The sequence below is a fragment of the Cuculus canorus genome, chromosome 25 (assembly GCF_017976375.1).
Source record: "Cuculus canorus isolate bCucCan1 chromosome 25, bCucCan1.pri, whole genome shotgun sequence".
Lineage (NCBI taxonomy): Eukaryota > Metazoa > Chordata > Aves > Cuculiformes > Cuculidae > Cuculus > Cuculus canorus.
The window spans coordinates 1,443,981-1,719,299 of NC_071425.1; the positions used below are offsets into that span (position 1 = coordinate 1,443,981).

Below are 275,319 nucleotides of genomic sequence, written 5' to 3' on the forward strand. Positions count from 1 at the left end.
AGACAGAAGAGGTGTCAATGGGCAGGAGAAAGAAAGGATAAATGGGGCGGATGGAGGAAAGAAGGATGGATGATGCATGGAATGGATGGAATGGATGGATGGATGGATGGATGGATGAATAGATGGAAGGATGGATGAAAGGACAGAAGAGGTGTGAATGGGCAGGAGAAAGGAAGGATGAATGGGGCGGATGGAAAGATGGAGGGAGGAAAGAAGGATGGAGGGATGGAGGGAGGGATGGATGGACAGAGGGTGTGTGAATGGTCAGGAAAAAGGGAGGATGAATGGAGTGCATAGAAAGATGGAGGAAGGATGATGGATGGATGGATGGATGGGTGGATGGAGGGGTCTGGATGGAAAGATGCAGGGTGAGGAGGGATGGAAGGATGGACGGAGGGAGGGAAGGAAGGACGGAGGCTGGGGAGTGGCGAGGGGGTGTGGGAAAGGTGGGAGGCGGGGGGATCGGCTCCCCCCGCTCCGCTGACGCCGCTCCCGGGATGCGCCGGGCGGCGCCGGGCGTGGGCGGCGGCAGCAGCGGGACCGCACCGGCATCGCCCGCCCCGCACCGGCTGCAGCGGCGGCCCATGGCCGCTGCCCGGCCCCGAACGGCCCCATGGAGCAGGTAGGAGCGGCCGGGAACCGGGGGGGGGTCGGGTCCTGCACCCGCGGCGCCGTTTCGTGGTCCCGAAGCTGAGCGAAGCCCCGGGCACCTCCGCCTGCTGGGGGTGTCCCTTTCGGCCATCCCCGTGCCCCCCACCTGCTGCTCCGGAGCCCCCCTTTGCCGCCGCCCCGGATCTCCACCCATCTCCCCCAGCCCCTCCAGCTGCTGCCCTGGCATCAGAATCCTCCGCTCCCCACCTGCCACCTCCACATCACCCACCTGCTTCCCCAGCATCGTCTGCACCCCACCCCAGCATCACCCTCCTGGGACCCCCAGTATCACCCGCATCCCAACCCAGTATCACTCACATCCCACTCCAGCATCACCCTCCTGGGATTCCCAGTATCGCCCACCTCCCACCCTGGCATCACCCACGTTCCACCCCAGATCCCCTGTATCACCTGCATCCTATCCTAGCATCACTCTCCTGGGATCCCCGGTATCACCCGCATCCCAACCCAGTATCACCCACATCCCACTCCGGCATCACTCTCCTGGGACACCCAGTATCACCCACATCCCACCCCAGAATCACCCACCTGGGATCCCCTGTATCACCTGCATCCCGCCCCAGCATCACCTGCATCCCATCCTAGCATCACCCTCCGGGGATCTCCAGCATCAGCTGAATCCCACCCCAGCACCACCTTCCTGAGATCCCCAGTATCACCCACATCCCACCCCAGTATCACCCACATCCCACTCCAGCATCACTCTCCCGGGAGCCCCAGTACCACCTGCATCCCACCCCAGCATCACCCACTTGCTCGCGCCAGGACCCCCCACCCCACGCCTGCTGCTGCCCCTGGGGCTGAGCCCCCCTGGTCCCCCGGGCCCCTTCCCTGCCCCACTGACACCAGTGCTCCCACCCTGCCCCACATCCCGCCGCAGGGGTGCTTTCTGGGCCCTTCCCCACACGGGAAGGGACGGTTCCTGCTCTGCCACAGGTCTCTGTTGCAGCCCGAGGTGTGTCTCGCTCCGTTCGCTGTGGGGAAGGGGTTTTGGCTCAGGGAAGGGGTTGGAGCTGCTGTGGGGTGTGCAAAAAGCTTTGAGGGGCACTCGGATGAAGCTGTGTCTGTCGGTCTTTCCTCTGTCACCCCGTCTTGTTATTCACCAGCCGACGCCTCCCGAAGCCGTCCTGTGCCCGGTGTGGGCAGCGGTGTCCCTCCCTGGTGCCCAGGGGGGCTCTGGGTCCCCCCACACCACGCTTGGGGCTCTCCCAGCTCAGCTTCCTGGGATGGGGGGGTTATTCCCCAGGCGAGGGGTTCAGCCTCTGCCCTCCTGCACCCCTTGGGCTTTGCTTATGTTTCCACCACCTCCCTTGGGGCTCAGCCCGGCGCTGGGTGCAGGATTTGATGCCCCCCCCCGGGGCAGGAGGGGCTGAGGCTGCACTGGGGACCAGCGCAGAGCCCCCACCCTGCGCGTCACACGTCCCTCAACGTGGTGATGCTCTGCTTCACCTCGGGGACCGCGTGCTTGAGAACCCCCCCGGCCTGGGGCAGGGCTGTGTGGGGCAGGAGAGGGGCACCGGGCAACGTGTGGGGCAGGAGAGGGGCACCGGGCAACGTGTGGGGTGGAAGAGAGGGCACAGGGCAATGTGTGGGGCGGGAGAGAGGGCACAGGGCAATGTGTGGGGCAGGAGAGGGGGCACAGGGCAACGTGTGGGGTGGAAGAGAGGGCATAGGGCAACGTGTGGGGCAGGAGAGGGGCACAGGGCTATGTGTGGGGTGGAAGAGAGGGCACAGGGCAATGTGTGGGGCAGGAGAGGGGGCACAGGGCAACATGTGGGGCAGGAGAAAGGGCATAGGGCTATGTGTGGGGTGGGAGAGAGAGCACAGGGCAATGTGTGGGGTGGGAAAGGGGGCACAGGGCAATGTGTGGGGTGGGAAAGGGGGCATGAGGCAATGTGTGGGGTGGGAGATGTGGCACAGGGCAACGTGTGGGTTGGAAGAGGCAGCACAGGGCAACATGTGGGGTAGGATGTGGCATGAGGCAACATATGGGGTGGGAGATGTGGCAGGAGGCAATGTGTGGGGTGGGAGAGACGGCATGAAGCACCGTGTGGGGTGGGAGAGGCGGCACGGGGCACCGTGTGGGGTGGGAGAGGCGGCACGAGGCACCATGTGGGAACGCTTGCAGCGTGGGCGAGCACACGCCGGTGCCTTTGCCATCCCCACCCCGGCTCCTCGGGATCTGGCGTGCATCCGCCCCACTGGAGCGGTTGGAGCCGCCGTGGGGGCTGCACGTGCTGTGCTGCCATCGCCGTCCCCGCGGGCACCGTCCGCCTCCGCGCCCAAAGCCCTCCTGCCCGCCGGCTCTCCGGGCAAGCTTTCCTGCTGCAAAAATCCCCCCTCGCACACATCCAGCTGCAATGCAGAGGAGCTCGGGAGCAGCCCGCGTGCCTTCCCCGCTGCCCTCATTGGCGGCGACGCCTTCGGAGGAGCCGTGGTAATTTTAGGCCGTGAGCGGCAGCAGGTTGGCATGTGCCTGCCAGCGCCCCGGCGGGATCCGGCACCGGCAGCAGCCGCCCTCCCGTCCACCGCTCCGGCGATGGGTTGCGACAGCCGAGGCTACGCCTAACGAGGGGTCCTGGGGGGGTACCCCGATTCCCAGCAGGATTTCAGCCCCTCCCTGATGTGGGATGAGCACGTAAGTCCTCGCCAGCCCCCCGCGTACCCCCCCTGCTTCGCTCTGCCTCGCTGTGCCGCCGCCGTTTTCCCGGGCTGATCCCATCCCAGACCCCCCTGCCCTCGCTCTTGTTTATCCCCAACCCCACGGGCAGGCGGGGGGGAAGGAGGGCGCGGGGGCCGTAACCCTTTCGTCTCGCCGCCAACAGCTCAAAATGGCTTCGCGCCGCTGTGGCAGCCGAGACGGGAGAGGAGCTCGCGGCCGGGAGGGCCAGAAGGGCGCTGAGCGCCGGCGTTTGCACTCGGCTTTGCCACTGTTGCTGTGGCAAATGGGGTCCGCGAGGGTCCCCACGGCCATGGGAACCCCAACGCCGCGTCCCAACCCCACGGCTACGTCCTGGCCTCGGCGAGCGGCGGCCGCGCGGTGCTGCCGCTGTGCCCTACCCCAACGCCGCTGCCCCATTGGGCCGCGCCAGCCCCGCTCCGGCTCCTGATTTTTGCTTTTCTTCCTTTTAATTCGTCGGATTAGGTTAAAACCCTTCGCCCAGGCGGGATTCCTCTCTTGCTCCCTTTGTCTGCGGCTTGGAAGCGGCTCCGCAGGGAGCGGCAGGCTGGGCAGGCGGGGGGCTCGCAACCCCCCCCTCAGCTCCGCGTCTCCAGCTGCTGGGATTTGGCTTGGGAAGGGATTGAGATGAGATGGATCTGCTCTGCTAAACCGGGCAGGGTGGGCAGCGAGGTGCGGGGTTTGGGGGGCGGGGGGGGGGGGGGGAGCAGCTGCCCTGGCAGAGCGAGAGACAGGGCGGTGATTTTTGGGTGGATGGTTATGGAATGGGGTGTGGGGTGAGAGGTGATGGCACCTCCGGGCATGGGGACGCCCTGCTGGGGCGGTGTGTGCCACCCCATCCCATTCCATCCCAGCCCATCCACCCCACTCCATCCCATCCAACTCCACCCACCCCATCCCATCCCATCCCATCCATCCCATTCATCCCACTCCATCCCATCCAACTCCACCCACCCCATCCCATTCCATCCCACCCCATCCATCCCATCCATCCCACTCCATCCCATCCAACTCCACCCACCCCATCCCATGCCATCCATCCCATTCATCCCACTCCATCCCATCCAACTCCACCCCATCCATCCCATCCATCACACTCCATCCCATCCAACTCCACCCACCCCATCCAACCCTACCCCACCCATCCCCATTCCAACCCACTCCATCCCATCCCACCCCATCCAACCCCACCCCACTCCATCCCATCCAACCCCATCCCATCCCACCCCATCCATCCCACTCCACCGCATCCCATCCAACCCCATTCCACCCAATCCATCCCACCTCATCCATCCCACCCCATCCATCCCATCCCACCCCACTGCATCCAACCCACTGCATCCCTGCGTATGGGATGGAGGAGCTGGACATTTTTAAGGCTGAACTTGAGTGGGTGAACCTGAAAAGGTTGGACCAGATGATCCCTAAGGTCCCTTCCAACTTAGCATTCGATGATTCTATGTTTCCAGGGCATAAGATCCCCCATCCCACCTTCCCATTTCTGTGGGTGCTGAGCCCCAGGGCGGCTGCTTCAGCATCCTGGGGTGCCCCACCGTGGTTTGTGCATCAAGGGCCGTGGTGTGCGGGGGGCGAGCGGCACTGCGGGAGCCGCTGGCGAGGCAGGATGTGCCCAGGAGCAGGATTAGACCCTGCCGCCTCTCTCCAGCCCCGAGTTCCCAGCACTCCCGCAGTGGCGGGCGACAACTGGGTCATTTATTTTTCCTGGTGGTGCTGAGGTTTCTCCAGGCGCTCGGAGGAAGTCGTTGTTGACACAGACTTTCTTAATTGTGTCACGGAAAACTTGCAGTTGGTGGCTGGGGCTGCGCTGCGTGGTGCGGGACGGCATCCCTGGGGCGTGCGGGGCAGCGCGGGGGCTGCAAAGCACCAAAGCTTGGGTGCAGGCAAGGAAATGGCTGCTCAGGAGGGGCTCAGCGAGTGGGTGGGCGCCAGCACCATCCTGGGTGCAGGGGCGTCGAGTGGATGTGCTGGAGTAGGAGCCCGGGCGGCACCGTGTGCCCGTCGCTGGCCTGGCAGAGCCGGAGGTTGTGTGTCCCCAGCACCATCCTGCGTCACAGCGTGCTCTGCAGATTTACACCTGCCCCCGCCTCTCACCCATTTGCCCCCTGCATGGATCCCTGTCCCCACTGGGGACCGGGGTGCGGTCAGTGATGACCACTGGTGGTGGAGAAGCCACCTTGGACTGTCACGATGGGAGATCATTGTACTGTGCCCTGGCCTGAACTCCCTTGGGTTCAGTCTCCTCCTTCCACTGGGTTCAGCCTCTTCTTCCCTTGGGTTCAACCTCCTCCTCCTTTTGGGTTCAACCTCCTCCTCCCTTTGGGTTCAGCCTCCTCTTCCCTTTGGGTTCAGCCTCCTCTTCCCTTTGGATTCAGCCTCCTCTTCCCTTTGGGTTCAGCCTCCTCTTCCCTTGGGTTCAGCCTCCTCTTCCCTTTGGGTTCAGCCTCCTCTTCCCTTTGGGTTCAGCCTCCTCTTCCCTTTGGGTTCATCACCCCTACCTTGATCTCAGCCTCAACCCTTTGAGTTCAGCCCTGTTGTCCTCCAGCCAGACCCCAGCTCCAGCCCCAGTGCTGCCAGGGCCATCAGTCCATCCTCCCCACTTTGCGTCCGTACATCCCTGCAGACCATGGCCGTCATTCCTCCCTGGTTTCCTGCGCCTCTTCCCTCTTTCCCGTCACATGTAGCTCCATTTCCCCTCCGGCGTTGCCCCCTGCCACCCCAGGGCCAGCGCTGGGTCCTGGCCGTGTCCGTGCTGTGCCATGTGCTGTGTCCGTTGACCCAACCCGCGGTGACTCAGGGCTCGTGCCGTGGTGTCGCAGCCACCTGCTGCCACCAAAGCACCTCTGAGGTGCTCTTTGCACCCCGAGACTCACGCGTGGGAGTTAATTTACTTGGCGGCTGCTTAATGATGGCTTTGGGATGCTCCTCTGCGGTCCAAGCGGTCAGAGCCACACCAGGCCCTGTCTGGCTGTCCCTGTCCCTCTGTCCGCCAGGCCAGGCTCCGTCTGTCTGTCCGGCTGTTTCCCGTCTTCGCCGTTTCCTTTCCCTGTGGGTCTGTGTCAGCCTTTGTCCCTCGTCAGCCCTGACTCGGGTGTTTCCGCCCCCATGTCTGCCTGTGCCAGTCCCCGTCGGTCCTGTCCCCCCTGTCCTGGCGCTTCCTGTCCGTGTGTCTTTCCGCACTCCTCCCGCATCCCCTGGCCTCAGCCTCCTCCTGCCAGTGCCCATCCGGCTGTCCCTGTCCCCCAAATCCAGTGGGATTTGTCCACTCCCTCTGCGCACATCTTGGTCAGTTTTGTTCCCAGTCCATGTCCCTCTGCCCTGGCTTATCCTGTCCCTTGGTGTCCCATCTCTCTCCTGGTTCCTGGATGTCCTTTGCCTGACCCAGTCCCTGAGCGTCCCCTGTCCATCCCTGCCCTGTTCCCTGGATGTCCCCTGCTTGGTCCTGGTCCCTGGATATCCCTTGCCAGGTCCTGGTCCTGCTCCCTGGGTGTCCCCTGCCCATCTCTGGGAGTCCCATCCCTATCCCTGTCCCCATCCCTGGGTGTCTCATCCCTATCCCGGTCCATGGATGTCCCATTCCTGGTCCTGGTTCCTGGGCATCCGCTGCCCACACCGGTCCCAGGCTGGTCCTGCCCGTGCCTGTCCCGGGCCCTGTCCCGGTGCTCCAGCTGCTCCCGGTGCCCGATCCCTCCCGCCGGGGCAGTCCCTGTCCCAGGTGGTCCCGGTGCCAGGGCTGTCCCTGTCCCGAGCCCGGTCCCTGTCCCGGTCTCATCCCGGTGCCAGGGTGGTCCCTGTCCCAATCCCTATCCTGGTCCTTTTCCCGGTGCCAGGGCTGTCCCGGTTCCAGTCCTATCCCGGTCCTTGTCACATCCCGGTGCCAGGGGGGTCCCTGTCCCGGTCCTATCCCGGTCCTTGTCACATCCCGGTGCCAGGGGGGTCCCTATCCTATCCTGGTCCTTGTACCAGTGCCAGGGCTGTCCCGGTCCCGGTCCCTGTCCCTATCCCGGTGCCAGGGCGGTCCCTGTCCCCATCCCGGTCCCATCCTGGTCCCTATCCGTATCCTCATCCCGGTCCAGTCCCAGTCCCTGTCCACATCCCGGTCCCATCCCGATCCCTGTCCCTATCTCTGTGCTGGAGTGGTCCCATCCCGGTCCCGTCCCCTATCCCGGTCCCTATCCCGGTCCCATCCCGGTCCCTATCCCGGTCCCTATGCCGGTCCCATCCCGGTCCCTGTCCCCACCCCGGTCGCTATCCCGGTGCCAGGGCGGTCCCCTCCCGGTCCCCTCCCGGTGCCGGTCCCTCCCCCCGCCCCGCCCCGCCCGGAGGAGGCGGAGCCGCAGCCGTGGCCGAGCCCGAGCGGAGCGGAGCGGGGCCGGGCTGAGCCGAGCCGGGCAGCACCGAGCCCCGATGAATGGGATCGCCTTCTGCCTGGTCGGGATCCCGCCCGCCCCCGCGGTGAGCGGCACTGGGAGCACTGGGGAGCGGCTGGAGGGGACTGGGAGGACTGGGAGCTACTGGGATGCGGTCTGGCAGCGGCACTGGGCGATGCCTGAGCTCCGCAGGGATGGGACCAGGGCAGAGGCAGAGCCCTGAGCTGGGGGAGGAGTGGGGGACTGGGGGGACTGGGAGATACTGGGGGAGCAGGGACTGTGCGTGGTGCAGAGGTCTGGCAGCAGGGCTGGGTGATGCCCACGCTCCTCCGGGTCTGCAGGGACGGGACTGGGACAGAGCCAGCGCCCTGGGCTCGGCGAGGAGTAGGATACTGGGGGGACTGGGCGATACTGGGGGAGCAGGGACTGGTGGCAATGGGGAGCAGAGGCTGAGGGTATGGGGCTGTGCGCGGTGCTGAGGTCCGGCAGCGGGACTGGGTGTCCGCTCTGCGGGGTCCACAGGGATGGGACTGGGGCAGAGGCAGCGCCGTGGGGTCCGGAAGGCTGCGTGCCATGGGCACTTCTGGCCGCGGCCGCTCACCCCAGTGCCCAGCCAGGCTGGCGTCGCGGCAGGGCGGTGGTGCTGAGGCGCCTGGATCCGGCCGTGGAGCTGGAGGCAAGACCCTGGGGCTGGGCTTCCCTTTCTCTGGGATGAAACCCACCGACGTCCACGAGTGTTTCCTCCCAAACCTTTTTCTCCCTGTGGATCCGCCTGCTCCATCCCTGCCCATTCCAGCTCTTGGCACTGGGCAAGCAGCAGATCCGCCCAATGTGCCCGTAGCCCCTCAGGGTCACATTCTGGCTCTGAGCAGCCCCCCAGCCTCAGTATTTACACCGCTGACCCACGCTGCGGATGCTCCTCCCGTGGCGTGGGCACCGGCATCGCCTGGCAGTGCCGGACTGGAGGGCACCGGGACAATTCCCATCTCCTCGGGGAGCAGCGTGGTGCCAAGGAAGCCCAGCCCGGCTACCACCTAAAACTCCATTTCCTGCCCATTTTGTGCCAAATCCCAGTGACGGCGGCGTGGGGTGGGCAGAGGGGGAGCAGCCGGGTAGGGATGCGGGTTACGGCGTTGCGCTGGCGCAGCCAACATCCGAGCCGAGGCTGCTCCCCCAGAGCTGAATTCGGCCTCTGTTCCGCAGTTCCTGGTTATTTGAACTCGGCTTCCCCAGCCCGGCGATGGGGCTAATAACCGGCCTCAAAGGATTAATTGGGGTGTGCGAAATGGTTCAGATATGAGGAGTGCTGCTCCTTGCAGCGGCTGAGCATTAATCATGGTTTCTCTTCAGATTCCTCCCTGCTTACTCCGTCCCGCTGAGCGCTGGCACTCGGGTGTTTGGGGCGGGGAGCTTCGAATCTCTTGAAATCTGCTCTTGTGCTGAATTTTTTGGGGGTGAAATATGCCCTCCTGGAGGGAGGAGCACCCTGCAGCGTGGGGGCTTTTTGGGGTACCCATCTCTGTCCCCTGCTTGCTGGGTGACTTGGAGGGGGGTTATTTAACCACCTCCCTTCGCGTCCGGGCAGGATGGTGGAGAGGAAGGCGCTTTGCAATCCTCCGGTGAGGTTTTTTGTGCTGCATAAGCAGAAATCCCGTCCGACAACCGGGGCTGCGTGGCAGGGGCTGTGGCCCAACGTCCCCAAGCCCTTGGCCACTGCCTCGTCCCTATTTACAGGCGCTGTTTGGCAAATGGAGTTTCCTAATGCCTTTTTTTTTTTTTTTTCCCCTTCTTTCTTCTTTATTTCTTTCTGAACTCTGAACTTGAAAGACAGGAAAAGCCTGTGCTCGGGGCTCCTGCCGCAATCCTGCCTTGCAAGCGTGAAACCTGGCACCAGCGCCGGGTCGGGGCAGGCAGCGCGCGGTGCCGTGCTGGGGGGCTCGCTGCCCGCGTCGAGATTTTTGGGTTCCTCGGCTGCGTGGAGGGCTCTGACCTCGCCGCTGCTGTTTTAACCTTGATGCGTAGCGCGCGCTGCGCCCGGCCGGCAGCTCTGGCACCCGTCTTTCGCGCCACACGGGGAATTGATGGGTGATGTGGAGTGTCCTGAACGCCCCTGGGGCTGGCAGCGCTGCCTGGGCGCCGTCACCGGCAACATCAAAAGCCAAAAAAACCACTGCTGGGCGTTATTTAAGGCTTAAGGACCATGGTTTGATGTTGCAAGTCTGGCAGGGAGGGATGAGGCTGGGGAAGGGGCTGGAGAACAGGGTTCTGGGAGCGGTGAGGGACCTGGGGGTGTTTGGTGTGGAGAAGAGGAGGCTGAGGGGAGACCTCGTCACTCTCTGCAGCTCCCAGAAAGGAGGTTGTGGTGAGATAGGTGCTGGGCTTCTCCCGAGTGACAAGTGATGGGATGAGAGGAAATGGCCCCGAGTTGCACCAGGGGAGGTTTAGATTGGATATTGGGAAAAATATCTTTATTTGTAGAGTGATGAAGCCCTGGCAGAGGCTGCTCCGGGCGGTGGAGGAGCCTCCATCCCTGGAGGGCTTCAAAGAACATGCGGACGTGGCACTTTGGGACATGGGCTAATTGGTGTGGTGGGGTTGAGCTGGTGATCTTTGAGATCTTTTCCAACCTATGATTCTATGACTGCTGACAGCTCTCGCTTTGGGGTTGGAGCGTGGGGGCTGTGTGTCTGGGTACCAGTGGCTGAGGCTTCTCCAGGCTTCGTGTGGATCCACTCGCTGGAAGAAAGCACAAAGGGATGGGGGGGTTGTCTTGGGAAGCCATCAAGCCTCAAGGATGGCTTTTAATTCTCATTAAAGGGAAAAAAAAAGATTAGGTTTCAAGTCGGTGCTGTCCCATTAATAAACCAAGTTTGTCTTCAGCGGGCAGCAAGACCTGATTTAAAAAGGAATGGAGATAGATGACCTATTTTAAGCTCTCAAGTTGGAAACTATCGACCTGGCTGCCTCTAGGCCGCGAGCGGCGGGGCCGGCTGCGCGAGCTGTGCTGTGCCGCCCGCTCCCGAAACCCGTCCAGCTTTCCAGGAGCCGTCCGGCTTAGGATGCCCCAGGTTGCAAACCACGGTGGTTGCTTTAAACCTGCCGCCACCCTCCTGGCCACGTCCCAAACGGCTCTGGCGCTGGCTCAGAGCACGCTGACTCCTTTGCCGTGGCTGCTTATCCCTCAGGATTTCATTAAGTCCTCCCTAATTGCCTTCTCGGGCCGCGCCGCAGCGAGCACACCTCTGCCGACGTGGCTGCGTGTCGCAAGACCCACGGCGTCGCGGTCTGGCGCGTCGGTGCTGCCGCCTCGCCGGGAATCGGCCACGTGCCCAAGGGTTTGGTCCCCGCTGCGCGAAGCCCTTGGGATCCCAGCACCTGGAGCGGGTTGATTCCCCAGGCTGGGAGGATGCCGGGGTGGGTGGGATGCTGGGATCAGTCCCCTTCCCAAGCCGTGCTGCAGCAACCGAGCCTGCGGAAATGGGAGCTGGAGGGCAAAGCCGGACTCCCTGCAAGGAAATGAGGTGGAAACCCAGGACGAGAGTCATCGCAAAGTGGCCAAAAGGAAACACCGATGGCTGTGGTGACTGATCCTGCTTTGCCTTGGGATCCACGGGATCCCCAAGCCTGTGCTTGCAAGTGCTTTGTTTTCTGGAGACCCCGTTGCAGCGGGGGGGAGCGGGGGCTGCGGTAGGTGGTGCTCAGTCCCCAGGTAGGAGAAGGATTGTGCTGGGACCCCTGAATCCATCCCCTGTGTCTCGGTCCCCCGTGGTGGGGAGATCAGCAGGTTCCGGGGCTCTGCCCTCAAACACCCCCTATCAGCAGCACCCCGAGACCCGTGGCTGCGCACCCCTGGGTGCAGGCGTGGGGGTGCCCGCACGGCCGTGCCCCCCCGCCAGTCCCCCCGACACAACAGTGGGTCCCTTGATGGGGCTGAGCGCGTGGGGCAGCCCTGGGGCGGGTGGCTCTGGGGGGGACAATCGCGCTATTGTGGCACATAGTGGGTTCTTTTTGTGCCGTGCGAGGCGGGGGACAGAGCTACGGTGCCAGCGCTTGCGGGGTGGGGTGGTCCTCGCCGGAGCTGGCGGTGACTGGTGTGGCAGCGGCGGCGAGATGCCGGTGGCCCTGGGTGCAGGAGGCGGTGGCGGGGAGATGGGCTGGCCGTTTGGCTTGTGGATGCACATGGGCTGCGGAAACATGTTGGGATGTAGAAACACGTTGGGCTGCTCCTCATCTCAGGAAAACGCTGTTGGGTGTCGGGGCTGGGGCTGCAGCGGGCGGAAACACGGCTGTCCCCAAAGCCGTGTCCCCAAAGCCATGTCCCCAAAGCCGTGTCCCCAAATTCATGACCCCAAATCCATGTCCCCAAAGCTGTGTCCCCAAATCCATGTTCCCAGAGCTGCCTCCTGTCCTTGCTGTGGCCAAAGGGAGGCTCAGGACCCCTCTCCATTCTTTATTTTTACCATCCAGCGAGGGATGCAGGATTTAGCCCTTATCCTCTGCATCCCCTCATCCGAGCATCGCCCACTCCTGTGCTCCCTTCCCAGCCTTTGGCCTGGTCCTTATCCACGGGCAGCAGCCCAGGGAGGTGCAAGGGGGTCCCCCCCCATCTACAAAGGTGTCCCCCACATCTACAAAGGGTGCAGAGCCACAGCCCCCACCCTGGGCCCCTGGCCTTGGGCAGGGCAGGGGGTGGAAGGAGCGGGCAGCCTCCCCCTGACCTCTCCGGGTAGGATTTTCCGCCACGGAGAAGTGGGAGCAGAGCGCAAGGTGCCTCTCGGAGCCACCGGAGGAAATGGCTCATTGTTAGCCCTGCTGAAAAAAAAAGAGAGAGACACAAAAAAATTGTAATAATGAGGCCAGCTTCTATTTGAGGGTTTCCATGGGAAAAACAGGAAACGGAATCCTGTTAATTTTCTAGGGCTCGCTGCCGATAACGCCGGGTTTAGGACAGGGCAGAGAAGGAGGAGGAGGAGGAAGTGGGGATGAAGGCAGCTCAGGCAGTGAGCCCTCATCCCCCTTGCTCTGAGGTTTGGTGCCGCTTCCCCGTGGGCTGGGAGATAAAACTCCTCCTCGGTGTCTCTGGGTCGGTGTTTCCCATCCTCTCTGGTGAGTGGCCACAAGGTCCATTGGGCACCTTCGTGCTGGGCTCAGACCTGGTGTGGCTTTGCTGCGTGTCCCCAACCCCTGTCCCCTCCTCGGAGCCACCTTCCCGCTGGAACCATGTGTTAAGGATGATCCGTGTGGACTGGGCACCCACGAGACCTCGAGCAGAGGGCACAGAGAGGATGCGCTGCGAGAAGAGACAACGCTCTCGGACACACGGTGTGAATGTTGGGATCGTCCTGTGCAGGGACAGGGGTTGGAAGTCACCTACAAGGATCATGGAGTCCAACTCAGGATGTTTGATGAGTCTAAGAGGCCGTGGGGCTTCGGTGCAGGGCGGTGGCACCGTTGGTGCCGCAGGGAGCCACTGCCTTAGCAGGGAATGCAGCATCCCCCACCCCGCCTCCCGCTGGCTGAGCCCCCTTGGGATGCAGCCCTGGGAAGCCACGAGCATCCCCCAGCTCTGTGGGTCCGTGCCTTGCGGGTGCTGGCGCTCTGGGGCCGGAGGGGCTGCCGTGGGCTCTGGCAGGCAGAGCGTGGCGCTGGGATAGAGCTGGAGCCGCATCCTGCCCCGGCGTCGCAGTACGGAGCTGTGAGCCAGCGGCGTGGGCAGGCTCCACCGGTACGTGCTCGCATCGATGCAGTGGCATCAGCCTGCGTCGTGGCTACCAGCTCGGCTGTGACCAGGGATGATCCGGCTCCAGGAGCTGGACCAGGGATGCCAGGAGTCGGGGGGGACCAGATGCCGTGGGCACCAAGGTCCGCAGTCTGATGAGGAGAGGTCAGGAAAGGGCACGGGGCTCTGTGCATCCCCAAATACTCTCTCAATGTGGCACTGAGGACTGGTTGGGCCAGCTGGACCTCTTTGGAGCTGCCACTTTAGGACACTGCAGGAATGAGAGCTCCTCGGAGCCAGGGCCGGCATTCCCAGCGCAGAGGCTGCCAGGATGAAGCTCAGTTTGGTCACGACGCAGGCGGGAGGGGACGGAGCCAAGCAAGGACTGCCTGGGCTGATGACGGGGCTGCGAAGGAGACGCTGTCAAGATAAAAGTTGGCGTTGGGAAGGAACAAGGCGATTTCCTTCCCTGAGTTAACACCCAAACCGGAGCGGGAGGAATGTCAGAGAGCCAGTTCGCAGCTCCGCTGGTCTCCTCACCACTCCGCTTCTCTTTGGCGCTTGGCTCGGTGTCACCCGGGCACTGTCACCCCCTGCTTTGGGTGATGGGGCTGTAGGTGGGGGTCCCTGGCTGGGAAGTGGCTCCGCCGTGGGGTGGGATTTGGCAGCAGGTCAAGCCGTGCCGTTGGCAGTGCCCGTCTGGCTGCGCGGTGCTGCCAGCGCAGCGGGACCCCTGTCCTGGGCTGTCCAAGGACTGGCTGTGAGGATGGGAAGTCCCATGCCGTGTGGTGTCCATCTCTGGTTCCCCTGTGAGGTCCACTGTGTGGCTGTGGGGTCGGTGAGAAAATGGGAGACTGTTGGACATCAGAGCACATTGCCCGTCTTGACAGCCAAAATCATAGAATTATGGGATGGTTTGGGTTGGAAGGGACCTCAAAGCCCATCCAGTCCCACCCCCTGCCATGGGCAGGGACACCTCCCATGGGATCAGGGGCTCCGAGCCCCATCCAACCTGGCCTTGAACCCCTCCAGGGATGGGGCACCACCACTGCTCTGGGCAACCTGTTCCAGGGCCTCCCCAAATCCATCCCCAGGATTCCTGCCCAGCCTATGGATGATGCATCCATGCCAAGAAATCCCTGCTCAGGCTGGGAGGTGGCACAGGGGTGTACTGGCAGCCCAAGGGTTATTGGGAGGCACCTGGATGGTTTCTCTCCATCACGAGGTGTTGCTGCCTCGTGTTCCCAATGCTGCTCCTTCCGTGTGGGATATGCGTCTGCTCCCCAGTGGCTCCCAGTTCGGCTCCCAGCGTGATGCATCTGTGCCATACTGGTCAGGGGCATCCCAGGGGATGGGGACACACATGCTGGCTGTGTCCAAGCGAGAAGGCAAACACACCCTCAAATCCCCGCTGAGCTGCAAAGCTTCTCAGCCCTGGTTTGGGTTAAAGAGAATTAAAATGCTTTCTCCTGCGGGGCAGTAATCCCGGAGGCTGAGGCACGGCCACGCCAACTGTGTGACTGCTGCTTGGGGGCTGCACCCCGTTATCCCCCCCACTGCATCACTTGAGGCAGTTCCTGCTGCCGGAGCATCCCCACATTGTTGGGATGTGTGGGTGGGCGTAGGCAGCCCCTGCCTGCAGAGGGGGGTTGGTCTCTGCTCCTTTTGGGGCTGCTGCCTCCCCAAACGCTGCCTGAGCTGGCTTGGACCGAGGGGTGCAGTGGGACCCCCATCCCTGCTCCCCACCAGGACCCGCCGCAGGTTGGAGCAGGCAGCGCATTTCCCCTATAAGGGCTGGGAATCCGTTATTGTCTCCACATGGCTCTCTCCTCCCTGAAAATCCTATTAAAACCTCATTTTTCTGACCCTAATCTCAGCTCGCCATTCAGGATGGATTAATGTTTGCCCCCCCAGCCCTGTGTCCTGGCGTCTCTGTGCCGAAGAAGCCTTCTCGCGTGGAAAGCGGTGCTGGAGGAGTGAGGCTGGGGCTGAGCCCAGCACGCCGTGGCGGTGGCAGGACCGGCAGCTGCCTGTCCCTCTGTCCTCTGTTCCTGCCCGGAGCGTGACGTTATCCTCGCTGCATGCCAGGGTTGCGATGGCCCCGCTGGCGGGGACCCACGGCTGCAGCTGGGATGCATAGCGGGGGGTCAGGCTGTGTTGTCACCTCCCAACCAGGACCACCGTGGTGTGTCCCCTGGGTCTGAGCAGGGTGGGAGAGCTCTGAGAGCAGCAGCCGTGGGTGTCATTGGTGCAAGATACGGAGATCCCCCCCCATAAATGCAGCGTTGCCTGCATTGATCCCATCTGCTGTGCCTGGCTCCTCCGTGCCTCAGTTTCCCCATTGAGCTCTAGGGGTGCAGGCAGGCAGGCGATACCGACAGAGGGCCGTGCAGCCCGCCGGCAGCTCGAACTCGTGTGGGCAACGTGTCCCCACACCTGCGCCCCTGCCTCGGCGTGCCGGCAGCGGTGCATGCCGGGAGCGCGCTGCCGTCCCCCTTGCTCCCGTTTGGCTGCGGATTTAGGACACTCCTGTGCAAAACACAAGTATTTTGGAAGGCGTCCAGGCGTGCTCGCATTCCTCGGGGTGGAATCTGCCCCCGCGAATACCGCCTGACCTTTCCCACTTTGGGCTGCCGGAACAATCCTGGGGCCCATCCTGCCTCGACACCCCTTCCAAGGGCTGGGGACCCCTTTTCAAGCCCCCCCCTCCCCTGCATCCCCGGGCTGCTGGGGCAGCTCCTGCTTGCTCAGCACTGCCAGGAGAGGCGTGAGCGGAGGTGGCAGCATGAAACCTGCGGTCCTGGGGGCAGCGGGTGCTGCTCCCGCTGCCCCAGGACCCCCGGCCAGAGCCAGCCCACCACAGCGGGCTGCTCTCCCCCCTTGTAGCTGGAAAGCGGAGCCCCCCCGGGTGCTTCTCGCTCCGACAGCGATGCCAGCCCTGTCTCAGTGCTCCGGCCGGGCAGCTCTGGGCACGCTGCCTGTTCCCGTGGGAGACCCCCATCACACCAGGGGGACATCGGGGTGGCCCCAGGAGGAAGGCGATGGCAGGGATTTGGCTCCCACATTCCCCCATCCCAATTTCTCCCTGTGTTGCCAGCGTGGAGGCACTGGGATGGTGATGCGGGGTGTGCAGCCAGGTCCTTGGGGCACGTCTGCCACCGAGCCAGTTGAGCCAGTCACCCAGCAGGGCTCGGGGCTGGTTTTGGGGCAGAGCTGTGGCGCTTTGGCCAGGATGGGTGCTGGGGATGTGCTGATCCCCGCGGCACTGCCAGCGCGCAGGGGGGCTGTGTGGCATCACACCGCGGCGACTGTCCCCTCGCTGGTGCCCGGTGCCAGTGCTGCTGGTGGCCGTGGGAAGGGGCTGCGTGGCATCGCACTGATCCTGCTGCTGGGCTGGAGGGGGGCAGAGGAGAGGAGGGGGGCCGCAGCTGGCCCCCAGGCTGCAATCCTAGCAATGCCTGGTATTTCCCTGGCGCGGCCGCACGTGCCTCTCCTCGGCCTCCAGCACGGCAGGAATGTGGCCGGGGACCCCCTCGTGCGGGAGAGGGGGGAGGCAGGGCAGGGGGTGCTGCCCACCCACAGCCCCTGCCCGGGTCCGGTGCCCATGGGCGCAGGGCTCACCCAGGTGCCGCTGTTTGCCTTGTTCTCCCCATCCTTCGACCGCCCCAGTGGTTCAAGGGCTTGAAAGGGGTGTGGGGTGGGCTGGGGAGGTGTGATTTTTTTGCCCCTGGGCCAAGAGGAGCCTCTGGATGCTGATGATGAGGGTGATTTGCCATCCCTGACACTGGGGACCTGGGGGCTGGTGGCTCTGTGCCTGGGGGACAGCAGGGACCCACGGTGCCTGCAACCCTGGGTAACCCCCAAAACGGGTGATGGGATTGGGAAATGGGGCTTTTGGTTTGGTTCCTGATGGGGAGCATCTTTGGAGCCACCACCCTTTTCCACAGGTACAGAACAAGGGAGTTAGAGGGGGTTTGTTGGTCCCTAGGGGCTGTGTTGGTCTCTGGAGGGGCTTTGTTGGTCCCCAGGGGTCTTCGTCAGACCCCAAAGGGCTGTGTTGATCCCTCAGAATCACAGAATCACAGAATCACAGAATCACAAGGTTGGAAAGGACCCATTGGATCATCGAGTCCAACCTCGGGGGCTGCATCAGCAGAGCCTGGGGATGGATACGTCTCCCCGCTGCGTGGACTCTGCTGAGGACAGAGTGGGGACCAAGGGGTCTCAGAGCTCCTGGACCCCCCTTGCAGAGCCCCATGGTTGCTTCTCTCGTGGCTGAGCAGGGGTGACCCTTGCTGCACGCCCAGGCTGTCCCCCTCCCTGTCCCCAGCATCGCCCAGTGCCCTGTGGAGAGCGAGCGGAGGAAGGAAGGAAGGGGCCGGGAGGAGGGAGAGGAGGAAGCGGGGAGGGTGGGATGCTGCCCGGGGTGATGGAGGAAGAAGGGGGTGGATTAAAAAAAAAAAAATGAAGAAGAAAGAAAGAAAAAAGGGAAAGTCTGGGCCAAGTGACACTGCCCAGAGTGGTGGGGGCTGGCTCAGTGCGGGGGGCAGTGGGCTGGGCACGCTGATCCCTGCCAGCAGCTCACATGGTGTGTGTGGCCACCTGCCCCCCATCTATCCCTGTCTCCTCCATCCCACCCTCCATCCATCCATCCATCCATCCATCCATCCATCCATCCATCACTCCCACCCTCTGACCATCCCACTTACCATCCTTCCTTCCATCCATCCATCCATCCATCCGTCCATCCTTCCTTCCATCCATCCATCCATCCATCCATCCATCCATCCATCCATCCCACTCTCTGACCATCCCACCTTCCATCCATCCATCCCACCCCTCTTCCATTTCTCCACCTCTCCATCCAACCCTCCATCCAACCCTCTCTCCCTCCCTCTGTCCATCCCACCTTCCACCCATCCCTCTTTCCATCCCACCCTCCGTCCATCCCACCCTTCACCCATCCCTCCCACCATCTCTCCACCCCACCCTCGTCCATCCCAGCTGGGTGGGAGCCTCTTGCCACCCGCTGTGCCGGATCCGTGCGGCTCGCAGGGGGTGTGAGCAGCCGAGCGAGCGTGCGAGTGCGTGTGCAGCATCGCGGGGCTGCGAACACCACACATCACCCGTACCGTGCGAGACGGCGCAGCCAGCCCCGCGCTGGCCCCCGCCACCAGCCCCTGCTGCCAAGCAGCCCAACTCAGGGGCTGAAGCCGGTGCCGGAGGCGCTGAGCCCATGGCTGTGCCGGCTGCCGGCTGAGAGCCCACGCTGCTGCGCCGAAGCCGGGCACGGACTGCAGACACATGGTGGAGGAGAGCGCAGGCGGAGGGCAGCGGGGGTCCCGGCGGGTGCTGCGGGGCCCCCCCAGACCCTTAGGGACCCCCAACGCGGTGACGGTGGTGAGGAAGGGGTTGTGGAGCGTGGAGCGAGCTGGCAAGGGCTGGCGCTTCGAGCGTGCCGTCGGGGTGGACTGCAGCTTGCCCGAGCCCCGCTGCATCTGGCTGAGCAGCCTGCGCCGCCACGCTGCCGGCCCGCAGCGCCGCTGCCCCCCGGCCCCCCGCCACGGCCCCCCGACGCCCCGCGACGACAAGTGCCACCGGGTGAGAACCGCGGGCTGGAGATCATGTCTTGGTTTGGGGGGGTTTTGGCAGAGGATGGGGGGGGCTCCAGGCTGGGGGGGTGGGTTTGGGGGCTGGGGCTGTCGCAGCTCCTGGCAGCGCTGAGTCCCCTCCGTCCTATCCCCGGTGGCAAAAGGGTTGGGGTCAGGGGTGGCTGTGAGGGCAGTGCTGTGCCTTGGTGCTGAGTGCTTGGGTGCTTTGCTCCTGCTGGTGCGGGAGGGGGGACGGATCCTGCCCCCCAGGTGGGATGCGGGGAAAACACTGCTTTGTTCTGCAGGAGTGGGAGCAGCGTGTCCCCATGCAGGGAGCGAGGCGGGATGGTGACATCCATGCTGGGGGGCACAGGACCTCAGGGGGTTTGGACCCGTCTGGGTACGAGGGGTCCGGGGGGGGCAGTGTGCCCAGCCCTGGGCTGTCGCAGCTGCTGGAACAAAGCACTCTGGCAAGGAACGAGGGGCTCCCCCCATCGTCGCTGCCTGCCCCCCTCATGGGATGGGGGTTTGGGGAGGCTGAGCTGGTGGTGGGAGCACAGCGGAAACCGCTGGGCTGGGAGGAAAATAAATCTATAGAGGTGGGAGGTAGTTGGTCCCCTGTGGGGATGGGGTGCGGGGGACAAGTGGTTGAGGTGACAAATCGGGTACCAACCCCACTGCTGGGGGAGCTGGAGCATCGGTGGGGCCGTGAGGGCCGCTGTGGGTGACGTCCAAGCCCACAGCTGGGGACTTTGCAACCCCGAAAGCTCCAAGCTAGGGTTGATTGGAAGGGAAACTGAGGCACAGCGTGGTGAAAGCAGTCTGGGGTGGTTTGCTCCTCTGCCCACCCCCTTGCAGAGGTCTGTCTGGGTCTGAAAGGGATCCAGAGAGGGAGGGGCACCGCGCTGAGGCTGTGAAAGTCCTAAGCAGCCTTAAGCAGGGCAAGAAGAACAACACCCTTCCTTGGTAGTGGGGTCAGGGTGCTGGATCGGAGTGTTCCTAAGCCTTTCCTCCTCTGCCATCAGTTATGGAACTTTGGGATGGAGATGGAAAGCAGCCTGGGAGCGTTGTTTGCGATGCAGGTTCTCTCTTGTTCCGCTGTAAGGCTGGATTACGGGATCAGGTCCTGGGCCACTGATGCTGGGGACTTTTCCCTGTGTCACGGATGCACCGGAGCTCTGGGTCCGTCGTGCCCGTGACACAGAGACATGTCCCCACGCCCGCAGGTCGGTGCTGCCGTTGGTGACTCCAGCGATCCTGCCCTCTGCGAGGCTTGTCTGTGCCGGTTAAAATCAGCAGGGCACATTCAGCTGTCAGCTTAAAAATAATCCGGCGAGCCGGCGGCCGACACAATGGAAGGCGCAGATGGGGACGGGTGGGATGCTCCTCACCCCGGGGCGAAGGGATGGGGGTCCCCGTGGGAATGTGGGGCGCCCATCGCCATCTGCTTTGGGGGCACCAGTCAGGGGGTGCACAGCGCAGGGGGGCTCGTGGGGAGCTTTGCCCCCCGGTGCTGGCGTTTCCTGGCTCTCCTGGTGTTTGGAGCGTTGCAGCTCTTTATGTTTTGGGGTCTCTGTGGTGTCTGTGAGCACCCGAAGCCTTTGTAGCCCCTCAACTTTGCTCCGGGGGTGATGGAATGGGGCTGGGGGTGCTGTGCCGGGGCGATGCCTTGTGGGGTGCAGTGTTAGAGCCGTGTCCTCACCACAGGGACCCTATCTTGGGGGACGGGACCCCCAGCCCCACCTGCAGCCGGGCCCCGTGCGGGACGTGCTGGCGCAGGGGGTGCAGTCCGGTGCTGCTGCGCTGCCCTCAGATTTCCCCACCGGCAGCGAAAAGGCCCACTCAGCACAGGCACAGACAAAGGCTTTTTTGTGCCTGGTCCCTTTGTGTGTCCCTCTCCCTCCCAGCTCCCCATCCAGAGCTTCCACCCAGACGGCGCCTGAATTTTAACACCCTCATCCCGGGATGGGCTGATTCTGGTTGCTGAAGGAGGTGGCACTCAGGCAGGATCCCATCGGACCCCTTTCCTCTGGACTGGCTGCCTGTCCCTGCCTGCTCCCAGGTTGCTGATAGAGAATCATAGAATAGTTTGGGTTGGAAGGGACCTTAAAGGTCATCTAGTTCCAACCCCGGTGCCATGGGCAGGGACATCCCGCTAGATATCCCTGGTTTTAGTGGATCTCGGAGCTGCTGGGGCATCGGGCAGGACCTTCTGCTCCCTTCAGCCCTCAGCAGGGCTGGTGGATGCACAGCCAGGTGTGCAGCCAGATGTGCATCCACGGAGAGCAGCAACATCCTTCCCCGAGGCTGTGTTAAACCCTCCCAAACCCCACCAAGGTGCCAGGATTCCCGCTGTCTCTCCAAGCTCGGTTTTCCCTGTTGCCACCAGGATGGACCCACATCCCTCTGGCCCCGGCTGCTGCTCCCGGCCGCGTGCCCTGCCAGAGCCCAGCACCGTGCCAGGTCCCTGCCCCATTTCGGGAAGCATCGCTCATCCAGCCGCCTCCCGGGATGCTCTTTCCGGCTTGCCCGAGGTTCTTTCTGCAGCGTCATCCGAAGGGGACCTTTTGTTCCCATCTCCCCCATCCACCCCATCTCTCCTCCTGCCGTGCTGCCACCTGGGTCCCATCCAGACCCCCAGGCACAGCTCATTTCCTCCTATTTCTTTTAATTTCCTTTCCATGCATCTTCTCCCGAAAGCTCCCATACGAGGAGTCTCAGGGAATGCTGGTGGGGTGATTGTTGAGGGTTGGAATCTGCTGCTGTGGGGCCAGGGGCGGGGAGGGGGTTCTGAGGAACAGGGATGCTTCTCCAGCAGGTTTCAGCCTCCCGGCGTGGGGCTGGTGGGGGGCTGACTGCCTCCCCCCAACCCCAGAGTGACATAGAATCATGGAATCGTTTGAGTTGGAAGGGACCTCAAAGCCCATCCAGTCCCACCCCTGCCATGGGCAGGGACACCTCCCACTGGATCAGGGGCTCCAAACCCCATCCAACCTGGCCTGGAACCCCTCCAGGGATGGGGCACCACCACTGCTCTGGGCAACCTGGGCCAGGGCCTCCCCACCCTCACAGCAAAACATTTCTCCCTGAGATCTCACTTTAATCATCTCAATCTCTTTCAGCTGAAAACCATTCCCCCTCATCCTATCCCTGCCCTCTCTGATCCAGAGCCCCTCCCCAGCTTTCCTGCAGCCCCTTTCAGTCCTGGAAGCTGCTCTAAGGTCTCCCCGCAGCCTTCTTTTCTCCAGGCTGAACAACCCCAACTCTCAGCCTGTCCTCGTCCAGGAGGTTCTCCAGCCCTGGGATCATCTCCATGCCCTCGCTCCAACCGCTCCGTGTCGTTCCTGCACTGAGGACTCCCGAGCTGGACACAGGGCTCCAGGTGAGGGCTCACGACATCTTCCTCCTTGTCCCCTACAGCCAACGCCGGGCCAGAGAGATGGGGCATCGCCGAACGCCAATGCACCCCCAGAGGGGACCTTCCCCTGGGTGGGCCCCAAGACGGTGGTGTTGCGGAAGAGCTCGCAGGGGGGGTTCGGCTTCACCCTTCGCCACTTCATCGTGTACCCCCCAGAGTCAGCCGTGCACTCCACCACCAAGGTAGGGCTGGGACCTGGGGGGCTGGGGACCCCCGGATCTGCTGGAACGGGGCTCTGAGATGCTCTGGTTGGATGCAGGATGCTTGTATCTGGCCTGGGGTCTGGGGAACCGTGGAGGGGACCTCCCTGGGGCTGCTCTGCCCATGGGTGGCTCTGAGGTGGAGGAGCCCATGGAGCTGCTGGGATGTGTGCTCTGAGCGAGCAGTGAGTCCGCAGCGTCTCTGGAGACATCCCAGAGCCTTTCTGGCTGGAGACACAGCTGTTTGCGGGAATGGAGAAGATCCCTCAGCTCTGAATGCAGCTGCAGCATCCCTGGAATGGCAGGAAAAGGCACTTTGGAGCCCTGGAGGGCAGGGAGAGGCTCAGCCCAGCAAGATGTTTTTGCTCAAGCCAAAGTTAACCACGCATGGTCACCATGGAGCCAAACCTGGGAGCAGATGCTGTGGAGGATGAACCCTTCATCACGTCCCTCCTCCTCCTCTGACCAGCCTCAGCACCTTCCCTGGGGCACTGGGATGTGCCAGCAGGTCCTTACCCAGCGAGGGGTTCCCGTCCAGCCCTGCCAGCGCTCGTGCCCTCCAGCGTGGATTCACATTTCCCAATTTCCAGCCTTTCAGCGGGATCTGCCCCAGGATCCGGTGGCTGCTGTTGCATCCTGGCACAGCCTGGACTCTTCCCAGCTGCTGGGAACCAAGCCATCACCTCCTGTGCCCTCAGAGCCATCAAGAAACCCTGATCCAGGCAGCACCTTTCCCCTCCAGGTGGAGGGACCCCACAAAACCACCTGGCAGCTTCCAGCATGGACCGTGCCCTCTGCACCCGAAGGTGACAAGCCAGCTCTCGTGCTGTGCCAGCTCCAAGCTCCCGGGGTTTGAACCCCCACCCTCAAAGCCGTGTTTTCTGCAGCAGTGCAGCTTTGTGCAGAGGAAGAGAGAAGAGTGTGGGAGCCGCACGGTCCCTCGCAGCCCTTTTTCTGCTTCAAGGCGGGCAGAGCTGGGTGCTTCCATCACCCTCAGAGCTTCACAGCTGCCCACAGCCCCACAACTCCGACTGCCCCATGGCTCCAGCTGCCCCACAGCTCTGACTGCCTCCTGGCAGGGAACTGCAGTGGGAAATGAGTCACAGGGTGGGGAGAAGCAACTCGCCAGAGTCCCTGCTCAGCATCCTCGTCACGGTGCTTTTCCCAGGCTCTTGATCCCGCTTCCCTTACTCCTTCCTGCCTGCACTTCCTTGCCCACACTGGGAACACAGACCTGACCCGACTCCAGCAACGGGACTCTGCAAAGGAGCTTTTGTCCTGGTGATGGCCCAAACCTGCTCCGAACTGACCTGCTCGCTTCCACCTCCCCTAAGGCATCCTCCAAGAGTGAGGGACAGATCCTGCCCTGCGGCGCTGGGCTCCAGGGCTGAGCCCCGCCAGGGCGGGAGCACATGGATCTGCGTGGGCAGGAGCCGGTTCAGCGCCGGGAGGTGGAGATGCTCTTGGCGAGCGGTTGGGAATAGCTCCCGGCACCCGTCTGAGCCGAAGCTGGCGCTGGCGGGGCAGGGTGCGGTGCAGCTGGCTCAGCACCCACAGATGCCGGCGGGCAGCCAGGTCCGGGGGCTGAGTTTCGGTGGGATTGACTCAGCAGGGAGGGTGATGGCGGAGCTGTGTTCACCGCACCGTGCTTTGGCACCGCCACGCCCAGCCTCTGCCCCAACCCTGGGAGCTGCTGGGCTGCCCTGGGGGCCGGGAAGGGCTCTGGGTGCTGCAGGGTGAGGAGGGGCAGGAGAAGGGGCGAGTCCCTGCCTCCAAGGACCCTTGGTGGCCCCATGGTGCACAGGACTGGCTGCGAGGCCACGGGACGTGGATTTTCCTTCCCCCTCTGCAATGGGCATGGTGTAGAGATGCCTCCAGCGCTCTTTTCCTCGGTGGGAATGTCCCCTGTTACACTGGGATGGAGATCGGTCTCTTCCCAGCATCCTGGTGGGACTTGATCTTCCTGGGGACATCAGGGCTGTGTCCCAGGCTGCCGGCTGGAGTGGGAGCTGCAGCTGGCAAAGCCTCTTGGCCAGAGCTGAGCTCGTGCCCCCACCAGAGACTCAGGATCCAGCACTTGCAGAGCGAGAAGTCACCCTCCAGGTGCCTGGGTCCCTCCTGGGGACACGTGCAGCCGGCTCCGTGGCAGGGCTGGGGGCTCAGCACTGTGGGTGCAGCCCCCTCGGGGTGCCGACCCCTGGTGCACCCCCGGGCAATGTGTCTCTGCCCCATGGTGGGATGCAGGAGCCCTTGGACACTACTCCCACCCCAAGGGACTCCGAAGCCTTCCAGTACTGTCCCCTGCCTGTGACTAGAAACGGGGTGCCAGGGTTCCCCCCTGCCATCCCTGCCGCAGCCCTGGCAGCCTGGTCCGTGCAGCAGGAGGCTGCAGAAATGTCCCCCATCCCTGGGAACGTGCTCCCCCCGCTGAATAATTGCAGGGCTAAATATAACCCTGCTGGTGGCCAGCGTCCCTCCGAGGACGCCTGCGCAAAGTCGTTCCATTCCAGGGGTCCCTGCCACCAGGACCGGGCGCCGCGGTGCCATGGGGGCCGGTGGGCACCTCTGTCCCCACCCCAGGACCCCACTGCAGGGGCTCAGCTCCTGGCTGAGCTCGGTGGCCCAGAAGAAGGGTGAGATGCCACTATGGGGCTGGCTGGGTCCTTTCCTGCTCCCGTAGCCCAATCCCAGCCCCTTCCCCGGCCGTGGGGCTCGGGGGGCTATGGTGGGTCCCAGTCCCTGCCCTCCGGGCTGCGCGGGTGGCCAAGCTGGATCCGATGTCAGGAGGTAATTTTAGCTGGAGGTGGTGGAGGGCAGAGGGACGCACAGGTCCGGCGAGGGGCTTGGCGGGGCTGGCGCCCCTCTGCTCCCCTGCCTGTCCCCCCGCTGTGTCTGCCCTGCGCCAGCCACAGGATAAGTGGTTTTCTTTTCTTTTGGCAGGAGGAGGAGAACGGGAACCGAACAGGTGAGCACCGGTGCTGCCATGGGGAGGGGGACGTCGCAGCTTGGATCAGTGGGCTCGGGGGTCTGGGGGCGCACAGGGCTGTCACAGGGTGTAGTGAGGGGACACGGTCTGCCCTTTCCACTGGCTGGCACTGAGATATCAGCTGGCGGTGAAGTGGCGTGGTGCTTCGGTGACATTTGGTGCCTTTGGGCTTGGTGTCCCCAAAGCCCCTGGGAGGATTCGCTGGACCGTGTGCCTGAAGGGGTCTATTCCGATGCTGGAGGGGCGGTGGCGTGGCCAGCACGGGTCCCCACGGCAGGCGGCTGGGCTGAGCATAGGGTGTTTGGGGACAGGGACACAACCCCGCTCTCCTCCCGGAGGCGAGTGGTGACGTGAGCGAATGTGAAGGCGTCAGAACGCATCGGCGCGCTGGCGGGGTGACGAGGCGCCGGGGCTGCGCCCCGCAGGGAGCCGGTGCGGGCAGTGCTGCCCAGACCTGGCACCGAGCATCCCTCGGGGCTGAGGGGACGCTGGCCTTGCTCCGGGCGGTCCCTGGGGCATCAGCATCCCTTGTTGCCCCATCCCTCATCCTCCCACCCTCTGGTTTCTTGCGGCACCCGATGGCTTTTGCTCTTGCAGAGGAGCGTGGCTCCTGGGGAGCAGCTGGGGACACGGGGGGCTGCCCTGAACGTGGGGCTTTGCCCAGGGCAGGACCAGTGCTCCACAGCTCCCAGGGCTACCACGCATGGGATTGAGGAGGCGAGGAGGGTACCATGAGGGGCTAAGTGTGCATCTCGCCATGGGACGGGCCTGGCCGTGCCAGCAGCTCCCTGATGCTCTGTCCCTGGGGAGCAGGTCCCCCCCGGAGCCGCCTGGAGCCCATGGACACCATCTTTGTGAAGAACGTGCGGGAGGACGGGCCAGCGCACCAGGCTGGGCTGCGCACCGGTGAGCCGGGGCACGTGGGGTGGCCAGGCTGGCGGGGTCTCGGTGCCGGAGGTGGCTCCGGGCTGCTTGCAGGATGCATGCCCTGCCCTGCCCCTTCTGTCCTCTTCTTGCTTGTCTTGGTCTTTTTCTTGCATTCCCTCTTTTTTCTCCCCTTTCTCTCTGCTCCCTGGTGCTGCGAGCTCTCTGCTGTCGTGCGCCTGGCCTGGGATGCTCAGAGAAGTTTTGAGGTCCCCATGGCTCCCCTTGCCACACAGGACCTGTCTCTGTCCCTGGCAAACATGCTATCCGTGTTCAAACCCCGCTGTGAGCGCCCATGGGGACAGCCGAGTGCCACCACTTCCCCGCTGACTGTGGTGACCCCATCATCTCCTCCCTCTCCGCAGGGGACCGGTTGGTCAAGGTGAATGGGGAGAGCATCATCGGGAAAACCTACTCACAGGTCATCGCGCTGATCCAGAACAGGTGAGTCCCCTTCCCAGGGCTGGCAGGAGCGCAGGGACAGGCAGAACGGGGAGGTGACATCAGAGGGACATGTCGCAGTGGGCACTGTTCTCCTGGGAGTCAATGGGGCTGGCGAGAGCCGTGAGTCACTTGGACCAGGGACAGGCAGTGGTGCGCTGTGACCGTTGCGTGGGGATGGGGAACATTCATCTTCTCGTGGAGGATCCAGCTGCCTCGCTGGTCACACCGGCCGGCCTGACCCTTCCATCCCCTCTCCCCACAGCGACGATGTGCTGGAGCTCTCCATCATGCCCAAGGATGAGGACATCCTCCAGCTGGTGAGTTTGCCAAGCATGTGCCAGGGACCAGGCTGGTTCCAGGGCTTGGGTTCCCTGCTGTGGCTTTCCCGGCTGTGCCGGTGTTCCTCCCCTGCCCGGCACGAGGGGCTGCTCTGCCCTTGCCTACACTCTTCCTGGGTGGGGATGGCCAAGTGCCCTTATGGTGCTGGGGACACCTGGGGACAGGGCTCCACCAGCATCCCTGGAGGAGCAGCGGGTGAAGAGATGGAGCTACCAGGGGTCCAGGACTGGAAAGATGGGGAATGTGGACTCTGTTTTGCCAGGAGCTGAAGTGGGAAAAATGGGGGATGTGGCCCCTGGTTTGTTTTGGGGGGATTGTTGGGCATAGCTGGAGGGCGAGCTGGGTCAGCTTATCCTTGGAGCTCCCCAAGAGGCTCTGCTGTTGATGCGCTGGGGTCTGGAGGCCAGTGGGGGTGGTGGGGGCTTTTTGTGGTGCTCCTCCGGTTCCGGCTGCCTCCTGAGGCTCTCCTGGCGGTGCTGCCACCAAAGCTGTGCATACCCACCCCACGCTTGGCAATTTGGGAGCACCACTGCTTGGGGACCTGGTCCCTCCTGTAAGGGAGCCCTTACAGCCCTGGCAAGGGAGGATCTCACGTCTGCGCCTGCCCTGGGCTCTGAGGATTCCCCAGGCGTGAGGTTGGAGGCGCCTGTGAAAAGTGAGAAGGGAGAGCCAGGGTATTTTAGGAAGGAGGGGAGAGGAGGATGGCTGGGTGCCGCGTGGCGGTGTGGAAGGGCTGGCAGCAGCAGCGTTGCTCGGTGCCGGGGGAAAAGTGGGACCAGGGGAGGGCTGCAGCTCACCCCAACGGGGAGGTTTGCTCGTGGAATGGGGAGGAGCACAGAGCATCCCCCCAGCACCCTGCGTTTTGGCCATGTCCCCCCACCTTGACCCTTCCGTCCACCCGCAGGCATATTCGCAGGATGCCTACCTGAAGGGCAACGAGCCGTACTCCGGCGGGGCGCAGAGCATCCCGGAGCCACCTCCCATCTGCTACCCGCGGAAGACATACCCTTTCCAGACCCGGGGTGCCGAGCCCCTCCCGGGCCAGCTGCCGGACCCCCGCACCCACCCGCCCTTGTCCCCGCACGGCACAGCCACGCTCACCAGCACCCAGAGCGACGCGGGCGGCAGCCCCGCGCATCGCCCCAGCGAGGGTCCCCCCCAGCGCCCCACCGCACCCCACGGGCACCCCGGCTCCTTCTCCCGCACCGGCTGCTCCAGCAACGTCGCATCCTCTCTGCCCGAGCGCTACGGGATCCCTCCTGCCGCCTCCTCCTGCTACGGGAGCCCCAAGAACCTCCCGGAGCACCGGACTCACTGCGGCTTCAAGGAGAGTGTTGGGGGGCTGGCGGGGGCTGCGCGGCTGCCCCGGGAGGCAGCGGGCACCCAGCGGGCACCGGGCCGTCAGGAATGCCAGCAGGCTCTATCCCGCTGGTTTTGCAGTCAGGAGCCGCGGCGCAGCGCCTCGGAGGAGCGCCGGCGCGCCATGCCGCCCCGCTACCGCAGCGTGTCCCAGGACCGGCTGGGGGGCTCGGCGGCCGCCCCGCGGGGCTGGCCCCACAGCACCTCGCACGACACCCTGCTCTATCCCACCCGCGAGGGTTGGGCGCCCCGCGCCCGCTCCGACCACCACCTGGGCAGGTACGGGCGCTCCATGGAGGCTCTGGAACCCAGTGCCTTGCTCTCCCCTCGCCACGACCGCGGAGTGTGGCCACCTGAGAGGATCTGCCGGGCTACTGCCGCCACCACCGGGCAACCCATCCCACACAGCTCCTTTGCGCCTTCCTCCTCCTCATCATCGCGGGAGCCAGCGCCCGTGCAGAAGCACCCATCGCAGCCCAACTTGCAAAGCGTGGATGATTCGGGCTATATTGGCTACCGGAGCTACAGCCCATCCTTCCAGCGTCGCACTGGGCTACTGCACGCCCTTTCCTTTCGTGACCCTGCTTTTGGTGGCTTGCCCACCTTCAGCATCTCGCAGCGGCCGGCCGCATCGCTCCCAGAGAGGGTCCTCTCTGCCATCCCATCGCCCGCTGGCCCCCAACCAGTCCCCACCGCACCCAGGGAGCAGCGTCCGGAGAGCAGCCGAGTGCCCGAGCAGCCGGAGGAGCGGAGGGAAGAGGTGGTTTTGCGGCAGAAGCCACCCACGGGCCGCAAGATGCCCCCGCCGCTGCGGCAGATGAACTTTGTCTTCCCCGAGGGGGTGAAGGAGACAGACATTTGTGACCCCCCACTGCCCGGCGGCAAAGGGGAGAGGCCGGTGGTTGAGCGGCAAGGCCGGCGTGTGGCTCCCTTGGCGGCCCCTGAGGACTCACTGGCATCCATCCCCTTCATTGGTGAGTCGGGGCAGCTTGCCAGCCTGCGGGAGCGGGGAGGGAGCGTTTTGGGGGGGACAGGATGTGTTGCATGGTCTCAGAGCATCCATCTGTGGCCAGAGTGGGGATGTGAAGGGGCTGTACCGATGCCCGCTGTGCCCAGAACCCACAGAGCTCAGCACCCTCTGGGCATTCTGCCCCGGAGCAGGGCTGCGGGCGATGAGGTGCCAGGGTTTGGGCTCAAGCAGCCCCACCTGTGGCCCTGCACCCCCTGCCCAGCCCCTGGGATCTTACTGGGCACGGCTGGGTGTGAACTGGAGCCCCGCGTGCCCCTGCTCTGAGGTGGGGACAGGCACGCATCCAGGGTGACCCACTCCCTGTCTCACCCGGGGTGTCCCTGCTTCGTCCCCTCTTCCCAAATGGGTCTGGGGGAGCCGCCAGCTCTGCACCATCCTGCAGCGCAGCCCTGGATCCCGGAGAGGAGCCTTGGGGCTGGATGGGGAGGGAATGAGGTAGGAACGGAGGGGCTGTGGGATTGCTCTGGGTCAGGCTCTGAGTGTACTGGTGGCTCCCAGCTGTGCTGGGGGGGTGGGACTGTCCCCCCTCCTGCAAACCTATCACCTGCCAAAGCGCCAGGGGGATGCCAACATGGGCTTCCCACCCCTCCTGCAATGCTGCCCACCCCTCTCGCAGACGAACCCACCAGCCCCAGCATCGACCTGAAGGCCAAGCACATCCCCGCCTCCTCGGTGGTCTCCAGTGCCATGAACTCGGCGCCTGCCGTTGCCACCAGCCCCTCCTCGCCCACCTTTGCCTTTGCCCTGAACCGGCACTACTCCCAGGACTGCAGTAAGTGCTGGAAGAGGGCTCTGGCTGGGATGGGTGGGGAGGGAGGATGGGGAGAAGCAGCTCCTGGAGCTCTGCCCTGTGCCCGCTGGGCTGAGCTTTGCCCTTCTCCCCCTCGCAGGCAGCATTAAGGCCGGCCGCCGCTCATCCTATCTCCTGGCCATCACCACCGAGCGCTCCAAGTCCTGCGATGACGGTCTGAATGCGTTTCGGGATGAGGGGAAGATTTTAAGGTAGGGCTGGACCTCTCCTCCCAGTCCCACCACTGCGCGGTTCCAATCCCTCCCCACTATCCCACTGACGGGGGCTGCTCTCCCCCCAGGAGGATGCCCAGCCGGGTCCCCAGCCTCCGCATGCTGAGGAGCTTCTTCACCGATGGGGTGAGTGTTGGGTGATGTTGGGGGTCCTGGGGGTGCCCACCCACCTGGGTACCCCGTAGTCTGGGGTCGAGTGGCATGGGGTTGGAAGAGCGGGAGGTGCTGATGGCATCGTCCCAACGGTGCCTCCGGTCCCCTCTGCAGTCTCTGGACAGCCTTGGCACGTCCGAAGCCGCCCGCTCCAAAAGACACTCAACCTCCGACCTCTCGGACGTCCCGTTCAGCGCCGTGAGGAAGGAGGGCTGGCTCCACTGCAAGCAGATCCTCACCAAAAAGGGGAAGGTAGGCGGGTGCCCCCCGAGCCCGGGCGGCGAGGCAGGGGGAAACGCTCCCCGCCACCAGCATCCCTGAGGGGTCTGTGCCCCATCCCTTGTCCCCGCAGAAGGTCGGTGGAGGCATCCGGCAGTGGAAGCGCGTCTTCGCCGTGCTGCGCACCCACTCGCTGTACCTGTGCAAGGACAGGCGGGAGGCGGTGACCTGCGCCCCGGCCCCAGGTGAGGAGGAGCCGCCAATCAGCATCCGAGCGTGCCTGGTGGACATCTCCTACAGCGAGACCAAGAGGAAGCACGTCTTCCGCCTGACGACCGCTGACTTCTGTGAATATCTCTTTCAGGCAGAGGATCGGGAAGACATGCTGGCCTGGATCAAAGTCATCAGGGAGAACAGCAAGGCTGAGGGCGAGGTGAGAGCCACATGGGGCTCCCGGCTGCCTCTGGCTCTCCCGGCACTAACCGCCTTGGCTCTCTCCGGCTCTTTGCCTTGTGCTGCTTCCCCAGGCCACGGTCGGTCCCTGAGCGGCTGACTGGCCGGTGTGGGGCTCACCCGTCCCCGTGCCGTGCTCCCAGGGGTGCACGGGGGCTCGCGGGTGCTACGGTGTCTAAGAAGAGCGGGATGCGCCTGGGGTGCTCGGCGGAGGTGCTGTGGTTCTCCGTGTGCCACAGCGGTGCTTCCAGGCAGGGTTGGTGCCGGATCCGCCGGTGGCGTTTGGTTGTATGGTGGGAGAGGAGCGTGCGTGGCTCTGCCACGGTGCGTTATGGTGGAGAGAGATCTGGCAGGGATCTGCGCTGGGCTGGTCCTGGTGCTGCCAGGGCTGGTGCTGGGTCCAGGCTGAGCCCTCACCGGGCAGATGTGTTCTGTGCTATGAGTTGCTCGGGTCTCGGCTGGAGAGAGCTGCTCCCCAGCACCACCGGCTCCGGTGGAGGATCCATAGGGCTGGATACGCCGGCGCTGGGCTGGCCGTGCACTGTCTCCCTGCGGTGTCAGGATGGTTTGCTTTGGTTGCAGTGTTTGTGCCGGGGTCCTGGCAGGCTCCGGCCCTGGAGGGTGCGTTGAGCTCAGAGTGGTCTCTTGTTCCTTGTGACACAGCCCCGCGCCGGGAGGTGCAGGGGGCTCGGTGGGACTGGTGGTGCTGGCACGGGGAAGGTGCTGCCAGGCTGGAGCACCCGGAGCTGTCGGGGCACCCACCAGGGCTGTGATGCTGTTGGGTGGGCAGCGTCCCGCAGGGATGGATTTGTGGTTTTGGATGCTGCGTGGTGCCGCGGGCGGACGGAGGTGTGCGTGCTGTCGAGGGATGCGCCTATCCTCGAGCTTCTGTGGCTGACTCGGAGTGTGCCATCCTGCGCCGCCGCAAGGAGCGCGGAGACCGCAGCGGGGCAGTGAGCGCGGGCAGGCGCCGGCTGTTTGAGGGCGGCAGGGACCTGGTCCTGCCCTCGCCTGGTCCTGCCTGGCCCCTCGTGGTGCCTGGCAGAGCATGGACTTGCCTGGGGCCTCCGGTGGATGCGCTGCTCAAGCTCTCCCTTCCCCTCTTCTCTCTGCCTCCCCAGGACCCCGGTTTTGCCAGCCAAGCGCTTATCAACAAGAAGTTAAACGACTACCGGAAAGTGAGGTACGGACCTGGGGGTGATGGGCACTGAGGCCCCCCAAGCGCTTTGTCTACCTCGATTTTAAAGGGATGGAGCAAAGCTGCTGCCTCCCTTGATATGGCTGCACCCAAAAATCGCTCGGGGTGCCAGCAGGGTCCAGTTCAGCCAAACCAGCGCCAAGCAAGGGGTTAAAGTGCCTCAAGTTCCCTCCCAGTGTGGGGCGCAGCCCCATGGGCATGGGTCGGGCAGACCGGGAGAGATGCTGCTGTTTGCCGGGAGGTTTTGCACCGGGATGGTGCCGCGAGCCGTGCCCCGCCTGAGCCCCCGCTCTCCCTGCAGCCCTGCGGGCGCCAAGCCCGACTCCTCGCCCAAGGGCTCTCGCGGGCTGGGGATCCGAGCCGAGTTCCTGAAGCAGACGGGAACCAGCGCGCCCCGGTCCCCCAGGCAGGATGCAACCGTCACGAAAGGTAGGTGTCAGCCCCGAAGCGTGGGGCAGCCCCAGCATGGCAAACCCGGGGGCTTTGAAAGGGCGGGATGCCTTGTCCCAAGAGGGCCACCATGCCCGTGCCCTAGGGCAGCAGGGATGCTCTCCCTGTTTGTCCCAGCTCATCAGCCAGCAATCATAGAATGGTTTGGGTTGGAAGGGACCTCAAAGCCCATCCAGTTCCAACCCCTGCCATGGGCAGGGACACCTCCCACTGGATCTGGTCACTCCAAGCCCCATCCAGCCTGGCCTTGAACCCCTCCAGGGATGGGGCAGCCACCACTGCTCTGGGCAACCTGGGCCAGGATTCCTCCCCACCCTCACAGCAAAACATTTCTCCCTAAAATGTCATCTCAATGTCCCCTCTTTTAGCTCAAAAACATTCCTCTCTCGTCCTCTCCCTGATCCAGAGCCCCTCCCCAGCTTTCCTGGAGCCCCTTTCAACACTTGGAAGCTGCTTGAAGGTCTCCCTGGAGCCTTCTCTTCTCCAGGCTGAACAACCCCAACTGTCCCAGCCTGTCCTCAAAAGTCCTGTTGAATTTTGTCCTCAGATGAGAGCAGCTCCCAGAAAGCCCCATGGGGCATCAACATCATGAAGAAGAACAAGAAATCCGCCCCTCGAGCCTTCGGTGTGAGGCTGGAGGACTGCCAGCCTGCTCCAGACAACAAGGTACGGCTGCGCTGGCACTGTCTGCCCCTGGGGTCCCTGTGCAACCTTGGCATCTCCATCACCACCTCCCTGTCCCTGCAGAACATCCCCTTGATTGTCGAAGCTTGCTGCAAGATGGTTGAGGACCGAGGGCTGGAGTATATGGGCATCTATCGTGTGCCCGGGAACAATGCGGTGGTGTCCAGCCTGCAGGAGCAGCTCAACAAGGGAGCCACCGAGATCAACCTGCAGGATGAGGTGAGGGCAGAGCGGACTGCATGTCCCTGTCCCCATCCCCGTGCCTCTGGGGTGCTCTTGGGGCTGTTGTCCTGGTCCACGTCCCTGTCCCCATCCCTGTGCCTCTGGGATGCTCTTGGGGCTGTTGTCCTGGTCCATGTCCCTGTCCCCATCCCTGTGCCTCTGGGATGCTCTTGGGGCTGTTGTCCTGGTCCACGTCCCTGTCCCCATCCCTGTGCCTCTGGGATGCTCTTGGGGCTGTTGTCCTGGTCCATGTCCCTGTCCCCTTCCCTGTGCCTCTGGGATGCTCTTGGGGCTGTTGTCCTGGTCCATGTCCCTGTCCCCTTCCCTGTGCCTCTGGGATGCTCTTGGGGCTGTTGTCCTGGTCCATGTCCCTGTCCCCATCCCTGTCTCCATTGTCATCCCTGTCTCTGTCCCCATCCCTGTCTCCATTGCTGTGACCTTCCCTGGAGTGGCAGGGCCGCCTAGTGGTTGGTGACAGCAGATTAGGTGGCAGCTTGGGGGCACATTTGTCCCCTTTTTTCTGACCGCATTGCTGCAGTAGCACAGAGCTTTCCCTGCCAGATGCAGGGTGGGGACAGCTGTCCTGCTGTCCTCACAGCCGTGGTGGTGCTGGCTGGTGTCCCCCTTGGCGTTGGTGGCCTGGGACCAGCCTTGGGGGGGGTGCCTTGGGGGCTTTCTCCCGCTGGTGTCTGGGCTTGTCCTTCATAGAATTACAGAACCATTAAGGTTGGAAAAGCCCTCTAAGCTCATCCAGTCCAACCATCAGCCCAACCCCACCGTACCTGCTAAACCAAGTCCCAAAGTTGAATGACCACACAGTTTTTTGGAGCTCTCCAGGGATGGAGACTCCCCCACTACCCTGGGCAGCCTCTGCTGAATTATTTTTCCTAATATCCAATCTTAACCTCCCCTGGTGCAACTTGAGGCCATTTCCTCTCATCCTGTCACTTGTTACTTGGGAGAAGAGCTCAGCACCCACCTCACCACAACCTCCTTTCTGGAAGCTGCAGGAAGTGATGAGGTCTCCCCTCATCCTCCTCTCCTCCAGGCTAAACAGCCCCAGGTCCCTCAGCCACTTTTCTTGTTCTCCATCCCCTTCCCCAGCTCCATTCGATTCTCCAGAGGTGCTCCAGCCCTTCTATGTCCCTCTTGGAGTGAGGTGCCCAAAACTGAACCCAGGATTTGAGGTGTGGCCTCACCAGCGCCGAGCACAGGGGTCCCATCCCTGCCTGCTCCTGGTGGCCACGCTATTTCTGAGCAGCCTCTTCTCTTCCTGCAGCGGTGGCAGGACCTGAACGTCATTAGCAGCCTCTTGAAATCCTTCTTCCGAAAGCTGCCGGAGCCCCTTTTCACTGATGGTGAGTCCCCGTGCCTTGGCCGTGTGCTTCCCTGGGGCCATCGGAGCCCCCAAAGTGGCTACCAACGACCCCGTGCCACTGGCTACGTGTTGATAGTCGATATGGGCTGAGCAGCAGCCCTGGAGCCCATCCCATCTGTCCTGGTGTTGGGGACAGGTCTCAAGACCCTGTGACAGCAAACCAGGCGAAGGGTCTGCAACCCCCCTCCTCGCTGAGTCCCCTGCGCCAGCCTTGTCCTTGGCCCTCCGTGCCTTTCCGTGCCCCATCCCAGTGGGACCCCACCAGCTCCCCAGCATCCCTGGAGGTCCCTGGCCCTGGGGGTGCTCTCTCCCCTCTGCCCAGCTCTGACCCTCCCATCCCGCTTTCAGATAAATACAACGACTTTATCGAAGCCAACCGGATAGAGGATGCCAGCGAGAGGATGAGGACGCTGCGGAAGCTGGTAGGGGGATGGGGCAGGGGCCCTGGAGCCCCACGTTTGGGGCTGGTGTGGGTGGGAAAGACAAGGAGGGTCAGCAGAGAGGTGACCGTGTGCCTCCTCACAGATCCGGGACCTGCCGGGTCACTACTACGAGACACTCAAGTTCTTGGTGGGTCACCTGAAGACCATTGCTGACCACTCGGAGAAGAACAAGGTACCCTCTACCCACCCTGGGCATCCACCTCCAGGGCCAGGCAGGCTCTCCTCACCCCCTGCCCCACCTTTGAGCTCACCCAGCTTGGCCTGAGCTGCAGCTTGGGGTGGGGTGGGAAGAGAGACAGTGCCTGGTGGAGCCGTAGATGCTGAGGAGTGACAACGTGCAAGGATTAACCCCAGTCCTGGTTGCAGATGGAACCCCGAAACCTGGCTCTGGTGTTTGGCCCCACGTTGGTGCGGACATCTGAGGACAACATGACAGACATGGTGACGCACATGCCCGACCGCTACAAGATCGTGGAGACCCTCATCCAGCACGTAAGTGGCATCGGTGGGTGGGCATCGGCCTGGCTGGAGGAGGGGGCTGAGCAGCACCTTGGGACATGGTGCTCCCATCACTCCTCACTGGTTCTTAACCCCTCTCCCTTCTCCTCCTGTAGTCAGACTGGTTCTTCAGTGACGAGGACAAAGGCGAGAAGGTGAGTCCTGTCCCTTTGGCAGTGTCTCACTGTGGGGCAGGAGGGACATAGAGCCCCACCTGGGAGCCAGAGTGCTGTCGGCAGCTGCTTGACCACCGCGTCCCCTCTTCTTGCAGACCCCCGTGGATGAGAAGGAGGCTCAGTCTGTGCCCAACATCGAGTACTTGCTCCCCAACATTGGCCGGACCTCAGCGCCCGGCGATGCTGCAGGTGAGACGCAGCGCAAGCGGCACCGGCCCCTCCAGAGCTGGCACCGGGGCACCCCGGGGTGCCTCTCTCCGCACTCACACTGCTGCCAACAGCCAGCCTGGCTCATCGTGGTCACGGCAAACCTATGTGTGCCGGAGCAGGACCTCCCGGTACCTTCCTCACCGGAAAGCGGGGACATCCCCACTGGGGTGCTAACGGAGCCCTCTCCCCACCCTTTCCCATCACTTTCCTCTTCGGTGGCTGCTCCTCATCCCTCTGCAAACCCAGCAGCCCGTGGGACCCCCCCTCCACGCCCGCTCCCCTGCGCCAGCCCGCGCTTCCAACCCAGAGACCGGGAGACTTTGATGTTCGACTGATTTCTTACGTTCTTTCCTTGAACTTCTCTGTGCTGTCCTCTTCCTCCTCCTCCTCCTCCTCTTCCTCCTCCAGCGGACCTCCTCGAGAGCTAGAGCGGGTACAGTGTTGATCCGGGGTGCATTGCTCACGCACTAACTCCTCTGGGTGACCACGAGAGAGCGGGAGCATGGGGGGACAGCGGGAGGGGAAGGGGCCATATCCTGCCCGGCCACTGTCCCCGGTGTCCTCAGCATCACGGGGGGCAGCTGAGCCCCTGGGGAGCCCTGAATCCATTAACCCTGGTTCTCCTGCAGTGGCACTGGGGCTGCCGGTAGCATCCCCTGGCAGGGATGGGTGCCCGGGGACCAGCACGCCCAGCTGCTGGGGTTTGGGGTTCCTGATGCCCCGGGGAGGGTCTGCACCCCCTTTCTGCCTCCCCCTCTCTCGTCGTCAGCAGTTTCTAACCCCATCCCGGGGCGTGCGGGGTGGGAGAGGGTGTCTGTTGTCTTGTCCTTGTCCTTCACACCACGGCAGCGGGGCCAGGGCTGCCTGTCCCCCCCATGTCCCTGCCTGTCCCCCCCATGTCCCTGCCTGTCCCCCCATGTCCCTGCCTGTCCCCGAATCCCCAGGGGGAGCCCAGGGCAGCCCGGTGCCCTGTCCCAGTGCCCTCCGGCACAGCCCATCCGCACCCCGCTCCGAGGCTGGATGTGGTATCGAGCCGGCTTCCCGCACCCCGTCTTGGTGACGCGGTAGTGGCAGTGCCCCATGGCTGTGGGAGGGTTGGGGTCCTGCTGCTGGCATCCTGGCTGTGTTTCCTATCTGTGTGTGCCTGCGTGTGCCCCCTCTTCCCCCCACCTCCCCTTGGGGCTCTGCAGTGGGTGAGCAGTGCCGGGGACCCCCGTGCACTCCCAGAGCCCCCACAAGCATCCCAGTATCTCCCAGTACACAAACCTGCTCGGCACTGGTGTCCTTGCCATGCTGCTCCCATGGCCCCGGCATGTCCCCATCCCAGTTTGGGGGAATGGAGCAGCACCCCCAGCTCTACCCACTGACCCCCCCTCCCCAGGACGTGCCCCCCCTCCCTGACCCCCGGCTAATCCCCCCTCTCTGCTCTGCTTTACAGGCTCGACGCGCAGCGGCTCCGCTAAACCAAAGGTACGAGGGTCCCAGGCTGGGGGCTGGCAGGGAGGGGCGCCGGGGCACGGATCCTGTCCCTACCTCTGGTATCGCCATCCCTAACCCCGGTGTCACCGTCTTCCCAGGGCACGTGGCCGTCGCGGAAGGCGCCGCCGCACCGGGAGCTCCTCGCCATCCCCTTCGTCACGGCCGCCGCTCGCAAGAGGAAGAAGAGGAGAGAGGCCGAGGGCATTGGGAGCAGCACTGACGACGATGCGGAGCGCAGGGACACCCCGGGCCGGGAGCAGGAGGATGGGGGCTCCATGGCCACCCCACCAGCATCTGGCAAAGCCCCCCGTGGCACCGGCACCGAACCAGCAACCCCCAGCCCAGCCGGAATGGAGCGGGAGAGCTCCCTGGAGCCCGGGGGTGCCGGGTCTGATCCTGCGCCGGATGCTCGCTCCATCGTGTCGGGCTACTCCACCCTGTCCACCATGGACCGCAGCCTCTGCTCCGAGGTGCACTCGGTGGCCGGGAGCCGTGGGGAAGAGGCGGATGATGAACGCAGCGAGCTCAGCCACATGGAGACGGACACGGAGAGCCGGGAAGGTGTCCGGACTGGGCAAGCGGATGGAGGGACCGGAGATGAGGACAAGGGACCCCTTGGCCGCCCTTCCTTCAACTCCCACCGCCTGATCCAGTGCGACACGCTGGCCCGCAGGAAGCTGGGGCGACCCCGGCTGGGCAGCGAGACCCCGGCACCCACCGGTGAGGACCAGGGATGGGTTCCCTTGGGACGACCCTCACTGCGGGAGCAGCTCCGGCAGCGCCTGCGAACCTCAGCTGATGACATGGGCGTCCACCTGCGCCGAGCCCACTCCCCGGAGACCCGCCGCAAGAAGAGCAGCTGGCGCCGGCACACGGTGGTGGTGCCCGGTGGCCTCAAGGACCTCAACTTCAACGAGTGGAAGGAGCCGCGGGGGCTGGAGGGGTCCCCGGGACCCTGCCACGACAAGGATTCGGGGCTCAGCAGCCTCGAGTCCACCAAAGCCCGGCCGCCGGCACAGCCTGGCACTGCCGCCACCACGCCGGGCACCAAGACCCCCCCAGGCAGCCCCGGCCCCCCGGCAACCCTGCGCTTCCCCCAGTGTCTCTGACCCCCCGAGATGCCCCTGCTGCCGCTCCCCCCTTCCCCGCCAGTGTTTAATTTAAGGACTCGCCTTCGTTCTTGTATTTAATTGTGCTCTGGACAAGCTGCTGTTATTTAACGAGTCGTCCCCAACGCCGCGGGTGGCTCAAAGCCACCTCGTCCTCCGGACTTCGAGTCCGGTGTCACAGCCTGGCGGTGTCTCACGGTGCCCTGAAGGGACCAGGAGGGTTGGAAGGGGGTCGTGGGGATGGTCCCCACCCCAGCTGGTGGTGGTCCTGCTGTCCCCCCGCCGTGGCGGTGCGAAGTGCGGGCGCTTCGGCTGCGCTTGTTGGAGCCTTTCCCCACCCTGGGACCCCTCACAGTGCCGTGGGGTGGCTTTGGGGGGTCCCCACGGGGTGGGTGTTTGCACAGGAGCGGGTGTGATGTTGGGGGACGCTGCTGTCCCCTGTGCTGCCAGGACCCTCCCCAGCCCCGCTCCCCATCCTGCACCCCGCGGGCCAGAAGCACTTTAGGAAGGGGGTGCAGAACAGCCACCCGGGGGGATGCACTGGTGGGGGGCAGGGGGACCCCCAGCCTTGGGGTGCAGTGATCCCTGGCCTCAGGGATGCAGGGACCCCCCAGCCTTGGGGTGCAGTGACCCATGTTCTTGAGGACCCCCAGCCTTGGGGTGCAGTCACCCATGTTCTTGGGAACCCCCAGACTTGGGGTGCAGTCGCCCATGTTCTTGGGGACCCCCTGCGCTGGGGTGCAGTCACCCATGTTCTTGGGGACTCCCAGATTTGGGGTGCAGTCACCCATGTTCTTGGGGACCCCCAGACTTGGGGTGCAGTGACCCATGTTCTTGGGGACCTCCAGATTTGGGGTGCAGTTCGCCCATGTTCTTGGGAACCTCCAATCTTGGGGATGCCGGAACCCCCATCCTTGGGGATCAGGGACCCCAAATCTCGGGGACACAGGGACCCTCAGTTTTGGGGTGCAGGGGGCACACATGCGCCATGGGCAGCTGGGGCTGGGGGGGGTCACGTCCCTTCACTGTTTCTCCCTGTCATTCTCATGCATTATGCAAATATTTGCTGTAAAGTTGGGTTTTTTCCCCTTTTTTTTTCCTCTTATTCTTTTTTTTTCCTCTTATTCTTTTTTTTTCCCATTTCTGTAAATATTGTCTGACCGTGTAACATATGACAAAGGATTTATAAGGATTTTTTAAGACGTTTTGCTCAGCTGAAGGGCCAACCCCGACCTGGGGATGTGCTGCACCGGTGTGGACTTTTTAATCCCTCCTGCATGTGCCCCCCCCGCCCCTGGCGTGTTGTCCCCATTGGCTGCGGAGCCGGACTTTGGAAAATTGCACCAACTCCCAACTGAACCCCCCCTGCTTCGGATGCTCCCCCGCCCCATCCCAGTCTATATATTGGAAATAAACTGGTTATTGGAGGAGGTGGGTGCCTGCTGTTATTTTTCTACTTGGGGTGGGGGTCAGCGCACGATTCCCTCCCCTTTTCCTTGTGCTGTGGGTTCTGGAGCATCAGCAGCATCCGGAGAAGGCTTTATCCCAGGTTTCCTCTAGATACTGGAAATAAATTGGCTATTCCAAGGGGTGGTTGCCTGCTTGCCTGGGGGGGTGTCAGTACCTGGATACTCCCCCCCACTCGCTGGTTCCGCATCCTGGAGCATCACCAGCATCTGGGGAAGGATTTATCCCAGCTTCCCTATAAGCGCATCCCAGCCTATATATTGGAAATAAATTGGATGTTCAAGGGGGTTATTCTGCTTGCAGGGAGGGGGAGGCAGTGCATGGACCCCCCTATTTCCATGTGCTGCAGGACCTGGGGAAGGATTTATCCCAGTTTCCCTATAAGCCCATCCCAGCCTATATATATTGGAAATAAATTGGTTGTTAGGGGGTTATTCTGCTTGCAGGGAGGGGGAGGCAGTACATGGACCCCCCCTCTTCCATGTGCTGCAGGACCTGGGGAAGGATTTATCCCAGTTTCCCTATAAGCGCATCCCAACCTATATATTGGAAATAAATTGATTGTTAGGGGGTTATTCTGCTTGCTGGGAGGGGGAGGCAGTACATGGACCCCCCCATTTCCATGTGCTGCAGGACCCGGGGAAGGATTTATCCCACCTTCCCTATAAGCGCATCCCAACCTATATATTGGAAATAAATTGGTTGTTCAAGGGGGTTATTCTGCTTGCAGGGAGGGGGAGGCAGTACGTGGACCCCCCTATTTCCATGTGCTGCAGGACCCGGGGAAGGATTTATCCCACTTTTTCTATGTGCCTGGTGGGAAGGAGATGCTCCCCCCCACATCCCTCTTTGCACCCACCCCACTGCCCCATTGCCAGGGGATGTGGGACCCGGGGTGGCGTTGGGACCGCGGTGATCCCCGGCGACACCAAACCTGGAGGGTGGGAAAAATAAAGAAAACTGCGATAGAGAAAGAGGAAAAAAAAACCCAACCAAAAAAAAAAAAAGTAATTTTATTAAAGCCAGACACTCCGATAGAAAAGAAAAATAATAAAGGGAAAAGAAGAACAAAATAAAACCAACCTTTAGTCAGCAGAGTTTGCGAGTTACAATGGTCACGTTGCGCACAGAACTACCCATGGCATCCACAGCGACACAGGACAGCGAGGGGCAGCGGCGGGGGTCCCAGCCCCCCCCGCCCCGCCAAGGCCTGGGGTTTGTGATTTCTTTTAATCTTTTAAAACAGTTCACAAGAGAAGAAAAAAAAAAAAAATCCATGCGAAGAGACACACGACGCTGTAGAAACCCCCCAAAAACAGCCTCTAAAGAGTAAGGAATTTTTTTTTTTTTTCTATTTTTTTAAGTCCTTTTACAGCTTTTGATTTTTTTTCAACAACATCCAGACGAGAAAGCGGGGTGCGCATGCAGCGGCGCCTCCCACACATGCACGATGCAGGCAGCGCTTTGCTTTTAATATTTTTTTTTGATCATTTTTGTAACATTTTCCCTTTTTTTTTTTCTTTTTTTTTCCTGGTTTAAACCAGAATTTATGTTGTTTTTTTTTTTAACCTCTTGCTTTAGCGAAGGCACCGGGGTCGGTGCTCACGGACGGTTTGCAATGATGCCATGTAAGGACGGACGCACACGCACGCAGAGACACACGCTCACAGAGAACCCGGGGGGGTGGGGGGAGAAATAGGGACAAGCCGGTGCTGTGCACCCCCTCGCCAAGCGGTGTGCACCCCGTCATCCAGCACTGAGCACCTCATCACCGTGCCTCCTATGACCTTTCCCTGTGCACCCCATCATTCAGCACTGTGCCCCCCATCACCTATCCCTGTGCACCCCATTACTGAGCACCGTGCACCCCATCACCTATCCCTGTGCACCCCATCACCTATCCCTTTGCACCCCATCACTGAGCACCGTGCACCCCATCACATATCCCTGTGCACCCCATCACCTATCCCTGTGCACCCCATCACTGTGCACCGTGCACCCCATCACATATCCCTGTGCACCCCATCACCTATCCCTGTGCACCCCATCACTGTGCACCGTGCACCCCATCACATATCCCTGTGCACCCCATCACCTATCCCTTTGCACTCCATCACTGTGCACCGTGCACCCCATCACATATCCCTGTGCACCCCATCACCTATCCCTATGCACCCCATTACTGAGCACCGTGCACCCCATCACCTATCCCTTTGCACCCCATCACCTATCCCTGTGCACCCCATCACTGAGCACCGTGCACCCCATCACTGTGCATCCTCTTGCTCAGGACTGTGCGCCCCCTTTGCTCAGGACCTTGCACCCCAGCACTGTGCACCCCTTTACCAAGCACTGTGCATCCCCCCTGCTCAGTACTGTGCACCCCATCACTGTGCACCCCATCAAACACCACTGTGCACCCCATCACTCAGCACTGTGCACCCCCTTTCTCAGGACTCCTGTGCACCCCATTATCCAGCACTATGCACTCTCTCATCCATCACTGTGCACCCCATCACTGAGCACCCCATCACTGTGCACCCCATCATCTGTCACTGTGCATCCCGTCACTGAGCACCTTGCACCCCAGCACTGTGCACCCTCTTGCTCAGGACTCTGCACCCCAGCACCATGCACCCCATTATCCATCACTGTGCACCCTCTCTTCCATCACTGTGCACCCAATTGCTCAGTACTGTGCACTCCAGCACTATGCACTCCATTATCCATCATTGTGCACCCCTTCACCGAGCACTGTGCACCCCATCACTGTGCACCCCATCATCCATCACCGTGCACCCCAGCACTGTGCACCCCATTATGCATCACTGTGCACCCCATCATCCAGCACTGTGCACCCCATTATCCATTGCTGCACACCCCATCATTCAGCACTGTGCACCCCACCATCCAGCACTGTGCACCCCAGCACTGTGCACTCCCTTGCTAAGGACTGTGCACCCCATCACTGTGCACCCCATTATCCATCACTGTGCACCCCATCACTGTGCACATTATCCATCAATGTGCACCCTCTCACCAAGCACTGTGCGCCCCATTATCCATCACTGTGCACCCTCTCATCCACCACTCTGCACCCCCTCACCCAGTGCCACCCTCCAGGGGACAGGAGATGGGGGTCCCCCACTGTGGCCCCCCCCCAGCGCTGCCTGGGAAGGGGCTTCCAGCACCCACAGCAAAGCCAGGGGTGCAGCAAAGAGAATGGAGACCCCCCCCTAATCCCGATAACCGGAGCGCGCTCCGGGCAGGATGGGTGCCCCGGCGCACCCATGGGTGCTGTGAGATGACTGAGCCCTTTGCACCCCTGTTTGTGTGTCCCTGGGGGGTCCGGTGGCATCGTCCCCTCCAGGACGGTGACGCGGGTGGGGGGTCTGGGGGCAGGTCCCCCTCCCTGGGCGCCGGCAGGACGGAACGGGACACATCCAGCCCTGCGGGAGCACCAGGATGGGGTGGGGTCGGGTGGCACTGGGAGAAAGAGGGGACCCCCCCACCCCACCCACCCCATCCCTAAGAAGCTGCGGCTTTGCTACAGTATTTCACTTTGGTACCAAGAAAAACAATTAAAACAATTAACTACAACGCATCGAGTGAGTGCTATTGCTGCGGGGAGGTGGGTGCTGCGCGGGGCACCCATGGGTGCTGCGTGGCTCAGCACCCCCGGCTCTGGGGAGGGATGGGACACGGACAGTGCCGGATGAGGGATGCGAACTCAGCACGAGGGCGAAGAAGCCGCTCGGAACCTCTCAAAACCACAAAGAGTCTAAAGCAGGGAAGAAAACCCACCCCCTATATATACCAGACGTGAAGAGATTTATTTCTTTTCTTTTCTTCTTAAATATTTATATATATATATTTATATTACGTATATTATATATATATAATATGTAAATATATTTTTTAAAACAATATAAAATGTTAAGACACTTCACTTAAATGTAAAGAGTTGCTTTTTGCAATCCAAAGAAATTGCATCATGAATTTTTTTTGTGGTTCTTTTTCCTTCTTTTTTTTTTTTTTGTGTGTTTTTTTTTCTTTTTCTCTTTGTTATTCAAAAAAAATCTCGTTTCTTCTGTACAAAAATGATCGATATACAAAAAAAGAGGAGGGAAGGGGGGGGGGGGGAAAAAAAAAAGAAGAAAAAGAATAAACAAACCGAACCCAAGGACAAAGTGGTCAACGAAAAGGAGTGATACGATCTCGTGTTTCACTGCGCACACGCACACACACACACACACGCTCGGTGCCGGGGACCCCTGGGACCCCCAAGCTTGGCAGGGTTGGGGCTGCTGCCCCTGGGAAGGACTGTGGGGACACCGGTTGTGGCACGGGGTCCCCATTGGGCACCTGTGCCGGCGCAGGGGACTCCGGGGACCCATCCTGCCCCTTCATCCCCAAAGGCGTTGAGTGTCGCGGTGTGGTTGGAGCCCCCCCAAGCATCACAGCACCCCTTTGCCCCACTCCGTGTGCCCACCCAGGTGCCCACTTAAAGTGCTACGTTCCAACCCGAGCCCGACTCGACCCATATCTGCCCTCTCGGCATTTTACATCCTCAGCCTACGGCCCCGCCGGCACTCCCGGGCACCCCGCGGCGCCTCTCCTGGCTCCCTCCTGCCCAGCCCTCGCAGCGCATCCCGCTCTCGGGGAGCACCGGGGCCGGTGGCCGGTGGGCAACCAGGGGCAGGGACACCCCCTCGGGACGGCACCGAGCCCTCGGCCAGTGAAGGACGCAGCCCGGCCGCGGCGCCGCCCGCCACCCACCGCCGGGACCTGGCCGGAGCGCCGAGCATCCTCTTCTCCAGGCGCGTTGGCATGGCGGCTGCCGGGATGCTCGAGGGCGGTGTGGGATGAGCAGTCGGGTCCGGGGGTGTCTGGGGTATCTTCGGCAGCCGCTGTTTCCCACTTTTCCGCGGTGGGATGGGTGCTGCGGGCGCGGGTAGGGGCGTCGGGCGCTGCCCGGCGTCTTCCTTGCTTGAAGCTGGTGGAACTGGTGGAGTGAAGCTCTGAGAGCTCTTAAATAAACAGAAAATTCCAGGGTGGGAGAGGGAGGGAGAGGAGAAAAACCAAACCAACAGCAACCCAAAACGAACCGAAACGAAAAGGAGAAAAGAAAAAGGAAGGAGAAAGAGAGAGAAAGAGAGAGAGAGAGAAACAGAAAGTGGCTGGTTGGCCATTGCAGAGCGAGATGGGAGACAGAAGTCGGGCCGTGGCGGAGCAGAGGTGAGACACGAGGTCGGGCCGTGGTGGAGCAGAGGCGAGACACGAGGTCGGCCACAGCGGAGCAAGACATTGATAAAACAGAAAGAGAGGGACGGGTGACGATCCCTCCAGGTGCCTCAAGAAGACAAGTCCCAAGGAGGAGGAGCCCAAGGAAGAGAGAAGCCCGGCCCTGGGAGCAGGAGAGCGGTTGGGTGGAGCTGGCAAGGATGCTCAGAATGAGATGGAGGAGTTCCTTGCCCCAAAGGAAGTCAATACGGGGATGGATGTTCTGCCAGATGCGGGTTTTTCTGAGACCGTGGGGGAAGTCTCAGTAGCCTCTTTAGATGGTCTAGCGGCCTAGAAAGAAAAGCAAGATTCAAGGAGGAGGAGGAGGAGGAGGAGAAAGGGGAGGAAAAGTCAAACAGTTTCTTGAAGAAAAAAGAGACAAAAGAAAGGAAAGAAGGAGAAAAAAAAAAACAAACGAGAAAGGAAAAAAACCAAAACAACCAAGAACCAAACAGGAGTTTGTTCCGAAGCAGCATTGAGTTAGGCCTGAGGTCAAGCAGCTGGAAAAGGTCCACCACAAACAGAGCACGAGATGAACGGGTCCCACGCGTTACTGGATGGGAAAGGGACATCCCCGCGAGGAGGAGAGAGACAAGAGAGACAGACGGACACGTGGACAGACAGGCACACACAGAGGCGAGTGGGCAGAGGGGACGGGGGAGAAAGGCGGGGAGGGGACAAGAAGGGCAGTGTTAGACCGGGCGGGTGCGCCACGCGGCACAGCTCCGCTGGCCGGTGCCGGCGCTGCCGCGGATGTGCCGCCCAGGGCAGAGCCTCGGCAGCCCCACGCCAGCCCTGGCTCCTCCACGAGGTGACGGTGCCCACCCTGTGCCCATCACGCTGCTGTGATCACCACCAGCGGCGGCACAGCCCAACCCTACCCACGCAAAGGCTGCTCCAAAGCCAGCCGCGGTGCCGGGAAGGAAGGATAAAACCTCCTGGAATGGGGAGAAGGCTCCTCCAGCCCCCCTCGATCCCAATGCAGTGAGATAATTTGGGTGGAGGTGGCCAAATCCTGCACAGGGAGGGCAACAAGGGCAAAAGCGCTGTGGAAAAGGGGCTCAACCACCCCAGCGATGCACTGGTGGGTGGCAGACGCTGCCATGGGATGCTCCGAGGTGAGGGTAAGGGACATCACGGTGGCATCAGACAGCCGGGATGGTGCTGGTGTGTGGCTTCCAGGGAAGGGGACTTGATGGCCTTCCTGGGGTGCTTGGGAAGATGCTTCCCAGTCCCACGGCGCTCCCGGCACAGCCCTTTCTGCTGTGTTTCTCTGCTCCTCAGCCCACGGAGCAGCCCTGGAGAGGGGATAGATGGAACATCCCACCTCTCCCTGAGGTCCTGATTCTATGGGGGTGTAAAAACCCACGTCCACCCAAATACATTGGGGTGGGGTCTGGCAAGGAGACCCTGACTCGAGGCTGGATCCTGCCCAAGGACATCTCTCCATTGCCCTGGGATCATCTTGGCTGTGGTCATAACAGCACTGGTGGTTCCAAGACAGTGACAGTACTGCCAAAAAGGGGATGGGGGGGGCTAAGCCCTCCTGCCAGAGCTGGGGGGGACTGAGGTGCCCGTTTGGCTCATGCAACATTAACCCAAATTGCATGAAATCCTCCCCAACCAGCTCCAGGCAGCTGGGAAAAACCTTCAGTTGACCTGACAGCATCTATGGATCAATAGAATGAGCAAAATCGGGTTTCATCAAATCACAGAATGGTTTGGGTTGGAAAGGACCTCAAAGCCCATGCATTCCCACCTCCTCCCACGGGCAGGGACACCTCCCACTGGATCCGGTTGCTCCAAACCCCATCCAACCTGGCCTGGAACCCCTCCAGGGATGGGGCACCACCACTGCTCTGGGCACCCTGGGCCAGGGCCTCATCGTGAAGAACTTCTTCCTAACATCTAATTTAAGTCTTCCCCCTTCCAATTTAAGGCCATTCTCCAATTTAAAGCCATTTAACGGGTGTTTTTTTTAACGCCCGCCCCAGGAAAGGGGAGTGAGACACAGAGTGGGGAGGACAGGATGGGGTGAACCCGCTCGTGGCGCTGCTGCTCGCCGCGAGGGCAGGAGGAGAAGGTTGGGAGCAGGGAGAGGGGAGGCGAGGAGGGATGGAGGGCAGCGAACTGGCTGTGGTTTCCTCACCTGTGACCCCAGAGAGCCACCGCCAGCGCTGCGGCATCAGCGGGAACAGAGGGGAGTCAGCCCTGCCGCCCGCAGCAGGATTGGTCCCCAGGGACAGGAGAGAGGGGTGGGTGCTGGGCTGGGGAAGGGGACACACACCATCCCATCCCAAAAGGCTCCTCTTCCAGCTGCTGTGCTCCCCCCACCCTCTCCGGTACCACCCCGTGCCTGCGACACCCCGCTCTTGGGTTGGGGTGACAGTGCGTGGAAGGTCTTGGCTCTCCAAAACCTCCTCAGGTGGGCTGGGGAGCCCCAACCCTGGGATGCAAAACCCCCCTGCGGTGCTCATCCCCACGGCCAAGAAGTTCTGCGAGGACCTGGGGTCCCTCAGGGCAAAGGGACTGTCTGTCAGGGCAGCGGTGGCACAAAGGGCTGGCGGATAGGTGACTCGGGCTTCAGCCTCACACCACACCTGTGATGAGTTTGCCATTCTCAGCACTAAGTTGTGTCCCTGTGCCCTACAGACAGGTACGGAAACCAGCACGCCAGGCACAGATCGAGGCAAGAGCCCCTCCTGCACCCCAGCAGCTGGGATTCTGCACCCCAACAGCGAAAGGAGGCACCGAGAGAGCCCGAAAGCAGCACCCACAGGGTCTCCCCTGCCCAGCACCCACGTCCTTGCCCTGGATAAAGCAGCAAGGGAGATGCTGGAGCTCGAGATAGACTACCTGCTGCTGGCCCTGGATCCGCATGTACTCCATCCGCTGCTTTATGTGCTTGCTTTTGTCGGGGCTGCCCTGCTGGCTCTGCTTCAGCCGGGACGCCGGGTTCACCACCTTCATGGCAGGGATGGAAACACCACCGCTCTGTTGGGACAGAGAATTTAGGGGAGGGGGATTAAAATCGGCAGGCGAAAGCTCACACCAGCACTGTCCGGCAGCGCTGGGGATGGGATGCCTGGAGCTGTGCCGAACCCCCGCGGCACCACCGTGCCCACACAGCCCGTGGTGGCAAACCCAAGCAACGATGAGGCCACCGGCTTCAAGTGCCAAAGGAGCTCAGCGCTTTGGTGAGCTCAGAAATCAGCTACGACTTACCAAGAGCCACTACGGCAACGCAAACGGGGAGTTAGGGGCACACACAGCACACACTGGGAGACCGAGGGCAGGACGGGAGCAGCCCTGCTGGGGCAGGGGTGCCCGGCGAAGAGAAAGGAAAAGAGGCGACGGCAGGCAGAAGCAGATTCCAGGTGGAAACGGCGGCAGTGGGAATACAGAGGTTTTTATTAACTGGCTGTGCACAGATGGAGGTACAAAGACTCGCAAGAGCAGCAGCGAGGGATGCAGGACCTGTACGCACATCCCCTGGCACTGCGGGTCCCTAAAGCGGTGCCTGGGCAGTGCCACCCACCACGGGCTCCCCCTGCGCCCCCCACTGCCTGAGGCACCCCAGATCCTCCCCCTGGCATCACTGCACCTCCTGCTTGCCCTGTGCCAGGTCTGGGCTGGGTGCTGCAGCGGCAAACCCGGCAGCCCCGATAGTGCTCCGGAGAGGTGGAATTGCTGCCCAGATGGCATCTCTGAAAGGAAAGAGCCAACAGGCTGTGGCAGCGAGGCCAGGTTAGTAAATCAGGTTAGTAAATCTCTGTGCTGCCCGTCCTGCCTGCTCTGTGACCCTCACTGGTTCCCCGGATGGGGCACAGGGATTCTATCCCACAGCACAAGGAAATCCATCTCCTGCCTGCGCCGCGCCTTCCCAGTGCCCCAGCATCCCTGCCTCAAGCAGGCACTGCGTCTCAGGCTTCGCAACCAACTCCCAGCATCCTTGAAAGGTGATGCTCGTCCTGCCCACTCCCGCTCTGTTTTTTCGGCCCCGGCTGTGCAGCCTCTCCTGCCATGCCCAGAGCTGAGCTTTGCTTCATGCATACGTGTTCACGTTCCAACCACAGCCATAAATCCATCCCGCAGCTCCGTTTCCAGTTTGCCAGGCTCCGGCAGTGCAGCAGGAGCCGAAAACAGGAGCAATTGCAGCTACACCCACTTGATGGCCCATTCACCCAGCGAGAGCGCCGCACCGGAGCCGCAGCAGAGCCGGGAACTGGGGCTGAGATAATCGCTGCAAATGAAAAAGGAGATTTATTCCCCAGCGCTGACTGTTAATAAAGGAGAAGGCTGACATCGGAGCGGCTGAGGGCGTTTTCCCCTCTTTTCCCAGCTATTCAGCTGCTGTGGATTCCAACAGAAACCAATTTGGATGGCTTCAGGGAGCCCGCGCTGTGATTTAATTAGGAGAAACAGCTGCTGCTCCGCTGCCACGCTCAAACTGCAGCTCCTTAGAAAAGTGCTTATGGAAAATGGCAAAACGAGGGGTTCTGCTTCCTTGCCCAACTCCCTCAGCCCTCGCCAGCCTCACGGGATGCCCAGCACAGGCCCTGGGGGATGCTCTTCATCACTGACCCCATGGGATGCTGATCACCAGACCTGCAACCCAGCAAGCAGCACGCTCAGCCCCAAACCCTGCCAGGACCGAAGATATTGAGCCTAATTTGGTGCTGAGGGATGGGCACCCAGTGGCACCAGCACCACTGAGGGGCAGACGGCAGCACCGCCTGCCTTTCCGCTGCTGACTCTGCTGCCTGCAGTCTCGCTCCTGCTTGTCTGCGCTTCCCCCAGCCCAAGAGACAGGGAGAAAAGGAGATTTGTTTTCCACCTTGGCTCTGCCTGGAGGTAGAGTCACAGAGAAGGAGCAGGTAGAGGTGGAGGAAGAGAGACACCAGAGTGAGTCCGGGGCAGAGCACAGCAAGAGGGATAACAGAAAATAAACCTGCGGAGTGTCGAAGGGGAGCTGCGGCTTGGGGAGCAGAGGTGGCTTGGTCTTGCTTGGAGATGGACTCACAGGAGCATCATCTTTGGCCTGACTGAGGTCCAGGGCGGTCCCATCGTCGTGGCTACCATGTTTGAGATCCCCCACACTGTCCCTGGTCTCCTCGTTAGCATCCGTGGATCCCACTTGTCCTCGCAGTTCCTTACGGAATACAAACTCCACTGAAGGATGGCTGCTGATCTCACTGATGGTTATTTCCAGCTCACGGATAGTTTCTTCCAGGCTATCCAGTCTTTGGTAGGTGCCTTCATAAATCTCCTTGCTGCGTGGAGTCATGGAGCGGTGAGAGGACAGCTGCTCTTTGCAGAGCCCCTCCGCCCTGGCATCCTCCACACCACCTTCTCCGCCGGCAGCTGGAGCCGCGCAGTCCCAGCCTCGCGGTGCCATGCAAACGCTTGGCCTTGAGAAAGCAGTGACCTGCTCCTGGGGATGCTCAGCCCGAGGCTCTCCGCTTCCCCACGGGGCTGGATCCCTGCCCGGGAAAGCTCTAGGATGTGGCACTGAGCACACTGGTGTGCTGTTCTCCCTCTGTGCGTGTTTGCAAGCCCCAGCAGAGGCTCCAGGAAGGAGCAATGCCTCCTGCACGCTCTGCCTGGCTCCTCCTTGGGTGTCTCCATCACCAGGAAGCCAGGGGATGGTGCTGAGCCCTGTGCCGGTGACGGGGACCATCACCTCGCCAGCTCCAGGACCCACGGCTTCTCCTGAGGAACGAGGAGAACCTTGGTGTGAAGTCTTGCCGCTGCCTTCTTCCCTGCCGGCAGCATTCAGAGCAACATCCCTTCCTTCTCCCGCTACGGGACGGCTTGTTTTGTGCTCTGAGAAAGATGGGACCTTGCTGGCTGCGAGAGGGAACCTCCACGTCTCCGCTGCTGCACGGGCACAGCCCCGAGATGGGCTGCTCGGGGGCTGCAGGGCTGAGGCCAGAGGGTACCCAGGTACGGATGGAGATATTTTGGAGCTGCCAGGAGACACACGGCATTTCCTTCCCCCTTTAGGTGTATGCTCCCCTCCTGCTCCTCCGCTGCCGGCCGCCTCCCTGTGCTCCGAGCAGCCCCTTTCCACCCACGCCTCCGGTTCGGCTTCGGGAGACGGCGGTTCGGACACCCACTCGGTGAGCACAATCTGTGGGAGGGAGAAAGCCCTGCTCCCGACGGCTGCCAGGGCCAATGGCTCCTAGGTAGAGAATTCAGACAGTTAAAGAGCCGGGGCAGAGCGGTGGGAGGAAGCGGGGAGCTGCTGGGGAGCACTACGTGGTTGCACACACTACTGGGGTCCCCGACTGCTGCAGGGAGGAGAGATGCTCGGCTCCCTCCTGCTCAGCCTGAGGTCCCAACGGTGCCCACTGGCACGGACACGGAATGGTTTTCTACGGTGCTTAAAGCAAACAGGGTCTGTGAGCTTTGGCAATGACTTGCCTGAAGCTTTTAGCAAAAAAAAGACTTTTTAGCAAAAAATGAGTTGGTGCTGCTGCACCTCTTGAAAGCCTTTGGAAACCCGACTGCCACACTCTGGCTTGGAGTTCATAGAATCCAAGTTTGGGTTTGAAGGGACCTCAAAGCCCATCCAGTCCCACTCCTGCCATGGGCAGGGACACCTCCCACTGGATCAGGGGCTCCAAGCCCCATCCAACCTGGCCTGGAACCCCTCCAGGGATGGGGCACCACCACTGCTCTGGGCAACCTGGGCCAGGGCCTCTCCACTCTTGTCATGAAGAATTTCTTCCTGATGTTTAACCTAAATCTCCTCCTTTCCAATTTAAAGCTATTTCCCCTCATCCTATCACTACATTCCTCCCATTCTGGGATAAACTGGCATGACACTGGTGCAAGAGCCTCGCAGGACACGGCTGCTCATAGCAGAGCTGAAGGCAGAGACTGAGCCATCGCAAATGTGCTGCCAAGGGGCACCAGAGCCTTAAAGTCACCTGGAAGTCACCTGGAAAATGCAGTGTGTGTGTGTGTCCCTGCCCCGTTCCTGTCTGAAGGCAGAGCCGTGCAGTGCCCAGAGGAGCAGAGCCAGCTGTGCTCCCCTCAGAGGAGAGGGAAGGTGAGCTGGAGAGATGCTCTGGCAGGAGAGATGCTCGCTTGCAGCCTCTGCCCCATGCCCAGCTCTGCCCTGGCTTCCACGTGCAGCCGGCGCCTGCACCGAGCAGCGCGATGCAGCAGTTACGCCACGCTGCCGGGTGGCACGGGACTGGCCACAGGGACACGTGCCCCAGCCCTGGGCTCTGAGCAAAGGAAACACGAAGTGCTGGGGTGGCAACAGAGCTCTGAGTCCAGAGCTGGACCCGTCCGACCTCTGAGGAGAGGGGTCCTTGCCCACAGGGACAGGAGATGCTGCTCTGGGGCAGCCAAGGCTGATCCAGCCCCGGTGCTGGGTGTCCCAGGGGAGGGAGGGAGCCAGCAGGACCCTGCAATGCACACAGACCCCCACCCACCACTCAGCTCCCCACTCCTTAGATGCCTTCAGCAGCACCCCCTGTCCTGCTCCCACACCCAGGCATCCCCTGCTCCATCTCATCCACGCTTTGAGCATCTTCCCTTCCTCCTGCTCTCTCCGCCCTGAAGCCCAAGGCTGGGAGGGAGCTGGGCTGCTCCTGCCCCAGCAGCTGGGAGAGGTGACGGGGCTGAGCCCAAGCGGGTCCCAGCAGTCACCAGCCTCCAGCGCAGCTCTCCCGCTTCGCTTGCATCATGCACGTGGAGCGGGGTCTCCCTCGCACAGGGCATGACATGCACCCATCCTTCACAACCCCCTTCCAGGGACACCCTCCCTGGGCACCCAGCGTGGCGTGAGAGCGGTGAGCCCTCCCCGTGCGCTGCCCGGTGGGTGCTGGGGTGGCCCCTTCCTTCCTCCCATCCATGCAGCTGCAGGATCCGGCCCTGCCTGGCGCCGCAGCAGCCCCATGCTGCCGTCGCATGGGTTAGTGCCCGGTCCTGTGCCGTGTCAGTGCCGTACGCGCGGTGGCGGTGAGCGAGGGAGTGGAGAGAAGCCATTAGTTTGTTAAATCAGAGAAAGGAGCAGAAGTGAGTTAAAAGGAGGCGGCAGAGGAGGTTGGTTAAAGTGCAGCCCGTCAGCAGAAGGGATCGTCACTCCAAGTGAGCTGTTACCTTCCATCCTTCGGCTGCAACGGTGGCTCCGTTGGGCCACATGTCTGCGCGCCCAGGGGAGACGGCAGCCGTGAGTGGATCGTAACGGAGCTTGGGAAGGAAAGGGGAGGCAGAGCTTCTCTGAAACACCTGGGGAGTCAAACACGGGGGGTTGGAGGAGGGAGGCTTGGGGGTAATGACAACACAGCCCACGCCTGCAGGGATGCTTGCCATGGTCACACCAACACCAGGGCTCGGCAGCGAGCAAAACATTGACTGTTCTCATCAGCCACAGAGGCATCCCCGTCCCTCTGCCGCTGGCAGCATCACCAGTCTCCCTGCTGGCAAGATAGCTGGTTGCCCTGCCAGCAGCATCATCAGCCACCCCACCTCCTGGGGGAAAACCGGTGGGGAAAAACCATCCACAACCCACTTGGGCACCTTGACCGCAGCAAACCGGGGAGGATGTGGGGCACAGACAGGCTGGGGAGGTTCAGGACAGCATCTCAGGTGGGTTCTCTGCAGGCACCCCGTGTCCAAACCCCAGTGAGCCTCCAGCCGAAGCTGTGTACTGTTAAAAACCACACGAGTTTGGCTTAAAGCCCAAGACTGGATGGAAGTGCCGGAGATGGTGAACCATGCATGCAGCACCTGGACCCAGCGAGGGGTCCGGCAGGGTGCTGCCCATCCCCGCGGCACCGCGCTCCTGCTGGGATAAAGACGCCCAGGGCTGTGCCAATGCTCAGGATGTCATTCCCAACCCCAAGGTGTTCCCCACAGGTGCCTGGAGCAGGGCAGGGTTTGCCTCCTGTGCGGGAAAGCTGGGGCATCCCGCAGCCCCTCCCGCGCTCACCTCCAGCTCCGCTATGATGCGATCCTCATCATCGTCGTCTTTGATGGCAGAGGCGATGATGGGAGGGGTGGATGCCGGCCTGACCACCTCCGACACCGTCCGTCTCAGCTTTACCTGGGGCTTCTGGGTCTCCAGCTCCTCTGACTCAGCTTTCTGCAAGGGGAGAGCAGGGTGATGTGGGGTGGGGGCAGCACCAGGAGCAGAGCTGGTCCTGCTGACGGTGACCAGCTCGGTGCAGCCCAGCAGCTCCTTACCTTCATAAAACCAGACTCCTTCTTGCTGGTGACAATGACTTCGCCGCTGCGGGTTGTGGTCAGCCCATGGGTGGAGGGGAAGCTGCGGCGCGGAGGGGGAGGTGGTGGCGATTTGGAGGGTTTCTCAGTCCGGTACCGTGGCACTGTCAGTTCGTCTGGGCACAAACGATGCTGTGAGGGCACGAGACCTTTCCCTGCCCCTCTAATACAACACCCAGTGCTTCCCACTGCCTCCCCCTGGGCATAAACCTCCCTTCGGGGTAGCACTGCTCAGCCCAGGGAGTCCCACTTGGTGACAGCAGGGCAGGAGGATGAGCAGGATCAGGCACCCCCAGCCCCGGGATCCAGAGGTGGACCCCTCCCCACATCATACCTGAGCCCCGGCGCCCGTTGGGGTCCCCTTTGCCCCCCGACTTCGCTGCGTGCTGCGACTTGGAGGGCTTGTGCTCGGGTGTAGAGGCAGTGCTGCTGCTGCCCGTGGCTTGCTTGTGCTTGGCAGCGAACTCCAGGTCGGGGATGGCCTTCATCAGCTCGGCTTGCGTCTCCTCCAGGAGGCGGTTGATGTCCTTGGCACTGTACTGGGTCAGCGCTGCCCGCTTCTCCTCCCAGTCCCGCTCGGCCGCCTGCCAAGGGCAGACAGAGCCCGCTGCAGCCCCAGCCGCACGGCAGCTTCTCCTGCCCTTGCAGGCAGGATGTGACCCACAACCCTGCTGCCACCCCCCAACCTCCTTCCAAGCCTGATTGGAGTGAGGGGGCAGCTGTGCCCCCCTCCCCGAGCCGCACACCCCCCGATGGGCTCCCAAGGTTGCCAGCATCACCTGGGGCTCCCCACCCTCCAGACACCCCATTAGCTACAAACTCAGCAAAGAGGTTTGACCCGGTTCATATTCCCAGTTTAAACTGGGAGACAAAGGTAGACCCTCTGGAAGAGCCCCCTGTGAGGAACCCACCCCAGGCTCTCACCTCCACGGATACGGCTTTGTCCGCGCTCTTCTTGCTGGGGGTCTCCGGGCCCGTCTGGGTCTTGGCAGGAACCATCTCTGGAGCTCGGGAAGGGTTATTGCTCTTGGAGGAGGGGGTCTGGGTCTGGGAGGGGCTCTGCCCAAAGCTGGGCATGCCCAGGGTCTCGCTGGCGGCCGTCAGGTGGTGGAGGCTCACTGGGGGGCTGGTGGGCATCTCCAGATCCAGCACTTTGCTGAAGTCTGTCTCAGGGGCCACCTTCTTGGGGGACTGGCTGAGGTTGCTGGGGGAGGTCCACACACCCTCGTCCACTTGCCTGCCAGGGATAGAGCGAAGGTGCTGGGCGGCTGCACGGCTTGAGGGTGCGGAACTGCACCCTCTCCGAGCCATCCTAGAAAAAAACTGCTCTCTCGCAACTGAGCATCGTATGGCTGAGGGCACAGGAGTCGGACTCGATGGTCCTTGTGGGTCTCTTCCAGCCCTGGACATTCTACAGTTCTATGAGGGTTTAGGTTCTCTAATGTCTAGGAAGGGGTTGGAGTTGATGCTGCAGCCTCTTGGGGGAGCACACAAACGAGCTCCTCTACCTGGCTGTCCATTTTCATGGAATCACAGAATCATGGAATGGTCTAGGTTGGAAGGGACCTCAAAGCCCATCCAATTCCACCCCTGCCATGGGCAGGGACACCTCCCACTGGATCCGGTTGCTCCAAACCCCATCCAACCTGGCCTTGAACCCCTCCAGGGATGGGGCACCACCACTGACTGCTCTGGGCAACCTGGGCCAGGATCTCCCCACCCTCACAACAAAACACTTCTTCCTAATCTCTCATCTCAATCTCCTCTCTTTCAGCTCAAAACCGTTCCCCCTCATCCTCTCCCTGCACTCCCTGACCAAGAGCCCCTCCTCAGCTTTCCTGGAGCCCCTTTCAGCCCTGGAAGCTGCTCTGAGGTCTCCCCGGAGCCTTAACAACCCCAACTGGGAGGCTGCTCTAAGGACTGAGATTCATTTTCATGAGCCTCGTAGGAAATGGGATCGTTCCAAATCCCTCTGTCAGATCTGGCTGAAATCACCCTTTGGATCTAGGAGTTACTGGACCAGGGAATGATAAGCAGGCAGATTCAGACACTACGTGATCATACGAGCTCATCTCCGTAGAAAACCAGGCTAGCGATGAGCCCCAGGCAAGCCCAGCGCCGGAGCGCTCCTCCTGCACCGTGGCCGAGCTGAAAGCCATCCTGAAAGATCTCCTAATGGGAAGAGGCAGGTGAGCTCAGCCCCGGCGCACGGCCCAGCCTGCCGCTATCATGAGATCTGCAAGATGATTTTTCCTCCAGCGCAACATTTTTCTGCTCCTCAGGAAAGAGATTTCTCATCACGCCAAGGGTCGCCTCTCTATCTGGATACACGAGCACAGTTATTTTTTCAAGGTGATATGGAAAAGGCAGTTTACAAAGCAGGGGTCCCACACTGGAGAGGATCGAGGGCATTTTTTTGTTCCTTAGCAGAAAAATGAGCCTTTTTATAACGGCTCTTGGTATTTGCACCCATAACACAGAGAAGACACCGGCACAAACGTGGTGGGCACAGGGATAAATAAACGGATTGGCTGTGTCCTCTGAGGGGCTCCAAGGGCTTGGTGCTCACCTGCGGATCTGGGTGAGGGTGTCCGTCACCGTCTTGCAGCGTTTGAGCAAACCATCGAGGCGGTTCGGCTCCTCCTTGAGGAACTTGACGGCTTCCACCTCCACCCGCAGCACCACCCGCATCTTGCTCTGCAGGCTGGGGAACTGGGCTGGGGTGGGAGAGCCAGGGGTCACCAGGGCTGGTGCCCAGCTGGAAGTGTCACCCAGCAAACCCCACCAAAACCACCGCGGCCATGGCAAGACAGGCAGAGCGGGATGAATCCTAGGGAGTCTGGGCTGGTGTCTCTCCTGCTCTCCATTGTTCACAGACACCAGTCTTCCCCCCGATGATGCCCTCTCCACATCCAACACCACCCTGGAGCTGGAGGTTTGGTAGCCAGGACCCCGAGGACTTGGCGGCAGGGGCTGACATGGAGCAGAATGCTCCTGACTTCTTGCTCTGCTCCGCATTCCGGCTGCCCAGCATCAGCCCAGCTTTACAGAAAGGCTGCAGGAAAGCAGAGCAGCTCTATCCTCTTCCCTGCGCCCCCTCCCAGCCCTCCTCACGGACCCCCTTCTTGCAATCTCAGCACTTGCTGCCAAATCCTCGTTCATCGCCTGCCTTGGCTCTGGCAGGGAGGAGCTGTGCCGCTTTGAATCGCAAGGTGGGATGGGGCAAGAGCAAGGTCCTGCGGCACAGGGCCAGGCAGCAGCCCTGAGCAACCGTGAGATGCCAGGACAGAGCCCCAGGACCTGCTTGGACAGCCAGGAGAGCAAACAGGGGCAGGCAGCAGGAGTGTGGGGTGCAGCTCTCCCCCCTGCAGCACCCAGAGCGGGCAGCACACACACGAGGCACCAGAGCAACCTGCCCTGGGGATGCAGGAACACACTAGCAGCTCCAAACATGCAAACCCAGGAGCATCTCATGCATGAGGATGGAGCAGGGAGACACAGGCAGGCTCTGCTCGCCACCCAATCGCAGCCGTGGCCACCTCCTCACCCTTGAGGTCCGTCAGCGTCTCCCCCAGCTGCTTGAGCACCACCGCCTTCTCCTCCAGCTCCTGCACAGGGATGAGCCGGTGGTTGTGGGCCAAATCCTTCTGGATCTTCTCCACCGATTTCTCCAGGTCACTGCGAGCACAGAGTCAGGGCAGGGGGGGTCACTGCTGCTCCAGGACACTGAAGAGCCCCAGGGGTGGCCAGCCTGGCAGGTCCCCGAGTGGCAGAGGGGAGAGGACAATCAGGCTGGGGACCCCTCCCCATGCTAAATGATGGTTAAGGATGTGACCCAGCACCATGCAGAGCTGCAGATTTACACCCATGGAGGATCTGGCCCATCCAGGTCAGGATGCAAGGACCCCCGTCCCTACTCGCAGACCCAACCCCATCTCACTTGAGCTGCTGGGTGATCAGCTCCTCCTCGTTGAGGTAGCGGAGCCGCTCCTCTTCCACCAAGCTGCGCTGGCGCTGCAGGGGGTCCTCGTGCTTGCGCATGGTGTCCGTCACCCGCACGCTGATTTCCGTCTCTGTCCGCCGCAGCATCGTCTTCATCGTCTCTTGGTTCTGCAGCTGCGGGGACGAGGAGGGGGGATTCAGGCTGGGCAAGATCCCCCCGATGGGGACCCGTGTGGGCACAGGGCTGGACATAGGGACAGCTCTGAGCTCAGTGTGGAGAGGAGCCGCATGCAAAGTCACCAGGAAAAGGGGATTTTCCTGCTCCGGGGGCTGGAGCTGCCCCAGGAAGGTGTGGATCAGGTTGGGGACCCCCCCGTTACTCACCTGCAGCTTCTTGAGCTGCTGCAGCTGGTTGCGGAGGTCACTGGCGTTCTGCTGCAGGTCATGGAGGTGCAGCTGCATGTGCAGGCGGGTGATGGCCGTGGGCTGCCCCGCTGGCGTGCTGCTGGCCGAGGGCGGCGGCGGCGCGGGCACCGGTGTCCCCATGCCACTGCGGCTGGTGGCTGCGGGGAGGGCAAACAGAGGCTGCTGAGGGAAGATCCCCCCTCCCTGGGGCAGCTGCAGACTCTGCTCCTCTGCCTTCCCGGGAAAGGCATCTCCTTCCCCATGCCACGCTTTGGTCCAGCGGTTCTGGGTGGGCTGTCCGCTGCCCCCACATCAGTTCCAGCTGTCCCCAAGAGGGACAGGGGTCCTCCTGGCTGACAGCGCACGGGGTGGTTGCGGAGCCCACCCTGGGACTCCCAGCAGCCGTGGGCAAAGGGACGGGGTGCCACGGGGCGAGGGGGTGCCACGGGGTGAGGGGGTGGCTCTCCAGTCACTTACACGCTGATGGGGGGGTCCCGCCATTGGTGGCTTCTGTCTTCTCGCTGCAATGAAAGAGAGGAGTGGGGAGAGAGCGTGGATCAGGCACCTCCATCCTCCCAGGCTCAGGGTGCTGCAGGACCCCAGCCGGCAGCAAACAGCCCAGCTGGAGGCATCCCCCTCCCCAGGGCAGAGCCGGGGTCCCACGCCTGCCCTCCTGCTCCTTACCTGGGGGTCTCGGCCTCGGAGCCGCGGAGCAGCGCGCTCTGCACCAGGCCTGTCAGGCTGGCGATCTGCTTTTCCATCGCCTCCATCCGCTCCCTGCGAGAAGGGCTGGGTGAGGAGCTGGCTCCGGCACAGCACCGCCAGCACCCGGAGGCTTGTCACCACCCGCACATCCCAGAAGGGACAATGGGGAGGTGGCAGTGTCATCACCAGCTACGTTCACCCCCTTCATTTCCTCTCTCTTCTTGCCTCCAGCTACCCCGAAAGGCTCTCCTCAGCCCTGCACCGCTCTGTGCTTCGTTACCCAGCCCGGCACCTCTGCCGATGGGGCAAAGCCTTCCTCCGCGCTTCCTCTGCCTCCTCAGAGACAAGAGTTGGACTCAATGGTCCTTGGAGGTCCCTTCCATTCTATGATTCTATGACAGATGAGCACCCAAAGAGCAAAGCTCACAGCCCGGGGGGTGTGGGGGTCCCTCCTCACCTCGTTTCCGTGTCCTTGGCTGGTCCAGGGGAGCCGAATCCCGAGAGCGGGCGATCTCCAGGGCCGGGAAACAACTCCGGAGGGCCGGAGGAGCTGGGGTTGCGTGGCTTGTTGACGGGGCTCTCCATGAAGACGGAGGAGCAGGAGTCCTTGCGGAAGGACTGACGGACAGGGGAGGAGCGGCTGGGGGGTCCCGAGTAGGGGCTGTGGGGGCTCTGCCCTGGCTGCACATCCACCAGCCGCCCATCAGCCATCTTCTGCGGGGACGAGGGGGGCATGCGGAAACCCAAGCCGGGACCGTACGTGTCACTGTAAATGGGCGCGTTGGGCTTGTACAGGCTGTCCTCCAGCTCGGTCTGCAAGGCGGCTGCCGAGTAGGTGCTGAGGGAGCGAACGGAGCCCCGCTTGTACAGCCCCCCCGAGTAGCCAAAAGGGTCCCCCATGCCCGCCAAGGACTGGGTGGAGGTGATGCTGAGCCGCCCCTCGTGCACCATGCCGTAGGGATCGGCGTACAGCCCCTCGTTCTTCACCAACACCACGTTCTTCCCGGCCAGGTCTTCATCCGGTTTCACGTCCCGGCGCTCCAGGATGGCGCTGGGGCTGGGCGAGACGCCTTGAGCGGGCGGCAGGTTGGAGAGACGCTCGCTGTGATGGACGGGGCTGCCGGCGTAGGAGGGCGGGCGGCCCCCGCTGTAGGACATGCGGGAGCGGGACGGCGAGGAGGACTGGAGCACCGGCGGAGGGGACCCCGAGGTGAGGTGGGAAGCTGGGGACATGTTGTTCAGGCGGCGGGTGGGAGAAGACTCCCTTGACGTGTACACCATCTCCCTCTGCAGAAAAGGGGCGCGGGGTCAGCACCGCATCCCTTGGAGCCGGATCCCTGCCCTCGCCCTGCCCGGCTGGGACCCGGCAGCATCATCCCCTCCAAGGACCAAGATCTGCAGCTCCTGCATCTTCACCTGGCCTTGGTAAACAGCAGCTCCCTCGTTCCCACCCAGGAGTGGGATGATTTATTCTGATGAATCCCCTAATTATCATGTTTATTACCCTGCTGTCAGGCCCCAAACATCCATTCTTTTAAAGTAACACTTAACAATGCTGGAAGCAGGCAAGACGAATGGCGGTCATTACTCCTTACACACACACACACACAATTACCAGCCCCTGTCTCCATCATTTTGTCTCTGTTCCTGGTCCCAGCCTCCCAGGTACCCCGAAACCACAGGCTCTCCCTGTGACATCCCGTCCCCCCTTACCCTCAGGTCACCGTTGGTGATGTGCGAGGCTGGGAAGGAGGCATAAAGTGGCTCTTTCCGGTAGATTTTAATGATACTTCTGTCCTGGATGTCACTGAAAGGAGAGGCAGAGCCATGAGCATCCCGCAGCAGCAAATCCAAGCCACGCGACTGCACCCACTCCCACCCTTCTGCTTGCAATCCATTAATTTCCTTGCTCATTACGCTTTAAAGAAAGAAAAAAATCAATCTCCGGTGGATTTCTGAGCCCCACATTCTCACCGGACATCTTCCAGCTCATAGAAGACATTGCGGGACTCGTCCTTGATGAGGATGGCGGTGTTGGGAGACTTCAACATCCCCATGGTGAGCTTCTGGGGGAACATGTGGACGATGAGGGCGTGCAGAGTGTCCATGCTGCTGATCTCGTGGGTGATGTGGACACGTCTCGTCTCATCCCCAAACTGCAGGAAAAGGACCCCTGGAAGCAGAGGGAGCAGAAAGCGGTGAGGTGGGCTCACACCCCTTCTCCACACAACACCAAAGATGTGCCAAGGCCAAGGTTTGCCCACCTGCTTGGAGGGCTCTGTGTGCACCAAACCAAAGGCTTGGGGACCTCTGGAGCAGCGAGGCCGAAGGCGGCTCATCCCCCTCAGCCATCCTGCACAGAGCACAGTGCCCTCTTCTCCTCCTGAGGTTATTTGGGCAGATCCAAACCAATCCCACACCCGGTACCCGCCGGCAGCTGCCCGCAGAGGCAGGTAGAGATGTTTGCCCGTGGTCACGCAGGTTCATGCCGCCCATCCCCGGAGTACCTGGCGATCGCAGCTTCGTCTGGCTGGTGGACCGGGACAAGGGCAAGCTCTGCCGGAACCGGTTCATCCTGTTGAACCCCAGAGGCAGCTCCGCTTCTGACATGGTTTCCAGAGATTCAGCCGAGGCAAAGGAGAGTTTAGCTTGATCGGCCAAGCCAGGCTGGGAGCCCTGGGAGTGCCGGGAGCTCCTCGTCTGGAAGGAGAAAGGGGAGAGGTCAGAGCTGCGCTGGGTACCCCAACCCTTGTCGCTGCCATGGATGCAACCGTGTGCTGCTCCTGCTTTGCCTCCAGCGCCTGGTGCTGGGGCAGAGAGGCTCAGGTGAGGCTGAGCTGCATCCAGGGATGCTCAGTCCTCCGTCCCCACCCGAGCCAGCCCACCACCACCGTCCAGACACGACACCGGCTCCAGGCATCCTCCATCTCCCGCTCTAAGCACGTACATCCATTCGCTGTCCCCTTGTTTCCTTCCTCACTCACGTTTTCCCCTCCAGGCTGGCAATGCTCTGCTTTTTAAAGGCTCCCGGTGCCGTTCCAGGCATCCTTGAGTTCCCCGACTCGAAATAAAGCCAGCGCTCGCGGGCTGGAGCCAGAGCCAGGGCTCGCATGCAAGCGCTGGAGTAACCTTAGCAATTACAGGAGGTTACACATCCATTACGCCAACGAACCAGCTCCTGGGAAACATAAATGCCCGGCTTATTCTGGAAGCAAAGCAGCGGCAAGGTTTATGGCTGCCTGAGCCGTGGGGAAAGTAATGGCTTTGGCTTTATAGCAGTAAAAATTTAATATGCCAGGAGTCCAATTTCACACGGCCAAGCATACATCCACCGTGGAAAGGTTCACGCTACGGACATGGGCTTCCTGCACAAACAGCTCCGGCCACACCGCTGGGTCCCCGTTCCGCAGGTCCCTGCCCGGCAGCAGAGAGAACGCTGCCCGGTGACACCCTGAAACCCACGGCTTCGTTTTCCAACTCCGCGTTTAACATTGGCAAATCAAACCGAGCGAACAAACAGCTCCCGGGGTGTGGAAAAGACCAGCGTGGAAGGGACAACAGCTCCAGTTTAAACCCAAAAAGGAAAATCAATATGAAATGATAACAGCCATCATCATCATTTAAATTAGACATTAATTGGAGGATTTAATTAATCCGTCGGGGCGGGGTTTTCTAGGACTTGAAATGTTCTCGCTGTAGCTAATTGCTGGAAAATTGACTGCTTAGTTGGGTTGTTGTTGTTTTAGCACAAAGCACGCTGGCAGCGCAGATGCTCAAAGTCTTACAACAAGAAAGGGAAGCGGGAACGGCCCCAGCCGAGAGTCAGTGCATCCACCAGCTCCGTGCCCAGAGGGCCAGGGGAGCTCTGCAGCAGGTAAAGCAGCTGCAGGGAACAGGGGGTGATGGAGACATCCCACCTCCTCTCCCCAGGTCCAAGCCATGCAGGGTTTTGGGGTGTAACAGCTGGGTTTTGGGGCTCCCTGCTCTTGCACCCTGGGAAACCTTGAGTGCTTGTGGTTCCCCATCTCTGCTGTCTCATCCTGGGTGTGCGGTGCTGCCCACCGGCTCCCGAGCCAGGATGGATCCTGGGCTGCAGGGAAACACAGGGACAGGGCAGGCACAGCGTGGCCAGGGGCTGCACCTTCGCCAGGCTGTGCCTCCGGGCACCTATTCCTCTCTGGTCCACCCCCTGCTTCGTGCCAAAGGGGTCTCATCCTGCCCCGTCCCCATTCATCCCTGTCCGCTCCCCTCTCCTCAAGCCCATCTAGCAGAGCCCACATCTGGGCTGGGCTGCCACATCTGGGCTGGGCTGCGACAGCTGCCGAGCTGTCACACGAGGTGACAAAAGGCCTTTGGCTCCCACCTCCCTGTCCCCAGGGTGTGCTTTGTCTGCAGAAAACAATCATAAGGAAAAACGGTTTTAGCCAAGGGGGGAAATCTCTGTTTCTCACAACAGGATGGCAGGGACCACGTTGCCACGTAGCATCCTTGTTGCTAAGGGCTGGTGTGGTGTGCGCGCCTCGTACAACACCCCAACGCACCACAGCCCCTACAGAACAACACCCCAACCCATCACAGTCCCTGCAACCCCTACAGAACCAAACTCCAACGCACCGCGGTCCCTGTATCCCACAGGATCGCTGCAGGAGCTGCTCTGCTCCAGGTGAGCCCAGACTCCTCCTGCCTTCTGTCCCTGCCCCTGGGTTGCAGCTGACCTCAAGTAATTAAGCTCATCTGATGGAGCTAATTATGGCAGCATCAGTAAGGAAAAAAAGGGCAAGATGGCAATTAATGGATTTTTAGCCCAGAAGGGACCATTCTGGCCTGATGCTCAGTGCCGTGAGCTCTCCCATCCCAAGCAGGGACCCAGTGACCCTTCAAAGCCCTCACTGGTGCCGAAGCGAGAGCTGCATCACTCATCTCTGCACCCCTCGCTGCAGGGCACCCCCATAGCCACAAGACCCTCCAGGGCACGGGCACCTCTGCAGGCGTGGGACCCTCCACCACTGTGCACAGGACAACTACGGACCCCAAACCATGTCTTGCCTGTGTCCGATTTGGCCACACCTACGGACACCTGATGCTGTGGAACCTGTGCACGCACGGAGCCCTGCAACCACGGGACTTGGGTCCCCATGGAGCAGTGGGACCTGGGTGCCCATGGAGCCTCACAGCCACGGGACTTGGGTGCTCATGGAGCTTCACAGCCACGGGATCTAGGTTCTCATGGAGCAGTGGGGTCTGAGTGCCCATGGAAAAGTGGGACCAGGTTGCCCATGGAGCCCTGCAGCCATGGGACCCAAGTGCCCATGGAGAAGTGGGACCCTGGTGACCACGGAGCCCTGCAGCCATGGGACCCAGGTGCCCATGGAGAAGTGGGACCCAGGTGCCCATGGAACCCTGCAGCCATGGGACCCAGGTGCCCACGGAGCCCTGCAGCCATGGGACCCAGATGTCCACAGAACCCTGCAGCCATGGGACCCAGGTGCCCATGGAACCCTGCAGCCATGGGACCCAGGTGCCCACGGAACCCTGCAGCCATGGGACCCAGGTGCCCACGGAGCTCTGCAGCCATGGGACCCAGGTGCCCACGGAGCCCTGCAGCCATGGGACCCAGGTGCCCACGGAGCCCTGCAGCCAAGGGACCCAGGTGCCCACGGAGCCCTGCAGCCATGGGACCCAGGTGCCCACAGAACCCTGCAGCCATGGGACCCAGGTGCCTATGGAGCCGTGCAGCCATGGGACCCAGGTGCCCATGGAGCCCTGCAGCCATGGGACCCAGGTGCCCATGGAGCCCTGCAGCCATGGGACCCAGGTGCCCACGGAGCCCTGCAGCCATGGGACCCAGGTGCCCACGGAGCCCTGCAGCCGCAGCTGCAGCAGGGAACCGAAACGCACAGCGAGGGGGAAGCACGGCGGCTGCTCCGTCCTTGGCTTCCAGCAGACCATTAATGAGTCGACTCGGAGGGAATTGTTTTTCATTGCTCTGCTTCGCTAATGACTTCGCCTGCTATAAGATAATACGTTAACTGACAACTCAGCCCCCACACATCCTGCCTCCCGCCCTTGCCACCGGCTGCTGCTGACGCGGCACGGCAGCCCCCAGCGCGGCTCTGCTCCCCCCCGGTCCCATTCACAGCACTGGTGGCCCTTCCACAGTAGGTGGGACCTGGTCGCATCTCCAAGGCCATGACACCCCCTGAGTGTCTTGGGACCCAACACTCTCACACAGCTTTGCCATCACCCATCTTCACCAGCTTCATCTGCATCACCGATCACCATGGAGTCCAAAACGAGTGCCCGGATCCCTTCTTTGCTGGAGATGCTTTGGGAGGGGCCCAATCCTGCCTTGTTGGGTGCCACTCTGGGATGAATAGTGCCTGGACCTGCCTGTGCCAGCATCTACGTTGACAGGATGGATGTCACAGAGAACACATCATCCCTTCTGGAGGAGGGGGACATGATAGAATCATTGAGGCTGGAAAAGCCCTCTAAGATCATCCAGTCCAAACACCAGCCCAACACCACCGAGCCTACCAAACCACATCCTGAAGTGCCACAGCCAAATGCTTTTTGAGCCCCTCCAGGGAAGTAGACCATCCAAGTCCAACCCCCCTGCCATGGGCAAGGATACCTCCCACTGGATCTGCTTCAAGCCCCATCCAACCTGGTCTTCAACACCTCCAGGGACGGGACAGCCACGATTTATCCTGGGTGCAGGACAAATCCCAGGGCTTTGCAGGAAGGTGCCCAAACCCCTCGATCCCCAGCCTGGGAGCAAAGGCGTCTTGACCCCTCCTTCTCAGTTACGCTTCCCCAGGGGCACTTTTGCTTGAGCCCAGAGCCCCATGTAAAGGGCTTGGTCTCCTGCACCTCCAGAAGAGCCCGATGTCTCCTATGAGCACCAAGATCTTTCCCTGAGGCATCTGAAACCCACCCGTGATGGCAGCGAGGAGCCAGAGGGGAGAGGATGCAGCTTTCCCGCTCGCTGTCCCTGTGCCGCAGCGATGCCACACTGGGAGATGACCCATTTCTTGCTGAACCAGCATCACAGCTCAGGGTTAATACGGCGCAGGATGATTTCTGCCCGTGCTGGGAAGGGCTGGATGGCCCTCAGCTCAGGGGGAGCAGCAGCATCTCCCCCAAGCCCAGCACCTGCCCCGCACCACAGCTCGGAGCGTGGGAAGCAGCAGGTTCATGGGCAGAGCGCGAAGGGAAGGCGAAAGAGTGCAGCTGCCCAAAAGCAAAACAAAAGCCATTCAAGGCCACGGCGCAGCGGCGCGGGAGCTCCGGATGCCGCTGGCACCGCGGGCAGGAAAGGCGTCGAGCAGCTCGCTTTGGAGAGGGTGATGGGCACCGAGGTGAGAGCCACCGCAGCCTGTCCTGGGGAGGGAACCTGCTTGCTCTCTGCCAGGGAGCAGTTTCAAGCCCCTGGGAGCCTCCTGCGTGCTACAGCAGAGACAATCGTGCTGGTGCAGAAGCATCAGCAAAGCCTTTCCACCCTGGGAGTGCACGGCGGGTGCTGTTTCGGTGATTCTCCCCGTGAAAACCCACTCACAAAGCAGTCAGCTCCTCCTCAGGCTCCTCGTGGGGACACCCCAAAGCTGGCGGGGAGAGGAGCATCCCCAGCCCCTCCACGCCTCCCTGGCAGTCTTACATAAAAGATGTGGGATGCGGAACAGGGGGAGACTCGGGGGCTTTTGTCTTTTATCTCCCCAGAGCTAAAAAAAAGATACAATTAAGTGATTCTTTTAGCTCCTAAACCTCTCCACAGTCCCTTTACTGTCAGCGCAAAAAAAGCAGCTTCATTATATCTGCCTGGCTAGATAAGGATGCTTCTCTCCTTCTTCTGCTTCCTTCCTTCTTCTTGTCCCCATCCCTTCCTCCCCTCTTCCACATCACCCTCTCCACTCCAACGTCACCCTCTCCAGCTTTGCAGGCTGAGTGCTCAAGGAGAGAAGGAAGGATTTGAGGTGCCACCACAGTGTTTGGGGACCTGGGCAGGAGCGGTGTTGTCCCTCTGGAGCTGGTGGTGATGGGCACCACAGTTATCGCGCTGGAGCAGAGGCAAGCACTGGAGCTGGGTGGTCTCAAAGGAGAGCAGAGATGACCAGGTGGAAGAGAGGGAGAGCTGGAGAGGAGTGGAGGGGCCGAGGGCACCGAGGAGAGTGGTAGAAGGGGTTTGGAGGGAGCAGAGGAGCAGCTCAGGACCTCCCAGAGGGCACTTAGAAGAAGATAGGAGAAAATAAAGAAGATGTGTGGGGGAAGGGATGGAACAGGGCACTCTGCAGATGCTCCCATGCAAAACTCGAAGCCACCACAGCTCATTGATATTTCCAGTCACTTCCTAAAACAGGAAGCGAGCCTGACCCTGCCAGGAGACCCTCGGAGATGGAGCAGAGGGTTTGTCACAGCAGAGACCGCCGAGCGCCTCACTCCTACCCATGGAGGGCTCCAAGGGTGATGTCAAACTTGACCTGAAGAGCAAGCAGCCATTTCAGGCGCGTTTCTGCCTGACCCCTCTGTACATCACACACCCCCAGCACGCAGCAGCCTGCGGTGCTCAGCGGCGTTGCAGCTGTGCTAAGAACATTATTTGCAACAAGGAGACCGGGCGGTGGAATGGAGGTCTCTGAGCACCCTGCTGGGACGCACCCAGGGCATGTGGCTCCTCTTCCCTTGACCCAACACCCAGTCCAGCTCAGCCCAAGCTCTGCAGCAGAGAAGCCAACCCCTTTCCCTGCCCCAAAACCAACCACTACAGCCAGAACAGAGCCCACGATCATCGCTACAGACCTGTACTCGCAGCTGGGATGGATAAGCCTTCGCTGTGCCAAAGCCACGGGCAGCGCCTAGCACCGAGCTCAGCCTCTCCCCAGGGTGTTGCCGTCACCAGGTGAAGCTGCGCTGGGTGGCTGATACGGGGCTGGGTCTGGCAGCAGCGCCGGGACCCCCCCAGCTCACGCTCCGTGCTGCCCCATTGGCAGGGACGATGCACCGGAGCACGGTTGGGCATCGCCCTTGCACGGGTGGAAGGAGCCCCGCAAAGGTCCTGGGCAGCTGCGCTGCTCTGCCGCGCTGCCACCGTCCCAGCTCTGCTCTGGCTGCATCTCCTCTGCCGCGCCGCATCGTGGGGATAAAGGCAAGAGCCCCCTAAAATCCACTCTGGCCAGCTTGGGAAACAGCTGGCACGGACTTGGCAGGACCAGCCCTGGGCAAAGCAACACAACTGGTTATTTACCGAGTACATAAACCCCCGGTTCCAGCCTCTGGTTGGACACTGATCTGGATTAATTCCTCATAATCCCCCCTCTCATCATTTAATCCAGCATCTCACTGCGGGTCCCATCTGGTGGTGTGCTGAGCTCTGGGGATGGGCGCTGGGGCTCAGCTATGCTAAAGATGCCGAGATCCCACTGGCATCCAGCTGCGATACTGGGAGCAGGGAAGGGCATTTGGGCATCGCTGCTGTGTGGATGCCTGAGCCGCCCCCGGCTCCTGCCGCGGGACCACGATGAGGTGAGCGGCTGCATCTTCCCGTGCCATCTCCTGGCACAGCATCCTCAGAGCCAGTGCTGGGAGGAACCATGGGAGAGGGGAAGGACCTGGAGCTGTTGGAGCGAGTCCAGAGGAGGCCACGGAGATGATCCGAGGGCTGGAGCAGCTTCCACACCAGGACAGGCTGAGAGATGGGGTTGTTCAGCCTGGAGAAGAGAAGACTCCGAGGAGACCTTAGAGCAGCTTCCAGCACTGAAAGGGGCTCCAGGAAAGCTGGGGAGGGGCTCTGGATCAGGGAGGGCAGGGATAGGATGAGGGGGAATGGTTTTCAGCTGAAAGAGATTGAAGTGATTAAGGTGAGATCTTAGGAAGAAATGTTTTCCTGGCTGCCCCATCCCTGGAGGGGTTCAAGGCCAGGTTGGATGGAGGTTTGAGCACTGTCTGTGGAGCATCCCTCGGGGAAGGTCCCTCCCTGTGGAGCCTGGGATGCTCTCAGTGCCTGGATGCTGGAAAAGTGGAGGAGGCAGCAATGGGGGGTGGGACCCCCCAGTCGAGCAGCCCCTTAGGGTGTGCAGGGAAGCAGGAGCAGAGCGTCGGGCGCTCATCTCTGCCTGCCAGCGAGGGTCAGCAGCGAATAAAGCTGTTAGCAAAGCTGGGAGAAAAACAACATCTGTCCCTCCCGCAGCTCCGCTTCTGTCAACGTTTCCAAGGGAAATTTTAATTGAAATTCGAAACTTCTTTTTTTTTTGAAGCAGCTCTGAGAGCTGTTGAAGAGAGAGAGGGAGTTGGGGTTGCCAGTTCTGTGTCCTGCAGTGTTGCCTCCAACCGTTTCTCTGCCTGCCTGAGCCCATCACATCACTGGGGAGGGGGTGATGATGACCCTCATCACATCACAAGCCTGGTGTCTCCTGATTGCCTGGGGAAGGGGGTCATTCAGTCCAGCCCTCAGCAAGGTGGTACCTGCTCTTCCCTCCCTCTGAGATGCTGGGATGAGAACCCACCACCTCCGTCCCCTCCTGGTAAAGGCTGGAGGGGCTCCTGATGGTGAGGAGGGCTGTGCCATTGGTGCCCCTGGGTGTGGAACGGTGGAGCCTTGAAGAATGAACACCAGTTGGTGTCTGAAGGACTCCTTTTGTATTCCCCATCAGGAGCCTGCTCACCACCCAAAGCAACTCTGACCCCTCTGCAAACAAACCGATGCCAGCACATCACAAACCGCTCCGTTCGTTCATTTATTCATTCTGAACGAACTCCACTCATCCTTAATTATTGATGCTCCCAGAAAGTGAATCAGCGAAGAGCTGCCGCCTGGTTTGTAAGAGGAGCAGAGCGCAGGTAATCGGACACTTGCCCAGCAGACACCTCCTCATCTTGGGTCTGGCTGCAAATCCCTCCCCAGGAGCGTCCCCAGCTGGGATGCAGCATCCCTGGCACCTGGGCATCACCCCCTCACCTTGGGTATCAGCTCTTGAGCTTCTTCAGTTTCAGACAGGGCAGCCCAGGTGTCCCAGTCCCACACGCGTGGTGCCGCCTTCCTCCCGCACATCCCAGCTTGGGTGCTGGACCCCTGGGAGCAGAGGCCAAGCGGATGCAACGGAACCCCTCTACGCCTTCATACAACCATTTCACACCAACTCCACCAGCCGGGAGCCCCAAACTTCAGCAAAGCCTCCACGCAGGGAGAGATTTCCAGCAGCTCAGCTCCTGTCTCCTGAGACCGAGGAGGCAAGAGATGCCCAGCTGGGAAGAAAAGGAGGAAAAATCATAGAATGACAGAAACGTGGAATGGTTTGGGTTGGAATAGACCTTAAAGCCCATCCAGTCCCACCCCTGCCATGGGCAGGGACACCTCCCACTGGATCCGGTTGCTCCAAGCCCCATCCAACCTGGCCTGGAACCCCTCCAGGGATGGGGCAGCCAACGTTTCTCTGGACAATCTGTTCCAGGGCCTCCCCATCCTCACAACAAAACATTTCTCCCTAAAATCTCATCTCAATCTCCCCTCTTTCAGCTCAAAACCATTCCCCCCCATCCTATCCCTGCACTCCCTGATCCAGAGCCCCTCTCCAGCTTTCCCAGAGCCCCTTTCAGTGCTGGAAGATGCTCCGAGGTCTCCCCACAGCCTTCTCTTCTCCAGGCTGAACAACCCCAGCTCAGCCTAATGGGAGGTAACTGGGGCTGCAGCAGCAAAGGTGGAAGAAACCAGAGGTGCAGCATCCTCTGAGCATCGTAGGAAGGGATGTACTACAATTCTCGCCCATCCAAGGGGGTTGTGGCCTCTCCATCCCCCTCCACCACCCCCCGTGTCTCTCCCCCCAGTCTGGGTCTCGCCGCCAAATTACAAGCGTACCGCTCACGGCAGCAATAATTCATCCGACATCTAATGCTCAACATTTTGTCAGGATTATCCCGATTAACTCAGAATTAATCCTGATCTCAATGTTAACAGGATTAGCGTTAAAATCGGATTAGGTTTTTTTTTAAACCGGACCCCTTGACTAAAGCAAGGGGCCTCCCCCTCCAGATGTGCCCAGGCTGCTACCAGCAGCCAGATGTGAGCAGGACCCAGACAGCAGCTCGCTCCCCTGCGATGGGCCCCACGCATGGGTGAAACGGAGCACCCACACAGGCGTCTCCGCGCCACCAGCATCCATCGCACCCACTCTACAAAGCACAAGAGCCGCCCGCCCTCAGAAGGTGCTGAGCAGGAGCATCAGGATGTTGGATTTCCAAGAACAAAACATCCTTTTGCCCTCAGACACAGCCCTGTTGGCTCCACAGGGGACACGGGTGGCTGCTTGTCCCCTCTTTGCATTTTTTTCCCCTTCCTGCTGGCACCAACAGCCTTCACCTGCCTGATGAATATTTAAAAGCCTGGATCCTCTGCAGGCTCATAAATATTGACGGCTGCTGGGTGATCACCACCGTGGTGGTTCCTCTCCATCCCTCTCTGGGCGCTGAGCAGCAAGGTTGTCGGCATCACCCGCCCGGCAGAACGGGAATGGGATGCCTGGATGGGAAAAGGTGGCTCTGAGAGCTGTTCCCTTCACGGCATCATGCAGCCAAGCTCAGAACTCTGCGTTCAGCCCCAAAACCACCCACTTTCATCCCCAAACCAGTCTTGCTGCCAACAGTGGGGCAGCAGGAGGTCCTGGTGCCCAGGACAGGGCTGGAGCTGGGACCAGCCCTGGGTGAGGGGACACATTGCACTCACTCAGCCTCATCCCCTCCCGCTGGGTGTAACCTTGGCTGCCGCAGGGATGGTAATCATTAAGCTCAGCAAAGGGCAGCCGTGCTTTTTATTCCTGGAGTTGTTTTCCCAGTGCCTCGACCAGGCACGTCCAGCCCAGCATCCCTGGGGAGAGGAGCATCCCTGCCACGAGACCCTGGACAAATGGGTGGTGGGGGGTCCACACCCAGGGCTGATCCAGCACCTCGACGGCAGCTGAGGTGGTCCCAGGAGATGGGATTTTGGAGGGGGGATGTGGCAGGAGATGCTTTTAGGGGTGAGGGTGTCAGTCCTGCCTCTGCCCCTGCTACCTCAGCCCCCCCTGGACGTTCACCCCCAGCCACCCCCTTCCTCGCTGGGGCTGAGCAGCAGCCGCCTTCGCTCCCCGCTCTCTGGCGACGCTGCTTTGTGTGACAGCATCTTCCAAAAATAAGCAAATTACTGCATCCGTCAGGGGCGCCGGCGGATGGAAGCAAAGCCAAGTGTGAGAAAGCAGCAGAAAGGGGATGGGGGCAGAAGGGATGAGCCCTTGCTGAGGATCACAGGGCTGCAGCCACAGAGGGAAAGGAGCCACTATGGGCTACGGACCAGCGGGGACACTCGGGTTGGCAGCATTAGTGACAGGGGCGTCATGGTGACAGCTGACAAGGCTCAGCTCTTCGGCATTTGAAGCATGATTTGCTTTAACAGCCGTATACAGGGAGGACGGACTCTGGTTAACATGTGCGAATGCCTCTCGGGGATGAAAAAAAAAAGACTCAGAAGGGTTGGTTTGAAGTGCAAAAAAAACCAAAAACCCGAACCAGCTTCTGCAGCAACAGCTGTGGGTAAACAGAGCCCTAAACGTGGGACATCGGCCCAGACGCTGCTGCACGTCACCCTTGTGCATCTCCCCTGGGAATCTCAAACAAGTCACCCAGTCTCGCCGTGCCTCAGTTTCCCCATCCCAATGCTAAGGATGCTGCTCCCATCCCTGCTTGCGCTAATAAATAGTGATAACAGCCACAATCAACACATAACCCAACCCTGGAGAGCAGCTCCCGGCAGGCAACTCAAACAAAACCAATGCCCCAAAAGCAGAGAGAAGGGTAAAGCTGGTGCTCAGCCACTCTCCCCTCCTGGGGACACCTCAACAACCCCGTCCTGGGAGCAATACACCATTACACAGTAAATGTGGGTCCCCGAGGATGCCGAGGCCACCGGGAGGAGGGCTGGTGCAGGAGCAGCAGGATTACAGGAGCTAAGCCTGCCTGGTATTTGCTCGTCTCCTGCAAGTAAATATCGCTGCCCGCCTCTGATACCGGCTGGGCAAACGCCCCGAGTCCCCAGGCTGCCGGTGAGAGGGACGGGGCTCCTGCTAAGGACACGAGGCATTCCCGGGAAGCCCATGCCCTGGCCATGCTGGAGGAAGCAGAAACACAGCCCCAGTCAAGCCACCACCTCTGCTGCAGTCACAAGATCATAGAATCATAGCTTGTAGGCGACCTCAAAGCCCATCCAGTCCCATCCCCTGCCATGGGCAGGGACACCTCCCACTGGATCAGGGGCTCCAAGCCCCATCCAACCTGGCCTGGAACCCCTCCAGGGATGGGGCAGCCACCACTGCTCCGGGCAACCTGGGCCAGGGCCTCCCCACCTTCACAGCAAAACATTTCTCCCTAAGATCTCATCTCAATCTCTTTCAGCTCAAAACCATTTGCCCTTCATCCTTTATCCCTGACCAAGAGCCTCTCCGCAGCTTTCCCGTAGCCCCTTTCAGGCTCTGAGGTCTCCCCAGAAGCCACAGCACAACGTGGGTGACAGCCCCGACGTTTGTTTTAAGACAAACGTGTTCTGTCCCACTCCTTTTTCTCTCCCACATCCGAGTCGTTTTGTTCCCCGCGAGCTTTTGCTTCAGTTCCTTTGATGTTCTTTTAAAGTCCTGGCACCAAAGGAGCTCTCACCAGGCTCTGCCTTCAGTCCTTCCCATTCCTCCTCCAGCCCACCCCCGGCATTAGCACAGCGGGGTCCCCCAGCCCCGGTCCTGCCCCATCGCTCTCCGCAGAGGGGTCCCCTCCCTGTTGCATCCCTGCAGAGGGATTTGCCCCCCCAGCCCGATGCGGGGATGTCTCCCTGGAGCCCCCAAATCCTGCCAACCACAGGGCTGAGATGCTTCTGCCACCCAGAACATGGCTTTCAGTAACCCCAAAACAGAAGGGATGCTGGCCGTGAGCTGGGATGCAGTTTGGGTGATGGAAAGGCGGGTGGGTACCACTGTGCCCTGGCTGAGAGACTCAGGCTTCTGCCTTGGGGACTGGGGGACCAGCAGCAGTGTGACAATGGCCACCACCCAGCAGCTGCATCGATGGCTCCATGCGCGCACACAGCCTGACCCCGCTGGCAGGAAGGGACGTTCACGAGACAAGTGAGCCTGGCTCCAGCTAGAAGCCACTGCAGAAATCCCCGGGATGCGCTGGGACACAGAGCAGGAGGATGGAGCAGGGCAGAGGGCAGTGGCAGGACCCACAGCCTTGAGGAGATGCAGAGGATGAAGCAGCCAACGACAGCGTAATCTCCCGGACCCCTCTCTGCGATGACGGCACCGCCACCAAAATACAAGAGCATCTGCTCATCTGCAGCACCGAGACCGACAAACGCAGTGATGCAGGGCTCCCCTTCCCCCAACGCCGACCCCGCGAGAGCCCCAAATCACAGTCAGCACCTCCCACTGCCCGTTCCCATCCCCGGGCGGACAGGGGATGGCAGGGGAGGACAGCAGGTCCTGAGCTCAGCACCCAAGAAGCAGCACCCCAGTCTCTGGGTGTCCCTGGGGACTCAACATAACTCTTCCCACCATCCCATCCCCTCCGCCCACCATCAGTTGGGGCTCCGGCTGCAGCCCCCTCTCTTTGGCATCCCCAGCAGCGGCGGGCGGCAGCTGGACACGGATAGTGAACCAAAAGGGTCAGGAAAGTTTTATTTTGGGGAGAGAGCAGCGGGGAGGCAAGAAGCTTTCCCAGCTGAAGGCCAAGCCTGCAGCTCCACAAGACCCCAGGGGACACAGGTGGCCTCGAGGAAGCCCCCAGCACCTGCCTGCCGGGCTCAGCATCCCCGCAGGGCTCTCTGGGGACAAGCCAGCCCCGGCTGCTCGGCCTCATGCCCCACTTGGTAGCAGGGTCAGGCAGCTGGGAGCCTCCCTCGGCAGGGAAGCGGAGGGTGGTTTAACCCATAACGCATTCCCACAGCCGGGGAAGATGCTTTGCTTGCAACGCCAAGTGCTTCCAAGCTCGAGTGGAAAAATGTGGAGCTATAGAAAACACACTCTCTGTGGCCACAAACCCCCCAGCTCCTGCTGAGGAGGAACCCTCCAGGGCTGGTGGCACCTAAAGCTCATCTCCACTTAATTTCTTACAAACTAGGGGGAAAATCCTCACTCTGAGGCTTTTGTGCCTCCCCTCTCCAGCCCCAGGAATGCTCCCGAGAGCACATGGCTGAACCCAGCCGCTGAGAACCCAGACAGCTGAATATTCAGGGAGCTGCTGCTCGCACGCGTTTTACGCTGCAAGTACTTCAAGAATGAGAACTCGGAACAAGTGCACATATTCTGCATTTTACGACTCCTCTGCTGCCAACCAAGGCAAGCGCCTTGTTTCTTCCACCGGAAGAGCAAACCCACCAGGGACAACATGCCAAGGTCATCCAGCAACACGCCTGACCTTGAAGTGTTGCCACCACATCCCTGGGTGAGGAGGAGGGAGGCAGGGGAGCCGCGACGACATGCGTACTTCACCCTGCCAGACAATAGGGCAACTGTTCGCAAGGTGCTGGCAGGAACCCCCAGGCAGGCACAGACCCTTCGTGCTGCCAAGAGACTCCCGTCAGGGTTCCCCTTTGTGCGTAGCCTGGAAAAGGTGGGTTTAGGCACAAAGGTCCTGGTGCAACACAGCAAAAGTTAATATCTCCATTCAGCGGCTCCTGCGGCAACTCCCCGACGAACAGGCTGCTACCGTAACGCCCAAGCGACAGAGCAGAGGATGGAGACAGAGATGCGATGGCCAACGCAGGACAGAGCTGCCCTTTCCCATCCCGCGGGGCTCAACACCAGCAGAACAAATGCTGTCTGGTCTAGAGGTTCCACGACAGCCAAACACAAGCCGGGCTCTGGGGTCTGGCACAGCATTCACCTCGGAAAACCTGTTTCTCCTTCCTCTCCACCAACTCCACCTCCTGCGAGGTGCAGGCACAGCCCAGCTTGAGGGAGCAGCATGCCAGCATCCCCCATCCAAGATGCCCAAGGTCATCTGCCCACCAGCATGGGATCATCCTGGGGTCTCTGGGGAACGAGGGGCTCAGGAGAGGGAGGTGCGGAGCCCAGAGGTGGATGTGGTGCAGGGCAGAAGTGCAGATTAGAGGCGGACACACCATGCGATGGGCAGCAAGGCAGGTCCCAGTGCTCCACAGGGCCACCAACGGGAGGGACGGGCTTTGTCTCCGACGAGGAGGCTGGAAATCATAGCAACCGTTATCTCTGCCCGGGAACAGGGACCTGGATGGAGCTCCGCAGGTGGATTTCTAAGCCCATCCGTAGAGGCTCTTTTCTGACCCTTTCCCGCAGTTAAGTCTCTACTGCAATGAAATAACCCTAAAGCAGCAGGGTTTGACCGTGGGGCGATAGTGTTCCAAATGAGGGCAGGACATCATCCCTCTCAGGCAACGGATTTGTATCTGCACAACGACTCGACCCGAAAGATCCTTCCCACGAGCTTAAAGTGCTGCTGAGCTGAGAACAAACTATTTGGGCACAGGAATCTTCAATAAAAACACCCCGAGCTCCCTCCCCCATACACAGACACAGAGATGAGGTGAGGGTGGAAAAGTGCATGCATTTCAAACAGAGGCAGGAAAATCAGGAATACTGACCTTAAAGCTCCAGTAGTTGGGTTGCTAACAAAAAAATAAAACAACAAAACAAAAGAAAAAAAAAAATACCATTAAGATTCTGGTTTGACTTTTGTTTTCCTTTTGAGGATTGTTGACTTTAAAGTGCGACATTAAACCTGCTCTCGTTTCTGCTTCGAGTCCCCTCCCAACGGGTTGCTTAAGTTTCATGCTAAGAGCTGGGAACGGGCATGCGGGATGGTGCAAGCAGGGAGGGCCGGCGATGGGTATTGAATGCGGAGCGGGGTGCAAGGTAAATGAAGTAGAGCAAAGCGGGGAGCAGGATGGCAGCCCAGCATCGCTACTGGAGTCACTGGTTTGCCCACAGCGCCCTGGCACGCGCTGGTCAGGCCGCAGCCCTGGGAGTCGGTGCTGGAAGTCAGAATGATTTTCATTTTTGAAAGGATACTCCAATCCCTGCTCTTCGCTCCGATACCTCCCTTTGCTGCTTCTTCGCAGTGCTTGCGCTGGTGTCAAGCCAATGTGCTACAGCGAATGATGGGAGCTGGCATGGCTTACAGCCCAGCAAGCCGGAGAGCTCGGGAGCGTCCTTCTCCCAAGCTACCCCCGGATAATCACCAGTGGGAGCATCCCGAGGATGCTCTAAGCTTCAGCTCACTGAGATACCCTCCACCGGGTAGTGCAGGGGTTACCAACTCAGGGCCCCCTCCCAGGGCAGCACTGTGCTCGCACAGCAAGGACGGCGTCCTCAGAGGACACCGCAGGGAGTGAGAGCATCCCAGGGCTGAGCATCCCCGGCACACCACACCACCGGGTGGGGACCAGCAAGCTTCCCACTGCTGTGGGCAACACAAAGCACTCCGGAGCAGGGTACGCGCTTAGCAGGGCAGCATCACAAGCAGCTTCATCCCACCCCAAGGCTGGTCCCTAACACCCAGGCAGCCGCCCCCTGGCTCCAGTTGTGCCCCGAGACTGTGTTTGACAGCCAGGAGGGAAGAGTGGTGAGACACTGGCCCAGGTTGCCCAGAGCAGTGGTGGTGCCCCATCCCTGGAGGGGTTCCAGGCCAGGTTGGATGGGGTTTAGAGCCCCTGAGCCAGTGGGAGGTGTCCCTGCCCATGGCAGGGGGTGGAACTGGATGATCTTTAAGGTCCCTTCCAACCCAAACTATTCTATGATTCTATGAAGTTAGATGGGGAAGCATTTATTTTGATATCATTGGGATGTGGAGCTGATGGGTGGGGTGGATGAAATGGGTGCAGAGCGGCTTTTGTCCCAACGGTCTTTTTATTGGGATCAAAGTTCTTCATCGCTCTTTTCTTCCCTTTCACACCCAACGGGTCACCTTGCTTTTTTACAGCACTTCTTTCCCCATCACAATCCCCGTGGCTGCAAACCTAGTTTGTTACTTAAAGGAAACTATTATTTGACTACTATTATTATTTTAAACACAAAGCAAACTCCCACACCAAGCTCCCACCCCCCATCAGTCCCTGCTATGCCCCGTGGCTGCCAAAGAGTCTCCTATCCTACTGTTCTGGGAGCAGAGGAAGAAGTTGCAATCATTAGACCATCCTGGAGTATTTATCCAAGGATTTTAACATAGATTCGCTGCTGGGGTATTAACCCTTCTGCTCACAAGATAAATAGATGTGCATAACCATCAATTCACTTGTTAGACTCATCCCAAGCACCAACAGGATGCTCTTATTCCAATTCAAGACCCGGTTCCCATTAGCATTCCACAGGACCTCAGGAGACCCACACCTCAACCACACCAAAACTGTTTTAAAAGTGATTTAAGTCAAAGGAGCGCAGTGTTTTCATGCAGACAAGCCTCGAGGCACAAAGGTCTTTTCCAAGGGCACACCGTGACTCAGAAGCAGAACCAGAAATAGAAGTCCAGAGCCGCGATTACCAGGCACCACCAGATAACAACCAGCAGGATCCAAGCCTATCCCGGGCACGTAAAGCTTCTCCAAAACACCAGCAGCTTGAAAGCAAGAAACTGCCTCAGAATGCCTTTCGGTACTAAACGAAGCCATCCATCGTGTCGAGCAATTAACGTGCCAGCTGCATCAGCAGCGCTTTGCAGCCTGAGCTGCTGGTGCAGGATGCTGGGTGCGAGATGCCAAGGGCAAGGTGCTGGGGGACAGATGCTGGAGGCAAGATGCCAGGAATGGGGTGCTGGGGACAAGATGCTGGGCACAGGATGCTGGGCACAGGATGCTGGGGACAAGATGCTGGGCACAGGATGCTGGGAATGGGGTGCTGGGGACAAGATGCTGGGCACAGGAATGGGGTGCTGGGGACAAGATGCCAGGCATGGGATGCTGGGGACAAGATGCTGGGCACAGGATGCCGGGAATGGGCTGTTGGGGACAAGATGCTGGGCACAGGATGCCGGGAATGGGGTGCTGGGGACAAGATGCCAGGCATGGGATGCTGGGGACAAGATGCTGGGCACAGGATGCTGGGAATGGGGTGCTGGGGACAAGATGCCGGGCACAGGATGCTGGGAATGGGGTGCTGGGGACAAGATGCTGGGCACAGGATGCCAAGAATGGGATGCTGGGGACAAGATGCTGGGCACAGGATGCCAGGAATGGGATGCTGGGGACAAGATGCAGGGCACAGGATGTCGGGCATGAGATGCTGGGAACAAGATGCCAGGCATGGGATGCTAGGGACAAAATGCTGGGCACAGGATGCCAAGAATGGGATGCTGGGGACAAGATGCTGGGCACGGGATGCTGGGCATGGGATGCCAGGGACAAGATGCTGGGCACAGGATGCTGGGCATGGGATGCTGGGCACAGGATGCTGGGCGCAGGATGCTGGGCATGGGATGCCAGGGACAAGATGCTGGGCACAAGGCAAGGCTGGGAGCGCCGGCACCTGCCCGGCCATGCACAGGGCAAAGCCCAGACTGCAGCGTTGCCATGGGTCAAGCCAAAGCATCTTGGCATTGTGGTTCTCTTCAGAGCCAAGGGAAACAAGAGCCCATCTCCCTGTCTCCAAGAGGTGAGCGGGATTGCATCAGTCCCTGAAGGGTTTGACGTGCCGTGCCTTAACTCGGAAACGTCTCGCGTTAAAGCTGCACAGGGCAGCAGTTTTGTAATTGTGCTTCTGCTCTCACCCAGACTCCCCAAGGGCAGACTGGGATGCTGCCTCCCAGGAAAGTCTACGCAAGGGACCCTTAATAGACCACAGCCGATGTCAACCGGACAAGATTAAATCCTTCATCCCCTTCCCTTGCCAGACTCACCCCTCCAGCAGCTGGTTTCCCCACCAGTGCCCCCAGGCAAGAGAGGGGACAGGAGCCCCCCACCTGAGATCCCTGGGGGTATGGATATGCTGCCTTCACACAGGGATGCTCACCCGCTCTGAACTCCTTTGTGTCTGAAAGGTTGCAATGAGCCTCAACAATGGGATTGGATATTTTGGCCAAGTACTCCAAGTTCTACCTGAAAACGTCTGTTCAAACCAATCCCATTCCACCTCCCAAAGGGCCCCGACCCAGTCTGACCCAGGCTGAGGTAGGAGATGATGCTCCTGACTTTTGATGTTCCTGACTTTTTCCTTCTGTGCCTCTTTTTTCTTCCCTTCAAGCTCTTTATTTTGCCGTGGCAGAGTCTCAGTGATTTTCCTCAGACCCTGATATTACTGATCCTATCTTGTGCCAGCCCTTGGTCCGCATTTTATTTATTATTTTAGGATGACTGGACAGGCTTATCACAAAGTCCATAAATTACATCCCCACCGCACACAACCACTCCACATCAAACCGCCCATGAGCTTGTCTGAACCCCAAGTGCCGTGGGAGGGAATCGAGAATCTTCTGGAAGAGATTTGGGCTGGTTAGCGTGACCCGGAGCTCGCACCGGGATGGCACAACACCCACCCTCACCCCGGTCCCTGGATGTGGCCATGGAAAAGCCCCTTTGCTGACAGCCCCGTGAGCGTGCGGGACCCCCAAGCAGAGCTCTGCCTGCAGCGGGGCTGGATGGGGAACAGGTTGAATGAACCTCTGAGCCACCTGATCCAGTGGGAGGTGTCCTGCCCAGTTGGAACTGGTTGGGCTTTGAGATCCTTTCCAACCCAAACCATTCCACGGTTCAATGACATGGGATGCGCTGGGGTTGGCGAGGGCTGACAATCTGGTGCTGTGCGCCGGGGCCAAGCAGGCGATGGACACCACCACGCAGACCTTTCGGGGGCTCCATCTGTCCTTGGCAAACGCTCAGCAGGAGCAGGGCTCAGCACCGGCGCTTTGCCCAGCCCGTTGTACCGTTAGCTCATCCTCCATCCATCCATCCATCCCAAATCTCCCAAAGCGCAAAAAGACATCCTCCATCCATCCATCCCAAATCACCCAAAGCACAAAAGGATGCATTCCCATAGCAGAAGTGCCCGTCCTGGGCATGGGCTGCACCCAAGGCGGTGGCAGGGAAAGGGGACAAGGACAGCACAAGCAACCACAGCTTCTAACCAAGCAGGGGACAGAGCAGGGATGGGGACGAGCATCGCGGCAGCCGGCCAGGCTGGCAAGGGTGGATTTGTACAGAGAGAAGGAAAGAAGAGAAGGCCAAGGTAGAATTAACATATCGCTGGCTCTTCAAAAGCATCAAAGGGAGATAATGGTCTGAGAGAGGATTTGAAGCGACAGCCTTGTTACAACCGATAACTCAGGCAGCTCTCTCGCAGCAGAGCCCTGCAGAAGGTATGAAGAATTACAAAGGCTGAGATGATAATTACAATGAAAGTCATGTCCATGATGCTGCAAAATGATGGACTAACTAAGGCTGGGGCCCTCCCGAAGCACCGCCGTGTGCACATGCGTGTGTGCGCAGGAGCTGGAGCACACGTGCAAGCACGAAATGGAGGTTGAGAGGCGCCCGTGAGCCCACGGCCATGAAGGAACCCATACACACGCAAAGCTTGGAGAGATGCCTCCACATCCACACGTGTGGATGCAGTAGAAGAGAGCAAAACAGAGCTGGGGGAGCGCAGAGAAGAACATTGTGTGGTTAAGTTCAACCAAAAGAAATAGTCTTTGCGATTGTCCCAGGAGAAGAGCAGGAGGTAAATGAAATCCAAGCGAGTCGCCGCCTCGACCGAGGCAGACTTCCCCTGGTAAGCAATTACAACACAAATCTGTTAGTGATTAACAAGGCAGGACTGGATGTGTCCCTCTAAAATGGACAGCGGCAGCATCCCCAGCACGCTCCACCAAAGGGAGGGATGAAGGCAGTTCCATTGGCTTTTTAATTAACTCCTTTTCAGTTCCAGTTTCTGATGGAGTCCCCCCTCAGGCGCAATGTCTTGACAAACAAAAACCTCCTTGAAAAACAACAGTAAAGTGAATTTAATCGGTTTCTCCTTATTAAAGATTTTTAATGCTTTTCAGCACAAGAGAAACTGAATTAAAGTGGAAATAGCAAAATGCCAAGATAGAGTCGAGCGCAAACAGTAACCAGAGTGGAGAGTGGCACAGTGTCTGTGCATTGCAGATACCGGCATCTCAGCTTTTGCAGTTATTGCAAAAGGACTTCTCAAACCTGAGCATCCCAGCACACAGAAGAGAGCCCAGCGCGAGACAAGACGGGATGCAGGAAGGCTGCATTTGCTTCCCATCAGACCTGGGCTCCTAAGGGGCTGCGGTGAGCCACCCAAGCCAGAACCCACCGGGAAAAGGGCACCAGGGCGCATGCTTTGCTGGTCCTCTTCCAGGCACGGGCATCTTTAAGCCATGCATTTCCTACACCTTTCTCCGGTCCCCAGCCCAAAGATGCTCTGATGGCCACAAAGAGATGCCCTCAGAGATGCCACAGCAGGCTGTCACAGATGGATGACAGGCATCACCCACAGACCCCTGACCCAGCTGCGCTGCTCAAAGCGTGCCCGGGACTGCACTGAGGCTCTGCCCATGCGCCATCAGCCCTCCCAGGGAGGTTTGTCACCTCTCCAGCAGTAATTACAGCCCTGACCTACCCCGCGGTGTCTCTAAGGCAGCCCAGGTGATATTAGAGCACAAAAACCTTTGGGTATGGGTGAATTTGCACTTCTGATCCTTACTCAAGTCCCCTCCCTTCATTGATGCCAACACAAAGCAGATCAGCAGCGCCTGTTTGTAGCAATGCACCCCCGAGCCGCGATGCATCAAGACAAATGCTCTGCTGAGCAGCAGCCACGCAACTGCCTGCCCGGGCTATAAAATCTCCTTTCTGCAGCCTCCCCCATCCAAGGTCAGGGAACCCTCTTGCACTGCAGGTTCCCTGGGGTCTGAGTTTGGTGCTCAGCACTCCCCACCCTCATGACGGGGAGAGTTGGGTCTCAGCCCCATGGCTGCAGGAGCCATGCAGCACGGCGCAGGGTCTCCTTCATCCTCCATCCCTCTCCCAGGGTAAGGGGAGGGTGGCCAGGGAGCAGGACCAAAGGTTTTTGGGGACGAAGGCAAGGGAAAGAGAGCAGAAGTTGGGCATATCAGATTGCAAGGTAGCTATGGCAACGGCACGGCGTAGGTGGACCAACACAATAGGGATGTGCAAGGTAAACCTGGCAGCGAGCATCCAGGCAGCGAGCATCCAGCCGCTCCCCACTGCACACAGCCAGGACCTGCCAGGAACAGCACCAGGAGCCGACCCTCGCGAGCTTTGGGGTGACCTCCACCTTCCACCAGGTGCCTCCAGACCTAGGGAAGCTCATCTCCGCAGGTTGGGGAATCCTAATGCCAAGGGCAAGGAGGGTCAGATCCTCTGCAGCATCCCCTGGACCTCTCTCTCGGACCTGCAGATCTTCCAGCACTGCAACCACCTCCCCGTGGGGCCGCAGCAGCCGCATCCCCCAGTGCCTCCCACCGCAGGGGGAGCAGCACCCCGGGGTGCAGCGCAGGCTGCTGCCCCCATCCTGCCCAGCCAGCAGCAAAGCTCGGGGGGCAGAAGGCACCGACACGGTGGCTGATGGAGACCAACCTGTCCTTCTGCACTCCCTGCCTAACGCTGCCAGCGCCGTTGGAGCCAGGTCTGCATCAGCTGCTTTGTTGGCTGCTGCAGCTTTTTGGCGTTCTCTCTCCTAACCCCGCTCAGCGCCAGCCCAGCACCGTGACAGGCGGGAAGCAGCAGCTCGAGGCCATCGTGCAAGGAACCCTGAGGCCATAGTGCAAAAAGAGGCAAATTTGGGTTAGGGAACAGGAAACTTTGGGCAGAAGGTAAGGGATGGATGCACATGTTCACATCATTGCGTCCATGTGTGCCGGAGAGGCAGGAATACGCGCACCCCGTCCAGGCTCACTGCCCCGATGGCAGCACCGGCACCACACGCCCCTGAACCCCGGGAAGGATGGGGAGCCCTGGGAGCCCAAGCGTGCCCTGCTGCCGCTGGGATGGAATCAGATACAATTCCTGATAGGCATCCACGGGGCATTTCCCTGCTGGATCGTACCACGGGCTGCTTAATGCTGTCCCTGCAGCTGCCACCAACGTGGCCGTATTCATTACCCACTTCTCAGAGACTTCAAGACTCGCTTCCTCCCTGCTCCGTGCACAAAGCCCAAGGAGAAGTGGGGCGACCCACAGACCTTTCCATGACTCCTAGCTCCCAGCGACCTGATTCCCAGCCACGTTGTGGGCCAGGTCTCTTTTAATCAGCCAGGAATTGCTCCCAGTAGGGGGAAAAATAAGAGAATCAATAGCAACAGCTCTGGCTGCAGTCATAGGGACACACACATGCTCGGTCATGTTACTCCTGACAGCCACGCACGCTCTCCTCCACCATTACAGCCATTCCCAACGGTTCACAATGCGCTCCACCTCCAGAGACCAAGATTGGATGCTCAACACAGCAACGAAGGGCTCCGCTTCTCGCTCCCACTGCCCCGGTGAGCTCCCACCAACCAGTTCCCTCTGGGCAGCGTTCGCAAGCCACCACCACCACTGGTTTTGCAAAAGCAGAGCGCCCAGGTGCTCCACGCTCCGCCTGTATCCATAGGTACCCCACGAGGACAAGGCGGATGCCAACCTCACGCCAAAGGCACCTCGCTGTGTCCCCAGCTCCACCGCCTTTCCGGGAGCTGGAGCGAGATGCTGCCAGGCTGCTCCTCCAGCTGTGGAGGTCCTGCTCCCCAGCCCGGCAGGATACGTGCCGGGGGGGTCCTGGTGGTGCCGGCAGGTCCCTTCCGCAGGAAGGATGCTCGGCCAAGCGAGCTGGAGGCAAGACAAGCGCCCGCATGGCGCAGGGATGCTGCCTGCCCAGGCCACCATCTGCGCCTCTCCGGCTGCCCACATCGCAGCCCTAAAAGAGGAGAGGGGAGCAGTGTCCCCTGTGGAGGGATGGATGACAAAGTGGAGCTTCCCAGAGAAGGTGGGAGCTCGCACGGGCACTGCGGGGGCTCTGCATGGCCCCATGAGCCCGGGGGGTGCACGGTGAGCCCCCCTCGGCCGCCGCAACAAAGGGCAACACAGGGACCGCGACACCCACAAACAACAGCCAGCATAGCAAGGGGGGACCCCCAGGAAAGAGGAAGGGGCAAGGGAGTGCTGGGGGGGAACTGGGGGTGCAGGGGGGCAGAGGTGAGTGATGGGGGCACTGGGGGTGCAGAAAAGCAAGAGAGTGCAGGGGGGAACTGGAGGTGCAGGGGGGCAGAGGTGAGTGATGGGGGCACTGGGGGTGCAGTAGGGCAAGAGAGTGCTGGGGGAGAACTGGGGGTGCAGGGGGGCAGAGGTGAGTGATGGGGGCACTGGGGGTGCAGTAGGGCAAGAGAGTGCTGGGGGAAACTGGGGGTGCAGGGGGGCAGAGGTGAGTGATGGGGGCACTGGGGGTGCGGTAGGGCAAGAGAGTGCTGGGGGCGAACTGGGGGTGCAGGGGGGCAGAGGTGAGTGATGGGGGCACTGCGGGTGCAGAAGAGCAAGAGAGTGCAGGGGGGAACTGGGGGTGCAGGGGGGCAGAGGTGAGTGATGGGGGCACTGGGGGTGCAGTAGGGCAAGAGAGTGCTGGGGGAGAACTGGGGGTGCAGGGGGGCAGAGGTGAGTGATGGGGGCACTGGGGGTGCAGTAGGGCAAGAGAGTGCTGGGGGAGAACTGGGGGTGCAGGGGGGCAGAGGTGAGTGATGGGGGCACTGGGGGTGCAGTAGGGCAAGGGAGTGCTGGGGGGGAACTAGGGGTGCAATGGGGCAGGGGTGGGTGCTGGGGGTACAATGAAGCAAGAGGGGTGCTGGAGGGAATTGGGGGCTATAAGGAAAGGGGAAGGGTTGCCCCCACCCTGGGGCTGAGCCCACGGCCACGAGGAGGGCATGGACCGGGGCAGGGGTTAGTGACGGGGGTGGGAGAGGGGATTTGGATCTCAAGGTGTGGGACAGGGATGCTTGGAGAGGGGGATGCAGAGATGGGGGGGACCTGCGGAGGGGGAGGTGGGGGGGCTGCAGCAGGAGGAGGCGAACACCGGGGTACAGAAGGGGACCGGGGTACAGGAAGGGAGGTACTGGGATGCAGGAGGGGACCGGGGTGCAGGAGGGGACCGGGGTGCAGGAGGGGATGGCGACACCGGGGTAGGGGAGGGGATTGGGGTACGGGAAGGGATCGCAATTCCGGGAGCAGATACCGGGATACAGGAGGAGACGGTGAAACCGGAGGCGGACACAAAGATACAGGAACGGAGGGGAGCGCAGGAGGGGACTGGGATACAGGAGGAGGATATGGGGGTACAGGAGGAGACGGAAATCCCGGAGGAAAGGGCACCGCGACACCGGAGGCGGATACTGGGGTGCAGGAGGGGATGGTGACACCGGGGGAGGGGATTGGGGTACGGGAAGGGACCGCAACCCCGGGGTACAGGAGGAGACGGGGACACCGGGATAGAGGAGGGGACCCGGGAGCAGGAGGGGACGGCGACACCCGGGGGGAACACCGGGGTGCGGGAGGGGACCCCGGGCCCGCCCCGTACCTGCGGCAGGTGATGCCGGCGCGGCTCCGCAGCGCCCAGAAGCCCCGCTCGGCCCCGCTCGGCTCCGCCCGGCTCGGCGGGCCGGGGGGATGCGGGGGGGGCACCGGGACCGGGGGCGGAGCCGCTGCGCGCGGCGAAGAGCCTCTTCCCCCCCCCCCCCCCAACCCGGGGGGAGCGATCGCCACGGCAACCGCGACTCCACCTGCGCGGCGCTGCGACCCCCCCGGACCGCCAGGGGGCGCTGAAAGGGGGGGAAAAGGGGGGGCTGGGGGGAGGGGGGTGCAATGGGGTGGGGGGGCTGGGGGAACTGGGAGTGCTGGGGGAACTGGGGTGCAGTGGGGATAAGGATGGTGGGGAACTGGGGTGCAATGGGGATAAGGATGCTGGGGGAACTGGGGTGCAATGGGGACAGGGATGCTGGGGAACTGGGGTGCAATGGGAATAGGGATGATGAGGAACTGGGGTGCAGTGGGGATAGGGATGCTGGGGAATTGGGGTGCAATGGGGACAGGGATGCTGGAGAACTGGGGTGCAATGGGGATAGGGATGATGAGGAACTGGGGTGCAGTGGGGATAGGGATGCTGGGGAATTGGGGTGCAATGGGGACAGGGATGCTGGAGAATTGGGGTGCAATGGGGATAGGGATGATGAGGAACTGGGGTGCAATGGGAATAAAGATGGTGAGGAACTGGGGTGCAGTGGGGACAGGGATGCTGGGGGAACTGGAGTGCAATGGGGATAAGGATGCTGGGGAACTGGGGTGCAATGGGGATGGGGATGCTGGGGGAAATGGGGTGCAATGTGGACGGGGTGCTATGGAGACAGAAGGTGCTGGGGGGAACTGGGGGTGCAGTGGGGAACTGAGGTGCAGTGGGGAACGAGGAGTGCAACGGAGACAGAGGGTGCTGGGGGGAACTGGCAGTGCTGGGGGGAACTGGGATGCAGTGGCGATAGGGGGTGCTGGGGGAGCTGGGGTTCAGTGGGGACAAGGATGCTGGAGGAACTGGGGTGCAATGGGGACGGGGGTGCTGAAGGAACTAGGGTGCAGTAGGAACAGGAGGTGCAATGGGGACAAGGAGTGCTGGGGGGGAACTGGGAGTTCTGGGGGGACAGGGAGTGCAGTGGGGAACTGGGGTGCAAAGGGGGTGTTAGGGGTGCAGTGGGGCAGGGGTGGGTCTCGGGTGCAATTAGATGTGCCTCGCTGCACACCCAGCCCAAACCACGGGCATAAGCGGTGCTCGTGATGCCCGGGAGGTGCTGAGCAGGCAGCGCTGCAGAGGAGGGCAAAGTGCTATTGAGAGCAACCGATCCGAGAAATTGCTGCTAGCTGGGAGAGCAGCATCCCTGCTGCTCCTGCTCTGCCCTGCCCCACCTGCAGCTGCAGCCACACGCACCCCCAGCCCCCAACTGCAGCCCCTACTGCCTGCTGCAGAGAGGGAAGCAGCCAAGACCCCCCACTTTATTTGGGGAAACTGAGGCACAAAGGCAGCTGCAGCAAAGCAGCATTGCCCCAGCCTGCCTGCACCTCTCCCTGCATCCCTATTTGCATCCCTGCCTGCATCCTTCCCTGTGCCTCTGCCTGCACCCCCTGCCTGCAGGACCTCCCCTGCCTTACCACCCCCCCTCCCCTGCACCCCACGGCCGGGCACCCCACAGCGATGCCCCTTGACGAGGCAGGAAAAAAGCAGAGCCCAGCTTCTTGTGTGCATACATCTGCGCTGCCTGCTCTTTATTTATTCCAAAGTCGGATTTATTCCGGGCAGCTGCAAATCTGCTGCTGTCGGGCGGCCACCGGCACGTTAACACTCAGCTCGAGCCTTCCTCTTTATAATTTTCCTGCAGCAGAACTGGACAAGCTTAAGTCCAAGCTTTTAGACACTTTTATTTCGACCTGAAAGAGCCACGCTTCTGCTCCAGCTCCGCTGCGGTATTTAACCCCACGCCGCAGCTTAAGTGCTGCAAAGTACTGGAGTAGACAGGGCTTAATTGCATTACAGCTGGCATGCATGCGTTCAGCTGGTTATGGGTTTGTAATCCTTTATTTTTGGGGGTTTATAATTTTTCTGCATAAAAGCATTCGTGCCCTGTTCGTATTCACCCTTTGAGCTCCGTGCAGGGAAGCCCATCCGAAGGGAACGTGGGCATTGCTGAGAAACGGGGACAGGAGTCATCCCTTTAAACCATTATATTGGTGTTGTTCTAAATGTCCTTACATGTCTAAATCGATATCGGGCACTGGGGGCACAGCCCCGGCCGAATCATAGAACCATGGAATGGTTTGGAAGGGACCTCAAAGCCCATCCAGTCCCAACCCTGCTATGGATCCAACACCTCCCACTGGATCAGGGGCTCCAAGCCCCATCCAACCTGGCCTGGAACCCCTCCAGGGATGGGGCACCACCACTGCTCTGGGAAACCACCTCACAGCAAAACATTTCTCCCTAAGATTTCATCTCAGTCTCTCCTCTTTCCGCTCAGAATGGTTCCTCCTCATCCTATCCCTGCCCTCCCTGATCCAGAGCCCCTCCACAGCTTTCCTGGAGCCCCTTTCAGCACTGGAAGATGCTCTAAGCTCTCCTCGGAGTCTTCTCTCCAGGGTGAACAACCCCAACTCTCAGCCTGTCCTCATACAGGAGGTTCTCCAGCCCTCGGATCATCTCCCCTCTGATCCTCTGGGCTCTCTCCAACATCTCCATGTCCTTCCTGCGCTGAGGACTCCAGAGCTGAACGCAGGGCTCCAAGTGAGGGCTCACCAGAGCAAATCGCACCTCCCAGAGCATCCATGCACAGAGAGACAAGAAACGTGGCCGTGCCATCTCTCTGCGGCCGGATTCATCCCACCCCGGAGCAGGATATAACCCAGATGCAAACCCAAAGCCCAACACCGCTGCGCTCCACCAGCCACTCTGTCCCCATCCCCATCCCTCTCTTTATTGTTCACGCGCCCATTTAACGCGTTCTCCCAGCTGGGTTTTAAATGAGCTCACTCCTGCCTTGGACTTTGCAGATTTGCTCACAGTCTGTTGGGTGTTGGTACAATTATTTGCTTGGCTTCTTTTTTTTTTTCCCTGCTCCGTTATATATACATATGATTAAAATTAATACCGCGCTCGCTTTCCGCTTCCCCTGCACGAGCACAACGGCGTTTTGCTGCGGGCTTCGCGGTGCTGAAAGGGCTGTTGACATTTATGAAACGTTTCTATTCACCTCTGGTTTTGTAAACTCACTCATATGTAATCTTTTAAACAAAATAGCAGCGCCTGTGATCTCAAATACCTGCCAGGCTCCCCTGGAATAGTAAAGCAAGTTTCAAACGTCGCAGGCAGACCCTGAGAGTCAGATCCCAATGTCATTTAAAGGTTGGCACCTGGGGTTTCCAGTGTTTCGAGTTTCATCTCCCTGTTATTATTTACCGCCTACGGGGAAAATGAAGCAAAAAGGGGGGGAAAGAGAAGAAAAAATAAGATTCCGGTGTTTTGTTTCTTTCCCTACCAGTTGTAAGGAGGTGATGCTGGTGGCTGGGCTGAGGGATGGAGCTGTGCTTCTACCCAGCACTGTGCATGGGATGGGGAGGGATGGAGCCAGGCTGGGACCATCGATCTGCAGCCCAAGCCCCAAAAACCCACTGGGTTTCACTGCTGCCAAAAGATACCCAGAACCCTCCTTCCTCAATCCTACCAGGCACCGCTGGCCCTGAGCAAGGGAGTTCTGAGATAAAGAAGATCATTCCGGAATCCAGATCATCTTCCTTTCACCTTATAAAAATCCTCTGAAGATTCTTAGCCCCTGAGTCACCACGAGCTGGAGTTATTACAGCTGCTGCTTATAAAATAATAAAAGTCTTTAAATGATTGTAATAATAAGGGGAAGATTCCTACTTATTTATTGAGTAATATCACTCTACGGCTGGAAATGTCACTGCTCCGTCTCACAAACAGCAGTGTGGATATGGACTGGGCACCATGCCTGGCACCCGGTCCTTCTCGGGCTGATGGTGATGACAAAGCCACCGTTGATCTTTAGCCCTGAGACAAAATCTGGGTGCCCGTCTGGCCAAATGACCACAGCTACTCAGGATTTGGCTGCTTCCCTTTGCATCCACCCACGAGCAAGGAGTGGGGCTGCAGAGTGGGGACCTCCCAGTGCTCCCCAAACGATCCCCCACCAGGCAAGGGAGGGTGGAAGACAGCTCGGAGGAGGCAGCGATGCTGCTGCCACCTCGGCATGCCGAAGCCCTGCCAGTTTTCCTTACAAAGCTGGATTTCTTTCTGCCGTGCTCAGTCTGGGAGCCATCGCCTCCGTCCCTCGGGGAGGTGTCTAGTTGGAGATGATATAAGATTGCTTTCCAGGCACTTCCTCCCACTACTCCACGCTCACCCTCCCCTCTGCCTTTTTATAAAAGTGCTGGTACAAGTGAGGTTTATTGCTGCCCTGACAGCATCACCGGAGCATCACCGGTACCCAGACAAGGTGTGTTCTGGGCTCCCAGCATCACTGGGGCATCACTGGTACCCAGATAAGGTGTGTTCTGGGCTCCCAGCATCACTGGGGCATCACTGGTACCCAGACAAGGTGTGTTCTGGGCTCCCAGCATCACTGGGGCATCACTGGTACCCAGACAAGGTGTGTTCTGGGCTCCCAGCATCACTTGGGCATCACTGGGGCATCACTGGTACCCAGACAAGGTGTGGTCTGGGCTCCCAGCATCACTGGGGCATCACCGGTACCCAGACAAAGTGAGTTCTGGGCTCCCAGCATCACTGGGGCATCACTGGGGCATCACTGGTACCCAGACAAGATGTGGTCTGGGCTCCCAGCACCCTGGGGTGCTGCCTGACCCTTGGGGCACCCCTGGGCATGAGGGGGGGGGATGTTGTCCCCATCGATTCTTCAGCCCTCAGGCTCTGCTGGTTCCAGCAGTGTGCCCAGACGTGTCACCTGCTGTCCTGCTCCAGGGTCCTTTGGGAGGATTGAGTCCCTGGGGAACAGCGAATCAAGGGAATCCCTGCATGGATGTGGGAATGAAATTCGGGGCACCCCTTGCCCACTCACATAGTGTTCTGCACAGCACAGCAGCACGTGCTGGGGTAGAGCCATGGTCCCTCGCTGCCTCTCATAGAGTCATTGAGGTTGGAAAAGCCCTCTAAGCTCATCCAGTCCAACCAAAATCCCAGCACCACTGTGCCTACTAACACACGTCCCAAAGTGCTACAACCACATGTCTTTTGAACCCTTCCAGGGATGGAGGTTCCCCCATCGCCCTGGGCAGCCTCAGGCCAGGGCTTCACCACTCTGTCAGTAAAGAAATACTTTCTAATTTGCTCATCCTGCCCTGCAGTCTCCTGAGCTCACCAGCGTTCCTGCACCTCCCCAGCTGAAGGGAGATACCTGCCCCTTTCATACCATCCATGCAAGTTCAGGCAGGGAGCAACTGCTTCAGGGTGGGGTGCGGGGGGCTGCAGAGACCCCGAACAAGGCTTCCAGGGCCATGCAGTGCCAGGCACATCGCAGGGTTTGCAAAGACACCAGCTCACAGGTCAGGCTGCTCCCACCCCAGAGAGATGAGGGTTTGCAGCTCAGCCAAAACCCATTGAGAGGGGTGTCACCCCTCTGTGGGTCAAATCAGGTGCCAGCTGCCCCTCATGGCCATCACAGCCACATCTCTGCATGAAGAAACATCCCTCTCCTCCCTGCTGTCAGCCAGCAGGATGGAATCCATGCATATGGCAGGATAAATGCACCCAGGACCCCCCCACCTATGTGGAAAGAGGTTGATGCTCCCCACCGGGGCTGAAGGATGCTCCACCCTGGGTCTGGGGGGTGTTCCCTGCTCTGGGGCTACTGCAAGCACCCATCCATTTGTGCATGGTCCAAGCCCCTAGAGAACCTCTTCTCCTTTGGACATTCCCAAAGGGCAAGCTGGGATCCCTGTCCTCCCTTTATCCTGAGAAAATGCCCCTTACCTGGTCCCGCATGCGCTCCTGCTGCCCCCGGAGCGCCAGCGCGTGTTGTGGGTACTTGTTCTTCAGGTGGTCCATGAAAGCATCCCGTTTGCGTTCCATCTCCGACTTCTGGAGGCCAGTGAGGGCTTCCAGGCTCTGGGCGGCGATGACGGTGTGCCGGCGCTCCGAGGTGTGCACCAGCCCTACGTTGGAGAAGCGTCGGGTGCCGTTGCCCAAGGTCCGGTATTCCCGCGGGTACTCGGCATCGTCTGCCGAGATCATGTGGGTGCTCGTCCTGTCGGGATCTGCACGAGGGGCAGAGCAGAGCAGGGTCAGGGCTGGCTGTGGGGCGGCCGCGCTGCTGCGGGGCAGAGGTGGGGTGCTGAGATTGGGGATGGGGAAGGGAGTTAAGCTAGAAGTGATAACTGAGCCCAGGTGGGAGAGGGGTCATCCCTCTCTGGGCCAGCATTGGTGGGTTTATCCCCCTGTGATGGCAGCGTTCCTGCTCTGGGGTGTGGAGCAGGCAGGAGAAGGATGGGGCAGGAGGCAGCAGGAGGGATGGAGGGGCTGGGATGCCACCAAGACCACGATGTTTATACTGAAACATGAATGAAACAGCGTTGGGTCGTTAAAACAGCACAGACAAGGCAGAGGAGCCGAGCACCGCTCCGCAGCACAGACAGACAGGGGGACACGGACACATGGACAAACCAAAAAGAAAATGACATGCAGGCCAGGGCAGAGGGAGGCTCAGTCTGCGCATCAGCGCCTGCACTGTGCTGGTGAACCCCCCCAAAAGCGCTCAGCGCCCCGTCCTGCAGCTGCTACTCCCAGCTACCAGCTCACCTCACAAGAACCAAACCCATCGTGGGGATGCTCTGCGCCGTCCCTGCCCTCCCGCAGAGCTGCACCCCAGCCCGGGCAGAGAGCGCAGGCGGTCACATGCGGAGAGGGGCGAAAGGGACCCTTCCCTCTGCTGATCATTCCCAGGCTGTACGCTGTGATTTTAATTTCCAAGGAAGCTGTGCTGAAGGCGCACAATGCGAGTGGTAATGAATGCCTGGAAGTCCCCACACGCTGCCAGCGCCTGGCAGCTCCTCGGTGGCTGCAGGATGAGGTCACCCCACAGCCCCCAGACCCACATCTACTGCAGAGGAGCCCCAGGGCAACAGCTCCCACCCCAAGAAGCCGCTTTGGAGGGTCTCGTGCTCTCTGAACCCACGTTACGCAGCCCTGGGCTGGTGGCAGCTGCCGCTGCCGTGCCTGCGCCGAGGCTGTGAGCTGTTTTTTCTGCCGCTAACTAGTTTCGCAACCTGCAGCATGTGTGTTGCAGGGATTCACCATGTTAAGGCTTTCCATTTTCGCTCACCATTTAACCTTGATCCATTATTCATCTCCCTTCTTGTCCGTTTTTCCCCCCTCCCTTCCTTCCCAAGCTCCTGTTAAGCAAATCATATAGGGTTATTCCTTCTCCCTTAATTATTTATCAGCCCAACATATTGGCTTTATAACAACTGATTGTGTTATTAATGTAGGACAGGACTCCAGCGCGTGCGACAGACAGAAAATCTCCTCTACTGAAGGTCAAAGAAGAGGGTTTGCTCTGAGCCAGGCAGGGACATCACGCTCTCAGCAAATGCCACAGGGACATTCTTCCCTCCTAAAGCTTGATCGCCCTTCCCTCCTTCTTAAAACAATTGGTCCCGTTCCCATCGCTTACTGTTCCATCACCAAATGTGACATCAGCCAGGGGACTGTCGGCCCCTTTCCCAGCAGGAAAACTTGAGTGAGAGCTGAAGCTCCCGGTCTGTCCCCACTTCTCCGCTTCGCTCAGCCGCGTCCCCGTGTCACAGGGGTGGCTCATCTGCCACATGAAGAACACCCTGTGATGCCCCAGGGAAAGTGGCCAGGAGCAATATCAGAGGGGCCACAGCCATCCTTCTGTCACCAGAGGAGAAGGCAGCACGGTGCAGGGTTGAGAGCATCGTCACGGGGGTCCGTGGGCACCAGAGGCTGAGGAGCCTCTGCTGAACTCCAGCAACGACGGCAAACGTAGACACAGAAATTTCTCCTGTACTGCCCCACCGAGCCCCAGGAGACACCTTCCCACCTCTCCTTGCACACAACAGCCCCCACAACACATGCTTCTCACCAAGGTTTTGCTGCAACCAGACAGAAAACTCCTTCCTGCCCTCGGCCGGTTGCTCAAGGGCTTGGTCTATGATGGGAAAGCAGTGGAGATGGGCTGGGGGAGGCCACATCCAGCATCCAGCACCCATCCCAGCACCCAGCACCCAGCACCCATCCCAGCACCCAGCACCTATCCCAGCACCCATCCCAGCACCCGGCACCCATCCCAGCACCCAGTACACAGTGAACATTGGCTGTGCCTGGACACATCCTTGGAGCTCTCAGCTCTAGGCTAGAGGAGAGGGAGAAGGAGACCCCAGGCAGCTCCCAGTGCAGGCAGAGCACCCAGCTTGGTCCATTACCACCAAACCAGCCCCTCCGCAATGCTGGATCCCGAGTGCCACCGGGACTTCCAGCCCCGTCGCATCCCATGGGAATGATGAACCCAGGAAGGCTACAAAAGAAGGGTGATGAAGCCCCCTAAAAGCCCCCGGGCACAGCGGTGGCAGAGCTGGGAGGAAGGAGCTGCAGCTCCTCTCCCTCTCCAGGGTAAGCGGCAATGTGGTAGTGAGGAGGCTTCAGCCAGAGGAAAGCGCAGGGAGATGGGCTCGAGGGGTGCAAGAGGGATTGGGTCCCTGCAGCCACTTCCTCGGTGCCTCTATCAGCCCCGGTTGAGCAGTCCTGGCTTCTTCCCACCCTCCTCCTCCTCTCGCTGCCGAGCCGTTCATCAGCATGCAGCTCCCTGCTCCCTAATTACATGCTCCAGGAGTGGAACGCGCCAGCTTACTGTCTCTCTGCCGACTACTAAAAAGGATGATTTGAAAAGCCCTGCACAATCTGCACGGGGGTCAGAGCAAAGCTTGGATGCTGTTGAGGGCGATTCCACCCACAGCTGCGCCGCATCCGTACCTGCATCCCTCACTGGGCTCCAGAGCAAGAAGGAGGGAGGCAGCCCCGGCACCACGAACACCGTGATCCATGAACGCCGCTTGGAGAAGCAAAACCACAGCAGGAACGCGTGTGCCTGTCCCCACCTCAGCCACCTTCCCCTCCAGATCCCAGCCTGGAGCAGGCAGAGGCTGTTTGATACGGGAACAGCCAACAATCAGGAGATCCCTCGGAAAGAGACCTTACATCCCCCAAACGCTTCCCTGGAACTATGCATGGAAAGAGGGTGTTAATTCTTCCCTCCTGGCCTCATCTCGAGCAGATAATTACATCCTGCCACCTGAAATCCCCCCACTAAGTTGTTTCTCTCCCTCCCGTGCAGGTACCCTGTGTGGATGCTGGAGCAGTGGTACCCGCACGCAGGCTGTCCTGCTTCCACTAACACCAGTTCCCTGGAAAGTGCTTCCCAAGGCTGCTTCCAAGTAGGTCACTGGGGTGGGAGAGCCGGTGGCCGGAGCCTGCCCAGGGTCCCCATCCCAGCACCACCCCAGCCCCACCAAGCAGGTTACGTCCCACAAAAGGGACATTCCCGTCGCTTACCCACGGGTGCAGGACAGCTTCCACGGTGGACGGCAAATTGCTTCGACGAGATGGGAGAAGAAGCCCTCAAGTCCCTGGGGGCTGGAGGTGGCTCCTTGGCTGGGCGCAATGCTCCCACAGCAGCCAAAATCCCACGGTAAATCCTCGCAAGCCCCTCTCCAAGCAGTGAGAGGTTAAGAGAACGCTGCTCTCTTTGCCGCTTCATCCATCCATCTGCCCTACCTGCCAGCAGAGGAGTCCCCTGTGCCGGGGCCACAGCCCGGGCTCCTAGCAGGATGCGGCCATCGCCTTTCCTTTCCAAGAGAACCAAGGCACCGGAGCCCAACCGGTCTTTGGATGATGCTCTCCAGGAGACGCACTTTGCAGCGTCAGCAGCAGCTCTCCACCAACTCCCTGCTCCCTCGCCGGCAAACAAGGGTGGGAGATGCTCCTAAAAACCTGCCCTGAGCTGTAGGTTCTGCCCCGCGAGAGCCACGCCAGCCCACAGCAGGATCAGCAGCGTGGTCCTCCTGGATTCCCCCCACCCCAGCAGCTTGGCAGGGGTTTATCATAAAAAGGATCTTTCAAACACAGTTTATTACTGCAGTTCCATAAATCTTCATGAGGCAGCAAGGCTCACGCGGGCCGTGAAAGCGCTGGCAGTTAGCGGAGCATGAAAAATAGTCCAAGAGAGCGATTGTGCAAAAAGGAGCGAGGGGAGGGGATGGAGAGAGTGCATCTGGGGAGAAAGAGAGGCGAAAGAAAAGAAGCCCCTCGGAGCGATGCGGCTCCGCGACACCCGGCCATTAAGGCAGTGGGAAGAGAGGGATGCGCTTGCTTTCCTCCCAAAGGCTGCGGCTGCGATGCTGCCAGCCCCGCTGCCTGCACAGCGCCCGAGGAGGCTGCCCAGCACCCAGCGCCCCTCTCAGCACTAACCCCTTCCCTGCCACGCTGCTGTCAGCGAGTTGGAAGGAGGGGGAGAGCCTGCACGGCTCCTGCTCCGGCTGCACTTCACCCTCCGCTGTGCTGAGAGCCCATCCTGAAGGAGGACCCCAGAAATACCCACCCCTGGCCAAGGCAGGACCTGCTGGGGTAAAGAGACCTGCAGAGGTATTGCTGCCCGTGGGTCCCTGTCCCTGGCTCAACCGTGCACTGTTTGCACTCATTTTGGGATGGGGATGTGGTGGCTCAGCATCCTCCAGGACCTACTCCAGGATCCCATCTCAGCCCCACAATGGGACCAGAAAAACAGCCAAAATTCACTAGGAGCTGCTCGGCTGCTGGTGTTCTCCTACCAAAGCCATGCCCAGGAGCAGGGAGAAGACAGCCAACACACCGGGGGGACACAAGAACTCTTCGCCCACACCACCGCTGCATGCTGATGGGTCCAACCATCGCCAGTGCTTTACACAGCCAGATCCATTTGTTTGAAATCAACCTGCGGAAAAACGCGCCCTGTTTCGGGCTGAGCTCATGGGCTCTGGGTGCCCCTGTCCTGCGGGAATGTAGGGAATGGGCCAAACCCTGGGTCCATCCCTGAGTATTGAAGTGAAGGCATCTGCACGCTCTTCCCATCCCTCGCACGGCACCAGGTGAGCAATAGGGGCAGTGGAAGCTGACCGGCAGCTGGGCTGAAGCTCCCCTGGTATCCTCTTGCTCCCGGGCTGATGGACACCTGGCATAGGGTCTCCTGGGAAAAGCCAGGCGATGCCACCCACAAGGGACCATCAACATTCATCGCTGCATAAACCTCCCCTGTGCCCGTGCTGTGCCCGGCAGCCCCGCAGGAGGGAAGGGATTGGGCTCTCCCACTGCCTCTTCCCATTCCCAAGGGTCTCTCCTGCAGCCCTGAGCTGTGCCTTAGCCCCAGCTCAGCAGCAGCCTCCCTGCCCTGCCTTTCACTCTCAAATTTGAGTGGAACCGAGGGAAATAAAACCCTCCCCACCAAACATTTCGTTGGGCAATTCCCAGGCAGGTTGGCATAGATCCCACGGCTCCGCTCCACTGGCAGGACACGGCTTGGCTTGAAGGCGGGCAGGGGCACCGTCCCTGTGCATGGTGGTGGTGGTCCGGATGCAACCCTACGGATGCAGCCACTACGTGCCCTGGATGCTGCCTGCACCCTGCTGGAGTCAGCCCTCCCAACTCTGCCGGAGCAGGACGAGGAGCTGATCCGCAGCCGTGAGCTGCATTGGTGCGCACTGGTTGCTCCTCGGCTGGAGCTCGGGGCGCTCCAGCTGGCATCGCTCTGCGCTGCTGCCCTGACAAGCAGCTCCTTTACTTAGGAAGCAGAGAATCAACCAGATAAATCCCCATGTCATTGTCAAAACCCAAACTGAAGGAGAAATCCCATCTGGCCAGCCCTGTAAAAAGCAGCAGCTACTTCCCACCTCACCGGGTGTTATCACACCCACGCGTGCACATGGAAACGGGAGATGAGTTCACCTCCTAACTCCCCTGGACGGCAGCGCCAAGTGCAGGGCCAGCAGGCGCAGCTGCTCGCTTTGTGCTCAGGATCAGGATCAGCACCTGCCTGCCTGGAGCCCCATCCCCACATCCCTCCTTTGGATGGGGAGCATGAGCCACACTGAGGCCCCCCGTGCTCTCAGGTAGGGAAGGGGGACCTGATGCACCGAGGAGCTCCTCCAGGCTTTCCCACCTCACCTGCTGCTCTCCTGCCCATTGCTTTTACAGTCAGGGCTCTCCACCACTGCGCTGTTACCCCATGTCCGCTCGCACTGCCGGCATCCCACCACAGCAGCCGAAAAGCATGGGCTGGGTCCTGTCCTTCCTCGCCTTGTTGTTCCTCCTCGCACGGTCTCCTTGGCTCAGCATCACCCTGGGATGTCGTGCCAGCTCCACGCTGGGGGGCATAGATCCTTGCCCAAGTGCTTCCTCGCAGGAGGGCTGAGACCGGAGGGGACAGCACGGAGGCTGCCGCGTCCCTCTCTCTGACAGCCGTGCGGGTCAGGGGGCAGCTGAGATGCAGAAGAGCAAGAGCCTGGTGGGGTGGGCTCTGCTGATGGTCTGCGAGAGGATAAGCCTTGTGTGACTGATCCTATGATGGCTAAGTGGGAATGTTTCCCTATGGAAAGAGCAGCATCCGAGGGAGGGTTTCTCGCCATCCCTGGATGTCCTGGCAGTGAGAAGCACTGATCCCCACAAAGGAGCTGCTCTCCCTTAGGCAACAGAAAACAAGACGGATGCAGGGTGAGCTCGTGGAGGGTGAGGTAGCACAAGAATTGCTCACGGCTGAGAGAATCAGGGCAAATCTTCCCTTTGCCATCACCTTTCTCTCCAGCCTTTGGCAGGAGGCTGAAACCATCATCATCCTCTGTGCATGGAGAGCATCCCTGCCTACGGCAAATCCTTCCCCGCCAGCGACCAGAGGAGAAAGGAGCCCTGCGTGCCCTGGCAAGAGGCTGCATCCTCAGCTGGAGGGGGTGGCACAGTGGCTGGGGAGATGCCAACAGCTCGGGGATGCCAGATAAAAATAAAGGAGAGGAGAGGGTGGAAAGGGCCAGGCTCTTCGCAGTATAAACACAAGCCACATTGTGGTCTCATCTCCCACCCACACGACAGCAGCAGCTCGAGGTGGTGCAGCTAGTGGGCTGGCAACTGGGATGGGAATAGCCTGGTGGTGCCAGCCAGGTCCAAGCCTGGGGGATCCCCTTTGGCCTCAGATGGGAGAGGGAAACTGAGGCACAGAGCTGAGGTGGCAAAAGAATCTGCCCCCAAGTGCATGAGTCGGGCTGCAGACGGGGATGCTGAGACACAGGGCAGCTGAACTCGGTGTCAGAGCAGGGGGAAAGCACCGGCAGAGCCACGTATTGCCTTTCTGCCCAGCACGGTGCCCTGCCTGGATCAGTGTTTAGCATCTCCCCAAAGGACCTGGAGGTTTCTCAGCATCTTGGCAGCTCCTGCTGTCTCCCACCACCACGCTGAGACAGGCGAGCGCAGCGCCTGCCTCCGTGCAGGGCGTGCGTGGACGCGGGGCAGTGACTCACCCGCAGTCGTGCAGCAAAGCCCTGAGGAGCCAAGTCCCCCCTTGTGCTCTGGGAGGGGGGAAAAACCTTCGGGATGAGCCTGGGAAAGCAGCTGGACCTGAGTCCACGGATCCCCCATCACCTGCAGAGCTGCTGTCTCCATCCTCCCTTTCCCTGGAGGCAGGAGAATCCGTGCTGGTCTAAGAATCCTCCTGCCCTGAGGGTCTCCCTGGAGGATTCCCAGCACCGGGCAGTGCTGCAGCTTAGGAGAAAAGCCCGAGAGACACAGCCACCCCTCCGGCCCTCCTGAAAAGCTGGGTCGCAGCAAGGATCCCAGGTGCTCCCACCTCGAGCTCCTTGAGCAAATTGCTCTGGAAATCAATTCCAATCTATCAGGCAACAGCAAAGCCATCAACTGCCCCCTCAAGACACCAAATCAATGGTTTCTCTTAGCCCAGAGCAGAGGGAAGGAGGTGGGGAGAGGGGCTGCGTGGGAGGACAGGGAAAATTGATGGAGGAGATGCTAGAGGATGGAGTCCCACTGCAGGCGAGAGCTGGGGTCGATTGGAAAGAAACAGCCCTCAAACAGGGTCTCAGTGCCGTGACAAGGGTTTTGCATGTCTGTACACCATGCAAAGCCACTCCGTGGATGGAGGAATGGGGAAAGCTTGGAGAGTGGCTGCCGGTGCCCTGGGACTCCAGCCTTGGCCGATAACCCATGGCTGCACGACTTTGCTCGGCTGGAGGCAGGACCTCATCTGAGCCCTGTGGTCAGGGCTTCGCATTCGTGCCTTATCCTCATCTCTCTGCAAGCAGAGCAAGAGGGCAGAGGTGTGGGGAGGCTGTGGAGCCGGCTGGAGGGCAAGGGGAGCCAGCAGTGGGGAGGAGGAGGGTGGGCTGGAGAGGACACGCACCAAAATCAAAACTCAGCTCCTGACAGCATCATTTCTTCCTCTAAGGAGACACAGAGGGAAGTCACTAAACAGAGCAACGCCACCACAATCGCTTCCATGATAGAGAAACATGATGGAGCCGTGTGGTCCAGCAGCAGGAGGGGGTTCCTGCAGCAGGATCCCCCCCTGCTGCCCCTGGCAGCCACGGGATTAGGGCCAGGAGCCGGGCACAAGGCGGTTTGCAGGCTGCATCCTGCTCCTGGGGACAGGCACGAGGGATGCACAGCCCAGGCATTGCCACACCGCCTCGGAAACAGGGGTAACGTCAATTCAGAGAGCTGGCCATCAAAGGCAGAGGCAAAATGCAACAAGTCGATGGGGAGGAAGGCTAACAGGCGAGGCACAAAGCTCCCGCGCAGGGGGAAGGATGCGTGCAGCGATGCACCGCGCCAGCCCAGCCGTTGCGCTAAATGCACTTGGTGCGTTTTTTCAAGCAAGCTAATCGCTTCCCCTCATCTCCTGCCATTAGTGCGGTCGTGCTAACCGCTCGCTCGCCAGCGGGAGGATGCAGCCGCCTGACAGGAGCTTCGACTGTGCGCTGCACCTCATCATGGCAAATCCATCCGAAAGGATGCCAAGGGAGGGAAGCACCCCTCCAGTACCCCTGCCAGGATGGGGGCTCGCAAGAAAGCCGCTAAGGGAAAAATTCAGCCAATTCCCTGGGTTTTCCAGCCCTTGCCCTGCTGTCTAGGTTTAAAGCCTCCAGCTGGAGTCACCAAAGAACTCAGCTCCGTGAGAAAGCGCCTGGGAGGGGGATTTTCCCTGGCTTGGCATGTTGGGGACCGCGACGATGCCGGCTGCAGCAGGAGGGCGGCGCCGCGCTCAGCCTGGCACAACACTTGGCCCTTCTCTGCCTTGGCACAGGGGGATCCAACTCTCTCGAAGCCTTGGCTCCTGCCACCATCGCGACGTGCTTGGACACACAGCCCAGAGCTCGGCAGCTCCGGCCGCGGCACCGAGCGCTGGTTCCGCTGCCTCTGGGTACGATCTGGAGGGGCACTGCTTTTTTGGGTGACTCCTGCCAGGAGTTGGGGCGATGCTGTGCTCTGGTGGCTGCGAGGGAGAGGCTGGAAGAACCTGTTTGGGTGTTACAGAGGGGCCCAGGAATGCTCCAAATGGGGTGCAAAGAACAGACTCTATTTATAAGCGCACAGGTAGGTGGTTGGTCACAGCCGGCTGTGGCAGCCTGGTTAGTCACAGCTAGTTAAAAATCAAAAATGCTGAAAAAAAACCACACAGTTCCACGTCTAAAGCCTCTTTGATGCAGGAAAAAAAAAGATTTCACAATCTGCAAACACGGGGGATGATCCAAGAAGGCTTCACCGCCAGCCTGATCAGAGCCCCCAGCACACAGAGATGCTGCCCTCCCCTTGTCTGCAGGGCACGAGGCCACCAAGGTGCCCATCCACCACATCCCCGACACGTCCCACCTCGCAGGGACCCCGCGTCCTGCGGCGGGTGACACAAGGACAAGGCCACTGCGCCATCCTCAAGGCAGCTGCCATCCTTCCTTCTGTCGCCGCCAGCCCAGAGCACACCCTTACGCTCTCTCCTGCCCTTCCTAACCCCCGGTGGGGTTCCAGTCCCCCCACCCTGTGGCCCTTCCACCAGCGCCAGTCAGAAGCTGTCCAGGCAGTGAGGTTTATTCAAGCAAAAGGAGGGCAGCGGCAGCTGCCTGCAGCCCTGCCTGCCTCCTCTCGCCAGCGCCGGGCACCCAGCCCGTGCCATCGCCTCCCGGCGCAGAGCCCACCTGCGTGGGGCTGGGAGCAGCATCACCCGCTGCCTCCGGTACCCGCATCCCCCTCCGTGTCCCCCCTCTCCAGTCCATACCCACGAGCAACGGAGTCAGCCGGTATTCCCCGGGCTCGGTGGGTCTCTCCGGCTCCCGCAGCCTCGGCACGGCTCTCGGGGAAGGGCCAAAAGGATGCTTTGCCCAGCGAGGAAGCATGGTGGCACCCAAGCAGCCGAGAGGAACCAGGAGACGGCTCGGAGCACGGCTCCAAAAATCTGTGCGACAAACACATGCATTTTATCGCATATGTTTAAACCAAATTAAAGATGGTTTTACTAATCACTTGGCATTTAAAGCAACACGCCGTCTCTGTCAAGTTAAATCTAAGGAGACGTATCGAGTTGCGTTAGCTGTTTATGTTAATTAAATACAGAATCTGTTCATTATTAAACATGTATGCAGCGCAAGCGAGCAGCTAGGTGGGTTGTTACCAACCTTATCACACGGCACTGACCTCGAGGAAGGCTGCAGGCAGCAATCGGTCGGCACTCAACGCGCGGCGCCTGTCGCTTTACATCCAGAACCGAATCCTCCGCACGGAGAAGCGGAGCCAGAGCGATGCCAGAGGATGGGGCGGATGGATGCAGGCGTTCCCGAGCTGGCAGCCTGCTGCCACGCAGCTCCTGTCACCCCTCAGTCCCAGCGAGGGGAGCGCGGCCGGCGAGCGGGCGGTGGGGTTGTCTCCATGGTTGGCACTCGCTGCCCCAGTTTCTCTGCCAGCGGCCATCGCATCCTCCCGGCTCCGAGCCAGCGCTTTCGCTCACATCCTTTCCCAGCCCTGGCAACTTTCACCCCCCCCTGCCTGGTTTTATTCCTCCACTCCGTGCGGCTGTCTGTCTCTCTTACTCTCTTTTCTGGCTCAGGCGTTTCAGAGCTCCCCGTGGGTCTCTGGGTAGGTTTTTTTTTTCCCCTCTCCTCTTGAAATGTCAGCGTGCCCCCTCAAACACATCACATGGGCTGCGAGCCAGAGCACAGCCATGCACAGCCGGCAGCGCCTGCGGATTGCAGCGCTGCCCCTGCCCTGCCAAAGCAGGGGTCCGCCAGCAGCGTGCCGAGAGGTGCTGGTGTGTCGTAGGGTGCTGCGAGGTGCCAGCGTGCCACTCACAGAGCCCTTCTCCAGCCCCGGGTGCAAGCCTGGAGAGTGGATGTGTACAAGAGACAGAGGCGCTGGGGTCACCAGAGCCCATTTGCCTCCTCCGTGCTGCCCGCTGAGCTTCTGCAAAGCTTTTGTCCCCACGGTGACAGATCCTGCCCTCGACGGCGCTGAGCCAAGCCAGGCGCCAGCCTGCTGCTGGCGGGTCTCGTACGGGCTGGAGGGATGCTTTGCGTGCCCAGGAATCTCCCTGGATCTGGGCTGGGGGAAGGGGCTGATGAGGTTACCCCCAAAGGAGGAACAGGTAGTGAAGACCTGAGGGACATAAAGCCAGCTCCTCTTGATCCATCCAAGCTACTCAAGCCCATCGCTCTGCTCGCGTTTAGAGGGTGTTGGCACACCTCTTCCCCCAGGGGAGATGCTGAACCAGCCACAAAAGCTCAGCCTTACCCCAATCCGAGGGGGTCCTGCAGGCCTGTGACCCCTCAGCGCAGCCCCGACCTGTCCTGCGAGGATCCCCTTTGGCTGAGCTGCCACCAAACACCAACGAAATGGGATTAAGAGCAAACCTCAGCAGCTCCCCGGGCAGTGGAGACACCAGCGGTGCCTCAAAGCCACCGACACACACACACTTAGGGGGACATTTGCACCCTGTCCCTGGTCACAGTCATGGGAGAGCCAAGAGCTGCATTGCCACCTGCTAAAAGCATTAACTATCCAGCTGAAACCACCTTGGCCTCAGCGTTGCTCTGAGAAACCCGATTTACAGAGATTTAAGCACCCACCAAAGGGCACTTTGCTGATCAACGAGATGGAAGCCGATTAAACCCCCTCACTTGGTGTAAGCCAGCTCACCTGCTCCAAACAGAGCTGCCTGCTTTGCCAACTCTACCCTTTCTTTGTTCGTCCCCAGTGTTTGTCCCCAGTTTCTTCTGCCGCACCAGCTCATTGTGGCATTCTAATGGTTATCTCATGGATTTGCCACCACTCGAGTCTTGAAACCGCAGCCCAGATGGCCCCAGGGTGGGAAGGACTGCACAGCCCAGGAAACCTCATACCAGAGACCCACAGGTAGGCTTTGAGCCCATTTTGCAGATGGGGAAACTGAGGCACAGATGGTAGGGGGGGACAGTAGCGCTCCTGGCTCAGAGCCCAGCGGTGGCAGGGCAAGATGGAAGAAACTCCAGAGCACTGAGCTGTTGGCTGGAGCCCTTCCCGGCTCTCGAACAGCCGCAGCCATGAGTCACGGCTGGCACAGGCAGGATTCATCGCACACACTGCCATGACGACCCCCCAGAAAAAATCCTGCTCCTCTTTGCTGAGCACTTCTGGAAAGCGCTGAGCGAGGAGGATGGGCACGCCACACGCAGGGTGGGCTCCTTCCTCTTCCTCCCTTAATCTGGGACCAAGAACATTCCCCACCCTACATTTATATCGTGCCTGTAGCATCCGTAGCCTTTGAGTTATTTGCTTTGGCAAAGGGGCTGTGCTTCCCGTGCTGGACCAACACCGCGGGGAAGAGGTAGGATGTGCTCCAAAGAGCTTTGAGTCAATATGGGCAACGCAGATGGAGAGCAAGAGGTGAAGAGACATGACCAAGGGCTAACAGCAGGCCAGTGGCAGAGCTGGGAACTCACCCAGCCCTCCTGCATGCCAGGATCGGAGCCAGAGCGGCAGGGAAGATGCGCTCTCACTCCCACAGGGACAGCACCAGGACCCCAGAGCCGAAGCCGGAGGTTTGGGGGCACGAGGAGGGTGTAGCGATGGGAAGATGGAAAAGCGAACACGATTAATGCTGGCAGCAAGGATTAATTGTCCTTCCTGCTGATCCCTGAAACCTGGCTCGCTCCCGCAGCGGGGAGGGCCAGAGGATGGGGTGACCTTTTAATTCTGATTGCTCTGCTGATGAGGAGTAAATAAGCATCATTGCGGTGTGAGAGCCGCTCATGAGGGCCTATCTGCAGATCTGCTGCTGTCTCACATCCATGGCACTGATGGTCCCCACGCTCCTGGGCAGGAGAGGAGCACCCACCTCCCCTCTCACAGGGGACTGAGCTGCCACAGGATGGGGGCAGGAGCTGAGCACAGCACTGAGCACCCACATATACCACAGGACCCTTCCATCACATCCTTCACTGCAGGAACAGCGAGCGCCAGGCACCATCCCAGGTCCCATCAGCATCGCCTGTGCCAACACCAACGGGATGGACCTCAGGAGGGTCCTGTTGTGACCAGAGAGGTGCAGCACCTCCCGTTTGAGACAGGCTGAGAGAGTTGGGGTGGTTCAGCCTGGAGAAGAGAAGGCTGCGGGGAGACCTTGGAGCAGCTTCCAGGACTTAAAGGCGCTCCAGGAAATCTGGGGAGGGGCTCTGGATCAGGGAGGGCAGGGATAGGATGGGGGGGAATGACTTTCAGCTGAAAGAGGGGAGACTGGGATGATATCTTAGGGAGAAATGTTCTCCTGTGAGGGTGGGGAGGCCCTGGCCCAGGTTGCTCAGAACAGTGGTGGTGCCCCATCCCTGGAGGGGTTCCAGGCCAGGTTGGATGGGGCTTGGAGTGGCCAGATCCAGCTGGAGGTGTCCCTGCCCATGGCAGGGGTGGGACTGGATGGGCTTTGAGGTCCCTTCCAACCCAAACCATCCCATGATTCTATGACCCTGGCAAAGGGCACCGTTTCCCATTCCTGCACCCTGGAAGCTCACCTACCCTTGCTCAGCGACAGGGGCAGATGCCTGTCGTTAAATCCAAAGGTTGATCTTCCCACTTTGGGGCCTCTGACTCTTGCAGCACAAACCTGACACGGCAGCGTGGCGACGAGAGCCACCAGTGCGTGCAAAAAAACCCTTGCACGGTGACACCTCACCCTCACCGGGGCTGGGATGGGATGAGCAGAGCAGCTGGGTCAGCAAGGCAATTCCCAGCGAGGGGTTGGTAAAAGCAGCTAACGCGTTGGGGTAGGACGTCTGCATTTACACCTGCGATGCCAGACATGGTTTTGCTCTCAGAAGCTGCCCAAGGAGCTCTTTCCAGACAGCGTCAGCACCGAATTCGGCACTGGTGAGACCGCACCTCGAATACTATGTTCAGTTCTGGGCCCCTCACCACAAGAAGGATGTTGAGGCTCTGGAGCGTGTCCAGAGAAGAGCAACGAAGCTGCTGAGGGGCTGGAGAACAAGGGTTACGAGGAGCGGCTGAGAGAGCTGGGGGTGTTCAGCCTGGAGAAGAGGAGGCTGAGGGGAGACCTTATTGCTCTCTACAACTGCCTGAAAGGAGGGTGTGGAGAGGAGGGAGCTGGGCTCTTCTCCCAAGTGACAGAGGACAGGACAAGGGGGAATGGTCTGAAGCTCCGCCAGGGGAGGGTCAGGCTGGATATCAGGAAAAAATTCTTCACAGAAAGAGTCATCGGGCACTGGAACAGCTGCCCAGGGAGGGGGTCGAGTCACCTTCCCTGGAGGTGTTTAAGGAACGGGTGGATGAAGTGCTGAGGGACATGGTTTAGGGAGTGTTAGAAATGGTTGGACTCCATGATCCAATGGGTCCTTTCCAACCTTGTGATTCTGTGAATGTACTTGTTGGGGAAAAAAAATGCCCAATTCCCTGCTCTGCGCCCCCTCTCCGGTAGCTGGTGCCGACTCCAGGGAGCAGGGTGATCTCTGCACCGGGCAGCGCTCTCCCCTCCGCACACCAGCCAATTCCTCCGCGCTACCTCTCCTTGCTCCTATTTAAACTCTTCAGAAACACAACTGCTTCTCACAATGCCCGTGTACAGCACCGAGCACAATGAAGCCCCGCTCTGCCCCCGGCGCCGCTGGTTGCGGTTACGATCGGAACAGTGAGGCAGTCATGGGGTGGGAATACAGCCGCCGTGTCCCCCGAGCCGGGACAGACAGCGTGGCTTTGTGTCTGCTCGCAGCCAGGCTCGGCACATGCAGTCTATACAGCAATATTCACGCATGTGGTGCCCTAACGCGCCGCGAACAGTGGGTCTATTGTACATCATTCCAATGATGAGATATCGGGGAGGGAGCAAGTGCTCTGCTCCTGGGGCAGGAGGTGCAGCTTTAGACCATAGAATCATAGAAACATTAAGGTTAGAAAAGCCCTCTAAGCTCATCCAGTCATCAGCCCAACCCTGCTGTGCCTACTAAACCATGTCCTAAAGTGCCACAACCGCACGTTGTTTGAACCTCTCCAGGGATGGAGACTCCTCCACTGCCCCGGGGAGCCTCTGCCAGGGCTTCACCACTCTACCATTAAATAAATTTTCCCTAATATCCAATCTAAACCTCTCCTGGCCACTTCCTCTCATCCTATCACTTGTTACTTGGGAGAAGAGACCAGCACCCACCTCACCACAACCTCCTTTCCAGGAGCTGAAGAGGGTGATGAGGTCTTCCCTCAATCCTTCATGAATTCACGTGTCTTCCTTGCACGGGATGCCATGCAGCGATGCTGAGCTCCGGCGCTGGAGGAGAGGGAACCTGCCACACCAAGCAGCCAAGGATGCTCGGGGAGGCAAAGAAGAGTTAACCAGGAGTGAAGAGACTCTGAAGGTCTTGCGAAAAAACCCAAACCATGCTGTGTGCAGTTCGAACTCCCTGCAATCGGTGCTCAGCATCACCTGTGTGCTCTGTGCTGCTCTGCTGGACCCACATCGACCCCATGTGGATGGACGCGCCCCATTCCTGGTGGCTGGGGAGAATGAGAAGCTGGATTTGAGGTTTTCCTGCAGCAACCAGTCTGCCTGTCCCCCGTGATAGATGGAAACAGCCTTTCCCTGCTCGCACCCAGGTGCCTGAAGCATCAAGTGGCTGGAGAAGGAGCCTCCGTTCACAGCACCCATCCAAGCAAGACATTGAGCTGCTGAGCCGGGCAGTGGAGGTCTGATGGGAAATCAGTGTCTCATCAGAAAACGCATTCCCATGCTTGAATTCCCCTGCTCACATGACAATGGCCATTACCGGGCCAGAAAAGGCCACATCAGGACACAAGCTCTGCCTCAAACCAGAGGGGTGGGATGGCCGGTGGCTCTGGGGACTGCGCCTGCGGACTTTAGACCAGATCTTATCCCACTCCTAGTCACAAGCAGAATAATGACCCTGGTCAAGGTGGGATGGAGCACCAGCCTTGAGGTAGCTCAGACCTGGGTGGACAGAAAGGCTTTTTCCATTTGGGAAGGCAGTGACGGCACGGTGACAGCAGACGTAGCTGTTTCTCATCTGCCGTGATGAGAAATGAGGAGGAAGCCAGATTAAGCAAAGGTAAAAAAAAAACCCATTGGAGACCTTTTGACATCACACAGCTCAATGCATTTCGTAGTTGAAGGGTCAGGGAGCGTAATTTCTTATTAAACTCAACCAACGGATGGTTGATAAGTTCTTGAGTAATAAAAAGTCCTTAAACCCCAGCAAGAACCCGGAGGTGTCAAGGCAGCTCGGAATATGGCTCAGCTTCTTCCTCGGAGTGAAGGGAATGGATCTGCAAGAGAAACCAGGGCCACGTGGCCGCTCCGCCTGCCGAGGCTGCAGCAACATCTGCCGAGGCTGGCATCACCCCGCCGTGCTGGCAGCACCCACCCCAGATCCCACCGGGATCTGCCAAGTGGTGGCAGGTGCAGCCGAGGGGAGAACTTGGCACCCAGAGGGCCCGGCCACCCGCTCTGCTCCCCGTCCCCGCCAGCCTCCCACGGGGACGGGTGCTGCCGTGCATCGGGGCTGAGCTCCGCTCGCAGCCCAAGCTGTTCCCGTGGCCGCCCCGGCACCTGCTCAACGAGCCCATGGGGCTGCGACTTTGCTCCCCAGCTGGCGAGGAAGCCAAAACCCACCTGGAGAAGCGGCAAGCGAGAATTTGTTCCCCAAACGGCACAACCCGAGCGATGCCTGGCAGCGCAGCTCAGCCTTGAGCTGCTGCAGCAACACCTCCCGGGCCAGGCTGGCGCCCGCAGCACCCGATCCCCACCCGGCGCCGTGGCACAGCACCAAGTCCTTCTGCACTACCACTTCTTCAGAACCCTTCTGCCTTTGCTCACTTGCTGAGCGCGGATGCAGAAAATCCCACTCCACTCAACAGAGTTTGGAGCGGAGTCTTGTCCCATCCCAGGCAGCGGTTATGGATGTGTCCTTTTCTGCATTAATCATACGATCATTAAGGTTGGAAAAGCTCTCTAAGCTCATCCAGTCCGACCTTCAGCCCGTTCCCACCTTGCTGACTAAACCATGTCCTGAAATGCCACAACTACATTCTTTTTGAACCCTTCCAGGGATGGAGGCTCCTCCACCGCCCGGAGCAGCCTCTGCCAGGGCTTCATCACTCAAGAAGTAAAGAAATTTTCCTAATATCCAATCTAAACCTCCCCTGGTGCAACATGAGACCATTTCCTCTTATCCCATCACTTATTAAAACCACCTATTAAAATATCCTCCACCCTGAAATATGAAAGATGAGGGAACATGCGCCAGGACCAGCTGCAGCAACAGTTTATGCAGGTCCAGATCCTGGTCCAGGTTCCTGGAAGGAGCTCCCAGTTTTAGCTCTGCAGAGGGAAAGCAATCCCCTGTGCGATGAAAACCCCATCAAGAGCAACACTGGGTCCTGGGGGCCACACGCTCCCTCCTTCCCAGCGCTTTAGGAGGGGACAGATTTCCCAGATGCTATAGATGAGATTTCTAACTCCTAAAACTTCCATGGCGTTAAAAGCTGTGCCACTGCCAAACCATTTGCATCTTGCGCTTTGAGTGCTTGGGGAGGGGGGGCAAATCTGCAGGATGGGGTAAATCAGGGTGGTTGCACCAACACCTGGAAGCTGCACCCATCCAGATTGGCTGAAGATGATGATGATCCTTCCCCATCTGGACAGCCAGAGCTCTCCAGGACAGCCACGCCAGAGGGGAGGAAGTCACCTGGCTTAAATCCGGAGGAAAGAAATAGGATTTTTAATCAATACTTTGCAGGGGAGATTAAAAATGCGAGCGAGCATCCCTGGCTCAGCGATCCAGGCTGCATCCGGGCGTTTTGGCAGCCCTCAGCTCCTCATCCCACCACGGTATCGCATCCTGACCCCCACTGCCAGGCAGGGTCCCCCATCCCCTGGGGAACATTGGTCCCCGGTTGATGCTCCGTTAAAGGCAGCTCTGGTTTACTCTGATTTAAATCAAAGCGCTGTTAAGCTACAGTGCTATTACCACTGCTGAAAACGGTAACTAAATGGCATTTCCCCACCGCTCCATTTATATTTCTGTGCTCTTTACCCGTTTGTAAACTGCAGGAGGGAACAATTTAAGGCATCTGAGTGAAATGCTTAAATTAACAATTTACAAATAGCTTAATTGAGGTCCTGGTCTCTCTCTTCCTGAGCAGAAGCTGCTAAATGATTCTGAATCATTCCCATTTATTGGTTCTTGTGCTGTGAATTACAGGCCCTGGACTACAATAAAGCTTTAATACCTCAGCACAGGCTGGGGGTGGCTGTCACTTCCACCGAACAGGGCTGGTGACAGCGTCAGAGCCGCGGATGGGAGCTGAGAAACCAGAAACTGTGGTGAGAAACCTATGAGTGATGCAGGAGCTGAAGGTGGTCGATAGAAGTGCTTTGAGCCGAGGATGCTACAGGGTGTGGAGCAACCCCGGTGGCTTTGTATGGCTCTGAGTAAGGGGCTGAGGGGTTTGCACCAATAAACCACTGGTAGGCGGTTTGGAGGATGGGGAAGTTCACAGAATCATTAAAGTTGGAGAAGTCCTCTAAGTTCGTCCATTCCAACCATCAGGCCAACCCCACCGTGCCAACTAAACCATGTCCTAAAGTGCCACAACCACACGTTGTTTGGTCCCCTCCAGGGATGGAGACTCCCCCACTGCCCAGGGCAGCCTCTGCCAGGGCTTCATCACTCTACAAGTAAAGAAACGTTCCCAATATCCAATTTAAACCTCCCCTGGTGCAGCTTGAGGCAACAGCCCATTCTCCAGGAGCATCCTCCAGCCCTCCTGCCACCCCTGCAAACTCCAGGCACAGGGCTGCACACCGCTCCTTGCCCATCCTTCCCAAACGCTGGTACTCGGCAGGGCAGGAGAGCGGCCGTGGGCAGCCGTTGCTCAGGGAGAGGTGAAAGGATCGGGATCTGCTCTGCCTGCAGCCTCGCACTTGTTAAACCTCTCAGTGGCAGCCAAGGACACTCACGTCTGCATCAAAGTACTCAGCTCCCAGTCTAATTCTGGCACATCAGACAGTAATTATAGGTACATCACTGGCGCTGACAAGTCTGGAGCTCGTCAGCCTGGTACCTGTCAGCGCGGCACTGCAGACACCCTGCCGGGAGCCCAGAGGGGCTGTGTCCTCTCCCACCCGCTCCTATTCTGGGGATCACTCTGCGCTGCCCACCCTCAGGCACCCCCGTTACGCCGGGGCTCATCCTGCTGCCACCACCCCCATCTCTCTCTGGGTGCGGTTTGGAAAGGGAGCTCCATCACCCCTGGCTTTCCACAGCCCCAGACCATGCTCAGGAGGTTGCTCCTGTGTCTGCTGGCTTGGACACCAACATCTCACCACCGAGCGAAGGGTGGGCATCGGTGACCTGCCCCAAGCATCCAGGAGAAGGCTGCCCATGGTCCATGCACTGATCCTGGCAACAGGTGCAACCAGCCAGACCTTTGATTGGTGTAAATCACTGCTTAATCAGTGGATCTGCGCTGATTTACACCAGCGAAGGATCTCGGTGCATCTGTTTCCATCACATTTCTCTTAATAAAGCAGGCAGGAAAGCAGAGGTGAGAACATCCCCGGCTGCCGGCGAGGTGGAGCAGTGGCCGTGAGGCAACAAGGAGCAAGAACGGATAAGGCTCCAGCCCAGGAGCAGGCTGGAGCTCAGAGAGCTCCACTGAGGAGGAGGAAAGAGAGGCAGGTTGGCAGTTTGTTCATTTTCAAAAGGGGGGGGAAGATGCACGTGGGGCGAGAAGCAATAATTTTAATTAAAAAGCAAATGACTGCGCTGAAAATTGACTCGAAGCACAGGGATATTAAAAAGCCGTTGACTCTGTGAATTATTCCTCCCTGGGTTGCTCACCAGGGGAATGTATTTAGACAGCACAGGCTGGTTTAGCGCCCTGACTTGGGGAGCCCCAGCAAGGAGAGAGGTGAGAGGAACTCAGGGGACGCCAGGGCAGCCGGCAGCCCTGCCCTCTGGTCTGTACGAGCCAGCATCGTTCCTGCCCGTAGCTGCTGCCCCTTCGTCTGTGCCAGCAACAGGGCGAGCATCCCTCGAGCCTGGGCTGCACAGACCTTCCTGGCTCAGCCCATCCCAAATGATCCATTCCCCCTCAGTCCCAGGGCTCAGCTCCGTCTAATAAGACCCTGTTGTACCCTGATGGCTTGCAACAAGACTTGGGGGAAAACAAAGCCAAGCCTCTGCACCACCGAGACACCTTGAAAACCTCCCTGGCTGCCTCCAGGGTTACCCGGATCTGCGTCGCTAACGGAACCTGAGGTGGGATAAAAGAGCTGAGCCCATTTCCACTCGGAGCTGCACGTCTCTCAGCCTAAGCAAGTGCTCGCAACCTTTCAGAAAGGGTCAAAACCACCTTTTTTCCACGAGAGACAAGCTCATTAACTGGCTTCGTTACACGGCTGCTGAGTGACCTTATAACTGTCTATATGTTCACCTCGGCAAGGATGCAGGTTCTGAGAGCAGGGGCTCTTTAATCTTGTTCAGACAAAGGCAGAACAAGATCTGATAGCTGGAAGCTGAAGCGTCAGAAACACAGACAAGAGAGAAGGGAAATGTACTCAACGGAGATGGAGAGAGCCTGCACCGAGCAGGGTGGCTTCTCCATCATCTCCTACCTTTGAACCAAGGCAGGGTGTCCTTCTGGAAGATAAACACCTGCTCAGCCAGAAGTTATGGTCTCGATGCAGGAGTTACTGCCAAGACTCTGTGCCTTCACGTGGTTGGGTCAGACGGGGTGATCAGAAGGGTCTCTCCTGGTCTTGAAAAGATCCCATGAACCCAACAAATCCCATAAATCCTACCCATTACCTTCACCCCCTCCTCTCAGCCTTCCTCATTCTGCTGGTTTAACACCTCCAGGCTCTGCCTGACCCTTTCAAGAACTCGAATCCCAACAAAGCATCACCATTTTGCTACTTTCCCCCTCCCAATATATTGGGGTTCAGCAACAGCAGGACCTACAGCCCTCCTGGGTGGCAGAGCACGAACATCAGTGATGAAACCACCAGGGCTGGCTGTGCCTCCAGTCCCGAGATCCAATTCCCAGCTCCTGCAAAGAGCAAGAAAAGCCATCGCCACGAGCACAGGCTCCGAACCTCCCTTCCCACCCGATCCCAAGAAAGCAGCTGTGCAATCCGCTCTCCAGCTGAGGGGCAAGCGTGCACACACTTCCGAGCCAGGAACTTAATTGCAAGTGTAATTCTGGGATAGAAAACGAGCTAGAACGGTATTCAGGGCCCAGGGTAGATCTCCATAGGGATGCACAGCCTGGTCATGGGCTGCTGTCTTCCTCCTGCTTTCCCACTCCCGGTTTGGGATAATGTGTTCATTACAACTCAACAAGGCATTTGCAGGAAACGCAATTAAATTACAGCGCGCTGTTCCGGCGCTTTGGTTTTACACCGAGAAGGCTCTCGTGTCAGGAGTCCTGGCACACCCCACGTATTACAAGCTTGATTTCCTCCACCTCCAGGCTGTCCTCCCCGGCATCAGCCCTGCCTGCGCTGGGGCTCCGGCTGCCTGGCAGCCACGAGCATCCCAGAACACAGACAGAGTCGGCAGTGCAGCTCCCCGTACCTTCACAGCACCAGCACGGAAAAGCCATCTGCTCCAGGGCAAGAGGCCACTCAGTCCCCTATAAATAAGCCTAAAGTATAAACTGGAGAGGGGCAGATTTAGACTGGACATTAGGAAGAGTATCTTCACCATGAAAGTGGTGAGACACTGGAACAGGTTGCTCAGGGAAGCTGTGGCTGCACCATCCCTGGAATGTTCCAGGCCAGGTTGGATGGGGTTTGGAGCCCCTGATCCAGTGGGAGGTGTCCCTGCCCATGGCAGGGGTTGGAACTGGATGGGCTTTAAGGTCCCTTCCAACCCAAACTATTGTATGAGTCTACAAAGCAGAAGGAAAACGGGACAGTGCTGGTGCTCCCCCCGGGATGCTGAGGGGTGCCTCCAGCTCTCAGCCCTGAGGAATGGCTATGGGATGGGCTCTGGGAGAGCTTAGATCTCGTTGGAGGTTTTTCTGAAGGCAGGTGGCTTCTAAATCACCTGGACTGGGATTGACTGGTGCCACCGGGATGGTTTTAGCTGGGAGCTGCCGCCCCTGACTGACAGAGCTCCGCTGCACTCCTCAGGCTCCCAAAAAACCAACGCTGGCACCATCCCTGGCAAAGTGAACACCCAGTCCATTAGAGGCTGACAGATGCCACAGAAATGAAATCTATTATTATGACAGACCCAGCAGGGGTTGCTGCTGAACAGATTCCACCACATTTCTCCTCCTGCAGCTTCGAAACCAGCCTCCCTTCCACAGCCTCTTCGCTAACCCAGAGAGCCAGCATCTTCCTCACAGCCTCCTTTGAAAGCTTTTCCCTCCCGTTCCCGACAAGGAAAACCCTAAACCTTGCAACCTCCAGCATTTGGTGGAGGGTGAGTTGGTCCCTCCAGGAGCAACAGGGATACCTCCAGCTGCAAAAACCCAACCCCAGCTTCAAAACCCATCCCTCCTCTGCAAAGAGAGTGAGAGCTGATGCCTTAATCATCGATGCAAAGCAGAAACTAGGCAGCACCCTCCTAAAAACACCCGGAAAAAACCAAACTACAGGTGCTGCCCTCGCCCACCACGGTCCCTGCACCCGGGAGAGGGTCGGGGAAGGAAAGGACATCGAACATGGAACAAGCAGGGTGGGGAGGAGCACGCTGCTGGCCCCCAGCCCCGGTACTGACCTGGAGACTTTAAACAAAGGGAACAGAGTCCTGGCTTCTTCCCTCCTGCAATTCCATCGAGCCCTGGTTAGGGACAGGAAAGGAGGAGATTCATGAATGAACGCGATCCAGGTGGGAAAGTTTGCCAGGGATGGTAGGGAATAAACAAATATATCAAAGCAGGCAAATACATAATAAATCTGAAATAAAAGAGCAGCAGCAGAAAGCATCTGAGAATGAAAACACAGCGTGAGGAGCGATGGGGAGCCAGGCTGTGCCCCACTGCGGGGACACGAGAGCAGCTCCCTCCTACCCTGTGTCCGCAGTGATGGACACGGCTCCCCTTTGCCTGAGGGGTTCGGTCCCACCTATAGAAAGAGAGATGCGCACAGGAGCTGCAAACGGAGCCCAAAACACCTCCTCAGATGGGTGCTCTGCAGGGTCTGGATGTGGGGATCCTGCCCATCTCAGCTTCCCAGCAGGACTCTTGTTGGGAAGAGGAGCTTTGGGCATGGAAAAGCACCAAAGAATCAGAGTAGAAAGGCTTCTTATGGGTTTTTTTTCAGGCAAATATTCAGGTTAGGCCTTTCTGTGGTAAGTGAAGCTGCACAATCTCATTCTGCTCCAATTTTGGAGCAGCACAGCCTGTCCTGAACCTCCCAGCTCCGCGCCTGGGCAACGCTGGCTCCAAAATCCCAGAACTGAAAAGCAGTTTCTCAGCCCCTGCAGGGCTTGAATCTGCTCCTGGGTACGAGTGAACGCGGTGCCGAATCCCGAGATGTGGGTGCAGAGAGAGAGAGAGGTTCTGCACAGGGGTCCCCACCCTCTGGACCCCTGAGCATCCTGCCCGCAGGCAGCTGAGTCCAGGCAGTGCCCGACTCCCAGCAAAACCACCCAGAGCTGCTTTGAGCCTCTGTTTTTAGGGATATTGGGTGGTTTTCTCCTCCCTCCCTGCAAACCCCCGTGCCTGGAGGAGCAGGGTGACGAGGGCAGGGGCAGGCAGGGGACAGCCAAGCTGAGACCTCAGCGCCTACAAGGAATTCTTTCTTTGCTGGTGAGCAGGCAAAGCTGTGCACAACGCTGGGAGGCGGCTGAGCTCCGTCACATCCATGGCTGCAGGACATTTGTCCCCTTGCCCCAAGCCTGGCTCTGCTCCACCTATTCTTGCATGGGTGTCAGCCCTTCCATCGCTGCCCTCCAGGTCCAGAGGGTGAGACCAAGCAGCTCAAGGGCTCCGCGGGGCCACCCCTTCCCAGCAAGGAGGAGGAGGAGGAGGGTAGCAGGGTGATGAATGCCATTTCTAACCCCTCCATGGCTGCAGCCCCGATAATTGGCACTGATGGACTCAGCAACTCTGCTGAAGCTCTGCTGTGCTGTGTTTGGGATGCTCCCTGTGCAGCCTCTGCCGAGCCCCGCGCCCACGGCTTTGCAGTGGGTTTTTACCCTCAGATGGCAGAATGGTCCGAGTTAAAAGGAACATCCAAGCCCATCCAGTCCCACCCCGTGCCATGGGCAGGGAAACCTCCCACCGGACCCAGTTGCTCCAAGCCCCATCCAACCTGGCCTTGAACACCTCCACGGATGAGGGATGTGACGGTCATCTCCCCGCTGTCACCGGGATTGGCCAAGGGCCACACGCATCCCTGTGGATCAGGGTGAGGATTCAAAGGCTCGCGGTTCAGGAATGGATTTCACGCCTCAAGCGAGCAAATAATCTTAAAAGCATAATGGGAGAGAAACAAGAAGGACGAAATAAAAGTGGAAAATCCTTCCTAAATGCGCTTTATTCATTTGTTTTGATAATTGCAGTTCAGGTTTAATTATTTATGCCATGTTTTGTAATATGCCAGGAAACGCTCCGGAGCGAATTTGCAGCTGTTGGTGGCTGCGGTACCCGGTGGCTCTGAGCAAGGGTAGGGTGCTCGGAGGGTCTGAGGGACTCAGCCAGCCTGCCTGGACACAGCAGCAGAGCCCGGAGGCAAGAGATGACCCAGCTAACCTGGCTCTTGCTCCCAAAGGCAGATCTTACCTGCAAGAATATCCTTCCTCTCTCCAGCTTGCAATGCGACCTGAGTGACAGAAATGGCTTTTCTAGCGGAAATTAGACAAAAGGAGGAGGACAAATGTGGCTCCTGTGGCGTTAAATTTTCCATGGAGAAAGACCGAGCTCTCCAACCCCATCGCGGGGATTTTCTTGGTGTCGGAGGTGAGGAAAAGGCTGAGGATGTTTCCATCCATCAGCTCTGTCCCCCCTGCTGAGCCTCCTGGCAGTGCTTCACCCTACGTGATTTTGAGCCAAGGACTTGCCCTAGGAGCACCTTGGCTTTCCCACATGTGGAACGGAGATAACAGCCTTGCTTTTAGGAAGAGCTGGGACTGACAGCTGAAAAGAGCTAATTATTATCTGTGGAGCACCACAACCTCCCCACAGTTATTTTGGCTGAGATACCGAGTCACAGGGTGGTGGAGAAATTCGCTCAAGGTCTTTTGCACCTTCATGAGCCTCAAAGGAGCAGCCCAGGTCCCTGACCAAGAGTTCTTATGGTCCTGAGGGATCTCATACATGGAGAAGGCGCTGCTTCTCGTTGCTGAGCCCAGGGAAGCTCACTCAGGGCGAACAAGACAGAGGTGTGGATGGACCAGGAGCTATGGCAGAGCAGCCCAGTCGCGCCATGGGCCATTCCCCAGGGCAGGGGCAGTGGGGCAGAGCATGGCTTTCTGCAGGGGAGGAAGAGGAGGAGGAGAAGGAGAGGAGTGAGGAAGGCGCCATCGCAACGTCCTTGAGTGTCCTTTAGAGGCTTTGCTTTTCATGCAGAGCAGCAGATGAGGAAGGACTAAAAAATCCCAAACTGCTCTCCTTCTTTGATTCCCCTCACCACAGAGAGAGTTGAAAGGAAGCAGCGAAGGCGAGAGAAAGGAGGAGGCATATGGTGAGGGAGAAGTGGAGCGGGGATGGGGGGGAAGGAGACGCTGCCGGTCCCCTTCACCCTGCTGAGCCCTGGAAATCAGGTGCCCTTCAAGGGTACAAGGGCTCCCCGGGAGCCTCCCACACTCACTCAGCAAAATGTGCCACAGAGGATAGGCGAGGGCAGGGGATGCTCCAAACAGCCCTGCACCAATGTCTTTTCCCCAAATCACACCTACACCGAAGCATCACCAAAATCATCCCAAGGGGACATCGTGCCCGAGCTGGCTGCTGCCCCTGGGCGCTCCAGAAGCAGCTGGAAGAGGAAGGCAAGGCAGACGGCTGCCCCGTATGCACCCAGTCAGGCGCAGTCAGCAAGCGACAAGCACAGCCTTCAGCCTCACCTCCTCATCTGCAGCCCAGCAGGCAGAGGGCAATGCCTCAGGCTGGCACGGGGAGGTGAGCTGTCAGGGCTGGAAACATGCAACTGCTCTGTGTTTGGTCTGGGCAATGTGTTTTTAATGAGCCATATAATGTTTTTCAAATTATGCTAGAATCATTAATCCTCCTGAAATGAGACAGATTCTGCAGCCTGCAGGCAGCACTGGGGCTGCCTGTTGCACAGCCGAGCGGGCAGGCGCTGCCTCTGCTCCGCTGCTTCCTAGTGGCAGCGAAGCCGTTGCGATGGGACCCCCATAGCCCTGTCCCCAACTTCCACCAGGGTCCCCAGCTCAGCTCTGGGTCCTCAGATGCAGCACTCACACCTGGCACAGTCAGCTGGAGGAGGATGACCTCCTCTCCGCTTCATGCTCCACGGTGATACCCACTGATCCGAGCTGGATGTGGCCAACACGGAGCTCACGCTCCTCCTCACCCCACCACACACCCACCACCCCTCGCAGGCATGGGCTGCTGGGTTCTGGAGATCCCTCCCTACTAGAGATGCTCCATGGGCACAGAAACGACTTGGGAAGCCAAAATGATCAGAAACAGCCTTGCAGGACCTAGGAGATGGTTGTACCATCCAAAACCACCCCGCCCTCCTCTATCCTGGAAGTATCACAGACTTCCAAGGTCTTGAGAGCTGCTAGGATCCAGTGCTGCCCTTCCAGCTCTCCCAAGAGGCAGAGCAGCTTGGGATGGTCTCATCCATGCGATGTGGGAAGAGGAGCAAACGTGGGCTCTTTGGCCCCACTGTAAACGGGATGCTGAAGCCCTCGTGCTGGCCAAAGCGGGCAGGAGATGGCTGCTGCGGGCTCAGCCACATCTCCAGCCCTGACTGCCTCCCCATGAGCCTTCCCAGCGATCCAACTGTAATTGCAGGAGGGAGGTGCTGTATTTTTCCGTGCATGAAGATCCAAAGTGACACTTTCTCCCTTCTCTTTCCGAAGCGCAAGAGAGCCTGGTTCATTAACATAAAACCACCGAGCCAAATAAAAACCCTGAGTGCCATGACAGCATCCCTCCAAATAACACGGGAGAGGGGAGTTTATTCATCTCCAGCTCTGCCCTTGCCAAGCGCCATGGCAGCTGCAGAAGAAAAGTCAACTGACAGGTGATTGTTTCACACCCTATTACTGTGCCACTCAGCTCGGCCGAGCCACCTCCGAGCCGCTGACAGATGGACGGGATTTTGAGCCCCGTCTCCAGCCTGCAAAGTCGGCAGCAAAGCAATGGGATGCTCGGGAAGCCCAGCATGACTCGAGCCCCTCGGTAAGGATGGAGAAGGGTGGCCAAGCCCAGATGTTGGCCAACTGGAGCAGGACGCAGCCTTGCCTCTAGGTACCCCAAAACATCAGGAACCTGACATACGCAGGGTCACTAAGGGGCTTCCAGGCAGAGCAGGAGATGGGAAGGGCAGTGCCATGACTACAGACTTGCAAGACATGTTTGCTTTTCACATACCGCTTCTGTAGGAATCTGGCTGCTGAAACGTGACAGCACTTTAGAAACCACTTTAGAAACATGCATGTCCTGCCACGCCGTGCCCGGTATCCAGCTGGAGAGCCGTGTCAGAGCAAGAAACCGAGCCCAAGGCACACTGGCTGCCCCCAGGTCCTTGTGCAGCCCTTTCCTCCCTGCCCATCACGGCATTCACCTCTCTATTTTCATCCCTTCCTTCCCTGCCTGCACCACAGGACTTGTGAAGGACTGCATTAGGCAATGCAGCCCCCCCAAAATCCCATCCCAATGCTCCATCCCTCCCTCTCGGTGCCACAATGAGTTGCAAGTGCCCTCCGAGCTCAGCCGGGTGCAGGATCGAGCCCCCGCCGTTCTGCACTTGGTCCAATTTCAGCTCAAAATATCCCATTAAAAAGAAAACGACAAAAACCAGACCAGGTGCCACAATCAATTTTCAAAACCATTTCTCTGGGAGTCCAGCTACTGGGCTGGGAGTTACAGCAGCCCTTCCCCACCGCGGCTATCCCTGTCTCCCAGGGGTAATCAAGCTAATTAATAAGAGCCACTGACCAAAAAGAGTCTGATGCCCACAATCCCAGGATGCTCATAAGGGAAACACGGGGCACTTTGGGAAAGGGCAGAAGGGGGAAATGCTGGTGGGACAGGAGCCAAATGCTGTTTCCCATCATCGCGGCTGCCACAAAGCGGGTGAGAACTGAGCTGACCCACAGCCCCAGGGTTCCCTGTGGGGCTGCAGCCCCGGGACAAGAGCTGCAGCTCAGGGATGCCCAGGCTGGCCCCAGGACAAGAGCTGTAAATCCAAGCAGATCTTGAAACATGGAGGCTTTTAATGGGCTATAATTGAAATATATAAACTTAAAGTGGAGGAGATGCAACAGCGCCAGCCAGAGCGGCTGTTCACAGGCTCAGCTGGAGCAGAGGGCAGAAAAGCACCCAAGGGCGAGGAGCAGCGGTGCTGGTGCAGCCCTGGGCAGCTCTCACCCACCCACAGCCACCGCCCATCCTTTCTCAGATGCCCTTTGCAAAGGTCTGAGCACAAGAGATAGCACTGGGTGACCTGAGCCATCATCTATGGGGTGGGACTGGAAAAGAAGCTGCTTTTTTTACTCTCTTTTCCCAGTTATGCGGGAAGACTGGTTCCCAGTTATGTGGGAACATTGGTTCCCAGTTTGAGCCTTGAGCGCAGATGCCACTTTCCCTAGCCTGGAGATATTAGCAGTGCTGGAAGACCAAATGCATCATCTTCCTTCACTCTCCTCCCTTTGCAATCAGAACATTTCAGCATGGGGCGGGGGGGGGGGAACAAACAAACCATAAGTGTTTGTCATCCCCCCCCTCTCCGTTCCCCTTCCTCCCGCCCCCACCCAGCCCTTCCATCAGCCCTTCTGGTGGAGATGAATTTTTTTTTCTTAAAACAAAACTCTTCATTTGCATTTATTCTGAAAGTGGAAACCACGCAGGGGGAGGGAAAAAATAAAAACAGCTGACGGCAAAGTTTTATTATCCCCATTGGGCGGTGAGAAGCAAATCAGTAATTTTTTAACAGGCATTTAAGCTCCTTTGCCGAGTGGCTCTTTGAGCCTGGGTGCACCTGCAGCCTGGCACAGCCAGGAGGGGGGTTAATGAGGACCTCGGATGGGGAGCGAGCACAGCTGATGGGTAACAGCACACGCTTTCCCATCTCTTGAGCTGAAGAACCTTGCGGCGAGGAGCTGGGACCTGCCCAACCCCACATGCGTCGCTGCGGCTGCTGGAGACGGAGCCAGGCTGGTGGGTAAGACCCACTCGCATGGAACCATCGCGGATGCCAGGCCTCCCCAGATGATGCTCAACAGCATTGCTCACTGCTTTTTGAATCCAATCGTTCTGCAAAGCCTGGCCAAGCAGCCTCTACGCTCCACCCCAGGGACCTCAGCCCAGGCATCTCGCACCTCACCCACCTCGAGGTGTTTTAATAATCATAATAGGAGTAGCTACAAAACTTGACCACAGCTGCTGGGAAAGAGCCAACTGAGCAAAGCGCTGACGGTGAACCAACTTCGCAGCCACAGAGCTGGCACAAAAGGGAATTTCTGTCCTTCTCACACCTCCCCACCAGCTTCCACCCAGCCCCAGGGTTGTGGGTGCTGCCCCTTCCTAAGCACAGCCCCCAGGGCTATGGGTGCTGCCCCTCACTCTGCTTTGCTGGAGGGTTCAGCACCTCCAAACCAAGAGCTGGTGGGGCTGGAATAAGTCACAATTTGTGCTTCACTTATTCAAAGTGGTAGCAATGCTACCGCAGCACTGGGAGCTGAGTGAAATGCTGGAGAAATTACTCCAGCAGGGACCACAGCACAGCACCTTCCTCTTCCTCGTTTGCACAACGAGCTTCCCAATGCTCTGCTCAAGCTGCACTCCACTGCCTCAAGGCTCTCCAAATCACCCCTCCCACCTGCAGCCTCCCTCTTTCCTCCCCAACAAGCTTAGAAATCAAATTTTAACAGCTTAGAAATCAAATTTTAACAGCAGGGAGCCTCAATGGACTCATCCATGCACGCAGCACCTTGGGGGCACCCACACTCATTCTGACCCCCAGATGGATCACAACCATCCTGACCCCATCGCCCTTCCTGGGCTCCAAGCCCGGATGGTGTGGGGATGCTCTCCGGGTTGTGCTCCACGCCGTGCGTGCCAGGCGTGTCCCTGGGGCACAGATGCAGCCACTGTGCACCTCGGCTGGGATTGATGTGTGGCAACAAGAAGAATCGATGTCTATAATTAAACCCTGCCCTGCTGGGCTGTGTCCCTCCCGCCCTGCTCCCCGCAGCAGACGTGGTGTTTCACCCCATAGCAACATCCACGGGGGCTGCAGCTCCTGGCCGGTGCCAAGGCAGCACCCGTCTGGGTCTGTGCAACAGCAAAGGGCACCCAGAGCCTCCGTCCTCCCTGGGCGAGACTTCAGTATGGAGAATTTCTGGATGGAAAAAGCAGAGGCAGGCACGGGTGGGTGTTTCCCACCAGGCTGTGAGGCTGATGCTGCAAACACCAGGGGAAGGGAAGGAGGGAGATGGGAGGAGGACAATGGGGGGAACAGATATACCCAGGGACAGGTGGAGATACCCAGCTAGAACAGAGTATATTCATGCCCTGTGTTCACCCCAAAGCAGCAGAGGTGTCTTTATCCACCTTTCCACGCAGGGGAAAAAAACCCCACACATTCTGGGGGAGCGGTATGGCTTTTCCTCAGCCAGGGTTGAGCCTGGTGCCAAGACTACCCCACCCCAACCAGCTCCAATTCCACCATCTCCCAGTTCAGTGCAATCACCACACCAGTGCTCAGCATCGCCTCCCTGCCCAGGGCCACCCAGGCTGCCCCCACCTCCTGTTCCAGCCCAGAGACCGGGATGAGCAGCTCCTGGATCAGGACCTGCCAGACAAAACCAATGGGGCGAGCATCCTGCCTTGCCCATCCTGCTGGAAGGGGAGGGACGGCTCCTGACAAAGACTAAAGCTCTCTTTGCACAAAGACACCAAGCCTTTGGCAGCACTGCCAGGGCCTCTGGCTCCCCATTCCCCCTCCTCACCCCCTCAGCCCCACCAGAAGAGGGGTTGTAGCCCCCCAGCAGCTCCCCGGGGGAAGAGGATGCCCATCAGAAGGAGCGCAGAGCCATTTCCGCAGGTGTGTGATCACTGGCAGCTTCAGGGGCAGTCTGGTGGGAAATAATTAGCACATTGAAAATGCATTCCTCATTAAAATGAGGGAAGAGCCACCACTGGGGCCGGAGAGACCATGCGGCTTCAAGGCAGCTTCAGTGGAGGCACTGTCCTGAACCTCAGGCTGGGTTTGCCAGGGTGGGGATCCTGCACAGCACCGGCGTGAAAGCCACGGAGCAACCAGAAAGACCAAAACCCATCCACACCCCCAGGAGCTGGGTGCTGACAGATCTTCAGCAAATTTGGGGTCCCTGGGACTGAGCCAGCTATAGGGAAGGGCTGATGTCAGGGTAGAGGTCACCCACCCTTCGCATGGCCCAGCTGAGCAGAAGGGACGGTTCCATCTCTATCCTTAAGCACAAACTGCCTGGATGTGACCTCCCTCAAGCTCCCCCCCGGAGACACCTGGGGACCCACGGCCAGCGCCAGGCAGATTCCCAGGGCCAAACGCATCCAAAGCCAACTTCCTTGGGAGTTGGGTACCAGCAGCCCCGCAGCAGAACGCGGGTGCGAGAGCTGAAGCATCGCCACTCCCCATCCCAGCTCACCACAACCAGGGCGAAAACAGAGAGAACAAAGAGGGGAGAGGCTGCGGGGCGAAGGCTGAGCGACGAGGGCGAACAAAGGGACCCCCTTCCGTGGCAGCACAGCCCTGACCCCCAGCTCTGTCACTCGCTGGGGTTGACGCGGGGCAGGGCAGCGCTGGGGACCGCAGCATCGTGCACACGCGTGCACACCCACCCAATCGCCCACCCAGCCCTGCTCCTGCGTGCGCACACAGCGAAGGGAGCAGCGCCCGCCGTGGCTCTCCTTTACCCCCAAAGACAGGGAGCAGCCGGCTGTGGCACAGGGCAAGGGCAGGGCAGGCAGCCTTTGGAGTTATTTTAAGTTTCCCTCCCCTTCGCCTTCCCACACGCCCAAACCCAACCCGGGATGCACCAGATTTTTCCTCCTCCTGCAAGGATGCTGAAAATAGCTCGGGAAAAAAAAAAAGGGGCGATCTGCAGCCCCGCTGCTTGTTCTGCTCTTTGTGTCTCAGGAGCAGCTTGGGGGAAAAGAAAAAGGGAGAGAGAGCAGGTAGAGAGCAGCCCGCAGCCTCCCTCCTCCTCGCCCATCTGTCTCCCCAAGCTCACAGAGAAAGGAAATCCCGAGCAGGGCAGCATCCAGACAGGCTTGGTCAGCAAACCACCACATTTAATGCACAACACAGCAACAACGGAGCTGAAACAGCCATAGGCACAATAAAGGATTTCTTCGAGCATCCCTAGTGAGCCCCCGCCCCCAAACACCCCATCGCTCCTGCTCCCCATGCCGGTGTTTTCTAGGACAGCAGCTCTCCAGCTACTTTATCCTCTTGGAGTCCCGATAACAAACAGCCCTAAGAAGCAGCATCACCATCAGCACCAGCTCAGCATCCCCCAAGCCCATCGGTTCCCTGTGCCGGGGGTACCACAGCCGCGGCGTGGGCAGCCCAGCCCCGCACACGCACACCCCTCCGGAGCATCACGACCCCATGCACACCCTTCCTTGGTGTCAGTTCACAGCAAACTCCAGCGCCGGGAATAGTTTTACCCCCTCCCCCCGGCATCAGCACCTCTAACCCAGCGCCATGGAGGGAGGAGGACAAAAAAACCACACAAATAAAAAAAATACCTGCTACTTAAGAATGGATGCACATAGTGAGAGTGACATGCCTTGAGAGGGTGTATTCCCCATTTCTGCTCTGCTTGCCCGCTTTCTTTTCTTTCCTTTCTCTCCGCGAGGGGCTCAGGCCCAGCCAACCATGGGAGACGGAGGCAGGAGTGCGAGCAAGCGGGCGCGCGGGTGCGAGCGCGCGCTGGGGTGTGTGCGCGTGGGAGCGCGCAGCTCGGCGATGTACAAAGGAACAAATGGGAAAAACACATTAGCTCATGATAGATTAATGTGCGGGGAGACGACTCCCCCTCTCCTCTCCCTCTTAAAGGCCCCTAACGTTTTATTCGGGGATTAGGTGGCTAGCCCAAACGCCAGGAGCGGTTGCCACCCGGTTGCCAGCACCTGCTGACAGCGGAGAGGCAGCCGGACCCGAGGGGGATGCACGGAAGAGACAGCTCTGGGTGATGCGAAGGTGGAGAGTTCACGAGGCAAACATAAACCTTGAAAGAGGGTGGCAAAACTGTATTTACAGGTCTCTTAGGAGACGAGCAAGGTGGGTGGCATCCTGCCACGGTCCTGCACGGGCAGCAGCTTCTGCTGTAAAGGGGAAATGAAGTCAGAAGGGTGGAGGGAATTCTGCCAGCCAAGCTGAGACCGTCCCTGGCCCCGTGGGACCAGCAGCTCCCAGCTAGCGTAACGACGGGGCTCATCCATCACTTGGCAACTGCCAATTCCAGGCAGAAGCAGCCAAAGACCCTCTGTATCAAAACCCCGATGGCATCAGGGTACCCACACCCTGCCTGGCAGTGCCCACCCTGGTGGGGACGCAGCTGTAGGCTCTGAGCTCTCGTGGTCCCGGGGGAGAGCAGCCTCTACAGCGTGACCGGGATGCAAAGGAGCCTCGCTGGTACCTCATCCCATATTACACCTCCTCGCGAGGAGAAACAAAATCTAAAGGCCACCAGGGAGTAACGGTAAACAGAGCAGAGGGAGAAATAAATAAGCAACCACTTTGTTTCATTCCTGGGACCAACAAGGAGGATTCCAGGCTTTCTGCCTTTCTGTCCCCATGGATGCTTCTCCCATCTCCATGGGATGGGGACTGCAGAGCCGATCAGCGCCTCTCCAGCCAGGGGAGGAGAGGTGGGAGAGATGCCAGCTAACCCTGACCCCCGCCGTCCCCCCGCTCCCCGCAGCGCTGCATTAGCTGGAGAGCCACTGCCCAGCGGCACGGGGAAGCGCAGCAACGCCGGCTCCATTAGAGAACATCCGTGGGGCGAAAGCCTTTTCCAGAGCCAGCGAAGTGCATCTTAATGGGGGCTGACGTGCTCCTGACAGCGGGACAGCCCAGCACACGTGGCTGGGGGGGTGTCGGGGGCACCCCGGGGCTGGCACGGGCTGTGCGAAGGGTTGGGGCTCGCTGCAACGTGCTGCTTGCTTGGTGGGTTCATCCCACACCCCAACGCAGCCCCATCATCTCACTATGCGCCCCATCATCTCACTATGCGCCCCATCATCTCACTATGCGCCCCATCGCCTCCTCGCACTCCTCTTGTAGGGATGGGAGAAGGGGAGAAAGGGAGCTCTGTCTGGTGGGGTGGGGGGGACAGGATAGAGGGAGGAAAAACGATGAATGAAAGACGGGAATGGAAAGAGTTGCCGTTAGACCTGGCAGCACTTCAGCAACGTAATAAGAGGTGAAGTGTTCATAAGAAGGAATGAAATCCTCCAGTCTGCACCTTGCTGGTAAGGCAGATTAGAGGAGCTAAAATTCCCCACCACCACCACCACCCCCGGCATTAAAAGTCTCTCATTTCATATGAAATACTAATCCGCTGCACTCCAAGAGACGGCACCGGGGATTGTCTGAGCCTGCCCGTGGCCACCCTGCACCCAGGCACCTCCCAAGCCAAGGGAGATAACCTGCATGGGATGGATCCTGCCCTCCCCATGGGCTCCAGAGTTTCCCATGGCAGAGCCCACACCGCTGCCTGGTGTGAAACCAGGGGGAGATTTAATCTGCATGGAGCGTCAGGTGGGAAACTCCAGAAGAGAGGTGTAAATCACAGTAAGAGCTGCTGGGGTCACAAAAGGGCAGATTAGAGACATTTTGGGGTACTTGGTATGGACATAAATGCCCTGAGCAGCTGGGAAGGGGTAAGATAACCCAATGCCAGCAGAGCGATGCTGTAAGAGCATCCCCACACTACCATCGAAGCTCCACACATTCAGCACGGGCAAAAGCAAACCCAACCCTGGCAGCGGGGCTGCTCCACGGGGCGATGCCGGCTGACAGCTCCCCGATATCGCAGCTTGCGGAGAGGCAGGGGTTTTGATCACAGCAGATCCAAGTGAGGCGGTGAAATGTCTTTAAATGAGCTGAAATGCGGTCTAATCGGCACATCTATTTTCTAACAAGTTACATATTCCCTTCAGAGCTCCAGTCATTTCAGAAACACATTAAGGAGAAATATTTGAAAGCTAAAATGTATTAAACAAGCACTTCATCCTCATCAGCAGAGAGGTTATAGACCTTTGCTGGTCTCCTTCTAATAACCTTGCATGTAAGATACCACGAGGCAATCTCCTGTTTTCAAAAAGCCATTAAAAACACGTGCCGCGGGATGAGTCCGGGTGACAGACACGCAAACCCCCACCCCAAGCACCTTAGCGGGCACTGACAGGGCAGGACGGGGCGGTGGTGGCCCCCAGAGCTCCCCTGCGGCAGCCAACACGGCGGGCAGGCATCACAAGTCAGTCCCAACCCGAAATCACGAGAGTGACCTGAAAACATCCAAGGGTTCTTGGAGGAAAACCAAGGAGAGGGCAGGGCGGTTTATCTTTGCCAAAGGGGAAGGGAGAGAGAAGGTCCTACAGCCACGAGAGAGGAGTTTAATTTGAAAAGGAAAGAAGATATCGCGTATAACCGCACAACGTTGGGTGCCGGCACTCCAGCAAGAGAGCCAACATCTCCAATCCATGCCAGAGCCATGGGAATGGGATCCCATAGGAGGCTGAGTCGCCCCACGGCACACCCTAAAACACCCTCACAGCACCAACCCCACCACAAAGACCTGCAGTCTTTTCCTTCCCAATAAAAGGAGGGAAAGGGAAGACAAGAGGCTCCTAAACCCTCTCCCCAGCGCAGCTACAGCCTCGCGACAGCGTGAGCACCATTTCACCCTCCTGCTCCCAACCCTCCTCCCCCCCCAAGCCCTGGAGAAGGGGGTTGAGGTCCTTTCACTGCTGGGCTGGACAGGAGGAACATGAAAGCTGAGCCTTGGCTCTCAATTATTTATCACACATTTCTTTTTTTGTCTGCCTTGTCCTAAAAAGTCCTTTGAAGCACCTGCCACGGGAGGAGATTTGGGGGTGTCTTGACTTTAATTAGACCTCTGCACAAACGGAGCCATCCTCACCCTCCCTCCTCTGCTGAGTGACCCAGAGCAGCTCATACTCTCGGCTCCAGTAAGGGAGAAAGGTTTTGGGGAGCAGGAGCTCCTGCCCTCTGGCCCCAAATGCCACCCACAAATTGGTGGAGGGCAGTGCCACAGCTTCCCCCCACCCCAGGCCAGATCAGACCCTGCCTGAGGATCCAGTGCCCGAAAAGTTTAATATCATGGTGCTAAGAGGATGTTTTTATTAACCCTACAACATCCTTCCTTTTGGTCACAGTAAATTCCCCCAACAATGAACTCCCACTCTAGGTAGCCATCAAAAAGGGGTTTTCTCTTACCTGTCCGACTCTGCCACCCACTTCACTGGGGAGTCACATCCACCATTAACGGGGTGCTTCACAGCAGGCAAAGCCAAACCTACCCCCCAGCACAGCCTCAGCGAAAAAACAAGCTGCCTGTGCCTCACCCTTAAAACCCACCGGCTCTGCCCAAGGGGAGGAACCGAGCTCCTGGAAGAGGCTGCAAATGGGAGTGTTGATATGAGCATCACCTGGGAGCCCTGAGCATCACCTGGGAGCTCTGAGCATCACCTGGGAGCCCTGAGTGCCACCTGGGAGCCCTGAGCATCACCTGGGAGCTCTGAGCATCACCTAGGTGCTCTGAGCATCACCGGGGAGCCCTGAGCATCACCTGGGAGCTCTGAGCATCACCGGGGAGCCCTGAGCATCACCTGGGTGCTCTGAGCATCACCGGGGAGCCCTGAGCATCACCTGGGAGCCCTGAGCATCACCTGGGAGCCCTGAGCATCACCTGGGAGCTCTGAGCATCACCGGGGAGCCCTGAGCATCACCTGGGTGCTCTGAGCATCACCAGGGAGCCCAGAGCATCACTTGGGTGCTCTGAGCATCACCTGGGAGCCCTGGGCATCACCTGGGAGCCCTGAGCATCACTTGGGTGCTCTGAGCATCACCTGGGTGCCCTGAGCATCACCTGGGTGCTCTGAGCATCACCGGGGAGCCCTGAGCATCACTTGGGTGCTCTGAGCATCACTGGGGAGCCCTCAACCGTGTCCAGCCCGAGGAAGGTTGCTCTCAGGTTGTCCCCCACATTAACAGTGGCTTTTGATGCTGTTTGCTTGAAGTCTCAGCCCAAAAAACCACAGGAGGAACAAGTCCAGGCTCTGTACACACACATTTGGAGAGTGAAAGCTACCCCGTGGGCAATCGATGCTGACCCATCTCAAAAGCTGGAGGGGACATCATAAAATGTATTTGAGCTGCCTGAGGCTCAGCCCTGCCCTCCAGCACTGCCTCCTTCCCCTCATCGCCTCGCCTGGGAGCCTTTGAAGCAAAGCCTGAGCATCTGAAGCACCAGAGTCTGCTTTGCTCATATTTTTAATATAGCTTCACACGGAGCCATCCCACACACATCTGTCCCCCCTCAGCACAGGCTCACATTCACCCGCGTGCCCAGCCCCGCGCCCACGCTGGCCGCACAGCCACACGTTTCCATTTATAACGCATCCAGTCACGCACAAGCCCTCGCATCTTCATCCCGCCACATGCAGGCTTGGGGATGCGCTTTTTCCATCCCCCCTATCCAGGCACACTCCATCTTCTTCCAAATCCCACCTGGAAGGCTTAATCATAGAATCATAGAATAGTTTGGGTTGGGAGGGACCTTGAAAATCATCCAGTTCCAACCCCTGCCATGGGCAGGGACACCTCCCACTGGATCAGGATGTCCAAGACCCATCCAACCTGGCCTTGAAGCCCTCCAGGGATGGCACAGCCACAGTTTCCCTGGGCAACCTGGGCCAGTGCCTCACCATTCTCATCGTGAAGAAATTCCTCCTTATGTCCAGTCTAAATCTGCCCCTCTCCAGTTTATCCCCATCACCCCTCATCCCATCACTCCAAGTCTTTGCCAACAATCCCACCCCAGCTTTCTTGTAGCCCCTTCAGGTATCGGAAGGCCTCTTAAGAAAGCTTTACATTCCCTTCACGCATTATTTTGATTGCCAAGAACAGCAGAACCCCATCTCTACAACCTCCCACTAAGGTCCACAATATTCCTGTCATCAAGATAAATCCAGAACAGGCACCGAGCAGGGGAAGGGGCTTTGCCAAATTCCACCAATCCTGGAGCCAGCCCATGATCCCTGCTCCGCCCTGACTGCTTCACCCATGGAAATCACCCTCCAGGAGCACAGAGAGCACCAGAAAAGAGCTGGGCAAGCAAGAAAAGAGATCTAGAAGAGGGGAAATATCGCAGAACCTGAATAAATTCCCCAGCCTGACCCACACAGGGATAAAAGTGGGAGGAAGCGGCTGCCCAGTTTCACAGTGACTGGTGAGGACTTAATAACAGTTAAATAATACATGGACTGGCAGATGTTTGTAAGCAAAGCCACCACCAGCAAAGAGATTTTATTGTCTCAGAAAGGGGCCCTTTGCTGCCTCCGTCTCCCTTCCCATCTGGAGAGCACGAGGGAGCCGACAGTCCCTCCCAGTGCCTGTCCGTGCCTGATTTCCACTGGGAACCAGCCCCAAAGCTCGTTGTGTGCTCAGCCAGCTCCAAAGCCTGAGCAATCCTCATGTCCCAGCCCTCCTGCAGCAAATCCAGGTGTGCGGATCCCCATCTTCCAAGGAGGCAGGTGGTGGAAGGAGGTGACAACCTTCAACCACAGTGGCTTGAATGGGAAGGGGTAGAAAGTATTCAAATCCCAAAAGAAAAGAGGTGCCTTGGTCAGGGAGATTGGACTCTCAGCTTGTTTCTTACGGAAGGAAGAAAATTCCAACCCTAATAGTGCAACCGGAATGCTGAGGTCTGAGCCCAGTCCTTGCTCATCCATGGTCATGCTGGCATCAAGGGTCACCTGCCATGGCACATAGGTGTCATTATAGAGCTGTGCCTATCACTGCACATCTGGATTGTGCGCCTGAATCCACAGGGATCATCGAATGGTGGAATGATTTGGGCTGGAAGGGACCTCAAAGCCCATCCAATTCCACTCTTGCTATGGGCGGGGACACCTCCCACTGGATCAGGGGCTCCAAGCCCCATCCAACCTGGCCTTGAACCCCTCCAGGGATGGGGCAGCCACAGCTTCTCAGGGCAACCTGGGCCAGTAGTTTAATTCAGGTATAGCAACTGCTGTGTAAACCCCAGCGTTCTCTCACTGTTGAATTCAGCCGGCAGCTGGAGCGACGCTGTGGAGTGCCGAGACCTGGGTCACGAAGGGGATGCTGCACCTCACATGCTCCGGGGTGGCCGAGGCCACGCAGACACGAGGCTCCTGGGGCGATGCGCTCTGGCAGCAGCTCCCTGTCACTGTCATTATCCACTGCTTTCCTCTGGGCATCGGGAAGAGGAAAAGTCTCCATGGCAACCAAGCACAGATGTGACCACAACATGTATTTTGCGCTCCACCGCCAGCACCTCTCGGGGCTAAACGAGGCACCCAGGTACCAGATACGCTGCGAGGAGCCCTGCCTTCTGCTGTCAAAGCAACGATGGGTGACCTATAATTGCCCAAATTGTACAGCAGAGAGCCTGGACAAGGTCACCGTGGGGAACTGGAGCTGGATCCCCACTTCTAACCTCCATCCCAGCCTCTCCAGCTTGGCCGGGGTGCTGGGGCAGTGCTCTCCCTCCCAGTTCGACAGGCAGGCTGCGAGGAAGAAGAGGGTAGGATGTGCTGTGAATTCCACCAAATCTCTGCAAGTTGTGGCCAGCTTCCCGGGCTGAGTTAAAGAGGAGGCGCTATTTTCCAGCAGCTGGTACCCAGGTTTCTCTTCACAAGTGCTGTGTGGGCAAGGAATTGTTGATGCATAATGTATGGACATCTGAGCAGGGGGGAGATGGAGGGAAGAGGACAAACAAGAGAAGAAGGGCAGAAAAGAGGTTGAGAGTCAGATCTCCTCCCTCTTCACCCCAGAGCTGGCATCTTCCTCTGCTACGCATGGACTCTTTGCTCCCAAAAGCCTCACAGAACTCCCTGCCCTCCTCAGCTCTACCCTGTGGGATCTTTGGCCACTCCAAGGGTTGTTCCCAGGGTCTGGTTGTTGAGTGGAGACAGAGATCCAGCAGCGCTGCTCCTCAGGGGCTGAGTGGCCACAGGACAGACAGCTCTGCATCCTCACGAGAGACATTTACGCCTCCCTCTTTCCTGCAGGGCCATCCCAGCAGCCACCCTGGGCAGGGGAAGAAAAGCCAGATGCTTTACAAGGCTTGATTTCTTCCAGCAGCTTTAAGAGGATTTCCTCATTAGAAGGACCGGCTTTGCTGGTTGCGGAGATGACCGATATCTCCACTAACTAGACAAGAAATCCTGCACTGACCCCCGGCCGTGGTGTCCTTGGGGGGAAGGACAGGGTCTGAGCTCATTGTGAGCGGCTGACTCAATCCACCCTTTCCTTTATCGCTGAGGACACCACCGGTGTCCCACCACTCTGTTTGACCCATCTGACCCATCCCCAGGGTTTTGTGAAGGTTGTGGGCAACACGAGCTGCCAGGGAAGTACACAGAAGGCTCTCTCCTGCTGTGGGGGCTTCTCCAAAGCCTCGGGGCAGCTCAGGAGAGAGCCAAGGTGTTTGCTGGGAAGTTCAGCAAGGGCAAAAGAGAGATGAGTTATCACAGGTTGATCACAGGCAGATGCTGACAGTTAAAAGCGAAGGAGACGTGCTGGGGCAAGCAGGGAGAGGCCGTAGGAAGCCAGGAGAGTGAAAAACAGCAGCTGATTTATTGCACTGGGAGGAGGAAGGGCAAAGAGGAGCAAAGAGAAGAAAAAAACGCAGCGAAACCATCGAGCCTGAAGAGCCACGTCCACAGCAGCATCCAGCGTGGGCGCGCTTGGGGCAAAACGGTGTTTGCCAAGGTCAAGGAGAGCCCTGCAAGGCTGGAGAGAGAGCGGAGGAGATCCCAGCTATGGGCTTTAGGCAGGACTGGGAAAAGCGGAGCGTGGGCAATATTCTGTGCCGAAGAAAAAGGGGCTGCTAAGATTAAGACATTGTGGAAGGGGAAAAGCAAGGAGAGAGCTGAGTCACAGCTAACACCTCACCCGCGGGTAAATGCCACAGCCTGAGCGGAGCAGCAGAGCAGCGCTGTCTGCAGCAGCCAGAGAAGAAAGGGAAAAGGATGGGGCAGAGGGCTGGGAGGCAGAGATTAAGTATTATTTGTCATGGCTGTGCTTGAGCTGATGGCCAGACAGCCACCAGGAGACAGCACAGAGGCAGCCCTGAGTCGCTTAGCTGAGATGAGGCTTGCAGACCCTTGGCTGCTCCTCCCTGTGACCCCAAGTAAAGGCATGGGATGGAGAAAGAATCAAATCAGAAGCAGCAGCAACTTGGATTTCTCCAGGTTCTCACTCTCCCGAAGCTGAATTTTCTCTGCTTTGAGAAAGAGGGTCCTTGTGCTGCCCATGACACCCACAGCATCAGCTCGGTTGCGAGGAGGGGCTGCTCTGGGTGGGACGGTGCCTATGAATCCCACACCGCGTGGGGCGGGCACGCTGGGAGAGTTCAGGAGGTGGAAGTGTCTAAAAAAGAGTGAGTTTAAAGGCTATTTCTGTAGCAGAAAGAACCAGAAATCTGGGTCAGAAGGGATAGGAGACACGTCAGGAGCTTGCTAGATGAGAAAGACGTGTTTCTCCAAACCTGGAGGATGGGGTCCCCAACGCCAGCAGCTCACGTTGCAGAGCTGAGGGTCCCAGGGGTGTCCGTGACCTGGTGGCATTTCCAACAACACTGCAGCTGCAAAGAACGTAGAGTCAAGGAGGTGACGGAGATCTGCCTTTTACACGTGGGTTAACGGAGACAGGTCGATTCTGCCCTAAACCACACGGCCGGTCGATAGCGAAGCATGCCTGAAGTCTATTTTCCCCGGGCACGGCGCTGGGATCGCCCCGGGAGGGCGAGGCGGTGGGCGGCAGTCGGGGATGACACGCTCCGCGGCGATCGATAAGCAACAGGAGAATTGCATCGCTTCCCACTGACTCACTGCTCCCAACTTGGCAATTCAAATAGGGTTGATTATCTCTCCTGCCATACAAGAAAGAAAGGTTTTGGCAAAGGTTTTGAGAAAACTTGGGTTCATCCCAGCACGAATGAGGAAAACTTCTAAAGAGTCAAAAAACCGTACAGAATGGGAAAAATGTTTTCCTGAAAAGCTCAAGCGAGCCGAGTGCCTCTCTTCTCTTCCCTACAAAGGCGGCGGCATCTTCCTGTGCTCATGGTACTTTCTCCATTTGATTTATACAGTAAAATATCCTCCTTCTTCGCAGCTTCCTTGCCCTGCTGTTCCTTTCTAACAGGAATCTGAAAGGACCTGGTGAATCCTAAGGAAAGCAGCTCCGATAGACTTTTTCCTCCCTTGTTTTCCTGAACTGCAGCGGCAGCCGCCAGCAGCCTGTGCCTTTAAACCAGACAGGCTGATCCCCAGGACAGCAGCTGGAAAGGGCATATCCATAGCTCCGACAGGGATAAGAGCTCCTGCAGTCCCTGGGAATTTGCAGACATGAGCTGATAGAGTGGAGCCTGAAGCCTGCAGGTATCTAAAAGGCTGCAAAGATGTTCAGCCCCACAAGCGAGAGGAGAAGCAGAACGGGAGGCAAATGGGTGATGCGGAGCGAGCTGCAGAGGACTGGCAAGCTCAGCTCACCCAGCGCCACGAGCGATGCCGCAGGACCTTGGCTTAGACCATGATCAGGAGGGCACAGGCTGCACAGGGAGAAGGGTTTGCTCACAAACTCCTTGCAGGAGCGAGCAGAGCTAGAAGACTAAACCAAAACACACCCTAAAAAAGTGTGGGAGCACCACAGCGGGGCAGAAGCACAGACACTCACACGCTCCTCACCGTGCCTGCTCCCCGCATGCATCTAAGCCCAAAGGACTTCCCGGTATGATGCTATTTAGGATAGAAATGCCAATCACATTTCCCTTCAATGTGATCTTATCAGGGCTGGGCTTGCCAACCGGAGCTAATTAAATCCTGGATGCAGTCGCTGCTTAAATGAAAGTTTGTTTCCTGCAATAGCAAAGCCGAGGATGAAGGCAGCCTGCGCTTTCTTCTATCTAGCAAGAACATCTGATCTGCCACAGACAGCTCACGTTGATCCTACCTGCTCCACGGCTGAACGCACAGGTCCAGAGCGAGAGCTCCATCCCTGGGTCTGCCCAGGTTTAACATTCCCAGTGTTTGCAAGAGGCAGATAACGTATATGAGGAGCCACACGCACGAGCCAGTCATGATTCCTGGCATGGGAGGCGCTGCCTTTCTTTCACACCCAGCCCTGCCTGGGGTTACAAGATGCAAGATGCGACCAGGTCCATCGCCGGAGCTCAGAGGAGCCCCAGAGCTTTGCCTTACAGGGCTTAGCGCTACACTGGTGCGGCACAGGCATCGCAGAAACAACCTGGATCCCAAAAGCAATGTCCGTCTTGAGCAATTACAGCCCACCTGCAGCAGAAAGTTACCTTAAAGACAGCACGGAGTTCAGAGCTGCAAAAGAAACTTGACTTCTAGCTCGCAGAGGCTGGCGGAACGCAGCTCTTAGCCCATAACCTACCCCTGGCCAGGAGGCAAAGCCGTCGGTCAGACCCCTTTCGGTAGTTAATGAACAACGGAAAACCAGAAATAAGGAGAAGATGAGGGAATCAGCTAAGCCCCTGTGTTTCTGGCACACTGGTGCCCCGCGAAGACTCATGGCTCTGCCAAGGCACCCGTGGTGGATGGAGGCACAGGGGTTCCTTGCAGCAGTGCTCCCGGCCCAGTTTCCAAGCCCCATCATCAATGGGATGAAATCGCTCAGGCTGTTGCAACGAGGGCTTTATTAGGAGATCATCACCGCAGGACAGGAATGTTAGAGTGTCATTTGCCATTTGATATTCAGGGATGCTCAGGTACAACGACAGGTTCTCTCTCTTCTAGTTTCCTCCCCCGCTAATCCCACCTGCTCCTCATGTGGTTTCTGCTTTAAGGAGACTTCAAAAGGCACCACAGCTTTAAAACGTTGGGGAAACCTCCCTAATCTACCTTCCACATCGCTAAGTCCTCCAGTCCTAAGAAGCCCTCGCAGGCATTAACACAACAGCCAGTCTATCCCCTCCGTGCGGGGAACAGCATGGTGCTTTAAAGCTAAGCAGAGAGGAGGATCATACAGTTAAAGCGCTGACAGAAAACCCGATAGCCAGGGATCTAGTCCCATCTGCCACACGCTTCCTCCAGGACTCTTCATCTCTATTTTTGGGTGCTCCATACTTGCCTGCCGCTGAGGGAAGGTGGGCGGTGGGGAGGCTATCACAAGCTGTTGTGCTTTGCGGGACTTTTTTAGTGTTCTTACAAAAGCCAAGTACCAATTTGTAGAGTAAATTGGACATCCTAATCATCCTGAGATGTGACCATTCAGTGCGGTCTGTGTAAGCTCTGGCAGCCGCAACCCAGTCTGCTTGGGAGCAGCAGAAGCTGCTGGGGACAAGGGCTGAGAGGCATCGTGGGCATCCAGGGCTGGACATTAAGAAGTTCAAATAGAATCAAGGTTGGAAAAGACCTCTAAGATCACCTAGCCTATCTGCCCAACCCCACCATGCCTGATAAACCATGTCCTGAAGTGCCACATCATCATGTTTTTTGAAGCCCTCCAGGAATGGCAACCCCTCCACTGCCCTGGGCAGCCTCTGCCAGGGTTTCATCACTCTGCAGGTAAAGAAATTCTTCCCATTATCCAATCTAAACTTCCCCCGGCAAAACTTGAGGCCGTTTCCTCTCATCCTATCACTTGTTGAGTACCCACCTCACCACAACCTCCTTTCCAGGAGCTGCAGAGAGCGACGAGGTCTCCTCTCAGCCTCCTCTTCTCCAGGCTAAAGAGCCTCAGGTCTCTCAGCTGCTCCTCATAAGACTTGTGCTCCAGAGCCTTCGTCAGCTTTGTTGCCCTCCTCTGGGCACACTTTGGGTTCTGCAGACCAGAGCAGTGCGTGATGCACACAGGGCGGGGAGGGGAGAAACCAGGACCTGCCAGACCCTCAGAGCTGAGCAGGTTTTGTCTGGCTCCGTACAACGTCAGTCTCTGCCACCAGGAGCTGGCGTGTTGCCCCTAAAAAGCTCAAGGTTGAGCAGGGAAAGAACAAGAAGGAGATGAAAGAGAAGAAAAATACGCTTACATCCTCCCACCCCTAATTCAACCTGTCTAGAAATCAGTTCTCCAATAAGCCTGTTCAATACCGCTTGAGTCCAGAAGATAAATCATATTCTTAGGATGGAAGAGCCTCCAGCGAGAACCCAGCTGTGTGGGTGCAGGGGATGCACGGTGGACACAGAGGAGGCAGCACGGAAAACCTTTCTCACTGCATGAGGTTTGCTCACCCGCGTTCAGGTTTTGGGGTAACAACCTCACCCACGCGGGCACTGCAGCCGGGGAGGGGAATGGTTGCTTCTCCCTCATCCATCATCTCACAGGGCTGAAGGCTGTTGTTAGCCAAGGAAAGGGAAGGAGCCGGAGCTGCCCTCGTTCTCACGCATAGGTGCCTTCCCTTTCACAAACTTTGCCAATCAGAGAAGAAAGTGGGATGAAAACAGCTCCCAGGGGAGAGCTGAAGACAGCAGGAGAGGAGGGAGAAGGTAGGGAGAAGAATCCTGAGATGCCTTGTGACAGAGTTCACGCTGGGTGGAATTGCTGGCAATTTCATCCAGAAAAACAATTTGTTTGAATCCTCAGGAGAAAAAAAAAAAGAGCCTATCAACAGGATTGGAGGCAGAAGGGGAGAAGAAGTGCTGAGCACACCATGCACTGATTGAGGGGCCCCGCAATAGTGCCTGCGGGCAGGAGAGGAGGTTGGGCTGGTGCCCAAACCTACCCAAGCCCACCGTGGTGCCCCTCAGCATCTCCGTATCCATCAGGTCCCACAAGGTGAGCATTGACCCAGCACACCCGGGTGCAAAGCCGCTGTCGAAGGCGCTAATCGCTGCCCCAAGCGAGTCCAGACCCATAGGCAAGCACAGATTTCATTACAAGCAAGGAGCTGCCAAGGATTTTTTTCAGGCTCAATAGAAGGAAAAATGAAACCCATTCGCTGTAGAGAGCGGCTACACACGACACAAGTTACTGCCGAAACCTTTAGCTGGCAAAGCCTCAGGATTTCCTCCCGGAGCAAAAGAAGTCGTGACCGCACTCACAGAGCCCGGAGCAAGGCTGGATCAACACCACGCTCACAGCCCAGCCAGCATCGTGCCAAGCTGGTGTTAACGATCAGGTAGTAAAGGTCTGCAAGGTAGAAGAGAGATGGAGTTTATTGAGCCCAGAACTCACCAGGATGGCAGATTTAGGGTTTTCTGCACGGAAAATAGACCCTGGTTGATGGTTGGTCCTGTTGCCCTGGAGACACAACAGGCCTTGGCGTTATTTATGCTTTGTCAATGACCAAGACAGCCCCAGGATGATCTGGCTCATTGATTTCCCTAATGAAAACCTTGGTGAACCGTAATGTTGGACCGCAAAATAGTGGTGGATCACATGAGCCAAAGAGGAGTCGGTACGAACTGCTGTTACGCTTGGATAGATGGAAACCAGGATCTTCCCCATCCGCACACAGAGCCAGGGAAATAACTGTGTAATCCACACCAACGAGCCAGCGTTCATCTCCTCTGGTGCCAGCACTCTTGGCATCTCCTAAGCTATGGTGCTTTCCCAACTGAGTTTTCCCATTAATGATCAAACTGCAGAAGAACCAGGAGCTCTCATCCCTCCACCTATTGCTTTGATAAAACACTTTTAAAAGTATTTGCCAACTGTATCCTGGTCTGCATCCAAAGCAGTGGGGCCAGCAGGGTGAGGGAGAACCTCCCGTACGAGGACAGGCTGAGAGAGTTGGGGTTGTTCAGCCTGGAGAAGAGAAAGCTCCAAGGAGACCTTAGAGCAGCTTCCAGGACTGAAAGGGGCTCCAGGAAAGCTGGGGAGGGGCTCTGGATCAGAGAGTGCAGGGATAGGATGAGGAGGAACGATTCTGAGCTGAAAGAGAGGAGGTTGAGATGAGATCTTAGGAAGAAATGTTCTCTTCTGAGGGTGGGGAGGCCCTGGCCCAGGTTGCCCAGAGCAGCGGTGGTGCCCCATTCCTGGAGGGGTTCCAGGCCAGGTTGGATGGGGCTTGGAGCTCCTGATCCAGTGGGAGGTGGGCAGGGGTGGAATTGGATGGGCTTTGAGGTCCCTTCCAACCATTCCATGATTCTATGGCTCTAAGAACAGGGTATAAATATCCCAAATCCCAGCAGACCAAGCCCATCACCCCAGGGGTGCAGGGAGAAGGGGTGGGGACGCCAACCCTCTTAAACATCAACAATTACTATGACTGAAAGAAGATGCTTTATACATATATTTAAGAAACTTAGAAGAATAGAAGCGTGGGTGTGGAGAAACTCCAAATTTCTTCTCCCAGATTATCAGCAAACTGCCTCCCGCCAAGCTGACAGTCAGAAACAAAACAGTCATTACTCTGCAAACCGCTGACGGGAGGGAAGAGATCTGGCAGGCAGGTTTGCAATTAGGTATTAAACATGCAAATCGGAGCTGAGGCCTAAGGAAGAGCAGGGGTCAGCATTGGGAAGGAGCTGGGTCATTCCAGGGGCACCACTGCCCAGCTGCAGGCAGCAGAGAGCTGTGAAAACCAGCAGAAAGGAGCTCAGAGATGGGGGTAAATGGGCAACTGGGGTGGGGGAGTTTCTGGGAATGGAGAAATGGGGCAGATTTAGACTAGATATAAAGAAGAATTTCAGTAGGGAGGCACTGGAACACATTGCCCAGGGAAGTGGTGGCTGCCCCATCCCTGGAGGGGTTCAAGGCCAGGTTGCACGGAGCTTGGAGCAACCGGATCCAGTGGGAGGTGTCGCTGCCCATCACAGGTCGGTTGGAACTAGATGATCTTTAAAGTCCCTTCCAACCCGAACTATTCTGATATCCTGGATGAAGCAGGTGGGGAACAAGGGAGCTGCTTTTCTTAATCGTTGATCTTTAAGATCACTTCCAACCCAAACCATTCTATGATTCTTGGGGTTTCAGAGGGCAACATCAGGCTGGGTCCCTCAGTCGAGGCGCCAGTCCAAACGCACACCTGGCTGGGCAGGATCCGCTCTCCAGGGCGGCTTTGAGCAGCTGCTTTTTCTTGGAGAGGTGTAGGAGCCGCAGTCGGCCAGAGCTGCAGAGCAGGGATGCAGCCTGGGACCTTGCTGGGCTTGGCAGCAGGAGAGGGGTTCGTGCATCCCTGTGAGACGCACCCACCCCTGGCCAGCGTCGGATGTGCCAAGGGCTCCATCCCAGAGGATAGGAGGCACGAGAGTGGCAGCGAGCTGGCAAACTCTTCTTCTCTCTGGGTTACAGGCAGATGTGGCACATCTGTTTGCAGCAGAAACCATCCCTACCTGCAGCAGCTCTGCAGTTTCCATAGCACAAAGGCACTGCCACCTCCCTAAACCTCCCAGACAACCCTGCAGGTTGACAGGGATGGTCACAGCCTCCAGGCAAAGAAAAACCAACCCAAGATTTCCAAACTCTGCTTGCAAACAGCCCCTTCCCTGGCTTGAAGTGGATGTTATTGTGATTTCACCCATAGAAGCTGCCTGAGCAATCCCCATCCCATAGCGCTGACACCCACAGAAGGTGGGGAGGTGGTGGGGAGGCTGGTGGCACCAAAGCTTGTTTATCCTGAACGAGAGGAGACCGAGGAGAACGTGATGAAAAGTCATCAAAGACATAAAGGGCAGGAGCAGAGGACAGGAATAATCTGTTCTTTGTGTCTGCTGCGGAAAGGACAAGAAATAATGGGCTTAAACTGCAGCAAGGGAGATTTTGGCTGGATGGTAAGAAAAACTTTCTAATAATAAGGACTATTAGAGCCCTGCAACAGACAGCCCAGGGAGGCAGCGGGATCTCCATCACCGGAGGCTTTTAAGAACAAGGCAGACAAATATCTGTCAGAAATTATATAGGAATAGTTGATCCTGCCTTGGGGCAGAGGATAAATGAAATTACCTTTTAAGGTCTCCTCCAGCTCTCCCTTTCTGCAATTCCTTCTTAACCACGTCCGCGAAGGCCCTATGGCTTTAAGGAGGAAGCATCTCCCTAAGAAAACAAGCACATCTATCGTCAGAAAAGTGCTGTCATTAGCAAAGCTGAGGAGGCCGGTGCACGGGGCTGCGCGGGGTGAAGACCCACCAGCCCAAGAACAAGGAGGCAGGACTGGATGGCTCAAGGAGCAACCGGTGACCCCATGGGATTGGGCACCGACTGCCCGTGAAGGTGTCTGGGAGGAGAAACCCTTGCAAAGGCAGGATCCGTGGGCAAACTGTAGAGGCAAAGGAGACCTCCTGGAAAGGGCTGTTGGATTAGCAAAGTATTTCACAGAATCGTTGATTCTATCCGAATGGGAAAGACCTCTAAGCTCATCCAGCCCAACCATTAACCCAAACACAAGTGCCTCAGCTGCTCTAGATGGGAAAAACATGACCTTTGCATGCTTCTTAAGCACATTTTGGGAGTGTTTTTTTCCCGACGGCTTGAGTAACATCGCTGCCGAGCTCTGCCCCAGCATGCCAGGAGTATCTATAGCTACAGACGAGCTCTGTCTATCCTAGGAGACGCACCCACCTGTGGGAAGAGGCTGCCTAGAAACTAGCAGGACTGATTTGCAGTTTAGAGCATCAAGTCATGCTAACAGTGACAGGATTTCCCTTCCCTTCCAAGGATGAGCTCTTTCTTCATGTCAGCCGCTTAGCATAAACCGAACAAGCGAGCCAGGCCCGTCTCCTATCTCCTGTAACTCATATTCCCACCGAGCCGCTTGTCAGCTCCTCGCTGATCGGGTGCATGACTCTATCTGGGAGCGTTATCTCATGTGGGGCCGAGGGAAGGGCTGTCTCAGCCTCCCGGGGACACGGTCCCCGTGCCAGGGCAGGACGGGATGTATCTGCTCAGGGTCCAGGTTGGCTGTTTGTTTGGGCATTTTGGAGTGGTTTATGGCCAGGCTGCAGACAGCGGGGCTGCAGACAGCCCCCTCTTGCCTGGCTGATGCTGTCATACCATAAATCTACGGTGACCTTTGGGGACAGCTCTCCAGACACGAGAGAGGTTGCGCACAGCGTCCTGGGAGACCTGCTAAGGAGTCTGGAGCCTGAGGAGAGACCCAGGGAACCCGGGAGGGAAGGGGCACGGTGACGTACCTGCAGCCCAGCAGCAAGTCCCGGGTAGGGCTGGTTGGGGACCACTAACTCTGGTACCTCCCTCATCCCAGGATGGCACAACGACCTCCTCCTGGGTCTGAAATGGGGAAACAAACCCCAATATTTAGCTGTAAGCTCCTTCCTGGCCATGGAGGCTCCCGTGTTTCCCTGCAGCAGTGTTTTTTCCAAACACATCCAGCATCTATAAGGAGGCACTGATGCTTCACATCAGGTGGGATTCCAAATCCAGGGCAAAACACAAACCTGCCCAAGACCTTTATGGGTCACATCAGCTTCTGCCTACTCCAGGAACTTGCAGGATGGGGACAAACATACCCTTACACGCGGGTGTTGCTGCAGGGAGCGACACGAGCACACCAAACCGGAGCAGGAAAGCACACTTGAGCGTTCTCCCCAAGGAGCATGCGGAGCTTTTGGCACCCAGGAATGCTCCTGGGTTGTGGGGCTGCTGCTTCAGTCCCTCTGCCTCTGGAGAGCGATGCTGTGAATGAGAATCAGGTGCAGGCAGGGCCATAGGGAAAGGCAGGTACCTGGTCGCTATAGAAACCGGCTGCAGGAGGATGGAGAGGAGAGAGATGGGGTACGGATCCCTGCCACGCTGCTGCGTTCATACCACAACATGCCCCACACAGCACGCGCTTCCCACGGCCCTGAGCAGACAGCCTCCACCAGCCCTGCTGGTTTGGAATCCCACAGCTCGCTGGAAGCGGCTCTCCCTACCCAGAGATGGGGACAAGGGGTGGTGCAGCCTTTGCTGCTCCCAGGTGAGATTTTCAGCCTCTCCAAGCCTTGGGCTTTACCTCTGTACCAAAGAAAAAATAGCCTTTCCCTGCCAGCTTGCTCCAAATACAAATTAACTGATAGTTGCTGGAGATGGGTGCGTGTCAGGGGGGTGCGAGCATGGCCCAAGAGGAACTCTGGGACCTGGGCAGGAGGCACTGTTAGAGGAGCACACAACTCACCAGCCCCAGCCTTCTCCTCCCCTGTTATAACCTGGAATATAGCCAAGGGAACGTGAAAGGTCTCCGAGACCTTAGAGCAGCCTTCCAGCACTGAAAGGAAAGCTGGGGAGGGGCTCATGATCAGGGGGTGCAGGGAGAGGATGAGGGGGATGGTTTTAAGCTGAAAGAGAGGAGACTGAGATGAAATCTTAGGGAGAAATGTTTTGCTGTGAGAGTGGGGAGACCCTGGAACAGGTTGTGCAGAGCAGTGGTGGTGCCCCATCCCTGGAGGGGTTCCAGGCCAGGTTGGATGGGGCTTGGAGCCCCTGATCCAGTGGGAGGTGTCCCTGCCAATAGCAGGGGGTGGGACTGGATGTGCTTTGAGGTCCCTTCCAGCCCAAACCACGGTTCTATGAAGCCTCCAGCCCAGGCTGGGGTCCAGAGCAGCTCAGCGAGCCTGGAGAAAGGGAACACAGCCCCCACTCATCCAGAAAGCCTTTCACAAGCCAAGAGCAGGTCGATGGCATTAGCAGCGCTTTAAAGGAGGTGAGGGCTGGGGAAGGGAGGCTTATGGGGCAGATGGCACACGGTTCCCACCTCCCAGCTTATCACCCCCTCCCTCGGCTGCCCAGCCTTGGCCACTGCAGCCCTACATACGCAATCAAACCACCATGACCTACAAATTAGTTTCTAGACCCATTTTTATGATAAACGGTGTAGGAATACAACAGACTCTGGCAAGACTTCAAATTAAGGCTGCCAATTAATGCCTCTCTTGGGGCTAATTAAATATTACTTTCCCTAGCACTTTTCCCCTCCCCTAAATACTTTGCCAACTACTTCCAGACCCAGCTCAATGCAGCTGCCTGGGGCAAAAAGCGGCAGCCACGGTGAGGGGGGGACCCTCTCTGGTACCCAAGTGGGCACCTCTGCATCTGTGAACCCTCTCAAGTTCCAGTGTGGGCTGAAGTGATTTGATTTTGGAGCGATCGGTGCGTAAATTGGCCTTGCGGAGACTTCGGTCAATGGTTCCCTGAAGTCAAGAGCTTGCAATTCCTTCTGCTTTAACTGAAATGCCTTTAAGGATGTGAATCATACAAGCAGAGAGATGACAGGGAGTGATGGGTGGCAGATTCGTACCTGCTCAGAGCAGCAGGCAACAACAGGTCCCCGTGCAACAGCTGCTGCGACAAAGCAGCAACGCATGCAGCTTCCACCCTGCCACGAGCCACGCGTCCAGCAACAGCTTTGTCCTCTCCCTTGAGTCTCTCTGACCCAGTTTTGGGGTGTCTGGAAGACAAGGACGTGCACACCATGCAGCACCACAAGGAGAGCTCAGGGGACTTGCCCCAGGGCAACAGAAGCAACTCCCCTTCACACTAACCTCCTGTCAGATGGAAGAAGACCTGGAAAATCGGAGAAAAACAAAGCTCAGTGAGAATATCACTCTTCAAACAGTCTTCTTGCTCACTTCCAGTGAGATGCCTAATGCTGCTGGCATCTCCCAGACCCAGGAGAGCACAGCACGAGTGCCAGGAGAGCGAGCTGCCAGGAGCAGCAGCCTTGCGGGAGGGTCGATAGCCACGAACGGCTGAAAACGCTGTGCAGATGATGGAGGATGCAAAATGGGAGCTGGCAGAGGAAAAGCTGCATCTCTGCAGATGCTTAGCTAGCTGAAAGGTGGGTTTGCTGAAGACACCAGAAGTGCACACGTCTGCAAATGCCCGAAGGCCATCACCACTCCTGTCCGAGTTACAGCTACGGGGGCTTAGAGCCCCCCAGCCTTGCTCAAACCACCAGTGACGCAGCAGCATCGCCGGCTGAACGTGCTCACCACACACCCAGGTCTGCAGAAAGCCCAAAACCATCGCTCCATGTAGAGAGGGGCTTGAGGAGGTGTTTTTTTTAAAGAGGGTCAAGGGAAGGGATTCTCCACCTCTACTCGGTTCTTGTGAAACCCCATCCTATGTCCAGTTCAGGAATCCTCAACGTACGAAGGATATGGAACTGTTGGAATGGGTCCATAGGAGGCCCTGGAAATGATCCAAGGGTGGGAGAACCTCTGCTGGGAGGACAGGCTGAGAGAGTTGGGGTTGTTCAGCCTGGAGAAAAGGCTGTGGGGAGAACTCAGAGCACCATTCCAGGATTGAAAGGGGCTCCAGGAAAGCTGGGGAGGGACTTCCTAAGAGGACATGGAGTGATAGGACAAGGAGGAATGGCTTCAAATTGAAAAAAGGAAGACTTATATTAGACATTAGGGAGAAATTCTTCCCTGTGAGGGTGGGGAGGCCCTGGCCCAGGTTGCCCAGAGCAGTGGTGGTGCCCCATCCCTGGAGGGGTTCAAGGCCAGGTTGGATGGGGCTTGGAGCAACCGGATCCAGTGGGAAGCGTCCCTGCTCATGGCAGGGGTGGGACTGGATGGGCTTTGAGGTCCCTTCCAACCCAAACCATTCCACAATTCTATGATTTTGATTTCAAAAGCTGCAACAGTGCTAAAAAGCTGAGTTGCTGCAAGGAGGCAGAGCCAGAAGCCGGGGGGAGGGTGTGCTTCCCCAAGCTCCAGTGTCCCCAAAACTCAGCCCTGGAAACCAAACAGCTCCCTTGACCACCAGGATGGGCACTGACAGAAGACAGGATGTTCAGGAAGCCTCTGCGCCTCCAGCGCTTTGGACAAAGAGAAGGCACATTCCCCGGAGCCGGCAGCCAGGGCTTCTGGCCAGTGCTAAGTCACCAAGACAAATATCAAATGGGTAGAAGAGGGGGAGAAAAAAAACAAAACAAAAAAAAAAAACCAGGAAAAAAGGAAGAAAGAATGAGAGATGAGAAAACATCTCAGCTCGTACAGCCGGCCCCCAAGCCCCAGGAGAGCATCAGCTACTGGGCTTCTCCTCCCGTTTCCATAGCAATGCAATTTGGTGCTCTTTAGAAGAGCTCTCTCCCCCTGGTTAATTTTATTTCGTGTTTTGAAATAAAAGTGGTTGATATGGCTTTTGTCTCAGGAACCTCGAGGGGGGAAAAAAGGGAGAATATCAACAGATCTGGAGGGGCTACAGAGGGGAAAGAGGGTCCCGGACACCTCCTGCAACCCCAAATCAACCATCCTGGAGGAGCAGCTTTGCTGGGTGCACCGAGTGCTCCTGAGCTACAGCGCATTTGGGTGCTGCCCGTGAGTCACAGGGTGGTCTCCTCCCTTAGAGGTGATGGGCTGGAGATGGGTACCAATCCCATCCCACACTCCCTGACCCTGGGAAACACTCCAGGACCTCAATTCCCCACCTGTGAGCCAGCTGACACCTCTCTCTTTTTGCCCATCCTGTCCCTCCACGCAGGGCAGATGCTGTGCTCACCCCCAGCACCCACCCCACGCAGAAACAAACCCCCACCCCCAAAGACTCAGCACAACCCACCGAGTCCAGCCATGGACACAAAGGAAACACAGTGACTGCAACCCTGAGCCCCCTGCTCCAAGAGTATCATAGAATGGTGGAGTTGTGGAATGGTTTGGGTTGGAAGGGACCTCAAAGCCCATCCAGTCCCACCCCCTGCCATGAGCAGGGACACCTCCCACTGCATCCGGTTGCTCCAAGCCCCATCCAACCTGGCCTTGATCCCCTCCAGGGATGGGGCACCACCACTGCTCTGGGCAACCTGTTCCTCCCCACCCTCCCAGGAAAGAATTTCTTCCTAATATCTAACCCAAAACTTCTCTCTCCTATTTTGAGGCCATTCCCCCTTGTCCTATCACTCCAAGCCCCTCCCCAGCTTTCCTGGAGCCCCTTTCAGTCCTGGAAGCTGCTCTAAGGTCTCCCCTCAGCCTTCTCTTCTCCACTCTGAACAACCCCAACTCTCTCAGCCTGTCCTCGTACAGAAGGTGCTCCAGCCCTCGGATCATCTCCGTGGCCTCTCCTGGACCCATTCCAACAGCTCCATGTCCTTCGTAGGTTGGAGATTCCAGAATTGGACTCTGGACTCCAGGTGGGGTCTCACGAGAGCAGATTTGGGGCTGGGAGACACGGAGCCCACACAGCCCGGTGGTAACAGCACAACCCATCCCTTTCACCTTTCCAGCGGCGCTTCCTACATCCAAAGCATTCATCAGAGCTGCTCTTCCCTACCACAGGACCAGGACCTGCCAAAATCCATGCACACTGAGCCACAGCCACTCAGGCTCCGATCAGGGAAGCAAACTCAGCCCAAGGCTGCTGCTCAGCTCCTCGGAAGCATTCGGGCTAATGAACAGGAAGGCATCTGTTAGTTGCTACCAGTAGGGCTGTTTGGGAATGTTTTGATTAAATATTTTTCATAGAAAATTCCAACTGGTTGAGACTGAACTCATTTGCCTGAAATAATTGCCATGGATAAGTTTCCCAGTGAAAGGAAAAGGACTGAGGAGAAATGTGTAGGAATTTTGCTTCCTTTAAACTAGAATACATTCTATTTCACTATTAAATTTATAGGAAAAGAATGTTACGAGAGATCAAGTCGATGTTTTGAAGTGGTAGGAAGAAAAATGCTTCTGTAACCAGAGAGCTCTGTGGATTTTCCACTGGTTTTAAAATAAATAAAAAAAAAAAAATAAGAGAGACTTTTCACCCCCACAGAGACTGAAAAAACCACTCTGAAATCTCAGTCCTTGGAGGAAATAAGCAGCCCACCTCCGAAAACACCCCGCTACCAACCAGCCAGGGCGAGTCTTAGGGGGACCCCAACCTTGAGGTCCATCTCAGCCATGGAGCAGGAGGGGAAGCAGCTGCTTCCAAGCCCCCCATCAGCTCTGGGATGGGAGATGGGGCAGGAGAGAGCCTTAATCCCCTGCTCTGCCAGTGTAGCCCTCGCTGCAGGGCTGACAGCCACCACCTCCCCAGGGACCAAAGAACCCTCCTCACGACCCCACGCATCGCCCTGTGTGGGGAGAAAGCAGGATCCTGCAACACTGCAACACCAACACCTCTCAGCCAAAGCACGAGGGAGAAAATAAATGGGGGGGAAAAAAAAAACCCACTCATTTCTGGGCAAGAACCCTCATACCTGTACTTGCAGCTCCAGGAGCAGCAGCACAGCCGCTCGCCGGGCAGATATTGCCACCGTGTGGGCTGGGCTCGCAAGCATCAGCTGAAAGAGCTTGGAAAATACTGAAAACTCTTAATTAGGTTCCTCCCATGCTAAAAAAATTGCCCCCAGCTGGGATGAGATTTCCCTCCCTGGAGGTTAGAGCTGTGCAGCCCCTGCTGAGAGCAGCGCTGATGCTGTGAGGAGGAGCAGGAGCCGATGCAGTGGCGGCGGCGACATTGTCACGCGATGGTTTATGTACCCCATGGGCTCGTGGTTACTCCTGAGGCAGCGGTGAGGGGGACAGAGGAAACAAATCCATCATTAAAGCCATTTAATTGCACTGGACCGGCTCCTCAGCTCTCCTAGGGAACGGTGGATGGGTGGGAAGGGCAGCGGCCAGAATGAGAATCCCTGAGAGCAAAGGGGACAAAGGGTAAAATGGAAAATAAAGGTGTGCTCAAGGTCAGGCAGAAGCCTGGAGCCCAAGAGATCCTGGAGCTGGTGTTTCACCTGCATCCACACGGACCCCCACCAGTGCCTGGACACGTGCTTGGGAAAAGGTGAGGAGGACCAGGGAAAGCTTTTGCATGCGATAAAAGACCAGCCGGCCTGCTGAAAGCACCCTGGGGGACTAGAAGCTGATGGCACGCTGATGAGTAGCACTCAGGGAATGGCATGGATATCCTTGGGCCAGGAACCTGGCAAAGCGAGGAGCAAAACGCAGCCTGGGTGTCAGGGAGCTCAGACTCACAGAGTCATGGAAATGTTAAGGTTGGAAACGACCTCCATGATCATCAAGTCCAACCATCAACACAACACTAACATGCCTGATAGATCACGTCCTGAAATGCTAAATCTACACATTTTTTGAGGCTCTCCAGGGATGGAGACTCCCGCGCTGCTCTGGGCAACCTCTGCCAGGGCTTCACCACTCTACAAGTAAAGATATTTTTCCCAATATCCAATCTAAACCTCCCCTGGCGTAACTTGAGGCCGCTTCCTCTTGTTCTATTGTTCGTTCCTTGGTTGAAGAGCTCAGCATCCATCTCACCACAACCTCCTTTTCACGAGCTGCACAGAGCGATGAGGTCTTCCCCTCAGCTGCTCCCCACAAGACTTCTGCTCCAGACCCTAACAGACTCCTTCATCTCCAATTTTGCTGCATGGGGCAGACCCAGACAGGGAGGAGAGGTGCTGGGGGATCCTTTTTCCCCTCTTCCAGGGAAACGGTGGTTGCTAAGAAATACAAAGGGCGAAGCAGTGGGATGGTGGCTGTGCAGCGAGGGCTGCTACGGAGAACTCCAGCTGTGGTCCCTCCTGGCTGTAAGAGCCTATAGCAGACAAATAAAAAGCTGTGGCTGCATTAGCAAATGGATTAAGCAGAATTATGTGATATATCTACACGTATAAACTTGTGCATATCTGTGTGTGAGCTGATACCCATCCCCACTACACCTTTCAGGCTCCACGTGGGACCAAGGACTCTGTGTTCCAACTTCATCTCTCCGCCTTCCCAGTGGTCAGAAATCGCTCAGGGGATATGACTGCAGGAGTGGGGCTCTGGGAACTGGGGAATAGTAATAATAGCTTATTTCTTTGTTTTTATAGCTTTTTCAGTTAGCAATGTGTTTGTTTTCTTTTGAAACACTACAGCACTGGGGTGGGAGCAGGGACCTGGGCATCACCTGGGGAGAAGCAAATGCAAAGGGGAAAAAGTCGTGGAGCGAGGTGGAGAGGGAAGGGGGAGTGTTGGGAAAGAAAGATGGAGCTGGGGACATCCAGGATAAGGTGCAGAAGCAATTTGGGGCTCCATCCATCAGGACAGAGGTTGCACCTGAAGTCAATGGCCACAAAACCTGTCCCAGACAGTGATGTGGGGAGCTGGTTATGTCCAAAAGCCACTGACAAGGTGCTACAACACCAGCCCCAGGCGGATGCTGCATTATCTGTGCCTTCAGACCTGGCTGCGCAACCCAGGAGCAGAGCTGTGTCACTCAAGAAAACCCCCATCTTGTGCACCCGAAGTGTTCTTTAAGCATCATTTTTATATTAGTTTAATTGTTTCACCAATAAATGTTCCCCCCCAACAGCTGAAGCGATGCAAACACCTGTGGGGACGTGCACAGGCAGAAATCAAAGTGCTGCTCTTTATTCCTTTTCCTCACAGCCTGGAGGTCTCTCGGTAGGAGAAACCTCGTGGTGGCCTCTTTGTCCCAGGAGGTTTCTCCCTTGTGCTGTAGCTCCCACTTGCACACGAGGCTGTGGCAAAGGGAAATGCGGAGTGTGAGCAGCTTTGCAGGCGTCGGGGTTTGCCCCCCGGTGCTATGGGCTGCTACGCTGGGCTGAGGCTGTGGCTGAGCATCCTCACAGAGAGCAGAGACCCACTAAACCCTCCAGCACCCCGAGCTCCGGCTTTGCCTTGAACCAACCTGGCCACTTTGCTCCAACACAGCCCCTTTTTCCAGCAGGGCACCAGCAACCATAAACTCTAGCGGTGAGGAAGGGAAGAGGAGCGAAGCAATCCTCCAGCACCTCGTAGGCAACTGAAAACAGCAAAGAAAATCTGTGGAGGGGCTCTTTATCAGGGAGTGCAGGGACAGGATGAGGGGAAAACGTTTTCAGCTGAAAGAAGGAAGATTGAGATGAGATCTTAGGGAGAAACGTTCTCCTGTGAAGGTGGGGAAGCCCTGGAACAGGTTGCCCAGAGCAGTGGTGGTGCCCCATCCCTGGAGGGGTTCCAGGCCAGGTTGGATGGGGTTTGGAGCCCCTGATCCAGAGGGAGATGTCCCTGCCCGTGGCAGCGGGTGAAACTGAATGGGCTTTAAGTTCCCTTCCAACCCAAACCATTCCATGGACTCGATGATCCAATGAGTCCTTTCCAACCTTGTGATTCTGTGACTCTGCTACGAGCTTCCCCTCAGCTCACAGCCCAGCAAAGCGCCACGAAGCTGCCGCAAATCAGTACGAGGAACCAGTACAAAACATCAGTGAATAACCGTAAAGCAGCTTCTGTGAGCCCAGGAGAAGTCCAACCTCGCAAGGACAACTCCACGCTAATGCATTCACAATAAATTTGACAGCAGCTCCTTTCTAGCAGGCTGTTGGTAGGCGTTTGACCCAACTCCAGTCAATCTAACATCATTACGCTGCAGTTAATGTCAGTTTGAAAGTGCTTTTATAGCTGAAACACTGCTGTACTTAATGTAAACACCGAGGTTATGAGGATTCCTGCATTGACACGGGGAGGCTGTACTGATTAGCTTAAATCACTGTCATGTGGTATTAGTTAAAAGGATGTAAAAAGCAGCATCTGAGGCCTCGTCTGCGCTGCAGAGCGGAGCTCGTCGGGGAGGAAGGAAGCAACAGGGCTCCTGCCACCCCTGTGCCTTCAGGCACACCGGGGTAGGTGCGCGTACGGTGATAAATTGGGGTTTTTTTTTGCAGAGGGGACGGAGATGGTTTGGTTGTGCCACTGAGAAAGAGCACAGGGAGGGCAGTGCTGCTCACATCCCCCGTGCTGGGAACCCAGGAGCTCCAGCGCAGCGACAATCGCCACATTAGGGAGGTTTTGTGGGTGATGCCAGCAAGTCCTGAGGTGCATCCCAACCATATCGTCACCCTGCAGCACATCCCGGCTGGATCCTTGTCCTGAAGCGCATCCCAGGCAGATCTTCATCCTGCAGAGCATCCCAATGGGATCCTCATCCTGCAACACGTGGGTCTCCCCGGTCACCCCATGGCAGGGGATGGGGACATGGACACCAAGACACCAAGGACACCAAGAAAAGCCTTACAGGGCAGAAGCACAAGCGCGGTGCCCCGGGACTGTGGCCATCCCTCTCCTCATGGAATATTTTCCATCAAAGGGAAATTCCTCCAGCACAAGCGGAGTCTCTGGGCCCCTCCGCTGGGATTTGGCAGGTGATGGACAATAGGAAATAGAGTCTTAATGAAGTTTTCTGGTTGATCTGGATGGAGGCAGGACCAGACCCACTACGGGAGGGATCTGTAGGAAACGAGGTTGTTAGAGCAACGTGCAAGGGGAGGTCACTGCTCTTTGCTGGTGGGTCTGTGCCTCACCAGGCGTCCTCTGAGGGCAGCACGGCAAGGTGGGAGCGCCGGAAAGCCTCCCACCTGCAGAAAACAAACAACCAAATTGCCTTCCCACCCTCACTGCAAATATCATCTCACTCCTCCACCTGTAATTCCCCCCTCACATCCCCTTCCAGCCAGGGCATCGCCCTGACCCCCACCTCTGCCCGGTCCCTTGGGAACACGCAGCACCGTCCCTTCCTCGGCTGGAGCTGAGCTTTGGGAGAGGGAGGGGGTGAGAACCTTTATAAAGATCTCATTGTTGAAAGGAAAAATGGGATCTCCTTTCCTTTTACCTTTCAGGGCAGCCCTCACCCCGCTCCCCTCGTACAAAAACACACAGGAAAGGGGTTTCTTTTCTGCTTGATTAGATTCAAAGGGATCTTTGTCTGGGGGTAGGTAGAGAAAAGCCCTCCCCCACCTCCCTTTTGACCCTCAAGACTCTGTCTGGTTCTGGTTTAAACCAAGAGAGACAGAGCTACACCCTTGGGATGTTATAAATATATATACCGGGAGGTGGAGGGGGGGCAGCATTCGATTTTCCTGGATGGCAGCTCCAATCCGACCACCCGCCCCCATGGTTCTCCCCACGATCTCTGGAGCACAAGCTGGGGATTGCCCTCAGATGCATGAGGGTTTCCCAGAAGCAGCCTCCCTCCTCCTAAAAGCCTTTCCTCTCTTCTAATTGCTATGTTATTTAATTATTCCAAAAGGCTCCTCAAGAAGAAAAGCCATCAGCAAGGTCAGATCAGCACTGAGAGGATGAAACCCCCCCCTGGTCTGGAGGGGCCACCATCAGCGTCCTGGTGAAGAGAAGGCTTCGGGGAGACCTCAGAGGAGCTTCCAGCACTGAAAGGGGCTCCAGGAAAGCTGGGAAGGGGCTCTGGATCAGAGAGGGCAGGGAGAGGATGAGAGGGAATGTTTTTCTGCTGAAAGAGGGGAGATTGAGATGAGATCTTGGGGAGAAATGTTCTCATGGGAGGGTGGGGAGGCACAGGTTGCCCAGAGCAGTGGTGGCTGCCCCATCCCTGGAGGGGTTCCAGGCCAGGTTGGATGGGGCTTGGAGCAACCGGATCCAGTGGGAGGTGTCCCTGCCCATGGCAGGGGTGGGACTGGATGGGCTTTGAGGTCCCTTCCAACCCAAACCACTCCATAATTCTATGAAATTACACATACACCCACGTAGACATCGGTGCTCCATGTGAGTGGTGGAGCACATACGTACATGAACACCCATAAAACACAGGCGAACGCGGCTGCACGCATTACTGCCCACAACAAGATCGTAATGCAGAAAACACCCTCTGCCTCCCCGAGACATTTTTTCCTGCAAAAAAAAAAAAGCCTCTCTTTTGAAACCCACACTCCTCTCCTTATCTTTACTGGCAATTAATTTCTAGTAAGGGTGTTTGATTTTGACAAGGACTCTAAACATAATAGTTGAAGAGTGGGGGGGAGAAAGTCTGACATTAATAATTCAAGTATTAGGAGGCTCATTGACAGCACAGCCCAAATGATTTTCTGTCTCAAACTGCTGTTAATGGATTGGTTTTTTTCTCCTCCATGGAAGTATTTTGCAGAGACTCAGTATCAGGGCTTTTCTTGAAGAAGTACTGAAATTATTGGTGTAATTGTAGGAGTGGTAAGGATTAAAAATGAAAATAATGGGAGTTAGAGTCACAACAGATGCGAATCTCCCCTGTAATTGTTCATCCCATTAAAAACGGGATGCAAATCATGGTAGTGCAGTGAAACCACCCCCTTGGGGTCCTGACCAGGGTCCTATGCCTCAGGGACCCTCACCCCAGTCATGCACCCCAAACTGCACCCCAGATTCCTGCACCACAGGGACCCTCATCCCAACCTGCATCCCAAGGCTCCAACATCTCCTGTGCTCGTATCCCAGTGTCCTGCACCCCAGTGACCTGGGGTATACCTCCCACCCTGCACCCCGTAGAGCCTCACCTCAACCTGCATCTCATGTGCTTGCACCCCAGCCATGCACCCTAACCTGCACCCCAGGCACCCGCACCCCATGTGTTTGCACCGCGGGGTCCTACGCCCCAGGGACCCTCATCTCAGCCTGCACCCCATGTGCTTACACCCCAGCATCCCACAGCCGAGGCATCATCTCAGCCATACACCCCAACCTGCGCCCCAAGGACTCTCAGCCTGTGTGCCCACAGCCCAGCCATGCACCCCAACCTGCACCCCAGGGACCCTCATTCCATGTGCATACACCCCAGTCATGCACCTCAACCTGCACCCCAAGATCCTGCACTCCAGGGACCCTCATCCCATGTGTGTACACCCCAGCCATGCACCCCAACCTGCACCCCAAGGACCCTCACCCCATGTGCCTACCCCCCAGCCAGGCACCTCAACCTGCACCCCAAGATCCTGCACCCCAAGGACCTTCATGCCATGTGCATACACCCCTGCCATGCACCCCAAGATCCTGCACCCTGAGGACCCTCATGCCATGTGCTTGCACCCCAGCCATGCACCCCAAGATTCTGCACCCCAAGGACCCTCACTCTGAGTGCCCACCCCCCAGCCAAGCACCCCGGGGGTCACATCCAGCGGTGTCCCCCTGTGCTTGCACACTTTCCTCGCCCCCATCCCACACTGCAGGCGGGACATGGCCATCACCAACGGGAAAGGGTTTGTGTCCGTCCATGTCCCCCTTCCCCCAGTGGCACAGCTGGATAGGGCACAGCTGGATGGACCACAGCTGGCGGAGCGCAGCTGGTCCTGCCCTGGGTTCACAGAGTTCAGGCTGCTGAGATTTTAGGGCGAGATAGGGTAAGCTGACACCCAGGGAACCCCCAGCTGAGCCAGCGACCGCAGCCCCCCACTCATCAGGGACCCCCATTCCAGGGCCACATCCTGCCTGACCTTGCTCCGCGAAGGATGCTGCTCACCAGCCAGGGCTCCTCGGCTGCCTGCTTCTTTACCAGCTCGCTCAGAGCCGTTTCCTCTTCTCAGTCCTAAAAATAAGGAAATAGAGAAGGAAAGGGGGTGTCTTGGTGCCCCTTCACCCCACAGCTCTGCCAGACCCTGTCCCCACACCCCAGCACCCACTCTCAAAGTGGCACACGGTGTCCTTGGGTCAGTTTGGGGGTTCAAGAAGCTTTCATGCATGATTGTTTCTCTCGGGGCACCTTTAAGGGTAGGGGATCCCACGTGGGAAAACGCAAGGGAAAAGGGGAATGGGCAAGAAAAATGATGCCAATATAGGATGGGAATTGTTTGCAGGGAGGCTCCGTTTCTACAGGGCACCTCTGGTCCTGCAGGCACCCAGGGGGACATGGAGCAGGGCAGAATCAGCCCCATCCCATCCCCACAGCCTCCCCGCTCCACCCAGGAGCTCCCAGTCCCATCGGATGTTGTTCTCTTCCACGTGTTTCTTCGTATTTCTGCTGTTGGGGAGTAGCTGAGCACCAACCCAAGAGGGAGAACAGCAGCAGAGGGGACAAATCCCCCCCGCTCGTAACTCAGAATAATGCTTTTTCCTAGAAAACTACCTTCGCTCAGGGTTTTCCTGCCTGGAAGAAGCTGGGGAAGGGCTGGGGAGATGGTAGCATCCCACATTCCTGCCCTCATCGCAGGCTGGAGGTGCAACACCTCCCCAGGACCTGCCACCCTCCCCGCTTGCCTTCAGGGGATGAGCTGGTTCGGAGTTTCCTGCTCCCAAAATTCAGACCCAATGGCTTTGGATTCACTTTTTTCCCTTATTCCTGATGGTTCCGTTTATGCAGCACTACGAAAGCCACCCCATAAAGCACCTATAAAACCAGCTAGAGCTAAGAATATAAAATTATAACAACAGCATTGGTGCCATTTCCCTTTTTTATCCCAAGAAAAAAAAAAGAAGCCACCTCAGATGAGAAATTGAAGAGCAGCTTGAAAATAACCCTCAACTTAGACCTTTACTCAGGAGGGTTTTTCTTCATGTTAGAAACCACCAACTGCAAACCGCGTGGCTCCATGCTCCGGATCCAGCACGCTGCTCCCAGAGGATCTATTTCAGAGCCCATCCCGATGGATCGCGTCTTCTTTAGGATGTGCCGATTGTATGCAGGATCCAAAGTCTCCTACACAACGTCTTCAGTCATTGGGGAGGGCGCGTTAACCGCTGTAACGAATGGCTAATTACAAACAGTTGACCTGGTGTTCCCGGCTGATTCAAAGGCCGGAGGAGCCCAGTGGGTAAAACTGCAGTAAAAAAGTGGGATTTTAGGTAAATACCTCGAGCGTGCAGGGTCGCAGCGCACGGAGGGGCTGTATCCTGCCGGGGAGAGGGAGCAGATCCAGGGAGGCCAAGGAAAAGTTGGGGTGGAATGGGGAGAAACCTTATGAGGAGCAGCTGAGGGACCTGGGGGTGTTTGGTCTGGAGAAGAGGAGGATGAGGGGAGACCTCATTGCCCTCTTCAGCTCCCGGAAAGGAGGTTGTGGGGAGGTGTGGGTGCTGGTTTCTTCTCCCAAGTAACAGGATGAGAGGAAATGGCCTGAAGGTGCACCAGGGGAGGTTTAGATTGGATATTAGCTAGAATTTCTTTACTTGTAGAGTGGAGAAGCCACTGGGGCAGTTGGAGAGTCCCCATCCTTTGAGGGGTTCAAACAGCACGTAGAGCTTCAGGACATGGGTTGGTGGGCGCAGCGAGGTCGGGCTGATGGTGGGACTGGAGGAGCTTAGAGGTCTGTTCCAACCGTAAGGATTCCGTGTCTCTAAACACCTCAGAGAGGCCACCACTGCCCTGACCTCCGCATCTTCTGTGACCTCCAAACCCCTCCTTGGGGGAGCAACCCCTGAGGAGAGAAACCCCTGGGGTCACCCCAGTGCCTTGGGGACCCCCAGCTCCCCAAACCCAGCCTGATCGGTGCCGTTTGCCATCCCAAAGCCAGGATTTAACGGCATTTTCCTGTGTCTCCCCAACCCAGGCTGGGAAGAGGAGAGGAGCAGAGGCTGCTCCGGCCCCAAACCTCCTTTTCCTGACAAAGGACAGGCGAAATCCTCCCCTGGTTTTGGGGAAGGGGGGGGGGAGGATGAGCACAGTTTCCCATATGGCCTCATTTAGGGTAATTTCTTTCAATTGCTAAAAGCATAAACTCCACCTATTGAGCCCCGTAGATTTATATGGAACAGCTGAAGGCTCCTCCAGAGCTTTGGGATCTGGGGGGGAGGGTTGGCTCCCACCTTCCAGAAAGGTTGGGGGATGAATTATTTTATTTCTTTAAAAAAAGAGAAAAAAAACCACAAAACACACTCATATTTTTGCCTCCCTTTCGTGTTTTTTTTTAAGTAAACTTATTTTTTCTTTTTTCCCCACTTTTTTTTTCACTCAAACTCATTTTTTCCTCCCCTCTCCACCCCCCCCCCGTTTCTTTTTTTGTTTCAAGAGGGAGATATTGATAACATGGGAGTTCGAAAAGAGCCTCATAACTCACAATAAACCCTTGTCCATTCTCTTCTATTGACTACATGTAAACATGGTAAATGAAAGGCCTTTAGTGACACTTAATCCCTCACCCCCTCCCGCTTCGCCCCCTCCTCTCCCTCCCTGCCCCCAGCCCTGCCAGGGGGTTACGCTGCTTTTTTTTCTCACAGCTTGCTGTTTTCCCCAGCCCCTCCCCTGCTATCTAATTTATCATTAACACCCTGACACTAAACTAAATAAATGCAGCTCTGCTTCCCCCCACACCTTGGGGCTGCAGGTTTTCCCCCCCCCACCTCTCTTTCCCTTTCTCAGAGGTTTTTTTGGCCATGAATCAGTCAAAAATTAACTTGGGGGGGGGGGGTCTCAGAGCCCCCTCCTTGTGCTGATCCCTGCAGATAATTAACATCATTATTAAATTACCTTCTTTATAATGATGATGATGATGATAATAATAATAGCAGGGTCAATAATAGTAATAATAATAATAATAATAATAATAATAGCAGGGTCAATAATAATAATAATAATAGCAGGGTCAATAATAATAATAATGATAATAATAGCAGGGTTAATAATAATAATAATAATAATAATAATAATAATAATAATAATAGCAGGGTCATTTGCCTGCGATTAAACCCAGTGTGGGATCGCTGGGGTCGCTGCCTTCTGGTCCAAGGCTTTGCCTCTCGGAATTGGAAATGTTATTTAAATGGAAGTCACTTGGACTCGGATTCCTTTCCTTCCCCTGCCCGAAAAGGAGGAAGGAATAAAGCTGCAAATAGGTTTCAAGCCCCTCGTTGCCCGTTTGCAATGGATATTGGTGTGTAATTTGGATTTCGGTGGTTTTTAAGGGCACGGGGGTTTACCTGGCCTCCCGCAGGAGAGAGGGCATCGGGTGGTTTGGTGGCACTCGAGTTGTATGTAGTTATTAATCACTACTAACGAGGTCCTGACTAAGGCTGTGTTTCGTTTCTCTTTCCATCTTTTCACGGAGAGATTCAGGATTTCATTCTTCCCGAATCATAACCAAAATAACAGATTTATTTTTAAGGCTTCTCTCAACACGTAGCACGGATAAAAAAACCACTTCTACACTTTGAGTCGCTTGTTCTGCTCTACGTTGGGGTTTGATCTGCCGATGCCGATGTCTTTCCAGCGGGATCACCTGATAGTTGGCTGTACAGGCGCATGACACCCCCAGAAACATCCCCTGGGGGTGCAAATACACGACACCCCCCACCTAAACCAGCACCCCAAGAGCATCCCCACCTCACACACATGGGGATACACAGCAGCCAACCCCCCTCGCCCTCTTGCACCCCCAAAAAGGGCCAAATATCCACCAATTCCGTAAAAAATAACCAAAAAAAAAAAAGCTATTTATTTCTCCGCCTGAATCCCGTACTGCGCACAATTGAATAATACATAGTTATTAATCACTACTGATGAAGTCCTGCCTGGGGGGGGGGGTGTTTTGTTTCTCTTCCCATTTTTCCCAGTTTGGAAAGAGAATCTTTTCGGCTTTGTAAACGCTTCCCAGGTCAGGATTTCAACTTTCCCAACTCATATCCAAAATAGGCTATTTTAGCTATTTTAGGCTCCTATTCAGCCTCTTTTAGCTATTTTAGGCTTCTATTTAGCCTATTTTAGCCTCTTATTTCGCCTATTTTAGCTATTTTAGCCTCTTATTTAGCCTATTTATCTATTTTAAGCTCCTATTTAGCCTATTTATCTATTTTAAGCTCCTATTTAGCCGATTTTAGCTATTTTAAGCTCCTATTTAGCCAATTTTAGGCTTCTTTCAACACGTTGCGCAGATAAAACCCACTTCTACGCTTTGAGTCGATCGCTCAGGTCGTGTTTGAATGCGGCTCTACCGATGTTGCTCCAAGAGGACCTTTCGGCTGTTTTTCTTCGGTAGGGATTTAAATATACCTCCTTCCACGAGAGAGGCAGCAACTCCTGAGGCCCCCAAAATAGAAACACATGTTTGGGGGAATAATCCCTGGCCTACAAATTAGAAGGAAGGAGCTGTTGATTTCTAAGGCGGAAGAATAAGGGTTTGTTTGGGGTAAAATTGTCCGTGGAAAAAGTCACCCCCCCCAAAAATAAGGTGGTGAGCACATGTGTACCCCCCCCTACACTCATCACACACGACGGCTGCACACGTGTCGCTCGGCACAGCTGTCCGGCTCGGAGGATGGTAGCCACACGGCTACAAACACGCGGATCCCGACGCTCACGCAGGCGAAGAAGTCACGGAGGAAGCGTACGGCACCGCACGCGGGTCCGGCGAGCAGGAGGAGGAACGTGCTGGTAGAACCGCAGCGCTAAACCCGCGCGGCCAGATGTGCACGGCCACAGCTGGATGCAGCCCAGCGGATCCACCGCGGCGCACACACACACGCACAACCTCCTTCCCTGCACGCACACATCTCCTACGTGTGCAAACACCCCACCGGCACCCCGAGAGCACCCACACCTCACCCCCCCCACAACGCGCACCCACAAAAAGGGCCGAATATCAGCCAGTTCTGTAAAAAAACAAACCAAAACAACAAAAAAAAGGTATTTATTTCTCAGCCTAGATTCCATATTGCACGCAGGAATTAACACTTTTCATCGTCATATACTTACAACAACTTCAAATAAATAAAGGTACAGTAAATCTAAAGAGAAACCCCAATCTATGGCTGGAAAAGGCTCTTTCCTCCCCTGCGTGGCGATTTTTAAAGGTGTGTTTTATGACCGAGGTGTGGAGGAAAGGCAGCAGCGGGCGCTGGATGTGCCCAGCTCGGGGAAAGACCTCCCTTTCCGCAGCACCCCTGGAAAATAAATTATCCCTGGGCAGAAGCATCGCTGGATCCAGCTGGGAAGCACCGTGAAGCGATCAACAGTTTTTAAACCCCACTGGACGGGGAATTTTTAATCCAGCGCCGCAAAGAGAGAGAGCGAATGTCCCTGAAACCCCCCCCCCCCCAGCCCCAAAGCAAACCCTTAACAAACCGGGATTCCAAAGCACCGCACCGGATCCAAGCTGAGATTGTTCCTGAGTCTGAAGAAGGCTGCATTTTCTTTTTTAAAGCACTGCCCTTTCATAAAAGTTTTATTTATCTCTATTTTTTTTTATTATTTTACAAGATACTTTCAGTTTTCTCCTCCTTGGACAAATATGGGGGGGGGAAAAAATAAAAACAACAAAAAAAAAATCAGGTTTTGCTTCTTTTGCGCTCATTTGGAAATAAAGCAGTGTCACTATTGTCATTATAAAGGTGTCTTTATACTCTTTATGCTGATGGGAGCTGATCTTTTGCTCCAAAACAGAATTAGTTTGTCCCCCTCCTCCCAGCTCATTGCATCCCACAGAGGCATTGCTGCTTCCAACCAGCCACCGCCTGGCCTTGCTCCGTTTTTAAGTCCAAAACCGACTCTTTTGGGTAACAATTTGAATTCTCCCTTTTTTTTTTTAATTATTCTTATTTTTATTATGTATTATTTATTATGTATTTTTATTATGTATTTTTTATTATGTATTTTTTATTTTTATTATGTACTTTTGCCGCACCACCATCTCCCTCTCCAATCTTTCTGGGGGGATTGCTAGAAAGATTACTTTGGGATTTTTTTTTGATCACTTCCATCCCTTGAAACATATTTAAAAACAAATGGGGGGAAAAAATCTACTATTATTATTATTACTATTATTACTATTATTTTCTGCTGTGAACAGGATGGTTCTGCTGCTTGAGGAGCCCTTCAAGGTGTGTTTGTGCGGGGAGTTTTGAGGTATTTTCTTCTATTTCCAATCCCCGTGCGTTATATACGGATACTCACACCGACACACGCGTGGGCGGGCGGGCGCCCACCTGCCTTATGCACGCAATTCCCGAGGGGGTTATATCCCTTAGGAAATATATTCCTGAGTTATTTTGGTTGTTGCTGCCCGAGGCAGAAGGAGCTGCGGAGGTTAGGATTGTTGGGTTTATATATATATGTGTATATCTATATCTACATATATATGGGTATACACATACATATGTGTATATATATATATATGTGTGTATATCTATATCTACATATATATGGGTATACACATACATATGTGTATATACATATATATATGTGTATATCTATATCTACATATATATGGGTATAGACATACATATGTATATCTATATATATATGGATATATACATATATATGGATATATACATATATAGATGTGTAAATATATGCACATATATAGATAGATATGTGTATATAGATATACACATATATCCATCTACATATATAGATAGATATGTGTATAGATGTATATACACACGTGTATATAGATATATATGTGTATATATGGATATATATGTGTATATATGGATATATACATATATATGGATATATACATATATAGATGTGTATATATATGCACATATATAGATATATATGTGTATATAGATATATATGTGTATATAGATATACACATATATCTATCTACATATATAGATATATATGTGTATAGATGTATATACACACATGTGTATATAGATATAGATGTGTATATATGGATATATACATATATATGGATATATCCATATATAGATGTGTAAATATATGCACATATATAGATATATATGTGTATATAGATATATATGTGTATATAGATATACACATATATCTATCTACATATATAGATATATATGTGTATAGATGTATATACACACGTGTATATAGATATATATGTGTATATATGGATATATACATATATATGGATATATACATATATATGGATATATACATATATAGATGTGTATATATATGCACATATATAGATATAGATGTGTATATAGATATATATGTGTATATAGATATACACCTATATCTATCTACATATATAGATATATATGTGTATAGATGTATATACACACATGTGTATATAGATATAGATGTGTATATATGGATATGTACATATATATGGATATATACATATATAGATGTGTATATATATGCACATATATAGATACATATGTGTATATAGATATATATGTGTATATAGATATACACGTATATCTATCTACATATATAGATATATATGTGTATAGATGTATATACACACGAGTATATAGATATATATGTGTATATATGTATATATACATATATATGGATATATACATATATAGATGTGTATATATATGCACATATATAGATATATATGTGTATATAGATATATATTTGTATAGATGCATATACACACATGTGTATATAGATATATATATAGATATACACATATCTATCTACATATATAGATAGATATGTGTATAGATGTATATACACATATGTGTATATACATCTATACACATATATGAATTTCCATATATATATACACACAAATATATATATTTTAACGTTCACTCCCAGTACAGAGAGGGGTTTTTCCTGCTCCATCCCCGCTCCGCCTGCTTTGTGTGGCCGGGGCTCCCTCCCTCCCACCCCCATCGCCCTCAGTTTATTTGAAATGTTATTCTTTTTTCCTAGAAAATACATTTTTTTAACCCAATCTGGATTCGGAGCAGTCGAGGAAAGGGAGAGAGACAACGCTCGTGCTCCGCGCTCGGCAATCGCATGGAAAAAGGCCACGGTTCCCCCTTCCAAGCTCTCTTCTCGCCCCCCCCGAGGGGGTCCAAGTCGAGGGGAGCAAAGGGATTTTGGGGGAGAATCCCCTCATTCGATTAAATGCTGTGCGGGAGCCCCGGGACAGCGCAGCGAAGGCAAAATCCCCCCAAATCGGCTTTTCTCTCTCCTAAACCCGCGGGGGTTTGGGGGTCGGGTTTTTTTTAGTAACCACGGGTTGGGATGGAAAACTTGGATATTTGGGAGGTGGCTCAGCCTCCCCGGGTTGGCTCAGCATGGGGGGAGCGGGAGGGGAGGGGGAGTAAACACAAAAAAAAGAACGCAGTTAACCAAAAAAACCGCTAAAAACCCAAGCAAAACAAACATTGCTTTTAGCAACAATTCCCCATCTCCAAGAAAAACATCACTTAGCGGATACAAAATACTTCTGACCTTAAAAATGTCTTTTTTTTCTTTTTTTTTTCTTTTTTCTTCCTTTTTTTTTTTTTTTACCCACTGGTGGAATTAAACCAGAAAAGTCAAAACAGGCCCTGCCAGCTCTGAATATTTTCTGTTCAATTCTGCCATCCTTCTCTTTTCCCCGGGAAGCAAAGGACGCTGTGAAGGAATTTTTTTTGGAGGAGGGAATTTTTTTTTTTTTTTTCCGGAGGAAGGAATTTTTTAAAGGACTGTGGAGGAAAAAAAAAAATTAGAAACCCCCAAGCGGGAATTGTGTGATTCCGGACCCATGGGCTGCAAGGTTTTCTGTTGGGGGAGAAAAAAAGAATGCTCCCCATCCTCAAAAAAAAAAAAAGAAAAGAAAAAAAACAAAACAAACGCACTTCGGCTTTGATTTGCTCAACGTTTCCAAAATCGAGGGAGGACTTCAGAGAGCTTCGGGGGCAAAGCAGGGTGGAAATCACATCAGAAATAGCCAAAAGAGCCAATTACAAAGGCACTGGTTTGCAAGAAAAGTTAAAGTGGGATATGATTTCCTCTGCTGAAGAGCGAGCGTTCCCTCCGCATTCTTCCCCGCATTCCACTCCGGAGCTCGGGAGGGATCAAATTGTCCATCTGTACTCTATTCTTAATGCTCCTGGATCCTATTTCTCGTGCCCGTAAAGCTTTTACAGGCCTGCTACCTCCAGGCCATCGGAGTTGGGGGTTTTATCCAGCAAATAATTCACTTTTTTCTTTTTTTTTTTTTTCTCTTTTTCCTTTTTTTTTTTTTTCTTTTTTAAATACACGCAGCAGTTTCAAATCATTTCCTCTCGAAGCCTCCTGTTTTCTTTTAGCAAACAGAATTTCCTGGGCTTTTTAAAGTCGGGGTTTTCTTCCTGTCTCTTAAGTAGCCAGAAAACATTACATTGCTATTAATATATTTATTTGGAATAGCCGCTCCCAGGTTCGCCGGGATTGACTCGGCCCGAAAAGGAGCGTTTATGCTGCGTGACATCATTATTTCTCTCTGCGTGTGATTATTATGAGTTTAATCCAATGCTTTTATGGAGGGGAAAAAAAAAAAGGAGAAATTAGGTCTATTCTTTCCTCGGGTTTTTGGTATTGGGGAGGGGACGGGGGGAGAGGGGTCGGTAGGGTGAGCTCTGCCCGGTGCCAAAGCCCCTTCCCTGCCCGGTTCAGCCCAAATCACCGGGAATTTTTCCCCCCTCGGCGTTTTCCAGGGGGATTTTGGGGGGGGGAAGCGCCTATCGACCGCCCCGACGGTTTTACTTTCGCCTCTTAAACTCCTCGCGAAACCAATACCGATCCCTGGCGCATCCGCGGATAAAAATCCCCCCGACCCCGGACACCCCTCCGAGCTCCCCCCCCTCCCCCGCAGCCGAAGCCTCGCATACATTCACTCCCCCCCCAAAAAAACAACGCTCCTGCACCCCCAAACCCCACACTCCGAGCATCCTCCCCACCCGGGAACCCCCGGGGCTCGGTGGGGCTGAGGGACCCGCTCCCCCACACCGCCCCCCGACCCCCGGGGCACCCCGGCAGCCAAGCCCCCCCCTCACCTCCCCGACCCACCCCTCCCAGCCCCCCCCCTGCAGCTCTCATCTGTTGCGTGTAAACCTTTCCTCCGGGCTGTCCGCTGTCCTTAGAGATCTTCCAAGCTATAACCCCGGAATTTGAGGCTGGGGGGCACGGGGATAGCGTTGCCCCCCAGGTGCCAGCTCCACAGAGGGTGAGTTTTGGAAAGAGCCCAGGAGTTTTTGACCCCCAGGGAGGAGGCAGGACACAGATCCCCATCTTCCCCCACGACCAGGGAGGGAATACAGGGGAAGTTGCCCATGAGGCTGAAGGAATTCCGAGGCGGGGTTGGCCCGGCGCTGCCGAGGCGTTTGCAATGAGTGTTTCCCTTTTTGGCATTCCTCCTTTGAGTCTTTTGTGGCCTCCCTTTAGAGGAGCTCTGTTGCCTTTCTGCCTCAGCGCCTCTGGCAAGGCGTCTGCGCTTGGCATTCCTTTCCGAGCCATTGCCTTTCAAAGCTTTGTTTGACAAGGTGCTGGGGCTCTCTGCTCTTTTGGAGCCGGAGGGTTTGAGCTCTGCAGCTTTACAGGGCTCCGTCCTCCCTCCGTGGCGCAAACTTTTCCCATCCAGGTTGAACCCTTTGGCGTAACACCACAGCTTGGATTGCCGGATCAGCCGGTCAAAGTGCTCCCGCCGGGGCTCCCCCTCCTCCTCCTCCTCCTCCTCCTCCTCCTCCTCCCCGGGGGGAGCGGGGCTCGGGCTCCCCGCCAGCTCCTGAGCCGGGACTTGCGGGGCTGAGCCCGGGGCCGGCTCTTGGGAAGGCCCTCGGCCGGTAAAAGCTCCGTTTTGCCTCTCCGCTTGGTCACTGGGGCCTAACGAGACTCTATTGTTCGGTGCATCTTTGTGCAAATCCTTCCCTTTGGCGCAGGGCTCCGCGTCCCCAAAGCCTCCCTGCTTTTGTGGAGGTTCCCCCCCAGGGGTGCTGCTCGGGGAGGGAGGGGGAGAGCAGGAGGAGGAGGAGGAGGAGGAGGAAGGGGAGGCCTCCTGCTTTGCGTACAGCTCCGGCAGCTCCGGAGCCCCCGAGCCTAAGGATGGAGCCGAGCTCAAACTTTCCAAAGTTGATGCTCGCAAAGTCCTGGCCCAGAGGTGCTGCGAGAGGAAGAGGAGGTTGGGGTCGGGGCGCAGGGCTTTGCCCAAGCTCGGGGGGGGCTCGGAGGGGCGCTCCTCGCCGAGGGGGTCCCGGGGGGGCTGCGGCTGGAAGCGGGGCAGAGCCGCCTGCCTGTACCGGGTGCTCTGCACCGAGTCCCCGCTGCACAGCGAGCTGCTCTCCGACTCCGAGGAGCTGCCTTCCTCGCTGCTACACGAGCTGTCCCCTTCCTCCTCCTCCTCCTCTTCCTCCTCCTCCTCCTCCGACGAGTCGCTGGAGGTGGCAGGGCTGGACCCGCCGAAGTCCAGGCTGGAATCCGAGTCGCTGGAGTAGCCGGCGGAGGTGCCCTGCCGCTTGGAACAGGGAAAACCGGAGGAACGGCTTTTCCTGGGAGGCACGGGTCCTTTCTCCACCGGGAAGAGCCCCTTGGCACAGCAGGGACCCCTCTTGCGCCGCCCGGGCTGGGCGAGCGAGGCGGGATGCGCGGCGGGATGCGCGGCCGCGGGATGCAGGAGCGCCAGGTCGCGGGGGTGATACCCGGCCAGGACCCCGGCGAAAAACTCCCCTCGAGCCTCCAGCTCGCAAGCCTTCCTGCCCCGGGGGGGCTTCTGGAAGGGGGAGAAGGCCCTGTGGAAGGGCTGCGGCAGCAGAGCGGCCGGTGCCGAGCGCGGCTTGGGGCGGGCGGGGGCCGCGGGGGAGCAGCAGCCGCCGGCTCGGCAGGGCGGCAGCAGCGGGGGCCGGGGGCAGGGGAAGAGCCCCCCCGGGTCCGGCAGCAGCAGCTGCTCCCTCCTCTTGCTTTTCCTTTTCCTCTTCCTCCTGCGGGGGCTGAGGCTCTTGCAGGAGGTGCAGAGAGCCTCCAGGTCTGCTTTGGAGATGAGGGAGCATTTCACCGCGCGGGTGGGCACCGAGTTGATGGCTTTGAGGGTCCGGAGCTCTTTGAGATCGCAGCGTCGGCTCTTGATCTTTAAGGTTTCCATCTTTTTGCTGATGGTGGTCCTGGGGATATCCTTAAACAGGTCGCTGAGGACCTGGGCCAAAGCAAACATCTGGGTGCCGTTGATCTGTAAGTATCCCAAGTTTATCCCTTCGATTTCTTGATAGCCAGCATGAAAATCCCCCGGCCTGGCTTCCCCATTGTAATCCATGGTGGCTGGAACAATTCCGAAGGTCCCTTCGCAGGTCAGGAACATTTTGCAAGGAGCATTTACTTTGTTCCTTTCAAAGGGGGCATTGAAAATAAGGACATATTTGTTTCCACTCCTTGATCACACACACCCTTACCCCTCCGGAGAGGTGAAGGGAAGGGGGAGGGGATGGAAAGGGGGGGAGGCAAAAAAAAAAAAAGGGAAAAAAAAAAACCAACCAAAAAAAAAAGCAAAGCCAAAGCAGGCGATCTCCCTTTCAAACGCTCCAGTCAATGGTTTGCAACATCTTCCAAACACCCAGCTCCTCCGCCTGTACCGGGACTTGACTCCTCGTCTTCCCCCTCCCCAGCCAAAAAAAGAGAAAGAAAAATCAAGAAGTCAAACATTTTGCATCCTCCAGGCTCCCCCCCGGCCGGCTCCCACCCCACCTTCCACCTCCAAAATAATCTCTTGGGGAGAGAGAAGGGGAGGGGGGGGATCAACAAGCACAGCCCCCCCTTGGCTGTGCAAAGCCACTGAGATGCTTAAGCAAACAAAGCTACCGAGAAAGGGGGGGGGGGGGGGGGGGGGGGCGAAAAATGGTGACGGGGGTTTGGGGAGGAGGGGGAGCCGCGGGGCTCCGTGCGGCTCCCACCTTCCCCGGGCTCCGCACTCGCGGCCCCGCCGCCGTGGCCGGTATATTCTAGGGAACACCCCAGCGAGCCGCCCCCCCCGCTCCCCCCCATCCCACCCCCCCCTCCTCCAGCCGATTGGGCACCGCGGGGCTGTGATGTCATAAAACCCCAACATTTCACACGCACACCCCCGCCTCAAAACCTCATAAACCCGCGCAGCACCCGCGGCTCCCCCCGCCCAGCACACAATAAGGGGGGGGGGGGTATCTTTTTTTTTTCTCCCTTAAAAAAAATAAATATTACAATTCCCGCTGTATTTTCGAGGTGCCTCCGCTTTGTTTCTGCGGTTTAGCCGTTTTTTTTTCACGTAGGGTTGGTTTAGGAGAGGTTGCTGCGCCTTCCCAAATCCACCCGGATTCCTCCGGGATGGGTGTGTGTACGTATATATTTAATAAAGATATTACTCTAGTTCAAACCGATTGGCTCTGCAACAATTCATCCTTCAACCCGGCGTGGAATGCTTATTAATTGCCAATTACTGTATTTATTATCTGGAATGAGCAGGGGTTGGAACGCGGGATCAACAAGAACAGCGAGAATCTGCGCGAAGAAAAGCAATGCAAAGAGAGATTTTTTTTTTTTACTCACACACGGTCTTTATTCACTTGGCAGCTTTTTTCTTCCGAACTCTTTCTTGAAAAAAATAATGAAAAATTAAAAAAAAAAAGAAAAATGAAAAAAAAAAGAAAAATGAAAAAAAAAAGAAAAATGAAAAAAAAGAAAAATGAAAAAAAGGAAAAATGAAAAAAAGAAAAATAAAAAAAGAAAAATGAAAAAAGAAAAATGAAAAAAGAAAAATGAAAAAAAGAAAAATAAAAAAAGAAAAATAAAAAAAGAAAAGAAAAGAAAAAAGAAAAGTCAAAGAAAAAGAGGAAAAAAGAAAAGAAAAAAACACAAAAAAGGAAAATTGAAAAGAAAAAAAGAAAAAGGAGAATTCTTCTGCCTTTTGCGCTGCTTAACTTTATTTCAAACTTTAAGTCCCCAAATTTCTTCGGTATTTGGCAGCTTTACAAACCAGGTGAGGTTTTACCAAATGCAGGGTTGCAGATTTCGGCTTCCAAGGGGGAAAAAGAGAGGGGGGGGGAAAAAAAGCCCCATCCCCTTACCCGGCCCGCAGCTCCATTGTGCCGTCCCCTCTATTTCTTTCTAAACCTGAAGCTACTTGAGCGCAGCGAGTGGAGCCGCGGAGGCTGGACCGAGGGAGTTTGACTCTCTGCTCAGGAGGCTAATTTTGGGGAAACAGTTACCTCGGAAACCTTTCTGGGGGAAGGGAAGCCGCTGCCCTGCAGCGCACGCTGCTCCCTTCCGAGCTTCGTCTGTCTCCCACATGAAAAATTGCTTTGACTCTTCCTTTTTTTCTTTTTTTTTTTTCCTCCTTTCTTTGTGGTTCAAATGGCAAAATCTGAGTAATTTGATAATAATAATTTGTTCGACTCTATGTACGAGCAACCACAAATGATCCCGATTTAGAAACACTCCCAGAGGAGGAGGAGGAGAAGGAAGCGCATTCCTGAGGAAGCGTGTAAAAAGGAAAAAAAAAAAAAGAAAACCAACAAAAAAAAAAACTTAAAATAACTCCACCATCGCCTTTAATTCGGGTGCGGAGCTCACCTGATTCGCTTTTACCTTCTCGCCGGCTGTGCCTCTCCATACCAACAAGGATTCTGCTGGGGGAGGAACCCTTGGGAGGGTTTTCTCCCCTCCCCAGCACCCATGGGCGCCCACCCCCACCCCCCCCAAAAAAAAAAATGCCTAAGGAAAGGAAAAAAAAAAAAACCCACCCTTTTCCAGCTCTGGCTGCGTAAAACCCACCACATTTCCCCCTCGTTTTCCAGAGGCAAGAGTTTCCTGTGAGTAAAGGTCTGCCGGCCAACACAAACACCAAATTCCTCTTTGTTTGGGCAGAGGGGAGGGGGAGAAGAGTTCGCATGGCGAGGGATGGAAAGTGGGGTCCTGCAGCTCCTGGTCCCGCGGCTCGCTGCGAGGGACCACAAAAAGTCCTGTTTGCAGCCAGCCTGGAGTTTTTCCCTTTGCAAATAAAAGGGAGATCCCGGGTTTTTATTTTTTTGCTTCCCAGAGAAAACCAGAGCCATTTTACCTATAGGGCTGAGCTTCGCTCTCTGCCAGACTGGAGGAGGGGAGAGCGGGGAAGGAAACAGGGAACATCCCTGTCCCGGGATGTTCTATCCTTGATGTGGTTATTGATGGGGGGGACGCACACACACACCCCATAGAGAAAATACAAGTTCCAGCAACGCCATAAATTGCTCCGAATTCCTCGAGGGGCTTCAGAGAGGACCCAGAGCCCCTCAGCCAGGAGGAAACAGGGCTCAGGAGCCACGCACAGGCGAATGTATGGATACGTCATTTCCCAGGAAATCTCTGTCAGCAGAAACGCAAAGAGGCGATATTTTGGCTATGGATAAAGTTCAATAAGGAACGTGTGTGTGTGTGCGTTGATGTCTCTATACGGGGGCAGACAGACCGACGTGGGACACACAGACGCTTTGCACATCCCTCCATCTCTATATTTGTGGTGGTGGGCAGGATGCTCGTAGCCAGGTCGTGGCTTATAAGTAAATGCATTTTAGTCGCCCCAGAAGCGTTTCAGTGGTATTTTAGTCGCCCCAGAAGCGCCCTTTGCTTCTGCTTTAGGCGTCTCCGCTGCTGACCCCGCAGGCACAGGCTGAGCACAGCCTCCCTCTACCCCCCCCCATTCATAGATGTACGGACAAACTGGGCGTAATGGGGGGGCAAGAAGGCTTTTCCACGTCTTTCTGGTTGTGCTTAAGGTGGCTGCGGGCCTGGCATGGAAATAACCATGGAATGGGCTGGGGGGGGGGGGGGGGGGGGCTGGTAGAGGGGTGCTGCTCTGCACTGGTCTCCAGCGATGGACACTGCTGTGCAAACTGGGTGCAAACTGGGAGACCTGGAAGCGTGTGGATTTGTATATCTGTACGTTGGGGTATTTGTAGCTTTATATATTCATGTATTGATAGCTTTGCAGCTCAGCTCGGCTACAGGTTCCGAGGGAGGAGGAAGGAATGGGGGGTGTCCCACCACTCGGGGGTCCCACAACCCCCACCCCTCGGGAGGAGAGGACAATAACCCGGGTGATAATCCTCCCCCGTGGGACATTCCCGGGTCATTCGAGTCCCCCCCTCACCCCCCCGTACCTGCCGGGGCTCGTTTTTCCTTGCAGGAAGCACTAAAAGTTTCACGGTTATGGGGATGTCCGCATTTCCAGGGGATCCTGGAAGTACAGGACCCCCTCCCTCACACCCCTCTCTCCTCGCTGGATAGAATGGAGGGGGGGTGAGGGCAGTTGGGGGAGTTCTCAGGTTGGTTTGAAGAAGGTGGAAGCGTCCACGCACTCCCAGGAGAGAGATCCACGCGTGCCCGGGGGAGCGATGGAGAGGGATGGGATGGGATGGGATGGGATGGGATGGGATGGGATGGGATGGGATGGGATGGGGGCTCCATCCTGCGCGGATCGGGGTGGGCTCTGGGATTCTCGCGCAGAGGCAACAGTGGCAGCTGAAAACCCCTCCCGCGGCCGCGAAGCAGCGCGCATCCCGGAGGCTTCCCAGTGGTTTCCACGTTTTCCCTGTTTTCCCTTTGACCCGGTGCAGGCGCATCAGGTTGGGGGGGAAGAAAATCGAAAGGAGATAACACCCTGAAACCCCTCAAATAGGTTCGGGTTGCGCGGTTTGCGAAGAATTTTTAGGGGCTCCTCTGCGTGGGTTTTGCACGGAGTTTGCGAGGTCTCAGCGCGGGTGCGGGGTTTGGTTTTGCTCCGATAGCTCAAATCTCACTCGTGGCTCTTCCAGTTTTAACAGCCCAACACGCAAAGGAGGAGAGCTGGGAGGGGAAAAAAAAGCAGGTGCCAGCAGGAAAAGGGGAGAGATGCTGCCCGGGGAGGTGGGGAGAGGGCAGGGAGGGAGCAGGGAGGAATTCACGGAGCGGCTGATGCTGCAGGAGGAGAGATCAGATCTACCACGAAAAAAAATGATTAGAAATTAAATTAAATTGGGGCCTTGAGCAGCCTGGTCCAGTGGGAGGTGTCCCTGCCCGTAACAGGGGAGTTGGGACTCGATGGGCTTTAAGGTCCCTTCCAACCCAAACCACTCCATGAATCGATGATGAATATTGGCCCAACCAGATCCTTTCGATTGCAATGAATCATTTTATTTCCTTTCTTTTCTTGCAAGAAACAAACCCCCAAAATGAGGTGGACGAAATGATGCCAAGATGCCCCCATGAGGAGATCCCTGAAGCCTGGGGCAGCCTGGGTGCCTCTATACAGAGCAAAATCCCCCCCCTGTAGATGCTCCCACTACAGTTCCCATGGAGAAATCGCTGTGGAGAGGTTGCAATTTCCCACCTTCCCACTGCTTGTTGGGGCAGGATGGGCCTAGTGCTCCCATTGGGAGACTCGGGCTCTCTGGAGGGATAGAAAAGCCCTTTGGCTTGGATATGAGGGCTATTTTAAAGGGAAAATGCTGAAATTCTGATATAATTATAGAATCATAGAATCATAGAATGGTTTAGGTTGCAAAGGACCATGAAGATCACCTCATCCAACCCCCCCTGCAGTGAGCAGGGACATCTTTAAGCAGATCGGGTATACATATATGTAAATATAATTTAAGTTTCAGTTCAGAAACTGCCCAGCGCGCCCAGGGAGCTCAGAGCAGCCCAGCACCCGGCTCTGGCGACACCCCCTAATATTTTGATCACAGGCAATTCCTCCTGACAGGCACTTAAGCTGTCCGGGATGAAAATATTTCAACAAATCCCTTGGTGCCCTGGCTTTTTGAAACATCTCTGGTACATTTTACAGGCTACAGGAGGGAGCTGTGGACGAGCAGCCCCAAACGGGGATGGCGAAATAAAGTCTCCTTCACTTGGTGGTGGTGGGTGGCTTTGTAACTGCTCTCCCTCCTCCAGGACCTTCCTTTCTGCTGCCAGCAGCCAGGGTTTGCTAAAATGCTTTCAGATGCATTCAGAGGCAGAGCTATTCCCTCTAATTCCCATAGCTTAGGGATGGTTTTCCGAATTATTGTCTTATTTTTCACGATATATCTTATTTTTCAAGGTTTCTTTCTTATTTGTCTCTTTATTTTTCAAGATTTTTCTCTTACCCGTCAAGATTTCCTTCTTATTTTTCAAGAATTCCTTCTTACTTTTTAGAATTCCTTTCTTATTTGTCAGGATTTCTCGTATTTTTCAAGATTTCTCTCTTAGTTTCGAGATTTCCCTCTTATTTTTCAATATTTTTTTCTTATTTTTCAATATTCCCTTCTTATTTTTCAATATTCCTTTCTTATTTTCAATATTCCCTTCTTATTTTTCAATATCCTTTCTTATTTTTCAACATCCCCCTCTTTTTTTTCCCAGAATTTCCTTCCTTCCTTGCTTTCTTGTAAATAATATTCCACAAAACCATTGAATAAACGCCTTATTCTCAATCCAAACTTGGAGCACATCGCACTACCTTTTCATAAACACTACTTCTTATTAAAAAAATATGAATTTACCTATTTTTTCCCCCCCATTTCCATGTTTTTAAGAGACTTCGGGACCTGAGGAGGACGGGCGAGCGCGGAGCTGCGCGGAGCCGCTGCGCAAGTCCCGAGTTTGGGGTGATTTGCGCTCAATCTGCCGTTATTAGAAGACGTTTGGGTCTTTTCGGACTTTATTTAGGTACTATCCCGGTGCCAACAAAAGCAGTATTTAATGACAATTTATCGAGATGCAAATCCTCGCTCTCCCCTCTCTTTTGTTTCAAAATACAAAGCCAGAAAAGTGGGGTTTAGTTGGAAAATAGGCTCGGATGGAGGGGCGGCTGCTGAGTTTCCCGTAAAAAACGGCGATTTGGGGTAAAAAAATTATGCATATACAAATAAAAAAAAAAAAGGGGGGGAAAAAAAAAGTGGAAAATGTGGAATCTGTTGAAAACTGCGGGATTTAAAGCAGAGGAGAGGCCTGGGAAGAGCAAGAGGTTGCAGAGGACCAAATGGTGCCGCTCGCAGCGCATTTTAAAGGCTTCGCTTGGGGTAAAAAGAAAGGGATTTAAGGCAAAGTCCCATCCCGAAAGGATGGAGGATTTTTCAATCAGCCGGGTTTGTGTTTGCTCCAAACTCCTTTCTCTGGTTTTCCTGCCGTGGGAGGAGGGAATTAAAACCGCTCCCATCCTTCCACCGGCTCCAAACATCCCAAGGTCGCTCGCTCCAACTTTCTGCTTTCCTTCTGTCTTTCTTAATAAACGGCCTTTCACCATCCCCTAACAAAGAAACCACATTTTCTAGCGAGCAGCTGAAGGGAATTATACAGTAATAAACACTGCGGATTGGGGGGGGGGAATGTTTGTTTGTTTTCCTAAGCAAATGCAGCTCAAAACTTCCAAAGGGGTTCGTTCTCCTGGAGAAATCCTTGAGAAAAGGCTTGGAGGAGAGTCCTGGTGAGCCTCGAGGGATGCGGTGGGAGCCTGGAAAGGCAGAATTCCTCCGTTTCCCCCCGATTATTTTCTTTTGTGGCGATGGGGAGATGTGTGTGGTTTTCAAACCAACGCGAAACCCAACAGACGTCTGAAAAAAACCAGAGGAAAATCGAATTTTTTGATGGAAGAGTTCATGCCTCGATCTTAAAGCCAGCAGAGAATTCGCATTATCCTTCCGTCTCCTTTTGATGTTGCCCATATTACACCGCGATTTGCTTGTTTTCCCTCTTCTTGCTTCATCCAGGCTCTTACTCCTTTCACACAGGGACAATTAGTAATAAAAAAAAATAAATTGGCAAATTAGTAAATTATAAACCCAAAGAATTTTCTTTTTTTTTGACAAATTTCCTCTGGAGAAATCTTAACCTGTGGGGTATTTTTCCCCTTTAACTCTAACCCGGCTAGAGCAGGGAAAGTCTCTTATTAAGGCTAACTCTTTGATTTACAACTAAAATGGGATTTTTGTTTGATAGTTCAGTTTAGAATTAAAAGAACGCTGGAAAATATTTTTGTCGCTAAAATAAGCTTAAACCCAAACCCTTCCTTGCCATTCTTTAGGCGCTCGTAGAAAATAAAGGTGACGCAAGGAAGCTACGCTCTTTCAGACAGAGAATACTCTTGGATATTGCTTTTTCCCTAAAAGAATAAATTTGTTATTCTTTGGGAAAGGTGTATTAATTCTTATTTAAATTGCACTCATCCCTCTAACACTTATTCCTTATTTTTTAAACGTTATAGTTTAATTATGATTTAAAATTCGTTTTGAAACGGCGCAACGTTTCAAACTTTAAAAGGAAAAAATAAACTTCGGGTGGGTTTGGGTTTTTTTTTTTCTCCCCCCCTACCTTTTACAAAGTATTTCTCCTGCCTGTTATTGATTGACAAGTTTATTATTATTATGAATGGATTCTCCCATTTCCCAGTCCTCTTCAAGGCCTGATGTGGATTGAGAGCCTGACCAGTTGCTTATTGACCCATGATGGCTATACAATGACCCTGCTGCCCCCAGCCTGACCCTGGGACCCCCGAAGGACCCATCCCAACAGAACAGGGCTCAGATATGCAAAGTTGGAGCTTTATGGGGTTTGGGGAGGGGATGGAAGGGAGGAGGGGGGGGGGAAAGACTGCAAAGTGGGCGAGAGGGTTTCATTAACCAAAATGTGTTTATTGTAAATAAAAAAGGCAAAGGGGGGTGTTTAAAGGAACACTGTCCTAAAGGATCGCAGCTACCTTCGGGATGGGGGATGTTGGAAGCTTCCAAGCCCTTTTTTATACCAACACAAGCCTAATTGGCGACAATAAAAGGAGTGAGGCTGCCACTCGCTCCGCCGAGTTCTCTGCCTGCCGGGGTGATGCTCAGTGGGATTTGCTCCATTTCGAAGAGTTGCCCGGTTTTCTCAAGTCCGAAATGGCATCAGCATTTCGGGAGGAAACCAGAGATCCCGGGGAAGGCCCGCTTCCCATCTTCCCAGCTCTTTTCCCTTCCCTCCGAGCATCCTTGCACTGAGCTGGCTGCGCTCCCGCTCACACGGGAAGGGTCCCATCTGCTTGGGACGAGGTTTGGGGCTCTACAGTGAGAGGAAGAGAGGCCTTTACGGATAAGATGCACTAAAAAAGGTTGGAGTGGATAGCGGCGTTCATATCCTCTCTTTGGGGAGGGGATTGCAGAGTGGGCGAGGGTTTCCTTAACCAAAAACGTGGTTTTAAGCACTACGTGAAGAAATGAAGGGGAAAGAAGGCTCCTACCCCTGAAATAGAGCTCCTCTCCTTCTTTGCTCTACAGGGTTTGTGTAATAATTCTTTGTGAGACGCGAGAGATGCTCCGTGACCCGGAGAGCGCGTGGTTCGTGAAACAGCGTTTCCCTCCTTTTTGGGAAGTCGGGGGGGGGGGGGCTTTTCTCCCCACCTTCGCTCCCTCATTGAATGGAGATACAGTTGTTTAAATAATTTCCCTCTTCCCAAAACAAATGCAGGAGAAGGAGAGCTCATTTTTTATCCTAATTGATGGAGCGCTGGAGACAAGCCTTTGAAGAGAGCGGCTGTCAGCACTGAGCTCCCCGGAGCATCTGGGTTAGATAGGTAGAAAGCAAAGAGCAACCTGCATTCTTTGCCAGGCTGGATGCTCTCAGATTATAAACCACGGCGATTGCTTTAGATTTCACCATAAAAACAAAAAAAAACAAGCAGCGGCGGCGGCAAGTTGTTCCGACACTCTTAAAACATCTGGATTGTAAAGTTTGCTGGTTTCTGGCAACAGCACCAATAATAATAAAATCTCTCGCCCTACGGGCAGATCCCCAAGGGTTTCGGCTCAACCCAAAGGGATGGGTTTTTTTCTGCTACACGACAGAAAAATGTATATTTGCGGGTACTTCTCCGGCGGTGGATGTGGGGGATGACACACGAGAGCTCTGAGCATCCAGACTGAAAAGCTCTTGCAATTCCTAACCGCAGGGCCTACACACCTCAAGGTGAGAAACAGCAGTTCGGGGGGTTTAGAGTCTTTAAACAGCCTGAATTTGGATTCTGATCTTGGGTTATGGGAGAGACTTGCACAAAACCTGGGATACAGAAGTGACATCAAGGGTTCTCGGGGCTCAAGGAGCTCTGGGCCAAAGCGTTTGTGTATCCTGGCACATCCTGTGCCAGGCTGTGCACACACGGACACACGGACACACGGATGGAGGTGCGGGGGGTCCCTGCCCAGCACCACATAAGCTACTTTACCCACTACTGAGCTGGGTTAAACCCTGGAATTTGTGATGAAAATGAAGTACCTGAAGGGCTGAGAGTTGCTCTCTCGGTGCGTTCCCGCATGTTGCAGGGGACGAGGCTGCATCTGTTTGTCTTTATTTGATTTTATTATGATTATTTTAACACCGCGGTATCTCCCCAGCTGCCAAATGGTTCTCGGTTTCGGAGATGCTCAGACCTAAGAGGACGCTGAGAGGAAGGCACCGAGCTGGGAAAGAATGAAATGAATTTGCCTTACACCCCAAAATGGACATTTTAGGCTTCAGCTCCACTTTTTTAGGAATCTCCTGGTTTAAGCGTCGCGCTCCGTGGGGGAAGGGTGGGAGAGTTTCTGGCTCTGCCCCCCCAGCACCCCCTGCAGCTGCCTTTGCCACAGGGGTGGCGGGATGGGGGGTCCTGTGGTCCCCAAAAAGAGATGAAGTAAAGAGATGCCTTTGGGGAGAGGCTTAGGGGGATCTGAATTATCATCTGAACATTGAAGTCCCCGAGAGAGAGGACATCGGGACGGGGGGGGGGACACCGAGGCATTGGGGACATGGCTACTGGGGCACGGGGGGGACACCGAGCACCGGGATAGAGGTACACGGGCAGCGAGGGGGAGCCGGGGGGGCTGTCCGGGTTCAGCCTCGTGGGCTCTGCCAGCCCCGGCTATTCCTCCTCCTCCTCCTCCCACTGGATTTTCTCTTTGGTTTTTGTCAAGAGGGAACCCATAAGCGCACATCGCACCCCGGTGTCTGTAGATACCCCGGCAGGAGGATGCTCTCGGTGCCCCGGTTCCCTCCCCGCGCCTCAGAGCAGCGCATGAAAAAGGCATAACAGCGGCTGTCCCGGTCCCTCAGCTCCATCCCTTCATCCCAGAGCCCCTCTGCCGCCCTCCGCTGCATCTCCCCCCGCACCTCGGCTCAGCCTCGCCGGGAACTTTCGCCTTTGCCTCCGGTGAGGCACTTAAAAACAATTAACCCGAAGCAGAGGATGCTCTGGGCTGTCTTCCCCCGGCACGGGCTGTGCCCGTAGCTGCCCCGGCTCCCGGAGGGGCTCGATTTGCTTTGAGGTGGGAGGTTGCGGTGCTGCCGGGTTGTTTCCACACCGGTGCCGGGCTCTGGGAATCGCCGATCCCGGGGGATGCCGCCGTGCCCGCCCCGGAGCCCAGGCTGCACCCGCATCCCGGGGGATCCGGGCTGGAAGGGTTCGAACCGCGGGGAGCCTCGGCCCGAGCCTCCTCCGGAGGAAAAACAAAGTCCCAGGGCTGTTCTTCCCTGCTAAACTCGGACAATCCCGGGGGGAAAACTCCGCTTCGGGCTGCTGGGATGAAGAAAGACCGGGATGGGGTAGGGGAGAGCGGGGGATGGACCGAACACACCGGGGATGGAGGGATGGAGGGAGGGATGCAGGGGTGGAGGGAGGGATGCAGGGGTGGAGGGAGGGATGCAGGGGTGGAGGGATGCAGGGAGGGATGCAGAGAAGGAGAAAGGGAGGGATGGAGGGAGGGATGCAGGGGTAGAGGGAGGGATGGATGGAGGAAGGGATGGAGGGAGGGATGCAGGGATGGAGGGAGGGAGGGATGGAGGAAGGGATGGATGAACAGATGGAGAGAGGGATGGATGGATGGATGGATGGATGGATGGGTGGAGGGAGGACTGGAGGGAGAGATGGGTGGAGGGATGGATGGATGGATGGATGGGTGGAGGGATGGATGGATGGATGGGTGGGTCGGCAGGAGAAATAGCCGAGAAATAGTTCTGTCCTTTGCGATAATTCCCATTTCTCAAAAGTTTCACATCCCCGCTAAATTGGACCCTTCCCTGCACAGACCCCAGCCAGAAGCGCCCCCCCCCCCTCCCCTGCCCGGGGCTCGGGGGGGGCTGGGGCTCAGCCCCCCGGCTCTGGGGCAGCCGACAGCCGCAGAGGGGCTCGTCCTGGCGGGGAAAGCCGAGCAGCTGGCGCCGCCCGCAGGATTCCCACCGCCAGCCTGGCCGCAGGGCACGCCTTTGGGGGAAAAAAGGGCATTTTTCGCCTCCGCCCAGCAGAGGTCCCCGGCTGCCTGCCACGAGCACGGCCCCGGTGCTGCTGCCCGATCCCCCCCCTCCTCTGACCCTCAGGGCATCTGCTCAGCTCCCCCGACCCTGAGCATCACATCCCGGCGGCCCCAGGGACCCTCCTGGGGATCCATCACCACAGGATCCAGCGGCGAAGCTGGAAAAGCAGCTCCTTGCGTGGGACAGAGCTGCAGTGAAAGGAAAAATCTCTTTTCCCTGTCCCACTTCATATGCAGAGATGTGACACTCTCCTGCATGCCAGGCAAACAGCCTAACTGTACAGAATCATGGAATGGTTTGGTTGGAAGGGACCTCAAACCCATCCATTTCCCACCCCTGCATCCATCCACCTCCCACTGGATCAGGGGCTCCAAGCCCCATCCAACCTGGCCTGGAACCCCTCCAGGGATGGGGCACCACCACTGCTCTGGGCAACCTGTTCCAGGGCCTCCCCACCCTCACAGGGAAACATTTCTCCCCAAGATCTCATCTCAATCTCCTTCCTCTCTTTCAGCTTTGCAGGGCTATCACCAACCGTGCGTCTAGACAAGGTAAATTTGGCTTTTGACCACCGGGCTGGGTGGTTAAAGCCACGCAGAGGAAAATAAGCCCACCCCAAGATGACAATTCCCCTGTAGAAAAGGGTCTGTAAGGAAAAACACCACTCAAACCCGCCCCGTCCAAGCTGACGCTTTGAAAGTCACATCAGTCCAACCGTTTCTGCCTCTCTAAGTCACAGAGTTCTGTAAACAGAGTTTCATTTTCGATTTCAGGTCTTCTCACTATTTTTGTAATCCCACTGTCAATGAGCCAAAACAGAGTGAAAGAAAGAAAAAGAACACAGTGGGTTTGTCTATATTAGGAAATTAATCTAAATATACTGTTGCGTTCGTGCAGACCTCTCATGTGGGCCCATTACTGCTTCACGCTGTGCTTATGACAGGTTATTTTAACCTAGCAAATAACCAGATTGCATGAGGTTAATTTAAGCCTTAATTAAAGATGGACTTAGTGCACCTGAAATAGGTTTTCCACCTGTGAAATTCCTCAGTGTAGTGCAATCAACACAACACCTCTGCAGATCTGCTTCAAAGCACCTTGTGATGGTCTTGATGACCACAGAAAGCTTTATGGACCCAAGAAGGCTCCAGGGAGACCTTAGAGCAGCTTCTGGGACTGAAAGGGGCTCCAGGAAAGCTGAGGAGGGACTCTGGATAAGGGAGGGCAGGGAGAGGATGAGTGGGAATGTTTTTCTGCTGAAAGAGGGGAAATTGAGATGAGATCTTAGGGAGGAATGTTTTGCTGTGAGGGTGGGGAGGCCCTGGCCCAGGGTGCCCAGAGCAGTGGTGGTGCCCCATCCCTGGAGGGGTTCCAGGCCAGGTTGGATGGGGCTTGGAGCCCCTGATCCAGTGGGAGGTGTCCCTGCCCATGGCAGGGATGGGACTGAATGGGCTTTGAGGTCCCTTCCAACCCAAACCATTCCATGATTCTATGATTTTTGTCAGTTTTAGAAATGATTCTCATTGCCGAGTCTCTCAAGTTGAGTGCAAAAGTATTTAAGCGTCGAGCTAGATAGATCAGAGTCACAGCTAAACTGATTTATTCTGACTATTACTCATGGCCTGGGCTGAAACCATCAGTCTATTTTCGATGCCTTCGCTCTCATAGGGAAGCAGGGCACAGAAGCCGTGCTGGTGACTTTCCGCACTATTTTTGGGGTGAGCCTCAAGGCTGTCAGGATCCGGGCAGCTTTTCTCTTCCAAGGGGCAAACTGTGACTCACCAGTGACTAACAGGTTACAGCCTCAACAGTTCTGATGAGTAATAGGGTGTGCAGGGAGATGTAACCCATCCTGTAAGAGGCACTAAATAGACGCATGATCAAAAGGACGATGCTAGCAGCCAGGCAGATGGGCAGAGTCCATGATAAATCACCAAAATTATCAGTAAAGGAAGCAGATGCTTCCTCTGACGAATAATTAGGACATTTATACTAAACAGGCATCTCAGAGCGGTCCATGCAAATCTCCCAAGAGCAGTGACGAAGGGCTGAAGGCTTGATTATGTTTTCTTTTCCTTCTTTGCAGGTCTTACTAAGAACCAGAGCTACGCAGTGGTTTATGAAGGTGTGAAGCGCAGCCTGCAGCTGCCTCAGGGCCACTGGCCTGCAGCCACCCTGTCCCACCCGGGGCACGCACTGTCCCCAACATCACTGGTCCCGTGGGGCTTTTGAGCAGGAGGTTCAAAGGGTGTTGTAGGTTTTGAAGTTTGATGTGTGGAGAGATGATAGAAACAATCAAATAGTTATGATTGGAAGGGACTTTTAAAGTCTATCCAGTTTATTTAAAGTCTATCTCCCACTGGATCCAGTCACTCCAAGCCCCATCCAACCTGGCCTGGAACCCCTCCAGGGATGGGGCACCACCACTGCTCTGGGCAACCTGGGCCAGGGGCTCCCCACCCTCATTGTAAAAAAATTCTGCCTTGCATCCAGTTTGAATCTGCCCCTCTTTTACTTTTGTAAGTAATTTCCCCTTGTCCTATCACTACGGGCCTTACTAAAAGGTTTGTCCCCTTCTTCTAAGCTCTCTCTGCATCTTGAAAGACTGCTCTAAGGTCTCCTCAGAGCCTTCTCTTCTCCAGGCTGAACAGCCACAAACTCTCTCAGCCTGTTCTCATGCAGGAGGTCCTCCAGCCCTCGGATCATCTCTGTGGCCTCTTCTGGCCTCGCTCCAACAGCTCCATGTCCTTCCTGTGCTGAGGACTCCAGAACTGGACTCAGGGCTCCAGGTGGGGCTTCAGCAGAGTGGAGCAGAGGGGCAGAATCCCCTCCCTGTTGGCCCCATTGCTTTGGATGCAGCCCCAACTAGGGTTGGCCATCAAGACTGAGCGCACATTGCCTGCTCACGCCCAGCTTCTCATTCACCAGCACCCCCAAGTCCTTCCCTGCATGGCTAGATGATGAGTAGATGATGAGGTAGATGATGAGTAGATGATGAGTAGACTCAGGTGGAGGGATGGATGAAGGAAGGGACGCAGGGGTGGATGGAGGGGTGCAGAGATGGAAGGACAGATGTGCTCCAGGGCGATGCTTCACCTCTGCCAACTGCAGAAGGGGTGATGGGTGGCAGAGGGCTGCCTGTGCTCGGGGCCTCCTGGTCGTGGCCCCAGGCTGCTGTCAGCCCTACCGCAGCCCCCGCTTCCCGCCCAGCCCCTGGCGCTGCGTGGGGGGCAGGATGTTGTTGCCTGAACCTCAGCGCTGCAGCTCACAACCAAAAAAGCCACCGATCGCTTCCTGTCAATATTCACGGGGCTTTCTCAGCCCCCGGCAGATCAGCCCCACAGATCCAGCGTGGTCCAAACCGGCTCGTCAGACACGAGCACTGGACACGGGGCAGCTCCACCGCCAAGCTGCAGCACCCACTCTGGGGGTCCCCACAGCCCCCCAGCCCCCGGCACACTCCCTGGGCTGTCAGTAAAGACTGATTTTTGCAGAAATCTTAGGGAGAAGGATGGATTTTGGGGAGAGCCAACTCCTCTCCCAGCCCCGGGTGCTCTGCGGTGGACGATGTGCAGCAGCAGCAGAGTTTGTGCAGCTCTGTGCACGGCTTTTTTGTCTGCGGAGCTCTCTAACAGATCCTTTTGCGTACTCGAAAACAGCTTGAGAAGTCATTAGAGACATAAATATGAGTATACCGATAGGTAATTTGGGAGGAAGGGAGGAGAAAGGCTGACCCCGAGCAGGTTTAGCACCTCGGAGCGCTCTTGGCTCAGCAACGAGAAGGTGAGGGCTGATGGCCTTCACCCCCCGCCTGCCCCACGCTGGGGCTGCTCAGCTCGGGTTATTTTCAGCCCTGGGAATGCACCTTCAGCTGGAGCAGCATCTTGGTTTTGTGCAGTCGCTGCAGAGCTGTTACCTTCAGGTTTTTACCTCAAGTTTCCTGTCTTAAAGGCAGTTTCCAACAGCGTAGCCAAGAACTCAACAGACAATCAGAAGCTCAGCTGACGCAACGCTCTAAACCAACGCAAGGATGGCAAAAGAAGGTGTTTAATTAAACCGGTTGGTGAACCAATTAAATGAGAGCAACTGGTGGGTATGGGCAAAGCTTCAGTCCCTGCCAAGTGTTTTTTAAAGGTGCTAAAAAGGCAGGAATGTGAGAAAAAAGTCCCAAGGCACAAAGGGAAACAGGTGCCTCACTCCCTTTAAAACCAGATCTGCTTGTGATTATCAGTCCTTTCCTTCCCATCAGGACTTGGGTTCAAGGATCAAGGTCTGACTCTATGAAGAACTGAATGCTCTGCCACGCCAAAGCACCCTGGGAAAGTCTAAATGCTCTCCAAAGCCTTGGACCTGCTCCGGGCACATCGGCAGAGGTTTGGGAATGCTGGGAGATGGGAACAGCTCCAGAGCTTGGTTTGGGTTGAAAGCCAGGGCGTTGGGTTCAGGTTCCTAAGAACAAAACAAAAGCCTAAGTACAGGCTCCTTAAAAAAATATTCCTGATTTCTGGACATAGACCACATCACTTATTTCTCTGGTAATTGTTGTGTACTTTCACTGCTTTATGTAAATAATAATAACGTTAATAATGAGAATAATAACATTAATAATGATAATAATAGCAATAATAATAACAATAATAAGAGTAATGTGATGGAAATAAGTCCTTGGTTCTGCCTCCCCGTAGGGAATCAGCCTAATTGCTCTTTTGAAGTTCCTTCCAAAGCAATGCCTACATGATTTTATGACCATCCCATGAGGTGTGTTAAACTGGACTTGTTTAGAGATGTTCCTAAACCACACGGTCCGTAGCACATTCTCTCGTTCGAAGGAAGAAGTGAATAAACAGCTCAACCACTTTAAATACACAACGCTAGGAATGCCCAGTGGGAGAGGGCGGTAGGGAAAGTGGGCTGGAAAGCGGTCATAAATCTGGGTATGGCACGAAAGCGTGGGAGTTTGGGCTTTTAGGGCAGAGAGACAGTGAGATTTGAACAATCCCTTCAACCTATTTTCACTCATAAAAAGAGTAATTTACTACCGAATTTGTCATCTTCCTGTATAATGACCTATGATATTAATCAATATATCTGTTTTGAATGCATCAAACCCATGAAGACAAACATGACCCGCTGCCTCGTTTGATTTAAGCTGCTGGAGGATAAAAAAAGACATAGGAGACATTTAAATTGCTATTTTTTTTTTCCTTTGTAAGTCATTAATGGCACTATTTCCTTTCAAAGCTGTTAATGACATCATTGTTTCCTTTCAGGGTCCTTAATGACATTGTTTAATGAATAATAACTTGCACTTACATGGCGATTTTCAGACAAACAACCCCAAAGTGCTCTGCAGTGGGGAATTGGTCAGACAAAAGGGGAGAATGAAGCACAAAGGGAGGAAGTGACTTGTCCAGGGCCAGAAAGTGACTGATGAAGCAAAGCTGGGCGTGCGTGTGCTCGGTTCTTGATGTTCTTTACTCTCTGAATCTTTCCGTGGGTATTCATATATGAGAAATGTGGCGTTTGGCCCATAACGGAGTAAGCGCGAAACAGAATCGTAGAATGGTTTGCGTTGGAAAGGACCTCAAAGCTCAACTGCCGCGGGCAGGTTCACCTCCCTCTTCCTCCAACCTGCCCGAGAGGAACCAGATACAATGAGAGAACAAAGAGGTTCTTTAAACAGGGATATGGATTTGCCCACACAGAGGCAAGTTTTAGCCTCCTTGGACCCAGATAAATCACAGTCCTTACTCATGACAACTTCAAGTCATGGTTTCCCCATAAATGAAGGAAGGAAGAGCCTTCATTCCCAGGAGAAGCAGTTGGAAAAGGCTGGGATACTGCGCAGAGAGGCAATCCATCACTGCAAGCCATCAAATATGTACATCCCAATGTTTCCTCCCATCGACCCTTTGCGTATGCCAGGCCATAAGAGCTTCTCTAATAATCTCTAGATTTCATAAGAGCACATGAAGTTATCATAAGAAAGATATATTTTCTTGCTGCTTTGTTGCTCTTTAATATAGAATGTTTGCATTTTGTAGATAAAATAGTATAAATAATCTGGAAAAGGCAATGATACCGTCTTGCACCCCAGTAAGAGAATTTCATGGGGTTTTGGGCAGTCTCATCCAGTGGGACGTGTCCCTGCCCATCACAGCGGGGTTGGAACTAGATGGTCTTCAAGGTCCCTTCCAACCCAAAGTCTTCTATGATTCTATTTATTGTATCCCAAGAATTTCCATGTCAGGTGATAACTAAGTTTGTTATTAACCAAGTAAACGCAAAAAATTCTCCTGAAAATGAGAGATCACCCGTAACAAAGACCATACGGGCAGAGATAAGGCCAGCAGCTCTGTTTGTGATGTGTGAGCCTGTTGCCTTACCCACAGTTTTCTGGATAGAGTTGTAAAGAACTAAGTTTAGTAACAACTTCTGTAGCCAACGTCCGAGGGACACGAGGGCAGCGGTTCCCATGAGTCAGTCCATCTCCCTTTAGCTTCACCTGCTTCCTCGATAAAAGCCGCATCTTAAAAACAGACTAATAAAATACCAACTGGCCGATATAAAGGAAATATCTCCGTTTTCGCAGTTGTAACTTTCCCCCGAATTCTTCTGGAGAAACCGCCGTGCCCTTTCCTCCCTGGCCCAGCCTCGCCTCACCGCAGGGATTAGTTATGTAAATTGGAACTTAATCCCCTGAAGGCAAATTTGCAGTTCAAGTCCAAGTGGCTGCGAGGATGGCCAACTGGAACCAAGACCATCGGGGGCTGGCGGATGGTTTTGTCCTGCAGCCTAAGACAACCTCAAACCACACGGATCGCCTTCAGGTTACAAAGGCAACCAGCCAGATTTTTTCCCCCCACCCTTTTCTTTTAAACAAGTTCATAACACAATAGATAAAAGCAAAAAAAAACAAAACAAAAGAGGGGGAGAGGAGGGGAAACCCTCCCAGAAAAGTGAGCTAAGGCTGAGTGAATTTCCAGCAATGTGGTGAACGTATTGTCTGCCCCTGTGGCTCTCAAAGGAATGTAATAAAAGGAAGACAGCAACCCAGCAGGCAGCTTCTCAGGGAGCCGTCTGCCTTCCAGCCCCTTGATGTAACGCTTGAACAGGTGCAGGATAAAGGATGCTAAACTGGTGATTATTAGGGCTGCCGGAATGGCTTTCCTCTCCTCTCCGATGGGATTTTTTTTTTTTCTTTTTAAAGAAACCTTAGGGTGGGATATGCTGAACTTTCCGAGGCTTCGCGTCGTGTGGGAAACACCGAGCAAGAAGAAGGTCACCAATCTGAGAGACATCGATAACATTGATGCTGGTTTGGGGCTTATTTAAGTTGCTATAAATCAGGAATAGTTCCCATGGAGTCTCTGCAGCGATGCACTTGCGGCAGTAGAGACCTGCCAGGTTGCGTTCCAGGGAGGGCATCTCCCTGCAGAAGCATCAGCGGCTCTAAAGACTGACTTCAGAGTCAAGGTACAACCTCCTGGCTATTCACATACCTTGAAAACAATTTTAAGCGCCTACTCCTGGAAGCAGGGAGAGCAGCTTTTGGTTTGTTTGCCGTTTCCTTCACTATCGCAACCATCCCACTTCAGCGCTCGCAAAGAATAGGGAGGAAAAAAAAGATGTGAGGTAGCTCAGTGATTCCACAAACTCCATGCGTTTCCCAAGGAAGATACAACACTCCTTTTGATCCGATTTACACCACTTCTTATTTTAAAACACCAAAGAATCATGGAATGGGTTGGGTTGGGAGGGACCTCAAAGCCTATGCAGTTCCATCCCCTGCCATGGGCAGGGACACCTCCCACTGGATCCGGTTGCTCCAAGCCCCATCCAACCTGGCCTTGAACCTCTCCAGGGATGGGGCACCACCACTCGGGTTCCTCCTAGGCTTCTTTAATAAGATTTAATTCTTTTTGCTCTCTGTGCTTGGGTTTTCCTCATTTCTCCTCGCCTGTTTGGGTCAATGTATCCAAAGCAAAGTCTCTTTCTCCTGGTGTCCCAAAGTGCTCATGATGCTGTGGACTAAAGAGGACCTGCAGACGCAATCCCATTCCTCACTATCCTTTAGTTTTATTTCTTTTCACTGCTTTCCAGCTGATTTATCCTCAACATAAGGAGACAGAGCTGTTGGAATGGGTCCAGAGGAGGCTACAAAGATGATCCGAGGGCTGGAGCACCTCCCATAGGAGGACAGGCTGAGAGAGTTGGGGTTGTTCAGCCTGGAGAAGAGAAGGCTCCGAGGAGACCTTAGAGCAGCTTCCAGGACCTGAAGGGGCTACAAGAAAGCTGGGGAAGGGCTGTTCACAAAGGCCTGGAGCGACAGGACGAGGGGCAATGGGGGTAAACTGGAGAGGGGCAGATTTACACTAGACATAAAGAAGAATTTCTTCACTATGAGAGTGGTGAGGCCCTGTCCCAGGTTGCCCAGGGAAGTTATGGCTGCCCCATCCCTGGAGGGGTTCAAGGCCAGGTTGGATGGGGCTTGGAGCAACCGGATCCAGTGGGAGGTGTTCTCACCCATGGCAGGGGGTTGGAAATGAATGGGCTTTGAGGTCCCTTCCAACCTAAACCATTCCATGATTCTATGATTCCTTCCAACCCAAACTATTCTATGATTCTACGATTCTATGATTCTACAATTCCTTCCCACCCAAACTGTTCTATGATTCCTTCCAACCCAAAGTATTCTATGATTCTATGATTCCATGATTCTATGATTCCTTTCAACCCAAACTACTCAATGATTCTACAATTCCTTCCCACCCAAACTGTTCTACCATTCCTTCCAACCCAAACTATTCTATGATTCTACGATTCTACGATTCTATGATTCTATGATTCCTTCCAACCCAAAGTATTCTATGACTCTATGATTCTATGATTCCATGATTCTATGATTCCTTCCAACCCAAACTATTCTATGATTCTACGATTCCATGATTCTATGATTCCTTCCAACCCAAACTATTCTATGATTCTATGATTCTATGATTCCATGATTCTATGATTCCTTTCAACCCAAACCACTCAATGATTCCACAATTCCTTCCCACCCAAACTGTTCTACCATTCCTTCCAACCCAAACTCTTCTATGACTCTATGGTTTCTGACGCTTGTCCTGCACGGCGTAAACTTCCAGAAGGGAATGAAATACCCCCTGAAAGATACACAAAACAGGTGCCAAGGGGTTAACCCCCCCCCCCCTTTCTGAAGGAGCCTCCGGGACCAGGACAGGCGGTGGCGCTCACGGAGCCCCGATGGGTCCGAGAGGGATCGCAGAGATAATAGGATTTGCGGAACGGTCCTAAGTCCTCTCGCTCGGGAGCGATCTCTGTTGACCGCCTCGGGCACGCATCCAGCGCTTTGCACACACGGGTGCACACTCGGATTCTGCTCGGTTTGCCGGGGAGAAGAGGGGCGGGAGGATGGGGGGGGGGGTGGGGTGGTGATGCAGGGGGTGGGGGGAAAAAAGCGGGTGGTGGAAGGAAATGAAACAACCCCAAACGCATCAAGAAACGACCTAAAGCAGCTGGAGAAAAGGGTTCAAAAAGAACGCAATCTCACACACGCAGAGGCTCCGCAAAGAAACGCCCCCGCCCCGGCCAGGCTGCAATCCCCGAACCGCAGCTCGGAGAGGAGCATGCGGGCTGCGCAGCCATGATTGCAATGGGGGGGGGGGGGGTGTCCGCTGTGTTTGCAGGGGGGCATCGCCCCTGGGTCCCTCCCCACCCCCTTTTTCTTTCTTTCCATCCCTCCCATTCCCCCCCTGCGAGCTCCGCCCGACTCCGGGGTCGGAGTTGGGTGGGGGGGGGGGGGATGTTGGGCACCCCCGTGTGAAAGGCAGCGAGCTGGGAGGAGGAGGAGGAGGAGGAGGAGGAGGAGAGGAGGAGGAGAGGAGGAGGGAGGAGTGATGTGTGCGTAGAGAGGGAGGCGGGGGGGGTGGGAAGGAAACCCTCATGGAAGTATGAAGGAGATGGTGGGAGGCTGCTGTGTGTGTTCTGATGAGCGGGGCTGGGCGGAGAACCCGCTGGTCTATTGCGACGGGCACGGCTGCAATGTGGCTGTGCACCAAGGTAAGGCACCCCCCCATCCCATCCCGGGTACCCCCTACCTCGGGTACACCCCCCAACGCCACCCCCGGGGGGGGCACCGAGCATCCCCCCCCCGCCCCTCCGCCGGGAGCCCCGGGGAGGTTGGGGGTGGGGATGGATGCTGGGGGGGGGGGGGGGGGGAAGGCTTTGTTTTATCCCTATTGTTCTAAATAACGGTGCTGCCGGTGGCTCGGGGGAGGAGAAAGCCGGGGGGGGGGCAGCCTGGGGAACCGGGGGGGAGGGGGGTGTGAGGAATGGAGAGGAGTTGGATATCAGAGGCGACCCCCAGGATGGGGGGGCAGGCATCTCCTAGAGGATGGGGGGGATGCTGGGGACCGCCACCCTGCGAAGGAGGGGGAGGAGGGGGGGGTTATCTGGTTGCCCCCCCCGTTCCCTTCCTCTCCCCCCCCCCCCCCCCCCCCCCCGGTGCCCTGGGAAAGGGGGGGGGGTGGTGCCCAGCTTTGCCTCCGGTACCCTCTGTTCATCCCGGTGCTGCTGATGGCCCCGGGTAACCCCCATGGGGAGGGGGACACCCCCCCACCCCCCACCCCGGGGCTGCCTCCTGCAAGGGCAGGGAGGAAGGCAGCCCTCCTCCTCCTCCTCGCAGAGAGAGGGGCGATTTGCATTTTAAATAACTCGGAGCACACGGGAGAGGGGTGGAAAGTTTGTCCTCATCCCTCCGAACACACACACTCACCCCCCTACCAAAAAATATGGAAAAATACGTATTAGCTTTCGTCGGAACCCGGCAGAAAGGCCCTGCGATTGCCCTGCGTGGTTTGTTTTGAATCGCACGAAGGTTTCTGGTCTCATCTGGCATGTCTGTTTTTCCATCTATTATTATCCTCTCCATCTCCCTGCACATCTCCAGCCTCTTCCTGTGCAATCTCTTCCCTCCGTGTCTCCATGCACACGCTCCTGGCTCCGGCTGGGAATGTGTCCTGCTGTCAGCTGGAGCTTGGGCTTCCTTTGGATTTGGTATGGTTGGGGTATCCTCACGTCTTTAGGGAGAAGTCGCTTCCAACCAGGTGACTAAAAGGGAGTTGAAATGAGGAAGCGAAGCTCGCGGAGGGGATTTCTCCTCATTCGGAGGCAACGCTTGGTGTCTGCTGTCATCAGGGTGGCTCTGAGTGACCCATCAGGATGAGGGTCTCTCTGGAAAGTTGCTTCTTTCTATTTAATATTACCCATCTAAGCGTTACATCCTTCCCATTATTTATCGGACCACAGAGTAGGGAACAGGTGTCTTCATCACCTTCTTTTTTTTGGGCGGAGGGGGGGATAAAGGGTATTGGCATCCTTACGCCCACTCCCCAAATTAACGTAAACACTTCTATTTGCGAGCCAGAGCAGTTTTGGGTGTGCAAGGCTGTTATTCCTTCGGGGTGCCCGTTCCCAAGCCCACCCAGCTCCAGGGGGTGGAGGTTTGCTGCGGCGGTGGGGAAGCGGGCGCGTGGCGTTGTTTTGATAGAGTTGGACCGCGTTGGAGAAGTCTCAGAGAGGGCTCTGTTTGTGTGTTTGGAAAACACCACTGTCTGTTTAGGTCTTGTAAGAGTCCTTCAGGGTATAATAATTCATCAGGAGCGTAGCAGCGTGCGGTGGGTGTTCTTCAGCCCTCTTTGTAAAGCCTGTTGAGAAACCTTGCAGTAGAGCGGTGTTTTGGTAGGCTTTTATTTCTTAAATAGAAACAAACCACTGGAGGGGGATCAGCTGGGTCATCCGGTCTCATTCCGTACAATCCCACACCGGGTTTGGTATCTCGTTGTACTGCTTGAATATCCGCAAAGTTACCCTCTGAAATGATTGTACGGTTCAATAAAGAACTCTGTGTGTTTTTTTTAAGCTTATGTTATAGTTATATTAGAACCGATTCTTAAAACTACCGTTTCTGTGGCGATGGGTAGGAATCTTCTCTCTCCAGTAAAAAACTCAAAGTGTTAACAGAAGCGTCTGATTGGGAATGAAGACTCTACTGAGATAGTTAAGAACATTTACAAGCCGTATTTTCAACTCTGCCTTACATATGTTCTGCATTTTTCCTTGCTTTCTTCCTTGTTTTCTTCCCCTTTGAAGCAGTGGGCACAGAAGCTCGCACTGGCTCCAGCTGAGCGCTTGCTTTTGGCCCTACGCCCGCAGCTAAAGATGGACCCAAGGCAGGCTCCTCTGTCACTGCTTTCATGTAGTTTCTGTTTTCTTATGTGTATGCCTTGGCTCATCTTGCAGTCAGCTCTTTCGGTTTAGCTCTACGGTTGCATTCGTTTCCCTGGCTGATGTGGAATAACTCACATTAGAGAGAACCTAATTGCGGGTCGTGGCTGGTCCGTCCCCCAGGGAACATCGCGGCATTGCTTCCAACAGGATATTTTTCAGATGCTTTGTCCAACCTAGTTTCAAACGTCTCGAGCGACTGGGATTCCATTCCAACTGCCAGCTTGTGTTTGAAGGTGGAATAAGGAAGATATAGTTTGTTCTTTCCTCGGAGATTCCTATACGCTCATCTGAGATGCGTAGCCTTCCTTCTTACCGCTATCCTTACCAGCCTCGGTTGCTTTAAACCCACCTGCGTGGTGGCTGAGAGCCCTTTCAGGGTCTGAAACGTTTCCTTCGGGACTCATGAAGACCATCCTTGGATGGTTAGAGGGAGAAGGTCACCAAAGAAGGTGAACAGTCTCCAAGCAACATTGTCCTGTCAGAGAAGAGAGCTGATTTTAGAGAAGTGGGAGCTGCAGCTTGCAGGCGGAGACCCTGGGAGCATCGGTAGTGATGTAGAAAGCACGAGGGACACGTGTTAGAGCTGGATAAGAACACTAATTTTGTTAGGTTGTCAACTGGAGACTTGTATTAACATGGAACCTTCTCCCAGGGGTAGCCCTGCAAATCCGGAGTTCAGTGATCTTGGAAGCACGCTGCAAAAGGCTGCTGCTGGATGGGACTTGGGAGACTTGAAGGTGTGCAGTATAAACACAATTTCGCTTGGTGTCTGCCTGAATTCTCACTGAGATGATTTCTTTCACCATGCTGCGGTTTTATCTTAGTCCTAATTACGGTTAAGGTGCTTCATAGCCATCCATTTAGCAATTTTATATTTAGGTCACTAACGATGCTTGAAAAGTGAAGAGGTAAAATTGCTCCATTTTTGTTCACTAGGTCAGAATCGGACCCAGTTTATGAAGTGCTCCATTCCCGCTTAGGCCAGATTTGCGTAGGAATTGTTTACTTGAATAAAAGGATCACGCTGGACCTCTTGCGAAAGGCTGTCCGCTGCTGGTGGGCGTGGAAAGTAGAAAGGGGAATAAAATACAATATAGATGTCATTTTTGGTTTTGTCACGCGTCTCTGACTGATATCGGCTCTGGCAAACTTCTCTGTACGCCAGAGGAATTAAACGGTGCGCTTAAAGATGGTCTGATGGACTCTCTTTGCTTCTCTTCCAGCTTGCTATGGAATTGTCCAGGTTCCTACTGGACCCTGGTTCTGTCGGAAATGTGAATCTCAAGAGAGAGCCGCCAGGGTGGTGAGTACAAAGCACGCTTGTATTTACACCGAACAGGTTGCCCTGAGCAGTGGTGGTGCCCCATCCCTGGAGGGGTTCCAGGCCAGGTTGGATGGCGCTTGGAGCCCTGATCCAGTGGGAGGTGTCCCTGCCCATGGCAGGGGTGGGACTGGATGGGCTTTGCGGTTCCTTCCAACCCAAACCATTCTATGATTCTGTGATTCGATGCCCTCGATTCTCTGCTGGAAGTGATATGGTCCGTCAGCAAAAGCAATAGAGCCTGGCATTTCGGCACTCCTGTGGTTGTAGTCCCAGCTCTGCCTGTAACCTCCTGCTGAAGCTTGTTTGAACAGTAGGAATAATTGCATCCAGCGCTTTTAAACAAGGCTGTTAGCCTTTTGGATGAAGATGCTGCCAGAGGTGCTTTTAAGCAAGTTATCAATGACAAAGCTTTTGAGTCTACAGACCTCCATCTTCTAAAAAATGATAGCGTTCTTCTCAAAGGTGGTTCCTCTGCTTTTTCTATACAGCTCCTCAGGAAGCTTTGGAGTGGGGGGAGGTTGGCATCACCTGGGATTCTGCTGTACTGTCAAAGTTATCGCTCTGACTGACAGGAGGGATTGGCATTCCTATCTCGCAGCAAACAGTCTCCTCCATAAAGTCTTCTGAGTTTGTAGAACAGCAGAGGAAATGACAGGAAGCTGGATCCGGGTTTAGTTTCTGTCAAAGTAGCAATTTAGCAGTATAGAAAGCTTTACAAATGTTCTTAATTAATTCTGGCATTTTCCGGTGAGGCAGGGAAGTGGAAACAATCAGGCCAGGGCTGCCTCTTAGGTCTGCCTATGTGGCAAAGTTATTTGTGCTGTAAACTAGGCTGCGAGTTTATAGCACACGAGCTACGCTGCGGTGACTTCCCACGTGAGCTCTTCTCGGATCCGGCTGCACCAACCAAGTGTCGAGGCGCCAGGCTGTACATCTGTAACACCTCACTCATGCCATGGGTACAGCTCTTGCCATGCCGTAAATCCGAGAGAGCTTCTCCCTTTTGCTTTCTTAAAGATGGATTTAAATTCAGCTTTGGCTTTCCTGCAATCCAGCAGGCTTCAGGCAGCACCAACGATGTTTATTAGTGCCTTCGCTGCCTTCCGGACTGGTTTAGCTCAGTCTTTTCCGAAGCACACACCTAGCGAAGCTGGTGTAGGTGACCTCTGAGTCTGCGGATGCGCGCGGGGCTGAGCGACTTGCGTGCTCCATCTCAGCTGGGTGCTCCGCTCGCTGCAGTACACGGCTTTAATCTGTTTTGCAGATGGGCGAAGAACTTGGCAAAGATGAGTGAAGGAGGGAATTAGGTATCTGTACCATGCTTTTGCCGTCGCATTAACTCATTCCTCATTGGAAGCGGGAGTGTAAACAAGACCAGACTTCCAGACCTGAGCTCTGTTCCCATTGTAAGATGCTGCTTTTATGTGCACTGCAGTAAAGGAGATCAAATGTAGCTTTGAATGGTTTTATATCCTGCGGATAGTTTCATAGCAAAGAAAGGAATTTCGATTTCATGGGCCTCCTTCCGTGGCTCTCCCAACCGTGCAGGCAGAGAGCGGCTCTTCAGCGTTAGCTACGGTTTAACGTAAGCCGTTGTGAAACACAGGCGCACGAGCGTTCCTCACCTGGGCTCGGCGCGAGGACTGTGACTGTTCACTTGCACGTTGCACACTTCAAACCGCCCCCAAGGTATCGCAAAAACAATGACCCCACAGGTGGCTCCTTCTTTAACTCGCCCTCGGTGAAATCCGTTAGACAATGCGTGGTGGGCTTCAGTCATGCCATTCAGTCCGGTGGCATTCAGCCCTGCGACTATAATGACGGAACAGTGATAATCTGCCTTCCTAAGCAGAGCTGGGGATGATTTCCTATTTAAATCCTTCACCTTTTCAGTTAAACACCAGCAGTCATAGCAACAGACACGCAGATGGGTAAATACTTACAAAGGATCTCATTCTTTGATGTAGAGAACAGCGTGATCGGAGTTAAGGGAAATGAGTCAAGTCTTAGGAGAGCCGTGCGTGGCTCCGCCGCTAAAGCACTTTGACTTTGTGCTCCGTGGTCTGGCGAGGGTGGGGTGCTCCCACTGCCCTGGGCTTTCTCCAGCTGTAAGATGGGCTGGATCAGACGCTGCCGTGAGGATCTCCAAGGAGAGGTGTTGCTATTTGAGCGCCGAATCCACCGACACCATCAGCAGGGTGAATTGTTGTTCCCGTTCCTTTCACAATGACTCGGTGGCAGACTCCTTTGAAAAAACAACAATGTTTTTCTTCCCATTTCTGCCTTCGGAGAAGAATCTTAAAGCGGTTCAGAAGCTTTGTCCATAACAAACATATTCAGTGGTTAAATATTGATAGTTTGGCTTTGAAACTGAGATACGGAGTGCGTGAAGAATACTGCGCTCCTCGGGGAGTGCTTCAAAACATGGGTCTCCTGGTTTCTATATCTCTTGGAGGAGGAGAGATGACCTCCATCCCTTCTCTCCAGCACTGGAAAGAGAGCTCAGGAGCCCTAAATGCAGTCCTCTTGGGGGTATATCCCGGCGTGAGAAGCCCCAGTGGTTCAGGACATGCTGAGGGACATGGTTTAGGGAGTGTTAGGAATGGTTGGACTCGATGATCCAATGGGTCCTTTCCAACCTTGTGATTCTGTGATTTCTAGCAGGAGCTCTATCCTTACTCATCACAACCTGCTTTAAACCAACCAAGCTTTGCTCTTTGCCCAGAGTTGCAATAAAAACCCCTGGAGACTGCCTCAGCCTTTGCAGGTTGCATTAAAGGCAGAGGTACCTCTAATCCCTGCTTCTAACCCCTCCTCAGATGCTCAGGTCCCTAAAGGATGCTGCGGATGTTATTGTGCTTACGGTAAGCAACTGAAAGCCCATCCACTTTGTAATCAAATTGCCTGGGAAGCCCGGTGAGCTGCAATGGCCAGAGGGCACTCATGTGAGGGATCATGTGAAGGCTTTAGCTGTCATTTAGAGGCAGAGCTATTAAAAGTCTTGTGTGGGGCCGATGGAGCTGTTAACCCCTCTTGTTACAATCAGAGCTTTGCTAATCGCGTGGTGGGAGAGCTGCTTTGATCTGAGGGGTGGAGGGGAGAGCGGAGGGGCCTTTTCAAGTGCAAATTTCTTATTACAGTGTCTCAGTTAACCCAGTTCTTTTGCTGTCTTGGCTCTGCTGGGCTTTCCATAGTAAACGCGAGAGCAGCTCTCCAACCTGGACCTGTGAGAAACGCTTCCCGTACGCATCCATCCTATGAAGATGTAGGGAAAGTGAGATGGGCAACCGACAGCGCATCTCTCTTTGTCCCTCGTCTGGTATTTATATGTTATCACCGGGATTTCGTGCTTGTCGAAGGTGCCTCTTTGACAGCCCCGCACGCTTGACTCTCATAAAAGTGTTGGAGGATCCTCCTTGCTTCCAGTAGCGTTGGAATCCTATTTATTTCCCAAGAAAGATATTGAGCTGCTGGAGAGTGTCCAGAGGAGGGCAATGAGGCTGGTGAAGGGTCTGGAGCACAAATCTTATGAGGAGCAGCTGAAGGAACTGGGATTTTTAGCATCCTCTTCTCCAGGCTAAAAGTTGACCTTATTGCTCCCTACAATTACCTAAAAGGAGGTTGTAGGGAGGTGGATGTTAGTCTGTTCCACCACGTAACAAGTGATAGGACAGGAGGAAATGGCCTCAAGTTGCACCAGGAAAGGTTTAGGTTGAGTAGGCAACCTTCCAGTACCCGAAGGGGCTACAAGGAAGCTGAAGAGGGACTGTTTACAAAGGCTTGTAGCGACAGGACGAGGGGCAATGGGTATAAACTGGAGAGGGGCAGATTTAGACTGGACATAAGGAGGAATATTTTCACTATGAGGGTGGGGAGGCACTGGCCCAGGTTGCCCAGGGAGGTTGTGGCTGCCCCATCCCTGGAGGTGTTCAGGTTGGATGGGGCTTGGGCATCTGATCCAGTGGGAGGTGTCCCTACCCATGGCAGGGGGTTGGAGCCGAATGATATTTAAGGTCCCTTCCAACCCAAACTATTCTATGAGTCTATGAATATAAGGTAAAATTTCTTTACTGAGTGGTGAAGCGTTGGAAGAGGCCATCTAGGGCAATGCTGGAGTCCTTGTCCCTGGAGAGGTTCCAACCCCATGTACATATGGTGCTTCAGGACGTGGATTAGTAGGAATGTTGGTATTGTGTTGATGGTTGGACTGAATGATCTTTTCCAGCCTTAACAATTCAATGATTCTGTGATCGTGGCTGCCTGTCCAGGAGGTAAAACTTCAGCAGAGGAAATCTTGAGCTGGCTTGAGGAAAACCACCTTTGTGGAAGGTCCCTGGGGACTTCTTTGTGGCAGAGGCTTTTGCCTACGATCAGCTATTGTTCAATACGTTGGTGTTTTTTGGGGCCCAGGGCACCTGCCCCATTCTGCTCACCATACCCAAGCGATCACAGCCAAGCGTCGGCAAGCGAGAGCTCCGGGTCCCGCACGCTCATAGCAGCACCGCCCGCTGTCTCACTTTGACACCGGGCACCTCATTTCAGAACTTAATGACAAAGCACATCTTTCACAGAAAAACAGGCTTTTGGGGGGTTGTTTTGATTTGGTTTTTTTAACCAATCGGACATTTCTACTGGGGAAGGAAAAGGTTCCTCCCTCGGGGGTTTTCAGACTTTTTCTAAAGTTGGAGAAAACTACAAACACGTAGATGTTTTGGGATGCTGAGGGAGCTTCCTCCTCCTCCTAGGTGACAGGGACTCGCTGATGCTGATGTTCCCCTCACGTCCTCTCCATCACACCTCAGCCTTCCCCAAGGGTGGGTTTGGGGGGAGCAGGGTCCCCACCCACCATTCCCAGGACCAGACTCACCATGACTCCCCACGCCCCACCAGCCTCAGCCGCCTCTCATGAGGTTGGAAAAAAACAAGAGAAAGAGAAAAGGAAGGAAAGAGGCAAAGATAGATAATGGCTTCTTTTTATTCGCCTTCTGCTCTCTGAGTCACGGTTTTCAGTTTTAGTCCCCAACCGCAAAGCCTCGTCTTTAAAAAGCCCCGTGAAAGTCAAGGTTCGCTTGTAGCCTCGTGGCTCTTAGGCTGAGGCTTTAAATACGTCCCCATCAGGACGATATTGAGCTGTGTCAGAGTATCTCTTTGCACCCAAACTCTGCTCAGCCCTCCTTCCACTTCCTCTCTTTGAAAGCCGCCCCGTCTTTCACACCCGTGTTGTAAATGAATCATCTCTTTTCTGGCCCCGCGCCCCTGGGAGTTCCATTAAAATTGTTTTGTTTCTGCTTAATTTCAAGAGATGTGAACTGTGTCCCCACAAGGATGGAGCCTTGAAACGGACCGACAACGGAGGTGAGTACCCTGCGCAGAGCAACCGGGGGCTCGGCAGCTGTCCTGGGCAAAAAAATCATTTATTTCTGACCGTGTGAGACCAGAAGGGGAAGGCTGGAGGCTGCCGAGGAATGAAAAAAACTACCTTTTTCACTTTCTGGAGCCTCCACAGCAAGAAGAACCTTCCCCTGGAGGGGGAACCTCTCTGGCCTCTGGCTGGCATTGAAGCAGAACCCCTGCAATGTCTTCGATATAACCTCCCGGGAATCGGTGCCTGATCTGGCATAGCTTCCAGAACTGTGGGTGTTGCAGAGTTATTGGCTGCACGCTCGCACAGCAGTGGTGCGATCCTCGGGTTAACAGAGCCTCAGCCTTGAGTCTCCATCCAAGAGCAGGGATAAGGATGCAGGAAAGATGTTTCTCTCTGCAGGACTTACGTGCTGAGCACTGATGCTTCTCAGCCTCCGGTACTGTGAAGCACCGTGGGCTCTGATTTCCGTTGTCAGAGCTTTTCGCTATTGATGCTCCTGGCTGCGTCGATCAAACTTAATTTTTCTCAAAACCTTATTTTTCAGGAAGGCTTCTCTGCTCCTCCCTGCCACTTACCATAACCTACAAGGAGTTAAATTAGGCAAGGAGATTTTTATTCTAATAGATCCGATATTTAGAGAAGAAGCCCGAAGTTCAGGATATCTTGTAGAAGTGGTTAGAAGTGCCACGAGCCTCAGTGCAACAGCACAAGTGTCGTGTTGGGGGATGATTTGATAATGACATAACATCTTCTTCCACACGTATTGTTATGTGGTTTGGTCAGGTCTGTGTGGACAGGCACAAGAAGGCTTGCAACCATGGTTTTAAGCTGAAAGAGAAGAGATTTAGATGAGACCTTAGGGAGAAATGTTTTGCTGTGAGGGTGGGGAGGCCCTGGCCCAGGTTGCCCAGAGCAGTGGTGGTGCCCCATCCCTGGAGGGGTTCCAGGCCAGGTTGGATGGGGCTTGGAGCAACCGGATCCAGTGGGAGGTTGGAACTGGATGGGCTTTAAGGTCCTTTCCAACTCAAAGCATTCTATAAATAATATAGCCCAGGTACTTACAGTGCTTTATGATTCCGTAACCACAGAGTTTAGTTCCACCTGCCCAGGTGAATCCATCCTAGTTCTAGCCAAATCCTTCCAATGCAGTTGCCATACTGATATGGATCAGCCCCCAAAAGCTCCTGACCTTCAAACTTTCTCAGTTCTGTCCTGACCAGATGGAATTTCAAGGTATACATCTGATTTGGGAAGCGTCTTGGTGGATTTAGATTGGTGTCTAACTTGGCTTGCTGAAAAAGAGCCACCTATCGCTGTTGATAACAGCCAGTAAAGGGAGCTTTGTTTCCAGTGGCATGATGGGATTACACATCAAACCTGTCCCATCAGCATCATTTACTGCTTGGGTGCTTTTCCAGGGTTTGGTTAGTTCTTCAGTTCTGGCTCTCAGGTCCCGAGGAGGGTGATTTTTAGGAACGAAGAGCATTGTACCATTCTTTTCCCAGAGAAATCGCTGCTTTCTTATTTAATCTGGAGGTGGTATCTGTCTGTCTTTCACCCACGAAGGATTTGATTCCTAACCATGTTACAACGAGCCGCATTTCAAATGTGACTTCGGTTGGCTCCCTTCCTACACTCTCTTCCTTCTCTCCCTCTCCTGCGTGTCTGCGGCCCTGAGTTTAAGACTCTTCTTGGTTGCCCCGTGTGAATCTCCGCCCTCTGCCTTGTTTGCTTCCCCAGGGTGGGCCCACGTCGTCTGTGCTTTGTACATCCCGGAGGTACAGTTTGCCAACGTGCTCACCATGGAGCCCATTGTCCTGCAGTATGTACCCCACGACCGCTTCAACAAGGTAAGGCCGTCTCTTTCTGCTGCTGCCCCAAGTGTACTTGTGCCACCTTGGCTTTTTGGGGTCATCTTGTTCTACCGTATCTCCTGTCCAGTGTATTTTCATTTCAAGGTACTCAGATTCCTTTAAAACTAACTAATAAAGCGGATCCCCATGCCTAAAAGTAACTTTTTGGTCCTTTGTTTCTCTCTTTCCCAACTTCCTGCAACTTGAGCAGTCTCCACCTTGGAGTTTTGTGTTGGTTGCTCCACGTTTTGATCTGAAGCAATGGTTTTCTGAGGCAAAAAAAAGAAGATGCATGAGTTTTGTGCGAAATAACCCAAAGCTGTTGTCATAGGAGGGAGAGGACTGGACACCAAGTTATGAGTTCTTGAAGGCTTTGCCTCCTGGGGAACAGTGAGAGGGAAGCAGACGCTTTACCTCTTTGGCTGAGTGCTTTTCCTTTCGTTTTGCAGACCTGCTACATCTGTGAAGAGCAGGGCAGGGAGAGCAAAGCAGCGTCTGGAGCGTGCATGGCCTGTAACCGGCACGGCTGCCGACAAGCTTTCCACGTCACCTGGTGAGTTCTCCACAGCATCACCCCAAGAATAGTCCCAGCTATTGTTTTTGCTGCTCAGGCTTTGAGGTTGTGCCAAACGGGTGATGTGGGGAGTTGACCTAATCAGCCTGGGTTGGTTTTGTGCAAGGAGTATCTGGTCCTTGCTCGGTTTGTGAGGGGAACTTCCCCAGGAAGGCTGAGGTTTCACCAGCGAGCCTTCCCTGCTGAGAACCAAGGCTGGGGATTTCCCTAAGACTGTGTGGAATCCAAGAAGAGAAGAGATGAGTCACGACCGAGGAATGTTCCTTCTCCAGCAGAGTACATACAAGAGTATCATCTAGATGATGTGATTTTAAGGGCTGATATCCTCATGTACCCTCGCAGTCTTGAAAACAACATTGTCTACCAGCAGAACGGGGAGATTCCGGGCTTTTCATGGATTCCTTACTCATTAAAGGTCTTTTGTTGGAGTTGTTACTGGTCTCCCAGGCCGCTCTTAAGAACAAACAACAATCGCGAGGCAGTTTGGTAAAAAAGTGCTGATGGTTTTGAAGATCTAAATATAAATTAAAGAGTCTGAACTTTTCTGCCCTCCTTGCTTAGTCTTTGCCAAGCAGAACACGAAACTTTGAGACCCTACCCGGCTATCCTGAACTATTACAGAATCATAGAATAGTTTAGGTTGGAAGGGACCATAAAGATCATCCAGTTCCAACCCCTTGCCATGGGCACGGACACCTCCCACGGGATCAGGTTGCCCACGGCCCCATCCAACCTGGCTTCGAACATCTCTAGGCTGTATTCTTTGTCCTTTGATGGGATACATGGCCTGGCTGTACAATTTGCTTTATTCTTCTCCTAATTCCATGTGTTTCAGCGCCCAGATGGCTGGCCTGTTATGTGAAGAGGAGGTCCTAGAAGTTGACAATGTCAAATACTGTGGCTACTGCAAGTACCACTTCAATAAAATGGTGAGTTTCTTTATCCCTGCAATGGACTTTTGAGTTTTTTAGTCGCATAAAAGGCATTGTCTTCATCGTAGATTGTGTCTGTGCTTAGAGCAGTAAGAATTGCCAGGAACACATAACCGAGGCCCACAGCCTGCTTTCTATTTTAGTCAGAGTCACTTAGGAATAAAGATAAATTTCTATTTTGCATTTCTATAGCATCTTTAAACCTGTTTTCAAAACCAGGGGTTGGATTCTTCCCGTCTGTTTTGGCTTCCCTGACCCACACTGAAAGATAAGCCCCAAGGAGGGGGAGCAGCCGCGGTGTGTGATGCTCCAGGGAGTTAAGGACGTAGCTCAGGCACGCTGGGCAGGAGAGTGCAGCACAGAACAGCCAGAACTGCTGCCTGAGCACAGAAACAGCCGAGAAAAGACCTGGAGTCCTTCTGTTGGAGGGGTATTTGGGGCAAAGGACTTCCCCTTATTCATTACGGCACCCAGAGGGAAGAGAGGAACCCTTTTCCTGCTCTGCATAATTAGTAGACACCTGCTCTCCCCCCTCCAGCAAAAAGGAAACTTGATCCTCTCCCCACAGCTTTATGTCTCAGTGGCTCCTTTGTTGCTGGCCTTTCCCACTTTCCTTCCAGCTTATCAGTGCTGTCACATACAGTGACTGATGTCTCCGAGCTTCCCCTCAAAGTCAAACCAGAGGACACCTCCCGTGCCCTTCAGGTCCCCTCCGTATCTGGCACAAGCGTAGCTCAGGATCAAGTTCACCGATGCGGAGATAGATCGCAGGACTTGCAGTGGCTGTGCCTGGAGTCTGAGCACAGGGCATCCTCCCGCACACCCCTGTGCCGCACTCAGGACTGACCGCTTGGACACCGCTCTTCCAGAGGACTGCGGTCCACGTGTGAGGAACCAGGCTGGACATCTGCTACAAGAAGAGCTCGGTCCTGCATGTGTTAGCCATTTGCTGTAACTCTGCTCACTGTAACGGTGAAAACTGGACTTTCTAACACTGTTTCCTCTCTCTTTGTCATTTTTCTCCTGTTCTCCACCTCCTCTCCCCTTCCCCGCTTACCTCAGAAGACCTCACGTCACTCTGGAGGTAGCTCCTTCATTGCTGGAAGGAGGAGTCGATCCACGTCCCCTACTCAAGAGAAGCACGTATCCCACCATGAAAGGCCAAAGAAGGTAAGATCCGCGCCGAGGTGGTCCATCCGGAGAGGCACGGTCTTGTGGGATGGAGGCGAGAAGGGGAAGAGTGTGCAGAGAGCACCCGTGGCTCCTCAGGTGAACCCTGGCTCTGCGAAGAGTTTCACAGAGATCTGAATAGCGGCTGTGTTTTTTATACAGCCCTCTGGGAACGTGTGTGGAAGGAGAGCAGCACAGCCAGGGGCAACGTGGGGCCAAGTTGGGTTATATCAGAAGGGCCCTGGCAGGAAGTGCCGATGAAACGTGTGGCTTTCCCCTTTCTGCTTTGTGGATGACATTGTGCTACGGTTTCCAGCTACTGATTTATCTGCCTGGAAGTAGTTTGGACTCTGGTTTTAAAGCTCAAGGAGAGAAAGTTGGAGGTCGTTGTCCTCACATCCCAGAGTCCATGTTTTAAAGTACAAAAAGGCACTGATTAGTAATCTGCGTTGTGGCCAGCGGGTTCGTTGTAGGTAAAACCAATATCTCATATCAACTAGGTAGTAGTTTGTTAGATTAACCAGCCATGGGGATCGCACCTGCTTGGCGTCTACCTGTGAGAAGAGTTTTTATCTACCTTAAACAATTATCGAGGAGAACATCGCATGCCAGCTCTGACTGGCAAAGGCAGTTATTTATCCAGCTTTGCTGATTAAGATGTGCTCATCAAAACCGCTGCAGTGTTACAGGACATGTTAACAGCACACCGAGGTTCATAATTAACCAACTGACTCACGTGACGAATGCTCATATTTCAAGGAAAAACAGCAGGGAATGCATGAGGCAGAGCTCCAGCAGATCCCTGCCTTCTGACCGGGGAGTGGGTTCCAGTCTGGAAGGGTTGTGCCAAAAGAAAGGAGGAGGTTGTGATGTACTTGTTACTTATAACGTCAAATGGCCCTACGAGGTAGGACGTGTGGGTTTTTGAGGACTCAGGCAAGCGGCAGCAGAATAAGAAATCTTCTCTTCGTGGATGTGGCTTTTGCAGTATGAAGAATCCGGAACATAGCACTGCCAACCTCCTTTGCCTCCCGTCTATCCAGAGCGGTGGGGTGGGATCTGGTGGCAGAAATAACTTAAACAGAGATATTCTCAGTATGGTGAAAGAGTTTTTAATACTTTATGGGCCATATCTTGGGGTTTTTTTTAGCAGAAATCCAGAATTACTCTACCAAGCAACCTCTGGATACATTCCACTCCAGTCAAAAGCCAAGAGACACAATTGGTGATAGCCCTGCAAAGCTGAAAGAGAGAAGATTTAGATGAGACCTTAGGCAGAAAGTTTCCCTGTGAGGGTGGGGAGGCCCTGTCTCGTTGGATGGGGCTTGGAGCAACCGGATCCAGTGGGAGGTGTCCCTGCCCATGGCAGGAGGTGGGACTGGATGGGCTTTGAGGTCCCTTCCAACCCAAACCATTCCATGATTCTCTGAAATCGCCGCGTGAATCCTTTAAAAAGCCTTGCCGTGGGCGTCTGGCTGTTCTTTTCTGTTGGTTTTTCTTTGTTTTGTTGGCATCCTCACAATGCAGAAACGATTTTGAAAGGTAGCGTTAGTGACCCACATCCAGAAACAGCCCGATGCCACTCCAGTGGGTTCCGTGGCCTAAGTCTGATGGATCTCAGCCCGAGGAACGAGGGCATCCAGGCTTTCAAAAGCAGCACAGCCATCAGTTAACGCTGACTGACACCCTCCTGGCGTGCCCAGCCCAAAGGCCATAAATTGTGTGGGCAGGAAAGCCATCTCCTTCTTTATTTACAGAGGTTATCCCGCAATATCCAGTTTGAAGCGCTGCCCACCACGTCCATTACACGTTTCGGGAGCCTTGCCCAAACCGTACCTGATACATAGACAAACAAGGCAAACCTCGCGCTTCCAAAGCGGCGCGTACCCCGCAGCCAACACCGCGGCAGAACATTTCCTGCCGCCGACACGGCTGAAGCGTACGGGGAGTATTTACTTCTCTTGTGTGTTCAGCTGCTGCGAGGAGAGGAGGAGGCGAGAGGGAGAAAGAGCATCTGTGCCGCGGCCGGGGAGCGAGCGCTTGGCACAAGGTGAAGGGCTCGGCTGGAACGTGCTATTTTTAGCCGGCAAGCAGACAGAGGGGTGGGGGGAAAGGGCAGGATCCGGGAGATTGACAGGAGCTTTGGAGAGCTCGGCTGTAATTATAACCGACGGACGGTGCGAGTCCAAGGCTTGGGGGAACCGTACGAGGGTTTCTATATTTGCACAGCTTCTGGTGGCAGGGCTGCGAGCGCAGTCACGCGCCTGGCAGGTAGGAGCAGAGAGCGCTGCTTCCCGGCTTTGCTTGGAAAGCGGGTCAGCGCCAGGGGGAGAGCGAAAACAGGAGGAATACGGGTTTATTTATAGGCTTCTCGGTGGCGCTTGCCACTATTGTTAGCCTCTGGGTTCCTCAACGAACGTGCAGAGGCTCTTCCTCGCTGCTGTCTCACCGCTCTCCCCTCCTGATGGTTTGCGAGGAGCGGATCCGATGGAGGCCCCTTCCAGGGCTGGGATTGCTTGGCAGGGCTGCAGCGCGAGTGCAAAATCAACTCCTTCCACTTAGAGAAGGGGGGGAGTCAGCGCGGGACAGGGGATGAGGTGTGCAAAGCAGCTGAGATGGGCAGAGTGAGGAAGGCACTCTTGGCTTCAGGGGGGCGGTGGGTAGTTTGCAGGTCTCGGATTGGATGCGAAGTGCAGGGAGGAAGGACTGGATGTGAGGTAGTGTGGGACACAGCCCTTCCAAAGGGGTGTCCGAAGAGGGGGTTGAACCATTTGTTCCCATATGGGTTCGGAGTACGTGACTAGCAGCGCATGACCTAACTGCACGTGTTTGAGAGGAACTGGGTGTGCTGCTGTGCTGAGCCGGAGTAGAACAGCTTTTCCTTGAGCCCGTCCAGCTGTGCAGCCGGCTGGTCCCGTCCTCCCAGAGCTGGAGGCGTTGCAGGGGAGCCGATCGCTCAGCAGACAGTCCCTGGGCTGCAGGTGCTCTTTGCTCCAGAAAAACCTTGAGGCATGACAGCTCCCTTCCCGCGCAGGGCTGTGGGTGTTTGCTTAGGCTTTATGGAGGAAAGCTCTGACTGAGTTCACGACTGAGTGAGGGGCACAGGATTTAAGCCAGTGGCTGAAGTAAGATAGCAAAGACTTGTGATTCGAACTCCTAAGCCCTGCTGGAAAACAGTTGAGCGTTTGTGAAGAGTCTTGTTCTCTGCAGAACAAGGGGCAATTGTGACGTGGGACCACAAGCCAGCATCAGCATCCCCCGCCTCTCGCAGGCACAAATGATACCAACCCGAGCATTTTCTTCTGCGCTGTCCTGAAAACAGGAAAGCTCTCCAGGCTTTGGTTTTCCCTCAGATCATAGCAGGCCTTTAGCAAAACCAACCCCAAAGAAATAAATATTGCAATGTGTGCGCTGTGCCCTGCGGGAGCCTTTGCAGGGTTGGTTTAAAAAGAGAAGAAAGAAAGAAAACAATAGCTAAATACCAACAAAATGCTGGATGACACGCAGGAGTTGAATGAAGTACAGATGTTCTGTCACCTAGATTGTCTGCTTGAAACGCACGGAACAGAATTACCATGCTCCATGGAATGGAATTTGTCCCACCAGGAGCAGACGGGAGCACACGCACTCCAGCATTTTTAGGCATTTTCCCCATGGAGGGAGATGCTTGTCCAGAGTTGTTCTTAGTGAACACCTGGAACCCATAAGCAAACTAAGGAGACTTTTAATTTGGATATGAGATGTTGTTACGAGAGGAACGTGCCCAGCTCGGTGACATCAGGAGGAGAGGCAGGGACTTGGAGCAAATAAGCCCACCTGCAGTTGTTCCTCAGGTCTGGGTATGGAGCCACATCTCCACAATCCCAACACGCCTTTAGCTCCTCTGCTCCCCTGGCCATGGTGATGGGCACTTTATGGGCTGTCTCTGTGCTGTCCCCTCAGCCCTTTAGCAGCAGCCAGAGCCGTGCGTGATCCCCCAGAGTCTCAGCAGGTGCCTCCCCGCTGCCCTTGCCCGGCTGGCTGGACCTGATGCCGGTGGAGGAGAGGAGCCAAGGAGCCGGCCCGGCAGATTTAGCACTTTGGAGAAGTTGTACTGGGCTGAAACCTAAGCCCAGTGGGTCCATAAGTGGCTTTGTGCTTGCGTTCGCTTTGGTGACAAACACCTGCCTCGGGGAGTTGTGTCCCCACACAGGCACCAAAGGGCAAAGGGGACGTTTTTTCCAAGTGGGATGCAGGCGGCTCCTTTCAAGACCGGCACAGTTTTGGTTTTTTTTGGGAAGGAGAACCGCATCTAAATGTAGTCTCATCTAGCGAAAGAAGCCTTGTTTTATAGCATCCTTGACCAGCTTTCTGTGACCTCTTGTTATGTGGGTGTCTAACAGCCCCCAGCAAATCCTTCCATTAGCAGGGGCTGCAGCAATAATTGGAGAGCACGCGGAGCCCTGCGAGGGGTGGCTGTACGGCCTCGTTTAAAAACTCTCCAGTGTGCCTTAAGGCAAAGCGGTGCAACCCCCAACCCTGGTGCAAACGAGGAGCTCAGCGTCCCTCTGCCCGGTGCTGCCTTCCTCCTGGCTGCGGCTGCCATGGCTGCAGCCCAGAGCCAAACCTCCTCCTCCGGGTGAGGGAGTTCAGAGAGCCTGGGAAAGAGGGAGGGAGCAGCAGAGCCCATTTGGCTCTTCCCAGCTCTTCCCTCCCTCCTTCCCTACCATTCTACCAATCTACATTTAATGATCCAATTGCTGGTGTCCGGCAGATTAGGAGAGGGGACTCGGGGAAGGGGAGGTGGGGGGAGCGAGAGGAGCTGTGCGCAACCCTTTTTGGCAGCGAGAAGATCCCGTTTTTGTTCCTCCGGAGCTGGGGAGCTCCAAGGGAGATTGTGTCGTCAGTACGTCCCCCCCTGATGCAGCCGCGCTCCCCCCCGCCGCACGCCTGGCTCTCTCCATGCCCTCATGCCAAGCCCCAGCTGCTCAGCCCTTCATGGCGAGAGTTTGTTTTCCCTGAAGTTGGTTGCTGAGGGCAGGTTGACATTCCCTGGCCGGCCAGCCTGCAGCAGCGAGCGCCGAGGGCTGCAAGGTAGGGCTTGACTTTTGCTCGTAAAAAAGAAAAAAAAGATGGGATGGGGGTGTGGAATGGTTTCCTGCTCTCAAAGTGCATCCACCTCTCCCTTCTCCGCTGACTCCTGCTTCGTGGCACAGCCAGGCAGGTCTCCGTGGGCACGCTGTGATGTTCCTTGAAAGGAGGGTTTGCAGAGGAGGGCGCCAGGACAGCCAGGTGGGCAGAGGGCTGCTTCCCCCCATCCCCTTGCCCTCCCCTCCCTTTGCACCCTGCAGCTCTTGCAGGAAGTATTCGAAGCCTTCCTGAAGAGAACCCACACGTTTAAAAGCTTCTGGTGCAAGATATCTGGAGATAGTAAGGAGTGATGGAGCACTGGGAGCATCTCGGTGCCTTGGGCTCTGCGGGCGGCTGGTGTCAAGCTCCCACCAGTGCCCTGGTGCGGGGGCAGCCCAGCCCACCTGCCCAGTGCCCGTGGGTTCGCAGGGTTTGTTGTCCTGCGTGTTTAACACGGCACACTGCTTTTCTCCAGGGATATCAAAGATGATGTCAGATCCTGTTGCGTTTCCGACCACCCAAAAGTATTAGAGAGACGCTGTGGAGTGGGAGGTAGGTGTGCAAAGGCAACGAGCAACCCCTGCTCTGCAAAGCTCAAGGGCTGCAGCTCCTGGGTACCACGTCCTGTGGGCTTCTCGCTCTCTAAAGAGGAGGTGGTGGAGGAGAGGGAGAAATCCTTGGTAAGCAGGACGGAGGAGCAAGGTGTGCCTGTGGGCACGGCATGGGGTTGCGTGCAGGGCCAAGTCCTTAGGGTCATGTTTAAGTGGTGGAGTTGGCAGGGAGAGGTTTACGACTGGACTTGGTGATCTTAAAGGTCTTTTCTGACCTAAAGGAATCTGTGACAGGGAGCAGAAGTGCTGTTGAGCTCCTCGTCAGGCTGCGGTGCTGCTGGTTTCAATGCTCTCCTTTGAGCAGAGCACGAAGGCTGGTCTCTGTGGGACAGATTTTCTAAACAGTTGGAGTGCAGTTGCTCAGCACATGTAGTTGGGGCCAGATCTTCAAAAGAGCTCAGTAACCGGCATTTGGCTTTCCTTTTGGCAAACCTGAGCATTTATTCAAGCATCTAAATGAGAGCTGAAGCATTCCAGAACTCTGGTCCCCATTGTGAGCGCGGGGTTCTTGCTGAATAAGTACATATGTACGCACTCCTACGTATAACCAGCAGACTGCTCAGTTTGCTGTTGTAGACGCTGCGTTGCTGACAGCGAAGGGAGATTTTTCAGGCAGAGACAGCTGGGATTTTGAAGCTGGAGGATGTGAGTTTGGTGGTTGCCGTCACAATGAAACCGTGGGAGGTTTTATGGTTCACAGTGGTGGCAGTCGGGATGGTTCTGCTTTCCCCCATGCGCGTGTGGGCGTCTATATAAGTGCGTAGGTTCATTGTCATTAGAATCATGGAATAGTTTGGGTTGGAAGGGACCGTAAAGATGATGCAGTTCTAACCACTCTGTGATGGGCAGGGACACCTCCCACTGGCTCAGGCTGCCCAAAGCCCATCCAACCTTGAGCACCTCCAGGGATGGGGCAGCCACAACCTCCCTGGGCAACCTGGGCCAGTGCTTCACCACTCTCATTGTGAAGAAATTCTTCCTTACATCCAGTCTAAATCTGCCCCTCTCCAGTTTACACCCATTGCCCCTCGTCCAGTCACTCCAAGGCTTTGTAAGCAATCCCTCTCCAGCTTTCCTGGAGCCCCATTCAGTCCTGGAAGCTGCTCTAAGGTCTCCCCACAGCCTTCTTTTCTCCAGGCTGAACAACCCCAACTCTCAGCCTGTCCTCGGATGGAAGGTGCTCCAGCCCTCGGATCATTAGCCAAAGTGCCTTGGCTCTGCCGTGGCTCATCTTGACCACGATATGCGAAATCAGTGCTGTCTCGCTGGCCTTTGCGGCGTTGGATCTTATTCCTTCCTGTTGCAACTTGACGATTGAAATGCATTTGGGATCTGAAAATGAAACAATACGCTTTGTGGCATTCAGAAAGTTTCAGGACCAGGATCGGTGCAGTTATTTGGCAAAATGTATTGTAATGAGGTGTCTGGCTCCTGTTTTCCGTTTCTGGCTTCCGTGAGCGGCACTGACAGCATCTGCAAGCAGGCGAGTGTGTGTCCAGGTGGGGCGGGGATCCCTGACTTTTCTTTTGGAATTTTTTTGGATGACTTTCAATTAGATCTGAGCGAATTCTCTCATCCCGGGTGCCGTGGTTTCCCCATTTGTAAAATGAGCTGTAGATATTAAAACACCCTCTTCAGCTCGCTGAAACTCTCTGCTGTGTCCTCGTAAGTGAGTGCAGATCGTTACTGCTGCTGGAATAATGAACGCTGATGTCCACATAGGCTGTGCCGAGCTGCTCCTCTAACTGGGCCACGGTTTCCCAGTCTTCCTGTCCTTGAAGATCCATGAGACTCAGCCGGTTTTAAACCACGAGAAGCCCCCCAAGTATTTAAAACGTTGAGTTTTAGTAAAGATTTCATTTTAATTTGTCTTTCAGCGCTTAGTCTGTCGAAATCACATTTCCAAGCTTTCCTTGGTCACTGCCCCGGCTGGAAATGTGCATTAAAGAGAGGAGGGGGAAAAGAAAACAGATTCTTGTGGGATGCCGTAGCTCTAGGAAGAGAGGCTTTAACAGATATGCCAGGACTCTCGTGATAAGACGATGGCTGTTGGCAGTGCTGTTTGTGCATTCTGCATTGAAGCTCTAGGCTGGGTTTGCTTCTTTTTTTCCACCAGCTCATCCCAGCAAAAGCTTCCAGGATCCCACTGGCAGTGTCACTGGTGCTTGCAGCGTGTGCAGCGCAATGAAAACTCTGCCAAACCCACGCTGGAAGGTGTTCATTTCTCTACCATAGTTGCTCCACCTCTGCTTGACTTCACGCTTGCCTTCTCCAACCTTTTCATCCTGCTCGGTCCCTCCTGCTGCCCTTTTCGCCCCCGTTTAAGTGTATTGTTTCCTAAACTAATGATTCCACTCTCTTCTCTCCTCCGCAAAATCACGCAGTGGAGCTCATATATTTGCTGCAATCGCGTCTTTCCCTGAGCGCATCCCGGCTTTGGCGCGCGCTGGCAGCTGGAGCCGCAGGGCTCTGCCTGTGCCAGGAGGCAATCAGCATCTTTCTGGAGCGTCGGTGAATTGTGATGTGACTGTTCTGTTCTGAACACACCTTTGGTCCAGACTGAGGGCCTCAGCTTTGAGAATAAAACACCCATGCGAAAGGGAGTTGTGCCACAAGAGGCGTTTTTGCCCACAAAAGGGTCTCGGAGACAGGAGGATGGGTTTTTCAAAGCCCCGTATCTCATATCCCAGCAGCTCTCGTGGTCCACAACCTTCACTGGGAAGGTTGGAACTCAGCACAAAAATGTCGACAGGTTTGGTAAAGAAGGGGCTCATCGTTAGCTGACATTGGTACGGAAAAGGTCCTGTGGTCAGCCGAGTGTGTCCCCAAGGGAGGGTGCAGCTGAGGAAGACAGGGAGGCGGCAGGAGGGGGTGATGGAGCATGTTCTTCTATCCATCCATCCCTGATCGCCAGCTGGCCTGGACATCCTCAAGCCACTGCCTTGAGGTCACACAGGGCTGTGTTTTCAGTCCTTTCGCTGAAAGTATCTCAGATTTAGCACAAACATCCAGCTAGCACAACTGCATACAGATAATCTCTTTGCTTACGGTGCGTTCCCCAGTAAAATATAAGATGGGACAGGCAGTGTTTCACAGAACATGCTTTTTCTTTGGTTTGTCATTTGAAGAACCCCGTGTTTCTGGGGGTTTAGCGAGGGAAAAACCAAGATGAAGGAATCAAACTTAATAGTTTGTCTACTTTTAGCAGAGCTGGACCCAGAGCAGCTGCTGGGAGGGGAGATGGAGGGGATCTCTGGGTTCCGGGATCTCTGCTGGCTGATCTCTTTAGCTGTGCACGTGCAACACGTGCTGAAACGAAGATTCTCCCGTTGGCTGTAAAGGGTGGTTCTGAGAAATCCTTTGAGAAGGCAGAGAGTGAGGGAAAGCGGGTGCGGAGTCCCTTTGGGGAAACAGCAAGAGGAAAGCTCAGGTTTCTTGAAATCAGCCAGAGCTTGTTAAATCCTTCCCTATCGTCTTACCGTAAACTGATTTGGGGGCTTCTGTTGATATTCTGCGCTGCAGATGTTGGCTGCAGCTGGGATAGAGATAGTGGGACGCTCTCAGCCAGAGGCTGGGATGTGGGGGAAGGGATGCTGGGCTCGTGTGGATGGGTGGAGAAGGAAAGAGGAATATGAATGTATGGTTGTAAATCCACCCCTACACACCCTCCTTTCTTTTCCCTTACAACTGCTGCTCTCAGCAGAGGGAAAGTTAGCCTTCCAGCACTCTCTGATTTCTTTTGCAGAGTCGAAAGGACAAGGAAAGACCTAAACAGAAGCACAAAAAACGTCCGGAGTCTCCCACCAGCCTTACCCCATCCTCGGTGCCCATCGCTGCAGAAAAGGTACCAAACCCGTGGGATGCGGGCGTGCGAACGCAGGGTGAGAAGGGAGGGCAGGGGGGAATCCATCAACGCTGGCTTCCCTTGGAAGCGGCGAGGAGAGTGCAGGAGAGCAGAGAAAGGGCTTTTGTCCATTTATTTTCATTCCTGATTCGTCACATTCTCGCTCGCTCTCGCTCTGCCTGGCTCCCCACCTCGATGCCCACCTTGGGAATTTAACACGGCAGCTGTCTTGATTTCTGTCAGCACTGACGACCCAATCATGGAGCTCAACTCCCAAGTGGTTGAGCTGTAAGTGCCAGCCTGTTTCGCAGCAGATGTTCAGATGCGAAGCTCTCACAGAATAGATAGATATCCATGCTTTGGCCTTTGCCGCTGCCTCGTCGTAAACAGCTCAGGCAGGTGGATAAGCAAAGCACGGCTCGTGGGAGGAGGTGGTAGCCTTCATTAGGCAAACTGATGTAGCTGAGGGGGGAAAAAAAAAGAGTCTTGGGAACAGGTAGGATGTGCATTACAGGTGGCACTTCTGTGTGAAACACTGAGAGCGTTGATTTTTATGTAATTCCTCTGTTTCGGGAAAATCGAGGCAGAGGGTAACAGTTTGGTGACCTGATTTGCTCCTGGGGTGTACAGGCAATCCAGCTCCCTGCTGGGAAGATGTTCCTTCTGTGGGTTGAGGGGAGATTGAGATGAGATCTTAGGAAGAAATGTTCTCCTGGGAGGGTGGGGAGGCACAGGGTGCCCAGAGCAGTGGTGGTGCCCCATCCCTGGAGGGGTTCCAGGCCAGGTTGGATGGGGTTTGGAGCCCCTGAGCCAGTGGGAGGTGTCCCTGCCCATGGCAGGGGTGGGACTGGATGGGCTTTGAGGTCCCTTCCAACCCAAACCATTCGGTGATTCTCAGCTTGCCCGGGGCTGGTGGGGCACACTCAGGATGTCGGTGTATTTTTGCTCTTCGCTGCTGCAGTTGTGCTGCTGAGGGGCACTCTGCTCCTGCCTATGAATTAGGGCAGCCCTGAGCTTTCCGTAATTGGTGCCAACCCCAAACTCCAGTAATGCAGAATAGACACAGTGGAACTTGCCTGGAGCTCGCATGCAACAAGGTGAAGGGCAGGTCTGCAGCTGTTCAGGGTCAGGGAACAAGTGAGGTTACTCCAGCGTGCGGACCTTTGGCGTTGCGCTCTCCTCTCTAGTGGGAATGTAAATGAATGCAACTCCTTAGCAGGGTTGTTCTGGTGTAAGTGAGAGCAGGACTAGGGCCAAGCTCCTGCTAGAACAAATAAACAACATGTCCCAGGAATGTCCTTTTGTGCACAGAAATACTACTTGGAAAGGCCTGGGTGTCCTTTCTGTGGCGGGACTGCCTTGTGAAAATGAAAATTCACAGGCTAGCGGTGTCTGTGTATGTGAGAAGCAGCGCAGAGCCTGGAAGAGCGAAAGCTCCTGCCAGTCAGTACAGGGTGGCTTTGGGTTAAGACTGAAGAGAATTTTCTACGTTCTGTGTGAGACCAAGGCTGGAGGCGGGGAGGAGGTACAGGGCAGAGCTGGAACGCTGAAGCTGGTCTCCTGAGCGGCAGCCTGGGAGAAGCAGAAAGTTACGGCAGAGCGGAGTGAAGGATGAGCCTCTGAGCTGCAATCCCTCTTGATTTACCTGTGCTCGTGTTCGGGCAGCTCAGCTCTGCCTTTTGGGAACAGCAGATTCACCCCGTGAACAGAGCTGTCAGGAACTGATGGTCTAAGAAGATTATTTTCAAGCCGAACTGAAACCCAAAACCTGACTCCTGGCCAGCCAGAGCGGTTGTTAGACAATTACCCACTGTCTCCTCCAAAGCCCTGCCAGACCTTTCTAAATAAGGAGGGACGGGTGCAATTCACTTTTACAGGCAGCTTTCAACTCTTTGTAAGCTAAAATTCAGGAGATCCTAATTACTGTAGCTGTACTTGAGTGACAGGGGTTTAGAGTTTCCCTAGGGAGTTATTATTAATCCTCATCACAGAGGGTGTATTTCGCTCGCTTTTTTTTTTGTGCACGGATCCCAAAGTATTGTTCAAAGTCTGTTACCAAAGCTCCTCAGTCCAGATCGAATTTAAGAGCTGCTCAGCAGCCGGCTACAACCCTGTGCAATCCCCTCGGGGGTGGTTCAATGGGGCTTTCTGGGTAGCTGCACCAGTGTAAGATTGCACAGGTTAAATTAACGTAAAACCTGGGGATGTGTTGATGTAGCGTGTCCAAACAGGTTTTCCTTTGGAAAGCAAAACCAGCTTTGTCCTCTCTGGGTCTTGGATACAGCCCATCCCAGTACAGTGTGCTGGGGAGTGGGGAGCGTAGACGCAGCAAACCAGAAGCGGACTTGCGAGAACGCAGGAGAGCATTGCTCGTCCCTGCTGTGTTCGAGTCTGAAGAGAGCTGGAGTCTGCTCCTCTCTGTTCCTCTCTTCACCGCTTGCGTGATCTTGGGCAAATCGCCTCCGTGCTCTTCTCCGAGTTACCCAGTGAACCAGAGCATCAGTTCCCCAGGGATAATCCTTACAGGTGACAGCTCCCACCTTCCGTGGGCTGCAGCTGGGTGGGAGCAGATCGCTGTGACCTACAGCAGCGAGGGCAGGTGGTCGTGCCCAGGTGCCTGGGAGGAGGACACTGGCCTGGAGCAGCCTTGCAGAGCCACGGGGGGCTGGTGCAGCCCTCGATATCAACGCCAAACCCATGCTGCCAGCTCACCGCGCTGTAGCCAAAGTGGCACCAAATACGGCGAGTCCCCGTGTCCCGTCTCGGTGCGCAGGGGTTGGATTGGAGGCACTGAGCATCACCAGTGTTTCGGAGCCAGGAGTGCGGAGCAGGAGCATCACTCAGGCGAGTAAACAGAAGAGCCCTGGCACTGCTGGCTCCTTGGGCACCAGGGCTGTGGCCAGACTGGAGCGTGGCACCAGCCACAGGGCCATGGAGAGGTGTTACCGGTACCTGGATCCATTCTCCAGTCTGCTCCCAGTTCGCTTAACCTAAAAGGAACCTGGGGCAGCAGACATCTGAGCCCCAGCGTCTGATGTTGCTACCAGAGTCCTCTGAAACTTCCGGTGACCCATTAATAATGCATTTTCAGAGCTATAGTCCTGTACAGCGGGACTTCCCAAGCCACTCCACCAGGTAGGTTGGCAGCAGTGGGACCGTCCCATTGCTTTGGAGGAAGAGTGGTGCATCCCACTGAGCCTGGCCTCTGCCTTCCCAGTTTTCTTTAATTTTGCAATCCAGATTTATTTCTTCAGTTCCAATTCTCACCTAATACATCGTCCACCCCGTTGCTCCCGTCTTGAACCGTTTAGTTATAAAGAACATCCTTTGATGTGGTTTCAGTCTTCCTCCTGAAATCAATTGTGCTAGACCTCTGACTTCTGCCAGGGTTTTGAACATCTCATTGAGTGCTTCCCTACGTCTTCTAGGAATTTAAATACCATTAATATATGACATGTGGACTCTGCCCGGCCTCCTGCAGTAACAAGCTCTTACTGCCGTGCTCCGGTTTGGGGATAAACATACGGAAAACACCGTGGTGGGGCCTCAGCTCTCGGCTACACCGGAAAGTGAAACTAGGGTGTGAATTCACAGCATGCAAACAACTCTTCCTAGCAGCTCCTCTGAGCTTTTCTGCCTCTGACAAATGTCTTTGGGCGATGCGGTTTTCATTGCTCTCCAAGAGGGGCAGGAGAAAACCTTCCTCGCGGGGCGCAGGACGGTGCCTTCCCAAGAGCTGCAGACCTGCTGGAAATCCCCCAGCGGAGCTCCAGGGCTTTTGGATGGATTAGGGAGGATTGTGGAGAGTGGATTTGTGCTGGGTATAGGCTCGTATTCGTTGTTGTGCTGGCTACTTGGAGCTCCCACGGAGTTTTGGGGGCAGCGGGAAGGAGGCAGAACACATCTCTTCTGGGCGATAGTTTCTGGTTATCGTCGTTTTTGGCTATTTTGCGTTGTCTATCCCCAAAAGTACAAAATGCTGCCCACTAAGGACACTTTTGAACACCTTGTCAGAAAGATGGCATTGAGGCACTGAGTCTCACCGATAAGTCTTGGCAGCCGAGGCTGTTCAGCTGCGCGGTCACACGCCGGCAGACGTGCAGGAGGCAGTTTCGGTGCTCCGGATCTCTCTGTGTAGCCGGTGCGTGGCTCTGGTGATCGAGGGTAGGGAGCAGTCGAGCGCTGAGCCGCGTTGCCTCTCCCTTCCCCATGCAAATCATAGAATAGTTTGCGTTTTAGGGACCTTAAAGATCATCCCGTTCCAAGCTCCTGCGATGGGCAGGGACATCCCACTGGATGAGGCTGCCCGAGACCCCGCGGGAGCCGTCCTGCTGCTCTCTGTTGCACTTGCAGTAAATCTGCAGGATTGCAAACCACGCCAGCTGCCTTTCCTCTGCCAGCTGCAGGCATCACCATCACTTGTTGACACACACGCACACATGTTACGTGGTTTGGGCTGCAACATCTGGCTTGCTTTGGGTTTTGCGAGCTAAGCCGCAGATGCCAAAGCCTCTCTGCACCCTGATCAGGTGCTGGGGAGGGAGCACAGCAGGGTGAAGAGCATACGATTGCAGGGAGGCTTTCCAGATTTCCCAGTGTTGTTTGAGCTCTTGGCGTCTACCCAGAGCCAACCTGGAGCTGACAGATCCTGGGAACCTCTGTACCGCGCCTGGCTCGGGCAAATTCACAGTCGCTGTGAAGGGGTAGGGGTTTGTGTGGGAAGGATGATGATTACCCCTGCAAACCAAAGCATGTTTCAGCGTGGATATTTGCGGTAGGAATCTTTGAGCCTTTTAGCATCCCTTGTCCTGACAGAAGCGGGAATTTTCCAGGGACTTAACAGTACGATCTTCAGCCCATCTGTGTCTCCTGTCCCCACCTATAAAGAACAGCAACACAGCGCTGTCTGATCTTGAGGCTGAGAGAAGGGATGCGAAGATGTTGCGAGTGGCTCGGATACAGGGATGCTGTAGATTGTACACGGACGTCAGCCCAGAGCTCCTGGTGGAGACTCATCTGACCTCCAGCCAGCGATCCCGGGCGGAACGGTGGCCGATGCCTGCAGCCTGCCTGGGTGGCTGCTTCACCGCATCGCCCTGCGGTGCATGGGCTGGAGGAGCCTCTGCTCTCCTCACATTGTTCCTCATTCACGGTCCTCCCTGCTTTCCCTCACCAGTAGTTTAATCCAGGGCAAAGCTGCTCTGTGTTTCCAACGCAGCACCGGCATCCCCCTTCTGTATCTCGTCGGTGGTTCCCTCTAGGAGCTCGTCCCACCAATCGGGAGGCAAAGCGATGCTCTTCTGATTTCCCATAAATAAATGAATGGATGAGGAGCTTGGGTGCTACACAGAGTCACGGAGAAGCCAGGAATCAGGTAGAGCCCGTCAGGAGGTGCCTGCCTGCCTGTGCTTGGGTGCCTGCGCCACTTTGCCCCTCTTCTCCCCAGCTGAGGCAGGAGTTTCCCCATCAGACCATCACCTCCAGCGAGGGCAGCAGCTTTATTCGGGGCACGTTGTTCACTTGGTTGCTTTCAATAGACCTTCGAAATGTAGTTGCTGCCTCATTCTGAAAGAGAGCTCTCACTTCCTCAGCGCTTTCCTCTTTTTCCCTCTGCACCGAGCCCTTCCCCCGCGTCTGTTTGCGGCGCACGGAACATGGGTTTCTGCTCACACACACGCACGCACGGATTTACAGGCTGGAGAAAAGCCGATGATCCAGAGATTGAGACCTCTGTTTATGCACCAGGCAAGCAGCAGGCATGCGGGTTTCTCCAGTCCCGCTTCCTCCAGGCAGAATCTCCTTTGTTAGGGAGGTGATGGGACTGCAGCCCTCGTTAGTGTTGTTAATATTGGCGTTATAATAGCAGCCCCCTCCCCTCCAGATCAAGGCTGCGTTGTGCTTGGCAGTCCACGTGTGTCTCCTGGAAGGCTCTGCTGCCACAGAGCTTGCAGGCTCCACCAAGCAAAGCGGAGAAGAACCAGAGGCACAGAGAGAGGAAGCGATTTAGTGTGGATTCAGCTTCCTTCCCTCTGCTCCTCAGCTGGGATGCTTGGACCCTTGCCCCACGGTGGGGCTCTGGAACGGCTGCTGGAGAAGGGCCCTTTGGGGTGAGGAGGGCTCGTGACAGTACCGTAGAGATCTTCCTACCGCAACCTGTTTGGCAAACAATATCTAGGAGGTGGGAAAATCCTGCCCCTGGAGTCTCTGGGAGTCTTTCGGGGAGGTGTGTGAGGTCAGATAAACCCTACAGGTAGGTGAGTGTCCCTTCAGCAGCGGCGGCTGAGCCAGCTCAGCCTCTCTCCCCACACCCTCCTTTTAGTTTTACCCTTTAATTTTACAATCAAGATTTATTCCCCACCTCAGGTTTCCCCCTTCCACCCGGCACTAATTCACTACTTGCCCTGCAACTCCCTTCCTGACGCGCTGGATTTAGAACGTGTCTTCTCATGTGGTTTCCCCCTGCCCTTCTGTGGCCTCGCGCACCTTCTGCCGAGCTCCGAGAGGTGAATTTATGAGAGGAAAATGTGGGGCTTTGCTTTTCTGCTGAGACCTGAGCCATCTCGTTCCTGCGACTCTGTGAGCAGGCTCAGACCTTCCCATACCCCCGGACACCGCTCGCCTTTCCCTCCCCAGGCAGATGTGGAAAGTCGGAAAGATTTTCCTGCTCCCTCTGAGCACATAAATCAAGAAAGCTTAATCTCCTACATCCAGGAGTCTGCGATGAGAAAATACAGATTCCCCCTCCTCTCCCCCTTAATTTCCACCACTCCCTTCCTCCTGTCTTTCATATTCCCAGCACATCTGGTGCGTGTTAGGCTGCCAGCTGTTGCATTGTGCGGAGTGATTAAACCATGTGGGAGGAATGGGGAAAGGTTTTTATCTGGGCATTCATGAGTCTGCATTACAAGCCCTTTTTTTTCCCTTTAGCTCTCCCCAAGAAGAGGTCAGCTAGAGTCAGAGATAGCGGAATGTAAGAGAGGTATTGCGCTTCTCCACATCTTCCTTCTGTCTGCTCGGGAAGAAGTAAGAGGTGTTGCACGAGTAGACAGGTGTTGTGCTTTGGACTGTAGCCATCCCATCGGAGCTCTGTCTGTAATATGGATTGGTTGCAGCGATACCTGGAAAGAAGCGATCTTTGAACGCTGCTGGTTGGGCTTTGAAGTGACTTGAAGGTGAAGGTTTCATATCCTAGCGTGGGTGCCCCGGGGGATCTGGGTTTTGGTTCATTCCTCTCCCCCCCTGCTCAACTCCCACACTTCTCTCTCTCTCTCTCATCCCAAGCTCCTGGATTTCCTAGCATCTGGCCAGCCTCTTCTTCCCCGTTGCTTCCCTGTCTCCTGCGGGCTCGCATGGGCTTTAGATCGCATCTGTTGCCGCGTGCTCGGTGCTGCTCTTAACAATGTCACGGTGAAATATTTACTGCAGTAGATTCGGAAAGCCCTGAGCTGGCAGTGCAGGTGCCTCAGCGGCTGCTTTAAAGAACGCGGGGAAACTCCCGTTACGGCAGGAGGATGAGCAAGTTCCCCCAGGTGGATTGACCTTGCTGAGAACAGCGCGCCCGAGAGATGCGGCTGAAATCTGTGCTTGGATCCCAGCCAAGTTCAGATCGTATTTGGGCTGAATAATGCTCAGAGGTACTCCCATTGTTGCTGATGACGTGAGGATCCTCCAGCGTCTGCGCCTTGATTGTCAGTGCCCGGTTTAATTTCCTGGAGTTAGATGGGATGAACGTAATCTCTAGGAATCTAAATCTGATGTCACCAAGCAGCAGCAGAAGGGAATGTTGCTTTTTCTCTCCCGAGTAACATGACCTGACCATCACTTTGCGGGCAAAGGGGGGCAATTAGTTCTCTTAAGGGGAAATTGGTAAGAAGAGCCCCCGCTGTGGCCACATCTGGCCTGAGTCACCTCTGTGTTTGCTGCCTGCCAGGGCTCCACCAGCCACCATGAGGGGAGCAAAGAGACCTCGGAGGTCGGCAGGTCGGAGGTGAAGGGCAAGAAATCCTCGAGCCATGGCAGCAGCCACAAGGGGAAAAAGACGGGAAGCGGAAAAAGCTCGGTTGGCTTCAGCTCAGCTTCTTCCAGCGGGACCTTCCAGCCTGCAGGTAAGGAGTGAAGAAGCAGCAAGAAAGGATGAGAGAGCGAGGGGGCGTTTTACTTTGCCCCTCTTTGATATCTTTGTGTCTGTTCAGTTCCTCCTGCACCAGCGAGTGCCGCGAAGCTTTGCCGATGGCTGTTATGTTAACCTCTTGAGGAGAAAGGGGAAAGTCGTGTTGCTGCTAACTCCGTGCACCGAGGGAAGAACTGAGTCAGCTGAGAGTTACAGCTCCCCTCCTGTGCAGGCCTGCTGCACGGCAAGGAAAACACATCCAGATGTCTGAGCTGAGGGAGGAGGGAAGGGATGCTGAGCACAGGCAATATGGGCAGCACCTGCCTTCTCCTCTGTAGGTGGTACTGTCTGCAGCAGTGTTTTAAGGAGTACTAGTGGAGAGATCTGAGCCAAAACCTGGCTCCCCTGAGCTTTGAGCCAAAGCTTTGCAGGGCTCCCATCTGCTCTGACCTTGCTGAGTTCTTTTTCGAGCGTGTTTCATCTCCCGGGACCCTGACTGGGTTGGAGGGACAGTGGCGATGCAGGAGCTGGGCGAGCAGACACCTGCACGTCTGAGTGAGGTGAACCTACCGGTTTGCATCTCTTGTTCTTGTTAGAAAGCATCAAAGCAACGGGGAGGAGCAGGGCTGGAAGGTGATGGAGGTGTCCTTCGTCTCCGTAACTGGCCTGTGCCAGAGGACCCGCGGAGCGACTGTGCTGCTGTTATCTTATGGGCTGAGTTACTGCCACCACGAGCCTTCCTCTATTTGCTTTTCCTCCGCTTCCCCCCAGGTACCTCCTGCAGCAGCTTGCAGTGCTCCCAGGACTTTGTGACGTTCCCCAAGCTTGAGCAGGACGACGAGAAGTACCGGAAACCTGTCTCTTCCTCCTCTTCTTCCCACTGCTCCCCTCTGTATGAAGGCCAGAAGGGGGACGTCTTTGAGCAGAAGGTGATCTTCTCAGGCTTTGGATCCATCATGCGCTTCTCCACCTCCGCGGTGAGCCAGCAGAGAGGCCGTGATGCTTCTCCCGTGGACTATAAAGCCTCAAACCCTGTCAGTGGCCCTTCCATGGGGACCGGTGGGAGCGGTGGCAGCAGCAGCAGCCACAAGCGGATGCCGTCCCTCAGCATGGAGGAGGGAGAGGTGCTGAAGGAAAAAAAGCACAAGGGTAGCAAGAAGAACAAGCATGGACCTGGCAGGCCAAAAGGAGGCAAAAGCAAAGAGATTTTGGGGGCCCAGCTGGCTGGGTCCACGTCTACGTCCTCGTCACCCTTCTCTGGGGGCTCTCTCGTTAGCTCCAGCGTTGGCAACTCTTCGCGCTCCTTCAGCCACACGGGGAACCTGCCCAGCCTCAGCATGGAGTCCCCGCTGCTGGGTTCAGGTATGTTCTCCCTTAGGGCTCCAGGTGTGCACGGTTCCTCCCAGCCCCGCTCTCTCTTTCATCCCATTTTGCTGGTGTTTGGACGTGCCTGCACCAAGTCCAGTCCCTTCACTTCAGTCCCAGGAGCTATAAAAATCCACATCTGGGGCTCCCCTTTGCTTCTTGGCTGTCAGCCTGGAATCTCCTCCAGGTCAGCTTCTCTGTTGTTGGATCTGGGCTGGGGGAGCATCTCAAATCCTTTTTTTTGCTCAAGTGCTGGCAAACTTCCGCTTCATTTCCAAAGTGATGGAGAGGGATGTTCACAAGCCAAACCAGCGCAACCACAGCCTCACCCCAAATGAGGGGCTCTCAGCAAGTTTAACCCTGCTTGTAAAAGCAAAACCTCTCATCCTGGTCTTACCACATCCACGTAGGGCTGGGACCACTGGCACACCAGGAACTCTGCTTCCAGCTGGATTCCCAGCTGGATTCCCCTTCCCTGGCCTGGCAGGGATGAGGGCAGGCAGGACATATGGCAGGAAGGGGTTAAGGCCAGCAGGCAGAGGAGGAGCCTGCTGCTCAGGGCTGAGGTTTGACACTGTTCTGGCAGCAGAACTTGTAATCGGTCTATTGTGGGTTGCTTGCAGATGCTCCAATTTAGGTCAGATTGCAAAGGGGGGGTATAATTTTGTTGTGTGTGCCTGGGAGCCCAATTGCCTGCACTGCCTGAGAGAGCGAAGGAGCTGCAAGAATTGATGCAATTCCCATAATCATAACCTTAGGCCAATTTTTTTTTTGCCTCCCCCTCCCCTGAAACAACAAAAGGATGTTTCAAAGAGGAGGAGGCTGCCAGGCTTCTGCCTGCTCCTTCTCGCATTGCGGATAGATGCTCGGCTGTGAGGGACCTGGCTTTGGGCACAGCCTCTGCCACGGGGACGTCAAATGGGTCCTCTCCTTCTGCAGCAGCTCTCTCCTCACCCTTTCTCCCTCGTTTATCTGTCCATGCCCCACCGTGGTCCCTGGATATCGCGGAAGGGGTCAGGTTAGGTCAGCGAGAATGCGGTCTTGATAAGCCCAGGCAGCAAAGTGGGACTCTCAGAATCCCCTGCCCACTTCTGCCGCGGACTTGTGCCCGTGGCGAGTCACTGCGGGCTGTGATTTCTCTGCCGGATCGTATCAGGGTGTGGGGAGCAAACAGGGGAGCAGGGACAAGGCTGGAAACGTTTGTGATCCCTTTTGATAGAAGGATCGTGGCTTGCGAGCACCCATGCCAGGCGCTGCTGAAGTGCCGTGTTTTACCCTTGTGGATTGTCGCTGTCTTTCTGAGATGAAGCTTTGCGGAAAACCAGCTGCCTCCGGGCCCTGAGAGCGGAGCGTGGCTCTCTAACACGTCTCCTCCCCTCGTAGGGATCTACACCAGTAACAAGGACCCTATTTCCCACGGGGGCGGAGTGCTCCGCGCTGTGTGCAGTACACCCCTCTCTTCCAGCCTGCTGGCACACCAGGGTACGTCGTCTCTCCCACAGCTCAACCGGTCTCCCTTTGCTAGCACCATCCCAGCTTCCTCCTCCTCCTCGGTCTCCACCACGCAGGTAAGAACATCAGGACCAGGAGGGAGCCTGTAATTCAGGGGAGCGTTGGGTAGAGCGGTCATTGGCAGAGCAGGACCTGGTTGTGGGCACAGATGAGTTGCTTTTTCCACTTGGGAAAGAGCTATTCTTCCTTCAGTTTGGAGGGGAGTTGCCAACTGCAGCTTCCCTTAGAGCTGGTAGAAAGGCGGAGGCGGTTTTGCATCTCAGCCTGTTTTGGGGTGGGAGGGATTGCAGCCTCGAAGGCGACGTTGCCCTTCTCTTGACTGCAAGGGGAGCGCAGACAGCGCTTGGGAAGCAGAGAGATGGATGTCAGCGTGTGCCACATCCCATCGTGCTCGTCCCCTGCTGCTCGTCCCCATCCTAGGGGTGCCAGCCCTACCTTCGCTCCGTAGCATGGATAACTTGGTGGGAGGGCTCGAGCATCGCAGCTGGGTGGGCTGCGTGCGCGCCAGGAGACAGAGCCTCCTCCTTTGTCAGGATCTCGCTGCGAGAGGTGTTTTACAGGGAGGAGAGAGTTAGTTTTACAACCTCAGTGTCAAGGCGGCTCATTCAGACCCCTTGGCTCTGAGATGGGGCTGGGAAGATCTCAACTGTCGAGCGAGACTTCCGAGGAGATATTTTTAACGCTCTCTCTCACGAGCAAACCGGGTTCAAGAGTAAGGAAGAGATGGAATAATGAGGTTATTTTCCTCTTGCGTTTTTGAGAAGTCATTTTTTTCTCTCTCTCTCTCTCTCTCCCCCCTCCTCCTTATTTTGCCGCGTAGGTGTTCTCACTGGCAGGTTCAACGTTTAGCCTCCCTTCCTCCCATATTTTTGGGAGCCCCCTCACGTCTGGGCTATCGATCAACCCACTCTTAAATCAGTCGGAAAGCAGCCGGGCAGGTACGTGAATCAGAAGGTATGTGTGAGTTTGCACTTCCAAAGGGGTCTCCCTGGAAGAGGCGAGACAACTGCATCCCTAGTTCTCCAGCAGCCCTCCCTGCTTGCTCCCATCCTCTGCGTGTGAGAGCCAGGGCTAGGAGAGCGGGACAGGGGCTCTGCCCCAGGGCAGGATGTGCTTCTGTTTGCTTTCCTGCAGTGCTGCCTCGCAGTCCTGCAAAAGCACAGCCGGTGTGTCCATCGGATAACGTGTGTCCCTGGACACGGGCTAGAAAAGTACAAGAATGTCAAGTCCTTCCCTGCTAAAGCTTTTCCAAACCGAGCGAAAACTACTGCTTGCTCAAAATAAGTTAATTGGTTTTGGTTTTCGGGGGTTTCTTTTTAAATGAAAGATCTCTCACCTTCTTCATTTTCGTCTTCCATTTCTGTTTTGAGTTACTTTCTGGCCTTTCCACTTTGGCTTTGTCATGAATGCAACAGAATCCGCTGTTTTTAACTTCCAAACGTGAACGTGCCAACCCTGGATTACTCACAACTGCTCATTTTTTCCCACCAAGGCAAATTCATTTTTCTTGGAATGTTGCCTGGTTAATAAGCAGGAAACTTGAAGCATAGTAAGGTTTCTTTTTGTTTCCTTGTTTTTTTGTGTTTTTTTTTTTCCCAAAACAGAGTGGGAAAACTGATTTTTGGTTTGCACCCCTAGTTAAACAAAAGCACCTTCCTGATTTTCAGATGTTGCAGCTAGTGGTGCAACTGTCTCATGCTCCCCTAGCCCAGAAACGTGGCAGCTTGGCGTGCTGGGTGCTGGACTCCCGGGAGGTAAAACTCTACCCGGTGTCACAGTGACAAACCCTTTAAAATGCAAAGCCCTTCTTACAGGTGGCTCTGAGTTCTCTGGATAATCTGACACCTCTGTGCCCTTATGTGCCTTAACAAGCGTGCATGCCTGCATGTGAAGCATGAATGAACACGTGTGCTTACTTGTGACCTTTGCAAGCCCATGGAAGGTGTCTGTCTGTCTCTTTGTGTGTCACTGGCAGCGTTTTGTCCCCACGTCCCCTCCCCGTTAGCTCGAGTGCAATGGGAATTTACCTGCGCAGCTGCCGCCGGTGGGAGCCACGGGTGTTGCGTGGGAGCTGTGAGTCTTGGAATCATAGAATGGTTTGGGTTGGAGGGGACCTCAAAGTCCATCCAGGGATGGGCAGGGACACCTCCCACTGGATCCGGTTGCTCCAAGGCCCATCCAACCTGGCCTGGAACCCCTCCAGGGATGGGGCACCACCACTGCTCTGGGCAATGTGTTCCAGGGTCTCCCCACCTTCAGCATCATGAAGAATTTCTTCCAATGTCCCATCTAAATCAGTCAGGAGTGATTCAGTCACCTGGAATGGGATGATTCAAAGAGTTATTCTTCCCTCCCGGCGATCAACAGAAGCGATGACCCAGTGCCGCTTCCCTTTTGCTGTTATTTTGGCGAGGTGCTGACAGGAGGAGCGAGCGCCTCAGCTGCCGGCAATAGCCCCGTGGTTCAGGCACAACACGGACGCTCGGCAGTCGGCGTTCTGTTCCAGCCCTGCAGCGACTGGCGAGTGAATCATGTATGATCATCCATCATACAAAGGACTCAGGGAAAAAAAAAAAAAAGCCTGATCCTTAGTTTCCATTTCCGAGATTGTTCTTTTTGTTTGACCGGCATCTTATAAACCTCAGGACGTGTTTCTTCCAGTTCCAGGCAGCTCTCAGAACCGCTCCTGGTTTTTATCGAGTTTAAGGTTTGTCCATCACGATCTCCTCCTGCTGGAGCTGGTGACCCAGGGGGTGTTAAGCCAAAATCACTTTTTTTTCCAGGGGTATTAATTAATTAACGTGCATTAAACCTCCTGTGTGGGGCCGTTTTCGCTTTAGAGTGTAGTGACTGCCTTAATCCTAAATTGCTAACGGTGCGGTTGTGAGGTTTTAAGTAATCCCGCCTTGTCTTTAATTCAGATTACCTGTCCCGAGAGCATCTGTGTAGACAGATCCCGTGGAGACGTGGCTTTCATTGCAGTAATATTTGAGCTTTTCTCCGTGTTGATGTGATGTAGGGCAATGGGTTTACCCTGTCTTATGGATGGAGGAACTGAGGAACTCTTATCCCTGGTGCAGGTTGATACCTGGATGCCTTTGGCGCTCCAAAAAGTCTGATTCTTATCTTCTCATTCCCATAGCTATTGTCTAGTTCTTCCTCCCACTCCTGTCCTGGATCCTGCCTTGTTACGTTGACAGCCCAAGTGTATTTATCTTCTCGAGTTGTCTTCAAGCCTCTTTTTTTTCATACTTGCTGCCTTGGAAAGCGCTGTCTCGGTGCGATAACTCAGTCATCTCCCTGTTCTGCAGACAACAGGGTGGTGTTGGCCAGGAGATAATTAGATACAGAGCCTGGTGAGGGTTCAGAAAGCCGGGATCGTGTATTTGTGCTTCCCTATACGTGACAATAACAAGCAGGCAGGCAAGGTTCATTGGGTTCCAAGGCAAAACTTTTGTGGTGAAGGTGCACACGGTGGGCTGTGGGTGTTTCTCCAAGGGTTTTGGTGGTCCTTGAGTGGAAAACAAGTAGTCTGACTGTTCCCAGCCTTCCGGTAGCTGATCCTGGTTAGAAACTTAGATTTCATGCCTTGTGATGTCCCTGAAATCAGGACTTGTCTCCACGTGGTGTCTTCGACCGGGAGACCTCTGTTGTCACCTGGTCACCTCCAGAAAGCCGCGGCTTCTCCCCAGACGGGCGAAGGAGTGGGGATCCCACTCGTACCTGTCTGTGGGAGCTACTGAACAGCAGCTGCCTTCGCTTGTTCTCAGCAGTAGAAAATACCGCCGATAACCAATGCCCCGTTCAGGGCATTACACTGTAAATCACAGTGTTCCCTGCGGGAGACTTCCTGGATTCTTGCACGTAAGAAATGTCTCGTATTGTGTGAAGAAGAGGAGGAGCGAGTCCGCCAGCTGGTGCAGGCTGTGGCCGCAACATCTGACACCTCCCGGAGCGAGGGGAACGCGTGTTTACGGGCTGACAGGCTCTGGGGATGGAAAGCAAATGGCAGAGAAATATACTTCACTTCTTGAGTACTCTTTGGATGGGAGCTCTGCTGCACGTGCACAGCGGCTCCGGCCCAGCGCTGCCCTCTCCCAGCTCCCTGGGATGGGGGGCTGGATACTGGGGGAGCGTCTGGATACTGGGAGAGCATCTGGATCCTGGGATAGTGTCTGGATATTGGGATAGTGTCTGGATATTGGGGTAGTGTGTGGATATTGGGATAGCGTCTGGATATTGGGACAGCATCTGGATACTGGGATAGTGTCTGGATACTGGGATAGTGTCTGGATACTGGGGTAGCGTCTGGATACTGGGATAGTGTCTGGATGCTGGGGTAGCATTTGGATACTGGGATAGTGTCTGAATACTGGGGTAGCATCTGGATACTGGGGTAGCGTCTGGATACTGAGGTAGCGTCTGGATATTGGGGTGGCATCTGGATACTGGGATAGTGTCTGGACACTGAACCGCTTATTTAAGTTTTTTAGAAAGGAACTGAGCATCTGGAAACTTTGGAGGACCCCAGCTGAGTTTCGGGAACGGATCCTGGAGGCAGAGGGCTGCAGTAGCACTTAGGGAGCTGAGCAGGGCTTTGCACAGGATTGAGTCATCCTTGCAGGCTCAGCAAAGTCCGTGTGCGTGTGTCCCCGCACTGCCACAGCTTTACAGCTGAAGGAAAAGCCGCTTTCTGCCCATCCCTCAGCTTCCAGCGGCCGGAGAGGGAGCTGGGACTGCCCCACACACTCCTTGCACACCCGACTCAGGAGGGGATCGCATCGGTGATGCTTTTCCAGGGTGACACCACCCCCATCCCACCCTCAGAGTGTCACAGGGTGATAACAACGCGGAGTGGTGGCAGCAGCAGAGGGTGACGGCAGCAACAGAGGGTGACAGCAGTGATATGGGGTGATGGCAGTGACACGGGGTAATGGCAACGACAGAGGGTGACGGCAACGACATGGAGTGACAGTAATAACAGAGGGTGACGGCAACGACACGGGGCAACTGTAATGACATGAGGTGACAGCAGCGACATGGGGTGACAGTAGTGACACAGTGTGATGGCCGTGACACGGGGCAACAGCAACAGTGAGGTGACAGCAATGACAGAGGGTGACGGCAACGACATGGGGCGACAGCAGCGACTCAAGGTGATGGCAACGACTCAGGGTGATGGCAGTGACACAGGGTGACAGCGATAGCAGAGAGTGACAGCAGCAGCATGGGGTGATGGCAATGATATGGCGTGACACCAACGACATGGGGTGATGGCAATGACACGGGGCAACAGCAGTGACTCGGGGTGACGGCAATGACATGGGGTGATGGCAATGACACGGGGTAACGGCAGTAGCAGAGAGTGACAGCAGCGACAGGGGGTGATGGCAGTGTGGCAATGACACGGGGTGCCAGCAGCGACCCGCGGTGGCAGCAGAGGCTCGCAGCCCCTCCCCGGCAGGTGGAGCCGGCGCTGCCCGTTGCTCGGAGCTGCTCGGTGCTCCCCGGTGCTGCTCGGAGCTCCCCGTTTGCTGCTCGGTGCTCCCCGGTGTTGCTCGGAGCTCCCCGTTTGCTGCTCGGAGCTCCCCGGTGTTGCTCGGAGCTCCCCGTTTGCTGCTCGGAGCTCCCCGGTGCCTCTCGGAGCTCCCCGGTGCCTCTCGGAGCTCCCCGTTTGCTGCTCGGTGCTCTCCGTTTGCTGTTCGGTGCTCCCCGGTGCCTCTCGGAGCTCCCCGTTTGCTGCTCGGTGCTCCCCGTTTGCTGCTCGGAGCTCCCCGTTTGCTACTCGGAGCTCCCCGTTTGCTGCTCGGAGCTCCCCGGTGCCTCTCGGAGCTCCCCGTTTGCTGCTCGGTGCTCCCCGGTGCCTCTCGGAGCTCCCCGTTTGCTGCTCGGAGCTCCCCGTTTGCTGCTCGGAGCTCCCCGGTGCCTCTCGGAGCTCCCCGGTGCCTCTCGGAGCTGCTCGGTGCTCCCATCTAGCGGGGAGCGGCGCCGGGGACCGAGGCGGCCACCTTGCCGGAGCTCCCGCGAACGTTCGGTCTCTCTCGTCCCTCTCCCCACGCAGAGCCTGACCTGGAGGACTGCAGTTTCGGCTGCCGAGGGACGTCGCCCCAGGAGAGTCTCTCTTCCATGTGAGTGTCCTTGAGGAGCCCTCGGCGGGTGCCGCCGCATCTCCGCCGCGGGGATGACACAGCGAGGGAAGGGAGAGTGCCCGGGGGAGGCAGGGGCAGCTCCTTCCCTCCTCCTTGAGCCCGGGGATGGGAGGGATGGAGGCAGGTTTGCGTTTTTCAATGCCAACCGTGGTTAACGGGAGCGGAGGAGATGAAGCTGGGAGGGATGCGGCCGCTCTGCATGTGGGGCAGGAGAGGTTTGGGGGAGAAGGGAGCGGAGGAATGCAGTTCCATGCTTAGGAAGGCATCCCTGACATCTCCCCAACCCATCCCCAGGTCCCCCATCAGCAGCCTGCCCACCCTCTTCGACCAGACCGTGTCGTGCAGCAGCAGCGGGCAGCTGGACAATGTCCCCCAGGCTACCCCCAACATCGAGCAGCTCCTGGAGAAGCAGGGCAACGGCGAGGCCGGCGTCAACAGTGAGTGGCTCGGGGCTGTGGGACCAGAGGTCCTTCTGCGTGTTTCTAGGGGAGCCAGCGGGAATTTTGCCTACAGGCGAAGGAGCCGGGTGGGGGGCGAAGCGCAGCGCTGTGCCATGGGGGAGTAGATGGCAGTGGGACTGTGATGTGGGGCCACTCTCCTACCCTGGCGCGCTCTAATTGTGATTCCTCCTGTGGATCCCCTTCTCCTCTTTCCCCCGTTGTCTCCCCTGACCCCGTCCTCCTTCCCTCCTTCCATTCCCCTGCAGTTGTAGAAATGCTGAAAGCGCTGCACTCGCTGCAGAAGGAGAACCAACGGCTCCAGGAGCAGATCATGACGCTGACGGCCAAGAAGGAGCGTTTGCAGCTCCTCAACGTCCAGCTCTCAGTCCCTTTCCCCGTGGTGACCAGCAGCAACGGCCCGGGCAACCAAACCCAGTACATCCTGTCTCCTAACGGTGAGGGGACCAGCAGAAGCATCACCCTCAGCCCTTTGGTAGCGGTGTCCGGGGTGGGCAGGAGGGGGTCCCAGTGGGGAGGATCTGACCCATTTATCTCCCTGTAGCCACTGGCAAGTAAGCGCTGTCGCTCGTTATTGCGACATCAGGCTCCACCCCTGACTCTGCATCCCCACTTCTTTCCTCCCTGCAGTGTGCAACAACGATTCCTTGAGCATCAGCAAGAGCCCCCCGTGCAAGAACAGCTTTGGGATCGAGAATTCGCTCTCCACATCCTCTGAGGTACGCTGGCCACCACATCCACCGCGGAAGGGACTTGGGGAGGGAGCAGAGCAGTGCAGTCCCAGGACTCTGGCTTGATATCCCACTCCTAAAGCCTCGTGGTCCAGGCCCAGCAATCAGGTTTCTTTCTCTGGAGTGCCTGTTCTTCCCTTCTTCTCAGTGCTGAGGGTCTGAGTAGAGTAGTTTGAGACTGGGAGCAGGAGGTGAGAACGCTTCTAGGTTATTCTGGCCGCGCTTCTAGGGATCCGGCAAACCATGTCTGAGTTGTGGGACCCCTCTGAGCAGTCGCAGCCCCCTTCCCACCTCCAGCTCCTGCCCGAAGCACTCTTGGAGCTGAGCTGACCTTTCACAAGCTGCCCCAGTCCGATGCTCTTATGTCCGTTTCTCCCCCAGGACCCTCATTCAGGTTGCCCCAGCAGGAGCAGCTCTTCCCTGTCCTTCCACAGCACTCCTCCGCCCCTGCCCATGCTGCAGCAGAGTCCTGCCTCGCTACCCCTGCCCGGGGTGCAGCAGGTGAATGGCCTGGCCAGGGTGGCAGGCAGCGGGCTGGGGGGAGGCACCACTGCCAGCCACAGCCTCTCCACGGTGCCCATGGTGGACGGCCTGATGGGGAGCCTGGCAGGAGGTCAGCAGATGCCCATCAACGGGATCCTGGGGAATCTGAACGGAGCTCAGGCCGCCCAGCCTCCGAGCGCGCTGACGCAGGCGAGCGGGCCTCCGACCTTGCAGCTCTCCACCAGCCTGAGCAGGTGAGGACGGGGAGCTCGCGGGGACAGCCCTGCCCTCTCCAGCAGAAGCCTAGCACCGGGAGGGAGGGAGGGAAGGCTCCCTATGGATGCGGGACCACGACGGGCTGCGCTGACATTCCCTGCCTGGCTCCCCTTGCAGCATTCCCAGCCTGAGTCCCCTGACAGAGCAGCAGCGGCACGTCTTGCACCAACACGAACAACAGCTCCAGCAGCTTCAGCAGCTCCTGACTTCCCAGCCGCTTAATCCGGTAAGTGTGCCCGCTGGCACCTTTTATCTGATGAGCTGTTTAACGGGAAAGCCTCGGAGCAGCGAGCAAAACTTGGGGCTCCCTCTTTCCCGTGAATCCCCTGCCCACGGGGCTGAGCCGTGCCCGTTCCTTGGCTCTGGGCTGCTGAGGGTGCGGCGAGGAGAGGAGCTTTAGGCAGGAAGGTGCGGCACCTCCTGAAAGGAGGGAGATTGAACTTCTTTCATACAAAGGGAAAAATTTAATCAGGGTTTCCCACATCCTGAGGGTGTGAGAACATGGTAACGCTAAGCCACCGTAAAATCAGGAGTGCTGTTACCTCCTCCAGCGATCTTTGAATGCAAATCATGTCTGCTCCTGCTGCCGCGAGCACGCAGGTCTCTGGGCTTGCAGATGTGCTGAGGCCCACAGAAGAGGAACTCGCTTGAGGACACTGGTTGAGTTTACGAAGAGATAAGCACCAAATTGCTTAGCTTTGAGGCCGGTGAGCCGTGTCTGGGCACATGGAGAACTGGAGATGCCAGGGACTGTGTAGGTGGCTGAGGACTTTGGGGTCAGGCAGCTGCTCTGAGGATCTTGGCTCTCTGCCTGCATCCTCTTGGGCAAAACAGCAGCCCCATCCCGGGCTGTTGTGGGAATGACTGCGCGGATAGATGGTAAACAAGCCCCGGAGTGTGTAAGAACCACATTCACTTGCCCTGCAGAAACCTTTGTGGTGTCCCTCCCCTGCGGTGGAGCTGCACGGGAGCGCTAACAGCTCCCGTCAATGAAGCTGTGCTCATTTATATCTGCCACGAACTTGGCCCGTTGCTTTGGATGGATTTCTGGGTCAGGCTATTTATAACCCGGGAAAAGCAAATTTCAAAGGGCTTCTCTTTACGGCAGCTGATGTCACCATGTCATCAGCTGCATCCCTGTGGGTACAGAACAATGTCAGCTCTCAGCCTGCTGCATTGGTCGATGGTTGCTATAGTGATTGCCGCGGTTTGCTCGGATTTGAGGGCGTCCCTCTGGGTGCAGGTGAGCCGTGGCCCTCATCCCACTGCGCGTGGCTCACCTACACCAACCCCGTGGGTCAGGGCTGGGGAAAAGGAAATCGGCAGCCAGTCGAGGTTCAGGATAGGGAATCCCACAGACTTAAAATTTGTGGCTCCATGGATTGGGAAGAGCTGAGTAAATTTGTGTGCCTGCAGGTGTCTTAGGGAGAGGGTTGGCTAATCCCACGCTTCGGGAGACAATGGGGTTGGAAAGGTCACAAGCACAGGCTGTTAATGAACGCAAGGCAGACTGTTTCTCCGTCTACCTATAGAGATGTGACCACGGGGATTTTCTCCCTGTCCCCTGTAGTGTTGTTCTGGGATGGAAAGCACCCGTGTGGCTTCTTTGTAGTAGGTGTCACCTCTTTCTAAGCCCTTTGTCCCTCCTTTGACTTCCCTTCCTTACCCTTCCCTGCAGGAGCAGCAGGCCCTGGTGTTCCAGATGATGCAGCAAATCCAGCAGAAGAGGGAGCTGCAGCGGCTGCAGATGACCAACTCATCGCAGTTGTCCATGACCAACCTTCTGGCGGCCACCTCGGCTCCCCTGCACTCCAGCACCAGCGCCCTGATGACCTCGGCCCCTCCGCGCCCCCCCCAGCAGCAGCTCTCTCATGGCATCCCTCTCCCCCCAGCAGCTCAACCCTAGCGGTGCCCTCCTGGCTCCCCAGGCCACCCCACCGCTCAGCGCTCCTGCCAACAGCCTCCTGGCTTCGGGGACAGGCATCCCGCCCGTCCTTACAGCACAGACGAACCCGTTCCTCAACCTGCAGGCGGATGGCAACACCCCGAAAGGAACGGTGCGTATGCTGCTAGCGTTACCCTGACCCCACTGAGCTGGTGGGGCCGTGCAGGTGTGGGGAGAGACGGTCTGCGCCGCGCTTAACGTGGGGAAGCGAGAGCACTGCTTAGGCAACAGAGCCAGAACGCTCCGCTGGCTTTGCCGCGTCCCTGCCTAGGCAGTGTCATGCCCTGATCCTGCCTCCAAGGGCTTCTCTAGGGCTCAGGCAGGGTCCTGGGTAGGCACAGAGGCTCCCGAGGTGCCTTTCCGTGTGCGTGTGACACAGACGCACACCGGACCTGCTGCAGGAACGAGGCGGAGAGGCTGTAGGTTTGTCTCCGTTAATCCTAGGACGTGGATGGGACAATGTGCCCCTGGCAGTGCTGGCCCTGTCGGAGCCCCGTGATGAAATCCAGAGGTGACTGCACGTTGAAAACCCCGGGTTTAGAAGGAATCTTGCACCTGAGAGGAGGGGATGTGACGAGGTTTAGCACTGGAACACCAGTGTCTAGAGACCGATGGTGTGATGCTTTCATCTCTCCTCCATCCCTCCCCTGGCCTTTGCCTGTACCCAGAAGGTCCAGCCCTGGTTGGAAACACTTAGGAGCCAAAGGCCAGGGCTGAGGGCCCAGTTTGGTCTGAACTGGGCAGAGGGGGAGCCTGGGGCTCCCCTCTCCCGTGTCTCCGTTGGTCTCAGAGGAGCCTGAGAGGTTGCGGTGAGCAGGGCCAGGTCCACAGCACAGCAGGGCTCTCTGCTTCTGCCCCGTCGTGTTGCTGCCCGTCCGGTACTGATACCTGTCTCCTCTGCGTCTCTTTTTCTGTTTGTTTTTCTTTTCTAAAGAGCCTGAATGAAAAGGGAGCTCCTCTTACCCAGGACAAGGGCTAAGCTCCCCCCCTCACCCTGAACAAACCAGCAGCCAACTCCTTTCCGCCAGGGGAATGTGGCTTTCCGGTCGACTTTGATACTGTTAGAGCAATGAGCACAAGGCTTCTGAGAAGCATTTCCTGCTGCTGGGCAATGCCAAGAGGTGCTTTGGAAGACAGTAACGTCTCTGACCAAGCCTTGGTATCGGGAGGAGCGAAGGCGGGGGGCTGCCTGCCCCCCTGCTCCGTGCCACACGTGCTCAAAGTGAAGCTGTGTTCCCGTGTAGAGTGGAGGAGAGGTGACACCAGCTGCCTGCCAGTCTCCTCCCCGCCGTGAGCGCGAGCGTGTCTTCACGGGTGTGTCGCTCCCAAGGTCGAGGCACTAGAGACCATCGAGCGTCCTTGGCCAAGACCTTGGTGGAGGTTCTGCACAATGTAGAGGAATCCGGCAGTGCCCCGCGGAGGCAGCACTGGATGTGACACAGCTGGGGAAGCGGGACGTGGTCTGCTTCGCCTAGATGGGGAAGGTTGAGAAGTCCTGTAGCTGAGATGTCTCACCTGCTTTTCGTCTCCTGGGCTCTTGGGATGCTCTTCTGTCCGTAGCCATCATACGAAGCCCCAACAACTCAGCTGGATCTCAACCCAGCCTGAAAAGACACGAGCGGCGGAGCGATGGGCAGGGACTGGTGCTCGGGGAGGAGGTGGAAGCCACCTGCTTCGTTAAAGGACATTGCCACATCTGCTCTGCCAGCTGCTGTCGGGTCGATGCTGTACTTCCCACGTGAAAAGCACACTCCTGTTCCTTGTGCTGTCTCTGTTTCCTTCCAAGATTTCCAAAGCCCACAAGTTCAGCTTGCAGAAAGGGGCAGTAGCCGGCATTACCCTTGTTGTAGCCAACTCCAGAAGGTGCATTTGAACCTGGCAGTTGTTTCCCAGACCTAAGCTGAGAGATAGAAATGTGTGTGGGGAAGAGAGAGTCCTAAATCCGGTACTTGTTCTGTCTTATCCACCACAAATCTCTCCAGTCTGGCAAAACCCACGTTCTTCCATTGGTCTTGGGCACTTCGGAAAAGGGATCTTCAAGCAACGGGACAATTAGCACTCTCCTAAGCTAGGACATCGGACTCTTCATCATTCTCCACCTTTTGACCTTAACTCCATCTCGCAGCTTGCAACCTCGGCAAAGAAATCGGCTTCCTCGGAGCTTGGATGCGACGAATTGATGGAAGGACAGGTGGGGCAGCTCTGGGGGAAGGGGAACGTCTACGTCAAACGTAGCAGTGCCCCTTCTTTTCCTCATCCCCTGGTTAAATCCAGATCTCCTGGGGGGCAGGCAGGAAGACTCGAGCTAAAAGAAACTCCAAGGGTCTTAAAACAAAACATTATCAGACTTTAAGGGGTATTTTTCAGCACATTCCCACTGCCCCTCACTAGTTTGCACTATTCAAATTCATCAGCAGTGGGTCTGTGCTGATAGTCCCAGAAAAGCTTGTTATAGGCAAAATTCATCTGCTAAATACCTTTCTTCCTTTTAATTTTATTTTATTTCTTCTTTTTCATTATCGTTTTCCGGTTTGTCTGGAAGATTGTCACCACGATGGTTGAATAAGGCTAAAAAGGAGAGAAAATAACCTTTCTGATCTCAGCCTCTGTGAACTGGGCAGAACACTGCTGTCTGCTCAGAAATATATATATATATTATATATATAATTTTTTTTTATAAAGAAAAGCTAATGTTTTAACAAGGTTAAGAAGCTATTGGAAAGATGGAGATGGCAGCTAAAAGTGGAAATGCAGGAAAACAAAAGCCTCCCTTCCTTGTGGTCCCTGCAGCACAGACCTAGAGAGGAGCGTGGAACCGTGGCTTCTGCCGACGCCGTCCCCGGCCACCTCGCGAGTAAGTCAGGTTGGGCTCTGCCACCTTCCGTCTGCCCGGTCCGTATAAACAGGGAATGGGGTCATCGAATCCTAGAATGTCTGAATGTTGGAAGGGCTCCACAAGGCTCACCGAGTCCAACTCCTGTCCCTACACAGAACACCCCACCGTTCACACCGTGGGGCTGAGGGTGTTGAACGCTTCCGGACTATTTGGTGCCGTGACGGCTTCCCTGGGGGCTGTTCCAGGGCTCCACCACCCTCTGGAGCAAAACCCTTTTCCTAATGTCCAACCTCACCCTCCCCTGGCACATCCTCCTGCCATTCCCTGGGAAGATCTTTCACTTGCAAATGGTTTGACTCCACTTTTGGCTCCCGTCCCTGAAATCGCTCGGGCACAATTGCATGCTTGCACTTTTTTTTTTCTCCTATTTCTTCCATTTTTCTCCCCACCCTGAGCTGTTTTTTTTCCCCTCTGCAAGCAGAGGTGCCCCCCAACCCACCCCAGCGCAGGGACCCCCCTGCTCGCTGCAGGAGCCGTTCCTACCGGGGGTTCTGGCTTCGCTGTCCCCTCCTCGTGTGAGCAGCCTTGAAGGCAACGTGCAGAGCGGTGGTTCCAGCTCTGCCCCGAGGTGCCCCGTTGGTGGCCGTGAGGGCACATGGAAGCTCTACCTATCCTTGGGATTTGGGAACAGACCTTCTTTAGCGCTGCTTTGGGTCAGGAAGATGATGAATGGAGTAAAACAGTGGCTGTTAACAGTGCAGATGTGGTCTCTGCGAGCTCCGTTTGTTTGGGGTTGGATATTTATTTTGGTTTTTCCTTTTTTTTTGTTCTAAATTTTCATCGCCACCCGCTTTGCCGTAACACCGACCATCAGCACAGCCTTCCGATCAGTCTGTAAATCCAAGGGCTTCACTTTGTGCCCAGACCTGGTCACACTCTTCCAAAATTTAACCGCGTTTCACACCTTGAAATTAGGAAAAAAAAAAAGCCAGGATGAGGAAGAGAGGGGATGGGATGGGGAAGGCGGGTTAGCAACCGTGTAGCGAGCTGGGGTACAACACGCAAGGTCTCCCAGGATGAAAAAAACCTTGTGATGGTCAGTGACTCCGCGCCCAAACCCTTGGGCAACGAGAGAGGAGGAGGTTGGTGAGAGAGGAGCTTCCATCCAGGAGGCTGAAATGTGCTGGCGGGGCTCCCCACCACGACCGGGAGCCCACGCGTCGGAAGAGGTGGGAAAGGAAGGTCTGAATTCAAGGAATTCGGGGCAGGATGGCGCTTAAAAGCAGGGAGGGCTGAGCTGCACCCCTGGTTCTCCCTGCTCTGTTGGCCATGCCGTGGAGTTTTGGTGGTGGCCGTAGTTTGTAGACGAAGCCGCTGCTCTCAGGGGGGTTTTGGGAGCAGGGAGGGACGAGGCTGGAGAGGACGAGCGAGGGAAGAGTCGTAATAGCACTTAGATGTTTCTCTGACATCTCCCAAAGGCACCCGGTCCCTTCGGAGTGTGCTCCTTGTCACCTCCACCTGCCCCAGAGCCAAAGGTCCCTTTGGCAGATTGAGGGGGAAGAGGGCACTGCTGGGAGGTCGACGTTAAACTATTGTATCTCTGTGAAAAAGAGGGAGAGCAGGGGGAAAGGAAAAATAAAAGCTAAAGATTATCTGTGTTTCAGTTGCACTGGGGTACGTTTCTTTACCCGTTTTGATGCTAATGTCTCATTTAGTATGTTGCATGTGTCTTTATTTTTTTTTTTGGTTTTGATTTTTTTTTATTAAATAAAAGAGAAAAATGTGTATATTTTTGGCAATTTTAAGGTAATGTAGCTAAGATATATTTTTTTCACGCTGCTTGACTGTTCTTTATTATAATAAATAATATTAATATTAATGTCAAAGACTTTTTTAATACAGCCAGGGGTTCAAAATTCACAAGAGAGTAGGGTCTGTGTGATTAAATTCCTGTGTATGTGCTGAGGTCGTGTTTGCAGTGCCCATGGCTGCACGCTTGGCACTGCCCTGGGCAAGCGATGCTCTCGAGGACGTTCCTGCCTTGAGAAGAGGAACCCAGGGAGGGTTTTCCACCTGGCTCCTTCCTAGCTTTGCACCTCAGGAGTGAAGGGACGCCACGGGGAGGGAGGAGCCGGCGGTGGTTGTTCATTAGCAAAAAGCTCTCAAAAGAGCAGCGATCGCCCCCGAAGCCCATGACCGTGTTGGCTTTCCCGCTGGCTCCTCGCTCCTCCTGTCTCCCAAGAGTTCCCGTCTCTTCAGCAACGAAGGGAAGGGCTCACGTTGTTTCTGGGTTGCGCTGTTTCCCCCCGGAAGAGCAGAGTTGGGTGGTGGTGAGGTCTTTTCAATAGATGCTTTGGAGAGAGGTCGTGTGCTTGAGCAAACTGAGCTCTGGAGTGCTCAGCTCTTAGATCTGGCGTGGCACTTGGATGGGTCGTGCGTCAAAGCTGAACGCTTTGCTGTCTCGGAGCCCACAGGCTCCGTGGTTCTGCCCTCTCCTCCTTTGAAGTCAGAAATTGGTTTTATTAACCTTTTGTTCTTCTCCAGCCACGTGTCCCTTCACCCCATCAGCGAGGTGGACCTCGCTCGTCCTCTGGGTTCACAAGGCTCCTTTAAAGACCTGGGATAAGTTCTCCCCCAGCACCTGGGTCTTCTGCAGGACTTTTTTCTCCCTTATTGACCAGCAGTCAGCACGGGGCGGTTGGAAATTGGAGGATAAAGAATTTCCTTGGGTTTCTTCAGGCGGCTCAAGGGCTGTCAGGAAGGGAGCACAGAATGAACCGGAGACGCAGGAGTCAGTGGTTCCATCTGTAAGGATAGTTTCCGTCGGCTGAAGGCTCATCCAGAGGAAGCAGAGTTTGGCATGCAAAGGCTGGTCTTTGCAGAGTTGGGTGATCCGAGTGCTCTGGGTCATTGTAGGAGACTTTCAGGTGGTTTTGGAAGGGAAAATGAGGTTTGGTGTCTGGTTCTGAGGGCTCCGTTGCCGTCTGTGGTGGCTGCAAAGCCTCCTCTCCTGTGCCTGTCAGTGGTTCGTGCCGGAGCGCAGGATGGGAGGGAGATGCAGGGGATTCCTGTGGGGCAGCAGGGTCACAGACCCAGTTCTGCTGTGTTTCTTGGAGCCCTGAAATGTAAAAAAAGAAGCTGAATGTTTCCGCAGAGTTGTGTTGGCTTGGTCCTGGCATGGTCCTCCCCTTTCTGCTGCTTGGCTCTTGATAGCATCTCTGTTCCTGTTTTGCATGGATGAGGACTGAAGAGGCAGGAGAGGAAGGCGCTGAGCACTGTTCTGTGGTTTTGTGCCCAACAAGCAGGTCATGGCATCTTCTTGGACCAGGATAATGGGAGGAATGCGTCCATCAGAGGTGCACGATAGGCTGCGGTGAGAGCAACCCTGTGCAGAGCCCCTCTCTTCTGGAGGTCCTGTAGGCTCTGCTCCAGGTCTCTCCCAACCAGTTACCATCATGTGGATGTAGCTCTTGTATGAATGAGGCTTCTCTCAGCCCTGGCGCTCGCTGGGCTCTGCAAACCCTTGATTTTCTTTCTGCTTCCATGCTGGCACACGTGTTCCAGCCACGAGCGGGACGGGGCTGGCGCAGACTCCGGCACCGTCCCCGCAGACTGCGTGGTTGCAGATGGCTTGAGCCCCTTGGCTCTGTACCAAAGACAATAGAGACGGAGATGAGGTCTTCTCACGTGCTCAGTAGATGCCTCCAGAGGACACATACCAAGCAGATGGTGTCATTTTCTTCGGGGTGAAACGTTCAGGCTAGTGGGCAGGACGGGAGGTGACCGTCTGAAGCGAGAGGGGATCCAGCCCTCTGCGGCGGTGGAGCAGGTCCCTTGGGAGTTGAGAACAGGCAGTTGTTTGGCGTGACCAGTGGATTGGCTTTAGGACACGGCACCTTTCCTGCCGCAGAGGAGAGCCGAAGGAAAAGGCAAGTCCATCCCTTGGGCTGAAGCATCCTGCCAGTGCCTGAGACCTCTTGAAGGACAGCTCAGCCACAGCTTCCATCAGGGACCGGCTGCTTCAAAACCCTTTCAGATTAAAGCCTGGGTTGTTTGCACAGCCCTTTCCATCCCGATGCAATAAGGGCTTTGTGTGTCAGCTTCCAGCCTGGATGGGGCTGAGCATACAGCCCTATGCCCAAAGTGGTTTTCCAAGGACTCTTTTTCCAGCCCAGCGGGTTGGTGAGAGCCGGCAGCTCCTGCTGCGCTCTTATTTACCGTCGCCCTTGGTAGATGCTGTGCCGTGTGGTTTCTTAAGCCCACGTAAGTAAAAATAATCAAGTGCCTGTGATCAAAAGAGCCTCGAGGCAGGGAGCTGGATGGGTCCCCAGTGCCTCTCCTTCGTGCGTTTAGTCTAAGAAATGGAGTTGTCATAAAGGCTGTGGATGTCACCTTTGCAGGAAAGGGTGAAATCGCAATAGTTTTAACAGTAACTTTGCAGCAGCAGAGCCGAAACTGCAATTCCGAGGTGTCCATCTCTCCTCTCATTTTCCAGATGGGGAAGCAGAAGCACGGAGAGGGGGAATTTGCTCAGGAGCCATTTCTCCTGCGCTTTGCTCTTCCCTCCTCTCTGCCCAGGAAAGAGACAGGAGATCTGTGGTTCCTCCCAGTGGGAAATGTGGGCTCCTGAGTGTCCCATATGGATTCCACAAGGACGGGAGTTTTTCACTGGTGAAACCTTTGGTGCGGTTGTGCTTAGAGCAGGGGGTGGTTTGGGCTCCACCAGATCTACGCTCCCTCATTTATCCCTTCCTTCGGTGGAGCTGCTCTGCTTGGATGGGCTCCCCACCACAAACCCACTGGAATAACGTCTTTCCTAATGGAGAGAGGGATGCATTAGGTGGGGTGTTTTAATTCGTCAACAACAGAGCTTTAGCCACAGCGAGCAGGAGGCTCCGCGATGCACGGGGAGCGAAGGAAAGTATGAGCTGCAGGGAGGTCCCTGGGCGTTCCTGCCCCTTGGAAGCTGGATGGGAAAGCAGGGAAGGTGTGGATGTGCTTCCCTGCTCAGGACAGCCTCTGCCCACGCTCACAGCCTGGATTTCAGAGGGATAGAAGCACATCGTCGGAGTTAGGAGGGCTCCCTTGGGCAGAGCTGAGCTGGAGGGGAAAGGGATGGTGGGAAAGGGATGAGCATGAAAAGAGGGTGAGGAGAGAAGCTGGGAATTGGGAATACAAAACCATATAACATATATGCAGATGTTTGTACGGTTGTTTTGGTTCTTTCTTAATAAAAGGGTTTTATTTGATAACCACACGGGCAGATTTGTAGCCGGGAACGTTTCTTATATCTTTGTACAACCGCCGGGCAGCGTTGTCTGCACTTGCTCCAAGGAGGATGCTTTCTGTTTTCATTCCTTCCTAAGGACAAAAAAAACCCCAATTTAGGTGCTAAGAGAGCAGGAGCTGCAGAAAACTGCTCCCGTTCACCGTCCTCCTGTCTCCAGCGGGAGAGGAAGGCAGCGGCCTCGGTTTCTCTCCGTTGTGTGTAACGCAAACGGCGTCTTTGTACCATTTGCTGTATTTGTACGACTGAGACGTTGTCACCGTCCTTTTAATAAAAGAATGTTTTCCAAAAAAATAAAATACAAAGTAGGTTCCAAGATCTCTTTCCGTGGCTGCTGATCTCCTTGTGGACAGAGCCGATGCCCCGCAGCGCTCGCTGTGCCACAGAGGGATGAGGGGGCTCCAGCGCAGCCGCTCCCAAATGATTTGCAGACCACGGATAACGCGGAAAGCCCATCCCATGGCTCGCAGCTGGGCTGAGGAGCGATGTTAAACAGGGAATTTACACCTCCGCTGTAAAAAAATGTGCAGAGAGGAGGTTTGGGTGCCTCCAAGTAACGCTGCAAGCGGAGGCACTGAATCCAAGGATTAAGGTTTTGATGCCCAGAGGGGAGTTTTCCACCCCTGCCCTGGGGATGACAGCGTTGGGGAAGAGCCCGAGAGTGGGGGGCACTTTAGAAAGGAAAATAAAATGGCTTTGGGTTGGACATTGGGCTTAACAGCTCTCTAGGGTGATGCAGGCGGTGCCTGGATCAGGACCTTGTTCCCATGGCACCAGGAAATCAGGATGGTGGGACCTGACCATGGGTGATAGATGTGATGCCCACATCAGGACCTTGCTCCCATGGCACCAAACTGGGATGGTGGGACCTGACCATGGGTGATAGATGTGATGCCCAGATCCGGACCTTGCTCCCATGGCACAAGGAAATCAGGATGGTGGGACTCAACCATGGGTGATAGTCGTGATGCCCACATCAGGACCTTGTTCCCATGGCACCAAGAAGCTGGGATGGTGGGATGTGACCATGGGTGACAGATGTGATGCCTGGATCAGGACCTTGCTCCCATGGCACTAGGAAATCAGGATGGTGGGACCCAACCATGGGTGATAGATGTGATGCCCACATCAGGACCTTGCTCCTATGGCACCAAGAAGTTGGGATGGTGGGACCCAACCATGGGTGATAGATGTGATGCTCGGATCCGGACCTTGCTCCCACGGCACCAGGAAATCAGGGTGGTGGGATCTGACCATGGGTGATAGACGTGTTGCCTGGATCAGACCCTCACTCCCACGGCACCAGGAAGCCAAGATGATGGGACCTGGCTGTGGACACCCCACGCAGCACACATGGGGGGCAGGGGCTGGGACCCCCGGGTGATGTGGGACACCACCGGCGGTGCCAACACACAGGGAGTGCCCCTTCCTCCACCTGCAGAGCCAATTTCCCCCCGGGTGCCAAAAAAAAGCCAATTTTTCCCATTAGCGAAACGCTTAAAAAAAAAAAAGGAAGCGAGGAGGAGGGAGAGGAATCCAACACTTTGATGCCTAAAAGATGAATTTCCAGGGAAGGGATGGAGCCCACATATGGGGAGGGACAAAGACCACATCCCTCCTTTGCCTGCAGCTCCCTGGAAGAAGGGGAGACCAAAGGGCTCTGCCCCTTCCCCCAGAGCCCGGTTTGATTGGGAGAAGGGGTGCAAAGGGGACCGGACACCCCGGGGATGGGCTTGGGTGGTGGGGGGGAACCTTTCCCCAAGCAGCAGCGGAGCTCCTGCCGAGCCGTCCCTGCCCGACTCTTCCGGGAGGAGGAGGAGCCGCTGCCGCGAAGGTGACCGCAGCGATGGGGCTGAGAGCGGCTGCGCTCGTGACACTGATGAGAGCCGCGAGGGGGGGGCTCGGCCGGGGAACGGCGGCGGTTTTACACGTGGCTTCGCTCTCCTCCGCTCCCCCGGAGCCCGTGATCGCCGCCAAGGAGCCGTTCCCGGTGGAGTTGAAGGCGGGGAAGCTGTACGCGTGGTGCGCCTGCGGGCACAGCAAGAGACAGGTCGGGGGGGGACGGATGGGGAGCCGGGGGGGTCCAGCCCCCCCAAGCCGGGATGCGGATGGGGGTGAGGGACAGGGTGGTCCAGCCCCCCCCCAAGCTGGGATGCGCGGGGATGAGGATGAGGATGGGGGACGTGGATGGGGGACTGATTGGTTCAGCCACCCCAAACCGGGATGAAGATGAAGATGAAGATGGGGATGGGGAACAGGTTGGTTCAGCCCCCTCTAAGCCGGGATGAAGATGGGGATGCGGATGGGGATGAGGGACAGGGTGGTCCAGCCCCCCCTCCCCAAGCCGAGATGTGTGGGGATGAGGAAGGGATGAAGGACAGGGTGGTCCAGTTCCCCCCAAGCCGGGATGAGGATGGGGATGAGGGACAGGGTGGTCCAGTTCCCCTCCAAGCCGGGATGAGGATGGGGATGAAGGACAGGGTGGTCCAGCTCCCCCCAAGCCGGGATGTGTGGGGGTGAGGATGAGGATTGGGGATGTGGATGGGGGACTGGTTGGTTCAGCCCCCCCAAACCGGGATGAAGATGAAGATGGGGATGAGGAACAGGTTGGTTCAGCCCCCTCTAAGCCCCTCTAAGCTCCAGGCCCCCCGGCTGGGATGCAGACAGGGCTGGGGGCCTCTGGTCCCCCCAGCCAGGACGCACAGAGATGCAGACGGGGATGTGGACTGGGATCAGCCCCCCAGTTGGGATGCACGAGGATGCAGGGTGGAACATGGGGTCCAGCCCCCCTACTTGGAAGGAGCAAGGATGCAGAGGGGGTCGGGGGGTCTGCCTCCCCCCAGCTGGGATGCAGACAGGGCAGGACTGGTCCCACAGGGACCCTGATCCAGGAGAGGGTTTAGGGGGGCAGGAGGTGCCGCAGCCCTCGCAGGTGCTTCCGCAGCACCCCAAATCCCAAGGGATGCACTGGGCTGTGGAGAGGGGGGGCACAAAGCACAGCCTGAGAGGGGATGGAGCCATTGTGGTCTCCTCATTTTGTGCCCAAAGAGCCCAGAGCAGCCAGACACACCCCCAGCACCCCCAAATCCCCACTGTTACCCCCCTACCTGTTTGCTTTACAGCCCTTCTGCGACGGTGCCCACAAGAAGGCGGCTCCAGGGATCTCCCCGCTGCGTTTCACCCCGGAGGAGGACAAGACAGTCTGGCTGTGTGGGTGCAAGCACACCCGCCTCCCCCCGTACTGCGACGGCACCCACAAGGAGGACGCCGTGCAGAGCGCCCAGCTCCCTGCGTAGCCCTGAGACGGCTGCATCCTGCAGGGATGGAGATCACGGAGCCCACGGGAGCCCAGGACCACCGGGATGATCAACCCTCTTGAGGTGTGGAAGGGAGTGGGGAGGAGACCAGCCCCCACCCCAATTAAGCCTTAATTACTGAGCCCTGTGGGCTGCAGCAAAACAGCCTCACCCCAGCACGGAGCAGCAACTTTGCTCCACTGGGGCTCTGCCAGGGGCAACGATGGCTCAGCAATAGCTGGGAGAAGAAATAATCCGCTGGATAATGGGACTTTATGTCAGCAGATGCAAAACTTTATGTGATTTTGCATCTCCAGAGCTCCAGGCGCCCGTCGGGATGAGGGACGGGGGGGATCCAGGCAGCTGCATCTGTACAGGCAGACGATGGGAACGACAGTCTGCAGCATTTATTACATTTACAAAGCTGTGTAGTTATACAAATGTTTAACCAATAACGATATATGAATATCTGAATATATTACAAGACATTAAAACGTTGTACAGGATGCAAACATACAGAGCAGTTTGGTTTGTACCGTATAGGAAAAAAAAGAAATGAAAACAAAACATAACCCCCCCCACGAGCCCCACACAAACCCCAGCCCGAGGCACCTCCCTCAGTCCATTCTGACCTATTTACAAGAAGAAAAGGGGTGTCCAAGTCGAGACAAACAGAGCCCCCCGACACGGTTTGAGCTCCTCGCCCAGCCCCAGCTTGGGGATGGGGAAGAGAGAAACCAAAGGGGCGCCGGGGGGACCTGTGCTGTAGCGACGGCGCCGCTGCCGAGTCCACGCTGGGGGTGCGATACTTAAAAAAACCAAAAAAAAACCAATTAAAAAAATAACGATAACAACATCCCACGGTTCCTGACCTTTGGAGTCGGGCTGTTCATACAATTCCCGTGCCGCTTTCCTTTGGTTCTCACCGTGCCGTCGCGGGCGGCCGCAGCCGCCGGTGCCACCCGGGCGCTGCAGGCACTTATATTTTGTCGTTTGCCCCCTTCCCCAGCAAAGGGATGGAGAGAAAACCCCGGGGGGCTGCGCTCCCCGAGGCTCGTGTGCTTTTTATCTTGTTCCTATAGAAAGTTGGTCCCTTCCCCGGAGCGCACGGGCGGTTGGCGATGCCGCTGCCTCTCCGCGTCCGCCCGAAACACGGCAGCACCTTCCCGCGCTCGCCCCTCACCGCAGCCTCCTGGCTAAAGGCACTGTAGTCTTTTATTTTTGTGGTTTATTTTTTTGTGAAACCCCAGCGTGGGGGTGGGAAGGATGGGATGGAGTGGGGGATAAAAGTAATAAACGATAAAAACGGGGCGTTGAGGTGAATGGGCAGCGTGGGGTCCACCATCACCTAACGGGGTGCGGCACCCACCACGGGCTTAGGCTCGAAGCCCCCGCGTCCCACGAGGGTTTCCATCCCCCAAGGATGCCTCCAACCTGGATTTCCCAGTGGTGTCCAGAGCCAGTTTTTTTTCCATTTTATAAGGAAAAAAAACCCACCCCAATATTGAGTGGGGTTTGTGCTCCTCCCTCCGTCACCACCGCGTCGCAAGCATCGTTTGTTTACGCTGGGGGAAAAGAAAAGAAAGAATCGACTTACTGTGCACGAAGGGAAGAGTCTGTGTTTGATCAGAGCTTGAAAGGGCGTCCAGAGACCACACAGGGGAACCAAAAGAGACACAGAAACACACGCCCAGCGAGGAGAAGCTGCGGGGGCAGCGCCGGCGAGCGATGCTCGATGCCAACAAATGGATCAGTGGTCCCCGACAGCCACAGGCAACGGCCCTGGGGCCAAACCACCCCAAAGAAAGGCAAAAAAAGGGGAAAAAACCAGGACACGGTAGGGCAGGGAGGCAGTTTTTTGGCTTCTGTGCTTGGCCCTTACCTGTGCTTTGCCCTTACCTGTGCAGCCGGGAGTCCCCGCTCACCGCCCGTTATCGCTCCGAGCGGGCGTGGGGGGAGAGGGATGGGGAGGAGAGGGAAAAGCGTTAGAGAAAAGCGAGGCTGTGGGGCTCCCGGCTCCGGCGTGCGGCTCTACATCCGTTAAAACCGAACCCCGAAAAGAAAAGAAAAGAAAAGAAAAGAAAAGAAAAGAAAAGAAAAGAAAAGAAAAGAAAAGAAAAGAAAAGAAAAGAAAAGAAAAGAAAAGAAAAGAAAAGAAAAGAAAAGAAAAGAAAGAGAAAAAAGGAAAGGAAAGGAAAGGAAAGGAAAGGAAAGGAAAGGAAAGGAAAGGAAAGGAAAGGAAAGGAAAGGAAAGGAAAGGAAAGGAAAGGAAAGGAAAGGAAAGGAAAGGAAAGGGAAGGGAAGGGAAGGGAAGGGAAGGGAAGGGAAGGGAAGGGAAGGGAAGGGAAGGGAAGGGAAGGGAAGGGAAGGGAAGGGAAGGGAAGGGAAGGGAAGGGAAGGGAAGGGAAGGGAAGGGAAGGGAAGGGAAGGGAAGGGAAGGGAAGGGAAGGGAAGGGAAGGGAAGGGAAGGGAAGGGAAGGGAAGGGAAGGGAAGGGAGAAGAGAGAAGAGAAGAGAAGAGAAGAGAAGAGAAGAGAAGAGAAGAGAAGAGAAGAGAAGAGAAGAGAAGAGAAGAGAAGAGAAGAGAAGAGAAGAGAAGAGAAGAGAGGAGAGAAAAGAAAAGAAAAGAAAAGAAAAGAAAAGAAAAGAAAAGAAAAGAAAAGAAAAGAAAAGAAAAGAAAAGAAAAGAAAAAGAAAAAGAAAAAGAAAAGAAAAGAAAAGAAAAGAAAAGAAAAGAAAAGAAAAGAAAAGAAAAGAAAAGAAAAGAAAAGAGAAAAGCAAAGCATTTAAAAATATTCCACCACGTTTATGTGTCTTCTTTGCATTTTAAATTAATCTGGTCGATCAATAGAAAATAAGTATGTATAATTATTATTTTTTTTTCTCCCTATGTACACGTATACATTTATATATGTATCTATATAATATATATAGATATGTAAAAGCCAGGCAGGAGTCCCCGTTGTGTCGACACTTAGGTCAAGGCGGAGGCCGCGCTGCCGTTGAGAGTCGTTTTGCGGCACCGGCCGGCGGCGGGCGGGTGGCAGTTCGAGGTGCCGTTGAGCGCGGGGCCGGTGCCGGGGGACGGCGAGCCGTGGGACGGGGTGCCGGGGCTGGGCAGCGAGGAGGAGGTGGCGGGCAGCGTGGCGGGGCTGTGGGCTTTGTCGCTGACCGATTCGCACTCGGATGCGCCGCTGGTGTTGGTGCATTCGGACGCGGGCGGTTGCGAGAGCTTCAGCCGTTTGCAGGTGGGTTGGACGCGGTATTTCAGCGGCAAAGGACCGTTCTGCAAAGGCGACGAGAGGGGGAAGGAGGGTGGCACTCAGCACCCTGTGCCGCGACGGCACCGCGGCCACCAACCCTCCCGACGGCACCGCGATGGGGAACAGCCCCGACCCCTGCAAGAGCCCACCGGGACGAACGCCGCCGCGAGCAGGCGGCACCTCAGGGGTTAACTGGCTGACCTGCTCCAAGGTTTAAGCTTTTCAATTAGCATTTTCAACCTTTAAGTCCTTCAAACTTTAAGTTCGTCGGTGTTTAAGTTACTCCGATTTGAGATTCTTCCATTTTGGAGTTATTCCGATTTTAAGTTCAATTTAGTTCTTCCCTTTTTAAATTCTTTCCTTTTGAAATTCTTTCCTTTTGAAATTCTTCCCTTTTTAAACTCTTCCCCTTTTAAATTCTTCCCTTTTAAATTTTTTTCCCTTTTTAAATTCCTCCCTTTTTAAGTTATTCAGATTTTAAGTTCTTCAATTTTTAAGTTACTGAGATTTTTAATTAGTTTTTAAACTCATCAATTTTGAAGTCATTCCCATTTTACGTTCTTCAATTTTTAAGTTACTGAGATTTTTAATTCTTTATTTTTTAAACTCATCAATTTTGAAGTCATTCACGTTTTAAATTCTTCAGTTATTCAGATTTTTAAGCTATTCCAATTTTAAATCCTTCCATTTTGAAGTTAATCACATTTTAAGTTCTTCCGTTTTTAAGTTATTGAGATTTTAATTCTTGATTTTGAAACTCATCAATTTTTAAGGTACTCAGATTTTAAGTTCTTCAAGGTTTGAGTCATTGAGATTTTTCACTCTTTAATTTGTAATTTTTTCCATTTTTAAGTTATTCCCATTTTAAGTTCTTCAATTTTTAAGTCACTGAGATTTTTCATTCTTTAATTTTTAAATTCTTCAATTTTAAGCTATGCAGATTTTTTAATTCTTCTCTCTTTTTTCAGTTAAGTTCTTCAAAGCTGCGCTTACCCTCCTCCAGGGGTAGATGTAGGCGATGTCCATCAGGGTGTAATACTCCTTCAAGGGTTCATCTTCGTAGAGGACCTCCACCTGGTTCGGGGCACCGCGTCAGAGCCCGGCACGGGGGCAGAGGCGCCACCGCGGAGCCGCTCGGGGGGAAGCGAGACGGGGATTCCAGGGGTGCCGGGCACCGGAGGAAGGTACAAGGGATGGATCCTGCAGAGCCCGGGCTGCCGGGGGATGTAGGAGTGGGCAAAGCGCGGCGTGATTGCAGCGGGGGATGTGATAAGGGATGGGCAAATCGGCATCGGCGCCGCTGAGCCCAACAGAGAACTCCGAAAGCCGAGCGGTGAGCGGATCCCGGCCCGAAGACGGGGAGAGAGGAGATCCCAACTTAAAGCTGAGCAACGAGAGGGTCCCAACTCAAAGCTGAGGAACGAGAGGGTCCCAACTCAAAACTGAGCAACGAGAGGGTCCCAACTCAAAGCTGAGCAACGAGAGGATCCCAACTCAAAGCTGAGGAACGAGAGGGTCCCAACTCAAAACTGAGCAACGAGAGGGTCCCAACACAAAGCTGATCAACGAGAGGGTCCCAACTCAAAACTGAGCAATGAGAGGGTCCCAACACAAAGCTGATCAACGAGAGGGTCCCAACTCAAAACTGAGCAACGAGAGGGTCCCAACACAAAGCTGATCAACGAGAGGGTCCCAACTCAAAGCTGAGCAACGAGAGGGTTCCAACTCAAAGCTGAGCAATGAGAGGGTCCCAACTCAAAGCTGAGCAACGAGAGGGTCCCAACTCAAAGCTGAGCAATGAGAGGGTCCCAACCCAAAGCTGAGCAACGAGAGGGTCCCAACTCAAAGCTGAGCAACGAGAGGGTCCCAACTCAAAGCTGAGCAACGAGAGGGTCCTGATGAAAAGCTGGGCAGTGAGCAGATCCCAACCCAAAGCCAGGCAATGAGTGGGTCCCAACTGCAAGCTGGGCAGCAAGTGGTCTCCAACCCAAAGCCAGGGAGCAAATGAATCCCAACCAAATGCCGGGGAGCGAGCAGATCCCAACACAAAGCTGGGCAGTAAGTGGATCCCAACCCAAAGCTGGGCAGCGAGTGAATCCCAACCCAAAGCCTGGCAGTAAGTGGATCCCAACCCAAAGCTGGGCAGCGAGCAGATCCCAACTCAAAGCCAGGGACTGAGCAGATTCCAACCCAAAGCCAGGGAGTGAGCAGATCCCAACCCAAAGCTGGGCAGTAAGTGGATCCCAACCCAACGCCGGGCAGCGAGTGGACCACAAGCGACAGCCGGGCAGTGAGCAGATCCCAGCCCAAAGCTGAGCGGTGAGTGGACCCCGGACCCACGCTCACCTTGTACTTGCTGGGAACGTCCATCTTGTTGCGGAGGAACTTGGCCAAGTGCATGACGGTCATCGCAGCGGGACAGCGGAGGAACCGCACCCCGTTCTTCTGGGAACACAGCGGGAAAGGACCAGGGGGAAAGGTGTTGCTGAGAGTCCACCATGCAGTTAATGGGCAGTTCCCACCTCCTTCAGCAGGTGTTTTGGGGTACACTCCTGCCCCCTGCCCCCAAAAAACCCCAGGAGGCAGCTGGAGACGGAGCTCTCCATGCCACGGTCCCACTACACTCACCTTCTCCTTCTCCAGGTCCCCGTTCTCGACGGTCCCTTTCTTCTCCTCTCTGGGGAGAGAAAAGCAAACACAGGATGAAGTTTATGGAGGAATAAAAAGGCAGAGAGGAAAAACAACCCACCAGAAGGGCTGTCCATGGAGGGGCTACAAGGAGAAACATCCAAGCTTTGGCTTCACCCTACTGACCAGATCCATGCCCAAGTCGCTGCATTCCCACCCCAGTGCCCAGGCTGCCGCCTTCCCTGCCTCCCTCTGAACCCTGATCCAGGTGTCAATGACATCCTTGGAGGCCACCACCGGCCCCGGGGACGCTGCCAGGGAAGGAGCGAGGTGGGAACCACGCTGCCACAGCAAGCGCCCACAGAGGATTCAGGAGGGGGGACCAGCGCAGATGAGTTTTGGATCCTTCTCTGTCCATTCAAGCACCGCAGAAGATGCTGAGCTCCAATCAGGGGCTGTGTCGGCCGCCACCACCTCACATCTCAGCTCCATCTCCCAAGCGGGAAGAGGAGGTGAGAGTTTATCCACAAGCTCATACCCAGCAGCCAGGAAACCATACCTGGACCCTTCGTAAAACTCTATGGAGAGGCTGACGATCTCGTCGTCCGTCAGGTTCCCCTTGTCCTGCTCAGAGACTTCCCCGCGGTCTTCGTTGGAGCCGTTGGGAACTGCGGGAGCAGAGGGAGGGAGCGGCTGAGCCGTCGAGGGGGGACAGAGCCGGGGCGAGGGGGGTCCCCAGCGCTGGCACTCACCCTCTGCCATGGGGTACGCCGCGTAGAAGTCGCGCCGCCTCTTCATCTCATCTGCGGGAGAAGGGAAGAGGAAAGAAAAATCACACCAAGGGTGCAAGGAGGGGAGGAAGAGGAAGGCTCAGATGGTCGAACGTGGTGGTCACTGCCTGGTGCCCACAGACCCACCGGAGAGCAGCGGCTTTGGTAAGAGCAGTTGAGTCAAACCAGTAAAACCCTCAGAGCGGCTGCCAATCTGCTGCCGTGGGGACGCCCTCGCCTGCCCTTGGTCTCCCCACACATGCAGACCCCAACACTTGTTCTCCGCAAGGATGGGCAGGCACTTGGAGAGCAAACCTGCAGCTCCTGCGCCCCGCTTTGCTTTCTGGGGTTCCCCCCAGGCTGCCGGAACGCAGATGGGCTCTATCCAGGTGGATGCATCCCTGTCTGGTGACACCATGCATTCATTTTCCCGCTGTCCCCGTCGCACATGGGCAGCATGAAATCTGGGGAACCGGTTTCGCTGGTGGGTGGGAGCGCGTTACAACCCCAAATCCCCCCAATTCTAAATCTCCACGGCTGTACCTTTGAAGAGCCCCGGGACCAATTTGTACACGATGTCCTGGAGGGTTTTGTCTGACCTAGGAGAGCAAAACAAATAGGGAAAGAGAGAGAAACCAGATGGATTAGGGAGCAGTTTGCTTCCTCCGGCAGCTAAAAGCTGTCCTGCACCACAGACCCCCCAGACCAGCCCGAACGCTGCCTCTCCCCACCTCCCTCCTGGGAGATTCCTGGCACAGAGCCCCAACTCCCCATCCCATAGCGATGCCACAGCCCTGCTCCTGGTCCATAGCGATGCCACAGCCCTGCTCCTGGTCCATAGTGATGCCACAGCCCTGCTCCTGGTCCATAACGATGCCACAGCCCTGCTCCTGGTCCATAGCGATGCCACAGCTCTGCTCCTGGTCCATAATGACGCCACAGCCCTGCTCCTGGTCCATAGCGATGCCACAGCTCTGCTCCTGGTCCATAATGACGCCACAGCCCTGCTCCTGGTCCATAACGATGCCACAGCCCTGCTCCTGGTCCCATAATGACGCCACAGCCCTTCTCCTGGTCCATAACGATGCCACAGCCCTTCTCCTGGTCCATAGTGATGCCACAGCCCTTCTCCTGGTCCATAACGATGCCACAGCCCTTCTCCTGGTCCATAGTGATGCCACAGCCCTGCTCCTGGTCCATAGTGATGCCACAGCCCTGCTCCTGGTCCATAGCGATGCCACAGCCCTTCTCCTGGTCCATAACGATGCCACAGCCCTGCTCCTGGTCCATAACGATGCCACAGCCCTGCTCCTGGTCCATAGCGATGCCACAGCCCTGCTCCTGGTCCATAGCGATGCCACAGCCCTGCTCCTGGTCCATAACAATGCCACAGCCCTGCTCCCCATCCCATAATGATGCCACAGCCCTGCTCCTGGTCCATAACGATGCCACAGCCCTGCTCCTGGTCCATAACAATGCCACAGCCCTGCTCCTGGTCCATAGCGATGCCACAGCCCTGCTCCCCATCCCACAGCGATGACATTACCCTGTCTCGTATGCAAACCCATCCACCCCCACTGCAAAGAGTTAACTCCGGAAAAAGAAAGAAAACCACGTCAAAACACCTTTTAAGCGCTAGGGATGCTGACAGCAGGATGTGGGGGCCAGGACCCCTTGCAGTAGTCAAAAGGATTACAAAACCACACTGAGAATTTACCAAAAAAACCCCCATAATCTATCAGCAAATGTTTCTACGAGTTTTAATTTGCATCGCATTTTGGTTTTGGCTCTGGCTCAGGGTTTGATTTTCCTGCTGGAAGGCCGACGGGCGCCGCTGTACAGGGAAGCGGAGCAGATTCCCTAAAACATGAGCATCTCGAGGCAGGATCCGCTAAAACACTCAGGGAATGGGGGAAGCACAGAGCTCGGAATGGGATTTGCTGGAAGCCTCGGACCACGCAGAGCATCCGGCACAACAGCAGCTCAGCCGGATAAAAACCAAATCCCCAACGCAACGCAGGAGCAGTGGGACTGGCGAAAAGTAAATTAGATCTGCAATTATTTCCATTTTCATAATAAGGCCTTTATGTTAAAGAAAAAACAAATGACCATACCCTCATAGTATTTTTCGCCCAGCCCGTGCCTTTCATCCCTAACCCCTCGGTGACGTCGCTCCGGTTCGTGGGGCCCCGCTGTGATTTTATTTATAACGCAGACCCAGAGAATTTGCTTTATAATTTACAGCAAGCTAATAATAAAAAAAAAACAACCTCAGCTGCTTGATTGGCAGCTTAATTACCAGCCACTCGCTGCTCTCGCATGAGTCAACCCCATCCAGCGCCGCGGTGGCACGCGGGATGCAGTGGCACCGCGCAGCATCACGCCCAGAGCACAGGTTTTTTTCGGCTCTGGTTTGGGGAGCAAAGGGAAAAATAAACCCCGTGTTGGCGTAAATGATTATTTTATGGTGGTGTATCCGGATCAGGCCCCGCGGCACCACGTCTGCCGCACAATTCCCACTGCCGGGACCAAAGGGGATGCGAAGGCACGGCAGCGCACGCCGCTCGGGGCTGAGGGCACAGCGTGCACGGCGCCCGGCGGCGGCGCGGGAGGCGGTGAATCCGTCCCCGCAAGCACGCAGGGATGTTTCGGTGCAGGAGCCGTGGGAGCCGGAGTGTAAATATTTCATAGTGAACCAAGGCAGGATGAAAAAAAAAAGAGGTGGGAAAAGTGTTACTACAGAAACAGATTTACATGGAAGAGGGGAAAAAAAAGGAGGGGAAAAAAAAGAGCTGAGTGATGTATCGCAGCCTTTCACGGTTTCTATGCCAACCACCTGCAGAGCCAATTCCACAGCTGATGGGATGTGTCTGGCTTTCCCGGCCAGACGCGAGGCCAAGGCAGAGCTGGCGCGAAGGCACCGCGGATGGGCACCTTTCGCCCACGCCGCCGCACGTCCACCCCGGTGCTGCTACCCCAGCATCCCTCGAGGGCCATGGCATCGTCCCCATGGGGTCAGAGCAGGGAGGGAGAAAGCACTGGCGGTCCTGGCTAAACTGCGCTCGGTGGGACACGTAGATCATGGACTAGAATCATGGAATGGGTTGGGTTGGGTTGGGTTGGATTGAGTTGGGTTGGGTTGGGTTGGGTTGGGTTGAGTTGAGTTGAGTTGAGTTGGGTTGGGTTGGGTTGGGTTGGGTTGGAAGGGACCTTAACGATCATCCAGTTCCAACCCCAGCCATGGGCAGGGACACCTCCCACTGGCTCAGGATGGATGCCTGTGGTCCAGGACGGGCCCAGAGCCGCCCCTGCTCCAGCTGGCAGCCATCCCAACCTCCTCCTGCTGCCACACAGGATTTGTCCCCGAGTCCTGTCCCCTCTGCCATGGCATTCCCCACTGTCCCTGTTCCCCTTCCACTTGGAGAGCACCCCAAATCCTCACTGCTGTGGGGCGCAGGGTCAGGACCAGAGAGGATTCATGCCGCAAGGTACCACACTGCTGGTTGCAGCATCCCGCTCCCCATCCTGGGGCGTCCAGGGCTGCTCCCCGGAGCAGGCACAGGCTGCGCCGACACCAGCCCAGGGCTCAGCGACGAAGGGGCAATGGTGCATGGGGACCCCCTTCCCCCAAAAGCTCACCTGATGCTGAGGAGGGGTCTGGTTTTGTGCACTTGGACGTCACACATGGGGCAGTACTTGTTGGTCTCCAGGTAGCGAACGATGCAGGTTTTGCAGACTGTTCGGAGAGACTCAGCGTGAGTGGATGGATGGGTGGATGGATGGATGGATGGATGGGTGGATGGATGGATGGAAGGATGGATGGGCGGATGGATGGGTGGATGGATGGGTGGATGGGTGGATGGATGGGTGGATGGGTGGATGGATGGATGGATGGAAGGATGGATGGAAGGATGGATGGGTGGATGGGTGGATGGATGGATGGGTGGATGGATGGGTGGGTGGATGGGTGGATGGGTGGATGGGTGGACGGACAGACGGTCTAGGGGGCAGAGTCCCTGTGCAAGCCCAGTAGAGCACCCCACAGCCCAAAAACCAGCTTGGGGCTCGGACCCTGCTTGCTCACCTCATCCCCATGGCATGGGATCGACCCCACAGGTCCATGCAGCATCAACACAGGATGGGTTTGGGCACCGAGAGAGGGTGTCAGTGCACGAGCAGACAGACGGACGAGGGGGCAGAGCCCCTGGGCCAGCCCAGCGAAGCACCTCATGCCCCAAAAGCTGCTCAGGGCCAGGACTCTGCTCACCCAACCCCATCCACAAGGCACAGGACCAACCCCGCAGCTCCATGCAGCCACAACACCCGACGCCGGATGGGTTTGGGCACCGAGGGAGGGTCTCGGTGCGGCGCAGGGCTCGGAGCACCCCTGGGTGCCAGGACACTCACAGGAATGCAGACACTCCACGATGGTGGTGGCGTCTATGAAGTAACCTCCGCACAAGGCACACATCAGGTGGGGGTTGAGCTCGGTGATCTTTATCCTGGTGGTCCTGTGCATTTTGGAGCAGCGCCGCGGCGGATCCTCCCTGCAGGGAAACACCCGGGATCTCCCTTAACGGCCACTTCACGCGAGGACGGAACCTGCGGGACCCACTTCACTCCTTAAGGAACAAGTTTGGGGCAGCGTTGGGGTGCTGAGCTCCCCCAGAGAAGCCACGCTTGGCGCTGGGAGCACAGGAGAGGTCCCAGCCCTGCACTTTGGGGTGCACGAGCAGCACCCACACAGCTCCCCACGCCTGGGAGCACTGGGGCAGCCCCAGCCCCACACTCTGCCAGGCCTGGGGTGCACGAGCAGCACCCACAAAACCTCCCCATGCAGCCCCCTAGACCTGAAACAGCCCCAGCCCTGCACCCTGGGGTGCACAGGCAGCACCCACACAGCTCCCCATGCACCTCAAGTCCTGAAGCACTGGGGCAGCTGCAGCCCTGCACCCTGGGGTGCACAAGGAGCACCCACACAACCTCCCCATGCACCCCAAGTCCTGAAGCACCGGGGCAGCCCCAGCCCTGCACCCTGGGGTGCACAAGGAGCACCCACACAACCTCCCCATGCACCCCAAGTCCTGAAGCACCGGGGCAGCCCCAGCCCTGCACCCTGGGGTGCACAAGGAGCACCCACACAGCTCCCCATGCACCCCCAGCCCCAAAGCACTGCCACGCTCCCTCTGCCTCACCCTGACACCCCCCAAATGGGTCCCTCCCATGCTGGGACACCTCTGAATGGGGACAAATCCCCCCCTGTTACAGCCCCTGCCCGCAGCACCCGCACGGTGCACACACACATGTACATACGCACACACACGTACATTTACATCCACACACATACATCCACATGCACGAATGCACATCCACACACATATACATCCACACACACACATTCGCATCCACACACACGTACATCTACACACACATACACATCTACACATACATGTACATCCATACACACACACGTACATACACACACACAGATACACTCACACACGTACATCTACACACACACACATCTACACACACACATATACATCCACACACACATGTACATCCACACATCCCCACCCACAAACACGTACATCCACAAACACACATATACATCTACACACACACGTATATATCTACACACACATGTAAATCTATACACACACACATACACACACATGTGCATCTACACACATACAGATACACAAACACACGTACATCCACACACATGTACACATCTACACATACACGTACATCTACACACACACATCTACACACACGTACATCCATACACACACACATACATACAGACACATGTACATCTACACACACACGTACATATCTACACACACATTCACATCCACATCTATACACACACATGTAAATCTATACACACACACATTCACATCTACACAGACACGTACACATCTTCACACACACGTACATCCATACACACACACGTATATCCACACAGACACATTCGCATCCACACACATGTACATCCGTACACACATGTACATACATATGTACATCCACACACACATACACATCTACACACACACACGTATATCCACACACACATAAACATACACACACACACATGTACATCTACACACACATTCACATCCACATCTACACACACACACGTATATCCACACACACACACGTATATACACACACACACGTACACACACGCACATATAGATCCACACACACATCCACATCCACACACACACATACATCCACACACACGCACATATAAATCCACACACACACATCCACATCCACACACACAAATGTATATCCACACACACATACACATCTACACACACATCTACACACACACATCCACATCTACACACACAAATGTACATCTACACACACACATCCACATCTACACACACAAATGTACATCTACACACACATTCACATCCACATCTATACACACACACGTACATCCACACACACATGTAAATCTATACACACACACACATAAACACACACATGTGCATCTACATACACACATACAGATACACAAACACACGTACATCCACACACACATTTGCATCCACACACACGTACATCTACACACACACATATACACATCTACACACACGTACATCCATACACACACATGTACATACACACACGTACATCTACACGCACACACATGTACATCCACACACATACACATCTACACACACACACACGTACATCCACACACACATCCACATCTACACACACAAATGTACATCTACACACACATTCACATCCACATCTATACACACACACGTACATCCACACACACGCACCTATAGATCCACACACACATCCACATCCACACACACAAATGTACATCCACACACACACAAAGTGTATTTTCGATTTTTTCAACGGAAAAGGCAATTCCAGCCCCAGCCCGGAGGGTTCTATGGAAATTCCCGGGTCCGGCGTTGGGCGCGCGCCCGCGGGCAGGAGCCCCCGCAGCACCGAGCGCAGCCACGCGGGAATTGCTCCGGCACTTCCACGTCTACAATGGGAAAGAGCGAAGCCAGGGCCCCGAAATCACTGCAGTTTTGTTGTTTCCATGGCAACCCCAATACTTGGAGAGGAGCCAGAATATTATTACAACCATCCGAGGTGATGGGAGAGGGAGAAGGAACCTCTGTGTGTGTGTGTGTGTGTGTGTGTGTGAATGAGCGTGGGAGCGATGGCAGCACCGGGGGTGCCAACGGCAACACGGGCTGGGACGGAGACAGCGCGGGGACTGGGATGGAAACACCATCGGGAATGGGATGGAGACACCACGGGGACTGGGATGGAGACACCATGGGGAATGGGATGGAGACACCAGGAGGAATGGGTGGGGATGATGCTGGGATGGAGACACCATGGGGACTGGGATGGAGACACCACGGGGACTGGGATGGAGACACCAGGAGGAATGGGATGGGGATGATGCTGGGATGGAGACACCATGGGGACTGGGATGGAGACACCACGGGGACTGGGATGGAGACACCAGGAGGAATGGGATGGGGATGATGCTGGGATGGAGACACCAGGAGAAATGGGATGGGGATGATGCTGGGATGGAGACACCATGGGGACTGGGATGGGGATGCTGCAGGGATGGAGACATCACGGGGACTGGGATGGAGACACCATGGGGACTGGGATGGGGATGATGCTGGGATGGAGACACCACGGGGACTGAGATAGAGGCGCTGTGAGGATGAGGACCCCGCTGTGCTGGAGGGGCCGGGGGTGCAGCAGGGGGTGTGGAAGCCCCCTGCCCAGGCTCAGCTCTCAGCTTGGCATTCCCCGGCTGCATTTTGGGGTGGATTTTGCCGCTTTTGGTGCTCGCCGGGCGGGGGACGCCCGAGCCACCAGCACAAACCAGTTCTAATAAAGCGGGTGCTAATAAACCGGTTCTAATAAGCAGCAGTGCTTTCCTGCTGGGGGGCTCACAAAGCCCGGCCCCCCGCGCCCCTTCCCGCATCCCCTCCTGTCGGGGCCTTTTGTCCCCCTGGGCGGTGTCCCCGGTGTCCCCTCTCTCCCCAAAACCTGCGGGTGGGGAAGGACGTTTCAAAGTCACCGGTAAACCGGGACCCCCCCAGTTGCCCCCTCCCTGCGGGACCCATTGGGAATAAAGGGGCACAACTGGGACCCCTCGGGGAGAGGGATGAGGGCACCGGGGCTGCCAAGGAGCGAAACAGCGCGGAGAGGAGAACGGCCAGGGGACACGGACAGACATGTCTACAACCCTGCCTGTCCCCACGGTCCGTGACACCTGATGGACACATGTGTCCACACCCCCCCCGTGTCCCCACGATCCGTGACACGCACATGGCACAGACACGGAATGGGCACGGACACGCAAGGGGTACGGATACACGGGTCTACTCCCTGTGTCCCCAACGCACGGTGACCCACTTGGCAGAGACACACGGGTCCACAGTCCCCATCCCCGTGGTGCCGGCACAGCCACCCGATGGGCGTGAACACAAGTGTCCACCCCCCGTGTCCCCGTGGTGCGTGACACCTGCCTGGCACCAACACCTGATGGGCACAGACACACAGGTCCATGCTCCGTGACACCCTGTCCCCACAGTGCGTGACACCCGATGGGCACCGACATGCGTGTCCACATCCCTCCCCATCCCCGAAGTGACACCCAATGTGACCCCCATGGAGCACAGACACAGGTGACATGAGAAGGACTCATCCTTCATAGACGTGTGTCTACACCCACTGACACTCTGTTTCCTTGGTGTGGGACACTCGATGGGCACCGACATGTGTGTCCACATCTCTTCTAGCCCCAATGTGACACCCGAAGTGACATCCAATGTGATACCCAATGGAACACCTACATGGTGGCCACATCCATGCGTGTTCACATCCCCCTGACACCCTGTCCCCTTGGTGCATGACACCCAATGGGCACCGATACGTGCGTCCACATCCCTTCTAGCCCTGATGTGACACCCAGTGTGACACTCAATGTGTCACCCACGTGATGGGCACCGACACGCGTGTCCACATCCTTTCTAGCCCTGATGTGACACCCAAAGTGACACCCAATGTGACACTCAATGTGACATCCACGTGATGGGCACTGACATGCACGTCTACATCCCTTCTAGCCCTGATGTGACACCCGATGTGACACCCAATGTGACACCCAATGGAACACCTGCATGTGGACGCGTGTCCACACCCCCTGACACTCTGTCCCCTTGGTGCGTGACACCCGATGGGCACTGACACACGTGTCCACATCACTTCTAGCCCCGATGTGACACCCGAAGTGACACCCAATGTGACACCCAATGGAACACCCACATGATGGGCACCAACATGTGTGTCCACATCCCTTCTAGCCCTGATGTGACACCCGCTGTGTCACCCACGCGACGGGCACATCCACGCGCGTCCACACCCCCTGACACTCTGTCCCCTTGGTGCGTGACACCCAATGGGCACCAACACGTGTGTCCACATCCCTTCTAGCCCCGAAGTGACACCCAATGTGACACTCAATGTGACACCCAATGGAACACCTGCATGATGGGCACATCCACGCACATCCACACTCTGTCCCCTTGGTGCGTGACACCCAATGGGTACCAACACGCGCGTCTACATCCCTTCTAGCCCCGAAGTGACACCCAATGTGACACTCAATGTGACACCCAATGGAACACCTGCATGATGGGCACATCCACGCACATCCACACTCTGTCCCCTTGGTGCGTGACACCCAATGGGCACCGACACGCGCGTCCACATCACTTCTAGCCCCGAAGTGACACCCAATGTGACACTCAATGCGTCACCCACGCGATGGGCACCGACACACGCGTCCGCATCCCTTCTCGCCCCGATGTGCCACCCGAAGCGACACCCACCGTCCCCCCCACGGGGCACAGACACTCGTGACACGAGAAGGACACATCCACGCGCGTCCACACCCCCTCTGGATACCCCATCCGTGACCTCCAATGGGTACCACCACGCGTGTCCGCATCTCTCCCCATCCTCGCTGGGACACCCCCGGGGATGCGGACAGGAGGGACCCCCGCTGGGGGGGAAGAGGGGGAGGAAGCATCTCCCGCTTGATTTTGGGGGGAAAAACACAGGATTAGGGGGTGAAGGGCTCCCACTACAGCCCCCCCCCCCCCGCCCCTATCGCGCTGCCCCGTTCCACGCCGCGCTGAACGGGGGGGGGGCGAGATTTAGGGGTGTCAGAGCTCAGTGCCGGTGCCCCCCGTTCCCAGGAGGGGTTCCCAGACAAAAAGCAAAGGGGGAAGAAGCCATCGGCCATCTTGAACGCGGAGAAAAAAGGGGTAGGAAAGGGGGGGGACACCCGGGATCGCGGGGGGGGGTCCGACCGCATCCCTACCTGGTGGCGGCTCCGTTCGGTGATGGCAATCGGGGCCTTTTTTTTTCTGTCTGGTTCCTTTTTTTTTTTTCCCTCCCTTCTTTTTATTTTTTTTTCTCCCCTCCTTCCTCCTCCTCTTCTTTTTTTTTTTTTTCCTCCTTTTTTTTTTTTTCCTCTCCTTTTTTTTTTTTTTCCTCCCTTATTTTTTCCCCTCCTCCAGACAGGCCCCGCCCCGCGTCACGTGACCTCATTCCTTGGGGGGGAGGGAGGGAGGGGAGTGAGGGGCTGAGATTGGAACCCCCCCCCATCTCCAACCCGCCCCGCCCCCCCCCCGGGGTATGATTCTCCCCCCCCCTTCATCCCTCTCCTCCATCCTCATCCCCGTCCTAAAAACCAAAGATAACCCTAAAAACCACAGAAATGGCCCCAAAATCGCAGCCGCGGGGGGGGGGGGACGGACGGACCCGAGAAGGGAGGGGAAAGGAGAGGGGGAAGAAGGAAAGGAAGAAAAAGGGAAGGAAAAAGAGAGAAAGGAAGAAAAAGAGGAGGAAAAATAGAGAAAGGAAAGGAAAGGAAAGGAAAGGAAAGGAAAGGAAAGGAAAGGAAAGGAAAGGAAAGGAAAGGAAAGGAAAGGAAAGGAAAGGAAAGGAAAGGAAAGGAAAGGAAAGGAAAGGAAAGGAAAGGAAAGGAAAGGAAAGGAGAAGGAAATAACAAAGGGAAGGAGGAGGGGAAAAAGACAGAAAAAAGGAGAAAAGGAAGGGAGGAGGAAAAGAGAAAAGGCAAAAAATAAGAAAGGAAGGTAAGACAAAGGGGAAGGGAAGGAGGAAGGGAGGAAGGAAGGGAGGAAGGAAGGGAGGAAGGAAGGGAGGAAGAGGCAAAAAAAAAGAAAGTAAGAAAAAAGGAAAGGAAGGAGGAAGAAAGAAAAAAGGAAAATAGTGAAGGAAGAAGGAAATAAAAAAAGAAAAAAGGAAGATAAGAAAAAGGGAAAGGAAGGAGGAAAGGAGAGAGGAAGAAGAGGGGAAGGAAAACCCGTGTTCCAGTGCCAGTTCCCACTGCCCCAGTGTGGGTGCCCAGTGCCGGGTGTCCCAATGCCCGGTGTCCCAGTACCGCTTCCCAGTGTCCTGATGTCTTGGTTCCAGCGCACAGTATCCCGTATCCTGTTTCCCAGTGTCCGGTGTCCCGTGTCCCAGTATGCCAGTGACACTTCCAGTACGCAACATCCCGGTGTCCCAGTGCCGGTGCTTGGTGTCCCGGTACCCGGTGCCAGTGCCCACTATCCCACTATCCCGGTGCCAATGCCCACTATCCCGGTATCCCGGTGCCGATGTCTGCCCTTACCTTCAGTCGGTGAAAGCGCTTCCTAACGCAGTCTCTGTGGCGCAATCGGTTAGCGCGTTCGGCTGTTAACCGAAAGGTTGGTGGTTCGAGCCCACCCAGGGACGGGACTTCGAATTTTACCTTCTCCCACTTTTTGCCTGTCTCCTTTTCCTCTTCCCTTCCCTTTTTTCCTTCCCCCTCTTGCTGCCTTTTTTTCTCCCTCCTTCCCCTTTTCCTTCCCTCTTACTTTTCTTTCCTACCATTTTTCTTCTTCCTCCTTTATTTTTTATTCTCTTTTCCCCCTGCCTTTTTTTCTTTCCTTTCCTCCTATTCCTTTTCCCCCTTTTCTTCCCTTCTTTTTCCATTGCCTCTCCTTTCTTTTCCCTTCTATTTTCCCTTCTATTTTCCCTTCCCTTCCCTTTTTTCCATTCCCTTTTCTTTCCCCTCCCATCCTGGGTCCCGCAGATCCTTCTGAGCACCGGATCCCCCTTTTTCCAGGTTGTGGCTGAGGAAGGGCGCTGCGGTGCCTGATCCCAACCCTCTATGGGGCAGGCAGGAGGGGGTTCACCATACAGAGACCCACACAGGGGCTCAGTAGGGCTTTCCCACTCCCTTGGAGGGATCCTCACCCTCAGGACCAGGATGAGCTGGATGGGGAGATGGTGCAAATGGGCAGGATGCTGTCCTGGAGCTCCTTGTGGGCTCCAAGGGCATGGGGAGGGGGAACCAGACCCTGGTGAGAACAAAAACATTCCTATGTTCCCCACCACAGTTTCTCCTGTAAGCGAAAAGATCTGTTGGGATGTTAAAATCGGAGACTTGAAAGCCTTTTTTTCCATCCCGAGCCCATATTTTGCCTTAAAAATAAACTGAAAGGAGCCCAAACGCTGCCTGCCCAGAGCTCCCCTCTCTCACAAAGCCTCGTAAAATCTATTTACGTTCCCCGCTCGCCCTGAGTTTATTTTTCATACCAGAAATAATGAAGCGAAGGTTTTGACGCAGGGCACAAAGCCGTGCCAGGAGAATCCCTGGTGTTTCCAAAGCCCACAAAACGCTCTGGCAGCGCCAGCGGCATTGCTCCCAATCTGGGAGCACGGTGGGAAAGGGAAAAGAGAAGTGGTGCCCAGCGGGAATCACTCCCTCATCGCCACCCGAAACAAAATCCGCCTTGGGAGCCTTTCCCATCCTCTCCGTGGCACGTGGGTTGTTCCCACCAGGCAGAACGTGGCCTCTGACTTAAATCCTACAAGAAACCATTCTTTTTTGATAGAAAACACTTTAAAAGCCTACAAGAAACCGTTCTTTTTGATGGAAAACACTTTAAAACCACCACCGCCGCCGCGGAGGGGCTGCGCTGCCAGCGCTCAGTCCGGGAGGATGAGCAGCCCCGTGGCGGGCCGGAGGTTTTCATTGGAACCAGGCGTTCGTGAGTGGTTCCAAACACATGGATCTCTTTCCCTTTGGCACAACATCACTCCCCGACGTTAAATATTTCATCCCGGCGCCTCCAGGAGAGGAGAAGGCTGTGCGTATAGGGATGGGGAAGGAAACCCAACCCTCGGCAGAACGCAAATCCCCCTTTCAATCGGTATCTGAAGAAAAAAACAACCTCAGAGCCACTTCGTTGAGTGGTTTGGGTTGGAAGGGACCTTGAGGTCACCTCATCCAACCCCCCCTTTGTGTGCACATCCAGCTGTGCCATGCTCCAGCTGTGCCACACTCCAGCTGTGCTGCGCCTCCATGGGCGTATCTAGCTGCGCCATGCCCTGCATGCTATTCCAGATGTTCCATGACCTTTGTGTGCATATCCAGCTGTGCCACATCCTGTACATCACTCCAGATGTTCCATGCCCATTGTGTGCACATCCAGCTGTGCCACGCCCCGTACATCACTCCAGATGTTCCATGCCTATTGTGTGCATATCCAGCTGTGCCACGCCCCGTACATCACTCCAGATGTTCCATGCCCCTTGCGCGCACATCCAGCTGTGCCATGCCCTGCATTTCCCTCCAGCTGTGCCGTGCCCCATGGACACATCCAGATGTTCCATGCCCCTCGCGTGCCTATCCAGCTGTGCCATGCCCTGCACGCCCCTTCAGCTGTGCTACCACCCCCCCCCGACCCATCTATAGAGACGCGCAGGGCCCCGCACATCTGGATCGCCGCCTCCAGATGCGACAGCGACCGCCCCGCCCTCCCGCGCGGTCCGCCACCTTCCCGGCATGCGCCGCGCGCTATGACTCGTCAATTTCCCCGCCCTTCCCTCTCTCCCCGCAGCCGCAACCAATGAGCTCCGCGCAGGGGAGGGGAAAGAGCCAATCAGCTCCGTCCATCGGGAGGAACGGCCAATCAGCTCCGTGTGGAGGGGAGAGCAGACAATAAGCTCCGCCTATCGCGGAGCAGCCAATCAGCTTCGCCCGCTCTAAGCCAAGCAGCCAATCGCGAGCGGCGCTCGGGAGCGGGGCGGGGGCAGCAGCCAATGGGAAGCGGCAGGGGGCGGGAGCGGCGGCGCGGGGCTTCCGGGCGGCTGGGAGGGAAGAGGGGTCGGTGAAGCTGCAGCCATGGTGAGCGCTGGGGAGCGGCGGGACGAGTCCCGCTGGGCCCGGGGGAGCTGCGGCCCCTCCTTGAGCTGCTGCGGGGTCTCGGGAAGGAGCGGCTGCGAGCAACCGAGGGCGGGCAGGGCTCAAAGGGGGAGGGGGGCCCACAAGTGGGGGAGCGGGGATCAGGAGGGGACCCTGAGGTGCATGAGGGGCTCAAGGGGACCACGAGGTGGGGGGAACACCCACAGGTGAGGGCGGCCCTCAAGGAGGGACCCCAAGGTGGGGGCGGGGGGCTCAAAGGGGAACCCACAGGTGCAGGAGGGGCTCAAGGGGGGACCCCAAGGTGGGGGAGGGGCTCAAGGGGGGAGGTAGAGGGGAGGGATCTCCAAGAGGAAAGGGAGGCTCAAGGGGAACCCACAAGCGAGGGGGGGAGTCTCAAGGGAAGGGGTTGCAACAGTCAGGGTGGGCAGAGGGGGAGTCCGTGAGGTGCAAGGAGGGGTTAAGAGGTGACTCAGAGGTGCAGGGTGGGTGGGAGAGAGGGGGTAAGGGAGTCTCTGAGGTGCAGGGATGGCTCAGGGGAGGTCGCTAAAGCGCAGGGTGAGGTTGGGGGTCCCCCCCGAGATACAGAGCAGGCTTAGAGGAGAGGTTTGTGATATTCGGGGGGGGGGGCGTCTGAAGTGCAGAGCAGGTGGAAAAGGGGGTCCTTGAGGTGCAGGGGGGGCTTAAGGGAGTCCCTGACGTGCAGAATGGGCTCAAGAGGGTCCTCAAAGTGCAAAATGGGTGGAAGAGGGGGTCCTCAAGGTGCAGGCTGAGGTCAGGTGTACCCCCAAGGCACAGTGAAGGCTCTGGTGGTCCCCCATGATGTGCAGGGTGGGCTCAGGGGTCCCCTTGAGGTGCTGGGTCAGTTTGAGCAGGGTCCCCGAGGTGCAGGAGGCCCCTCAAGCCTCACCAAAGGCCCCGTACCCCAAACCTCAGCCCTAGCAGTACCTGCTGCCTACTCTCTTCCAGTCTATTATGTCCTATAACGGCGGGGCCGTAATGGCCATGAAGGGGAAGAACTGCGTGGCCATTGCTGCGGACCGGCGGTTCGGCATTCAGGCACAGACGGTGACCACAGACTTCCAGAAGATTTTCCCTATGGGAGAAAGACTGTACATTGGATTGGCAGGACTGGCCACGGACGTGCAAACAGTGTAAGTGAGATGCCCACCCTCCTGTGCATTCCCATGCTGAGCCAGTAAGAGGCATATTTACAGTAAATACTAAGTGGCATCTTTTGCAGAGCATAAATAGCCTTGTTTATTCATGGGGGAGGGTGTAAGATCACATAGAATCACAGAATGGTTTGGGTTGGAAGAGACCTCAAAGCCCATCCAGACCCACCCCTGCCATGGGCAGGGACACCTCCCACTGGATCCGGTTGCTCCAAGCCTCATCCAACCTGGCTTGGAACCCCTCCAGGGATGGGGCAGCCCCCACTGCTCTGGGCAACCTGTTCCAGGGCCTCCCCACCCTCCCAGGAAAACATTTCTTCCTAAGATCTCATCTCAATCTCCCCTCTTGCAGCTCAAACCCACTCCCCCTTGTCCTATCCCTGTCCTCTCTGATCAAGAGCCCCCCCCGCAGCCTTTTCTTCTCCAGGCTGAACAACCCCAACTCTCAGCCTGTCCTCAATCGGGAGGTGCTCCAGCCCTCGGATCATCCTTACTAACACTTAATAAATTGAAGCTTTAAAGTAGCTGCACCTGGAATACCTGCCTGCCTCAGGGGCCGGTACCTGTTAGCACGTGGTGGACCAGTTCAGGCTTGGGTGAAGGTGAAAGGAAAAGGAATCTCCTTCTGCGTTAATGCTGATCCTCATCTCTTGCAGTGCCCAGAGGCTGAAATTCAGGCTGAATCTCTACGAGCTGAAGGAAGGGAGACAGATCAAACCGCAGACGTTCATGAGCATGGTTTCCAACCTGCTCTATGAGAGACGGTAACCGTCAGACAGTAGAGTCACTGTTTGCATGTGGTGGTGGTTGTTGGAGCCAGTCTGGTTCTAGAGAGGTGGGAGGCTGAGGGGAGCTCCGGTAACGACTGCTTGTGAGATAGGAAAAGGGGACCTCACTGACAATGTTGTCTTCAACTTCTGTGCAAAAGGATGCTGAGTATTGTTAAAGTAACCCTGCAGCAGTCCGTGTTGGTTCTGTTTGCTGTGCTAAACACTGTGTGGGAGCCTCTAGGTTGATCTGAAAGGTCCCCCACCAAACACATCTGCAGGATTTTCCTTGTATGGATATTTACCTGGGATGTGGAAGTGCATCCAGGTGGCCGGACTGCTCTATGCAGTGTTGTTCTTCACAGGTTTGGACCTTACTACACAGAACCTGTCATCGCTGGGCTGGACCCTATCACCCATGAACCTTTCATCTGCTCCCTGGACCTGATCGGCTGCCCGATGATAACCGACGACTTTGTAGTCAGCGGCACCTGCTCTGAGCAGATGTACGGAATGTGCGAGTCCCTCTGGGAGCCCGACATGGTGAGTGTGGTGCCCGGGCACAGCTTGCTTTCTGAGATTCAGCTCCTGCTGTTAACTGAAGATCCTGAGATACGAGGGTTGGGTGAAAAGCTGTGGTGTTTCTTGAAGGAGTTCAGGAGTACAAAGAGGCCTTTAGCTGATTTCCTGCAGGAAAAGGCTTGCAGCATCTTGGATGATAACTCTGGGGTTTGAACGGAATCTGGTAACCCAACGTTCCATGTTTACACCGACTAAAACGTCTTCTATTCCTCAGGAACCTGATCACCTCTTTGAAACCATCTCGCAGGCCATGCTGAACGCGGTGGACAGAGATGCCATCTCCGGCATGGGCGTGGTGGTGCACGTAATGTAAGTGCCGCGCTCTTCCCCACGGAACCGAGGTGGGATTTAACGAGCTGTGCGTTAAAGTGGCTTTGGCTCCCAGGGTATCTCTAATCCCGCTCCCTTCCAGCAGTATCCTTAGCCATGCTTTGTCCGTTTTGAGTGTTTTATTCCTCTTGGCTGCTCCCTGGGGTGGTTTGTGGCTGTTGCTGGAGCTGTAGGAGCGATGGGAAACTAAGCCTAGAGTCAGACTCAGCCCAGGGATTCCCTGGCTGCATTCCCACCAGGATTTAGGAGTGTGATTCCTCATACAGGGCTAGCACTGGCCAAGAGGAAGCTTTTCGCCACAGCTGGGTGCGATGTTACCTTCTGGACTCCACAATCAGACTGACTTCTGAAGCAGCTCATTGTGCTGGGGGTGTGGTATCCCGGGCTCTGCCGCCTACTGAACCCCTAGGAACAACCCCAGGGTGACACAGATGGAGGGTTGGGGTTCACTCAGTCGGAATGACCACTCTTGGCTTCCAATAGTCCCGTGCTAGCAAACACTGCGGCTTCCTAAGGATGAGACACACTCTGGAGGTATTAAATGCAGATTTACCGAGTCTTCTCTCTTTCCTCCTTCAGTGAAAAAGACAAGATCACCACCAGGACGCTGAAAGCACGCATGGACTAGCCCGGCACCGCTCCCTGTGCTTCACATCCCGGTTGGCTTGGAACTTTTTTAAATAAACCTCTCTATGCTAACAGCTGTTCCCTTTTCTTGCGTCGGAACACGAGGATTGCGTTCTCATCCCTTGTGCTGTCAGAAGGAGCCGGGGTTTTGGGTCAGCCCCAGCCTCCCTTGGCGTGCCTGGTGCACGAGGGACGGAGCTGTGGCTGCACCCCACGGCACCGCAGCATCACCCCAAGACACGACGGCAGCTTGTAATACAATCGTTAAGGTTGGAAAAGATCTCTAAAACCCAGTCCAGCACCACCGTGCTGACTAAACCGTGTCCTCAAGTGCCACGGCCACATCCACTTCTGTCACACTGTTCTCAGATTCAGGACTCGGTAAAATCAATTCTTACTTAACACCCCCAATTTGACATATAAAAAGACTTTTCCAGTTGTGGTTAATGTAGGACTGAGAACAACCACCGTACCTCACAGCTGAGCACTTTACAGAGGAGAGCGGTTAAGGAAGAGATGTACACAAAGTTTTTAATTTTATTTTTCTCTGGTTGGAGACTCATCTTGTAACATGCATGCATTTCAAAACAGTAACAGTGTCTCAAACTGCTCCTAGCAAACAGACAAGCACAGAGGACTTAAAATTCCTATTTAAAAAACAGCAGTGAAAAAACCTAGAATTTTTTTTTTTGTGTTTTTTTTCTTTTAGTTTTAGATTAAACTTAATTTATTCACATTTTTTTCAGTCGCACTGATTGGCCCTGCCCACCCTGGGACCTGTGTGTAATGCGTTCACGCGACACAGCTCAGCCCTGCTGCGGTCAGCGCTGTGCAAGCTGGCACAGCTCTCGAGTGCCGAAAACTGAATTCCCTAAACCTGACGAGCAGTTGGCTCCTCGAGCTTTGCCATCGCTATTACACAAGAGCCTCATTTCAAAGAGCAAGGAAAATCAGTAGTGGCTAATACGGATACTGGGGAATGGCTCTGTGGGAGGAGGGGAAAGGACAGGCAAACCTGAAAGAGGGTTTTAAGATGGACAGAGAGAGGATAACCAGTTTGGTTTTGGAGCTGTTTTAAGGACAATCTGTCTCAGATTGGTTACGCGGTTTTGCAAACCAAGTTTCGGACGCACACACTGATTTCTGGAAGGTTTTGTATCACCTGGGGTTACGCTCTGACCTCTGTGCAGCTCGAAGGGAGGCATCCAGAGACTGCACAGCAGTCCCAGGGCAGGGAATCATCCACAGCCCGCACCAAACAGCCTGTAAGTACCGTAACACCCTTGCTCCCTGCCTTCCTGAGCCAAGAGCCAATTCCCGGCTGGCATTCCCGGTGCAAGCAGCTGCGGCAGCGCTCTGGAGGGGACAGAGGAGCTTCCTCCCAGCAAAGGAGGTGAGACTCCAGCGTTTGAGTATTCCTGCTGGTTAGGATCACCCAATTCAAAACTAGGATTTGCGGGTGTGGGAGCACAGCCTCACTCCTGCAGGAAATCTGGAGTTGTCTACTATCCCCAGAAGTTCTTCCTGCGATGAATTTCACGATCACAGCTTTTATAATTAAGACCAGGTCAATCAGAGGCACATAAGAGACCAGAGGGAAGGATCTCACCGCTGTGGGAAGCAATCTCCTGCTGACGTTCTGCTCACACGCAGCCAACGCCAAACCCTCTTCCTGGCGCTGCAACCAGGGCAGGCGCTGCCCGGTCCCTCCAGGATGTGCAGTTGGGTCACCAACGGGTGACCCAACACATTCTTGAGTGGCTTTTATTGCACTGATGGGGCAGAACAGCACCCAAGCGGAAACTCTACGCTCTGCCTTCACTCTCCCACCCTTATTTATGCTGTAGGAGCTGTCTCGGAGGGGAAAAGGTAAGTTCTAGGTTCAAAACAGTTTAAATTTCTGAACACAGGCCTAATCAGTCAAAAGAGAGAGACCCTCAGCGCAGGCAGGACTACAGATCCTGGAAAGGGAAGGTGTTCCTGCCTTCCAGGATGGGCTTTAAGGTCCCTTCCGACCCAAATGATTCTATGACGATCCTGCAGCTTCTTGCGCAAACTCTCCCTGCCCTCAGGCCCTGGAGACAGACACTGCACACACCGAGTTCAGTTTTCTTTTGGAAACTCCAGCTGACCAAAGGAATCGCCCTGCAATGACTTGAAAAATCCTGTGGTCTGACCAGGATCTGAGGGTTCTGCCTACGCTCCAGAGCTCTTCCAGCCGAGGGCGGGTTTCAGTGTTCCACGGGGTACACGCTACAGACGGGAATATCTACATCCAGCAAACTAGAACTAAATTCACACTAGAAACAGACAACGAACTAGCGCAAGCAGTTGTAAAACCAGAATTGAAAGGGCTGGGTTTTCCTTTAAATACTCGAGTTTAAAAAAAAGTGACCTAAAACAAGATTAAAAAAACCCAAAATAAAACAACAAAAGCAAAAGTCCCTTTTAAAAGCAAATCAAATATTTGCAGCTTCACTTCTTATTCTGGTAATAAAAATACTGTCTAGAAACAAAAATTAGCATTTTTAACGTAATGCTACCTTTCAAAATGTAAACAATATACAAAATGCTTATGTTAAACAAAGTTACATACCTGGTAATACATCGTTAAGTGAGAGAATTGCATTTAATTAATACACACAGCATGGCAACTCGACAGAAGTGGCAGAACTGGGGAAGTGCTAATGTGAACAGAGTTTACGGGGCTTCTCGTAACCCTTGAGCCAGAGGCAGCCAATTTAATTCCAGCAGGAGTTTGGAGTGGAATAAGAAAAGAGAGCTGAGCTGCTCTAAGCCCTTAACGGCACGACTTCTTAAAAGACTGCTGCAGGGACATTTTCATTTCATTCCTGTTCATGAAACTCAGGGAATGAGACTTTGCTCTG

The 275,319-nt window shown here is 56.1% G+C and overlaps 7 protein-coding genes and 1 non-coding gene across 32 annotated transcripts; 5 read left to right on the forward strand and 3 right to left on the reverse strand.

The window, feature by feature from the left end:
• Positions 1-489: 489 nt before the first annotated feature.
• On the forward strand, positions 490-40,552 carry ARHGAP23 (Rho GTPase activating protein 23). Of its 4 annotated transcripts, none has more exons than XM_054088517.1 (24): positions 490-622; positions 22,471-22,650; positions 25,609-25,633; positions 26,468-26,560; positions 26,944-27,022; positions 27,285-27,339; positions 28,266-29,694; positions 30,367-30,522; positions 30,641-30,752; positions 30,842-30,899; positions 31,041-31,178; positions 31,279-31,578; positions 32,720-32,781; positions 33,098-33,225; positions 33,794-33,912; positions 33,994-34,149; positions 35,432-35,510; positions 35,879-35,952; positions 36,056-36,145; positions 36,340-36,465; positions 36,588-36,626; positions 36,743-36,836; positions 38,296-38,327; positions 38,435-40,551. In XM_054088517.1, the coding sequence occupies exons 1-24, from the start codon at positions 614-616 to the stop codon at positions 39,443-39,445; spliced, it is 4,644 nt and encodes a 1,547-aa protein (XP_053944492.1). In that variant the 5' UTR covers positions 490-613; the 3' UTR covers positions 39,446-40,551. The 4 variants fall into 4 exon arrangements, with proteins under 4 accessions (XP_053944492.1, XP_053944491.1, XP_053944490.1 ...); XM_054088516.1 differs by lacking the exon at positions 490-622 and adding an exon at positions 2,868-3,310; XM_054088515.1 differs by lacking the exon at positions 490-622 and adding an exon at positions 7,710-7,825.
• Positions 40,553-41,939: 1,387 nt separating this feature from the next.
• SRCIN1 (SRC kinase signaling inhibitor 1) lies at positions 41,940-127,726 on the reverse strand. 20 transcript variants are annotated; one of them, XR_008453570.1, is made up of 22 exons: positions 97,594-98,365; positions 93,997-94,280; positions 78,117-78,140; positions 62,998-63,190; positions 62,465-62,663; positions 62,204-62,297; positions 60,948-61,777; positions 60,470-60,562; positions 60,263-60,306; positions 59,765-59,943; positions 59,379-59,554; positions 58,986-59,116; positions 58,008-58,155; positions 56,363-56,675; positions 55,773-56,022; positions 55,400-55,554; positions 55,146-55,298; positions 54,314-54,442; positions 51,147-52,379; positions 49,052-49,189; positions 43,184-45,942; positions 41,940-42,809 (listed from the first exon to the last, which is right to left on the reverse strand). XR_008453570.1 is itself a non-coding variant. In XM_054088290.1 (22 exons), exons 1-22 carry the CDS (start codon positions 127,555-127,557, stop codon positions 45,475-45,477), a joined length of 5,319 nt encoding a protein of 1,772 aa, XP_053944265.1. In that variant the 5' UTR covers positions 127,558-127,726; the 3' UTR covers positions 43,135-45,474. The 20 variants fall into 20 exon arrangements, 19 of the variants coding, with proteins under 19 accessions (XP_053944265.1, XP_053944268.1, XP_053944264.1 ...); XM_054088290.1 differs by lacking the exons at positions 41,940-42,809; positions 97,594-98,365 and adding exons at positions 117,342-117,404; positions 127,536-127,726 and having other exon boundaries at positions 43,135-45,942; XM_054088293.1 differs by lacking the exons at positions 41,940-42,809; positions 97,594-98,365 and adding exons at positions 117,342-117,404; positions 127,495-127,726 and having other exon boundaries at positions 43,135-45,942.
• Positions 127,727-168,294: 40,568 nt separating this feature from the next.
• Positions 168,295-170,741, reverse strand: LOC104055563 (SKI/DACH domain-containing protein 1-like). The gene is made up of 2 exons (XM_054088307.1): positions 170,720-170,741; positions 168,295-170,571 (listed from the first exon to the last, which is right to left on the reverse strand). Exon 2 carries the CDS (start codon positions 170,544-170,546, stop codon positions 168,339-168,341), a length of 2,208 nt encoding a protein of 735 aa, XP_053944282.1. The 5' UTR covers positions 170,547-170,571; positions 170,720-170,741; the 3' UTR covers positions 168,295-168,338.
• Positions 170,742-192,419: 21,678 nt separating this feature from the next.
• Positions 192,420-238,057, forward strand: MLLT6 (MLLT6, PHD finger containing). Its single transcript, XM_054088306.1, is given in 21 exon segments — positions 192,420-192,550; positions 196,003-196,082; positions 201,404-201,458; positions 203,209-203,318; positions 203,771-203,874; positions 204,731-204,824; positions 205,890-205,997; positions 215,463-215,561; positions 223,492-223,666; positions 224,443-225,033; positions 226,420-226,604; positions 227,369-227,486; positions 232,610-232,676; positions 232,992-233,134; positions 233,404-233,592; positions 233,786-233,874; positions 234,268-234,623; positions 234,763-234,871; positions 236,324-236,491; positions 236,493-236,702; positions 237,525-238,057. Coding segments are annotated over 21 exon segments (3,204 nt in total). The 5' UTR covers positions 192,420-192,441; the 3' UTR covers positions 237,570-238,057.
• An 8,475-nt stretch (positions 238,058-246,532) lies between these two features.
• CISD3 (CDGSH iron sulfur domain 3) lies at positions 246,533-248,510 on the forward strand. Its single transcript, XM_009556697.2, has 2 exons — positions 246,533-246,763; positions 247,836-248,510. The coding sequence occupies exons 1-2, from the start codon at positions 246,560-246,562 to the stop codon at positions 248,007-248,009; spliced, it is 378 nt and encodes a 125-aa protein (XP_009554992.2). The 5' UTR covers positions 246,533-246,559; the 3' UTR covers positions 248,010-248,510.
• Positions 248,511-250,817: 2,307 nt separating this feature from the next.
• On the reverse strand, positions 250,818-266,272 carry PCGF2 (polycomb group ring finger 2). Of its 3 annotated transcripts, none has more exons than XM_054088319.1 (10): positions 266,161-266,272; positions 259,077-259,216; positions 258,309-258,405; positions 255,213-255,268; positions 254,652-254,702; positions 254,459-254,567; positions 253,900-253,948; positions 253,618-253,716; positions 252,265-252,345; positions 250,818-251,294 (listed from the first exon to the last, which is right to left on the reverse strand). In XM_054088319.1, the coding sequence occupies exons 2-10, from the start codon at positions 259,186-259,188 to the stop codon at positions 250,983-250,985; spliced, it is 966 nt and encodes a 321-aa protein (XP_053944294.1). In that variant the 5' UTR covers positions 259,189-259,216; positions 266,161-266,272; the 3' UTR covers positions 250,818-250,982. The 3 variants fall into 3 exon arrangements, with proteins under 3 accessions (XP_053944294.1, XP_053944295.1, XP_053944293.1); XM_054088320.1 differs by lacking the exon at positions 266,161-266,272 and adding an exon at positions 265,075-265,140 and having other exon boundaries at positions 253,618-253,713; XM_054088318.1 differs by lacking the exon at positions 266,161-266,272 and adding an exon at positions 265,075-265,140.
• A 149-nt stretch (positions 266,273-266,421) lies between these two features.
• TRNAN-GUU (transfer RNA asparagine (anticodon GUU)) lies at positions 266,422-266,495 on the forward strand. The gene has a single exon. It is a non-coding gene; the product is annotated as a tRNA-Asn (tRNA).
• A 2,376-nt stretch (positions 266,496-268,871) lies between these two features.
• PSMB3 (proteasome 20S subunit beta 3) lies at positions 268,872-272,533 on the forward strand. The gene is made up of 6 exons (XM_054088321.1): positions 268,872-268,935; positions 269,920-270,104; positions 270,782-270,889; positions 271,258-271,435; positions 271,689-271,783; positions 272,384-272,533. The coding sequence occupies exons 1-6, from the start codon at positions 268,933-268,935 to the stop codon at positions 272,430-272,432; spliced, it is 618 nt and encodes a 205-aa protein (XP_053944296.1). The 5' UTR covers positions 268,872-268,932; the 3' UTR covers positions 272,433-272,533.
• The last annotated feature ends 2,786 nt before the right edge of the window (positions 272,534-275,319 follow it).

Coding starts and splice junctions, on each gene's coding strand:
- ARHGAP23 (XM_054088515.1), top strand. CDS start 7,778: ATGAATGGGATCGCCTTCTGCCTGGTCGGGATCCCGCCCGCCCCCGCG. Junction 27,023..27,284: donor ATCGCGCTGATCCAGAACAG/GTGAGTCCCCTT, acceptor CTCTCCCCACAG/CGACGATGTGCTGGAGCTCT. Junction 30,753..30,841: donor GATGAGGGGAAGATTTTAAG/GTAGGGCTGGAC, acceptor CTCTCCCCCCAG/GAGGATGCCCAGCCGGGTCC.
- SRCIN1 (XM_054088286.1), bottom strand. CDS start 97,798: ATGAAGCGGCAAAGAGAGCAGCGTTCTCTTAACCTCTCACTGCTTGGA. Junction 94,281..97,593: donor AAGCTGTCCTGCACCCGTGG/GTAAGCGACGGG, acceptor CCCCTCGTGCAG/ATCCCGACAGGACGAGCACC. Junction 62,664..62,997: donor GACGAAGCTGCGATCGCCAG/GTACTCCGGGGA, acceptor CTCTGCTTCCAG/GGGTCCTTTTCCTGCAGTTT.
- LOC104055563 (XM_054088307.1), bottom strand. CDS start 170,546: ATGTTCCTGACCTGCGAAGGGACCTTCGGAATTGTTCCAGCCACCATG.
- CISD3 (XM_009556697.2), top strand. CDS start 246,560: ATGGGGCTGAGAGCGGCTGCGCTCGTGACACTGATGAGAGCCGCGAGG. Junction 246,764..247,835: donor GCGGGCACAGCAAGAGACAG/GTCGGGGGGGGA, acceptor TTTGCTTTACAG/CCCTTCTGCGACGGTGCCCA.
- PCGF2 (XM_054088319.1), bottom strand. CDS start 259,188: ATGCACAGGACCACCAGGATAAAGATCACCGAGCTCAACCCCCACCTG. Junction 255,269..258,308: donor AGACCCCTCCTCAGCATCAG/GTGAGCTTTTGG, acceptor TTGCTCTCCTAG/GTCAGACAAAACCCTCCAGG. Junction 252,346..253,617: donor ACGTTCCCAGCAAGTACAAG/GTGAGCGTGGGT, acceptor GCCCCGAACCAG/GTGGAGGTCCTCTACGAAGA.
- PSMB3 (XM_054088321.1), top strand. Junction 270,105..270,781: donor GCCACGGACGTGCAAACAGT/GTAAGTGAGATG, acceptor CATCTCTTGCAG/TGCCCAGAGGCTGAAATTCA. Junction 271,436..271,688: donor CCCTCTGGGAGCCCGACATG/GTGAGTGTGGTG, acceptor TCTATTCCTCAG/GAACCTGATCACCTCTTTGA.